Raw genomic sequence first — 246093 nt, 5'->3', positions numbered from 1 at the left:
ACTTTGGATATTCCAGATACCTCTCTAGATGGAAAAGGCAAAAGCTTTTGCTCACAGTGCTTTCTCTGCCAGTAATGCCCTCCACCATTTCTCTGTCTAGTAAACTAGTCATCCTTCAAAACTGTGCTGTCTAATATGTAGCCAGTAGCCACACGAGGCTACTCTGAATTAAGATATGCTGTGCTATAAGTATACTCACGCTCAGTTGCTAAGGCGTGTCTGACTCTTTCATGACCGTGTAGACTGTATGGAATTTTTCCAGGCAAGAATACTGGAGTGGGTTGCTATTTCTCACAAAATGGAATATTATTTGGATTTTTTTTAAAGGAAGGAAATTCCGACACATGCTATAATATAGATGAAACTTGAAGACACTATGCTAAGTGATCTGAACCAGTCACAACAAGGCAAATACTGTATTATGAGATATCTAGAGGAGTCAAACTCAAAGAAAGAGAAAACACAATAGTGGCTGCCAGGGAGTAGGGAGACAGAGGAATGGAGAGTTGTTTGATGTGTATAGGGTTTCAGTTTTGCTAAGTGAAAAAGTTCTACAGATTAGTTACACACCATTGTGAATACATTTAACACTACTGAAGTGAACACTTGAAAACGGTTAAGATGGTAAATCTTATGTTCTGTGTACTTTACCACAGTGAAATTTTTTTTTTTAATCAAGTTCCAAAAAAAGAAAACCCTTCCCAGTTACCACAAGCCTCCTCCTCTCTAGTGTGAACTAACTACTCCTTCATCATGCCCCCACTTTATCCTGCACATACCACATTTTTGGTAATGATTTGTTCGACAGAATAAAAAGGTTACTGTTCCATGAATGAGATGATCACACATCCACTTCTAGGGTCTTGACCAGAAGCTATGAAAACATACTAGGGTCTTTGGCAAGATGGAGAAAAGAGACAGTAGTCCTGATGGCGTAACATACTACAGGGGATGTTCATTATTAGCAATAGGATAACACCTTGTTTCTGTAGAGGTTTCACTCTGAGGATAGACCTGGAGGGGCTGTTTTCTGTCACCCCTCTGAAGTATTATCTGAAGGGCATGAAGAGCACTTCCTCCCATCTCCAAAACATAAAAACATCCCCCTCCCCATCCTGAGTTCACCCAGCTGAAGTGGTTGGCAGTACCCAGTCTGACCTGTGGGCAGGACGACAGGAAGATGCTCACTTAAGCCAGATTCAAGCTAGAGTAGTTTAACTAACAGATAAGGGTCTCTGAGGCCACATGAGGAATGATTTGGCCACCCCTCACCCAGACTCTTTGTAGGTATTGGATTAGGCAAAAAGTTCATTCAGGGTTTTCCAGAAAGTCTTACTGAAGTTTTTGGCCAACCCAAATCCACGCGATGCCTGAAACTTTTTTTTTTTTTTTTCAGATAATGGACTGGACCTTGCTGCCCTACCCAGTTCATAGCCAAGAGGTAACATTTGTTTAATCTGTCTTCTCTCCTAAATGGAGAGTTCCTTTAGGGCAGGGACCACATCTTATCCGTCCTCATATCCTCAGCATCCATCCGTTCTAGCACCTAGCAGGTACCTAATACATGCCCAACCAATGACTGAATGGTTAGAGTGATGGTGGGGTGAGTCATCATGATAACCCAGAGAGAGGCTTTTGACAGAGCAGCTAGTCCACCCTGAGATAAAGGACAGGCTGAATAGAGAGCCACAGGGAGTATGTGGGTCTGGGGTTTGTGGGGAGCAGAGGGAACATGAGAATTGGTTCACTATGAAACCAAAGTTGAGCAGGGTGATGAAACTGACACCCTCAAATTTCAGGTTCTTTTGTCTCACGGGTCTATTCTTGCCTGGAGGATCCCATGCACAGAAGAGCCTGGTGGGTCGCCAAGAATCAGACGCGACTGAGGCAGCTTAGCACGCACACAGACGTTTCATGTTCTGCTGTCTCACTGGTCTAACAACAGTGCTGACATTTATCTGATGGCCCGGCAAGCATCCTTTCATTCTATAATTTCAGCTTTGTCTGAAGCAAAACCCTAACACTCACTCAGTGGCCTCCATTCCACAAGTCACATATCTTGGGTCAGTTTTAAATTATACATCATTTTCTTCTGGCTGATTGGACTGATTCAGGTCTGCTAACAACAAGACGCTCATGTGTGGCCCTTTCAAGTAATCAATTCTGGGTAATTTTTTTTTCTGTCTCAGACAATTCGAGAGGGCTTCCCAGGTGGTGTTAATGGTTCTGCCTGCCAATGCAGGGGATGCAAGAGACACAGGTTTGACCCCTGGGTCGGGAAGATCCCCTAGAGATGGAAATGGCAACCCACTCCAGTATTCTTGCCTGGGAAATCCCATGGACAGAGGAACCTGGGGGGCTACAGTCCGTGGGGTCACCAAGAGTCGGACATGACTGAGTGCACAGCATGTTCCACAGAATGCTGCAAAGAATTACTAACAATGGCTGATCCCGAAGTCAGCTTTGTCAACATAATAGTGTCCTTTCAAACTCACATTTATAGAATTAGCCAGCTGGAAAGAAGAGCAAAGATTAGATGGTTAGATGGCATCATTGACTCAATGGACATGAATTTGAGTAAACTCCAGCAGATAATGGAGGACAGATGAGCCTGGTGTCCATGGGGTCGAAAAAAGAGTGGGACATGACTGAGCAACTGAACAACAACAAGGAAATTCGTCCCTAGGGGACTGAGTGGGGTCACAGTGAGTAAGAATTAGCATTCAGGGCCCCTGGCTTCCATACCTAGGCCTGTCTCCTTCTGCTCACTGCAGGTGCAGCCACGGCTGTTCTGGGCACAGCCAGCTGCCCCTTCTCTGTACTCCTGTGCCATCAGGATGCTCTCCGAGGAGCTCTAAATTATCTGCCTTAGGGGGAATGAGCAGACAAGATTTTTTTCTTAGGTTCATTTGCCTTGGAACGTTCTGCGTGATTTTTTTTTTTCCTAAAGCCCCATTCTCAACGGGGGCTGACTTCAAGGCTAAGACAGTCCAGAAGCCGACTGGCTAGAGGAGAATTTGCCACGAACAGCTGCGAGGCTGAGGCGCCGCGCAAGTGGGCCGGGCTCGACTGAACACTAACCGGCCCCTTGATCATTTATCATCTGACAGGCGCTATCTGAGCACCTACTGTGTGCCTGGCTGCAGTTGTTCAAATAAGAACAGAGCGAGCGGCTGCCTCCATCCCCTCCACACAGGCCCCAGAGCCATAGGAGCCGGGAGACACAGGAACTTCTGATCGTCATCCCAGATCTGGCCTTAACTTGCGCTGCGATTTGGGAACAAGATTGCGAATTCTCCAGCCTGTAGCTTCAAAGATGGGGGGGAAAAAGAAGTCTTTTTCAATAGGGAAAGGTATTTCGGGGAACTGGAGAAACCACCTCAGCAGCGCACAAGTGGTGTGGAGGCTCTGCGGGCTCCCTGACCTTGCAGCCACAGCCCCCTCGACCCACTCCCCCGCGCCCCGCCCCCGGCGGAGGCTGCCCACTGCCCTGCGGACTGCCCCGTCCGGCCCCGGGGAGCCCGGGCAGCCGCGGCCGAGGGGGCGCCTTTCTCTTTAAGAGCCGCAAGGGCGACCCTGATTGGCTGTAGCTATGCAGGTCTTTCTTCCCCGCTCCCTCCGAGCAGTCCCTCCCCCGCCGCGCTCTCGGCTCTTTCCACACCCCCTCCCCTCCCCCGGCGCCCCCTCCCTCCCCGCGCGCTCGCCCCCTCTTCTCGCCGCCGCCGAGTTCTTCTCCGGCAGCCGAGCGGGTGATGCGCCAGCAACAGATGCCGGGCACCAAGATTGGCATCCTTAGGCCACGCTGAACGCCTGAAGAAGCGAGAAGGAAGCAGAGAAGGGCCGGGAAGGCGGGGACAGGAGGTGCCGGAGATCCCCCCCACCCAATCCCCTCAAAAGAAGGCAGAAGCCGCCGCCCCCACCGGAGAGCTCCGCGCCCCGGAGATCGCCGGCTCGCTGCCACTGCCGCGGGCGCCCAGGTCTCCCCAGCCATGCCAGGCCCGGCCGTGGACGCGGAGAAGGTCCCCTTCCGCAGCGCCAAGGAGGAGATCCGTGCGGGGGTCGGGGTCGAGGGCTCGGAGGGCGGCGGCGGCGGCGGCGGCGGCCGGGAGAGGCCCGGCGCGCGCGGGCACCGGCAGGACATCGTCTGGAGGAACGTGTTCCTGATGAGTCTGCTCCACTTGGCGGCCGTGTACTCCCTGGTGCTCATCCCCAAAGCCCAGCCGCTCACTCTGCTCTGGGGTGAGTAGTCCTGCCCGCGCCCCCCTGCGCCCCCGGGCACTGAGGCGCGGTGAGGCCGGCGGCGCCCGGGCGCGCGAGATCGCGGGTCGCCTCTGGCTGCGGGCCGTCTCTGGCTGCGGGCCGTGTGGAGCCCCCGCGGCTCTCGGTTCGCCTTCTCTCCTGCTCCCCCCGCTCCTCCCCGCCGCCCCCCGCTCCCAGGCCTGTAGTTGTCCGGCCTTTGGGACGGGAAGGTATTTCTATCCAGATATTTTCAACTTCTGCCCCCTCCGCTGTCTCCTTGAGTAGGCTCCTTTGGCGACCCCTGGATGGAGAGCGAGAGGGACTCGGGGTCCTGCGGCGCAGAGGCGCGCGAAGGGGGATGCCAAGCCCGGGCTCCAGGGCGGGGAGACCAGCGTGGTGACTGTGTAGCCCCTGCGCGTCCCAGGGGCGCTCCTATCGGCCGCCTTTCGGCGTCTCAGTCTCCTCCATGGGCCACGGACCTAGAGGCCGAGTGAAGGACTAGAAAGGGAGTTGTAGCGGGGGTTGGAGAGACCACAGGCGCAGGTTCAGCGTTGATTTTCGCGCAGGAGATGGAAGAAGCCAGTTCCCTTCCTGCGCCTGTAAGGCCCCTGTCCCTGCCCTCTCCGGGATCTCTTGTGCCCAGTTGCAGTTTTCCGGTCCCAGAAGTTTCTCGGCGAGCTCTGGCCCAGCACAAAGCTCCGAGGTGGCTGTGTAGACGCTTCCAGGCCTGTCCCCTTCTGACCAGGTGCCAGTCTGTCACCTGTAGCGCTCCCTCGCGCCACCCACTTTCCTAGCACCCCCACCCCTGCCAGCATGGGAGGGAACCCCGGAGCCCACTGCCCCTCTAACCCCTCCCCAGCTCCTGGGGCCGGGGACGGGGCTGGGGGTGGGGGGGCTTCAGAGCCTGCCCTGCATGACTCCAGTGGCTGACTCAGAACCGCTTCCAAACCCCCTTCCCTAGTAACCGGTTTTGGCCTCAGTCACTATAGTGGCCACCTTAGCCGGGACAAAAAGGCTCCGAGGGCTTTGGTATCCTGGGTTGAGAATCTGGTGAAGTAATTCGAAAAGCCCTTTCAGGTCTCCTGAAAGGAACAGGGGAGCAGGAGAAACATAACCTCCTTTTATTTCCAGAGGGGAAGAGGAAGGGAGAAAATATCAAGACCTCTTTTGGCAAAGCTTCCGACTTGGCATAGTGCCAGCTCCAAGTGCCTGGGTTCAGAATGGGGCCAGTGGGTTTTAACCTTTCCCTTGAAACTCTGTGGTCTGTGCTCTTGCAAGCAGACCCTTCCAGAAGATGGGTGGGTGCCTCTTGGGGAGGGTGTGTGGCTGAGCAGGGTTGAGGAATGTTGGGAGGGGCAGGGGTCTTTGGGAATCTGTGAAGCCTTTGAAAGTCCCCTGAAAGCTTTGAGTAACCTCTCCAAAAGTCAGTACACTTCCTCAATTCAGTGTCCTTTTCTCCATCTTTTTTGTTATGTATTGGTTTCATTCTCCTATCTTCCTTCTTCCTTTACCTCTAGATGATTAGATCGTAAGATGCTCAGCCATTGCTTCCTAGACACACTTCCTCCACCAGCCAACCAAAGCTCTTATTGCCCTGTATCCCCTAGAGCGGCTCCCTCTGCACCCCTCCTCTCTCCGTCCCTCCCCCACCAGGGGCAGGACTGTGCCTTTGGACTTCAGAGCCCTCCTGGCACCAGGAGATTAGGGCTTAGTCTTAATAGCTGCAGTGTCAGAGAGAGCTCAGGGAGAAGTGAGCACTTAAAATATTGTCTTACATGCCTGGAGCTCCACAGGCCCACAGACTCCACCATTACAGCCACCCACCCCCTGGTTTTGGCCTTCCCCCAGGAGCCACAAGGACAAGGCCTCCTCTCCAGGTTTGCCAAGTCACCTCTGCCCTTTCCCGGCCACTCATGGTGGTGGAGGCAGAATCTTTGTTCTGAAAGACCTTGGCCCGAAGATGGCATCCTGGCCCCAGACTCCTCCGGCTCCCTGGAGAAGTCAACACACTGCAGGAGTCTGGGATCCACCTTATGGGTGATGCTGCCAGGCCCATCCTTCTGCCTCCCTGCAGAGTCTTCTGCTTTCAGCTCCATTCCCCGAATCTTGATTCTCTCCCCACCTGGGCTTCATTGCCCTTCCCACCCCTGCTCCCTCCCCTCCGCCCCCCAAAAAGAACAGACAATGGTGGATGTTGTAGCTTCAAGATCCAAACTTGTGACTTAGAAACATTCCAAATAAGTGAATGTTATCTGATGGGTATCTTGTGAGAGAAGAAGTGAGGGAGAGAGACAGCCAAGATCGGTGTGCTGATGGTTAAAGGTCTCCTGGAGGACTGTTGATCAGGATTATTTTTGTTGAAAACCCTTGTGCCTTGAGCTACAGATTTCTCCCCACTGGATGCCTTTTCCATCCTCACTCCCACTGGCTCTGTCTAGTGTTAGGGCTGAGCTCATGCACCAGTGGGTTGTTCATCCACTTCAGGGACCTGGGTTGTCAAGGCAATAAGGCTTAGCCAGCCCATCCATTGCTTGCCACCCTCCACCCCAGGTATGGTTGCCCTGGAAACAGGAGGCATCCATGCAGCGTACCCAGCAAAGGATGTGTTAGGTGTGCAGTGTGGGGAGAGTAATTTGCTTGGCGGTGAAATGTCATCCATGAAAGATCTCATCAAGTTGTTCAGTCCAAACCTCCTCCATTGCCTCATCCCCCGCCTTTTTATGACTCTCCTTGGGGCCAGAGCAAGTTGTTTACTCTTCTTATCCTTACAGTTTTCTGAGTGGGCAGGCTGTCAGAATGGAACGCTCTTGGAGCCCACAGGTCCTAAGGGATGAGTTTATGAGTTTCAAGGGCAGAATATGAACTCCAACTGAAGGAAAAATCTTCACCTGAAGGTTCGAGCTCACAAATGGGCCTGCTTTGAGGATTTTTGACCAAAGGGGCAGTTAGTTCATGCCCTGTCTCCCAAGATGAGTAGAATAAGGGAGTGAGGTGCAGCGGTCATGATTCAAGGCCAAAGTCCTAGTGCTTTTTCCCAGCAAGCTTTGCCTTGTGTCTAGGCATTCTGGCCATTGGTCTCCAGAAACATGAGGAACTTTGCTGGTTTCCCTTGAAAGTCATTCGAGTCCCCTAAATATGCTTTGGTGACATCATGACTACCTCAATGAGAGGATCAGGCATGCGAAACAAGTCATCTTCCGTGCTCCTTTGCATCTTGCAGTTCTTGTTGTTGTTCAGTTGCTAAGTCGTGTCCAATTCTTTGCGACCCCATGGATTGCAGCACTCCAGGCTCTTCTGTCCTCCACCATCTCCCAGAGTTTGCTCAAATTCATGTCCATTGAGTCGGTGATGCCATCCAACCATCTCATCCTCTGCTGCCCCCTTCTCCTCCTGCCTTCAATCTTTCTCAGCATCAGGGTCTTTTCCAATGAGTTGGCTCTTCGCATCAGGTGGCCAAAGTGTTGGAACTTCAGCTTCGGCATCAGTTCTTCCAATGAATATTCGGGGTTGATTTCCTTTAGGATTGGCTGGTTTGATTTCCTTGCAGTCCACGGGACTCTCAAGAGCCTTCACCAGGATCACAGTTTGAAAGCATCAGTTCTTCAGCTCTCAGCCTTCCGTCTTGCCCCAGGCCAAATGTGTCCATTGCTGAAGTAGATACAGGATTCTCTGGTGCTCTTTTGGTTGCTAGAATCCAGCCTATGGGAGGAAGCTGAGATGTGGCAGAGGTGGAAGGCAGTCTGGCAGGAGCTTGGGTCAGGATAGGCAGGGGTTTGGAACCTGCTGGTCCACCAGTCAAATTCTGTCCAATCCTGTGAGCTGCCCAAGGGTGAGCTATTTTCTGTCAGACATTGGGTAGCCTGAATCCACACCTTCGATGGTCCTAACGTCTTTGTTGAGCTGTGCTTCTTTTTTTTCTGTCAAATCCTTGATATTGTTGAAGAGCTCCAAGAATGCGTGGCCTTGGACTTCTGTTTCATCTCCGGATTTTCTAGGGTGAAAGTGAAAGTGAAGTCATTCAGTCAGACTCTTTGAGACCCCATAGATTGTAGCCTACCATAGACTGTAGCCTACAGGCTTCTCCATCCACGGGATCTTCCAGGCAAGAGTACCGGAGTGGGTTTCCATTTCCTTCTCCAGAGGATCTTCCCAACCCAGGGATGGAACCAGGGTCTCCCGCATTGCAGGCAGACACTTTACCCTCCGAGCCACCAGGGAAGCCCACAGCTCAAAAGAGAAACAGCTCTCAATGTGAATCCCTGCTCGTCTACTTGTTCACCAACTGCATAGCCTGATGGGACAAATGAACATCTCCAGACCTCAGCTTTCTCACCTGTAAAATGGATAGATCCGTACTTCTTGCTCATGAGGTTGCGAGAAATAAATTCGATAATAGGTGTAAATTACTTGGCACAGTGGCTGGCCCTTGATTGATGTCCAGTAATTGTTAGCTCCCCTTATTATTCCTGGTCCTGATACTGGCTTTGTTTTCTTTAGTAGAGGGAAAAAAAGGCCCTCTTGCAGCACAATCAGTTCTACAAAGCTGGCATACAACGTGTCCTTCGTTGCCTCTTGCATGGAAAAGATTGCTTTGGTTTGGGAAACAACGGTTCTTTCTCAAAGTCTCCAAAGAGAAATGAACACAAATAGCCCTGTTCCTTCTCTCTCCCCCATCCCCTTCTCTTTCATCCTCTCTTCCTCCCCTTTTCCTCTAAAAAGTCACTATTTTGTAAGTAAGTACCTTTTTGTTCACCTGGTCTCTAGTGTTTTCTTTGGGGCTTTTTGAGTGGAGCCAGTTGCAATTGCTGTAAAAACAGGGCTTAATCATTTCTCTAAATGTCTTAGGTTCTCAGGGTTGAATTTTTCCCACATTTGTCTTCTTGAGTCATCTTTTTAAAAAAACAAAACTTTAATGTTCAAACTACTAAAAAACTGAAAAACATCGATGAGACTTCCCTTTAAAGTCTGTAATTCCCAGCCCATTGTTGCAACTCTTCCATTTTTAATAACCAGGCAAGCACTAAGGGCCGCTCCCCAGGCTGGGTGGAGTACAGAGAAACCTGAGAGAATGGAGTGTGCTTTTATTGGCTTCATAGTCTCAACAAGTATAAATATAGGTTGAGATTAACATTATTAACTCGGTTCTTTTTTTCTTCTAAAACTGGTCAAGGTCACTGCCAACTGCACTGTGATCCTAAAATGTGAAGTCCCTCTGCAGAGTAGGAACCAGGGCTGAGAACCCAGCTTTGCCTCTTAGGTCAGCTTCAGGCAAGTCTCTTTCCAGTGTGTGAGCCTTGGGTTCCTGGTCTCTGAAATAGAGATGATAATACTGAGCTGGAAGTTCCTTTAAGCATCAGGGCAAATGTCAAAGAGGAGCCGCAGGGTAAGGAGTTCTCTCTACTGCTTCTAACCCCCACCGCGGGGGCGGCCTCAGGAAACTCACAGGGCTTCAGTGTCTGTCTCTCTGGGACCTGGAGTTCTTGTGGCTCCAATATAATGCACAATGTTTAAATCCGAATAAAACATTACGACCTTTCCTGTATAACATTTAGTTCTCATCTTGTCCTGACTTGTGTATTGTAGAAAATTATAATAATTGCTTTAAAAAGCCAGTGATAAATTTACAGAACGGTGACACAATGTGAAAGTGTTAGTCGCTCAGTCGTGTCTGACTCTTTGTGACCCCATGGACTGTTGCCCCCCAGGCTCCTCTGTCCATGACATTCTCCAGGCAAGAATACTGGTGTGGGTAGCCATTCCCTTCTCCCAGGGATCTTCCCAACTCAGGGGTTGAACCCCAGGCTCCTGCATTACAGGCAGATTATTTACCATCTGAGCCACCAGAAATTTTCTAAAAAGGGCACCATTATCTTTGGCTGGCATTCTTCTTGTTGAGCATCTATTTTGATGTCCTGTCTTCTGTGATGTCAGTCTCCCCATCCCTCTGCTGTGACGTGTCCCGTTTCTGTGGAAGTGGCACCATCCTGGGATTGAGAGTATGGGTATTGCAGTCTGAGTGTCTGAGTTCAAAGCCTAGCCTCCCAGGTACAGTCTTGGGCAGATCAGTCACCCTCTCCAGCTTCGGTGTCCCCAGTTGCCCTGTGAGGATGACAGCTCTGCCAGCGTCAGTTCGCAGCTGGAGTGAAATGAAACAAGACAGTAAAGAGCTTGACCCTTGCTACTTCCCTTCACTCCTTCCCTTCCTTCAGCTCCTCCTTGGTGGTTAGGACTTGTTCCAGCCTCCACACTACCCCTGACCCCCGACCCTGGTTGTCAGAAAGCCCTGGTCATGGATAAAGCAGTTGGTTTCTGATTCGTTTCCCCTGGCAATGGGCTGGTGGCCACCACAGCAGAGACCCATTCTCCTCCCTTGTAAATGCCCATAGTTTGTTCACTCTGAGTGTGAGCAAGCCACGGGAGAGATCCTCACAGTTGCACATGCAGTCAAGCACTCATTCACCCACGAATTCATTCATTTTTTTCCTTTTTCCATTTCAACTATTGTCAAAACATCAGAATCACTTGGATGTCCTTTATAGTATTCAGAAGCCTGGGCCCCCACCTGGACTTAATGAATTGGAATCTCTAGGAGGGAGGCCCTGACTGTTTTATTATTATTATTTTAAGGCATTTGGGTGTTTCTGAGGCACAGCTGGTGCATTTAATTCCCTGCTCCGTATTCAGTTACGCTTATTATCACCCATGACTTGCCAGGCACCCGCGCCATCCCTCCCTGACTTCATGGCACTTAAGGCCGGTTGGGGAGACAGAGAGGTGAGAACCACCAAGGCAGCCTTAGCTGCAGAGCACCAGCCTGGAGGAGTCAGGAAGGTGCCCTTGAGGAGGGGACTTCGCAGGGGGCTCAGTGGTAAAGAACCCACCTGCCAATGCAGGAGATGCAGGTTTGATCCCTGGAGAAAGAACTGGCAACCCACTGCGGTATACTTGCCTGGGCAATCCCATGGACAGAGGAGCCTGGCGGGTTACAGTCCATGGGGTTGCAAAAGAGTTGGACACGACTTAGTGACTAAACAACAAGCGAGAGGAGGAGGTGGCTGAACTGAGCCTGGCTGGAGACCCCTGCTGAGGGGTTCAGGTGAGATGGCATTGCAGCCACAGGACAGAGGTCCCCAGGGGAGAGAGAAGAGCCGGAGCAGGGCCAGTCCAGGACCTGAAGATTCAGAGGGTTGAAGGTGATCAGGGCCCAGATCCAGGGCAGGCAGTCAGTAGGACCAGCGGGACTGGGAGGCGATCAGGCTTGCAGAGCGGCTGCCCTTATCCTCTACTTGCCTCTCACCTCTGCTCACCCATCACATACGCCAGTGGTTCTGAGCACATAATTTCTAGACCAGTCACATGCTGGTGGGATGAGTGAGCCCGAAGGTTTTCAGGAAAGACCCTAAGGCAGACACCTTAGAGCGAGTGTGCAGTGGGGCTGGGTGCCTCCCTCTTAGGCTCTCTCAGGGAGAGCTAGAAATAATGTCTCAGCTGGGCCTTTGATCTCACAGACTCGGGGGTATTGTGCCAAGACTAGACTACTGATGTGCCCCCAAGGGTATAATAGCACTGGCATTCCAGACCCAGGGCGCTCTTCTCCTCTTGTGCTCGTCTGCTCTCTTTCCTCTTTCTCTCAAAGGTACAGGTGTGTGTGGGGGTCATCTGACCTCCCTTTCTCCCTGGAACCTGAGTTTAAACGGCTAGTTCTCACTATCCTCCTTCCTACGTCCTGCTCCCCATTTCTGCAGCCTGCTGTTAAAGGCTGATGCTTACATGCTAAGTCCTTTTGGTCATATTCCATTCTTTGCATCCCTATGGACTGTAGCCCACTAGGCTCCTGTCCATGGGATTCTCCAGGCAAGAATACTGGAGTGAGTTGCAGTGCTCTCCTCCAGGGGATCTTCCCAACCCAGGGATCCAACCCGCGTCTGTTTTGTCGCCTACATTAGCAGACAGGTTCTTTACCACTAGCGCCAGCTGGGAAGCCGGTTAAAGGCTGAAGGGCTCTGTAAGTCCCAGCAGGCTGTGGTCCACCAATCAGCAGCAGCATCATCACCTGGGAGTGTGTTAGAAAGACTCTCAGATCCCATCCCCGACCTACTGAATCAATACCTGCCTTTTGATAAGGCCTCCGGGTGACCCGTCTGGGTTGAACTCAGAGAAAACACTCCGTTAAGTTGGGCCATAGACTGACAGGTCAGAGAAACTGGACAAGTGGGATTTGTCAACTCTTTCGTCGTCCTTCTAATGGCCTCTTCCCCTTGGTGTCCCCTCCTCCTCTCTTGCCTCCTTGTAGCTTCTTTTAGAACATGTTGGGATCCTGCTTCTCTTGCCAGCAAAAGGCTGTTGCTAAAATCTTTCAGCCGGCAGCCGTGATGTTTAATTCATAGGCTAGAAAATTATTTTTATTTTCGTGAGTAGAGCTGGGGAAAAATAACAGGGAGGCTCAGTGCATGGCCCTTGGGAACTCAGCTTGAGTCTTTAACAGATGAACTGGTAAAGATGAGGAGGCCTGGGGAAAGGGCCACCTTCCACCAAGGATACTTTTGGCTGCAAGTAGCACAAAACTCAGTAAGCCATAAAAGACAAGGAAAATTTCTAATTTCACAGGAAAGTAATCCTAAGGTAGGGCGCTTGTAGAATGACTCAGAAATGACATCAAAGAGCAGATTTCATTTCTGCCACGGTGGTCCTGTGGAATTTCATTTTCCACGTGGTTGCAGAATGGCTGCCAGATTTCCAGCAGTTACAACGATGTCCTACAGAAGAAGAGAGAGACTCCCCGCTCCTGAAGTTTCACCAGAGAAATTCTCTCCTGGTTGTCTCACAGCTGTTGTCTGCTCAGGATCATCAGCAGGACTGGGTCCCAAGTCCCTTGTTAAGCCATCATTGGCAAGGGATTCAAGCTAATCAGGGTTGGCCTCTGAGCCACGTGTCACATGAGGTGGGGTTTAAGAACCAAACAAAACCCAGGCTCTGGGGGAGGGAGGAAAGGGCCTGGCTGCTGGGACAGCCAGCACCTCTGCTGCAGGGCCTGCCTTCACTCCCTCTGCTACCCTCCCTCCTTGGTGTCACCTCCATCCCATGGGAAGGCACCGGATTCACATTTCACGTGCTCTTCCCCTCTACTCCCTACCCGTTGGGCTTGTCCCCACTCCTGGTGTCATCTCAGTGAGTTGTCAATGTCTGCCCTTTCCATGAGGCTCTGAGCTCTTTCCTGGCATATCTGCCTCCCCAGGCCCCCAACACATGGCCTCTGCTTCATAGACATGGTGCTGGGAGGGTGGATGAAGGAAGAGTTGAATGAATGAGTTTGATGTCTGTGTGGCCTTTTTTAAAAATTGGAATACAGTTGCCTTACAAGGTTGTTGTTCATTTCTGCTGTACAAGGAGGTGAATCAGCTACATGTATGCATCCATCTCCTCCCTCGTGGACCTCCTTCCCACCCCCACCTCCCCTATAGGTCAGCGCGGGGCACAGTTGAATCCCTGTGCTGCTCAGCAGCTGCCCACTAGCTGTCTGTTGTACACAGAGTGGTGTATATACGTCAGTCCCAATCTCCCGATTCATCCCACCCTCTCCTTCCCCCGGGCTTCCCTTGTGGCTCGGCTGGTAAAGAATCCGCCCGCCATGAGGGAGACCTGGATTCGATCCCTGGGTTGGGAAGATCCCCTGGAGAAGGGAAAGGCTGCCCACTCCAGTATTCTGGCCTGGAAAATCCCATGGACAGCATAGTCCATGAGGTTGCAGAGTCGGACATGACCGAGTGACTTTCACTTTCACTTTCTCCTTCCCTCACAATGCCCACATGCCCTTTTTCTATGTCTGTTCCTGTCCTACAAGTAAGTTCATCTGTACCATTTTTCTAGCTTTCTGTGGCCTTTCTAAGGAAAGTTTTCATTTTGTCTCAACTTTAGAAGTGGTGTTTTTTTTTTTTTTTTCTCTCCTGTAAGAGAACTTTTCATGTGATTTTGGAGGATGGACTGGGGAGAGAGAAGTCATTCTTAGTGCCCCAGGATTCTGCATGCCCCTACAACATTTTGCATGATACACTCTGCACGTAAGTTAAATAAGCAGGGTGACAATATACAGCCTTGATGTATTATTTTTCCGATTTGGAACCAGTCTGTTGTTCCATGTCCAGTTGGTCTCTACCCTCCTTTTATAACTCAAAGGAACAGCTGTGATTTTCCCTAAGTAGTATATACAATTTAATGTAAAAGTTCCATGCATGAAATTAGAAATGAATCCCTAAAATGTAACTGTTCCCTGGAGTAGTTAGTCAATTTACTCTTCTAATAAATATGTTCATAAGAAGCTTTTACAGATGGTTATGATGAAGATCGTCCATATTCCCAGCCTGTGAGTCACTGGAGTGTCCCCAAAAGCAAGTAGCTTTGCCCTAGAGTCTCTATAAGCAAAGGAAGATATTTATTAGCAAGTGTGAATAATACCCACATCTGTCCCCCTCCCATCACCCACCCCCAAACCCATTGTGTTTGGCTCCCTGGCTCTTGACAAGTGGACAAGTTATTAGCATCTTTGAGCTCTACTGGAATTACTCTAGACTCTCTTGACTCTAATGTGGAGCTCTGGGGAGATTTGTCTCTACCTCTCTGAGTATAGACTGGCTATGAACCTAAACTTAGCAGAGCTCCCACGAGGGCTGGGATAAACCACAGTTATTAGTGCTAATATTCCTTCATGCACAGAGCTGGTATTCAGTCAGCGTGTGCCCAGTGGTTAAAATCATTGAACAGCAGTGCCTTCCCTGGTACTCCTGCAGTTCCCAGCAATCCAAGAACTACAGCTGCAAAGCTTAAATCTGAAACTAAATTTGTTCTGATTGGTTTTGATCGGGTGGTGCCCTGGTGGGTTGTTAATTTTTTTTTAATTGAAGTACAGTTGATATGCTATATTGTGTTAGTTTCAAGTGTGTAGCAAAGTGGTTTGGAGATACATACATACATATGTATATATTCTTTTTTCTGTTCTTTTCTATTACAAGTTATTATGATATTGAATATAGTTCCCTATGCTATATTCAAATATTTTTATGTCATCGCTGCATGAGCATTTTCTTGTTATCATATGATCCAAATAATCATTACTTTGTATCCTTGTCTAATTGAATGAGAACTCTAAAAAAAAATCAGTTGATCATTCTGGCTGAAATTTATATTCTAAACCATGTAAGGAAAGGTACTGCTGCTGCTGCTGCAGCTGCTAAGTCGCTTCAGTCGTGTCCGACTCTGCGCGACCCCAGAGACGGAAGCCCGCCAGGCTTCCCCGTCCCTGGGATTCTCCAGGCAAGAACACTGGAGTGGGTTGCCATTTCCTTCTCCAATGCATGAAAGTGAAAAGTGAAAGGGAAGTCGCTCAGTTGTGTCCGACTCTTAGCAACCCCATGGACTGCAGCCTACCAGGCTCCGCCGTCCATGGAATTTTCCAGGCAAGAGTACTGGAGTGGGGTGCCATTGCCTTCTCCCAAGGAAAGGTACTAGGACCCAATTAAAATTCTGGGGTTGAAAGTAACTCACCTGTCCTAATAAAAACTTCCTTTGTGATAGAAGCAATGTGCACCTAAAAGGTGATTTTTATTTTCTAATTTATAATTGCCTTTATGTAAGGTTTCCCCCAGAGAGACTTGATACTAATTTTATTATCAGAAAAAAATGACATTGTAAAAATAAGGTTGTAAAGGTGTATCTCTAGGTGTCGGGAGTGGGGAGTGCAGAATTGGAGGACTTTGCCGCTCATCCAGGTGGTACTCCTAGCTCACAGGTCATTGCTCATGACGTAGTAGATGGTATCTGGGCACCCAGCAGCCCAGGATTCCTGCCACTGAAACCATACCTGAGGCTTGGTACAGGGAACTGTCTTATTGATGCAAAATTCCAAACATACACAAAAGTAAACAGAATGGAGTTTCTGTATTCTCCCACACTCCCTGCTCATCTGGGGATTTGTCTTTTTCCTTGTAGCTTTTTACTTAGATATATAATTTCAGACACACAGAACCAGTGTTAAGTTCCCTGTTCGTATAGGTAGCTCCCATATACTCTAGGCAGACTGAACTATTTGCATCTTATCCCACTGGCTTTATCATATTCTCTCATACACATATGCATAGAGAATATGATAAAGCCAATGGGATAAGATGCAAATAGTTCAGTCTGCCTAGAGTATATATGTGTGTACACATATGTGTGTGTGTGCTATTTTTTTCTGAGCCATTTGGGAATAAATCAGAGCTATCTGTCCTTTTATCTCAAAATACTTCAGTATATATTTCCTAACAGTAAGAATACAACGAAAGGGAATTTCCTGGTGGTTCAATGGTTAGGGCTCCACATTTTCACTGCCAGAGGCAAGGGTGGGGATCTGAGATCCCACAAGCAGGGAGGCTAAAAATAAATAAATAAAAATAAAATATTTTTAAAAAGAATGCAACCACTGTACAATGTTCAAAACTAGGAATTTAACTTTGATATTATCTAATCCAGGCTTCCCTGATGGCTCAGCGGGTAGAGAATTAATCTGCCTACAATGCAAAAGACACAGGAGATGCAGGTTTGACTCTGGGTGGGGAAGAGCCCCTGGAGGAAAGCATAGCCATCCACTCAGTCTTCTTGCCTGGGGAATCCCACGGACAGAGGAGCCTGCTGGGCTACAGTCCACAGGGTTGCAGAGAGTCGGACGCGACTGAATCGACTTAAGACACACAGGCATTGTGTTGAGGTACTTCTGGCTACACTGTCCACATAGAAAACCTCGAGGAACAGCTTTTCCCCAACTGCCCCCAGCTCTTTGCGGGAAAACAGCTTTGAGGAGCAGTTTTCGGAAGCAGGAAGGGGTAGAACCCGAGAAGCCGGCATAGGTAGTGAGCGAAACAGTGGTCCCCAGAGTGGTCTGTGGACTGGTACGGGGCTCATCTGAGCTACTCCTCCCGGAGCTGCCCGGACTCTGTGTTTTCAACAGGTGCCCTGGGTGGCTCTTCAAGCCTGTGGGTTGGAGGTGCTCTGACCTGGGGGACAGGTGGCCTGGGAGTGATGCAGTGTCCCTGGCAGTTTTACACCACATCCCCGCCCACCTGTCCTGTCTCAGAAATGATGCAGGACTGTCACCTTACCGGAAATCCCACTGGCCCGAGATGCCTTCAGGCAGCTTTGGGGGAATGGGAAGAGCTGCAGGGGTTCTCCACGCAGGGCTAATCCCGAAGGGCTGGTTGTCTCACTGCAGAGAGGACGTTAAAGCAGATGGAGAACCGCCCCCCGCCCCCGCCACGCCCGGGGCATGTGGTCCTGGACTGCTTTGCGTGTGGTATGTTTTCTGGGGGTAGGGGCGAGGGCAGAGATGCTTGGCTCATCCCTGAGTCTGTGGTGGGGAAGCTGTTCAGAAGAGGTGGGGGGAAAAAAAAAACAACTCAGGAGAAAACCTCAAACAAATAGCCCTAGGCTTCAGAAACCCCCGCCTTCTCGGAAGAGGGCTCTGAAACCGTTTCTTAGGACGGCGGTAAGGACTAAGTTAGGTGCGGCGTCCAACTGCGCAGCCTCAGCGCTTCCCCTTCCCCAGCTTGCCCTCAGGGAAGGACCAGCCCCAGGAGAGTCGCCGTGGCATCATTAGTAGCGCCCCCAGGACCAGACGTGCGCTTTGGTGCTGGAAATCCGCTATACAGATGTGAGTTCATTCAGTAAATGTGTCTTTTCTAAATATGTAAGTCGATGGAGCCCTGCTCTCTGGGCCTTTTCATCTCTGAGGCTGGGTGACTTTCCAGACATCTTCATTTGAGGAGGAGCAGATACCGCTGGGATCAAGCAGACGGGGGTGCAGTGCAGCTCTGCCTGGGACAGGACACCTTTAGGGACATCCTGGACCCAGGCTCCTTGGCCACCTGAGATATGAGGGCCCTTGGAAATGTTTCTGACTCATCAACAGATGACAACCATTGGGAAGACACTCTAAATCAGGGGTCCCCAACCCCCGTGTTAGGAACCCAGCCGCACAGTAGGAAGTGAGTGGTGGACAAGCAAGAGAAGCTTTGTCTGTATTTACAGCCGCTCCCCGTCAGTTCCATTACCACCTGAGCTCCGCCTCCTGTCAGATCAGTGGTGGTGGTAGATTCTCACAGAAGCTCGAACCCTACTGTGAACTGCCCAGGCGAGGGATCTAGGTTGGGTGCTCCTTATGAGGATCTAATGCTTGATGATCTGATTCTGCTTTATGGTGAGTTGTATAATTACTTCATTATATGTGTGTGTGCGTTAGTTGCTCATTCGTGTCTGACTGTTTGTGACCCCGTGGACTGTAACCCACCAGGCTCCTCTGTCCATGGGATTTCCCAGACAAGTATACTGGATACTGGAGGGGGTTGCCGTTTCCTCCTCCAGGGGATCTTCCGGATCCAGGGATGGAATTCAGATCTCTTACACTGCAGGCAGATTCTTTACCGTTTGAACTACTAGGGAAGCCTAACACAAGGTAAATTCCCTGGTGGTCCAGTGGTTAGAACTCTGAGCTCAAAATGCAGGGGTTTGATCCTTGGTCGGGGAACTGAGATCCCACAAGTCACACAGCATGGCCAGATACACACACAATAAACGTAATGTGCTTGAATCATTCAGATGCCCCTCCCCCAACACCATGTCCATGGGAAAATTGTCTTCCATGGAACCAGTCCCTGGTGCCAAGAAGGTTGGGAACCACTGCTCTAGATGTTCACTGCGCATCCAGTGGAGGCAGTGGGCTAATCCTAACCTGCGTCCTGTCAGCGTGGCCGTACGACTGAGGTGACCGCCCTCGCCTAGGACAGTAGTCAGTTCCCCCTGCCGAGGAGCCTTCCGCTCCGTTCTCCTGGCAAGTTGCTGCTCTCTCCACGTCCTTTTCTCTTTTAGCACCCGTGCGTCTCAGGCTGCAGCCGGCACCTGTGTAGACAGCCGCCTGTGTAGACAGCTGGGCTGGATTTCTCACAGTGATGTGTGTGAAGAGGCGGCCAAGAGCCTTCCAAACCCAGCCAGGCCTGGAGTCTTCCCGGTGAAAGAGAAATGCAAAACCCTGAAAGCAGAGCTCCTGTTGGCCCTGTGCCCAGGCAGCCGGGCGTGTGGGAGAGGCCCCCGGAGCGGTAGACAGACAAGCTGGTCTCACTAGGCTCACCCCCCGGAGGCTGCCAGGTGCTTCTTTAGTCTAAAGGTTGGAGGCAAGACTTTGGACTCAGGTAGATTTTTGCTGGTTAGCAAACTCCCAAGTCTCTCCCTGGTCAGAGCCATTCCTAGTGGTCATTAATCGGGTCTATGACAAAAAATGCTTTAGGAAACTCCCTGGTGATCCAGTGGTTAGAACTCTGAACTCCCAATGCAGGGGTTTGATCCTTGGTCAGGGAACTAAGATCCCACAAGCCGCACAGCATGGCCAGATACACATGCAAACCGATAAATACACAAATGAAAATGTGTTCCTCTGAGCTTATTTTTTTAAAAAAGCTTAAAGTATTTTAAAGTGTAAAAGAGTTTCCTCTGCACCATGGTGATGTTGCTGACTAAGCAGATTGGTTTCTGATGTGTGCTCGGGTTCTAGGAACAAGTGAGGGTACGCTTTTGGGATGCACTTTTCCATCTTCTTGGAGACAGGGAGGTGGAAAGATTTAGATGTCTAATTAAATTCTGTTTCACACACATTTGTGAACATGTGCCTGAGATTCCCTGATGGCACTGGTGACAAAGAGCTCATCTGTCAATGCAGGAGATGTAAGAGACATGAGTTCAATCCCTAGGTGGGAAAGATCCCCTGGAGGAGGGCATGGCAACCCACTCCAGTATTCTTGCCTGGAGAATCCCATGGACAGAGGATTGGCAGGCTACAGTCCGTAGGGTTGCAAAGAGTTGGACATGACTGAAGTGGCTTAGCAGGAGCACCAGCCTAGTGTGGGCCATCTGCTGGGAATACATAGATAAGCAAGCTGTCATTCCTGCCCACAAGATGCTCAAAATCTAGAAGGGGAAACAGACTGAGGAGAATTGTAATTCAGTGTGATAAACTCCAGGACAGAAGTGGGCCTGAGGTATGCAGATGGCCGGAGGAGGTGGGCATGGTGGCTCTTTTAATCCACATAATAGTAATCCTTCAGGGCGTTCGTATCTTCACTGCAGTTCTGAACAATAGCAAAACTTTGCAAACAAAATTATTTCACCACTAAATAATAGTGGGAAAGTGTAACCCAATGAAGCCATTTGGTGGCAAAGTCTGACCTAAACTATTTATCCTTTACAGTCTGAATAGTCATACTGATGTGCTTAGGGCTTCCCAGGTGGTGCAGTGATAAAGAATCTGCCTGCCAAGCAGATGTGGGTTTGATCCCTGGGTCGGGAAGACGACCTATAGAGGAGGAAATGGCAACCCACTCCAGTATTCTTGCCTGGAAAATTCCATGGCGGGCTACACAGTCCATGGGGCCACAAAGAGTCAGACATGACTGAGCACGCACACTCGCCATTGATGTGTCTGATGAAGGACCCACTGTGGGTATTACTGTAATGGATAGGCACTGTATTACCTTTCTCAGATCTGAACAATTCTGAATCTTGAAGTACATCAAACCATTGGGTTTTGATGGGGGCCTGGGGACTTGTCCTGGCATCGTCTGCATTTTGCGTCTGAGAAGGCAGAATGCAGGGCGGACTCGTTTGCCTGAGATCAAGAGCTATAAGGGGCGGTCAGGGCTGGCGGGAATGTCCTTCTGGTTTCCGGACCCTGCTGGGCAACCCCAGGTGGCACTACCTTGAGAGGCTCCGACTTACACTGCAGTGGTTTGGGCACCGGACTCCTGGGTGACTCTGGAGTGGTGATGGATTGAGGTGGCATTGCCCACGGATGTGCCCAGGCAGCTGTGATGGGGATGTGAGTGTCAGTTTCCCCCCGTTGGTCTGGGCTCGGCCACCTCACTCTGGTGGTAGTCAGGTCCTGTTTGACAAGGAGCGAGTTTTCTGTGCTCCTCTGCCCATAAGACCTGCTCTTGCCCTGTCCAAAAGCTGCCCACTTCCCCACCCTGGGTTCTTTCTCACTGCTCCTTTCTGCCGTTTGTCTCACATTTTGTTCCCATCACTGTCTTCCAGTCTGTTACCCTTAAGGTTTCTTCAATCAGCGGGAAAGATGTACTTGCAAATAATTATGGAGTTTTGTAGGTCAACCCCAGGATCAGCCTTGTGTTCAGATAGTGCGTAGCCAATGGTGAGAAGTGGTTTTAGGGACCCAGGACAGGCCTGAAACAGCCCTCAAATCACCTTTCCCAGCTCTCCTACCCACTGAAGCAAGGATTCTGGACTGAGACTGCATGCTTCAGGGGTTTCATGAGCCCCTGAAATAGGTTTTGTGTGAGTTGGCATTTTTTTCTATTAGATTCTCAGCAGAGCCTGTGACTTTAAAAAGGTTAAGTGCTGCTGGACTGGAAAGAGCCTCATTAAACATGTCAGTGTTTCCTAAAAGGATAAACAGTAAATGAGTGTTCATTTATATACTCTCATCCATTATTGCCTCCTGTATCTATAGTCAATATGACCACTTTCATGCTTTATTTAGTAGGCAGGGTAATTAAGCTTTGATAGGCTGAAGGGCGGGGGGCTTCCCAGGTGGCGCTAGTGGTAGAGAAGCCTCCTGCCAATTCAGGAGATGTAAGAGAGGTGGGTTCGATCCCTAAATAGGGAAGGTCCTCTGGAGGAAGGCACAGCAACCCACTCCAGTATTCTTGCCTGGAGAATCCAACGGACAGAGGAGCCCATAGGGTTGCACAGAGTCAGACATGACTGAAGTGAATTAGCAGTAGCACGTGCTGAAAGGAAAACCTGATCACTTCTGGATTCCATAGGTCTTTATCAGGCAGGTCTCCATAGAACACACCAGACCCCCTGCCAAATGGGCTTCCCTAGTGGCTCAGAGGGTAAAGAATCTGCCTGCAATGCGGGAGACCTAGGTTCAGTCCCTGGGTTGAGAAGATCGCCTGGAGAAGGGAATGGCAATCCACTCCAGTATTCTTGTGTGGAAAATTCTATGGACAGAGGAGCCTGGCGGGCTACAGTATATGGGGTCAAAGAGAGTCGGACATGACTGAGTGAGTAACGCTTTCACTTTGTGGAGCACCCCGCCTCTCCCACCTTCACCACCAAATAAGGAATCCACTTGCACTGTGGCACATGCCAAGAACAAAAAACATAGGGTGTTTTTCATCATCTTATTTCATTCACAGTTCTGCCAGGTCTTCTCATTATGAGGGAAGCAGTGATGGTCCCTCCAGGGGCCTTTCCCTGCTGCTGCTTTGCTGTTCAGTCGCTCAGTCTTGTCCGACTCTGCGACCCCATGGTGTGCAGCACGCCAGGCTTCCCTGTCCTTCACCATCTCCTGGAGTTTGCACAAACTCATGTTCATAGAGTCAATGATGCCATCCAGCCATCCTCTGTCGCCCCCTTCTCCTCCTGCCTTCAGTCTTTCCCAGCATCAGGATTTTTTCCAATGAGTTGGCTCTTCGCATCAGGTGACCCAAGTATTGGAGCTTCAGCTTCAGCATCAGTCCTTCCAATGAATATTCAGGATTAAAGTCTCTGCTTATCTCTGCTTATTGAAACTCATAATAATTATTGAATAAGAGCCCTTTAATTTCATTGTACACTCAGTCCTGTAAATTATTTAACTGGTCCTGATACTGGGAAAGATTCTTGGTCACCTTCTCCCTTCCTCCCCTGTCCCCAACCTCAAGGCTTCCTTCAGGGCCAGGACTGCACACAGTCACAACAAAGGGTATGTTCCTAGAACTTCCCCAGTGGTCCAGTGGTTAAGACTCTGCACTTCCAGTGTGGAAGCCACAGGTTCGATTCCTGGTTGGGGAACTAAGATTCCACATATGGCATGGTATGGAGAAGTTAAAAAATAAATAAAAAATTTTAAATGTCCCTTTTTGGTGATGGGAGAGTATTTAGCCAGACTTACTCTATGGCCTTGCATTCTCACCCTGGTCATGCACCATGAAGTGTGAAGAGGCCACTGCCCAGGATAACGTTCGTAGTGTGTGTCCTTGGCTCCCTCTGATATCACAAGGGATGTTCCAGGACTGTTTCCCAGAGAGCTGCCAAGACCATGGGCCTTGGCCCTGAGGACTTACTTCCTTATCATAGAACTTGTCTTGGTTGCACTGGATAAATAGAATAATGATGCCACTTGACAGGCGCTTTGCTCTGTTTGGCAGGAACCCACATTCCAGGAGCAGGAAGGGAGAGGGCTGTGAGGAGGAGAAACGTGGGATGCTCAGAGCTTCCCGTTCCGATAGCGTGACCTTGGACAAGCACCGGAGAGTCTCCCCATCCCAGTTATTCATCTATACGGTTACTGACTCCAAAGTGACTTTGTGAGGCTGGTTGGTTAAGGGGCTCGCTTGTAGGGCCACCAGCTCCCCCACCCATCCAACAGGTCTCTGGCCAGAACAAATGGCCACAGAGTCTGCAGATGAGTGTGGGTGCAGTCCCTGAGGACTAGCCTCATTCAGTGTGGCTGACCTGATGTGCTTGCCTGCTGCCCTTTACCTGCCCTCAGCACACCTCCACCCACACCCCCACACCTGTGGAGGTGCGTTCCTCTGCAGGACCGGGAGCCACTGATCTGAGCTTCCCCAGCCCCAGCCTGCCCAGAAGCCTTCCAGCCTGAAGCAGACATCTGAGGGAGACTCGGGATGGACAGGGGAGGGAAACCGCAAGGGAGGAAGGAGCTTGTGGTCCAGTGAATGGGGGATGGCCAGACACTCATCTCCACAGACTCATCCCCACCAGCACTTGCTGCGTCTTTCCCAGCAACTGGTTCATGGGCACTGTTGGCGAGAGGCAGAAGGATGGCTAGTGCGTCATCTCCCCCACCCACCCGGCTCTGGCCAAGCCCGGGGGGCTAATCAGCTGTGCAGAGGCAGGCTGTACGAGGGAGGGGGTGCCTAGAGGATCTGGGATGTGCCCAAGGAGATACCCCTGCTGCAGAGAGTGGACCGTGGAGAGCCCAGGGCAGCCAGGCCTGGCTGGGGCAGTTAGTACATCTCTGAAGCTTTCCTGGTGGTTGAGTGGCCAGTGCATCTCTTCTCCCAGCTGATAACCTCGCTTTTAAGGGGCATTCTGGGAGGACAGGGTGGGTGGAACAGTGAGCAAGGTTGGAGAGACGCAGAAGGGGAAGACTTTGGATCTGGTTAACAGCTTTCTTCAAGCAACACAGTCCTTTCACCAAATAGGAGGAGCAAAGAGTGGGAGTGGGATGGGGCTGGAGACCTGAGGGTGCTCTTTTTCTCTCTGAAGACTCTTATTTTACATCTTTGTTGTTGTTGTTTTAACGCATATTTACTTTATTATTTATGTTTAAAATTAATTTTTCTTGGAGCATAGTTGCTTTGCAATATATAGTTTCTTTGTTGTTCAGTCGCTAAGTCGTGTGCAGCTCTTGGCGACGCCATGGACTGCAGCATGCCAGGCTTCCCTGTCCTTCATCATCTCCTTGAGCTTACTCAAATTCATGTCCATTGAGTCGGTGATGCCATCCAGCCTTCTCGTTTTCTGCTGCCCCCTTCTTCTCCTGCCTTCAATCTTTCCCAGCATCAAGGTCTTTTCTAATGAGTTGACTCTACATCAGGTGGCCAAAGTATTAGAGCTTTGGCTCAGCATCAGTCCTTTTCATGAATATTCAGGGTTGATTTCCTTTAGGATTGACTGGTTTGATCTCCTTGCTGTCCAAGGGACTCTCAAGAGTCTTCTCCAATCCCTCAGTTAGAAAGCATCAGTTCTTCAGTGCTCAGACTTCTTTAAGGTTCAATTCTCACTTCCGTACATGACAACTAGAAAAACCATAGCTTTGACTAGACGGAACTTTGTTGGCAAAGTGATGGCTCTGCTTTTTATACTCTGTTTAGGTTAGTCATCGATTTTCTTCCAAGGAGCAGGGGTCTTTTAATTTCATGGCTGCAGTCACCATCCTCAGTGATTCTGGAGCCCAAGAAAATAAACGTATCACACTGTTTCTGTTGTTTCCCCATCTATTTGCCATGAAGTGATGGGACTGGATGCCATGATCTTTGTTTTTTGAAGGTTGAATTTTAAGCCAGCTTTTTCACTCTCCTCTTTCACCTTCATCAAGAGGCCAAGAAAATAAAAGTATCTCACTGTTTCCATTGTTTCCCCATCTATCTGCCATGAAGTGATGGGACCGGATGCCATGATCTTTGTTTTTTGAATGTTGAATTTTACGCCAGCTTTTTCACTCTCCTCTTTCACCTTCATCAAGAGGCTCTTTAGTTCCTCTTTGCTTTCTGCCACAAGGGTGGTATTATCTGCATATCTAAGGTTATTGCTGTCTCTCCCAGCAATCTTGATTCCAGCTTGTGCTTCATTCAGTGTTGTTAGTTTCTGCTGTACAGCAAAGTGAGTTGGCCATACATGTATACAGATCCCCTCTCTTTTGGATTTCCTTCCCATTTAGGTCACCACAGAACACGAGTAGGGTTCCCTTATTTTATATCTTATAAATACTTATTCCTTGTAGACAGCCTAGGAAAATGCAGGCATGCCAAAGTGGAAAAAAAATTTCTCCCCATCTGAGACATGCCGTTTCCTTCTCTAGGGGATCTTCCAGACCCAGGGATCAAACTCGTGTCTCCTGCATTGCAGGCAGATTCTTTACCGTTTGAGCCACCAGGGAAGCCCACATTGCTAACATCTGGGGCTATATCCTTCTGGATATTTTTCTCTGTGCATAATGAAGTTTCATTCTCTGCGTTTATACTATAGTGCTGTTTTGTTATCAGCTTTTGTCACTTGTTGCCACATCAGAGACTTATTTCACGCCCATAGATGTGGATCACGGAATTTTTTAAATGGCAGTGGAGTTTTGCAAAGTTTGGGTGGACTTATTCCGCTGTCGTTGGAAATTTAGGAGGTCCTTTCCCTGCTGTTGTTACTCTTATCAACAGCACTCTGCCCTGGTAGCTTCATCTTCATATGCACCCTTAATTGTTTCCTCAGAAGACATTTGGATAAGCTTTCCATAATATATATTTCATTCTGAACTTATTTTTTTCAAAATTGAAGTACAATTGATTTGTAATGTTGTGTTAGTTTCAGATGTACCGCAGAGTGATTCACACACACACACACACACACACACACACACACATATATCTATGTATGTATATTTTCAGATTCTTTTCCATTGTAGCTTATTACAAGGTATTGAATATAGTTCCCTGTGCTATACAACAAATCCTTGTTGCTTATCTATTTTATATGTAGTAGTTTGTATCTGTTCATCCTGTACTCCTAATTTATCCCTCTCCCTCTCCATAGGATATATTTATGTGTGCATTTTTAAAGCTTTAGATGAGTGGTTCTCCAGCAGAGATGACACTTCCCTGGCAAAGGGCATTTGGCAATGTATAGAGACAATGGTCAGACAGTAAAGCATCTGTCTACAATGCGGGAGACCTGGGTTCGATCCCTGGGTCGGGAAGATCCCCTGGAGAAGGAAATGACAATCCACTCCAGTACTATTGCCTGGAAAATCCCATGGACAGAGGAGCCTGGTAGGCTACAGTCCATGGGGTCCCAAAGAGTTGGACACGACTGAGCGACTTCACTTCACTTTCAGGGACAATGCAGGAGACCCGAGTTGGACCCCTGGGTTGGGAAGATCCCCTGGAGGGGAGCATGGCAGCCCACTCCAATATTCTTTCCTGGAGAATTCCATGGACAGAAGAGCCTGATGGGCTGCAGTCCATGGGGTCTCAAAAGAGTCGGACATGACTGAGTGACTAACATTTGCACTTTCAGAGACATTTTTGTCTGTCACAGCTAGAGGTGAGGTTGGTGCCGGTATCTAGTGGTAAGGAAGCATGGTGCTTCTAAACATCCAGCAATTACAGGACAGCTTTCACATCAAAGAATTATCAAGTTCAAAATGTGGATTAGCACTGATGTTGAGAAACTCTGCTCTGAACACATGAATTCCACTTCTCCCCACCGAGCTTTATTAAGATATAATTGACGCATAACATTGTATAAGTTTAAAATGTATAGTGTGTTGATTTCATCTATTGATATTTTGCAAAATGATCACCACCATAGCATTAGCTAACACTTCCATCCTGTCTCATAGTTACCATTTCTCTTTTATGGTGAGAACATTTAATTTCTACTCACTTGACAACTTTCAAGTGTAGGTAGATCCCCAGAGCTTGTTAATCTTGTAACTGGAAGTTTGTACCTTTGACCAACATCTTCCTGTCTACCCCTGGTAACCAGCCCTTTACCCTCTGGACCTCTGAGTTTGACTTTTTTAACCTCCACCCATATATGAGATCATGTGGTATTCATCTTTCTCTTACTTCACTTAGTGTGATGCCCTCAGTGTTCATTCAGATTGTCCCAAACAGCCGGATTTCCTTCTGTCTCATGGCTGGATAATATTCCATCACACACACATGGATATTTTTAGTTTTGGCAATATTTGTGGTGCTGGAGCTTGCAAGTGTCCAAGGAAAACAAGGTCAAGGTACTCAGTTTAATTGGCATGCAACTCAGACCAACCCAGTCCCATCCTGTCTCCCACTTGCAGCATGCCCGCACTGTTTTGGAGAAGGGAAATGAGTAATGTGAGCCACTTGGAGCCTGTCCTTGCATCCAGGAGAGAAAGAGGGGCAGAATGCCCCAGGAGGAGGTGCAGGAGAAGGGACCGAGAGAGAAGGAATGGGGAAGGGGGTGGTGCTGTCTAGACAATGCCATCCTTGTTGCAATGAAAAGAGAATTGTATGTATTCTTTAGGGACCTGAAGGCCAGTTCCGGGCACTGAGGACGCAGGCAGGGAGAACACACGCCACTGCAGAGTGCAGGAGCAGGGAGTGATCAGAAAGCCTCTATTGTCTCCCTGAAGCTGGCATGGGGAGCAAGAAGTCCTGTGTCCTGGGGCGCTGGCCAGGGCCCACCCATTGGGAATGGAAAACATCAGCGCTCCCCATGCTGTATGTTATGAGGTTGTGAGATAACCCGAAATGTTATCCTATCCATAAAGTCTCCTTTTCAGGCAAACCCACGGCTCTAATGGAAACTGGCCACTTCATTTATCTATCTTTGAACTGTGTTTTAGTTGTCCAAAATGAAAGTGAAAAGTTAAAGTGTTGGTTGCTCAGTTGTGTCCAACTCTTGGCAACCCCATGGACTATAGCCCACTAGGCTTCTCTATCCATGGGATTCTCCAGGCAAGAATACTGGAGTGGGTAGCCTATCCCTTCTCCAGGGGATCTTCCAACCCAGGAATCAAACCAGAGTCTCCTGTACTGCAGGTGGATTCTTTACTTTTGGAGCCACCAGGGAAGCCCTGTAGTCATCCATTCATAAGATAAATATTCCCCGAGCTTCTTTAGATGCCAGGCCCCAGGAAACCCAGGGAATCACACATAGTCCCTGTCCTCATGGGGCACGGACCCTCCAACAATGTGTCAGGCAGTGTGTGTGCTATGAAGAGGGACACACGTTAGGTGGGGACACTTTACCTAATGGGGACGTGGAGGTGGGTGGAGGGGGCCTGGTGTCAGCGAAATTTCTCGAAAGACGTGGTGTCTTGGTAGATACAGAGGCCAGAGTAGTGGTTACCAGAGGGGAAGGGGCCTGGGCAGGGGCACAGCGAAATGTGTGAAGGGGGTTAACTGTATGTTAATGGATGGAAACTGAACTTTGGGTGATAAGCAATCTGTAGTGTAGTTATCACACGTGAAACATACAATGTTATAAACTGGAATAAAGCGAAAGTGAAAGAAGTTACATCAATAAAAAATCAACTTAAACAGTTAAAAAGAGGGCTTCCCTGGTGGCTGAGTGGTAAAATATCCACCCGCCAATGCAGGAGACAGGGTTCAATCCCTGATCTGGGGCGATCCCACATGCTGCGGAGCAACTAAGCCTGTGTGCCACAAGTACTGAGCCTGGGAGCCGCAAGTACTGAACCCACGTGCCACAGATACTGAGACCCGCATACCCTAGAGCCTGTGCTCCACAACAAGAGAAGCCGCCACTGTGAGAGGCCTGTGCACCGGAGCTAGAGAGAAGTCCCACCCCGCCACAACTAGAGAGAAGCCTGCCCAGCACGGAAGACCCGGCACAGCCGACAGTAAAAATAAATAAGATATTTTTTAAAAAATTAAAAACAAGTGGTGTCTAAGTCAAGAACAGAAGGACCAAATGGAGTTCGCCATAAGCAGAGGAAAGTGAAAAAAAGGTTCTGGTCTCCCCAAGGCCATTTCAGGGTGGTCCTCTATGAAGGAGTGCAATTGGACTAGGTATGCCTTCAAAAATCAAGGTTGGGGACTTGCCTGGGAGTCCAGTCGTTAAGACTCTGAGTTCCCACTGCAGGGGCCACGGGTTCGATCCCTTAGTTGGGAAACTAATATCCTGCATGCAGCCTGTTAAAGCCAGATAAATAAATAAATAAAGTGGAAACAGTGACAGACTTTATTTTCTTGGGCTCCAAAATCACTGCGGACTGTGACTGCTTAAAAGACGCTTGTTCCTCAGAAGAAAAACCATGACAAACCTAGGCAGCATATTAAAAAGCGGAGACATCACTTTTCCAACACAGGTCTGTGTAGCCAAAGCTATGGGTTTTTTCCAGTAGTCATGTATGGATGTGAGAGTTGGACCATAAAGAAGACTGGGAGCTGAAGAATTGATGCTTTCGAACTGTGGTGTTGGAGAAGACTCTTGAGCATCCCTTGGACAGCAAGGAGATCAAACCAGTCAATCCAAAGGGAAATCAACCCTGAATTGTCATTGGAAGGACTGATGCTGAAGCTCCAATACTTTAGCCACCTGATGTGAAGAGCCAACTCATTGGAAAAGACCCTGATGCTGGGAAGGATTGAAGGCAGGAGAAGGGGATGACAGAGGATGAGATGGTTGGATGGCATCACCGACTCAATGGACATGAGTTTGAATAAACTCCGGGAGATAGTGAAGGAAGGGAAACCTGCGACCCATGGGGATTGCAGAGTCGGACACAACTGAGCGACTGAACAACAAATGAAATATGTGTTAAAAGGTAAATTGAAGCATAGTTTAAAAAAAAGAAACTTAAAAAGAATCAAGGTCTTCTTTAGTCATCTTTTCATCACTATAAATACTTCCATCATGTAAAAGTGAATGGGGTAATAGAGAAAACACCTTTCGCGCTGCCACCACCCCTGTCCAAGTTCCCCTGCATGAGTCTCCCCCTGCAGTGTCTCCCAGCTGCTGCTCTTCCTCTTTAGTCCATCCTCAACACAGCATCCGGAGTGGTCCTGTTAACACGGAGCCCTGTGCTACGGTGTGCTTAGTCGCTCAGCCATCCCCGGCTTTTTGCGACCCCATAGACTGTAGCCCACCAGGATTCTCTGTCCATGGGATTCTCCAGGCAAGAAAACCGGAGTGGGGTGCCATGCCCTCCTCCAGGGGACCTTCCCAGCCCAGGGTCACCCGCATCGGACGCAGATTCTTTACCAGCTGAGCTACCAGGGAATCTCGTGGTTCTCCGATCACACCTCTTCTCTGCTCAAACCCCTCCTACAGCCCCCATCTCACTCAGTGTACGTGCTGTTCCTGCGTGCCCACCCTGTTACCTCCTAGCTCATTTCTAGTCCATTCCACTGGCCTCCTTGCCCTTCCACAAGCATCCCAGGCACAGTCCCAGGAGAGGCTGTTCTCTCTGCCCTGTGATCACTTTGGATGGGATCGCTTTGGATCACTCTACAGAAACTCAGTGGTTTCCTTGCTTTGTTCTGGAAGTATAGTAGGAGCAGCTGAAGAGCTATGAACATTGGTTAAGTAGATCTTCAGCCTCACCTCTTCATCCTCTGGTGCTTTCAGGCACTTAAGACACACTCAGGGAGGAGAAAGGGGATCAGGAAAAGAAAGTGATGTGGAGAAAAATGTCACAAATACTCTTATATTTCGATATGGCAGGAAGTTTACAGGAAAGGAATGGGAGGAAAATAAATATCAGTTATTTTTCTGAGCATTTGTTTTGTTTTGGGGATATTCTCTTATACAACCATGATGGTGGTTTAGTCACTAAGTCATGGCTGACTCTCTCAATCCCATGGACTGTAGCCAACCAGCCTCTTCTGCCTGTGGGATTCTCCAGGCAAGAATGCTGGAGTGGGTTGCCATTTCCTTCTCCAGGGGATCTTCCCTACCCAGGAATCAAACCTGTGTCTCCTGCATTGCAGGTAGATTCTTTACCATCTGAGCCACCAGGGAAGCCCTCCTACCACAATATATCATTTACCAAATGGGTTGACTTGGCACACTTGTCAATTTTTATCCAGTGAGATACTGAAACACAGGTTATGGCTCAACAGAGCTTCCAAATTCTATTGATTTTATTTCAATCTGTAAAAAAAAAAGAGAAAAGATATAATTGTCTGTAAAGTGGTGAAACATTTATGGGCCTTGGGAAACACTGCCTACTTGGCTAATATCCTTTTCCCTTAATAGCCTGCTTCAGTGCAATGGTATTTTATTAATTTATTAACCATCAGAATCCTATTAAGAGACAGTGCTAGAGCTGGAATGGATCTTAGAGATTTTTCCAGCCCTATGTGTGTGCATGCAAAGTCACTTCAGTCCTGTCCGACTCTTTGTGACCCCATGGACTGTAGCCCGCCAAACTCTTCTGTTCATGGGTTTCTCCAGGCAAGAATACTGGAGTAGATTATTCCTCCAGGGGGTCTTCCCAACCCAGAGATCGAACCCAAGTCTCTTGCATTGTCAGGTGGGTTCTTTACCACTAACACCATCTGGGAAGCCCTCTTCCAGCCTTCTTTACAATTAAGCAAACTGGGGACCAGAAGGACACAGCCCTAACAGTCTTAGGGCAGTGCTTGGGACTGGAGCCTAGAGATCTGAACTCCAGATTTGGGAGTCCTTCAGAGACCAGTCTAGTGTCTGTGAGGGGAGCCTGTGAGGCTCCTGGGAACGCATTGGCTCTAGAGGGGGTATGGTGAGTGAGGAGAGCCACACCTCAGCCTCCAGCCGCCTTGCTTCCTCTTTTGTTTTACATATACAGCTTCTGCATAAGATTTTTTTTTTAATTAATGTATTTATTTTAACTGGAGGCTAATTACTTTACAACATTGTAGTGGTTTTTGCCGTACATTCATGTGACTCAGCCATGGGTGTACCTGTGTCCCTGATCCTGAACCCCCATCCCATCCCTCAGGGTCGTCCCAGTGCACCGGCCCTGAGCGCTCTGTCTCATGCATCGAACCTGGACTGGCGATCTGTTTCACATATGGTAATATACATGTTTCAGTGCTGTTCTCTCCAATCACCCCACCCTCGCCTTCTCCCACAGAGTCCAAGAGTCTGTTCTTTACATCTGTGTCTCTTCTGCTGTCTCACATACAGGGTCAGTGTTACCATCTGGGCTCAGTGTTACCCAGCAAGTGGATATCAGGGCCAGGTTGCCTGTTGAGTGCATGTCCTGGTCCACCTCCACACTACAGAGCCGCCTCTCAGCCGTCTTGCTTTGCTTCTTCTTTTCAAAGGAAAATATTTGCCTTGGGGGAGCAAAGAGCAAAATATTTTTAAAAAGAATACCTCTTAGCAAAGGATGACTTCATTTCTCCAAAGCTGTCTCCCTACCGTCCGTTGCTCTCTCACATGGACCTTCACTGTGACACTGACCGAGATTCCTAGGACACGATTCTCAAGAGAGGACATGAATCTTGCTCCCCTAGAGGATCTCAGTGTTTTCGTAATAATGCAGATTGGTCACATCACTACTAACTCCCCTGTGTAATGCCAAACCCACCGTCCTTCGGAAGTCTTACTTTCGCCTTTCACCAGCTAGCCGTATAAAAGGTGATGGCTTGTTTTTCCTTGCCTTTTCCTCATTACTGGTCAGACTTTTCATCTTAATAAAGACTATTGTTCCTTATTTGGATTGTTATGCTAATAGTTCTTTTAGGCCAATGTTATTTTTCCTCAGTCAGGCAGTAGTGTTTCTGACTTGCCAGACCTCTCCTATTTATGATGGGTTTAGTGTCAAACACAGAGAAGGCAATGGCACCCCACTCCAGTACTCTTGCCTGGAAAATCCCATGGATGGAGGAGCCTGGTGGGCTGCAGTCCATGGGGTCGCTAAGAGTCGGACACGACTGAGAGACTTCACTTTCACTTTTCACTCATGCATTGGAGAAGGAAATGGCAACCCACTCCAGTATTCTTGCCTGAAGAATCCCAGGGACGGGGGAGTCTGGTGGGCTGCCGTCTATGCGGTCGCACAGAGTCAGACACGACTGAAGCGACTTAGCAGCAGCAGCAGCAGCAACAGCAGTGTCAAACAGACTTATTCCCAGTTCACCCAACTAGTGCATGTCCCTAAGCTAACCTTAAGTCTCTGTTTCCTCATCTATAAATGAGAATAATTATACTGTTTAGTTTATTGCTGCATTATACTACAATTCATATGAAGCACTTTGAAGAGTATGTGATATGTAATGAGTATTTACTGTTTTTATTAGAGTATAATTGCTTCACAATGTTGTGTTAGTTTCTGTTGTACAACAATGTGAATCAGCCATATCCCCTTCCTCTTAAGCTTCCCCCACCATCCCACTTACTATTTTTATATAGGAGCAATTTTTGGTTTATCTCAGTTAGCCAAATAAATGAGAAAATCCAGGGTATTTTTTTCCTTGTAGGGATGAATCATATAATATACCTGGGATTACTTTTCCCTTCAAGAAGTGAACATGTGGAGAATGTTTATGTAGCATGGGGTGAGTAACCTGATGAAGCCAAGGTTTCTCTGTAGCCATCCAGCATATGGACTTGACACTGCTGCTAACATCCTTTCTGGTAAATTCCATCATTACCTTGTGATGTGGGTTTTCAGAGTGATACTCCGTTTCATGTACCTTTAGTTTTTAGTACCAGTCAAAGAATGAAGAGGCAAAGATAACGTACAAAAGACTACTTTTTGAAGAACAAGGAGAGAGAATTTTCAGGCAGCAGAGCAAGGAGTGGGAACCCAGGTGACGTCTAACCTTGAGTTGAGGGTATGGAGCTCAACTAACCTTGAGTCTAACCCAGGTGATGTCTAACCTTGAGTTGAGGATATGGAGCTAGGAATTCAGGGAGGCGAGTGTGGCTAGAGTTCACAGAGAAGAGGACCAAGCAGCAGACAGTTGCACAAAGGAAACAAGAGCTCTGGAGATGTGCAGGGAGTCCTTCTCAAGTGTCCCAGCTAAGTGCATGTGAGGAGACTACCCGAGGGCAGGAAGAAAGCTACACAACAGGAGCGGAAGGAACAATCCCTAGAGCTCACATGTGGCTGGAAATAGTTTGTCTTTCCACCAGCCACAGTGGGGAGCCACACACTTCAGCGTTGGGTACAGTGCTTAGCGAGATATTGCCTTGTTGCTGCTAAGTCGCTTCAGTTGTGTCCAACTCTTTGCGACCCCACAGACGGCAGCCCACCAGGCTCCCCTGTCCCTGGGATTCTCCAGGCAAGAACACTGGAGTGGGTTGCCATTTCCTTCTCCAATGCATGAAAGTGAAAAGTGAAAGTGAAGTCACTCAGTCGTGTCTGACTAGTAGCGACCCCATGGACTGCAGTCTACCAAGCTCCTCAGTCCATGAGATTTTCTAGGCAAGAGTACTGGAGTGGGTTGCTATTCCCTTGTTAGTGGGGTATAATTAGCCCTAGACTAAAGATTGCTCTAGTCCCACCTGACAAAGCTTGAAAAAGAAAACTTGAGATATAGAGATTCAATTTCAGAAGTTGAAAAGAGTTCTGGAGATTGGTAGTACAACAGTGTGAATGTGCTTAAGACTACTGGACTGTTGTTAAGACAGTAAGTTTTATGTGTATTTCACTACAATTAAAAATAATATAGCCCACACACAAAAAGAAGCCTCAAAATGATGAAACTATTTATAGGTAACGTAACTGCATCCTAGAACACAGATCAAGAGTATAATTATAGGATGTAATTTTATATAATGGGATATAATTTATAGAATAATAATAATATTCTATAAAGAAACAAAAATATCTAGCACCAGACAAGGAGATATTCACAATGTCTGACATACAATCAAAAATTACAAGACAAATAAGAAGGAAAAAGACAGCCTATAAAGAGGAGAAGAGTCAGTCAAAAGAAACAGATCCCCAAATGACACTTATATAATGGAATTACTAGACAAGAACACTAAGACTATATCCCATATGTTCAAGAAAGTAAAGCATGGACATGAAAAGTAAAGAGATGCATGACATCTTTAAAGACAAAAATCAAGTTTTTAGAGGTGGAAAATGTAAATTCTGAGGCTAAAAAAGTACACTAGGTTGAACTTATGGCAGACTAGACACTGCAGAAGAAAAGATTAGTGAATCTGAAGACACCGCAATAGAAATGATTAAAAGTAAAGCACACAGAGAAAAATAAAAGCTGAAAGAAGTGTAACTAACAGCATCAGTGAGCTGTGAAACAGTTTCAACTGACCTAATACAGAGTGTAATTAAAGTCCTCAAAGAGGGGATGAGGAAGAAAATATTTGAAGAAATACTGGCCAAAATTTAAAAAATTTGATCAGAATGAAAAACCCCCAGGTTCAAGAAATTCAACAAACCCAAGCACAAGAAATATGAAAAAAAAAAAATTGAAATTGCTTAAAACCAGTGGTAATGAGAAAACCTTAAAAGCATACAGGGGGGAAAAACACATATTACAGACAGAGGAACAAAAACAAGGAAGAGAGCAAACTTCTTGCTCAGAACAAGGCAAGACAGAAGATAGTGGAGCAATATCTTTATAGTACTGCAAGAAACAAAATAAAGCTGTCAATTGAGTACTTTGTATCCACCAAAGATATCTTTGAAATAAGAGGCTAAAATGACTTTTACAGACATGCGGAAACAGAGGATCCATTGCCAGGAAACCTGCGCTAAGAAATGTTAAAAGAAGTCCTTTAGTTATTAATAGATGGAAAATCTACCAGTTTGAGAAATTGATCAACATAAAGGAATGCTATTTATTTCTGATTCTATTTAACATCAAAAATGTGAATATAATGATAAATATAAAAGACTTTTTCTTATCTTTAAAAGATAATGACTTTTTAAACAAAAATGGTAACTATGTAATTTGGAGTTCAAAACATATTAATATGTAGAAGTAAAATATTAAATTGCACAAAGGCCAAGAAGTACATTATCATAAGATTCTTATATGATGTGTGAAGTGTTGTAATTATTACTTGAAGGTAGATGATGATAACTTGAAGATATATACATACTATTAACGCTAAAACAACCGCTGAAGAAAACAAAACAATTATCACTAGTAAACCAACAAAGGAGATTAAGTGAAATCATGAAAAATGCTCAAGTAATTCAAAGAAGACAGAAAAAGATGAAAAAATGAACAAATAACAGTTGGACAAATAAAAAATGCATAGCAAAATGGTAGAGTTAACCAGCCGTAATAGCACTAAATATGAATGATCTAAAGCAGGTTACCCAGTAGAACTGTCTCTGATGATGAAAAAGTTCTTTATCTGTCTTCTTTACTACTCAGTCACATGTGGTTACAGAGTGCCTGTGGAGGGAATTTTAACTTTCATTAAATTCTAGTTAATTTAAGTTAAAATAATCACATGTGGCTAGTGGCCTATTAGGCAGCATAGTTAAAAATACCCAAATTAAAAGGAAAAATTGTTAGATTGGATAAGGAGCAAAACCCATCTGTATGCTGGCAAAACAAACTAGTTTTTTTTTTTTAAGGTACAGCATCTTTTAAAATAATGAATTAATTGATTTGTCTTTGGTTGTGCTGGGTCTGCATTGCTGCACGCGGGCTTTCTCTAGTTGCAGTGAGCGAGGGCTTCTCTTGTGGAGCACGTTCTCTAGGATGCACGGGCTTCAGTAGTTTCAGCTCATCGGCTTAGTTGCTCTGCAGCGTGTGGAATCTTCCTGGACCAGGGATCAAACCCATGTCCCCTGCACTGGCAGGCTGATTTTTATCCACAGTACCACCAGGAAAGTCCAGAAACTCTCTTTAAATCTACAGACATTAAATAAGTTAAAAGTAAAAGGATGGGAAAAAATGTATCAGGCAAACATTAAAGGCTGAACTTTCTATGTCAAAGTCAACATCAAGAGAACATCACAACTCTTGTGAGGACAAACATTTTATTTTGTTATCCTTGGTGTTACATTGTTGCTGGTGGGGACAGCCAAGGAAAGAAGGATGGCATATTAGTTTGCTAGAGCTGTTGTAACAAAATACCATGGACTTCATGGCTTCAACGATGGACATTTGTTTTCTCACAGTTCTGGAGGCTGGAAGTCCAAGATCAAGGTATCAGTAGGGTTGGTTTGTCCTGAGGCCTCTCTCCTTGGCTTACAGATGGCCACCCCCTTGCTGCCTCTTGACCTGTCCATCCCTCTGTCCATGTGCACCCCTGATGTCTCTCTCTCATTAGGACACCAGTCATATTGGATTAGGGCCCACAGTCATGGCCTCACTTTAACTTAATTGCCCCTTAAAGGCCCTCTCTTCCAAAGCAGTCATATTCTCACATAATGGGGGTTAGGGCTCAACATACGAATATTGGAGTGGAGGGATACAATTAAGCCCATAACAGGAAGGGAGATTATTCATCACCACTGTTCTCCCAAGCACAGTGTCTCCCGGCTTCCAGGGTATGGTGTAACTGTCTGGGAACAGGCAGAGACCTTCTTGTGATTACCGTGAGGCAAGGACCAGCCCAAGAGAGAGGAGGGCCCAAGGGTGGGGGGCTATGGCTCACCTCTCAAGAGAGTTGTGGAGGAAGATAGAGTGAGGAGGAGGGGAACCCTGCCCACTCAGAATCTTGTGTGACTGCTATTATTTATGTTGAACCTTCTGACAACAAATCATTCCTCTCAGATACATCTTTTTTGTTGCTTGAAGTATTACTATATATTTTTCCCTTTTGAATAATGAAAGAAAAGCTTCAAATAAGCAATGTTGTTTCTTCTGATGTGGAAGAGAGGAACCAACTGAAAATGCTGACCCTTCTCTAAGCCCACCAACTCTCCTCACCCACAACCAGCTGCCTCTTGTTGCCATGACAACATTCATGTGGAGATGCTAGTTTGGGCTTCGCTTTGTTAATGTTGGGAGACTGGAGCAAGTTGATCAATTTAGCCCCTAAGGTGCAGGGTTTCTAGGTGAGGCTTGAAATTTGGAAGAGACATAGGGGAAGGAGGCTGCAGGAAGGTCCTGTGGGAGCGAAGGCTTTGGGGGCTCTGGGATACATGATCTGTGAAAGAAGGTAGAACAGGTCTATAGAGCAATTTAAAACAGATGGATTTCCTGAAGTCACCACTGTGTTTCCATGGTAACATCTCAGCTGACTCTGTCAGTTGCTCTAAAGTGTTCTCCCCTCTCTGTGGACAGAACCTGGGTGTCAGTTGGAGGAGAGGACCCAGGACATAATCTATTGGGCTAACCTTTTTGGGTTAGCTTCTAGGGCTTTTTGGGCTTCCCTGGTGGCTCAGACAGTAAAGAACCTGCCTGCAATGCAGGAGACCCTGGTTCGATCCCTGAGTCAGGAAGATCCCCTGGAGAAGGGAGTGGCTACCCACTTCAGTATTCTTGCCTGGGGAATTCCATGGACATAGATGCCTGGTGGGCCACAGTCCATAGGGTCTCAAAGAGTGGGAGACAACTGAGAAACTAACATACAACATGTATATTAGGGCTTTGGGAAAAATCTCCCAAGAGTCAGGCCTCACGTCACCAGGGGAGATGAGAGCAGTCACCTGGTCTAATGACTTTTATGGGAATGGTGACAGCCATTCTTGGTGGAAAAGCTGTGGCGCCTTCCTGCCTGCCTCTAGGCTTTGTTAACCAGCGGACACTGGCCAACCTGTAATTTGTTCATTTAGTAAAATATTTATAGAGTGGCTCACATTAAATTCTGCTAGAGTCATCCATCACACGGTAAAATGCATGCCCGTCATGATGAATGCTGGTTGCCTACACCTTCCTATGATAGATCTGTAGCAAATAAAGGCTAATATTTTAAATCCTCTAAACAGCCGCTTGCTTCCTTTCACCCACAGTCTTGTGATGCTTAGGGCATCATGTTATCTATTAAAGTTACAGAAAGGCATGCAACCAGGTACATTTCCTGCTCATGGATGCTTACAACCTGGATGGGATGATGAACATTTTCCTAAAAAGAATAAATATCAGGACCAGGTGGTATATGCTCCACATTCATGGTGCAGACAGTAAGCGCCATAGGAATTCCAAAGAGCAGCCTTTCTTCCAGGGCTGGGGTCATCAGGGACTTCACGGAGGGGCAGGACTTGAATAAAGAGCAGTACTTGAGTAACAGATCTTGGAAACCAGCAAGGGGAATGGCAGGAAAAGAAGTACTGAGACAGGAGTGTGGGTGGCTGTTCAGAAGGAGCAGATTTATTTGAGTATGGTTTGTGGCATGGAGGGTGGAAAATAAATGTGACAAGGCAAAGTCAAGGGCTCTGGTTGTCGGGATTCTGAAGGGCAAGGCAGGGAGTTTAGGCTTTATCCTGCAGGCAGTATGGTTTGTCAAAGGTTTTAGAGCAAAACAAACAAAAACCATAATACTGTAGTAGGGTGCTTAATCTGGTAGCTGTGTATAGGATTGAAGGAGGGAAGAAACAGCCAGAAAGGCTGAATGGAAAACTGATTGAAGGGTTGGATGGTGGTTGAGGAAATGGAAAGAGGAATGCTTGGGTGCATGGATGGACTGAATGGATGGGAAGGAGGGACCCCAGGGATACTGAGAAGGAATAGACTGTAACTGACTGGACACAGCAGAACAGGTGAGGGAAACTGTAATGTTTGAGCTTTGGTGAGTAGCAAAGCAGTTCATAACTTTAAAAGAAAGGATGTTTATGAAACCCTGTGTTAATCAAAAACACAAGAGGAAAATTCTTGCCCTTAAGTAACTCACAGCCAAGTACGAGGAGACCACTGTGATTAGAGATGCCAGGTCAGAAGCATGTGCAGAGTCCAGGGAGGGGCTCACAGGAAGGAGTGGTCCTAGATTCTGGGGAGGATGCGGATTGTCAGGAAGAGGTTTATAAGAGATGTGCTTGAACTGAATGCTGAGGGACTGCTTGTTTGAGGAAGAAATCTGATGTTAGGGGTTGCATTTGACTTCAGAGTTGACTTTGAGGTGAAGCATAACATCTAAGTGGAAGCATTCATTCATTCCATTCATTGTTACACAGGGACTTCTGTGTGAGGCTGCCCTTGGGCAGGAACGAAGAGATGAATGAGGCTATCTCCCCACCCTGGAGGAACTGCCTGTCCAGAGTGGGGAGGAACATTTACTGTATCCTTCAGAGGTCTGTGTAGAGACTCGTAACCAACTGTGTGCTGCGGGGGACACTGGATCACAGGAGTGAACAGAACGGACCAGATTCCTCCTCTCACAGAGGCCATCTGCTAGTTAAGAACTTTCTCATCAACAGGCAGAATTAGACTAGGTAAGAAAGGACAGGTTGAAGGGAAGTGCCAAAGATGCAAAGAAAAGGAGTAGTGAATTCTTCTCAGACCATCTCCATCCATCACCAGAAGGAGTGTCAGGACGTGGGGGCCACCTGATGAGTGGTTTCATTCACCTCGGTTGGAGCCATCAGTCTGTCTGTAGGGGCTGGGGTTGGGCTGAGAATCAAGTGGCTCTGAGGGATGGATCCCAGTGTTGTATGTGCCTCCTGATTGCGAGGTGATAGCCGTGTTCCTTTGAGAAGGCACCTTTGTAGCTGGCACCCTGAGCCTGGCATGCACGCCCTGGGTGTTTTGTGTACCAGGGTGGTGCAGCACCACCCATGAGCAGTGCGTTCACCTGCTCCACGTCCACAGAGCCCTGGCACCGACACCAATGTCTGTCACAAGACCGAAGGCTCATGTCCTGGTTGCAGAGTGGTCTCTGGAGAGTGGATGTTATGGGCTGAGTTGTAATCCCACCTCCCATTTATATGTTGAAGTCTTAACCCTCTGCACCTCAGAAGGTGGCTGTATTTGAGATAGGTCTTTACAAGGTAATCAAACTAAAACGAAGTCATTGGCTATGGTTTTACCATCCATGTACGGATGTGAGAGTTGGACTATTATGGTCCAACTATAAAGCTGAGCGCTGAAGAATTGATGCTTTTAAACTGGTGCTGGGGAAGACTCACGAGAGTACTTTGGACAGCAAGGAGGTCAAACCAGTCAGTCCTAAAGGAAATCAACCCTGAATATTCATCGGAAGGGCTGATGCTGACTCTGACGCTCCGATACTTTGGCCACCTGATGTGAAGAGCTGACTCACTGGAAAAGACCCTGATGCTGGGAAAGATTGAAGGCAGGAGGAGAAGGGGTGGCAGAGGATGAGATGGTTGGATGGGATCACCAACTCAGTGGACATGAGTTTGAGCAAGCTCTGGGAGGTGGTGAAAGACAGGGAAGCCTGGTCTGCTGCAGTCCATGGGGTTGCAAAGAGTCGGATACAACCGAGCAACTGAACAACAACAAGGGTGGGCCCTATTCAAGTAGAACTGATGTCCTTATAAAGAGGAAAGTTGGGCATAGATGTGCTCACAGGGAGATGCCAGGTGAAGATGAAGGCAGAGGTGAGGAGCGATGGGGGCTGACTGAAGAACGTCAGAGGTCGGCCACAAACCAGCTTCGAGGGGAGCGGCCGGGCAATGAACCTCCGTCCAGGTTCTCACGAGGAAGGTTACTTGCCCACACCTTGATTTCAGGCTTCCAGCCTCCAGAGGCGTGACAGTGAATGTCTTGCAGCCACGCAGACTGCGGGACCTACTATGGCTGCCCCCGTAGACTCAGACAGAGGCTCGGGCGCTCAGGAGTCCGTGGGCCTCGAGACCACAGTGACATGGTCCCTGGTCGCCCTTCCCCACCCCATGCTGTGGAAATCCGTGTTTTCCTTACGGGCTGGGAGAGTCTCAGTCAGAAGTTTTGCTGTGACTGGCCAGCCCTCAGCTCCTTCAGAGACACTGTCAGCAGAGGATCCGCCTTTCCCGCTTGTTTATTTGCTCAGGATTGTTGTTGCTCAGGTGCTCAGCTGTGTCCGACTCCTCAGGGTTGATTTCCTTTAGGATCGACTGGTTTGATCTTGCAGTCCAAGAGGCTCTCAAGAGTCTTTTCCAGTGCCTAAATACAGCAGAACCTCTGCAAATGCTCTGCAGGTGTTAGATTTGTGAGTAGGCGAGTTAGCAAAGAAAAAACTTTCATACATGCTTGTGGTGGCATTTGGCAAGATTTACTCCGTTATGCAGCATTTTAATGAACTGAGAGTATTTCCACTCCAGGTCCTGGCATGAAGGGCGGGGAATCATTTCTGATCATCTTCACCCACCGCCGACTCTGCTGGGGCTGGAGATGTAAGGAAGTCATGGAAACAGATTGGTTAAGAAGGTCCTCTGGGCAAAGTATGGATCTGTTACCCATTGTTAGAGTTTTGGCAAAGCTTAGCTCTGGGGAAGGCTTCCCTGGTGGCTCCGACAGTTAAGAATCTGCCTGCAATGCAGGAGACCTGAGTTCGATCCCTGGGTTGGGAAGATCCCTTGGAGAAGAACCCACTCCAGTATTCTTACCTGGGAAGTCCCAAGGACAGAGGAGTCTGGCAGGCTGCAATCCATGGGATTGCAAAGAGTCGGACACGACTGAGTAACACTGTAGCTCTGGAGAGTTAATCTGCTCTTGTAGAGACTAGCAGGAGGGTCCAGGGATCTGTTGCCCACCGCCCGCTGGAGGTGAGTAGCTTGCTCTGGGCTCACTGTTGTCCTCCGGAACTCTCCAGGATATGTCCCCTGGCTCCTCACAGGGACTGCTCTCAGTAACCCAGTCTCTCAGGAATGGAGCGTAATCACTCCACCTGCTGATTCAGCCCTTTTCTCTCGCTGACTTTTTGGAAGTCTCAGAAGCAGCCAAATGAACATCATATCCAAGATTATCTTGGCATAGCCGTTTGTGAGTTCTGCCTATAAAACTACAGCTAGTGGCCATCCTTTTTTTTTTTTAATTTGCATTCTATTGCTATTTTTCATTTGTTAGGATTTTCCCCACTCCCTTGAAGTTTATACATGAGTTTAGGCTGTGCCAGGCACCAGGCTAAAGGCTCTCTGTTAAATTAACCTTGTTGTTTCTTCACAATACGTCTGTGAAGGAGGTACTGCAGTCATCTCCGTTTTACAGATGGGGCTTCACAAGGTCAGTGACACGATCAAGGTCATAGAGCCAGTAAATGCTGGATACGTGCCCAGCACGTGGATTCCAGAGTCCATGTCCTTAACCCTTGCATCATACGGTCATCTGTTCGGGTTTGAATATATTAGAGTTATAAAGGTGCTTGGAATGAGTCCTGCTCTCCAGTTTCAGTCTTAATTGGTGGATGTGGAGCAACAGAAACACACGGAGCTTTGGGAACCCAGGAGGAGTTTGCGCAGGGTTGGGATTCTGGAAATGAAAACGTTAGTCTCTCAGTTGTGTTCAACTCTTTGTGGCGCTAGGGACTGTAGCCCGCCAGGTGCCTCTATCCATGGGATTCTCCAGGCAAGAATACTGGAGTCACCATTTCCTTTTCCAGGGGATCTTCCTGGACCAGGAATTGAACCTGTGCCTCCTGCTATGGAGAAGGCAATGGCAACCCACTCCAGTATTCTTGCTTGGAAAATGCCATGGATGGAGGAACCTGGTAGGCTGCAGTCCATGGGGTCGCTAAGAGTCAGACACGACAGAGTGTCTTCACTTTCACTTTTCACTTTCATGCTTTGGAGAAGGAAATGGCAACCCACTCCAGTGTTCTTGCCTGGAGAATCCCAGGGACAAGGGAGCCTGGTGGGCTGCCGTCTATAGGGTCACACAGAGTTGGACACGACTGAAGCGACTTAGCAGCAGCAGCAGCTCCTGCGTTGGCAGGTGGGTTCTATCCTGGCACCTCTATCCATGGGATTCTCCAGGCAAGAATACTGGAGTCGCCATTTCCTTCTCCAGGGGATCTTCCCGGACCAGGAATTGAACCTGTGTCTCCTGCATTGGCAGGTGGGTTCTTTACCACTGAGCCACCAGGGAGTTCTGGAAGGCTCTCTGAAGGTGATGATGACTAAATTGGGACCTGGAGAACTTTTCCATAGAGAAATCATGCAAACTAAGGCATGGAGGCCAGACTCCAAAAGACGGGGGGTGAACAGCAGCTCAGAGTAGCAGGGCAGCGGGGGCACGGAGAGGAGAGGGGGCGAGAGAGGAGTGGCAGAATTGGAGATGGAGAGGCGGGGAGGGCAGGCTGGGGAAGGCGCTGTCCGATGCACTCAGAAGTCGGGAAATTTCTTCCTGTGGAGAGCAGGGTGCTGCTGAAGGGCTCTGAAGATGAGTGAAATGTTTGGTTTGGTGGTTTACTTGTTTATTTAAAAATATTTATTTGTGTGCAACCGGGTCTTAGTTGCACCATGTGTGATCATGTAAATGCTTAGTCGTGGTATGTGAGATCTAGTTCCCTGACTGGGGATTGAACTTGGTCCCCTTTTAGCCACTGGACCCCCAGGAAGTCCCTGGTTTTGTGTTTTACATACGTCAGTGCCGTTGTTCGAGGAAGCTTGGTGGCTCAGATGGTAAAGTGTTTGCCTACAATTCGGGAGACCCAGGTTCGATCCCTGGGTTGGGAAGATGCCCTGGAGAAGGAAATGGCAACCCACTCCAGTACCCTTGCCTGGAAAATCCCATGGATGGAGGAGCCTGGTAGGCTACAGTGCCACTGTTCTATGGAGGATGGATTGGAGGGAACAAGACAAGAAGACCAGGGAGGAAGATGTTAGTCCAGGTGGGAGGTGGTGAGGGCTACGAGAGGAACGAGGATGAAGATGGATGAACGAGGATGTTGAGATTGGCCGGTCCTGACAATTGAGTCCACGAGGCGCTGAGGGCTGGGAACTCTAAACTGACACTGAGTGCTCAATGTGTACCAGGTCTGGTTCTTAGTGGCCTATTTTAATTCATTTACTCCCACAACAGGGCTTCCCTGGTAGCTCCGTGGTTAAAGAATCTGCCTGCCAAGGCAGGGGGATGCAGGTTCGATCCCTGATCCGGGAAGATCCCCTGGAGAAGGAAATGGCAGCCCACTCCGGTATTCCTGCCTGGGAAATCCCATGGACGGAGGAGCCTGGCAGGCTACAGTCCCTGGGGTCGCAAAGAGTCGGACACGACTGAGCAACTAACCACCGACAAGTCTCCCAGCTTTCCGAGGTCTCACAGGAGAGGATGTTGAAGCGCAGAGAGGCTGGGGACTTGGCCCAAGGGCAGGCTCGTGGCCGGCCAGGGGTGAGGCAGAGACCCAAGTGTGGCTCTGTCACCTCCCGTCTGTGACCCTGCAGCATCCGTCCTGTGTGAGCTCGGGGGCCGGGGGGGCGGTGCAGCGAGGAGGCATCTAGATGACCCCTCCTCCCCTCACCACTGTCGCCCTTGCTGATGACCAAGTGCGTGGTGGTGCCGTTGACCAAGGGTTTAGAAGGCAGCAGAGGAAGATACCAGGCTCTGATTTATGTGTTTAGTGGGAGATGCTTGGGGAACATGCAGTGGAGACGTTCAGCTCAGTCCCTTCCTCTCGGAGCCTCTTGTCACGGAGCCCCCGGGGGCTTGTACACCTCCGCTAATCATTACACGGCTTTTCATTTAGATGACAGCCAGATAGGCAAAAAAAAAAAAAAAAATTTGGTGGTGTCGAGTCTAAAGTCTCTCATAATCTGAAGTGATTCCTCTCTGTTTCCAGTTCACTGACTGGTTGGCAGATTAAAATGTGAAGGCTTGACGAAAAAATAATGAAGTGCTGCCAACCTTCAGTGTCTGAGGCATAAAAAATTAAATTTAACGTTGTCTTACATGTCTGAAGCCTTGTCATCAGAAGGCTGGCCAGACAAATATGATTTAGAGGGTTAGGTTTTGAGAAATGAGTAGGAAAAATAAAATGTGGAAGAAAAGAAGAGTGGGGATAATGCATTAAAAAAAAAAAAAAAGCATATCCAATGGTTTTAAGCAGTCCTGTCTGATGGCTTTGTTTAATATCGCTTCCTCTTTTGCCTGCTTGGCCAGAAAATTCTGCTGTGTTGTGCAAGTTATCCTACTGATATTGGGAAATTCAGCCCCTCCTTTACCTCGTCCTGACCACCTTATTCACGTCTTTCACCTCTCCTAATTCTCTGTACATCCTATTGATTCTCTCCTTTCTTGGGCGTTTAGTCCCTGCCCACCTCCCCATATTTTTTTGGTCAGCTGCATGCTCAGTCTGGCTGGGGACTAATTTCCAAGCTCTGAAGTTAAAAGCTAAGATCTGGCTGTCCCCTTCCATCCTAGCTGAGTGCACCCTTTACCCAGCTTTTCCGTCCCCTTCTGTTTCAGCCTCGCATCTCTGTCCACAGTGGGATCTGGTGTCTGACAGCTGCTGCTCCTCCGTGTGACGTCTTCAGAGGGTGTGGGCCAGCTCTGTGTCCTGGCCTTCGAGGCTTGTCATTCCTGTCAATATTAGAAGCGAAATATAGGTCGGCCTCACAGCTCCCAGTGTTAAAAATAAAAGCTTCCTCCCCAGGCCGTGCGGGTTTGTAGATGGACATGTATTTTCCCCCCCCTTCCCCCCAGCCCCCTTTCTCAGTTGCTTCTTGGAGATTGGCTGATGCTACTCTCCGTATAAGCATGCTAAGTCGCTTCAGTCATGTCCGACCCTGCGACCCCGTGGACTGTAGCCCACCAGGCTCCTCTGTCCATGGGATTCTCCAGGCAGGAATACTGGAGTGGGCAGCCATTCCCCTCCCCTGGGGTCTTCCCGACCTGGGGAGCGAGTCCAAGTCTCTTATGTCTCCTGCCCTGGCACCCAAGTTCTTTACCACTAGCGCCGCTCTGTGTAAGAGGGAGCCTGAAAATAGAAGAGGGGCTGGAATCATCTCCCTCGCAGACTCCATTCCCAAACGTGAGGATGGCCTAATCAGACTGGAAGCACTGAGCAAGCTTCCTCCGAGCTGTGGGGTGACGCACACTGACTGCTGGTAACTGGGGGGGAGGAAACTCAGGTTCCTTTTTCTACAAAAGGCGGTCCTGGGATGGAGCCTGGGCAGAATCCCTCTGCTCCAGGACCACCAGCACAGCGCTCCTGCCGCAGCCACGTGACCGGGCAGTGGGATGCCTTACACCCTTGCTGCTAGGACCTGCCCTCTCAGCCTTGTCATCCCTCGTCCCTGCATTTGCACGATCTCAGGGGCCTCGGCCCTTGTTCTGTGATGTGAAGATGCAGGAGGCGAAAGCAGAGCTTTCTAATGTATTGTTAATAACGTTCGCTTCTCTCCTCCTGCCCTCTCGTTTCCTTCTTCTCCTTCTCTCTCCTCTTCTAGTCTGATTTGCCCTCTGATGTCGTTTCACCTCCATCATTTTGCCCTTCGACTCCTGCAAGACTTGGGAGATCAGTTTTCCTCCACATGAAGAGCCATGGAACTCTGAGACTCAAACACTTAACAAAAAAATTTTTTTTTGGTATTGGAGTATAATTGCTCTACAATGTTGTGTAAGTTTCCGCTGTACAACAGCGTGAATCAGTCACAGGTATACACATATCCCCTGCCTCTTGCGCCTCCCTCCCACCCCCTGGGTCATCACAGAGCACCGAAGTGAGCCCCCTGAGCCTGTGCAGTACAGCAGGTTCCCACTAGCTGTGTCTTACACATGGAAGCGTGTACATGTCAGTCCCAGCCTCCCAGTTCTAAGTCTTTGAATAGATCTTCACCTCTGCATTTCTCAGACAAGTCTACTTGACAACTGACTGCAGTGTCTGCTAGGGGACCGCAAAGGGAAGGCTGCTTCGACTTTTGGACTTCTCATAAGCCACCTCTGCAGTGTCCCGGCCAATCTCAAAACCCAGGCTCATGCCTTCCTTCCCATAGCTGAAATCAGTGTTGCTTTTCTGGTTGAAAATGGAATGCCCGAGTCAGCCTCGGATGTAAGCATTTTCCAAGGCTTCAAGGAAATGGCACCTATCCTGATTTGTCTCTCACCCTTCTGAATTGGATTTTCTCAGGGGGTTCTGTTGGGCTGGTGTGTGCTGGTTGTTTTCCTTAGAAACAGGAGTAGGGGAGAGGGGGAGAGAAAAACAGCTAGGAGGGGGACAGGCCGCTATGGATGCATTCACCACGTAAACGGTGGGTCAAGCAGAAGTGATATGGGTCCCTGGTTTTCGAAAGCTGTACTCCAGGCCAAAGTGAAGATGGTTTCTTAGGGAGTAGACTAGGAGGGCTCCGAAAGGAGTGAGTAGGGGGGACCCTCTGTGAACACAGGGGGCTTCCTAGGTGGCGCTAGTGGTGAAGAATCCTTCTGCCAATGCAGGTGGTGCAACAGAGGCAGGTTCGAGCCCTGGGTTGGGAAGATCCCCTGGAGGAGGAAATGGCAACCCACTCCAGTATCCCATGGACAGAGGAGCCTGGCGGGCTACAGTCCCTGGGACCGCAGAGAGTCAGACACGACTGGGAGACTAGACGGCAGCAGCGGCTGTAGGAACAGCCTTCTCTCTCAGCCCAACAAGCGCCAGACTCCTGAGGGCACGGGAACAGACCCTTCCACGGCTGGAGCCTACCCTCTGGAGGAGACCCTAGGGCGCATCACCTTATGGATTCAGCCTGACCCCTGTTTTACACTGAGTCCTTGTCAGGTCACTTGGCTTTCTACAGTTCCATTTCTTCATCTGGAAAATGGGAGGATTGGGCAGGAGCTGTGCTACTCAATACTGGCTGCAGAACAGAATCACCGGGGACCCTTAGCTACCCTGCATCTAGAAATATGCCTGGTTAATTTGCTCTCAGGTAAGAGAGGCCTGGCGTTGGAGGCTTATAACCCTCCCCAGGGGATGCTTCTGGGGAGCCAGGCTGAGAAGCTCTGCCCAGCTCAGGATCAGAATGTGCATGTGAATTACATGGATCTTGTTCAATTTCAGACTCTACTTCCGCGAGTTCCTGGGGAGCCAGAGGTTCTGTCCTTCCAGCAGGCTTCTGGCAAGGCTGGTCCTCAGACCGTGCTCCGAGCCGCAAAGGCGGGGATGGTCTTCAGGGTCTTTGCAGCTCTGATATTCTGCTGTTGCCGCCTGCTGCCAAGTCACTTCAGTCGTGTCCGACTCTGTGCGACCCCAGAGACGGCAACCCACCAGGCTCCCCCGACCCTGGGATTCTCCAGGCAAGAGCACTGGAGTGGGTTGCCATTTCCTTCTCCAATGCATGAAAGTGAAAAGTGAAAGTGAAGTCACTCAGTCGTGTCCGACGGCGACCCCATGGACTGCAGCCCCCCAGGCTCCTCCGTCCATGGGATTTTCCAGGCAAGAGTACTGGAGTGGGTTGGCACTTGCCTTCTCCGTCTGATATTCTACACTTCCTTAATTATTTTCTTGGCAGGGAGAGGGCAGGGAGTGAGTGAAGGAGAAATTATTTTAATGGTGTAGTGGGAGTAAGTTCCCGTTCATCACTGGAGTGAAATGATGTCTTTGGGAAAATGTGACAGTATTTGGCAGGTAGGGTTTAGTTTGTATCTGTTTTCAATACTGAACTCGGTTTAATTAGGGAGAAAAAGGAAAACAATACCTGCGTGTTGGGGTGTGTGTGTGTGTGTGTGTGTGTGCGACAGAGAGAGAGAGAAAGAGAGAAATAGAACTTGCATACAAGCATGTGTGTGTTCAGTCATGTCTGACTCTTTACAGTGCCATGGACTGTAGCCCTCCAGGCTCCTCTGTCCATGGGATCTTCCAAGTCAAGAATGCTGGAGCGGGTTGCCATTTTCTTCTCCAGGGGGTCTTCCTGACCCAGGGATCAAACCACATCTCCTGTGTTTCCTGCATTGGAAGGTGGATTCTGTACCACTGGGCCATCTGGGAAGCCTGGGAAATAAAGAGAAATACGGAGACAATGAAAGGGGGCAATGAGTGAATGTATGAGTGTGCCTAGGGTGAGTGTTCTGAAGAAATGAGTTTTAAGAGGGAATCAAAGGGCATGTGTAGCTTCTCCAGGCCCAGCTATGGTGAGGAGACTAGCGAAGAGGGGCAGGTTTTATTCAGCTGGGATTGAAGGTGGAGCTCTCGCTCCCAGAGCAGTTCAGAGGCCAGGAGACTCCATCTCAGTACTGTTTCATCCCTGTACTAAGCAGCTCTTTGCTTAATTTATTCCTGAAATTCTAGGGACACCTTTGGGCTTATCAGAACTTCCCATCATTTGAACCTAAGAGTAGATGTGAGATTGTGCCTTTCTTGGTCAGAAAATTTCAGCTGGCTGCTTTCAAAAGGCTCTGTCCTTGTACCTCCCCAGCCCTTCAGCCTGACCATGAGCCACGAACACTGTCTTGGAATGTGAAGACTCAGTCCAACTTCTGCACAATTAAATATATATTTTAAAGTCAAGGTCAGCCTTAGAGATGTTGCCTGCATTTTTGCCTTCTGCTTTTCCTCATCTTGATAGAAGTACAGATTCCTATACATGAATGAATTCCCCCCGGTTTAAAATTATATTTAATTCAGATTAAACACTTCAGACTTTGTGATAGTGATTCTTCTGCCCACGTAATTATGGGGATTTGTTTTGCTTGAGCACAGGTCTCATGCAGAGCAGTATTTCTTGCTAGAATTCACAATCCAGGATTTTGTTACTGTCCTATTTTCAGCGATTCCTCCAACTTGTGGTTAAAGGGAGGAGAATGTTTTTGTGATAAAGATATTTTCCAGTCTAGAAAAAGGCAATTTCTCTCTCTCCGTGGCATCATTTTAATCCCCTCCCCTCCATAAGAAGGATTCCTCATAGCCTCACTTTACACATCCATCTAATGGGAATACCAGTTCTATCCCATGTCTTGTGCGGATCAGCTGAGGTCAAAGTCCTGAAAGCAAGGCTAAGGCATCAGGTATTAGTCACATCTTTTCCTCCTCCTTCCTTTCCTCCAATTCTTATTTCTTTCTCTGCCTCAAATGCATTAGCTCCTGGCCTCCTTGGCACTTTGATCAGTCATTAGGTCATTCAAGAAACATTCTCCAAGCACTTATGAGACCGGCCTTGTGCCAGGCACCGAGAATGGAGCTGAAAGACCACCTCTGTCCTCGAGGAGGACACAGAAGGAGGTGACCAGGATATTAAATACACAAGAGCAGGTTGGATTATAGAGGAGGAGCGCCTAACTCAGCCTGGCTGAGGATGGAAGGAGGTGGGAGTAGAGGGCCCAGGTGGTCGCGGAAGGCTTACAGAGAAGAATGATAAGTGGGAGTTAGCCAGACAGAACAAACGGGGAAGTGAAGGAACATGTGATTTCAGCAAACTGAAAATAGTTTCGATGGTTCTTGTGGGGACCAAACTATCAATAATAAGATTCCCTGAAGGTTAGGACTGAGTTTAGGGGCTTCCCCAGGGGCTCAGTGGTAAAGAATCTGCCTGCAAAGCAGGAGATGGAGTTCCATTCCTGGGTCACGAAGATCCCCTGGAGAAGGAAATGGCAACCCACTCCAGTATCCTTGCCTGGGAAATCCCATGGACAGAGGAGCCTGGCGGGCTACAGTTTATGGGGTCACAGAGAGCCTGAGTGAGCATGCATGCACGCAGGACTGAGTTTGTCTTTCACATGGTATGAGTGATTTTCTGACCCCTTGTGGAAGAATGAATATTTTGAATTATCCTTTTTGTGAGAATAAGGGATCTGCTTGTTCCCAAGGATGTGCCCTGCTGCCAGGAGTTAGCCATCCACTTGTAGCTCGAAGAGCAGAACTGGAGGACCCTGGTGGGGAGTGAGCCCCTGACCATGGTTCCGCTAGTCCAGTGCTCTGTCCAACTGAGAAAACTCACGCAGGCTCCTCGTGGTGTTGGCCCTGACCTTCGAATTGGGAATTTGCAGACATAATCCTATACAGCAAGACCTTTCAAACTGCAGGTTGCAAGCCATATTTCATGTTATGTAGGTTAGAAAATCAATAGGTTGCAGCCAGCATTTTAAACAATCAAGTAGAAGAGAACAGAATATCAGAATACAGCCCACAAATAAGGACTAGTATTGTTTAGTGAAACCTGTGCTAGTGCTTGATGCAAAATGCCTTTATTTTTGGCTGTACCAGATCTTAGTTGGGGCATGCAGGGTCTATTTCCCCGACTAGGGATTGAACCTGGGCCCCCTGCATTGGGAGAGCAGAGTCTTAGCCATTGGACTACCAGGGAAGTCCCCAGAATGCCTTGTTTTACTGAGGATCATGGAAAAGAGAATTTGAAATACACTGGACTGTATAGTGCTAGGTCAAGGAGGCTAAGATATTTCCTCTTGTTTTCTAACTTCAGTTGATTCATCGTGGCTGGCTGCGGGACTGGAGTGAAAACAGTTCAGAGGTGGTGCCTAGACTCAGCGAGAAAGTGCATCATGGATTAGCGGTGCTTAACGTGGCCTTACAGCAGCGGCCGGGGACCGCAGGGCCTGTGCATTTGCCCTCCTTGGGGAAGGCTCTATACAGGTTAAAAGTAGTTGCTAGGGCCTTCCCTGGTGGCCCATCATTTAAGGGGCTTCCCAGGTGGCACAGTGGTAAAGAACCCGCCTGCCAATGCAGGAGCTACAGGAGATGCGAGTTCCATATTTGGGGTTGGGAAGATCCCCTGGAGGAGGAAATGGCTACCCACTCCAGTATCCTTGCCTGAAGAATCCGATGAACAGAGAAGTCTGGTGGGCTACAGTCCATAGGGTCAAAAAGAGTTAGAGATGATGAAAGCAACTTAACATGCATCCGCGGTGCACACACACTTATATGTAGTTACATGTACATGTACACATACATACACAGATACCTACACATACTTCGGTGTACTTTTCATTAATAAGAAACCTCATTATAACAGAGAATTTAAATGGCTATTATTTGATAATGAGATAGCTTGAAACATTTCAGCCTGTTAAATAGTTTGGAAAGATACTTTTAGGGCTCATCTAGTTGATTTCCATTTAGAAAGGGAAAGATTACAAAGACTGACTTGATTAACCCTGTGCTCTGAGACAGACATTTGTATTAATAACTTGAAAATTTCATAAATTAGGAAGCTACTGCCCAGACTGGTGTTTACAGGGGCTGGGTTTTCTCAGTCCTTTGAGACCAAAAGGCTTAGTGAAACATAAAGAAAGTGTTTCAAGTCGTACCAACAATGGCCCATATAACAAAGAACCAAGTATCTGGTCCTCCCGACTCTGCTTTCCAGCACTTGTTCAACAGCTCGTTCATTTATTCCACAAATATTTATGGTGGACCCAGTGTTCACTTGATGCCATGCTCACAGAGCTCTTTGCTAAGCACTTGAGGTACAGCAGAAACCAAAAGCAGGCCTGGCCCCAGTTCTCGTGAAGTTTGAAGGTAGTGAGAGAGACAAGCAGAGATAGAGGAGAATGCAGGTGTGCGATGTGAGGAAGGAACACAGGTCTCTGAGCGTAGAGCAGAGATTCCAACTTAGACTGTTTTTCTCCAGTCCAGGGCCTCTGGGGAAGGCACATTCTTTGGGATTTGCTGCAGAATTTGAGAGGAACTTTGTACCACAGAGCCCTCAGCAAACAATTTCCACTTGACCCTTAAATATGAACTTAACGCATGTGATCTTCAATATATGCAAATCAATCAATGTGGTACACTATATTAACAAACTGAAGAATGAAAACCACACGATCATCTCCATAGATGCAGAAAAAGCTTTCGACAAAATTCAACATCCATTTGTGATTAAAAAAACTCTCCAGAAAGTCGGCATGGAGGCAGCCTACTTCAACATAATAAAGGCCATATACAACAAACCCGTGTGTGTGTGTGTGTGTGTGTGTGTGTGTGTGTGTGTGTGTGTGCATGCTAAGTCACTTCAGTCGTGTCTGACTCTTTGCAACGCCATGGACTGTAGTCTGCCAGGCTCCTCTGTCCATGGGATTCTCCAGGCAAGAATACTGGCTTGGGTTGCCATGCCCTCTTCCAGGGGATCTTTCCAACCCAGGGATCAAACCAGCGTCTCTTACATCTCCTGCATAGGCAGGCGGGTTCTTTACCACTAGTGCCACCTGGGAAGCCCACAGCAAACCCGTAGCAAACATTGTTTTCAATGGTGAAAAACTGAAAGCATTTTCTCTAAAATCAGGAATAAGATAAGGGTGTCCACTTTCACCACTATTACTCAGCGTAGCCTTGGAAGTCCTTGCCATGGCACTCAGGGAAGAAAAAGAAATAACACTGCATGTGAAATGGGCTTCCAAACCCTCCCCTCCTGGTCAGCCTTCAGACCATTTAATCAGAGCTTTCTCTTCTTCCCCTCAATACCCTCTCTCAAAGCAGACATAATTACCTGCCTTTTGATCCCACAACTCTTTTTTTGCTACCAGCAGCTCTCTGGTGCAGGCGGAAATACAGCTGTATTCTCTGAGACTCAAAAGGCTCTTCACAACTTCCCTGAATCTTTAAGAACATTTTTCTGGAAACAGTTTTATTAGCCTTGAAGCATCCTCTCATCCATTGTCCCTATCACCCTCTTTTATCAAAATTTTATAATGTGGGATTTAAGTATTTTTGAATGGTTTTAAAATTTTTTATTGGAATATAGTTGATCTACAATCTTACGTTAGTTTCTAGTGTAGAGCAAAGTGATTCGGTCATACAGATACATCACAGTCTTACTCTTCGAAGTGTGCTTATTTATTTCTAACTTCAAATTTCTTTTTATCACCTCTTGCGTGTGTGGACCAATAATTCCTTTTTTAATCAATATTTTTTATTGAAGTTTAGTTGATTTACAACGTTGTGTTAATTTCCACTATACAACAGCATGATGCAGTTATATATATATATTCTTTCTTAAAGTATTCTTTTAAAGTATTATTATGGTTTATCATAGGATATTGAACATGGTTCTCTGTGCTATATGGTAGGACCTTGTGGTTTATCTACTCTCTATATAAAAGCTTACATCTGCTAACCCCAAACTCCAACTCCATCCCTCCCCCAATTCCTCCCACTTGGTAGGAGTTACCACCAGTCTGTTCTCTGTTGGACCAGTAATTCTTAAGCAGACATATTGGATGTGTTATTTCCCCACGTGTTGCTCACTCAGACTGTTACGTGCCTCTTCCCTGTCTCTAGTCTGTGCACTCACCTGCCTTTACACACTGAGAATGGGGAGGTGGTCTCCGAGTTACCAGTGCAGGGGACCCTTGGCTGTGCAGTGCCCTGGCCTCTGCCAATGGCCATCTCACACCAGCTCTGGCTTAGCCACCTTGTTGAAAATAGTCACTAGGGCAGGTATTTTTGTGGACTATGTGCCATCCACAGAGCTGTGTACTTTATGTACTATGTATTGCTCACCATGATTATATGAGGCAAATCTTTTATTCTCACTTACAGATGAGGAAACCAAGGCTTAGAAGAATTAAGTAACCTGCCTCAGTTACACAGCTGAAAAGTGTAGAAACGGGATTTGAACCCAGGAAATCTGTTCCATAGTCCTTACTCCTAGCTACTAATTTATATTGCCCTCACAAATAAATATAAAATATCGTTAGGAGTATAAAGCCTATAGTCATTTCAGATAAATAACTCTGAAATCAGCATGAGGCTAAAACTGACCATTTTAAACAGGACATAAGGCGATTTTTTTCCAAATGTATTTTTGGCTGCGCTGGGTTTTCACTGCTGCACAGGCTTTCTGTAGCTGTGGTGAGCAGCGGCTGCTCATTGCGGTGGCCTCTCTTGTTGCAGAGCACGGGTTCTAGAGTATGTGGGCTGAGTCATGTGGAATCTTCCCAGACCAGGGATCAAACCCACGTCCCCTGTATTGGCAGAAACATCCTTAACCATTGGACCACCAAAGAAGCGCAAGGCAGTGTTTTGAATGACTTCTAGGGCAGTGATTCTTCACGTCTCCATCTCACAGGTCTCCTTGAAATGTGAGTCTGTGGTGTGGTTGGATGACTTAGAGTGAAACTGTATGGTGTTGGCACTCAGGGCTCTTTCTCTCTAGAATCATGGTGTGGCTTCTGCAAGATGGGTGTGTTTTTGTAATATGGAGACACTCAGCAGTTTCCAAGGATGATACATTACCCATTTGACCCAGTTTGTATTGTTCTTTATTTTTTCTTTTTATGTGCATGCTTTGTTTCCTTAAATAAGACCCTAAGCTTCTTGAGAACAATGTCCTTGAATGACTCACCCGTTGTGGTGAATGGTGCTTATTGATGGTGGTGGTAACAACTGCAGCTACTGCTGTCTCCTCCCACTGCCCTTTCCCACTGAAGGGTGTTGTTCTCTGAGTACGTGACTGGCTGCCTGCTAACCCAACCCAGTTCTGCAGCGTCTAATGATAAATCGAGCACACTGAATCTTCTTTGCTTCTTCCCATTTTGTGTTCTTCTTCCACTAACCTCTGTAAATTCACTTGCACTGTTTCTTGGGTCTCAGAGTTGTTCGGATTCTGCTACAGTCGGGTCCGGGGCTTCCCTGGTGGCTCAGTGGTAAAGAATCCGCCTGCTAGTGCAGAAGACTCAGGTTCAGTCTCTGGTCTGGGAAGATTCCCTGGAGAAGGAAATGGCAACCCACTCCCTTGCTCTTGCCTGGGAAATTCCAGGGACAAGGGGCCTGGCAGGCTATAGTCCACGGAATTGCAAAAGAGTTGGACACGACTTAGTGACTAAACAGCAACAACACAGTAGGGTCCAGACTATATATTATATCCCAGCATCTGTGGACTCAATAACAAATTTTAAAATTCCACTTAGTTGGAATGATAAAGATGCTTTGCAAGCTTTTTGCCTCTCTAGCTCAGAGATTGCAGCAGTTGTGGTCATCCTCAGCCATGCAGGTGTTAAAAGTAAATGTCACTCCCAATGGATTGTTCCAACTTAAATTTAAAATCCTGGCATCTTTAGCCTGGAAATTAAAAGTACACACAGCTGAATTTGATGTCCTTTTCTAGGTGTGTCTATGTGTGTGGAAATAACTGTTCATTCCTGTATCTCTCCCTCCTCTGACTCCCTCCACTGTGCCCTGTGCTTACTGAGTTAAATTTGCTCTTAGACCTGAGCCTGGTAAATTCTCCCTTCTGGAGTAAGGTTTATTTAGGTCTTCTGCCCATTTTTTGATTGAGTTGTTTGTTTTGATGGTATCAAGCCTCATGAACTGTTTGTATTACTGAATTTTGGAGACTAATCCCTTGTCAGTCACATCACTTGCAAATATTTTCTCCCAATCTGGGGGTTGTCTTTTCATTTTGCTGTGCAAAAGCTTTTTGAATTTAATTAGGTAAATTCTCCCTTCTGGTTTCTGGACAGTGCATGGGCCCGGCTCACCTTTTCCCTTCTCCTAGTTTGGCTCTGTCTAAATTCTGGTTCCTATTTAAGTCTTGGAAAATTAAATCCATCTCCTTGAGGTTAGAACAGGGCTCAGGAAACTGATTAAATTCTTCCCAACCCTAAATCCTCTGTTCTTCTGTGGGGTTACTTCTTCGTGCAGCAAAATGAGCCAAAGCCTCCACTCAAATCCCCAAGTAATTCTTCCTGCCTTCTGCAGTTTATTGAATTCATCCTTCTTGAGACTGATTCGACTATGGTCTCAAACAGCAGCTCTGCCTTTCTGCCTTCCCAGCTCCATAGGCCTGAGCTAAAACCTTTCAGGAGTGCTGGTTTCCTTATTTTACCCTGCTTCTCCACGTTTTTGCCCTCACTGATGTCTGGTTTTCTCCTAATGCCAGGGGCAGGAGTGCAGTGCTAGGGAAAATGTCCTTTATTAATTTTTTTTTTTTTTTTCCGCTATGCCGAGTCTGCGTTGAACTCGGATCACCTGCATTGGGAGCACAGAGTCCCAACCACTGGACCACTAGGGAAGTCCCAGTCCCTTATCTGCTAAGTGTCACTTTCCTTACTTTTCATTGTAATTAAGGTCATCTGTCTGTAAGAGGCACTGTGAAAATCGTGAAGTGCTTAGCACTATGCCTGGTGCATAGTAAGTATTCGGTCTATATGTATGGTCAATGTTACGTTAACTTCTGTTTGAATATTATCAAGTCACTCCCATTTACTCGATCATTTCTTTGGAGAAGATGTTTTAGTTTAGCAAACATGATTTAGTCTCTTGCCTTTACCTTATCAGTCACCTTCTATTTGTCCAGATTTTCATGGAACGTGTAACGTGTATGAAAGAAGGGCTTGTTGTATGGGATGGACTAGTCAATTGATAATAGCTGATACTATTCAAAATTGAGATGAGAACACCTGCCTGATCTGAACAGAGGAATTTTATAAGTTCAAGTTTAAACTTGATGATCCCTTCTAGCACATCAAAATATGTCATCATGGTCTCAGAAGAAAGGCAAAAAGAAAGAAAAAAGGAAAAATGTACATCAGAGAATGAGAATTCTCTCCAGGAAAGAGAGATTTGCAGCAACTCATTTCAACAGCATCTTTGTTTTTTTTTAATTAATTGCTTTGCAATGTTGTGTTTCTACTGTACAGCAATGTGAATCAGCTATTCACATACACATTTTCCTTCTTTTTTGCATTCCTTTCCCATTTAGGAAAGAAGTCACCGCAGTGCATTAAGTAGTGTTCCTGGTGGTATACAGTGTGTTTGCATTAGTTATCTATTTCACACGTACTATCAATAATGCATATGTGTCAATGCCACTTTCATCTTCCTTCACTGAAAAGCATTCCTCAACTTCTGAGGGCTCAAGCCCGGTCACCTGGGATGTCCCGTTGGGTAATTTCCCCTGCTTCTCATTTTCCGGCAGCCTGGTCCTGCTTCCATAATTCTCTAATTCAAATACAATGGAAACCACCCTTCAGATACAAGGGAAACTGCTGTCCCTGTCAGCATGTCTGACTCCAGTTGTCATAGGAAATCAGTTCTCGTATCTCTGGTGTGGGCAATAGTTTCACAAAGCAATTCTTCCTAATAATGGAAGCTTATACAGTACTTTTGGGGACCCAGGCATAGTCCTCTGCCCTTTAGAGGCATTAAGCCATTTAATTTTCACAGCCAGCTTGGGGGTGAGTACTATTACATTCCCATTTTTGCAAACAAAGAAACTGAGATATAGATTCAATAACTTACTCAGGGTTGTACACCTGGTGTTTGGCCAAGCCAGCGTGTGATCCTCTGGAGCCTGCCTTGAGTGTCTGTCCTTTTCACCACCCCTCTTTACTGCCCCTTACCTCTCTTAATTACATGCAGTGCACTCTGATACTTTCTACTCTATAGTTTTTTTTTTTACATATTTGAAATTTTTAAATTTTCTTATACTTTACAGTGTTGTGTTAGTTTCTGCTGTACAGCAAGGTGATTCAGTTATGTGTATACATATACCCCTCGATTTTGGATTTCCTTCCCCTTTAAGTCACCACAGAGCACTGAGCAGAGTTCCCTGACATATACAGTGTGTTCTCATTAGTTATCTATTTTATACACAGCATCAGTAGTGTACGTATGTCAATCCCAATCTCCTAATTCATCTCACCGCCCCCTTTCCCCACTTGTTGACCATACGTTTGTTCTCTATGTCTCTGTCTCTATTTTTGCTTTGCAAATAAGGCCATCTATACCATTTTCCGGGAGAAATATCAATAACCTCAGATACGCAGATGATACCACCTTTATGGCAGAAAGTGAAGAGGATCGCAAAGCCTCTTGATGAAAGTGAAAGAGGAGAGTGGGATAGTTGGCTTAAAGCTCAACATTCAGAAAACTAAGATCATGGCATCTGATCCCATCACTTCATGAGAAATAGAAGGGGAAACAGTGGAAACAGTGTCAGACTTTATTTTTTTGGGCTCCAAAATCACTGCAGATGGTGATTGCAGCCATGAAATTAAAAGACACTTACTTCTTGGAAGGAAAGTTATGACCAACTAGATAGCATATTCAAAAGCAGAGACATTCCTTTGCCAACAAAGGTCCGCCTAGTCAAGGCTATGGTTTTTTCCAGTGGTCATGTATGGATGTGAGAGTTGGACTGTGAAGAAAGCTGAGCACCGAAGAATTGATGCTTTTGAACTGTGGTGTTGGAGAAGACTCTTGAGAGTCCCTTGGACTGCAAGGAGATCCAACCAGTCCATTCTAAAGGAGATCAACCCTGGGATTTCTTTGGAAGGAATGATGCTAAAGCTGAAACTCCAGTACTATGGCCACCTCATGCAAAGAGTTGACTCATTGGAAAAGACTCTGATGCTGGGAGGGATTGGGGGAAGAAGGAAAAGGGGACAACAGAGGATGAGATGGCTGGATGGCATCACCGACTCAATGGATGTGAGTTTGAGTGAACTCCGGGAGTTGGTGATGGACAGGGAGGCCTGGTGTGCTGTGATTCATGGGGTCACGAAGAGTCGGACACGACTGAGCGACTGAACTCAACTGAACTGATACAGTTTTTCTGGATTCCACATGTATGTGTTAATATGTGACATTATTATTAATGTGTCTCAATGTGACTTGAGAAATGATCCCACAGCTCTGATGGTACTGGCACGAAGCTTGAAAACCCTCTATACTGGGAAAGGACCTGCCAGGCTGCCTTAGTCCAGTGCCTGAAACGTTCCATCCTTGTCTCTCCTTGTTCGGAAGCCACGCTCACCCAGCAACGCAGGGCTTAGGATTTGGTCTCCCATAGAGGTCTGCCTGCAGAGAAAGAACTAATGTCGTATGGACTTCAAATATCCCTGTGAATTAATAGATTGTCCCTCTGGTTCAGGCTCTGAGGCTGGAAGATGTGACTGTCCCCAGGAAATGGATTTTTTGAGAAATGGAGTCATCAGATCAGGCTTCAGTGCCCAGGAGGCTGAAGGCCGCACCCTGGAGCTTGTCAGAATCTTCAAGGTCCACCCCAAGATGTCTTTCGTAGGACAGCCTGCAAGATTTCTTCCTGGGGTGGTGATTCCCAGCGTTAGGAGGGGCTGCAGGAGCACGATTTATGCTTCCCCAGCACTGAGCACCGTTTGCTCCGCAGTCAGAAACAGAGCTCTGCACCCTTGTTCCTCGTCTAATATATATCCTCATTGACTCACATAGCTTCTCACAGAAAAGAAATGCATGCTCCTTTCCCACCTGAGCTTTATTATGCGGCATGAATAAATGTAACACATAACCTGCAAATAATTGATTGAAATGCGATTCCCCTTTTCCTCTCACGCCAGCAATCTCTCTCTCGGAAGACGGTCTCTAGTGAGGCCAGGTCTGCATGTGTTATGCATCTCTATGATTATGCATTAAATTCTGGAGAACTAGCAAGTGATACCTAAATTCTTCAAGCATATTTGGTTGTGCTAAATAATTGATGGCATCTTTTATTTATAAAAATTTACCTGCTGGAATTTCAGAACCAGAGGTTCTGCCAACCCATCTTCTCTATTAGATTTCAGCTTCCCGGCATGAAGTCCAAAGCCTCACCCACAGATCTCAATCTTTGAAAGCTCTTAGGCGGGTCGCCAGGATGAAATCCTGCATTTCCAGACAAGTGAGATGGACGGACCTGAAGCCAACACTTGTTCTGACCTCTTCCCACGGTCATGGGGACAAAGCTTACAAAGACCTGGGGAACTTACTTCCAAGTTTATAGCCTCAGTAGCTCGAAGATCCTAAATGGTGAACAGCGAGGGGCTTTCTGGATTTGGACAAATGTAATCATGTAGTGAGATAAGTTATAAGCCCACCTAGTTTGTATGAAGGGAAGGATCATGTGAGCAAAGAGAAGTATGAGTAACTGTCTTGGGAAGAGGAGAATTGAACAAAGAGGATGTTTTTTGTCTTGAAAAGTATATTCTGCAGGGGTAGGGTTGGGAGGAATTGGGAGTTTGGGATCGACCTATATGTACTATTGATACTATGCAGAAAATAGGTAACTGATGCGAACTTACCGTAAAGCACCGAGAACTCTACTCAGTGATCTGTGGTGACCTAAAAGGGAAGGAAATCCAAAAAAGAGGGGATGTATGTATACATATAAGTGGCTACCCATTCCAGTATTCTTGCCTGGAGAATTCCATGGACAGAAGAGCCTGGTAGGCTATAGTCCATAGGGTGGCAGAATCAGACACGACTGACTAACACTTTCACTTTCAAAGAAGTTGATACAAAAAAAGAAAAACGTATATTCTGGAGAAATGGTGAACAGAATAAATTAACTAGCACGTCCAACAAACACAACTAATGGTGTCATCAAAATATTGCTTTTTCTCCTTGTCGCCCTTCAAATTTTATTGAATAGAGGAAGGTGGATGTAAAAACTCAGCAGGCCTGTGACTTTTCAACTCGTTCTTAGAAAATAGTCCTCATGTCATTCTAAGCTGCACTCTGTCTCAATTCAGAAATTAGTATGTCCGGGCCAAGGTGAGAATCGAACCTTCGAACTTGAGTGAACGTTGCCCCTCTTCTCCTTTCTATTCTGAAGCCCGCGTCAGGCTGGGGGCCTGCCTGGGGAGCGATGGTGGATAGGTGACAGTCATCCGTGGTCTCTCCCTCATGCCTTTCCCCTCCCTAGAGTTTTCAGTTTGCCAGCTGGTTTTTGAGTCCCTGAGGATTGGGTGGGCAGGTTAGGAACAAAGGACTCAACAAGGTTGGTTTCCCACTCTCTGAAACAGGCCAGTGTTTGATGGACTCTTTCCCTTGTTGGGCCTTGCTGCGGGATCTTTAGAAACCTGCATTATCGGCCATCTCTCTCCTACAGTCCTCTGGGCATTGTTGTTGTTGTTCAATCGGTAAGTCATGTCCGACCCTTTGTGACCCCATGGACTGCAGCACACCTGGCTTCCCTGTCCCTCAGTATCTCCCAGAATTTGCTCAAATTCATGTCCATTGAGTCAGTGATGCCACCCAACCATCTCATCCTCTGCTGCCTCCTTCTCCTCCTGCCCTCAGTCTTTCCCAGCATCAGGGTCTTTTCTGCTGAGTCGACTCTTCACATCAAGTGAGTGAAGTATTGGAACTTCAGCTTCAGCGTCAGTCCTTCCAATGAATATGCAGAGTCGAGTTCCTTAAGGATTGACTGGTCTGATCTCCTTGCTGTCCAAGGGACTGTCAAGAGTCTTCTTCAGCACCACAGTTTGAAAGCATCAGTTCTTCAGCACCCAGTCTTCTTTATGGTCCAACTCGCACATCTGTACATGATTGCTGGGAAAACCATAGCTTTGACTACATGAACCTTTGTTGGCAAGGTGATGTCTCTGCTTTTTAAAATGCTATCTAGATTAGTCATAGCTTTTCTTCCAAGGAGCAAGCGTCTTTTAATTTCATGATTTCAGTCACTGTTCGCAGTGATTTTGGAGCCCAGAAAATAAAGTCTGTCACTGTTTCAACTTTTTCCCCATCTAGTTGCCTTGAAATGATGGGACCGGATGCCATGCTCTTCGTCTTTTGAAGGTTGAATTTTAAGCCAGCTTTTTCACTCTCCTCTTTCACCCTCATCAAGAAGCTCTTTAATTCCTCTTTGCTTTCTGCCATAAGGTTATTATGAGGCAGATGTTTGTTGATGTATATCTGAGGTTGTTGATGTTTTTGGGCATAAGAAGGTGCGTCTGTATTCCAGGAGATCTCTTTTGTTTTCTTTCTAAGATCCTATCAGTTCAGTGCACATCTCCACTTTCTTGCTGCTGAGGTCTTTCTGCTTCTGTAGGTGGGCCTATGAGACAGGAGCCAAGCTGATCCCACCCCAGCTTTCTCTTCGGAGTGATCACAGTTGGTCCACAAGACACACATCAGCCAGGAAACCCCGAAAGAGCATATGGCCCCCCCACACCTCTACCTTACTGCCACAGCCCTCTCTTTATATAGAAAGCATGAATCTAGGGCCCACCGTGTGTGCTGTTTGCCAGCTCTACAGTAAGTCCCCTACATACAAACCTTCACGTTACAAACTTTCAAAGATGTGAAAGTGCATCTGATTCCAGCAAGGAACCAAAACCTGTGCCATCAGCGTCAGACGTGAGTGATACTGCAGCTTGCCCTTCATCTCCTATTGCTGACAGTCCTTCAGCTCTACCGTCTCCCACCTCCTCTCCTCCACTCAGTAATTCTTGTCTGTTCACTCGATGGCAGCCGCTATATGCCAGCTGTTGTACCGGACTACTGTACTTTTCAAGGCACTGTACTGTAAGATTCAAAATATTTTCTTTCTTTATTTTTTTTTTCCTAATTTTAAAATCTTTAATTCTTACATGCGTTCCCAAACATGAACCCCCCTCCCACCTCCCTCCCCATAAGATCTGTCTGGGTCATCCCCATGCACCAGCCCCAAGCATGCTGTATCCTGCATTGACTGTATCTCCAGTCAATGTCTGACGATTCGATTCTTACATGATAGTATACATCTTTATTTTTTGTGTTTGTTTTTTTATGTATTATTTCTGTGAGAAGTATTATAAACCTATTACAGTACAGTGTTACATGGCCTACTATGTCAGTTGGTACTTAAGCTAACTTTGGGTTTATGAACAAATTGGGTTTACGAATGAGCTCTCAGCGTGCTGCTGCATATGAAGCAGACTTACTGAATTTCAAATTTCTCCAAGGGGTCCACGTAAGCCCACTTCACTGGGCTTGAGATGAAGGAGTCACGGCTCTCTGCCCTCTTTCCTTGGGAGTATTCAGCTCACAGCTCATTCACATTTCTTTCTAACTCTTTGCTATTCTTCATCTGAATGGGGCGTTCGGGAATGGTGGAGCCAGGTCTTGATAATTTCCTTTGTGAATTCTGTGTAAGGGGTTTGTTTCCCATTCACGTGGGTATCTGATATCTATCATATTGGTGCCTCGGGCAAAAGAAATGCAGAAAGAATCCCATTCTGGTATCTTATTCCATAAACCACAGAGAAACAATAGAAGTGTACATGTTGGTTATTTCTTGCTGCCGAAACACCCCGAAACTGAGCAGCTTTAAATAAGAGCGATGCGTCCTTTCTCCTGCTTCTGGGCTGGCTGGCCTGCTTCTCTGTTGGTCTCACCTGGGCTGGATGGGTAGTCATCACTCAAGCTCACACAGTGGGCACTGGGCACTGACTGCTGGCTGGACGCCTCGGATCTCTTTCTCAGGGCCTCTCATTCTCTGTTAGGCTAAACCAGCTTCCTTCCATGGTGATCCAGGCAATGTTTCAGGGAAGCAAAGCAGAAACTATACTGTCTCCTAGGCTGTGGAAGTCACACAGCATCTTTCTATAGGCCAAAGCGAAATTACAAGGCTAGTCTAGATTCAAGAGGTGGGAAAAAGACTCTACCTTCAGCATTTCCAGTTTGGGGCTCTCCCTAGTTCACTGTAGATAACCCACCTCTGTCAGCTCTTGCTCTAAACTGTTTCCTGAGCAGACGTGGAGTTAGGGGAGGAAGAAAAATGAATTTATATTGGTTTTAGTCGGCTTACATTTGGAAGAATAGAAAGGAAGAGAAAAGATCCAGAAGATGGGAGAAGAAGCAGAGTCACTGCGGCTGACTTTGGGCAAGCATTCATGGGGGGGGTGGTGGGGGGGTGGGAAATGGACCACAGGTGGGGAACTGGGAGAACAGGCTAAACTTCCGATCATGAAGATGAGAGCAGGTCAACATCTCCGTGAATTGGGCAAATGAGACCTTCGGACCTGGGAAATCCCATGGACAGAGGAGCCTGGCGGACTATAGTCCATGGGGTCTCAAAGAGTCGGACATGACTTAGAGACTAAACAACAGCACCTAAGACCTTCTGGAGCCTATTATGAAATAGACTTCAGCACAGATTGAGTTCTCCTTGGGGCCTGGCCTGAGTGGACACCATAGGATGCTATCTTGATACTGGCTCTTTGATGCCCAAACCCTGTTCTTTCCACTTGTCCCCTTGGATGCAACCCACCCACCCCCACTCCACTCCACCCTTTCTCTCCTCTGATCTTGTGCTCACAGGAGGAGGTGAACATCAATAAAGAGGGGTACAGGGTGGTAGCAACACAGCTCTGTCTTCAGGTGGGGTTTCAGGACCAGGTGAGTGGGAGGAGCAAGGCAATTGAGGCATGATTAAGTCCATTGCTCTGCTCTACTGTGGGCTGCAGATTCAAGGCTCAGAGGTTGTCATTTTAAAAAAGAAAATCTCTAAAGCCTTTAGAAATGGTTTGGACTTCCCCAGCGGCTCAGAGGGTAAAGAATCTGCCTGAAATGCAGGAGACACAAGAGATGTCGGTTCGATCTCTGGGTCCAGAAGATTCCCTAGAAGAGCAAACGGCAGCCCACTCCAGTATTCTTGCCTGAAAAATCCCATGGACAGAGGAGCCTAGCAAACTACAATCCAAAGGGTTGCAAAGAGTTGGATACAACTGAGCAATTAAGTACCTCTCACCTCAAGAAATGGTTTTAAAATGGTCTTTTAAAAAATATGTGAATACTTTATGTGTGTTTATCTAGAGTGTAAGTTGAAAGGGCCCACGCTCCCCATCAGATGCCCGCACGAGGAAGGGAGCTCAGGCGGGAGACCTTGGAAGGGCAGGTTGCCTTGCTGAAAAATGAAGTGCCTGGGGCTTGTTTTCAGCCTGCAAGGTGAGCAGGCTCAGAGGACAGACTGTTGAAGCTGACAAGCACAGCTTAGAGGGAAGCTCAGAATCTTTACTTGCCTGATATTTTAAACCAGCACACACAAAATCTATAAAGGAATTTTCCACTTTCAGAGAATAGATGTATACCTGCCTTGGAGAGAATATTTCTTTCTTTTTTTAAAAAAAAAATGTTTTGTAACTTGTGGCTTTTTGTTATCAACAAGGCTGAGCACAAGACTTTCCAGCTGCCCCACCCCCACCATCTGCTCCTGCTGCTGTGCAGTCGTGTCCGACCCTTTGCAACCCCATGCACTGTAGCCCGCCAGGCTCCCCTGTCCATGGGATTTTTCAGGCAAGAATACTGGAGTGGGTTGCCATTCCTTTCCCCAGGGGATCTTCCCGGCCCAGGAATTGAACCCACGTCTCCTGCATTGCAGGTGGCTCAGACCGCTGAGCCACTGGGGAGGTCCTCCACCCATCTGACTCCCACCTAAATGATTCTGTAATCAATGAAACCTTTGCCCATCTGATTTCCAAGCACGTTTGTTTCATCGGAACACAGGGCAGTTTAGAGAGGGGAGGAAGAGAGGGGGGATGAGCTGAGGGCAAGTCTGAACCACTTTCCCGCTTGCTGCCCTTTCTCACCGTCCTCCCAGCTCCGGCAGCTCCAAGGCAGAACCAGCAGGCAGTGTGACCACGGCCTCACTGCCCAGAGGCTGCCGGTAGGGGGTGCTGTGCCCACACCTCCGGGCACCAACCACTGCGATGACACTCCCAGGCTTCATAAATCGTTAGACATTTAGAGCTGGCGGGGATATTTCCTTTTGGCCATGAGGAACCTGTGGTCCAGAGAGGGGAGTTCGTGGTGGGAGTAGGGCTGAAATACAAGCCTCTTGACTTCCATGCTGGGGTCCCCACCCTCCATCTTCCTCCTTCACACATTCTCACCCCCAACCCCTCACGTGATGTCAGGGATCTTGGCAATGTTGAGAGGAAGACGGCTTGCATGTGGAACTGTTAGAAAAGAACAGAAGATGGCAAGGTGCTTCCCGTGGTTTGCCTGGGAAATCAGTCTGGGGCTTTTGCATTTGACCTCGCAGGAACAGTCATTTGGAAAGTAAGAGGGATTGTGTTGAAGTGCTTTTTTTTTTTTTTTTTTTTGTAGTCAAACCTCATACTTGTGGGAAAAGTTACAATTGATTACAAATCATCAAAAAGTGACAATACCTTGAGAGGAGATATGTTACGATGTCTATTCCCAGTTGTTATTACTAATACTTAGTGGGTGATATTGGCTAAGTTTGTAAATTTCACTTTGTCTCATCTGTAAAGTGGGTAAAATAATGTTGGTGAAGATTCAATGAGATAGGCGTATAACTGCTCATCTCAGCTCATGGCTCATTCTAGGCACTCACTAATTATTGTTGTGCCAACAGCACAATTATTATTGCACACAATTATTGCAGCAGCAATAATAATAACAAGAGCATCTTTTTGTCATCTGTAACTTGGGCCCTAAGTGTAGCTAATTCAGTGGAGAAATGCCCCTGCTGCTCACCAGTTGGGTAGACAGGTCTCCAGAGTAGCGTCTCTGTCATCTCCTTGGGGCATCTCCACAGACCAAAGTGGCTGGGAGTTGGCAAGTGTGAGGGAGGAGCTGTGGAGGGGCAGAAGTGATGAGTGGGTGGCCTTATAGTAACATTTGTAAGTCAGAAAGAATTGAGTGAGGAAACGTGCTGGGGTGCAGTCTTCCCCATCTGGGGATCCTTCATATAAGCAAGGGGAAAAAAGTCAAGAAATGACTTTTTTAAAAAGAAATCTTTTGGCTTTTTTTTATCAAGTAATTTGATAAATGATTAGCGTTTCTTATACAGACAGAGGAGCCTGGTGGGCTACAGTCCGTGGGGTCATAAGAGTTAGACACAGCCTAGTGATTAAATCATACAGTTTTTAATTTTTATTGTGCTTGTTTTACCATCTTTAGTGATGCCCACGAAAGGGAGATACATTTCTAGATAGTGGGTATTCTTTGAGCTAATTAAATTGATCTTATGTCCATTCTATAATGTGTTTCAGATACTTAAATTTAAAAATTTAACAATTGAGATATAATTAACATAGAACATTGTATTAGTTTTATATACAACATAATGATTTGATGTATGTGCTCTGAGTACCTAACTGCTTAGTCGTGTCTGACTGTTTGTGACCCCATGGACTGTAGCCCCGCCAGGCTCCTCTGTCCATGGAATTTTCCAGGCAAGAATACTGGAGTAGGTTGCCATTTCCTCCTCCAGGGACTCTTCCTCACCCAGGGATGGAACCTACATCTCTTGAGTCTCCGGCATTGGCAGGCAGATTTTTTTTTTACCACTGCGTCAATGATTTGATATACATAGAGCTCAAGGATCATCACAGGAGGTCTAGCTAACATCCATCACCACACATAGTTACAGTTTTGTTTTCTTGTGATGAGAACTTCCACTCTCTTAGGAACTTTCAAAGATATGTAAGATAGTATTATTAACCGTTTACTATCCCAGCTCTCAAATACGTTCTGCTTTCATTTGTTTCATTTCATCTTGTCCATGACCTTGTTTTCCTGTTCAGCCCTCCCGCTACCAGAGAGGACATCTTGACTGTGGTTCCTTCTTCTCTTTTCAGAGTCTGACCCAGTAGGTGTAGAATGCGTGGAGACCACAGTATGTAAATGCTACCTTGGCGGAAAGGCACAGTTATTAGTCAGGGATGGCCAGGAAGGCAAGCATGAAAATAGCACCCTTGATTTCTTTTTTCCAGTAGCACATGATACAACATTGAATAATTGCTGGCTATATTTGACAGATCGGGAATACAGTTCATTAGGGAGCTAGGGGACTCAAAAAGCAGGCTGCCTTCAGGAAAATTTATGAGGGGATTACTGTGTGCAGCCACCAGTAAATAGGGCGCTGGGAATCTGAGCTGAATTGATGATCTTCTGCCTGAGTGGGACCTGTGTCCACCAAGCAAAACTTTCTTGAGTCAAAGTGACTTAGGGGAGAAATTGTGAATTTAAAAAAGGAAGGATGAAAAAAAAAAAAGGAACATTCAGAATCTCTAGGGAATGGAACCACATCTGTAAGAGCAATGTTATTTTTACTACCTTCATGGTCAAGAATATCAGAATGCATGATTCACACAAGAAAACAAATCCTTGCAAAAGGATGCAGCCTCCCTCGTAATCATGGGAACTTAAAGCACAAAATTATACAATGCTAGCAAAGCTGGTAAAAGTCCATCATAATTACAAAATCAAAATCTGGCGAGGCTTTGGAGAAAGCTGCATTCTCATACTGACATCAGTTAGTACAATATTTCTGGAAAGCAACATGGCAAAGTGTAGTGAGCCATGGACGATCACATCCTTTGGCCTGGTAAACATGTGTTTGAAACCATATCCTGGAGAAATAACTCAAAAGAAGAAAAAATAAGAGGAAAAAACAGAAAGAAAGAAAAAACAATACCTAAAAATTTTAAATAAAAACAAACCATTGTATAAAATGAAATTTAATATTACTATTAAGGATGGTAAGTTTGTCTATTATGAAAGCAAATGGAAAAGTTGATATAAAATAACGTTAAGTGAAAAATGTGCTGTGCTTTGTCGCTCAGTTGTGTCTGACTCCTTGCGACTCCATGAACTGTACCCTGCTTTGTACTCCATGGACAGGCTCCTATCTCCATGTGATTCTTCAGGCAAGAACACTGGAGTGAGTTGCCATTTTCCTCTCCAGGGGATCCTCCTGACCCAGGGATGGATCACTGGGTCTCCTGCCTTGCAGGCAAATTCTTTACCATCTGAGCCATTAGGGAAGTCCAAGTGAAAACCAGCCTGAGCTCAGATTTTTTGAATATTGACTATAGATATGTGAAAAAAAAATTCCCCAACAACAATAAAGCTAAGAAGAGATTATTCGGTTTTGTTACATCGCAGGGTGAGAAGTGAATGTGAGTCTCTGTTGCTTTGGTGTTTGTGTTTCGTCTGTCATTACAAAATTGGTTAAAAACATGGTTTTATAGGCTGCACTGTATATTGCAGTTTATCAAGGACAGAAAAGAGGTAAATCCTTCCATTTGCATCTTGTGGTTTTTGACAGCTGCACAGATTGTAAACACAAGCTGGAATCACACCAAAACGGCATCCCTTGCCGTTGTTCAGTCACTCAGTCATGTCCAGCTCTTTGCGACCCCATGGACGGTAGCGCACCAGGCTCCTTTGTCCTCCACTGTCTCCTGAAATTTGCTCGAATTCATGTTCATTGAGTTGGTGATGCTATCCAGCCATATCGTCCTCTGCCGCCCCCTTCTCCTTTTGCCTTCAGTCTTCCCAGCATCATGGTCTTTTCCAGTGGCTTTGCCTGCTGATTGTGCAGACAGGGGACATGTGATTACCAAGAGCCTGGAGTGGTTGCAGAAGAAAATCAGGTCGGGTAAACTATCCAATTGACTCATCTAATGCCAGAGCTTTACCTCCTTGGATCTCATGCTTGGATTGTTTGGGGGTTTCTGGAGGCAGAGCATCAACTCCTTTCTCTCCTTGTAAGAATCTCTCCCTAAGTTAAGCTAATTTCACATTTCCCAGTCACAGGCTTCTTTTTCCTTCTGGTCTGATCCTTCTTGTCCCTCAGGCTTGGCATCCTCTTATTTTTCCTTCCATCCACCTCTGACAGCAACAGTAATCCTAGTAAAATATAGTCATACATTTCCTCAAAGTCGCAAGATGCTCTGAAGGTTGAGATAGAGATGTCATTTTATTCAGTAGAGGCCATTTTTCTTTTCGTCCTTACACATGTGTAAGCAGGCCTTACATTTCATTGGTTTGTTTCACATTTGCCTCTTTGCAGCAGCAGAGATGCCCAAATCTCTGTGCTTGGACACAGAATTCTGCTTGCATCAGGCAGTTCTACAGAGACAGAGGCTGGCGGGCCTGTCCAACACCATCTGCTTTCACAGGAAGATTAAATACACGCATGAGACCCAGGATGGACCCACCCTCACACGTGCACAAGATGCTTCATTAGCGTGCGCTTCACAAGCAGCTGAGAGAACCAGCAGGGCCCTCCATGAGTTTTTACCAGAGAAATTGTTGGAGGGTTTCCAACAATTCCTCTGTTCCTTGTCTCATATTTTTCTTCCTTTTTCTTTCCTCCCCTAATTAGAGGCCTTTGAGATAATAAGCTAACACTTACTAAGTATATGCTCTGCATCAGGCATGCTGACATATATTAACCCATTTTAGCTTCACAAAATATGAAGATAACCCATTTTATCTTCCCTATGAGGTAGATGGGAACAGTTAGTATCACTGTTTCTTTCTTTCTTTTTATTTCATTTATGTATATATATATGTTTAATCGATGTATAGTTAATTTACAATGCTGTGTTAGTTTCTGGTGTAAGGCAAAGTGATTCATATATATGTATGAATATATATACATACTTGTTTTCAGATACTTTTTCATTATATATTATTATAAGATGCTGAATATAGTTCCCTGTGCTGTACAGTAGGACCTTGTTATTTGAATATTTTCTCTATGGTAGTGTGTATCTGCTAATCACAGAATCTTAATTTACTGAGAGGTCCCCCCAACCCCTGTTATCCCCTTTGATAACCATAAGTTTTCTATGCCTGTGAATCTGTTTCTATTTTAAATAAGTTCATTTGTATCATCGGTGGCTTCCCTGGTGGCTCAGACAGTAAAGAATCTGCCTGCAATGCAGGAGACCTGATTTGATCCCTGGGTTGGGAAGATCCCCTGGAGAAGGGAATGGCTACCCGCTCCAGTATTCTTGCCTTGAGAATTCCATGGACAGAGGAGCCTAGAGGGGTGTAATTCATGGGGTCATGAAGAGTTGGACATGACTGAATGACTGACACACATTTGTATCATATTTGAGATTCCACATATTAGTGACATCATGTGATACTTGTCTTTCTCTGACTTCACTTAACATGCTAATCTCTGGGTCCATTCATGCTGCTGCAGATGGCCTTGTTTCTTTCGTTTATGGCTGAGTAATATTCCATTGTATATGCACCACATCATTTTATCCATTCTTTAGGTTGTTTCCGTGTCTTGGCTATTGTGAATAGTACCGCTGTGAACAAAGGGGTATGTGTATCTTTCTGAATTAGAGTTTTCTCTATAAATGCCTATTAGCGGGATTTCAGGATCATATGACTATTTTTAACGTTTTGAGTAACCTCCATACTGTTTTCCATGTGGTGCTAGTGGTAAAGAACCTGCCTGCCAATGCAGGAGACTTAAGAGATTCAGGTTCGATTCCTGGGTCAAAAAGATCCCCTGGAGAAGGGCATGGCAACCCACTCCAGTATTCATGCCTGGAGAATCCCATGGACAAAGGAGCCTGGTGGACTCTAGTCCACAGGTCGCAAGAAGCTGGACCTGACTGAAGTGACTTAGCACACATGCACACACCGTTTTCCATTCTGGCTGCACCAATTTGTCCTCCCACCAACAGCATTTCTCCACGCCTCCTCCAGCCCTTGTTACTTGTAGACTTTTTACTGATGGCCATTCTGATTGGCTTGAGGTGATACCTCATTGTAGCTTTGATTTGCATTTCTCTAATAATTAGCGGTGTTGAGCATATTTTCACATGCTTATTGGCCATCTGTATGTACTTCTTTGGAGAAATGCTTCCTTAGGTCTTCTGCCCATTTTTTAAATTGGGTTGTTTGTTGTATGAGTTCTTTGTATATTTTGGAAACTAAGCCCTGGTTGATTGCATCATGTGCAAATATTTTCTCCCAGTCCATAGGTTATCTTTTCATTTTTCTTCTGCACAGCAAAGGAAACCATAAACAGGTTTCCTTTGCTGTGCAGAAACTTTGAAATTTGACAGAGGTCCCCTTTGTTTAGTTTTGCATTCATTTTCTATTGCCTTGGGAAATGGACCTAAGGAGACATCATGACAGTTTATGTCAGAGAATGTTTTGCCTATGCTCTCCTCTGAGAGTTTTGTGGTGTCATGTCTTATATTTAAGTCTTTAAGCCATTTTGAGTTTATTTTTGTGTATGGTGTAAGGGTGTGTTCTCACTTCATTGTTTTACATACAGCTGTCCATCTTTCCCAACACCACTTGCTAAAGAGACTGTCTTTTCTCTGTTGTATACTCTTGCCTTCTTTGTTGAAGATTAATTGATCATAGATGTGTCAGTTTATTTCTGGGCTCTCTTTTCTGTTCCCTTGGTCCATATGTCTGTTTTGGTACCGGTATGATGCTTGTTTTGATTATTGTAGCTTTGTAGTATTGTCTGAAGTCTGGGAGAATTTGCCTCCAGCTTTGTCCTTTTTTCTCAATTGCTTTGGCAGTTCTGGGTCTTTTATGGTTCCATGTACATTTTAGGATTATTTCTTCTAGTTCTGTGAAAAAATCCTGTAATTTGGGAGAGATGGCATTAAATCCCCTCTGCCCATTTTATAACTGAGGAAATAGGCACCAGAAACCTAAGTGACTTGTCCAAAGTTAAGATGTGGTAGAAGCAAGCTTCAGACGCAAGCAGTTGGCCCTAAGTGCAAGCTTGGAGCCACTAAACTTCACCATCTCATGACAGTGAACCAAGCTTACCTTGCCCATGCTCTGGGAAAAAAGACCAAAGCCAGAGAGAGGAGTGAGGTAAAGTGTTTTGTGTGTGTGTGTGTGTGTGTGTGTGAGAGAGAGAGAGAGAGAGATTGTATGTATAGAGCCTGGCCTGCTGTTCTGTCATGTACTCTACGATTAAACCAAGTTGCTGAGCCTCTCCATTTCTCAGTTTTCACATGGGTAAAACTGCAGGATTTATGAATCGTACTTAACTCCTCCAAGGGTTGTTGTGATGATTAAATATGCTATAAAGTTCCAAGAACCGAGGCTGGTACAGGGCGCCTATGCTTAATCAATGTTAGCCATGATCCTCCTGCCATCATTCATGCCAGTGCTTGGGGACCACTGCCCCACCTCTTTCTCCTAGACTGATGGAGATGCAAATAGCACTTCTTCCACATTCCAGGGCTGCTGCTGCCTCTAGTCTGGGATCCACAGTTCAAGGATCACTGAGGAAGAAGATCCAGAGCTCTTGCTATCCTAGCAGCCCACATTCTATTTCTTTCCATGAGCTCTGTTGGAGTCTTTTCACTTTCTAGAGTGAAGGGACCCAGGGACTGTGCCCCAGCCTGGAGGGCTGTCAATGACCAGTGATGGATGCCATCTCAGAAGCTAGCCAGGGCCTGAGTTTCAGCAGGATCCCACAGGTGGTGAGTTTCAGCCATGAGGAGACTCACATCGGTGGGGATAGCAAATGTGGAACATGAAATAGGCAGTGGAACGCTTCTGGAGAAGCAGCTCCATGGATAAAAACTGGATGATTTTAGAAGTAATAGGAGAAGAGAGAAAAGAATCCCCCTCGCTCTGAAAAAAAATGGCCTTTGAGCAAAAATGCAAGCTATGAAGGCAAGTCAGGAGAGGAGGAGAGGGACCCTGATCACAACATTCATAGTTGTAATTGTGGGGCTTGTAAGAGGCAAAAGTTGGTCTGACCCAGGCAGATGACAACTTGTCTTTTCCAAAGTAAAAGGAGAGATAATATAAATGAGAAAAAAGTGGAAACTGCAGTCATTTTCCTGCTTCTGGGGAGGAAGGGAAATGAGAAGTGAGTTGGCCTGTTCGGGGTCCTTACATGGTCTGGATTCTTTCTAGCTCACTCTCTGTCTTGGTCGGTGGAGTGTGATGGGGTTCCCCTCCCCAGGCTCCAGACCCTGGAGCCCCTCTGCATCCCAGCACCTGGAGCGGCTCTCTGCGGGATGCAGAGCTCTGAGAAGAAGGGCTCCACTTCCAGACTGCGCACACACAGCTGGATGTGGCCTGTAGCTGCTGCAGCGGCGATGCTTGCTGTGTCCAGGGCTCTCATAGCCCCAGGCTCTGTCCTGGACTGACTCACAGCAGTGGCTGTGAGAAAGTTCCTCTGCGTTGGCAAGAGAGAGAGGGAGGGAGCTGGTGCCTTCTCTTGCTCTGCCCTCACTCGCCCTTACAGACTCCTCGGAGCTGTCCTAGCCAGGCTGAGTATGTGCCAGGCCTCAGCCCAGCAGCGGTGATCTGCACCTTGGATTCCTGATGAAGGCAGAATAATTGCCAGTCCCGGCTACAACCGGCTGACTACCAGGAGAAGGCGCTCAGCAGAGTCTGCTGTACCTCCACACTTCCATATCCTCAGCTTTCTGCTCTCGAGGATGGCAGACCTGGCTGGTCCACTACACATCAGTCGCCAGCTCTCACTGAGTGAAAATGAAAGGAACTGAAGAGCACTGAAACACCTAAATGCCCATCAGCAGATGAACGGATAAAGAAGATGAGGCATATAAATAAAATGGAATATTTCTCAGCCATAAAAGAGTGATATAATGCCATTTGCAACAACACGGTTGGACCTAGAGATTATCATACTAGTGAAGTAAGCCAGACAGAGAAGGGCAAATATATATTGCTTATATGTGAAATCTAAAAAGAGGCAATGATACAAATGAACTTATTTCTGAAACAGAAATAAAAACTCATAGACCCAGAAAAGAAACTTTTGGCTCCCAAAGGGGGAAGAGGGTGCAGAAGAAGGGACAGATTAGGAGACTGGGATTAACATGCACACATATGTGCACAGTGGGTATAAAACTGATAACCGTCAAGGACTTCCTATATAATACAGGAAACTGTACTCAATATTATGTAACGACCTATACAGGAAGAGAAGCTGAGAAAGAATATATATATATATATATATATATATATAACCAAATTCTTGTGCTGCACACCTGAAATTTACCTGATATTGTAAATCAACTTCCCAGATAGCACTGGTGGTAAAGAATCTGCCTGCCAATGCAGGAGATGCAAGAGATGCAGCTTCAATCCCTGGGTTGGGAAGATCTCCTAGAGGAGGGCACGGCAACCCACTCCAGTATTCTTGCCTGGAGAATCCCATGGACAGAGGAGCCTGGCGGGCTACAGTCCATGGGGTTGCAAAGAGTTGGACATGACTGAGCACACACACTGATTCACTGATACTTCAATTAAATTTTTTTTTTTTCTAAAAGAAAAGTGCTAAAGCACCCTAGTCGGGTGGAGCATGCCAATCTGGTCTTTGATGGGTCTCGTGGTGGGGGTAGGGGTGTTTCTATACAGACAGGAAACAACTTATTTGGAGACTCTCAGCTCTTGACTGGAACCTTCCTTAGAAGAAGCAGTTTTTCAAGAGAGTACGCTTTTTATGTTCAAGAAGATGATGGTGTATTTAAAATGCTTCCTCCTAAACATATCCCTTCCACTCCTCCCTCTGCTTCCATTAATTCCGAGGAAACCTACTATTCCACTGACAACCTCTTGTCGGCTCAGACTTATGGGATGCAGAGCTGTGTGCCTATACTCTTGCAGGTGGGGTGACAGCTGCTCTCAGAGAGCTTACAGTTGAGCTTATCAAATAAAGTATAAACACAGGAAAAGGTAACTGACTTTTTACAGGACTCCCAGGCTTCCCTGGTGGCTCAGGTGGTAAAGCGTCTGCCTGCAATTCAGGAGACCGGGGTTTGATCACTGGGTCAGGAAGATCCCTTGGAGAAGGAAATGGCAACCCACTCCAGTACTCTTGCTTGAAAAATTCCATGGATGGAGGAACCTTGTAGGCTACAGTCCATGGGGTCGCAAAGAATCGGACACGACTATGCGACTTCACTTTCTTCTTTCTTTCAGTAATCCTAGGCTTCCCAGGGCACACTAGAAGTAAAGAACCCCGCCTGCCAGTGCAGGAGACATAAGAGACATGGGTTCGATCCCTGGGTCAGGAAGATCCTCTGGAGAAGGAAATGGCCACCCACTCCAGTACTCTTGCTTGGAAAATTCCATGGATAGAGGAACCTGGTAGGCTACAGTCCATGGGGTTGCAAAGAATCGGACACGACTGTGCAACTTCACTTTCTTCTTTCTTTCAGTAATCCTAAATGAAATCCTAAATGCTTTCCAGTGTTCTTGTCTGGAAAACTCCATGGACAGAGGAGCCTGGAGGGCTACAGTCCATGGGGCCGCAGAAAGTCTGACGTGACTGAGCACGCAAACACACACACACACACACACACACACACACACACAGAGTAACCCTAATCTGGTGCTCAGCAGCCACCTACCCAATCTCCAGCTCTGGCCCAGGCTCCGTGCTCCCCTGATGGCCCGCATGGTCCGTGACCACCTGAGGTGCAGCTTCTCGTCTCTGTTGGGAAACCCAGCTTTCCCCTTCCAGCCCAGTCCCATCCTTCTCCCTTCTGAGCAACAACCTACTCATTTTCCACGGGTTTGGTGATCTATGGTGAGGCCACAGCTTCCAGCATTAGTTGGGTCCCTTTGGAGATCAGCATACTGAGAAGAACTGGCTTGATTTCATTATTTATTTATTTTTTAATTTTTAGGGCTAAGTGATTTTATTTTTGTTCTTTTAAATTTTTCATTAATTAATTAGGCTGCACCAGGTCTTAGCTGTGGCACTCAGGATCTTTAGTGCATCATGTGTTTCCGTGTGTGTGTGTGTGTGTGTGTGTGTGTGTGTGTGTGTGCGTGTGTGTGTATGTGTGTGTATAAGTCACTTCAGTTGTGTCTGACTCTTTGCCACCCTATGGACTGTGGCCTGCCAAGCTCTTCTGTCCATGAGATTCTCCAGGCAAAAGTACTGGAGTGGGTTGCTATTGCCTTCTCCAGGGGAACTTCCCGACCCAGAGATCAAACCCCCGTCTCTTACGTCTCCTGCATTGGCAGACCAGGGATCAAACCTGGGCCCTCTGCATTGGGAGGGCTAGAATATTAGCCACAGGACCACGGCAATCCCCTTGATTTTTATTTAAAAGACTGTTTTTTGACATGAGATCTAACCTCTGCAAGTGACCTTCCTGGACAATGAGGATGAAATAGTTTTCACTCTGGAAATTGGAGCATCTGCTCTCCTACTGGCTGAAGAAGCATCTTAAAACATAAAACCTGCTGTAAATGGGAACAATAAACAATGATTCTCAATCTTGCCTACACTTTGTAATCACCTAGGGAGCTTTAAAAATACCAGGTGGGGCCCCACCCCCAGAGGTCTGATTCAACAGGTTGGGGTGCATTTGTGGCTCCAGAGACGTTCGGAAACACCCGGGCGACTCTGGTGAGCCGCCAGGTTGGGAACAGCTGTTTGGACGGCCACCTGCTGACCCTTTTCAGGCAGGAGGAGATCTCTAATTGGTAACTTGGAGGACATGCAATGGCAGGGAGAATTGTGAAAACTAAAGCACCTAGGAATTGATGTTTTTGAATTGTGGTGATGGAGAAGACTCTTGAGGGTCCCTTGGACTGCAAGGAGATCCAACCAGTCCATCCTAAAGGAGACCAGTCCTAAATATTCATTGGAAGGACTGATGCTGAAGTTGAAGTTCCAATACTTTGGCCACCTGATGTGAAGAGCCCACTCACTGGAAAAGACCCTGATGCTGGGAAAGATAGAAGGCAGGAGGAGAGGGGTGACAGAGGATGAGATGGTTGGATGGCATCACCGACTCGATGGACATGAGTTTGAGCAAGCTCTGGAAGTTGGTGATGGACAGGGAAGCCTGGCATGTTGCAGTCCATGGGGTTGCAAAGAGTCAGACACAACTGAGCAACTGAACAGCAACAACAGAATATGTTAGAGGAAAAAAAGGGACAAGGAGACAAAAACAGGACCTGCATAGGTAAATTCAGAATGATGATTCTTAACTGGCCTAAACTTCTGGACTAATGCAAGGTGGCAAACGGTGCAGAGGAGATGAGAGACAGTCTTGGTCACAAAAAAGCTCAAGGCCAAAGAGGAGACACTGAGAGCAGCTGGACTTTCCCAGACCAGGGAAAGTCTGGTCTGGGACGCTCCCAGGGGAGCACCAGACGGTGAGGGATTTACCTGTGGAGTCAGAGCCGTCTTGACTGACCGCTAGGGGATGTCTAAGGGGGCAGACAGGAAGGACCATTAGTTCTCAAAACAACCAAAAGGGAACCAAAGCCTAGAGCAGGCCCTCTCCCTGGAAGATGAAAGGAGGGACGTTCACAGAGGCTGGGGGTGCATGTGAGCCATAACCCCTGACTTGAGGAGCCCTCACGTGGGGCCTGGACACTCAAAGAGGGTGAGGATATGGGGTGTCCCGTTGGTCCGGTAGTTAAGACTCCACGCTTCCAATGTAGGGGGCTACGGTTCAATTCCTAGTCAGGGAACTAAGACCCTACATGAAAAAAAAGTGAAAGTGAAAGTGCAACCCCATAGACTATAGCCTACCAGGCTCCTCTGTCTATGGTATTCCCCAGGCAAGAGAGGATTGCCATGCCTTCCTCCAGGGGATCTTTCCAACCCAGGGATCCAACTGAGTCTCCCACATGGCCGGCACATTCTTTACTATCTGAGCCACCAGGGCAGCCCAGATCTCACATATGCCCCCTAAGAAAAGATAGGGTGAGACAAGTGCCTCTCTTGAGTGTTCAGCTGCGGGGCTGGGGTGCACAGGGCACCACTCTCTGTGATCAGGAAGGCTGGCCTCCCTCCATGGACTCTTCCAGAGACAGTGCAGGGTGTATGTTCTGCAAGTGGGCAATACCGGGGCACGTCCACTGCCTATCACTGTGGCACCCAAATCCTTACGTCCTGTGGTCAAGCTCAGGTTTCCCGTGAATCCAAGGATGAGGACACGTGAGTGGAGGATCTGATGGGTCTTCCGGTGGAGAAGTCTCTCCTCACTTAGATGTGAACCCAAGAGTCTCAGACACAAAAAGGAGTTTCCCCTTCTGTAACTCACCATTCATTATTCCTGTAAGGGAAAATAGACACCCCCTCCCCCATTAGACATGGGTCAGCCTCCATGATGGATGCCCTTCAGGACTTTGGAAATGCAGGAAAAAGAAAACCTGTCTTGTTTTTCTTGACCAATCAAGGTGGGTTTCTGGCAGCTCCTAGGAAAAGGGACTGGGTGAGGAGGGTTAAGATGCGACAGGACCGTACCAAGAGGCCCAGGCTTCATCCAGCCCAGCGTATTTCAAACAGCACATTGTAACCTGGTAGACGGTATGAAACTCCAGTTTGAATTGTGACCAACATTTTAAAAATAATAAACAGAAAGTATCAGTGCACTGCATATTGTAAGGATTATTTGGGGGCTTCCCAGGTGGCGCAGCTGGTAAAGAATCCGCCTGCCAATGCAGGAGATACAGGAGACGCAGGTTCAAATCCTGGGTCAAGGATATCCCTGGAGAAGGGAATGATGCCGGAACCCACTCCGGTGTCCTTGCCTGGAGAATTCCATGGACAGAGGAGCCTGGTGGGCTACAATCTGTGGGGCCAGACACGACTAAGAGTCAGATACAACTAATCAGGCATGCAAGGATTGTTTTCTGAAAATTTGCTTCAGTTCTGTCTGCGTCTGTGTTCGACATTGCCGTGTGTAACACATTTTACTGCAAGTCTCTATGAAATAAATAAAGAAACAGCTGCCTCCTTAAAAGCAGAATAAAAATAACCACTTTTTTCTACTCAGGGTCTGAGTAATTCAAGTTTGCCTGGTTGGGAGAGTTCTATTAGCCTTGCTGTGAAAATTCAGGGTTATTTTTTAGTAACAGACATGCTGGTAGCAGAAAGTAGCTTGCCTGTGCCTCTGAGAGCCTTTGGGAAGGACGCTGTCTCTACTCCTTTGGTTCAGGCCCCTGGGAGCTTCAGAAGCTCGTCAACCTTTCAGGTGGCTTTTCCTCACTTTTTTTTTTCTGTGACTCATCTTGTTACTTGTATGCTGCTCCCCTTAGGTTTGGACCCAAATCAAATGCCTCTGGAAAAGGGCTTTATCTTCACAAGGCATCATGTCTTAGAATTTTCATGGATGAGCTAAAGCTGTCACAATAACAAATGGGGAAAAAAAAACCCTGCCACCCAAAGCTGTCATTTGTGTTTGCTAGGCGAGACAAAAAGGTACCGTGAAGGTACTTTGAGTAGCTGATGGCGAAATGAAAAGAAAACTGGGATTTGGATTTTACCTTCGGAAAATTAGTGTCGGCTGATGGGGAATGACAGCTCTCTTGGGGTTTGAGTTGAATTCACACTCAAGGTTTTATTTGAAACATCAAAAGCCTTTGTCCTTCGGCACCTTCCATTCCGAGAATAGCCTAGCGTCATCTACATTGCATGTGAAGTGGAAAAGTTTCTTTCTCTTCTAAAGCTCAGGGAAGTTGTTTTTGTTTTAAGCAATACAGTATTACAAGGTCTTGACATAGATTACAGGAAAACTTTGGCCTCTTTCTTGTGGAACTATTCTAACTTTTTCTTTTTTTTTAAAACAGATCTTTGAGAAACCCCTCTTGAGGGGCAAGTCTGGGAGGTGGGATAAATTGGGAGATTGGGATTGGCATATATACACGGAAAGTGTTAGTGGTTTAGTCATGTCCAAATCTTTGCGACCCCAGTGACTGTAGCCCTCCAGGCTCCTCTGTCCATGGAATTCTCCAGCAAGAATACTGGAGTGGGTTACCATGCCTTCCTCCAGGGGATCTTCCCAACTCAGGGATCGAACCCAGGTCACCCGCATTGCAGGCGGATTCTTTACCATCTGAGCCACCAGGGAAGCCACTACTATGCATAAAACAGATAACAATCTATGAGATTGAGAACCTACTGAGAGACCTACTGCATAGCACAGGGAACTCTATTCAGTGCTCTGCGGTGACCCAAATGGGACAGACATTCGAGGACTCACTTTGCTGTACAGCAGAAACTAAGACACCACTGTAAAGCAACTATACTCCAATTACAAAAAGAAAAAAAGAAACTCCTCTTGAGTTCTTCCTGATTATTATCCTAAATATGAAGTGTGCCATCTGAAAAGTAGGCAGAATGTGTGTCCACTTTTCTCTGCCTAGAGGAGAGTGAACTGCCCTTTTGGTTACCCTTGTTGTGCTCATTAGAAGAAAATGCACGTACAGTTTCTCTCAGAGGCAGTACAGCCCAGCACCACCTGGAGGACAGGCGCTTGGGCCAGGATGTCTAGCTTATTACCTTCCTGCTGCTGCTGGCTGCCCCCACAACTCACAGTTAGAGTAATAACAGCAGTTCAGAGGATATTTATCACCTGTCTACTGTGCATAGACACCGGGCATCCCTCATCTTTAACCCTGAAAACAATCCTTCCTGATTTGTTTTATTCTCCCCATTTTACAGATGAGGAAACTGAGACTCAGAAAGGATCAGAAGGAGACAGAAGCATAGCCACCTGTACATCTTTTTACAATATTTCTTGTTATCTGCCTTTGCATTCCCCACTTATCTTAGAGCCTGCTTAATTGTGAGCAGAAAAGTGCAGTGGTCGCTTAGTCATGTCTGACTCTTTGTGACCCCGCGGACTGTAGCCCTCCAGGCTCCTCTGCCCATGGGATTCTCCAGGCAAGAATACTGGAGTGGGTTGCCATGCCCTCCTCCAGGGGGAATCTTCCTGAACCAGGGATCGAACCAGGGTCTCCCGCATTGCAGGAGGATTCGTTAAGTATGAATATATTTAATTTCTTGAATATAATAAAGCCACCACAAAGCAAGGTTTAACCCATATTCCCACATATTGGCCCTCTGTGTTCAACTGGTTGGTATGTTAATGTGTGAAGCAAAAGAAGAAAGTTGACATTTAGTGTCTGTGTTTTGGCTCTCAGTGACATTTGTTTCCTCCAAACTTTTAATATGAACATTTTCAAATACAGAGAATTTTAAAGAATAGTACAGTAAACACCAGCACATCTGCTACCAAATTTGACAGTTATTAACATTTTGCCACAGTTGCTTTATCTTTAATTTTTTTTCTCAGCCATTTAAAAGGTCTGGGATCTAATACTGATGATCTGAGCTGGAGCTGATGTAATAATAATAGAAATAAAGCGCACAATAAACGTAATGCGCTTGAATCATTCCAAAACCATCGCCTCCCACCTCCACCGCCCTGGCCCATGGAAAAACTGTCTTCCCCCAAACCAGTCCCTGGTGCCAAACATGTTGAGGACCACTGCTTTAAAGCTAAGTTAGACATGTTGTGGTACTTTAATCCTAAATAATTCCACATGCATCCCCTAAAAATAAGGATATTATCATAACTTAATAATAATCTATCTCCTTTATATTAAAATTTCTCCAGTTCTCAAAATATCTTTTTAAATTTATTTTTTGACTCCAGATTTAATCAAGATTATTGCATCCCATTTGATATTTATTCTCTGTCTTTAGGAAAGGCTCTCAACTTTGACATAAATGTTTTGAAGAGGACAGTTTTTTCTGTAGAGTGTCCCACATTTGGAGTTGCCTGCTTGTTTTCTTTTCTCCCTACTTTCTGTATACCAGGAGCTGAGAACACAAGCGTATGGAGATTACAGTTAAGCCTAGGTGGCAGCAGTTCCTCCAGGGTGATGTGATGTGCTTCATATTCATCGTGTCAAAAGACATCTAATGTCAAGTTCTTCCACCATTCCCGATGCTAAATTTCTTGGTTGGGTGCCAGATTCCTCCTTTGTAAACTTTTATTTTCTGCTTCACAGTTAGCCTGCAGTCCCAGGGGTGATGCTCTGAGACCTTGAGGGTATCCTGCTTTGCATCACTCCTCTGATCTGATGATCTGAGTATCTGTATTAGTTTGGTAGCGCTGCCATAACAAAGAAGCATAGACAGGGTGGCTTAAGCAACAGAAGTGTATCGTTCCTCTGTTCTGGAGGCCAGAAGCCTAAAATCAAGATGTTGGCAGGGCTCGTTCCTCCTGAGGGCCCCGAGGGAAGGATCTGTTCCAGGCTTCTCTCCTTGGCTTGCAGGGGGCTGTTTCACTTTCACACACACTTTCCTCTGTGTGTGCTTGTGGGTCCAGATTTCTTCTTATAAGGACACCAGTATACTGGATCAGTGGAGAAGGAAATGGCAACCCACTCCCGTGTTCTTGCCTTGAGAATCCCAGGGACGGGGGAGCCTGGTGGGCTGCCGTCTATGGGGTCGCACGGAGCCAGACACAACTGAAGCGACTTAGCAGCAACAGCAGCAGCATACTGGATCAGAGCCTATCCTGTCCTACACATTCCATCTGTAAAGACTCTATGTAAGGTTACATTCTGGGTGCATCTGGGAGTTAGGAATTCAATACATCAATTTTGGAAGGACAGAGTTCAACTCATAACAGCATCCATTGATGATTCTTGCCAGAATCCATTACTTATTGGGATCTCAGGTTGGGTTCTTTGGGAAACAGATTTTGAAATGCAGATTCAAAATCTGTTTATCGGGGGGAGTATATCAGGGACTGGGCTTGGTTATGACTTTTGCTGTTATGGGCTCCTTCTGCCATCAGAAAAATTAGAAATTATATTTTATAACTGCTGGTATAAAGACACAGATAACCTAGGCTGGATTCATTATTATATATTTACTGTTATGTTTGTTTTCCTTCTGAAGAAAATATATAGTGGACTTTCAGAGCTGTGTCTTCTGTGCCTAGCAGATAAGGCCATGGCCCTGCTCCAGATCAGAGGCTGGGTGGGTGATAAGCGAAGACAGTTGACCCTACTGTGTCCTTGTGTACGCCGTTAGTGGGGGTGGTGTCAGAAAGGAAGGGCCATTTAACTCCTGATGTTTCCAGATCTATTTTTCAGAAGAAGGTAGAAACTGAAATATTTTGAATCAGCAGAAACTAACACAACATTGTAAAGCAGTTATCCTCCAATTAAAAAAAATCCTATGATTACAAAAAAACTATATATAAAATAAATAATCCATAAGGATATTGCTTCTAGGCCTTTTGGCTAAGATCAAGGGTACAAGGATATATTGTATAGCAACGGGGAACACAGCCAATGTATTATGATAAGTATAAATGGAATATAGCCTTTAAATTTTTTAATCACTATGCTGTATGCCTGGTGTGTGTTAGTCGCGCAGTCGTGTCAGACTCTTTGTGACCCCATGGACTGTAGCCCTCCAGGCTCTTTCGTTCATGGGGTTTTCCAGGCAAGAATACTGGAGTGGGTTGCCATTTCCTTCTCCAGGAGATCTTCCCAACCCAGGGATCAAACCTGGGTCTCCCACATTGCAGGCAGACTCTTTACTCTAAGCCACCACGGAAGCACCTGAAACTAATACAATATTGTGTATCAATTATACTTCAATAAAAATAATCCTAATAAATGGGCTTCCCAGGTGGCTCGTTGGTAAAGAATCTGCCTGCAATGCAGGAAACACCAGATCGATCCCTGGGCCAGGAAGAACCCCTGGAGAAGGGAATGGCAACCCACTCCAGTATTCTTGTCTGGGAAATCCCATGGAACCTGCCAGGCTACAGCCAAGGGGGGACAAAAGAGCCAGACAAGACTTAGCACCTGAACAACAACAACAAATAAATAAATAAAATTTGAAATCCTTTTGCTTTTTTTTTTTTTGGCCACACCACTGGGCATGTGGGATTTTAGTTCCCCGACCAGGGATGGAACCCACGCTTCCTGCAGGGGAAGCACAGAGTCCTAATTGCTGGACCACCGAGGAATTTCCTGAGATCCTGTATTTTTAATTTTCAGTTTTGTTTTTTTAATCTGTGGGCTGATTGTGGCCTCAGGGCTGCCAGTTTGAGGAGTTGTCCTGCCATGAGGCTCCTGGGAGACGGCTATTGACCATTTCCGTGCTGAGTACCTTCTAGACAGCCGGGCACACAGAAGGCGTTGGTGTGTGCTTGTCGAGGAAGGAAAGAACCAAATATTTTGCTAAGGCAACTTATAAAATCAGGTTGGACTTTTTGCTTCAGAACCTGTGACGATCAGAAAATCAGGCCCTGGATTATGCTGCAAAGAAAAGACAAACCCAACCCGCCTTGGGTTACTCACAATAACTCAAGGAAACTTGGCAGGAATAGAAATGTGTGAAGGAATCTCTTGAGACTGGAGCTCGTGAACTAGGTCAGGCTGCCCTGAGAATGTGGTTGACAATCAGAGTCGAAGGGGATTTCTTGGTGTCTTGATAGAATGCTGTCTTATGAAAAATTTAACTCTTTTCTTTAAGGCAGAAACATTATTGTGGTAAAATAATGTTGGAAGGACTGTGTTTCATCATTTTTCCCTTTGGGGGCATCAAGACACTTCCACCGCCAAATGGGTTTTGTCTCTGTCCTATGGCTGCTCCGTGGGGAGGTTTGTTCCAAGCCCACTGTATTCACGTGGAGCCCTGGGGAGGACTCTTCCCTGATCAGAAGAGTGAATGAAGACAGGGAGGAGATCCTTGGGGAGGAATGAAGACAGACAGAGAGCTGTGGCTCCCAGAAGCTTTCCCTACAGTCACTTTAATTCCCTGCCCTTCAAAGGGCTCAGACATCAAAGCAACAGAGGTGCCTTGGGCTTCTCCCGGCAGAACTTTCCTCCGAGACACCTCTCCAGGCCCAGCACTCAGCCCTCTGAGGGTCTGGTTGACACACCTTCATGGTTCACTGCTGTTAATGCCTGCTGACGCCTGCCTAAGCTTCTGGTGTGGCCTTCAACCTCTGGCTGTCTTAATCCCTATAGGGAAATAAATAGCTTGTTAGGGGAGAGAGAGAATGAAAACTCATAAGTACCTGGATAATTCAGATGAGAAGGGCCGAAATTATTCTTTTTTTCCAGTTCCCTCAAATGACCAGTTTGGGTGCTGTTTCTAAATTTTGGTCTTCCTTCCTTCAGGGGGATTGACATTTTAGGTATTGCAGTTTTCTATTTATGGTTAAAGACATTAATGAGTGTGCATATACTGAGAACAATATGATGTATATGAATCCTCTCTGTCTCACTCTCTCTCTCCTCTCTCTTACACACATGCAGTTACTGCCCAGGAGAAAAATCACAACGGAATAATTGATGAAAAAGGAAGTTCAGTGTGCCTATAGTTCCATGCACTATTCTCTTTGTATTCAGTTATCTCTAATTCTAATTTTGATAGTTTTCTCCTAATTTTGACTGTGTGTGTGTGTGAGAGAGTGAGTGAGAGGGAGGGAGGGAATGATGGGAGTTACTCTGTATCATGAACTCTCCTTGCTTTTGCCAAATTCACCTCCAAGAAGCTGGGAGGGCTGAGAATCAGTGTAAGGAAAATTGTTGCTTTGAAACTTGGGGCAACTTTCCTCTGAAGACCCTGCTTACTTTCCTCTGTCTGAAAATCTTTGCCTAGCAATAAGAATAATGGTGTTTTCAGTAATGTTGATTAAGATATTACTATTTATTAAAACCACCTTATATATATTTTTTATTTGTCTCATGATAACTTTCTGAGATAGTCTTTTGTTAGCTTGTGTTGCTTCATAGATAAGGGAACTAAGACTTAAAAAAAGTAAGATGGTATCCCCCCATCCCCAGCTAGGAAAAGACGGTCAGGCAATTCACTTGTGAATTGTCGGATTTATCTGTGCACCCCCGCACTTCTCTATATAAAGAGCCAGCATTTTCCATGAGCCGTTCCAATGAGCTCTGATTCCCACACCTAATAAATGGTCCCCTCCACCCCAAAGAAGGTTTGTGTTATTTGAGGGAGAGAAGTCTTGAGAGCTTCCCTGGTGGCTTAGTGGTAAAGAATCTGTCTGCCAATGTAAGAGCTGTGGGCTTGATCCCTGATCCAGGAAGATCCCCTGGAGGAGGAAATGACAACCCATTCCAGCATTCTTGCCTGGAAAATCCCATGGATAAAGGAGGCTGGTGGGCTGCAGTCCCTGGGGTCACAAAGAATCGGATATGATTTACTGACTAAACGTAACAAGAAGTCTTGAACAAGAAAGTAAGAAGCACAGAGGGAGCAGGAAGCCACACTGAAAAGATCCCATTCTGAGCTAGTTTGTGCTCTGAAATGGTTCTCTCTCAAGGACTTGCTTCAGGGTCGAGTTGTTGTTTTTCAGTCGCTCGGTCATGTCTGACTCTTTGTGACCCCTTGGACTGCAGCACGCCAGGCTTCCCTGCCCTTCACTATTTTCATAAGTTAGCTCAAACTCATGTCTGTTGAGTCAGTGATGCCATCTAACCATCTCAGTCTCTGTTGCCCCCTTCTCCTCCTGCCTTCAAATTTTCCCAGCATCAGGGCCTTTTCTAATGAGTTGGCTCTTTGCATCAGGTGGTCAAAGGACTGGAGCTTCAACTTCAGCATCAGTCCTTCCAATGAATAGTCAGGACTGATTTCCTTTAGAATGGACTGGTTTGATCTCCTTGCAGTCCAAGGAACTCTCAAGAGTCTTCTCCAACATCACAGTTCGAAGGCATCAATTCTTTGGCACTCAGCCTTTTTAATTGCCCAACTCTCACATCTGTGCATGACTACTGGAAAAACCATAGCTTTTGACTATACAGACCACTATCGGCAAAGTAATGTCTCTGCTTTTTAATATGCTGTCTAGGTTGGTCATAGCTCTTCTTCCAGGGAGCAAGCATCTTTTAATTTCATGGCTGCAGTCACCATCCACAGTGATTTTAGAGGCCAAGAAAATAAAGTTTGTCACTGTTTCCAATGTTTCCCCATCTGTTTGCCATGAGATGATGGGACTGGATGTCATGATCTTCGTTTTTTGAACGTTGAGTTTTAAGCCAACTTTTTCACTCTCCTCTTTCACCTTCATCAAGAAGCTTATTAGTTCCTCTTCGCTTTCTGCCATTAGGGTGGTGTTGTACTGAACAAATATTGATAAATCATAAAATCATAAAATAATCCTGATTTTTATGTTTTTTGCATTTCTAGTAAAATGTTACATGATTGACAGCTCCAAATATAGCTCTTCTTATACATGTGGCCACTTGCATTAGATGCCAGATATTTTTAGAAATGAACTGGAAGCGGAGCAGTGTAAGTTTCTGACATTTTCTTAAGAACCAAAAGAAAATAAACTCCTCTTCTCTCTTCCCCCAACAATTCAGCTTGGTCAACATGTTTTACATACTTTGCTTCAGGGGAAAGGCTGTCGACACCTTTCAGTGATGATTAAGAGCTCTTAAGATTCAGTTTAACAAATTCTTGTTCATACCCAGGGACCTTTTTTCTTTAATCAGACCTCTTCCACACCAAGGCCTGACAGTACTGCAGTGCGCAGATGTCTTTAGCCATTGTTCTTTAAGCAGTTCAGTTCTTGTGTTCTTATGTCATGGAGTTGTTTTAGTGATGCTTTGTAGGCAGCCCTTTTCTTGTCTTCTAAATTTTAAAATCTACCTGAAATAAGGATTTCCATGGCAGTTCAGTGGTTAAAACTTCGAGCTTCCACTGCAGAGTGTGTGGGTTCAATCCCTGGTCAGGGAACTACTAAGAACCACATGCTGCATGGAGCAGTGAAAAAATAATAGATAAAAAATAAATTTAAATAAAGAAACTTTTTCACTCTGTACCCAAGAAAAGAAAGAAGGCAAGGAAGAGAAGGTAGGAAGAGTGAGCACCGGTTGTGGGTGGGGAGATGAGACCTCGCTCCTGGGCTTCTGTCCAAAACATCCTTTTGCTTGCATAAGAAGCTAAGAGGAGAAGCTGGGTTTCCTTGGTCCTAAACTCTCTGCAGGAGCTACCCAGTGTCTTGCAACTTGGAGTGTGGTCCCTGGGATAATAGCAGTGGCATTACCTGGCCGTTTATTGGAAACACAGAATCTCCAGCTCTGCCCAGACCTACTGGATTAGTATCGGCAATTTAATAAAACCCTTAGGTGATTTATGGGGCTTCCCAGATGGCTTAGTAGGTAAAGAATCCTCCAGCAATGCAGGAGACACAGGAGACCTGGGTTTGATCCTTGGGTTGGGAAGATCCCCTGGAAAAGGAAATGGCTACCCACTCCAGTATTCTTGCCTGGAGAATCCTATGGACAGAGGCGCCTGACGAGCTTCAGTCTATGAGGCAGGACAGTCAGACACGACTGAGGGACTGTGTACGCATGCGCTAGGTGATTGATGGGCACATTAGTTTAAGGAGCACTCTCCTTGTTCACCACTCTCCTTGTCCATCACTCCCATAATTGGCTATAAAACTGGACCATCTGGAGTTACGTACTCCAGCCTCGTGGGCGTAAGGATCTAGAAGATGTGTATAGATTTTAAAGCTCCTCAAGTAATCCTGATGCAGCTAGTCCAGCTCCAGAAGGAGCCCTTTGGTCCAGCTGATAGAGGCCAGCCTCCTAGGGCACAGAACAGCAAAAAAAGAGAAGGTGTGTGTCTGCAAGGGCTGGTGGAGAGTATTCAGCACAAGGGATAGTTTCAGCCTACTAGATTCCATCTTCCATAACACACTCACATCTGTCATTCTAAACTTGATCATATAACATTATTTTTAAATTTTGTTCATGTATTGGTCGAGAGGGCTCTTTGTTTCGGCGTGCAGGCTTTCTGCTTCTGGCTGTGCACAGGGGCCTCTCCAGGTGTGGAGCATGCAGTCTAGATCGTGCAGGCTCTCTAGCTGCAGTGTGAGGGCTTAGTTGCCCCATGGCATGTGGGACCTTAGTTCTCCCAACTGGGATAGGACCCACGTCCCCTGCCCTGCAAGGCAGATAGATTCTTAACCACCAGACCACAGGGAAATCCCTGACCATGTAACATTCTTTAGTGGAACCCTCTTGTCCTCAACATTAAATTCTTTATAACATTAAGCACCTTCCTGGTCGGGTCACTGCCTGTTTTTTGCATTTCATTTCACTCCACATCCCCTCCCAGGAGCCAGACCCCACCACTTGGCAGGGCTCCTCCCAGGAGTCTCTGTGCCTTTGCACACAATGTCACCTCTGCCTGGAGCGTCAGTCCCTCCTTTGCGGGCTCCGGTAGCACCTCTGCCGCTCCTTCACTGTGTTCCTCACCCACATATCGACTTTCTTAATATACATCTAGAGATTGCCCACAAGGAAAGGGACCACGTCTGTCTTGGCTGGACTGGTGGGAACAGTTTTGATTGGGATCGGAAGTGAAGATCTGTAATCCACCATCAAGAGACAAGCCATCAATGAATTCTGTGTAAAGAGGAACAGAGAAGGCGAGGAGGTTCTAGTTGGGGGGAGAGTGTCAACAGAGGTTTTTTAATTTTTGTTTCTTAAAATGAGAGAAATAACAGCTTGATTGTAGGCTATGGGAGTAGTAAGAGGGTATTCCTGATGCAGAGAGAGGGGTAAATGGCAGAGCAACTGAGTAGGATGGAATGGATAAGATGCACAAGAAAGGGCCGGCCTTAAAGGATGTGTGGACTGGCCATCTGTAGGAAGGGAGAAATGCAGGGTGCACAGCCTCAGGCGCTGAAGGGCAAGTGGGTAGAGGTGGTGGGGCCTGAGGAAGTTCTGCCCTCAAACAGAAGCAATGTTATTATATGAAGTGGGGGAGGGAGACTGGTGGGGGGGTGGGCAAGGTGATCAGAACAGGTAAGAAACAGTTGTCTAGGAGAGAGGGAGCCCATATGGACCAGGGAAAAGTAACATGATCTCTGGGTAATACGTAAGCTGAACTATAGTTGTGGTTTATGAATTTTAAAGTGAAACCAGTAGCATGGTTGCATATTTTCCCCTAGCTATGAGATGGCTGGATGGCATCACAGACTCGATGGACGTGAGTCTGAGTGAACTCCGGGAGATGGTGATGAACAGGGAGGCCTGGCGTGCTGCGATTCATGGGGTCGCAAAGAGTCGGACACCACTGAGCGACTGAACTGAACTGAACTGAAGTTATTATAATGGCTTTCCTGATAGCTCAGTTGATAAAGAATCTGCCTGCAATTCAGGAGACCCCGATTCAATTCCTGGGTTGCAAGGATGCGCTGAAGAAGGGATAGGCTACCCACTCCAGTATTCTTGGGCTTCCTTGGTGGCTCAGCTGGTAAAGAATCCGCCTGCAATGCAGGAGACCTGGGTTCAATCCCTAGGTTGAGAAGATCCCCTGGAGAGGTGAAAGCCTACCCAGTCCAGTATTCTGGCCTAGAGTATTCCATGGACTGTATAGTATGTAGGGTCACAAAGGGTTGTTATACAATTATATACGTACATTATGTAATTATAATAGTTACACAAGTACCAGCTGACAATACATGCAAGGACAGACAAGATTCCTGCCCTCCTAGAGTTTATGTTTTAGATGGTATTAGATGAACAATTCCTTGTTTAATTACAATGTGATGATTTGCATGTTGGAAAACACAGAGGGCCAGGGAGCATCTAACAGGGATTCCTGGCTTAGCCTGAGTACCTGAAGTGACACCTGTGGATACAGAATGAGGTCCTGGAAAAGACTCGAATGCTTACTTTCTTTTTTGTTTACGAAAGTGAAAGAGGAGGGTGAAAAAGATGGTTTAAAACTCAACATTCAAAACACTGAGGTCATGGAATCTGGTTCCATCACTTCATGGCAAATAGATGGGGAAACAATGGAAACAGTGACAGACTTTTATTTTGGGGGGGCTCCAAAATCACTGTGGATGGTGACTGCAGCCATGAAATTCAAAGATGCTTGCTCCTTGGAAGAAATTGACCAACCTAGACAGCATATTAAAAAGTAGAGACATTACTTTGTCAACAAAGGTACATCTAGTCAAAGCTATGGTTTTTCCAGTAGTCATGTATGGATGTGAAAGTTGGACTATAAAGAAAGCTGAGCGCTGAAGAATTGATGCTTTTAGACTGTGGTTCTGGAGAAGGTTCTTGAGAGTCCCTTTGACGGCAAAGAGATCAAACCAGCCTATCCTAAGTATTCATTGGAAGGACTGATGCTGAAGCTGAAACTCCAGTCCTTTGGCCACCTGATGTGAAGAACTGACTTATTAGAAAAGACCCTGATGCTGGGAAAGATTGAGGGCAGGAGGAGAAGGGGATGACAGAGGATGAGATGGTTGGATGGCATCACCGACTCGATGGACATGAGTTTGAGCAAGCTCTGGGAGTTGGTGATGGACAGGGAAGCCTGGTGTGCTGCAGTTCATGGGGTCGCAAAGAGTCAGACACGACTGAGCAACTGAACTGAATAGAACGTAGGGTGCAACAGCAGAGAGGAAACACGCTATGCTGTACTTTGTGGTTGTTTGTGATCTGCTGTGACTTTTATACTACTTGTCATATATTTTGTAAATCAACCAGGAAAAGGAGGCTTTGCCCAGGACTTCAGAACAGTCTAAGTGAGCCTAACTGAAGGCAGGAAGGATGCTGGAGGAAAATAGGCAGTACCTGTGAAATCTATCTTCTCCCTTCTGTTCTGTTCCCTTCCCATTGAATCTAGACGATGTGGGCACTTCCTTCAGGACGCCTGCAGCCCGTGTGTCACAGAGGAGAAGGTGGCAAAGAGGAAGGAGGCAGGGATCACAAAGGCTGTTGGTTATTGTGCCATATGCTGGAATTACTAAAACAACACTGTAAATCAACTCAATTTTTAAAAATACAACAGAATTTGGAAGGTTTAATAGTCAAAAGAAGCCCTTTGCCTCTAAGCCCACACTTCTCATGACCTTGTAAAAATGTTCTGATTTCGAGTCAAATGTTCAAATAATATCTAGGAGGAAATTGCCTCAGAATCTCAAGTGTTATAAATCCAAACCTTTCACTGGAAGACCTAAGGTCTAATTGCAACTCTTTGTTACAGCGTCTCATGAGGTGAGTGGCCCTAGAGGGCCAGCCCCTTATTAGCCCCTCTCTCTCACATCTGGTGGGTCAGCCAAACACTCACTGGTGGATGGGCTAAACACTCAGACCCTGAACCAACAGCACCAGAGCCGCCTGCAGACTTGTTAGAAACAGAACTTCTGGGTCTCTTCCCCAGACCTACTGAATCTCTGAGAGTGGAGCTGGGCATCTGCATTTTAGCAAGACCGCTGGCCCTTTAAAGTGCAAGAATCAATGACCTAAAATCCTATTGGCTTTTTGTCCTAGTTCTTTGTTTTCAGCTTGTTTATCATATGTTATATTACGTTGGGTTGGCCAAAAAGTTCATTCCAGTTTTTCCATATGATGCAGAAAACCTCAACAAACTTTTTGGCCTATATTGCATTGCATTACATTATGTGTATATGTGAAACATGAGTTACTCCTATAACTCCCCCTGAAGTCAGAGGTGTGAGGAAGCAAGGCCCGTGTAGTCACACTAGGTTTTGAGAACTGCCCCAAGAAACCAGAACAGGACTTTCTACCTTGGCACGCCTGACATTTTGGTTGTGGTCCCTCTTTGTTGCAGGCATTGCTGACTACTCAGCAGTATCCCTAGCCTCTACCCACTAGATGCCAGTAACACCCTTCCAGCTGTGGTTTGTGACAATGAACAGTCTGGAGTCTTTGCTAAAGGTCTCAGGAAAGGGAGTAGGCAAGATTGCCCATCCTCTTGAGAATCTCCAGCTCAGAGTCATAAACAGCGTGGGTGTCTTCACGGGGGGTTAGCCGGGACAGGGCTAGTTTCAGAGGCAGTGGGCTGGCGTTCATACTGGGGCAGTAGCACCTGCCAGTGCTGCTTGCCAGGCCCGGCTCACATTGTACATTCACTGCTGCGTTCAGCCCTTACGGCAAGCCTCTAGGGCAGGCTGTGTTCCCATTTTATGGATGAAGAAACCAAGGTTTAGAGCTAAAGTCACACTGATAGGTGATATACCAGGGATTCAGCCCAGGTTCATCTTAACCATGCTATAGTGCCCATCATTTACTTATTTTATTTTTTGGGAAGACTTTCTCCATTTTAGGGATAAAGATATAAAGCCCAGAGAAAGATTCCTTTTCTACTGTTAACTTCCTTATTTTCGGCTGCCTCGAGTCTTCCTTGCTGAGCACCTTGCTGAGCGTAGGCTTCCTCTAGTTGCTGCGAATGAGGGCTGCTCTCTAGTTGCCGGTGCACAGGCTTCTCGTTGCTGCGGCTTCTCTTATTGCGGAGCACAGGCTGTAGGCGGGCAGTAGTTGTAGCCCACGGGTTTAGGTGCCTCGTCACATGTATGATCTTCCCAGACCAGGGATCGAACACGTGTCCCCTGCATTGGCAGGTGGATTCTTAACTACGGGACCACCAGAGATACGTGCTAAGTCGCTTCAGTCGTGTCTGACTCAACTGGTCTGTGGACTGTAGCCTGCCAGGCTCCTCTGTCCCTGTAATTCTCCAGGCAAGAATACTGGACTGGGTAGCCACTCTCTTCTCCTTCGGATCTTCCTGACCCATTTCCTTCATTGGCAGATGGGTTCTTTACCACTAGGAAGTCCGCATTATTTACTCATATGTGTATATGTACCGCTGTGTGTATGTCTCGATTCATCTGTGGCTGTGTCTGCTTTCCTCCACTGATCTGCCAAACCTAGCAAAGACTGGAGAAGAGAAACAATCATTTGTTGGCCAGAGCCCCAAAGTGACCTTCAAAACACGAGCCGAAAAGGCAGATATCCAAGTGCGCTGTTTTCTCCCATGCAGGCTCTGCCCTGCCCCTGCCCTCCCCCGCGCCCCGCCCCTCCCCCAACCTCTGCATGTGGCCCTGTCGCCAGGAGCCTTCACCCTCTGATTCCTGCCCCCCACCTCACCTCCCTGCTTCCCTGGTGGAAGACAAGTCCCTGCAAGCTTGGGTTCTCCCACCTGGGACCCCCTGCATACCCGCCTTCCAGTCCGGTGTGTGGATATCAAAGCCTCCAGCGAGGGGACCTGGGGATCATCTCACACCATCAAAGGGAGCCGCCAGGAGAAGAGCACAGATGGCCTGGGTTCACATGAAAGGACCGCTTGCTGTCTCCTGCTCCCAAACCGCTGCGCATTTACCAAGCCCCGTGGGAGTCAGCGTGGGATGGGGTGGGGGGCTTGGAGGGAGTGCAGTGCACTCTGGGTTTAGGTTTCTCCATTTGTAAGTTCAGGGGATGGGGCCAGATGGTGTCTAAGGGAGGACGTACATTACAGGGCAGTGGTTTCTCAGCCCCGGTTGTGCCTCACAGTCCCCTCTGGAGAGAGACTCCTGCTCTGTGGGCCCTCATCTCAGATTCACTGGGCCCTATGGATCTCTCAAATGTTAAAGATCCCAGATGACTGCGGTGGGCAGTCAGGGCTGGCTACCCTGGCACCAGGGGAGAGGGCTTGGGCTAGACTGAGCTGGTTTTTGGGCCCCAGCACTGTCCTTGTGAGATCCCAAGGCATTTAGGCTTTGGGCTTCAGTTTTACACATCTGTGAAATGGGAATTAGATATCTACCACATAGAAACAAAACAATAAAGTTAGACATATTGGTAAAGTGCGGGTCCATGGCAGGCAGGCAGTGAGAGCAGACCCCCTTCTCTAGCCTCCCTGCTGACACTGTTAGGCAGTGCAGTGCATTTTTCTTTTTTTAATTGGAATTTTACTGTGCGCTCATTTAAGAAATTATAGAAACCAACTTCTTTTTGCACACTCTGTCCCCAAATACCGATTTTTTCATCTTTATTGCTCCCGTAATAGAGATTGCAATGATCTTATGTGTGCAAAGTATTTGAGGGTGAACGAAAAGAGGCTATTTTAAGATGTACTATACACACTGAACTGAAAATAAAGCGAAAGAGTCACTCAGTCATGTCCGACTCTGTGATCCCATGGACTGTAGCCCGACAGGCTCCTCTGTCCATGGAATTCTCCAGGCAAAAATACTGCAGTGGGTTGCCCTTTCTTTCTCCAGGGGATCTTCCCTACTCAGGGATCAAACCTGCATCCTCTGCATTGCAGGTAGATTTTTTACCATCTGAGCCACCAGGAAAGCCCAAACTATACACGCTACTATATACAAAATAAACAGAGAGCAAGGACCTACTGTATAGCATTATTAATCTATAACGAATATGCATACCCCATATATATACCCCATATATATAATGAATATACATACCCTGGTGGTGCTAGTGGTAAAGAACCCGCCTGCCAATGCAGGAGATGCAAGGTTGATCCCTGGGTCAGGAAGACCTCTTGGAGAAGGAAAAGGCAACCTGCTCCAATATTCTTGCCTGGAGAATCCCAGTGGAGCCTAGTGGGCTACAGTCCATAGGGTTGCAAAGAGTCCAACATGGCTGAAGTGACTTAGCACACACATATGTATGTATATCGGAGAAGGCAGTGGCAACCCATTCCAGTACTCTTGCCTGGAAAATCCCATGGACAGAGGAGCCTAGTGGGCTGCAGTCCACAGGGTTGCTAGGAGTCAGACAGGACTGAGAGACTGACTTCACTTTCACTTCCATGCATTGAAGAAAGAAATGGCAACCCACTCCAGTGTTCTTGCCTTGAGAATCCCAGGGACGGGGGAGCCTGGTGGGCTGCGATCTATGGGTTTGCATAGCGTCGAACATGACTGAAGCAACTTAGCAGCAGCAGCGGCAGCATGTATATATATATACATTTCCCCCCCTCTGGACTGTTCTCTGGTTTTGTGGTCCAGAGAGGGTCACTTCAGTTATTTTCCACACATTGCTGCAATGGAGGAATCCAGATTGGTGAGAGACTGCCTTCCACCATGGAAGCCAAAGAGACCATAGATTCTCTCTTTTGTCGGTAGAGCATGGACTGTGATCCGAACACTGGTAAGTAGATGATTCTGCCTTGGAGTCTTTGGTCTGGATAGATTCATGCATAGGTGTAGGGTCAAACAGACACTCTTCTTGGCAGCTATGAAAGATTTAAGGGCCCATGGTGTGATATGTGTGCCCACTGGTAGCAAGAGTCCATCCTAGGCAAATGGTTGATTTTTCTTTGTTTTGTCCTATGTTCTTTTGTGACATGTCTATTTTATTTACACTGAGAAAATATACATAATAATAAAATCTAATAGAAGCTCAGTCATTTTTTTAGTAATGACTTTATTGAGCTATGTAACTCAAACCATACAACTCAACTATTCAAAATGTGCGATTCATTAATTTTAAATATATTCACAGGTTTGTGTAACAGTCACCCAAATCAATTTCAGAACATTTTTATCACTCTTTAGCCCCTAAAACCCTATACCTATTAGCAGTCACCCCATGCTTCTCCTCCTTGCCCCCCACCCCATGCAACTTGAATCTACTGCCCATCCCTATAGATGGCAAACCATTCTTAAACTGGGATTTAGGCTGTACCTTCCTTCCCTCATGGGAAGTTTCCTATTCAGGTCTTATATTAATCACTTTCAGCTACAGAACAAAGTACTCCCTAAGTCAGCGGTTTAAAACAACATAGATTCGTTTTCTCATAGTTTACATGGAGCAGGGATCCAGATTCAGCTAGGCTGGACTGTCTGCTTCAGGATCTCTCATAAGGCAGCAGTGTGCTGGCCAGGACTGTGGTCTTAACTGAAGGCTTGACTGGGGAAGGAGCTACTGCCAAGCTCACTTACATTGTTGTTGGCGGGACTTGGTTCCTTGAGGACTGTTGAACTGAGGGCCTCATTTCCTCACTGACTGTTGGATGAAAGCCATCCTGAGTTCTTTGCCAGCTTAGCCTTCCCAATATGGCAGCTTAGTTCACCAAAGCCAAGGGAAGAAAGAATCTGCTGGCAAAATAGAAGTCATATCTTTTGTAACCAAATAATGGAACTGATATTCCCTCAATGTTGCTATGAGCCTTTGCTTAGAAGAAAGTTACTCAAGGGGAGAAGACTACACAAGGCCGTGAACTGAAGGAGGTAGGCAGCACTGGCGCCATCTTGGAGGCTGTGAACCAAAACCCTATCCTGCAACCTCCTCGTGCGTTCCATAGACTACTTAATATCTATTTAATACATGTCTTTTTGGCTTCAGCTAACCAGAATTGGTGACTCTTATTTGCATATAGACCAATCCATGTGTTTCTTACTGTTCTGTGATTTTGTGAGTCCAGTTTCAATTACTTTAGCACTTTGCTCTGTGAGGTATGAGTTACTTGGTAAAGTTATTGACACTGCCCATTACTCCTTTTTTTCAAAGTCATCAATTCTGTATCTGATTATTCACTACCTCAGAGCCAACTAGCCAGCATTCATTGAAACATGTTTGGATATTCAGTTCAGTTCAGTTCAGTCACTCAGTCGTGTCCGACTCTTTGTGACCTCATGAATCACAGCACACCAGGCCTCCCTGTCCATCACCATCTCCCGGAGTTCACTCAAACTCACATCCATCGAGTCGGTGATGCCATCCAGCCATCTCATCCTCTGTTGTCCCCTTTTCCTCCTGCCCCCAATCTCTCCCAGCATCAGAGTCTTTTCCAATGAGTCAACTCTTCGCATGAGGTGGCCAAAGTACTGGAGTTTCAGCTTTAGCATCATTCCTTCCAAAGAATACCCAGGGCTGATCTCCTTTAGAATGGACTGGTTGGATCTCCTTGCAGTCCAAGGGACTCTCAAGAGTCTTCTCCAACACCACAGTTCAAAAGCATCAATTCTTCGGCACTCAGCTTTCTTCACAGTCCAACTCTCACATCGATACATGACCACAGGAAAAACCATAGCCTTGACTAGATGGACCTTTGTTGGCAAAGGAATGTCTCTGCTTTTGAATATGCTATCTAGGTTGGTCATAACTTTCCTTCCAAGGAGTAGACGTCTTTTAATTTCATGGCTGCAGTCACCATCTGCAGTGATTTTGGAGCACATACCTCATAGAAGAGAGGTTAAGAATCTCTCCAATTGGCCCTGTCAAAGTAGGAAAACTGAGACCTGTTAAATGGAACATCCCATAAAGCCTCATAACCAGCCCAAGATTTTTGCTGTTTATCCTCATTTGGACTATGACCAAAAGATTGCTTTCTTTCCTAGACGTTCTGCAGAATTTTAGTTATCAGAAATCTAGTGCAAACTAGCAAGAAAAGGGAATTTGTTGGCTCACATTACTGGGAGGAATACTGGGGAGGATCAAAGGATGAAAAGAACAACTGTAGAACTCCAGGGCCTGCATCCAGTGGCTCAGTGCAGGCAGCTGTCCTTCTGTCTCTTGTAGAGCTGGCTCTGTCTGTCATCTTCACATCTTGCTCTCCAGGCCTCATTCTTTGCTGTTTCAATCATGCATTAGTCTTTAAGCCAGAAGAGAGGAAGCTTGGGTCAGGTTTGTAGTCCCAGAACAAGGTAGATGGGGTACAATGCAAGGCCAAGGCCTGGGTCAAACAGCTACATTCTTGTTGCCAAAAGAAGGACCATGGGAAACCAATAACCACTACTGCCCAGTGAAGGCTCTGACTCAAACCCATTGTCAGGGGCCCAGACATGAACAGATCAACAAGGTAAACGACTCCTGAAATACTGAAGATCTTGAAAAGGACAAGACAATGCCATAGTCGTGGCAAGGCCCTGAGAACCATGGTTTGCAGGGATTGCTTTAAGGCCAATATGTTTCATGGAGCCTGGGGAATTCATCTTATTGCACCCAAGGTTCAGTGTCTTAGCCCACTGGCAAGATAGGGTCACATTGAATTTTTCCATCATAGATTTCACTTGACAGAAAAAAATTATTGGCAGAGCCATGAAGGCCAGGGATGACATGGGAAATAGCTGTCCATTTCATGGACTCATGACCAAGGGTAAATTATGATAACAAAAGAGGTCAGAGTGTTTTATTTACTACTACTTTCTGTGATTTATGGGCAGATCGTTGCTTTTTGTTTTTAACCTTTCATGGAAGGAATAATTTGTCAAGTTCATGAAAACCACACGTACTCAGACTCATTAATCTTAGTGCCAAGGGTGAGTCTTGTTTTTAGACCCATATAAATATCAGGGTCAAGATCAGTCAGGCTTGACTTTTGGAAGCTGTAATATTGTACTCCCTTTAAATACGTATATTGACACTGAAGTTGCCCTAGTAATACTTCCAAAGAAGTCCTACAAGGGCCTTCCTAAGAACTTGGCCTGGGTACCATTCATGACTACTCATGTATCTACTCACAGCTGGTCACTTGGTCTTTGACACTTCCTTATGGAGGGCCTTGTATGTGCTAAGTGGTAGAAACAATTGTCTAGGACTATCTGTCTGACCCTGCTTACATGTAACCTAGTTCAGGACTCTCCCCTCTAATAAGGAAGCAGCTCACTTTTAAATTTAGATTGGGATCCAATATTAAGGATGTTGGGCTTCCCTGATGGCTCAGATAGTAAAGAATCTCTTGCAATGCAGGAGACCCAGGTTTGATCCCTGGGTGGGGAAGATCCCCTGAAGAAAGGAATGGCAACCTCCTCCAGTATTCTTGCCTGGAGAATTTCATGGACAGAGGACCCTGACAGGCTGTAGTCCATGGAGTCACAAAGAGTCAGACATGACTGAAGGGACTTAGCATGCATGCGTTAAGGATGTAGGGTGTAGAGGTGGTGGTGGTGGTTTAGTCACTCAGTTGTGTCCGACTCTTGCGACCCCAGGGACTGTAGCCTGCCAGACTCCTCTGTCCATGGGATTCTCCAGGCAAGAGTACTGGAGTGGGTTGCCATGTCCTTCTCCAGGAGGGTGTAGAAAATGAAGATAAAACTTACCTGATATCTCCCGGAGGCAAAAAAATGTATAGGGGCCAAGTACTCTGTTCTTGGTTCAGACAGACTCAAGTTTGACTCTTAGCAAAGACACTCCCCAACCTTGTGATACTGGGAAATTAGTTAACTTCTTTAAGCCTTTGACTCAATAATAATATAGACCTATAAGGGTTGTTTGCTATGTTTTAATAAGATAATTCAAGTAAGACATTTAGCATTTTGTGAGAACCTTGCTTTAAAACCACTAGAGGAAAATAATCTCAGGAATTGTGATTTTTGGTCTCCTTTTTACCATGCTCTCAACCTTTCCCAAATCTTGTACAAAGAACAAATCACCACCACCATTAATGAGATGCTAACACATGTTATGAAGACTAAAGATAATATATTTAAATGTGTGGCAGATAATAAGCTCCACTGTAGGTTGACTTTAAGAAAAGTCTCACCCAGTGTGGAGAAAAGGGAACTCTCCTACACTGTGGGTAGGAACGTAAACTAGCACAGCCCCTATGGAGAAGAGTATAAACGGTCCTTAAAAAACTGAAAATAGAGCTGCCAAATGATCCAGAAACCCCTCTGCTGGGCATATGTCTGGAGAAAACCATAATTCGAAAAGATACATGCCGGGGTCCAGCCCCGGTGGATCCAGGGAAATTCGAAGCAGGGATGGCGTGGGCGAGGAAAAACTTATTTACTTATAAGATTAGATTAGGAAGAAATAGTGTAGTAGGAAAATTTAGTGGAGAAAAGAGGCTGAATAACTTGGTTTACGTGGGAAGCCAATAAAGTTCCAGACAAAGAGCTTGCACCATCTACGTTAGGCCACCGGTGTCCTCTTCAATAGCGGGGGATGCCCCACCTTGGGCTCCCTCTCGTGTGGATCTTAGAAGCCGGGGCAAGTAAGTAGACATGGGGAGCCTCCACGCCCCAGATGGGAATTCAGCCAGAAAATAGAGTAAAGAGGAGACACGGGGGAAACCAGTCCAGTGACTGGCCCCTCCTCTATTGTCCAGAACGGCCTTTTATACCTTTTATTGTACATAGAGATTAATGGATAATATAAAATTATGTAGCATCAGCAGCCCTGACTCTTACCGAGACCAGGCTTTTTCTCTGCATACTTAGTTGTATACACAGGTCTTAGGTGATTTACATCATCTTCTGGCCAGAAGGCCAATTAACATTTTATGGTCCTTTTCTGATAAAGATTTGTCAACCAGAAGACTTATTTGTGTTGTTCTTCCCAAAGTCTGGTGCCACTCTCAGAAAGCACTAAATAAAGTTACATTCTTACATAGCAAAGATACAAGAGTGCAGTGATATATAACAAGGAAAAATAATTAACTCAAAAGTCTAGTGTTGCTAACATCAAAACTACTATATTCCTATTTCTATATCCCAATTACATTAATTAATATCCTTCAGGTGCCTAAAAGATAAAAAATATGGAGGCCTGGTAGCAGTCATTGACTCAACAGTGAAACCCATCACCAGGATAATTTTTAGCTCTTTAGAAAAGGCTCTGTATCTTTAAGATGCTTTAAGCTTTGTACCTCTCATGGTTGGAGGGCTGTAAACAATTCACAAGTTGTCAAAAGCCCAGGGGAACCTGTTAGGCAAGTTAGAGAGGCATCAGAGGGGGTTAAGCCAAGACATTCCTTTTATATGTAGCAGACTGAAGCCCTAAATTAACTTTTTCCAGAGAATGTCAGAAGAGTGGAAAGCAGGCAGACTCTGGTTTTTGGGGGGGTTAGATGCAGCAGCAGTAGCAGCTCAGGCAGGGGACCCCTTGAGACCTGACTCGCCTTGCCCATCAGGTCTCTCCGCATGACCTTGTCATGGGTGGGATCTCCCATGCCGGCTCCCGGCAGATACATACACCCCAGTGTTCACTGCATCGCTGTTTACAATAACCAGGATGTGGAAGCACCCTAAATGTTCATTAACAGAGGAATGGATAAAGATGTGGTACCTATATGCAATACAGTATTACTCAGCCACAAAAAAGACCAAAATAATGTGTTTTGCAGCAACATGGATAGAACTAGAGATTCTTAAACTGAGTGAAGTAAGTCAAACAGAAAAAGACAAATATCATATGATATCACTTATATATGAAATCTAAAAAAAAAAAAAGGCTATGAGTAAACCTATCTATAAACCCAAAATAGAGTTACAGATATAGAAAATAAACTTATGGATACTGAGGGGTAAGCAGAGTGGGGCGGGATAAATTGGAAGATTGGGACTGACACATACACACTTCTATAAATAAAACAGATAACTAGTAAGGACCTACTGTATACCACAGAAACTCTATTCAATACTCTGTAATGGCCCATGTGGGGAAAGAATCTAAAAAAGAGTTGATCTATATGTTTGCATAACAGATGCACTTTCTATATACCTAAAACTAACACAACACTATAATTTAATTATATCCCAATAAAATTTTTAACAAATAAGTAGATCCCCGCCTGGCCATCTCTACCAGCCCTGTCATAGTGATGGTGACGGTATAAGTGAGGAGTGCTAGAAGACAAATCTCAGCTGTCCTTGATATCAGTTTTAGTCTCATTCTTACTGGCCCTGAGCCAGACTTCATTGCTTTTAGGTCTGGCCTGAGTTCCTTCAAACCATTTAGAAAAGCCCTGAAAATGGCCACTGCCATTTAAAAGAGTCATCCTGGCATAGGTGCCAATTAAGAAGCAAGATTAGAGATCTATTTCAACTCCACCAAGAGTGGACACGTAAGAATTACAAATGAACACTAATAGGGCTGTGACTTTGTATCGAGACTGGCAAGAAATAGATTCCTTTGACATAGAAAAAAATGGATGTTCCAAGGTCTCAGTTTCTTAAGCAAAGTTCTCTCTATGTCTCTCTCGTACTGGAAAGCTAAAAACCAATAAAAAAAAAAAGCCTGCCTTTTCCAAAGTTATTGATTCTTCACACTGCATATGCTTCTGACACCATTCCACATGGATCCCTATTCAGAAGAGAGAAAAGCTAGGGGAAGGTTAAAAGCTCCGACACCTGCTGACTCTCTCTCTGCTTGTGTCTTGCAGCCTACTTCTGCTTCCTCCTGACTGCTCTGGGTGTGACAGCTGGTGCCCATCGTTTGTGGAGCCACAGGTCCTACAAGGCCAAGCTGCCCCTGAGGATATTTCTGGCTGCTGCCAACTCCATGGCTTTCCAGGTGGGAATGGAGGGTCCTCACTCTCAGGGACTCAGCGTGGACAGCAGTGTGGGAGGAGACACAGACACGCTTCCTGTACAGTGGACATCCTCCACACCCATTTTAGGCCCAGGCACGCTCTGCCTGTGTCAAGTTTTTATCTTCTTGTGGCTTTTGATGCTGTAAAATGTTCCCTGGGGGTTTTAAGCCCCAAGGCGTGCTAAACTACAGAGGAGGAAAGGCAATTCCTTCATCCAGAGTCCATGCTGTAAACATGACCCTGAAACCCTCAATATCTGTCTGGCTCTAATGAGGGTCAGGTTCTATGCTGAGTGTGATATATGCATATTGCCTTTGATCCTCACCGTAACCCCACGAGCTAGGTGTGATGCATGTCCCCATTTTACAGATGAGGAAACTAAGGCTTCATGCTGTTAAAGAACTTTCCTAATTATATGGCTAAAAAATGGTACATCTGGATAGGCCAATGCAAGTCTAACTCCAAAGTCGTTGCTCCTACAACACATATTCTTGAGGTCATGCTTTAGATTTGTGGTGAAAGGTCTGTTACTCAGCGTGGATTAGGAAGACTCAAGATTTCATTCTTACTCTGATGGTTGCTGGGCTTCCTTGGTGCTCAGATGGTAAAGAATCCACCTGCAATGCAGGAGACCCGGGTTTGATCCCTGGGTTGGGAAGAGTCCCTGGAGAAGAGAATGGCTACCCACTCCAGTATTCTTGCCTGGAGAATTCCATAGACAGAGGAGCCTGACAGGCTGCAGTCCATGGGGTTGCAAAAGAGTCAGAAACGACTGAGTGACTTCCACTCCACTCCACTCTATTCCTTATGGTTGCTGGGCTTCCCTGGTGGCTCAGATGGTAAAGAATCTGCCTATAATTCAGGTTCGGGAAGTTGCCTATAATGCAGACCTAGATTCAGGAAGATCCCCCGGAGAAGGAAATGGGAACCCATTCCAGTATTCCTGCCTGGAAAATCCCATAGACAGAGGAGGCTGGCAGATTACAGTCCATGAGGTTGCAAAAGAGTCAGATATGACTGAGCGACTAACACTGATGGTTGCTTGCTTTGATTCATTCATCTCTAGTTTCTTCATCTGTAAATATAAGAATATGACTTCAATTTCAGAGTCATTATGAAATCATGACACAAATGTAAGAGGGACCATGACTGCACTAGGATTGAGCCATATCCTTGAAGTATTTGGCTTTGTTACCTAGACCATTTCCCACCCCCTTGGGCACTTTCTGAGCTGCTGGAATTTTGTATTGATCATGAATCTCTGTTTTCCCAGTTCCTCATCTGATCCAAATAAGGTGGATGAGAATAACTTGCTTTCAAAATTTCTGCCCATGTTATGAGGACAGATGATTCCAGGTCCTGTGTATTTTCAACCTATTGGGAAGAAATGGTGATTCCCAAAACTACTTTAGGGCCCAGGGAGACAGGTGACCCAGAAGTCTCTCTCTGACCCACAGATGTGCAGGTCAGGTGGCCACCTGTACAATGGGCATTCTATCCCTACAGGACAGCCTGACCTTGAATATTTCTCTAAGTTGCTCTTGTGTCTTAAGAATTCATTTCCCAATTCAGGCTTCCCTCCTGTTTGTGCATTCATAAAGCAAAAAGGGGCTAGCACAACACATCGCTTGGGGGTCACAGTTCACATTATGAATATCTACTGCACAATTCACGTGCAGCTGGGAATAAGAACCAGCATCCCGGGAGGAAGCTGTTTGCACAAAGGAGCAGCTGGCAGCCTCTCAGTGTTCTGTTCTTTTTGTTCACTGTTGGCAGTGGGAACTATACTGCCCTTCACTTTGAATTCAGCCATCTTAGTTCAGTATTGTGCTTTGTTTACCCTAACAATGAGTTACGATAATTATAATTTAGAAACTCACTGATTTAGGTCTTAGATGCTATTCAGGACTTAACTCAGTAATTTTCATTTATTTTGTTCAAGCAATTTATTATTTTTAGCCTTCAACTACATGACGCCTTCAAGCCTTCATGTAGTTATAAAGCACCTCTATTACTGGAATGTTTTCCAACATAAATAACTTGAAGTTGAGAGCCTAAACCTCTTTTTCCAAATGAAACTTGGAAAACTTGTATGTAACTTAGTTTTTAAAAACTTAAGTTTCCTTAACAAAACATCACATAGAGAACACCACACTGTGATTTTAAATTCCACTTTGTAGAGAAAATATATTGTCAAAGGAAGTATCCAGGTCATTGAGTAAATTCTTGGCTTTGCCATTTGCTAGGTGTAGGCTTTGGTTCACGTCTCTGTTCCTTCATCTGCAAAAGGTGAGTTGGGGAGTGTAATGATATTTACCTCACACAGTTATTGGGAGGATGAAATAATGAATAATAAGTGCCTAGTTTATAGTAGCACTCAGTGAATACTGTTCCTGCCTTCTTTTTGAGAATTGGCAACCATCTTACTCATTTGTGTATTTTAGTACCTATCACACAGAAAATACTCAGTGACTGTTAAATGAAATAATAGATGAGGGTAAAAGAGGAGAGTGAAAAAGCTGGCTTAAAACTCAACATTCAAAACACTAAGATCACGGCATCCAGTCCCATCACTTCATGGCAAATAGAAGGGGAAAAGTGGAAGCAAGGACAGATTTTATTTTCTTGGGCTCCAAAATCACTGAAGATTGTGACTGCAGCCATGAAATTAAAAAATGCTTGCTCCTTAAAAGCAAAGCTATGACAAACCTAGACAGCATATTAAAAAGCAGAGACATCATTTTGCTGACAAAGGCCATATAGTCAAAGCTATGGTTTTTCCAATAGTCATGTACAGATATGAGAGTTGGACCATAAAGCAGGCTGAGCACCGAAGAATTGATGTTTTTGAACTGTGGTGCTAGAGAAGACTCTTGAGAGTCCCTTGGACAGCACAGTGGTCAAACCAGTCAATTCTAAAGGAACTCAGTCCTGAATATTCATTGGAAAGATTGATGCTGAAGCTGAAACTCCAGTACTTTGGCCACCTGATGCAAAGAGCCGACCCTGATGCTGGGAAAGATTGAGGGCAGGAGGAGAAGGGGGTGACAGAGGATGAGATGGTTGGATGGCACCACCAATTCAATGGACATGAATTTGGGGAAACTCCAGGAGACAGTGAAAGACAGGGAATCCTGGCATGCTGCAGTCCATGGGGTTGCAGAGTCAGACACGACTTAGCAACTGAACAGCAACAACAACAAAGTACTTTTAGAAATCTTCAAGTGTGAACTATGCATGCTTCTTCCAGGCCCACATCTGTAGTGGATTTCTTCATTTATTCAGCACATACTTACTGGGCACCCGCTATGTGGCAGGCCCTGAACTAGGCACACTGGCTACAGTGATTTGCAAACATAGTTACAAACCTTGCCTTTATGTAGGCTTCCAGCTAATGAGATGTTTCCCAGTGGAAATGTAGGTGCTTTTGGCGTCTGCAGTTTTGTAACAATGGCACTTCGACTTAGATAAGCTTCCATAAGATCAGCAAAGGGCCAGGTTCTATATAATGCCTGAGTCAGAGGAAAGAATGCAGTTGATTCAGGCCACTTAATCTTAGGAAGAGAACCACCTGGGAAAGTAGCAAAGTGTGTAACAAAGTAACAAAGTGCTGTGACTGCCAGTCTAGGGCATTGACCTACAACTTTAACTTAAAGCGGTACCATTGATTCAGTTTCCCTTTGATGTCCCCTTGCATTTTAAAAGATCCTTTCAAAGGTTCTCTTCTGCTTTCTTCCATAAGAATAGTCATGCCTTTGGCCAAAACAGACAAGTCATGCCATGGTTATCTCTGTTTGAGGATCAACAGGGCTTTTGCTAGATGCTGCTAAGATCTTGATCATCAAGAACAATCTTCAAAATATGACTGAAATGTTCGAAACTTCTTTTTCTTTTTCTTCTGCAGAGGACCTGTGTATAGGGGAGAGGGCAGTAGTGGGAAAGCTGAGTCTGAAAAGATGATGATGGGCAAGGAATGCCAGATAAGGAGCTGTAATAATCCTCTGTCCTGTCCATACCCTTGCATTCAGCAAAGACCCCATGAATTCCTCTCTGGCTTGTTCTCCTTCCTTCAGTTCAGTTGCTCAGTCATTTCCGACTGATTTGATCTCCTTGCAGCCCAAGGGACTCTCCTTCCTTACCAGTAGGATATAAGTCACTCAAAAGGTTTCTTGTGAACTTTTTAATAATTTTCTCCAGTCATCTATGAACCTGGGTGAGGGATTCCTGCCATCCAGTGGTCTCCAAGAGTTTGGTTTTCACAGAGTACCCACAACTTTGGATTTGGGCTGTTGTGTTCATGCACACACACCCCTGCTGGCTGCAGCTGGGTCTGTTGTGACCTCAATCCAACCAAAAGCACCTGTAAATGCTTTAGTCCCCTCCCTTACTGTCCACATTTACTCATCAGACCCTAGTAGAGATGCACTGGATTTCAGTCTGTAAGGGAACTACAGGGATTTGGCCTAGGTCCTCCTATTTTACGGAAAGATAAAGAGAGGCAGCAGGTATGGGGTTTGATTCCAAACACAATTTAGCCCTGCATACTGTCTCATTGATGGGCTTCCCTCATATCTCAGTTGGTAAAGAATCTGCCTGCAATGCAGGAGACCCTGGGTTGATCCCTGGGTCAGGGAGTTCCCCTGGAGAAAGGATAAGATACCCACTCCAGTATTCTTGGGCTTCCTTTGTGGCTCAGCTGGTATAGAATCCACCTGCAATATGAGAGACCTGGGTTTGACCCCTGGGTTGGGAAGATCCCCTGGAGAAGGAAAAGGCTACCCACTCCAGTATTCTGGCCTGGAGAATTCCATGGACTAAGTCAATGGGGGTCGCAAAGAGTCAGACACGACTGAGCAACTTTCACTTTCACTGCCTTGTTGGGGCTTATGCTTTGCCTTTGGACGTGGGGTATCATTTTTTGGTGGGATCCAACTTTCTCCTGTTGATGGTTGTTCAGCAGTGAGTTGCAGTTTTGGAGTTCTCAAAGGAGAAGGTGAGCACACATCCTTCTTCTCCATCATTTTGTGTAGGGAAAAGAAAAAAGCTATAGTCAAAGCTGTGGTTTTTCCAGTAGTCATGTTTGGATGTGAGAGTTGGACCATAAAGAAAGCTGGGTGCCAAAGAATTTATGCTTTTGAACTGTGATGCTGAAGAGTCCTTTGGACAGCAAAGAGATCAAACCAGTCAATCCTAAAGGAAATCAGTCCTGAATATTCATTGGAAGGACTGTTGCTGAAGCTGAACCTCCAATACTTTGGCCACCTGATCTGAAGAACTGACTCTTTGGAAAAGACCCTGATGCTGGGAAAGACTGAAGGCAGGAGGAGAAGGAGATGACAGAGGATGAGATGGTTGGATGGCATCACCAACTCAATGGACACGAGTGTGAGTAAGCTCCGGAGTTGGTGATGGACAGGAAGCCTGGCCTGCTGCAGTCCATGGGGTCACAAAGCGACTGAACTAAACTGAAAGAATATCAGGGACTTGTTGAAGGTCACAAACTAGTTAGTGGATAGACCAGACTGAAACTTAAGTCTCCTGACCCTTGGTTTACACATGGATGTTCTCTTGTGATGCTCAACAGTGTGACTTGTAAACAACTTTTAGTTGGATCTTGTTCTTTTATCCACCCCAACAGTCCCTGTCTTTTAATTGGTGTATGTAGACCATTCACACGCAAAGTGATTATTAAGATATGTGGATTAATATCTATCATATTTCTGTTTGCTATTCATTGCCCTTGTTCTTTGTTTCTTTCTTTTGTCTTCCAGCCATTTTCCTGTCTCCCCTGGTTTTATTTGAACATTTTACAGGGTTCTATTTTCTTTCCTCTCTTGACATGTCGATTATACTTCTTTTCAAATTCTTTTAGTCATTGCTCTAGAGTTTGCAAAATACATTTAAAGGTAATCCAAGTCCACTTTCAGATAACACTGTACCATTTCATGGGACTGCACTAATATTCCCACTTCCTCTTTCTTGTCCCTTATGACATCACTGTCATTCATGTCATACACCCATAAGCTATAATCACCAATTTTATTTTTGCTGTTATTATTGCAAGTCAATTATTGTCTATTAGATCGATTAAGAATAATAAAATTTGAAAGTTTTATTTTACCTTCAATTATTCATTCGCTAATATTCTTTCTTTGTGTAGATCTGAGTTTCCAACCTGTGCCGTTTTCCTTCGCTATGAAGAATTTCTGGCATTTCTTGCCAGGCAGATCTACCGGTGACAAATTTCTTCAGTTTTTGTTTGTCTAAGGAAGTCTTTATTTCCCCTTCACTTTTGAGGAATAACGTTCTGAGTACAGAATTCAAGTATGTGGATTTTTCTTTCAACATTTATAATAGTTTACTCCACTTTCTTCTCGCTGATATGTGTCTTAAGAGAAACCCAGTATACCTGGTGCAATTCTTATCCTCACTTCTCTACAGGTGTTTTTTTCCCCTTCACTTTTTGGTTTCTTTCAAGATTTTCATTTTGTCTTTTATTTTTTTCCATGTGAATATGATACACTCAACAATAGATTTTTTGCTATTTATCCTGCTTGGTGCTTGCCCTCTGAACTTCCTAGATCAGTGGTTGGGTGTCTGTCTTTAATTTCAGAAACGTCTCTTTCAGCCATTATTTCCTCACATCTTTCTCCTGTTTGTTCCTTCTTCTCTCCTGCCCACCCTCTTTTGCTCTTTCCCGCCCTCCCTCCTTTCTTTCCTTCCTTCTCCTTTTGGTATTCCCATCACACCCAACTTACACCTTTTGTAGTTGTCCCACAGTTCTCCGATACTCTATTACAATCTTTTCACATTTCAGTTTGGGGAGACTGCCATCCGCATGTCTTAAAGTTCAGTGGTTCTTTCCTTAGCCGTGTCCAGTCTAGTGATGAGCCAATCAAAGACATTCTTCATTTGTTACAGTTTTTCTGACTTCTGTCGGTTTCTTCTCATTCTTTCTTAGACTTCCCGTCTCTCTGCTTATAATATCCATATGTTCTTTCATTGTAGTTTACTTTTTCTATTAGAGTCCTTAGCACATCAATTGTTAATTCTTTTAAATAGCCAGTCTGATAGCTCCAACATCTCTCTCATATCTGAGTCTGGTTCTGATGCTTGCTTTTTCTTTTAAAATGGTATGTTTTGCTTTTTGACATATTCCATAATTTTTGTTGAGAGCTGGACATGATGTACTGGGTAACAGGGACTGAGGAAATAGGGTTTTAGTGTGAGGGTTTTTTGCTTATCCGACGAGGAATTAGGCTGTGTTACTGTGTGCAGTATCTGTAGTGTTGAAGGTCCAGTGACTTTCTTTTTGTCCCTGCATTGTTGGGTTTTCCTAGCGACTTCTTAAACAGGAGTTAAAGCTTTCAGTTCTTTCAGTTGAACCCCCTGTTGTACAGAATCCTTTGAGGGGACACCTCCTCCATGCCATGATTAGGTCTCAGTCTTCTATTGACCTGGAGCTGAGTATTTCCCTCCCCTGCCCCCAGATTAGTCAGGCTTTGGTAAAATCCCAGTTGATTAAGCTCTGCTAAAATAATTTCTCTTAAGAACAGATCTTGCTAAGGGGAACAGAGAGCTCTGTCCTGTATTTCAAAATGTTTACTTTTCTCCTCCTGCTGGAAGAGCAAGGGGATTTTTCTTGGTTGATCATAGCAAGAACCTGGAGGGCTCCTGGAGGGAAGATTCATGAAAGTGTGGGGGTGCCTGCACTGGACCCCCTAAGAGTTTTTCACTCTCATGCTCGCCCACACTAAACCTCCAGCAATTCATCAATTACAGCTTAAAGTATTGCTGCCATGCTGCTGCCAGCTGCAGGCTTTTCCTCCTGGCCTCTGCTCCTGCTAGGCTGTGATTCTGTCTGTCCATCTAGGCTCTGATTTTGTCTGTCTGTCTCTCTAGCTTTTGGTGCAGCAGTTTGCCCTGTGACCTCAATTCTCTGATAGATCTAAGAAGACTTGTTGATTTTTCAGTTTACTGGGCTTTTTTCTTTCTTGTTACAAAAGATAAGAGTAAATAACTTCCAGGCTCTTTACATATCAGATCAGAAAGTGGAAGTTGCAGTGTGATTCATAAATACAGTCAAGTGAATCTCAGAGTCATGGGCCACGAACTTTGGCAATTATATAACAACAAAACAAAAACAGTTACTGAGGACTGACTACATAGCAGCACTTCATTTAGTATTTTAGCCATCTGACAATACCCGTACTAAGTAGATACTGTTCTTTTGCTCGTTTGATAGATGAAAACATTGACTCTTTCCAAGGACATACAGATTTAAGTAACAGAAGGGGAATTTGCATGCAGGCACCTTAACTCTAGAGGTCACCCTCTCACTGCAATGCCCTCATGCCTCTCCCAGCATTCAAGTGTCTATTTATCTTTCATTTGGCAGATACATGTGCCAAACATCATTTCCAGCACTGGAGAAGTAAAGGCCAAGGTCTCTGTTCTCGTGAACATGTATATTCCAGTGGGAGAGACAGCAGATAAACAAGCAATGAATAAACAAGCTTATTCAGAAAGAGAAGGAATTCTCTAGGCCAGAATACTGGAGTGCCTTTCCCTTCTCCAGGGGATATTTCCAATCCAGGGATCGAACCGAGGTCTCCCGCATTGCAGGCGGATTCTTTTCCAGCCGAGCCACAAGGGAAGCCAAACAAGCAATGAATAGAAAAGTTTATTTAGAAAGAGAGAAGAGGTGAAGAATTGAAACACAGTGTAGGATAAAGAATGCCAGGGAGGGTGACTCCTTTAGAGAGTATGGTTAGAGAAATTGTCACTTAGGGGGTGGTCTGAGAACTGAGACCTGATGGAGGGGACAGGTAGGGGAAGAGCATTCCAGATAGAAGGAGGAGTCAGAAGTGGGAACAAGTATGGCACGTTCAAGGAGGAGCAAGATGGCCCGTGTGACTAGGCCACGTGAGTGAGGGAGAAGGTGGTCATAGGAGAGGCCAGAGAGGAGGGCTGGGCCACACCAGTGCAGGGCTCTGCCAGGAGTGGCAAGGAGTTTGGATATTCTTCTAAAAGCCCTAGAGGCCCTTCCCTGTTGGTCCAGTACCTGAGACTCTGTGCTTCCAATGCAGGGGGCCTGGGTTCAGTCCCTGGTCGGGGAACTTAGATGCTGCATGCCATGTGATGTAGCCAAAAAAAATAAAATAAAATAAAGCCCCAGGAAGGCACTGCAAGCTTTTAGGCAGTGGGGCGACATGCCTCACACATTTCGATGGCACATATGAGCCTCAGACCGCCGTCATGAGACCCCAAAGATGTTGTACCAGATTCAGGATCGGGGATCCACCCCTAAGGCTGGGTCTCTCTGGGAGACTGCATGTGAGGCAGTGCCCTCGAGGACGGCTTGGGGTGTTGGCAGCAGCATGGAGTGACCGTTGGTTGGAAGGAGAAGAAAACCCCAGAACGTGCCACAGGCTCAAGAATCCCGAAGCTTATGCGGCTCTTGGGTCCTGACTCTCACTGCAGAGCTCCTCTTTCAGGTTCTACCGCCTTCCCTAACAGCTACCCTAAGTTTCAGATGTACAGCCTTTCTTCCCCATGGCAGAAACATGTTCTCCTTCTTCTGTTGCGACGGGTGAATGTGGTTGGTTTCCTCCCAGTGTGTCAACAGCCAACGCAGAAGTGGTCCTGACCCCAGTGCCCAGAAAAGACTTCCCGGTATGGTTTCGGAAGATGACTCGCATGCCTGCCTCACACCGTCTCCTTCTTGGAGGGCATCTTGCCCTCCTGGTCACCTCTGGTATCAAGTAGAAATAGGGCTTCTCAGGTGGCTCAGTGGTAAAGATTCTGCCTGCCAATACAGGAATAGCAGGAGACGCGGGTTCAATCCCTGTGTCAGGAAGATCCCCTAGAGGAGGAAATGGCAGTTGTTTCTGGTGATATACGGATTCATCAAAGCATTGTTACGTACATGCTGCTTTGTGACTCCATCAGGATCGAGAGACACTCCGAGAGATGACAGGGAGGTGGTTGGAGGGAGGAAAGAGGAGAAATTCTCCCAAGGCTGCTGCATGGGGCTCAGCATTTTCCTTCCTTCTGGTAGGATAAACTACATATTTCCTGCCAGGGGCTCAGCATTTTCCTTCCTTCTGGTAGGATAAACTACATATTTCCTGCCAAGAAAAATGTACCATTTAAGGTAGAGATTAAGATGGCTCTGCTACTGCTGCTACTGCTAAGTTGCTTCAGTCATGTCTGACTCTGTGCGACCCCATGGACTGCAGCCTACCAGGCTCCTCCGTCCATGGGATTTTCCAGGCAAGAGTACTGGAGTGGGGTGCCATTGCCTTACCCACCTAAAATGCTTCACCTCCTTCTTTGTTATGGATCTAGGTCAGTGGAAACAGGTGACGTGAGGGAAACCATCTCAAGGGAAGGAAAAGGTAATTGCCTGGGGTGGCCTGAGAAGGAGGGCATGGCAACGCACTCTAGTATTCTTGCCTGGAAAAATCCCATATTCCATTTCTAACAACTGAAAAGTGCTGAGTCGCTCAGTTGTGTCCGACTCTGCAACCCTGTGGATGGTAGTCTGCCAGGCTCCTCTGTCCATGGGGATTCTCCAGGCAAGAATACTGGGGTGGGTTGCCATGTCCTTCAACAACTGAAAAATGAAGGATCAAATATCATACTTATTTTTGTTTATTTTTTCCACATTGTCTCCAAAAAAATGCTGGTGGGTGTTGAAGGAAACTGTGTCATAGTGCCATTCCCTGACAAGCCATTTCTTTCCGTACCTGCCACCAAGCGTTGGGGCTGAGCCAGCAGGTTGTCACTGCTTATTCTTCATTCCATTGCTCTCCTGCCAGAAGCTCTTATGTTTCTGCTTTCTAGGTTTCCCAACCCACTGATTATTTTGCATTTTGGATGATTTCTCTCCCAGCTGCCTTCATTTGCATTTTGCCTAAATCAAATCTCATTGTGATAATTTCTCTTCCTATTTCTAACCTCTTTAGATCCATCTGTGTTATTTCTCTGTCCCTCAATGATGTCTGCAGCACCCCCTAATTTGGCACCAGCCAAAAATGTTATTAAATGTGTACGGCTTGTTCCTAGTCATTAATGAAGATGCTAAATAAAGCTAGAGCTAACAGCTACTTTGGAGCCTTCCATTAGCTGCATCCCCCACCCGATCCCCATAGACTCTGAGCTGTTTTTCATCTCTGGTTCTTGTTTATTAAAGTTCAGGCTTTTCAGTCATACTGTTCTAGTTCCTTCTAGTGCCAACCAGAGCTCTTGTCACAGGAATGTTTCAAGGATGCTGCTTTATATGCTTTATTAAGCTCCAGAGGTACAATAGCTACAGAAGTCACTGAATCAAGAATTTTAATTAACAGTAAAATTTATAGTTTCATATGCCGGAGGAAATTTTTCGCTTTTTAAAAACTCTTTTGCAAGGCAAACACATTTGATTACCCTTTATCTTCTCCTATTTATTCTTTAGCGCTTTTTGTGTAAATCTGCTAGTTAATACTCTTTGAATTTAAAGGTGCATAAACCATTATGTGCTAGTGAAGAACACAGGCTATGAAAATGAAATGGCCCTTGTTATGAGAAACTTATGATCTGCTAGAGCAGGCTAGATTCATGTATAATGAAGAAGGACTCTACCCAGATGATGTGGCATTAAATTGCTTGAAAGTTTCAAACTGACTCTTAGGGCTGCAAAAATAGGAGTATGGGTTAGGATATTAGGATAAAGCCTAATGCAGAAGGAAAATTTTGAGCTGAAAACTCAAAAGGAGAAAAGGATTTGCATTGGCAAGGAAGAAGGGGAAGATAGGGAAACATTTGAGCAACAATGGCACCCCACTCCAGTACTCTTGCCTGGAAAATCCCGTGGACGAAGGAGCCTGGTGGGCTGCCGTCTATGGGGTCGCACAGAGTCGGACATGACTGAAGCGACTTTAGCAGCAGCAGCAGCAGCAGCAGCAGCAGCGGCAGAGACAGAGGAGGGCTTCTCAGGTGGCGCTAGTGGTAAAGAACCCGACTTTCAAAGGGAGATGTAAGAGAGGCAGATTTGATCCTGGGTTGGGCTTCCCTGGTGGCTCAGCTGGTAAAGAATCCGCCTGCAATGTGGGAGACCTGGGTTCGATCCCTGGGTTAGGAAGATCCCCCGGAGAAGGTAAAGGCTACCCAGTCCAGTATTCTTGCCTGGAGAATTCCATGGGCTTGTCCATGGGATCGAAAAGAGTTGGGTACAACTGAGCAACTTTCACTTCACTCACTTCGGGAAGATCCCCTGGAGGAGGGCATGGCAACGCACTCTAGTATTCTTGCCTGGAAAAATCCCATGGACTGAGGAGCCTGGCAGGCTGCCGACCATAGGGTCACACAGAGTCAGACGTGACAGAAGTGACTTAGCGCAGCACAGCACTGAGAGAGAGAAATGATTGTGACATACTGCATTGAGTCCCTGAGTAGAACATCGTTCTGACTGAAGAAAAAACTGGGGTGGCGCATTGCAGATGTACGGCATCTCTCACCGCACTGTACGGCATCTCTCACCGCACTGTACGGCATCTCTCACCGGACGTGTCTGAGGCATCTTAAAGCCAGTGTGCCTTGAATCAAAGTCGTTGCTCCATCTTCTCCCCGAAACTACTTCTCTCCTAGTTTTGCCCGTCAGAAATCTGGATGCCTTCCATGATTTCTCTAGCTCCCTAATCATCCCTCACACAATATTTTAGCCCATCTCTTTAGGTTCTGCTGCACAGTTGTATCTTGTATCTGCGTGCTTCTCATTTTTGCCACTCTCTAGTCTCAGGCCTGGACTACTGCAAAAACCCCACACACGTGTCTTCCTCCTCCAGCAGTTGCCCTTCTCCATACCGCAGCCACACAGAACTTACTGAAAATGAAACCACTCTCTAACAAGAAAAGAAAATCTTTGAGTAACTGAGCGGTGCCTTTGAAGTGAAATCCAACCCTGTTATCATGACATAGATAGCCTGGTACGGTCAGGCTATTACATACCAATGCTTTTTCCACGACACGTGGGTGCACTTCAATATAATTCTAATACTAACCACTCGCATTGGCTTCAGATACACGAGGAAAGACACCACTTTGCTGACAAAGGTCCATCTAGTCAAAGCTATGGTTTTTCCAGTAGTCACATGCGGATGTGAGAGTTGGACCTTAAAGAAGGCTGAGCACCAAAGAGTTGATGCTTTTGAATTGTGCTGCTGGAGAAGACTCTTGAGAGTCCCTTGAACAGCAAGGGGATCAAACCAGTCAATCCTAAAAAAATCAATCCTGAGTATTCATTGGAAGGACTGATGCTAAAACTGAAACTCCAATACTTTGGCCACCTGATGCAAAGAGCTGACTCATTGAAAAAGACCCTGATGCTGGGAAAGATTGAAGGCAGGAAAAGAAGCAGAAGCAGAGGATGAGATGGTTCGATGGCATCACTGACTCAATGGACATGAGTTTGAGCAAACTCCGGGAGATAGTGAAGGACAGGGAAGCCTGATGCGCTGCAGTCCGTGGGGTCACAAAGGATCAGACATGACTTATTAACTTAGTCAAAAAACAACACAAGGGAAAGCCCCAGTCTTCCATATGGGTGCCCCTACTTCATATGCCAGCCACAAGCCGGGGTCTCCAGTCCCCTCATACCTACAGATTCCGGGATTCCCACAATTTCCTCTGGTTTAATAATTTGCTAGAACAACTCACAGAACTAGAAGAGTGCTATACTTACTCTTACAGTTTTGTTATAAAGAGTGGAATAGACACACAATGGGAGGTCTGGGAGGATTCCTCACGCAGAGCTTCCTCACCTCTCCCCGTGGAGTCAGGGGCCTCACTTTGCCTGCCTTGTCTGTGGGTTCACCAGCCAGGGAGTTCCTCTGAACCTCAGCATCCAGAGCTTTTACTGGAGTTTCATTACAAAGGCTTGGTTGATTAAATCATTGGCCATGTTACCGAGCTCCATCTCCAGTCCCCTTCTCCTCCCAAAGTGCCAGCACTCTAATCATATGCTTGATCTTTCTGGTGACTAGCCCCAATCCTGAAGCTATCCAGTGGTCCGTACTGAGTCATCTAATTAATGCAGTAAAGCCACTTCTATCATTTAGGAAACTCCAACAGATTTTGAAGCTCTCTGCCAGCAACCACTGGGGACAGGTATATCTTTATTATATCACAATACTTCTCAGATCTCATCTTGCACCACTCTTGCACCCCACCCACCAGACATGCTGGACTTCTCTTAACTCCTGGACTGTGCCAACTCCTTTCCTCTCCCTGAGATAATTCCTTCTTCCCTGTTTCATTCCCGCCCTATCTCCCCCAGCCTAAGAATATATGTCCAGTGCAATGGACATGAACTTGGGCAAACTTTGGGAGATGGTGAGGGCCAGGGAGGCCTGGCAAGCTGCAGTCCATGGGGTCGCAAAGAGTCAGACGCCACTGGGCAACTGAACAACAACAAGATTATCTGATTAAAAAGCCTTTGCCTGTCTCAATGTCATCCTTTTATCTCCCCATACTTATCTGCTTCATGGGGCTAATTCCAAACTGAAATGATTTATGTTTATGCCTCTATAAAATGTAAACTCCTTGATGACATAGCCTTGATTGTCTTGTTCCTTCTTTATCTTCTAGCACATACCAACATTCAGTAAATATTTATCAAACTAAAGAAAGTGGGAAAGATAATAATCAGGCCAGTTGAAGCTATTCGATTGCTAAGAAGAAGAAATGTTTAGGCTTGATGAGAACAGTGATATGGTGAAGTCAAATCAGAAGCAAGAGAATGATAGATATTTGGGGAAAATGAGTATGTCAAGTGTGATCACAGTTTATCAAATGCATTGTGGAGGGAAAGGACTAGAGGCAGGAGGCCCTTCCAGGAGTCCAGGTAAACTGATGGAAGTCTGAACAAGCGTGGTGGAGTAGGAACGGAATGAAAGGGGGAAACTGAGAATTTTAACAAAGATGCCCTTGACATTCTTTCTTTTTAGGTTTAACTTTTTATTTTGAAATAATTTCAAACTGACAAAAAAGTTGCAAAAACGTTATGAAGGACTCCTGTGTACCTTCACCCAGATTCACTCATTGTTAACATATTGCTTCATTTGCTTTATTATTCTCTTTCTTTCTTTGTATGTGTGTAGATATGCATTCTTCTGTGTTATTTTTTTCATGAATCCTTTGCAAGTAAGCTATCAACTCCATGCCTCTTTATCCCTAAATACTTCAGTGGGCATTTCCTAATGGGAAAGACATTTCACAGTAACACAATGCTTGTACCAACACCAGGGAATTTAATGTTGATACAGTACTGTATCCAGGGTCCTAGCCCAGGAACCAGCTCAAGATCCTACATAACAGTGAGTTGACCTGTCCCTTTAGTCCGTTTCATTTGGAATAGTTCCTTGATCTTTGAAGTTAGACATTTTTTAAGTATGCAGACCGTTTATTTTGCAGAATACTCATTTTTGGTTTGCTCAAGTTTCCTCATAGCTTCACTCAGATTGGGCACTTAGGGCAGGAATGCTACATTAATGATCTTGTGTCCTAGCATCAGACAAGAGGCCCATGATATCACTTTGTCATATTATTGGTGGTATGAACATAAATCGCTTAGCTAAGGTAGTGTCCACCCTGTTTCTCCATGGTAAGATTACTATGTTTCCATTGGTAATCAATGAGTAATTTATGCTGAGATCCTATGAGCCGATGTAATATGTTTTTTATTTTAATCAACCTTTTGATTTTAGTAATTTTAGCACACCTTGGTGAGTCTTGCCTGAATCGGTTATTGCCAAGGCACCTGCAAAATGATGATTTTTCTAGCTCCATTATTTTTTCTACATTTGTTAGTTGACATTTTACTTCTTATTTATTTATTGTGGGTTCATGGGTTCTTATTTTATTAATCCATTCCTGTTAGCATTCATCGTAACACACCCAAATCATTCATCAGAGGACCCGAGTTTGTTCAGTGGGAGCACTGGAGATGGACTCCTGTGTCCTTTTGACAGGTCCCCATCATGTTTTGGAGCAATTCCTTACTTTTCTCATGTAACAAAGTATACCAAGTTCTTGTGCTTTTCCTGCCTTCGTCCTGGCACCAGCCATTACACCGAAGAGTTCTGATTCCTCTTCAGTGGGGAATGGTATTTAAAAACCAAGATCTGGGAGTGAGGTGTATCTGTGGTGACTGGACTGTCTTTGTTTCCCAGGTCCTTTCTTCCCTGAAATTTTGACTCATTGAGTGAGAGAGGTCTAGGTTAGGAGACTAAGCAATGGTCACCTCACAGACCAAAATCATCCAAAGCCCAAACTGGAATGATTCACAGAAGGCAAACTAGTCTACCAAGGTGCTGGTGCTAAGTCTGACTCTTTGCGACAACATGGACTGTAGCCCGCCAGGTTTCTCTGTCCATGGGATTCTCTAGCCAAGAATACTGGAGTGGGTTGCCATGCCCTCCTCCAGGGGATCTTCCCAACACAGGGATCGAACCCATGTCTCTTATGTCTCCTTGTTGGCAGGCAAGTTCTTTACCATTGAGCTACCAGAGAAGTCTACCAAGAGGACTACTTAAGCCATCTTAAAAATGTGTCTTAAAAATATGTCTTACACAAATATATTCTTTGTGTAAGAATTTAAGTACTGGAGGAATAAAAGAAAACATAACTCACCCCTGCAGTCTTTAAGTTTTGTCAGCAAACACTTTCTAAATGCTAAAACTGGTTTTTCAACGTTTGCCCGGCTCCAAAAACTTCCCCAGGCTTAGCACTACATGAAGGCCAGACAGCAGGTGGGGACTTGTTCTGTTGAAGCTGCAATTTGCCAGGTGGTGAAGGCTGATGCCAGGCCTTCCTGGGGACTTTCTGGGCCCTTCTTACAGATTGTCAGTGTTATCTGGAGGGAAATCAATACTGACCCAGTATCAACTGTGGGGAAAGCACCGAACGTTCTTCACTGTTTGAATAGCGCAGTGTTGTCATCTGAACTGGGGGAGATGAGATTCAGACTTGGAGACTGAGATAAAGTCTCTTTCGAATGGGTCTTCGGGTCCCTGAAGAGTGGAGGCCACAGTGTCTTTCCCTCTTTGATAAAACGACTCCTTTCTCAGATAGGATGCCATTACTCACAAGACTCACACACATACACACATTCTAAAATTTGCCTGTTCAAAGCTGACATAGTCCTAGTTTCTTTTTCACTGCTGACTGGAAACAAAGGTGTATTATGAATACAAGTTGGAATTACCTGGGGGTGTGTTTTGAGACCATCTGGTAAATGTTCCCTTTAGGAATTGTAAGCAGCCACACCCTCGAATTAGGAGACAGAAAGCCACACGGGTGTCTGGTCAAAAGCAAGCATCTGTTTGCAGTTCGTTTAGGGGAAAGGCAGCCAGTGATGCCAGTGATGCCAGTCTCAGCAGGGAACTCTGCTCAATGTTATGTGGCAGCCTGGGTGGCAGGGGTGGTGGAGTTTGGGGGAGAATGGATACGTGTATGTGCATGGCTGAGTCCCTTTGCTGTCCACCTGAAATTATCACACTGTTAATCGACTGTACACCAATACAAAATGAAAAATTAAAAAAATGATTCTGGTCTTAGGTCTGCTGACTGGGACAAGCTCAGTGCCATTCGCACTTGGTCTTCCTCTCACTACCCAGAGCAAATGAGGCGGGCCTTAAAAGACAGGTTCCCCTACTGCCATTTGGGGGATTAGACTCAAGAATTTATTTTCAATATAAAAGGAGGTTGGGAGAAAAGTAGTTCTTATAGAGCTGCTGCAGCTAAGTCACTTCAGTCGTGTCCGACTCTGTGCGACGCGACAGACGGCAGCCCACCAGGCTTCCCCGTCCCTGGGGTTCTCCAGGCAAGAACACTGGAGTGGGTTGCCATTTCCTTCTCCAATGCATGAAAGTGAAAAGTCCAAGTGAAGTCGCTCCGTCGTGTCTGACTCCTAGCGACCCCATGGACTGCAGCCCACCAGGCTCCTCAGCAGATTCTTTCTAATCTGCGTCAGTGGAGCTTTTGAGATTGATTACCTTTACTCAAGTTCCAGAGAACACGCAAAGGCTGAGTTTATGGAGAAATATTACCGCAGGATCAATTTCAGTTTCTACAGTCTCAGCAGGGACCCAGTTAGGGGTATTATCTCTGATGGAGAGCGAAGTAATAAAGGTACAGGACCCAGGGTGAGTTTCAGCGAGGGCACTGTCACTGTACTTCAGCTGGGATTGGTTGATTAGTGCTCATAAGACATGGAAGAAGGGTGATATAAAGATGTATCTCTGACTGCCTTACTAGATGAATATTACTGCCTCATCATTTTTTCCTAACACGGGGCTGGTGGCAGAGGCTGATTGTTTTGATTTAGGTATATAGAAACTTAAAAATAATTTGTTACCCTCATATTACAGATGAAAACCTTGATTATTTTAAAAATGTAACAAACAAAGAAAAAAATTAAGTCATCCACTGCCCCACTTCCTAGGGAGAACAGCTGTAAACAGATTGACATATACTTTAACATTTTTCTATGCTTAAATACATATTTTTATCAAGAATCCATTCATTCCTGTGTTCATGCTCATTCGTGTCTGACTCTTTGCGACCCTATGGACTGTAGCCCACCAGGCTCCTCTGTCCATGGGATTCTCTAGGCAAGAACACTGGAGTGGGTCACCATTTCCTGCCCCAGGGGATCTTCCTGACTCAGGGGCCAAACCCGTGTCTCCTGCGTCTCCTGCATTGGTAGGTGGATTCTTTACCTGTGAGCCCCCAGGGAAGCCCAATGCGTTCATTATTCTATCATTTATTTTGTCTTTCACTTAACTACTTTCTACCTCACCTCTCCGTGTCAATGCTACAGTATCGTTTTTTGGTCAGTTTTTTAAAAATATTTTTTTGGTGTGGACCATTTTTAAAGTCTTTATTGAATTTGTGACAATATTGCTCCTATTTTACGTTTTGGTTTTTATTTTTGGCCCTGAGGCATGGGGGTTCTTATTTCACCTGCCAGGGATTGAACCCACACCCCCTGCTTTAGAAGGTGAAGTCTTAACCACTGGACCGCCCGGGAAGTCCCTTTTTGCTAGTTTGAAATACAAAACCAACAGATGCTCTTGTTAAACATTTCTGAGTATAGAATAAAAAGTATTTCTCCTATCTTCCAGTCTTCCATCCTTGATGTAACCCTAAGACTGTGTACTTCATGTTTCTCTCCAGAAAATTTCTATGGACACACACACACACACAAATAGTATTCAATTAATGAATGTATCACAAGGTAGTAAGTAAAATCCTGTTATGTGGAAAATCAGGGTTTTTCCAAGTTCAGTGGACGTCTTTGTGATTAAGCATTTGCACAGAGCCATGATTATTTCCCTGAGATAAACTCCAGAAAACAAATCGCACCATTTTAGCACGTCTGATATGTGCAGGGCATTCACCTTTCATATGATTTATGCCAGTTTCTCACTGTCATCCATAAGCAACTTTTACTTTTTAAAAATCTTTAAAAGTATAACACATATAGAAAAGTGTCCAAATCACGGGTTAAACCTGCCCTGTCCAATACGATAACCACCAGCCACACGTGGCACACTAGAACTGTGGATAGTCCAAATTAAGGTATGGCTGGAAGTGTAAAATACCCAGTTTCGAAGAACTGGTCCAGAAAAAAGTCCTGGGAAATATTTCATTAATGATTTTATGCTAATAATATATTGAATGACATTTTGCATGTAGTCTGTTTAGTAAAGATACATGAGTAAAATTGATTCCACTTGTCTAATTTCACTGTTTTCGTGTACTTACTAGGGAAATGCAAGTCACATGTGTGGCTTGCACTCGGTGTGTCATGGACAGCACAGAGTAGGACCCCGTACAGATCCTCAGATAATAAACCCGCCACTGAGGGATGCACTCCTGATAGGCTCTCTTCCTCTCCCGCTCCTTCCGCCACACGCCCACCTGTGCCTCAGTTACAGCCAGCGCTCTTAGCACTAATGTAGCCCCCTTCACCACCAACAATCGTCTGTCAGGTTCAGTTCAGCTGCTCAGTCGTATCCAACTCTCTGCGACCCCATGGACTGCAGCACTCCAGGCTTCCCTGTCCATCACCAACTCCCGGACCTTGCTCAAACTCATGTCCATCGACTCAGTGATACCATCCAACCATCTCATCCTCTATCACCCCTCTCCTCCTGCCCTCAATCTTTCCCTCTGTCAGGAATGATCAGTAAACACGTGGCGAATGCCCACTTTTGAAGGTAACGGGGTACTAAGACCGTAATCTACCGGAACCGACCGGAAGTACAAGCTCTAAGGTGCACCTTTTGCTAATTGATTGCTGAGAAAGGGTATGTATTTTGACTTCAGGAATTGCTACTGGATTCAACATCATGCTCCTGCTAAAATGTGCACACAGAGCATGGAAAGACGGAATATGCAGACTTGATGGACAGTTCATTGATGGAAGGCTGCCGTCTCTTATCAGCCCTCAGCTTTCACTTCCTCACTTATTGATTGTACCAGACACACCCTTGGTGCACATACCTTTTCATCAAACACGAATGCTGTTCCCACGTTGGCTTCCACACCCAACCTGAAGTGTGGAAACAAAATGCAGAGAAGTAGGAAGAAAAAGCCCTAGGGATTAGCGTGTGACTCTTGTTTCCTTTCTGCCCTATTGTTGGCTTATGTCTTGTTCTTTGAGTCACTTTTTCACTGGACTCATTTTTAGAGTAAGAAATAAATAAAAGATTTTTCAAAGTACCTCATAAAGTATTTGGGCTCGATTGTATGCTCAATTATTTGGAATGTGGCCAAAATCCTTGGTTCATTCCATTGCTTCACTCAGAGTAGCTTCTGTAGGGAAGGTCTCCAAGGTGAGAGGAATTAAAGAAACATCTCTGCTGCAACTTGTCCTCATTATCACTCTTTTGTTATCGTTATATCATGCTTAATTTTATAAGAATAATGTTTCTAGCCCTTTGGAGCCCTCCACTTAGTTTTTATAAAATTGCATTGTAATAAATTCAGGAGTCAACATAGCCTTTTAACAAGAAAAATGAGACTTCTCTTTCAAAGATTCCCTCTCCCCTGAACTTGAAGGATAAGGGAAATATCTTGCTGAAATTAGTGTGAACTAAGAACCGAAAGAGCTCTCTTTGTTCCGTGATTAGTTTAACTTACTAGATGAACTTGAATACATATCTTCTAAGCCTTAATTTTGCCATCTGTGAACTGGGGAGAGAGTGTTCCCCCATAGTTCTATGTTCAGATGCGTTTGCAATAAAAGCAATACATTGGATGAAAAAGTAATAAATTATTCCCCAGGCTGCAGTGATCTTGACATTTACAATTCCTTCCTGACTCGATTCTGTGATTATAAGTAATGAATGCTTTCACTCTTTCCAACCACTGTGTTTCAACACACTGGTAAAATTTAAAGACCTCTTTCTTATCACAGTAAGCCAAGCTATAATTTTTGTCTTACACAGACTTCTAAGCACCTTTTTTCCCTCTTTGCATTCAAAGCTGAGCATATACTTTTTAAGGTCTTTCTACTTTCCCTCTCTGTTCCATTACCAAAATGTTAAGCAAATTTTTAAAGTTATAAGATAAAGAAGATTGCATCACCTTCCACCAGCACTGGGTGAGCTAGAGACACACACACATACAAAATTCCATAAATCCTTTTCTGATTAAAAGAACTGTTAAAACTTTGAGAAAAAAGCAGTTCTCTCTCTTCTCATCATTAGGAAGAACCCAATATCTGTGAAATGACAGATTCCTAATGAAAGCATGACTCAGTACTGAATAATACAGTATAAAACATTATTACCTCTTTTTAAATGGCTTATACACTATATACATTTATTTTTATTTTCAGATTATAGTTGACCCCGAAACAAGTCGGAGGTTAATCCACCTATAATTTTTCGTTGACTTTTCCTATCTGTGGTTCCTTTACATCCTCAGAGTCAACCAACCGCAAACCATGAAGTACTATAGCATTTCCTTTTGAAAGATATCTGTGTATAAGTGGATCTGTGCAATTCAAACCCATGTTGTTCAAGGGTCAGCTGCAATTTTCCTATCAAAAATGCTACTTCCCAACTTAATTTGCCATTCTCAAAGTTTTGAAAGCATTATCAAATAATAGCAAAACAGAGTATAAACTGAAAAAGTCTATAGGTCTCTCTGGCCCATGGCTATAATAGTTAAGGTTTCATTAACAGTTTCAGCTGAAATACTTCCTCGGATAGCTTACCTAGGACCTCCAGACCCTGACACTGTCTCCCATCATGAGGTCAACAGCCGATCCCCCATGTGCTTGAGCCCCGCCCCATCTGTGGGTTTGGCAGAATCTGCTGGACTCCGACGTGTCTGCTTCTATGGGCACCAGAGTCTCTCTTGGGATTCCAGTGAGTGCTGCCTGCCTCTCCACATGGGATGCTGCCAAGCAGACCAGATTCCTCAAAGAGCCAAGTCCCCTCCCTTCCTGTCTGTGACACACTGTTAGAGCAGTCCTCAGACAATGTTATTTGTGCCTCGGCATTTTGCAGAGATTTGGTCAAGTAGCTCTTTGGGCTTTTACTTACTGACTTCCTGTTCTCTGGTGTGTTGGACAGGAAGCCCATTGAAGAGAAGGAGGAAGGATAGAGAGAGTCAGGCCAAGAACTAACCCCCTTCTATACTCAGGGTTGCCCCTTTCCTTGAGGATGAATGTCTCTTTTCTGGACATGAACGATCTCTCAGTGGGCTTCAGTTCAGTTCAGTTCAGTCACTCAGTCGTGTCCGACTCTTTGCGACCCCATGAATCGCAGCACGCCAGGCCTCCCTGTCCATCACCAACTCCCAGAGTTCACTCAGACCCATGTCCATCGAGTCAGGGATGCCATCCAGCCATCTCATCCTCTGTCATCCCCTTCTCCTCCTGCTCCCAGTCCCTCCCAGCATCAGAGTTTTTTCCAATGAGTCAACTCTTCACATCAGTAGTCCCCACCAGAGCTTTCTTCTGGCTTCCTTACTAGTTCACTCATCAAGGCAGAACCTCCTACAGTGGGCACATCCTAATTCCCTGGTGACTCAGTCAGTAAAGAATCCACCTGCAATGCAGGAAACCTGGGTTCAATCCCTGGGTAGAGAAGATCCGCTGGAGGAGGGCATGGCAACCCACTCCAGTATTCTTGCCTGGAGAATCCCATGCACAGAGGAGCCTGGCAGGCTGCAGTCCATAAGGTCTCAGAGTTAAACATGACTGAAGTGACTTAGCACACATGCAAGGACAAGCTAAGATGCCTACTAAGTGAGGATGTATTTTTGTTTGGATGAAAACCACCCCAAATCAACCCCCGGGGATTGAACTTGAGGTTGAGAGACTGTGGGTTGAGGATGGGAGCAAGTCTGCCAGTGATGAGGATGGAAGTGGGGATGGGAGTAGGCGGGGGGTGGGGGAAATTGGGGAACTTTCAGGAAACGCCGGGATGCTTGATCCTTTCACTCAGGTCTGCCTTCTCCCTGCAGAACGACATCTTCGAGTGGTCGAGGGACCACCGAGTCCATCACAAGTACTCGGAGACGGATGCTGACCCGCACAATGCCCGCCGGGGCTTCTTCTTCTCCCACATTGGCTGGCTATTTGTCCGCAAGCATCGGGACGTCATTGAGAAGGGGAGGAAGCTTGACGTCACCGACTTGCTGGCTGACCCCGTGGTCCGGTTCCAGAGAAAGTAAGTGAGCAATCACTATCGATGTCCCTGAGGGACAGGACCCAGAGACAGAGCCCAGTGAGGTGTAATAATATCCCCAGGCAGTTCCCCTGCAGATTGGATCTTCCTGCGGTCGCTCTCTGTTGATTCATTCCCTTTTGATCATGATGTTTTTCTCTGTTCACACATTTGTTTTCAATCTGACCTTGATTTTGAAATGGAGTTCCTGTAAGCCCACTTGTCATTTCTTTCCGACCCATCTGCATGACTGATTTCGTGGAATGTTTCTGTTGTTTTCCTCACTCGCTCATCCGTGTTTCCCTGGGCTGTCAAGGAGGGCAGAGAGGATTTGCTTTGTTTTAGTGACACGCTGGACTCCAATGGGACTGGTCTCCCTCTCGGTCCCCTGCTCTGTGCTCCCGGAATCCTCCCCTCCCCCACTCCTGGAACTGTTAACACCAGAAGGTTTCTGTGCAGAGAAAACATGCCCGGGTAACAAAGAGCCTCAAAGTGCTTGTATGCATGCACGGTGTCAGCTGAGCGGTTTCCGCCCGTCAGCGTTTACAGGGTGACTCTCCTTTCAGCAGCCCGCCGGTGATAGCCTGCCTGTCACTGCTGCAAGTGGGGAGCATCCAAGGTTCACATTTCCACTAGGAAGCTGGCTGCATCCATGTTGCTGTAGATCCGCAGAGCTGGCCACAGTGTGTTAGTTGCTCAGTCATGTACAACTCTTTGCCACCCTGTGGACTGTAGCCCACCAGGCTCTTCTGTTCATGGGATTCTTCAGGCAAGAATACTGGAGTGGGTTGCCATTGCCCTCTCCAGGGGATCTACCTGACCCAGAGATCAAACCCGGGTCTCAGGCATTGTAGGCAGATTCTTTACCATCTGAGCCACCAGGGAAACTCATGTTGGTTTAAATCAGTTGGCCATGATGAGAGCACTTATAAATAGATTCCTTGCCCCCAAAACCATGGATTTATGTGCAAAGAGAGATGATTTGAGAATGGCATTCTAGTGAGATCCTTGAGTTGGTATGGTGGACAAATGGTCCCTGGATACCATCTCCACTGACAGGCAAGAATCATTTGAAGTGTTCTCTCAAACAGAATCTCCTGATAATGGAAATGGAGTCTGCACCTTTGACGCAAAGTTCCTTGCGTGAGAGGAAGTATGGCTTAGAAATGTGCCCCTTTGATCCTTTAGCCTCTCTTCTCACATCGAAGATGGTGGTGAGAAAAGGGAGGGTGGAAGAGACAGATCGCATAGGCCTGCACTTGAGCACCTCCACATCCTTGCAAAAGAGCTGACTGCTCTCAGGGCTCAGCTGTGGCTGTAAGATGGGGGTAACAGTAGCACCTGTCTCTTACAGTTTTTGTGAGGACATAATGAAAACAAAAAGGATGGGAAATGCCTGGCACATGGTATAGACGTGTGATGACTCACACCCTGGGCGGGAGCTACTCCAATCCCCCCAACCTGCTTCCTTTCTTTTTTTCAGTTGTGCTGGGTCTTTGCTGTGGTGGGCTCAGGAGTTGTGGTGCATGAGATTAGTTGCCAGCATGTGGGACGACCTTAGTTCCCCAACCAGGGATCGAACCTTTGGTCCCCTGCATTAGAAGGAGGATTCTTAATCACAAGACCACCAGGGAAGTCTGCGAACCTCTGCTTCTGTTGACTTCACCACAGGCTCTTCTTTCCCTCCTCCATACAGTTCTTTCAGGCGGATGCAACAAGTTATCGATAGCCAAAAGTTTTATAGCAGAAAATAATAAGATGCTTTCAATTAAATGACTTCTTGATTTCTAATTTTTTTGTCATGAGGGTAAAATAGGAAAATCTGCAAAATTCAGAGAAGTAGAAAGAAAATCACCCACAGTTCTAACACATAAACACAACCACAGTTTAGATTCTATAACATCTTCTACATTTATGCACACATTTGACATATTTTTACATGATGAAAGTCATACTGCTTATGTAATTTTATGTCTTGCCTTTTAACTTCAGATTATGTTGTAGGCACTATTATCAAAGGCTGCATGGGTTCACTGTTTGAGTGTCAGAGTTTATTTAACCATCACTCCGTGGTAGGATATGTATGTCGTTTCCAATTTTGTGATATAAATGACGTTGCTAAATGATTAGTAATGCTTTGGGACAATCAGACCTTAGATTAATTTGAAGAGCTCAGATGAGAAGGCAGAGGATCTTCTATTTTAATCATAAGAAGTGAGCCGAGTATAATAGTGTGGTTTCTCTGACCATAAAAATGGAAAATTTTTTTCAAGTTTTCCCTTTCAAACAATGTGGTAATCTGATTCTTTAGGTGTCTACTCATGGTACATATGTCCAAAGACTATCTCTAAAGGCAGGCAGAAGAACAAAGACTATTTCAGCATGTTCCCTGAATAGATGTCCGAGAACATCTATCATTACCAGTTCAGTGACCGAAGGATTGCAGTATCAAAAACCATTCATTCACAGGATCATTTCACATATCATTGAGCTCCTGCTGGAAGTCAGAGCTGAGGATACAGTCTTAAAGATTGGTCTAAGTTCCCCCAGAGTTTGCAGACTAGCAGGGAACCCACAAATTAACTTACAGATAATTATACTCTAGATGGAGGAGAATGACATATTATAGGGTAGAGTAACACAGAGAGGGGTCTCCTCGCCCACCCTGCAGGCTGGAAGGAACCAACTCCAAGCCAAGACCTGAAGGATGAGAAGTTAGATAAGGATGGGGGCTAGAATATTTATTATGTCTGTCACTTCATAGAGGTCTACAGAGCCCTTGAGTTTTGGAGCTTTTTACAGATCAGTTAACCCATGCCTTCCATTTTTCCTATGAGAAAACAAATAAACAAAATGTAAATAGAAAGTTGGGAATCGAAGTCCTGTCAGTCTGTTTGTGCTACTATAACAAAAATACTGATGACCAGGTGGCTTACACAACAGACATTTATTTCTCACAGTTTTGGGGGCTGGGAAGCCCAAGATCAAGGCACCGGAAGATTTGGTGTCCGGTGAGAGCCTGCTTCCTAGTTCCTAGATAGCTGTCTTCTTGTGTTCTCACAGGGCAGAGGGGCAAGAGAGCTCTCTGGGGTCTCTCTCATAAGAGCCCTAATTCTGTTCATGAGGGCTTCACTGTTGTGACTTACTCACCTCCCAAAGCCCGTCATTACCTTGAGGATTAGATTTCAACATATGAAGCTCGTTGTTCAGCCACTCAGTCATGTCCAATTCTTTGTGACCCCATGGACTGAAGCCCACAAGGCTCTTCTGCCCATGGGATTCTCCAGGTAAGAGTACTGGAGTGGGTTGCCATGCCCTCCTCCAGGGCATCTTCCTGACCCAGAGATTGAACCCGCATCTCCCGCAGCTCCTGCGTTGCAAGCAGGCTCTTTACCACTGAGCCAGCAGGGAAGCCCTAAGACCCGATGCAGCCTCATAAATAAATAATAATAATAAAAGAATCACTGAACTACAGGAAGAGAGCTACATTCATGAAGCCAGCTTTACCCATCCTGTCATTCAGGCCCCATAGAGGAGGCAGATTCCTTAAAGAGTGAGTCCTTGCTCATAGGAATGGGAGCTGGAACAGTGGGTCCCATCATGGGTGGCACTGCCACGTCGGGTCTCAGACCTTGCTGTTCTGTGCCAAGTTGGAGGGGCATCTTGAAAAACAGAAGATGCTCACTTGGAGCCCAGTCTTGTGCCATTTCAGCAGCACTCCTTAGAGAGTCCCTCTCCTGGATGGAATTCATATCCCCTCTGTGGTCCTCTGAAGGCAATAGTCCTTGTTCCATTTTTAGTGGCTGGGGTTTGCCACTGATTCACTACCTCCTGGAGAGCAATGTTTGTGCAAAGAGACCCAGCTAAACACTTGGAGAGTTTTCTCAAACAGACAAATGTGTAAATGACAGAGACCCAGAATTCAGAGACTCCTCCTTCAGTCAGAAGTTTGCCCAGGTGGCACAATAGTAAAGAATCCACCTGTCAACCACGAGACTCATATTCAGTCCCTGGGTTGGAAAGATTCCCTGGAGGAGGAAATGGCAACCCACTCCTTATTCTTGCGTGGAGAATCCCATGGACAGAGGAGCCTGCTGGGCTACAGTCCGTGGGGTCCCAAAGAGTCAGACACGACTCAGTCAGCACACACACACACCTTCAATCAGAACATGAGCAGTGATAATTTTAGTTTATTTATTCTTTTGGCCACTGTGTGTGGCATGTGGGATCTTAGTTCCCCAACCAGGGATTGAACCAATACCTCCTGCAGTGAAAATGTGGCATCTTAACCACTGGACCACCAGGAAAGTCCCCGAGCACTAATATTACAATTGATGGAGCCACTGTGCTTGGTCATCCTAATGACAACCCATCAAAGGAAAAGCTTGCCTGAGAGCCAGCTTTCCATTATACACTCTAATAAAAGAGAGAAAATAGTGGCCTTAAGGGTAATAGGGCTTCCCTTGTGACTCAGCTGGTAAAGAATCTGCCTGCAATGTGGGAGACCTGGGTTCAATCCCTGGGTTGGGAAGATCCCCTGGAGAAGGGAAAGGCTACCCACTCCGGTATTCTTGCCTGGAGAATTCCATGGACTGTATAGTCCGTGGGGTCGCAAAGAGTCAGACATGACTAAGCGACTTTCACTTAAGGGTAATAGGAAAGTGGCATGGTTCAGTCCTGGTTCCAATCTTTTCCTCTAAGAGATCATTCTACTGAAGCGATTACAAGCAGGTAGCTGGAAAACTTCAGGTTTTGCTCTATTGTCAAGCTGTGAATGCCGAAAGGGCAGGCATTAGGAGATGAGAGGTTGAGAAGCCAGCGGTGTCACATTTAGACAGTGGCGGCTCGGGTCCCTGCCTGGCTCCTGTGCCTTCAAGATCTGTGCTTGTCCTCGCAGGGCAAGAAGATCACAGGGCAAAAGGGCTTGCCACCTGGAACCTCCTTCCACTTTTAGACCTTGCCTTGGGGTCCTAGGGTCCTGGAATTCCCTGCCCAAGTGTCTCTGAGCTCACTTTCAGAGTCTGCACCAGCCTCTCCCAGGCTCTGTCCTCCTGAAGGGAAGTGCGTGCGCCCTAGACCGAGAGTGGCTGAGGGGCCATGTTGCCGTGGGGAGGAGCTTAGATGCCTGGGCCTGGATTTCAATGCAGAGAAGACAGACGTGGGAAGAGAAGGGGTTTAGCCACAGCTAAGGGCCTCCACCTCTTCTCTTGGCCTGGACCCTGAAAATGTTGGGGGTGAGCCTAGAAGGGGCTACTCATAAGGTTGGCAGTGGGTCTCTCAGGTGGGAATTGTGTTTGTCTTAAGATAGAGGTTCGTTTCTCTCGCATATGAAAGAATTGCACAGGTCCAGGTTATGGCAGCCATGCAGAGCCAGGAGAGGGCTGGATTCTTTTGTCTTTCTGCTCCGTCCTTAGCATATGACTTTCCATGTTTCATTCTGTGGTCCAAGGTCACCACTAAAGTTTCACCCAAAGGAAGGTGGGGGTAGGGATGGGGTTGTGCTGTTTTCAGTCCCTCGTCATGTCTGACTCTCTGTGGCCCCATGCACTGTAGCTCATCAGGCTACAAGCGATTTTCCAGGCAAGAATACTGGAGTGGGTTGCCATTTCCTCCTCCAGGAGATCTCTCTGACCCAGGGATCAAAGCAGCGTCTCTTGTAGTCTCCTGCATTGGCAGATGGGTTCTTTTACCACTGAGCCACGTGGGAAGCCCTGAGAAGAGATGAAAATGTGTAAACCTTGCCATTTCAGGAAGAAAGGCATTTGAATCTTTTTGAGGTCGATTTCACCTCACTTTGTCTCCTAATTTGTTATTGTTTGTCTTTTTTTCCCTCCCTTTCTTAAGGACAAGCACCAACTCTCTCAGTAATACCTTCCTTCCTATGACTTCGTTCTAGTCCTTTCTGTGTAAACCCTAAATGTATTTCTCTGTTGGTAACATCACATAACCAAGACAGAGCAGTCAAACAAGTCTACAGTTGACTCATCTTCACTTCTCTATCCTCGAAGCTTCATCCTCCACATAGAGGATTCCCTAGGTTGGGGGTGGTGGGATGAATCACCTGGGAATTTACAAACAAGTTGGCTCCATCTCTGTTGACCAAATCCATTGCCCTCTGGTTCTGGCTCCATGCTGGGTCTTGGGGAATCTCTCTCCACCCTGAGTTCTTTAGCCTTGCGGCCCTACTCTAACTGTTGCTAGAGTGATACAACAATTCTTGTCTAGAATTTAGTGACTTTGAATGGCTGAGCACATTGGTTGGCTAATTGTATTTTATGGAAAACTCTATAGAAATCCCCTGCGAGAGATTCTAGATAGTGAGACATTCAAACATCCAAACGTGTGCATGAGATGTTGGGGACAGAGCCTTTCAAACATAAATACCCTCTGTAGCTCCCTTGCTCATCAGTCACTTGTGGTATGACCACTGCCTGTCTCACTTGGGTCCTTGATGGTCTTGCAAGAGCAGAATCAAACTGTCCCCAGGGTGAGCATCACTCAGGCATGCTGTATGCAGAGCCCAGCTCTTGGGCATCATCTCTGCCCACTTACACCTCGATAATGAAAGTCTTTGGATTTCCCCCCATGGTTCAGTGGCAAAGACTTCACACTCCCAATGCAGGGGGGCCAGGTTTGATCCCTGGTCAGAGAACTAGATCCATCTCCCTGCAGCTGAGAATTCAAACACAACTAAAAGATCCCACATGCTTCAAGGCAGATTGAAGATCCCGAGTGCCACAGCTAAGACCTGGCACAGCCAAATAAAGAAATATTAAAAAATAATGGAAGCCATGAGGCACATGGGCTTCCCTCGTGGCTCAGATGGTAAAGAATCTGCCTGCAATTCTGGAGAACCCGGGTTCAATCCCTGGATTGGGAAGATCCCCTGGAGAAGGGAATGGCAGCCCACTCTAATATTCTTGCCTGGAGAATCCCATGGACAGAGGAGCCTGTCGGGCTGCAGTTCATACAGTGGAAAAGAGCTGGACACAGCTGAAGCGACTAATATGCATGTGAGACACGTGGCGTTTCTAGGGCATCGAGCCTCCTTTTCCTTTCTACGTGTATCACTTGTCATTCAACCACTGTGCTTTGAATATTTGCTGCATACCAGGCTTTGCTCTAGAAGCTGGCAATGGAACAGGAACAAGGGAACCAGATTCTGGACAGAACTTGCTCTTTCTGTCTAGAGCCTGCATTTGGGTTTGGGAAAGAGAAAGGAAGCCTCGCCAGGCACCCGCCCGTGGCCTGACTGGGTGTCTCTCTCCATGGACGCCTTGGCTGCCCCCTTTTCCACCTCTCCTGTTACTGAGTCCTGTCCCCCGAAGCTGTCTCCAGTTCATGCCGTCTTGTTGATGGGCCTCTTACCGTCTTGGCTGTCTTTGTCTCTTTCCTTGCCAGAGGGCTTTGTTCCTTGGTGCCTTTCTCTGCATGAGGACACTTTCCCTCTTCTATCACACAGCATTCTCCCTTCTTTGATGTTCCCCATGTCTTCCTCTCCTCCAGCCTCTTGAGGGAACAAAAGCCATTCAGCCTATTGCTCAGGCGTTTTGTTTTTGATGGGTGAGGGTTTTGTCCTCTTGTAATCTCTCCTCGCTCCATTGTCTTGCTCAGGTTTATTCTTTTCACACATTCTTTGTATCTGTAAATGTTCCTTCTCCTTGAATCTTTTCTTCCACTTGAGCGCCCAGTCGTGTCCGACTCCTTCTAACCCCACAGACTGTAGCCCGCCAAGCTCCTCAGTCCATGGGATTTTCCTGGCAAGAATACTAGAGTGGGTGGCCATTTCCTCCTCCAGGGAATCTTCCCAACTCAGGGATCAAACCCACATCTTTTGGGTTTCCTGCCCTGGCAGGTGAGTTCTTTACCACTAACACCACCTGGCAATGGCACCCCACTCCACCACTCTTGCCTGGAAAATCCCATGGATGGAGGAGCCTGGTAAGCTGCAGTCCATGGGGTCACTAAGAGTCGGACACAACTGAGCAACTTCACTTTCACTTTTCACTTTCACGCATTGGAGAAGGAAATGGCAACCCACTCCAGTGTTCTTGCCTGGAGAATCCCAGGGACGGGGGAGCTTGGTGGGCTGCCGTCTATGAGGTCGCACAGAGTCGGACATGACTGAAGCGACTTAGCAGCAGCAGCAGCAGCAGCAGCGCCACCTGGGAAACCCTGTGAGAGAGAGCCTATCTCTGGTTAACAGCTTGGGTCCTGGAATCTCTCCCACTCTGTCCTCACTTTAAAACTGTGGCATCTTATCCGGGCTCTGTAAAACTTTTAAGAATGAAATAATTTATTTCTTTGAATAGTTTTCTCTACATCCAGCTGTCATTGACAGGAGTTAAAATTCTGAATTTCTGAGGTCCAAAGACTTGATAAAAATCAGTGGAAGAGGTTAGAGCTGTATTCAGTTAGATCCCTTTGTTAAAAGTCAATAGGAAAAAAAAAAAGAAAGAAAAAAGTCAATAGGAAGAGGTGAAACATCCCAAGCCAAACTTCTGGCCTTTCCTTTAAAAACATTTTTATTGGGGTATTGTTACCTTACAGTGTTGTTTTTGGCCTTTCTAAAGAGACTCTGCTGTAGTCAAACACCTGGATGACACTCTGGGATACAGGACAGAGATGATTCAATATTGAGGTGGCAGCACCAACAAAGTTTCCCTGTTTTAGTGGCTAAAAATTTGGACAGGGGAGAAAACATGTGACCCATAGTTCAAGAACTCATTTTGACTTTTTAAAAATTTCCAAGTAAAAATGTCATTTGTTTGCCTCTATAAGGGGTACTTTTCCTACTAGGACTTTGGGAGAACTTGCCTGAGTGTGTGTGTGTGTGTGTGTGTGTGAACACACACATCAACCGCATTAGTATCATTTTTCTTTCTCCACGCTGACCATCCATGTCTATGTGTGAAATTCCCCTGCAAGATGAAGAGACAGTGTCTCAAATGTCATCTGAATATTCCAGTCACGAGCATGTTAGACATATTAATCAGCAGGTGTCAATGGATTTTTGAGCTGCAGTTTGTAAAGTGTTATCTTTGCTTCACTGCTGATGGCAATAAGGCATCTTCTTGCATCTTCGAGTCAGTTCAGTAGGCACTAATAGCTGCTGTTTAACCTGGTGGCTCAGATGGGGAAGATCTGCCTGCAACGCAGGCAAGCCGGGTTCAATCCTTGGGTCTGGAAGATCCCCTGGAGAAGGGAATGGCTACCCAGTCCAGGATTCTAGCCTGGAGAATTCCATGGACAGAGGGCTACAGTCCATGAGGTTGAAAAGAGTTGGACACGACTGAGCAACCAGCACTTTCACGAACTGCCTACTGTGTACTTACATCATGTCTTTGTTCTTGCTGTTCAGTCTATTTCTGATTCTTTCAATAACTCTGTCATGTAAATGATGATACCTGGATTCTGTTCTTGAATTCTAAAGATTCAGGCTCCCCATGGCCTTGATTAACCATGTCAAAAACGAAGAGCACAGTAAAAATTCTTAAAAAAAAAAAAAAAAAAAAGTAAAGAAGAACAGCCCATATACCTGCACAAAATTATTCTGTCAAAATCACTGTGGACAGTGACTGCAGCCACGAAATTAAAAGATGCTTGCTTCTTGGAAGAAAAACTATGACAAACCTAGACAGTGTATTAAAATGCAGAGACATCACTTTGCTGATAAAGGTCCATCTAGTCAAATTTATGGTTTTTCCAGTAGTTATGTACTTGTGTGAGAGTTGGACCATAAAGAAAGCTGAGCACCAAAGAATTGATGCTTTTGAACTGTGGTGCTAGAAGGCTCTTGAGAGTCCCTTGACTGCAAGATCAAGCCAGTAAATCCTAAAGGAAATCAACCCTGAATATTCATTGGAAGGACTGATGCTGAAGCTAAGGCTCCAATACTTTGGCCCCCTGATGTGAAGAGTCAGATCATTGGAGAAGACCCTGATGCTGGGAAGGAATGAAGGCAAGAGGAGAATGGAACGACAAAAGAAGAGATGGTTGGGTGGCATCACCGACTCCTGGACATGAGTTTGAGCAAACTCCAGGAGATGATGAGCGACAGGGAAGCCTGGCATGCTGCAGTCCACAGGGTCACAAAGAGTCGGACTTGACTTAGTGACTGAACAACAAATAAAATATTAATGTGCTCAGTTATGTCAGATTCTGCAACCTCATGGACTGTAGCCCACCAGCTCCTCTGTCCATGTAATTTTCCAGGCAAGAATACTGGAGTGGGTTGCCATTTCCTTCTCCAGGGGATCACTCCAACCCAGCGATTTAACCCGTCTCTTGTATCTACTGCACTGACAGGCAGATTCTTTTACCACTGCACCACCTGGGAATCTACCAAAACTAAAAAGTCTTAGTTTTCATGTAAGTTTTGAATAATTACAGAGATGTCAAAGCAAAATTAGAATGACATTTGAAAGACTGACAAAATGAAAGACATTTTGGTGCAAGTAGATAACATTCTCACTAATATTTAGACATTATCAATTCCTGGCTCTATTTCTAGACCATGTAGAGATTAGTCTTTTAATATTTTCTTGGAATAAACAACCCTTCAAGTCATGTATATGGCTCCAGTCCCAAAGTTTCGGCCTGCAAAGAGAACATCCACAACCTTTCTAAGAGGCTTCTCGTTAATCCTTATTTATTATCTAGAAACTTAACTTCATTACTATTGGCTTATGCATCAAAGAGGCCCTTTTTGCCTTTTCTTTGCCTCTTCTTTCCCATTTAGTAGGGAGAAAAAAGTGGGAAAAGTTTTTCATAACAGAAAATTCATTTCCTAGTTATTATTTCTTCTAACAGTTAACTTAGAAAATTTCTCTAACCTCTGAGCTCTTGAAATCTGCACATTATCTTTAAAAGATATTTTTAGCACAAAATGTAATATAAATTCAATGCAAAAAATTCAGAAAATGCAAATACAATTTGTAAAAAATAAAATAATATGTAGTCCTTCCACTCAGAAAAACTTAGCTGAAATTTTGATGTATAGCCTTCTAAAGTCTTTTTAAAGTACGTTATGCTGTTCTTTCTACAAAATATATCCATACTCTATATACTATTTAAAAGTGATTAAAATAAGAAAAATATATTTAATATTTCCCTTAATTATTTCCTTTCCAGCCTATTTACTGTGTGTGTATCCTAATTTCCATTTGATATCATCCTTCTACCCAAAGAATTTTCTTCACTATTTCTTGTAGCACAGTTTTATTGGCAATAAATTCTCAACTTTAGTTTGTTTGGAGGTCTTTATTTTAATTCCATCTTTGAAAGGTATTTTACTGAACATAAAACTCTGGATTAACACAATGTTAAAGCAGACTTTCAGAACAACAAGATGTCAGTCTTGCCTTGTATAGAATCTGAGAAGTCTGCTGGAATTCTTAGCATTATTCCTGATCTAGTTCCCTGACCAGAGTTGAATCCGGGCCGCTTGCACTGGGATCGCAGAGTCTTAGCCATTGGACCACCAGAGGTCCATAAGCAAGATCCAGTGTCAGTCACTCAGTCGTGTGCGACTCTTTGTGATCCCATAGATTTTAGCCCTCCAGGCTCCTCTGTCCACCGAATTCTCCAGGCAAGAATTCTGGAGTGGATTGCGATTTCCTTTTCCAGGGGATCTTCCCGACCCAGGAATCAAATCCGTGTCTCCTGTACTGCAGGCAAATTCTTTACCTTCTGACCCAGGTCCTCATATGATGTTTTTCTTGCTGCCTTCAAGATTTTTTTTGTCTTTGGTTTTAAGCAGTTTGACTCTGCTGTGTCTAGGTTTTTTGTTTTTGTTTTTGTTTTTGAGTAAGGGCAGAGCAAGAGAGTGCTATCCTGCTCGAGAGTCTTTGAGCTTCCTGGAAATGTGGCTTGTTGTCTTTCATTAACTTTTTTAAATTCATTTTTTATTGAAGTATATTTGAATCACAATACCGTTTATTATAGGATACTGAGTATAGTTTCCTGTGCTACACAGTGGGACCTTGTTGTTTATCCATTCCATATATACCAGTTTGCATCTGCTAATCCCAGATTCCCACTCCTACCCTCTTTCATCCCCTCAAGCCCTTGGCAACCACTGTTCTCTCTGTCCCCTAATTCTGTTTCTGTTTCATAGATAGGTTTATTTGTGTCTTATTTTAGATTCCACATGTGAGTGATACTGTCTGGTATTTGTCTTTCTCTTTCTGACTTGCTTCGTTAGTGTGGTAATCTCTAGCTGCATCCATGTTGCACCAAATAGCATTATTTTTCTACTTTCTTATGGCTGAATGTGAAATGTATATATGTACCACATCTTCTTAATCCAGTCACCTGTCGATGGACATTTGTTTCCATGTCTTGGCTATAGTGAATAGTGCTGCTATGAACATAGGGATGCTAGTATCTTTTTGAATTATTGTCTGGATATATGCCTAGCAGTGGGATTCCTGAATCATATGGTAATTCTATTTTTAGTTTTTTTCTGAGGAACCTCCATACTGTTTTCCACAGTGGCTGCATCAATTTACCTTCCCACCAACTGTACAGGAGGGTTCCCTTTCTTCCACGCCCTCTCCAGCATTTGTTAGACTTTAATGATGGCTGTTCTGACCAGCATCAGGTGGTATCTCATTGTAGTTTTGATTTGCATTTCTCTAATAATTTAAGATTGCAGCCATGAAATTAAAAGACGCTTACTCCTTGGAAGAAAAGTTATGACCAACTTAGATAGCATGTTCAAAAGCAGAGACATCACTTTGCTAACAAAGTTCCGTCTAGTCAAGGCTATGGTTTTTCCAGTGGTCATGTATGGATGTGAGAGTTGGACTGTGAAGAAAGCTGAGTGCTGAAGAATTGATGCTTTTGAACTGTGGTGTTGGAGAAGACTCTTGAGAGTCTCTTGGACTGCAAGGAGATCCAACCAGTCCATTCTAAAGGAGGTCAGTTCTGGGTGTTCAATGGAAGGACTGATGCTAAAGCTGAAACTCCTAATACTTTGACCACCTCATGTGAAGAGTTGATTCATTGGAAAAGACCCTGATGCTGGGAGGGATTGGGGGCAGGAGGAGAAGGGGATGACAGAGGATGAGATGGCTGGATGGCATCACCAACTCGATGGACATGGGTTTGGGTGAACCCTGGGAGTTAGTGATAGGGAGGCCTGGCGTGCTGCAATTCATGGGGTCACAGAATCGGACACGACTGAGCAACTGAACTGAACTGAACTGAATCATTTAAGATGTTGAGCATCTTTTCATGTGCCTGTTGGCCATCTGTGTTTCTTCTTTTGGAGAAATGTCTCTTTATGTCTTCTGCCCATTTTTCAATTGGGTTGTTTTTTGTTGTTGTTGAGTTGTATGAACTGTTTGTATATTATTTCATTAATTTTTGAAAATTCTTGGTCGTTATATCTTCAGATTATTTTTGACCTTGTTTTCTATCTTTGTCTTTTTCTAGGACTCTAATTACACAGATGTCTTACTGTTTCATGTTCCACAATTCTTGAAAGTGCTGTCCTGTTTAATTCACTCTTTTTTATCTTTATATTTCAGTTTGAATAATTTCTGTTGACATATCTTCAAGTTCATGAATTCTTTTCTCAGCTATGCCCTAACAATACGCCCATCAAAGAAACTCATCTCTGATACTGGTTTTTATGTACAACATTTGCATTTGACACTTTTGTACTTTCTATCTCTTTGCTGAAATTTCCCGTCTGTTCATGCATATTGTCTATCTTTTCCACTAGATCCCTTTAACATGTTAATTATAGCTATCTTAAAGTGCCTATCTGATTGATACAACATCTGGGTCATCCTTGAGTCCGGTTCTATTTATTACTTATGTCTTGATAATTTTTTTCCCTGTGCTTTATGTGATTCATAATTTTTAATTATGCTAGACATTGTGCCTGGAAGAACAGAGAGACTGAGGTAAATATCATTTCTTACTGAGAATGGGCATACTTATTCTTTCAATCCATCAATGTTGGAGGTGTGTGGCAGAGGGTGGAGGCTGAGTCAGTGAATCAAGAGGTGAGCTGGATTTGGGTTTTGTTGTTGCTATGGTTACAGTTAGTGCACCACAGATTTCAATGGATGGTTGCTATTACTGTGTGTGTGTGGAGTGGAACCTGGGGTGCGAGAGGAGTTTTCTAAGCATTTATTCTTTACCCTCAGCTTTCAGCTGTCTCTGCACACCTGCACACAGAGTAGATCTCTCTCGTACTCTTGTCCTCTCCTGTTTCTCTGGGCACGGCTTGTTGTAGGGGTAATGGGGTTTCTTTGTTGTCCTGGCCTTGTATCAGTCTTGGGCAAGCCTGAACCTTTGGGTTAAGGCTTTCTAAGCATTCCTGCCTTTCTCTGCAGTGAGAGACCTGCTTTGGAGCAGTGCGTAAGCCAGTGGACCGAAGATTTTTGCTTCCACCCTTCGCTAAGCTGCAGTGGCTCTTTGCTTATGTCTGGGGGAGAGAGACTCCTACTCCTCCCTTAGAGAAAAGCAAGTTTTGCTTTTATTCTTCTCCCAGAAGCAATGGACTTCTGCCTGGTCCTAGAGGCCAGAGGGTTTTCTGCCCTCCCCACTGGAGCTTGAGATTTTTGCTTTGCAAGAGAAGGCTCTGGGAAAGAAGATGAAGCTATCTTGTCTCCCAGCAGCAGCTGCTTGTCTGTGTCACCTCCTGCATGTCTGTGAAGTGGAGGGGGCCTTGCGCCAGTTTCCTCCTCTGCCTCTAACCTTTCTTATGAACACCCAGGGGAGGTCTGTAGCAAAGAGCTTGAGAGTAAGTGTGAGCTCCCTCTTGTCTGAGACTCTAAGCTATTCTGCATCAACACTCTAACCCACCCTGGGCCTTTAAGTACGCCTTGAATGTTTAGCTAATTACATGGTGACCACCTCCTGTGCTTGTGCTCAGCCAAAAGTGAGGCAGTTCCTGGATGGACCTCTCCTTCTTTGAAATTCAGTTTACTTGGTTGCCTTGTGACCTCAACTCTCTGACGGGCTCAAGAAAAGTTATTATTTTGTAAATTACTCAGCTTTTTCTCATCATTCAGATGGAAACAACGTTCTCTTAGGACTTTCCACATTGTAAGTGGAAGCAGAACTCAGCATCCTACTTTATAATCTGCAGTTTTCTCTTAACAGAACACTGTGAAGTCTTTCCAGTTTTAATTTTTTTTATTTTTTAAATTGGAGTATAATTGCTTTGCAATGTTTTGTCAGTTTCTGCTGTACAACAGCATGAATCAACCATAGGTATACATGTACCCCCTCCCTCCTGGGCCTCCCTGCCACCCCCCATCCCACCACTCTAGGTCATCATAGAGCACTGAGTTGAGCTCCCCGTGCTATACAGCAGATTCCCATTAGCTATCGACTTTATACATGACAGTGTATTTATGTTAATGCTATTCTTTTCTTCATTCCACCCTCTTTCCCACCCTGTGTCCACAAGTCTGGTCTCTACATCTGCATCTCTATTCCTGCCCAGCAGATAAGTTCATCAGTACCATTTTTCTAGATTCCATATATATGTGTTAGTATGTGATATTTGTTTTTCTCTTTCTGGTTACTTTGCTTTGTATTACAGATTCTGGGGTCATACACATCACTACTGCTAAGCTAAGTCACTTCAGTCGTGTCCGACTCTGTGTGATCCCAGAGACGGTAGCCCACCAGGCTCCCCTGTCCCTGGGATTCTCCAGGCAAGAACACTGGAGTGGGTTGCCATTTCCTTCTCCAGTGCATGAAAGTGAAAGGTGAAAGTGAAGTCGCTCAGTCGTGTCTGACTCTTAGTGACCCCATGGACTGCAGCCTACCAGGCTCCTCTGTCCATAGGATTTCCCACATCACTACAAACGACCCCAATTTTGTTTCTTTTTATGGCTGAGTAATATTCCATTATGTATGGGTACCATATCTTCTTCATCATTCCTCTGTTGGTGGACGTTTAGGTTGCTTGCATGTCCTGGCTGTTGTAAACAGTGCTGTGATGAACATTGGGGTAGTCTTTCCAGTTGTAATCCCTGCTTAGTATCTCATTGTGAAGATGTATTGTAATTATTTCCGATGAATAATGAGGGATTCCCACCCCTTTAAATTCCCACCATGCTCCACAGCTAGAGAACAAAGCCCGTGCTCCACAACCAGAGAACGAAGCCCATGCGCCACAGCTAGAGAACTAAGTCCATGCTCCACAACTAAAGAACTAAGTCCATGCTCCACAACCAGAGAACTGAGCCCGTGCTCCACAACCAGAGAACTAAGTCCATGCTCCACAACCAGAGAACTAAGTCCATGCTCCACAACCAGAGAACTGAGTCCATGCTCCACAACCAGAGAACTAAGCCCGTGCTCCACAACCAGAGAACTAAGCCCGTGCTCCACAACCAGAGAACTAAGCCCGTGCTCCACAACCAGAGAACTAAGTCTATGGGCCACAACCAGAGAACTAAGCCCGTGCTCCACAACCAGAGAACTGAGCCCATGTGCCACTACCAGAGAACTGAGCCCGTGTGCCACAACCAGAGAACTGAGCCCATGCTCCACAACCAGAGAACTAAGTCTATGGGCCACAACCAGAGAACTAAGCCCGTGCTCCACAACCAGAGAACTGAGCCCATGTGCCACTACCAGAGAACTGAGCCCGTGTGCCACAACCAGAGAACTGAGCCCATGCTCCACAACCAGAGAACTAAGCCCGTGCTCCACAACCAGAGAACTAAGCCCGTGCTCCACAACCAGAGAACTAAGCCCGTGCTCCACAACCAGAGAACTAAGCCCGTGCTCCACAACCAGAGAACTAAGCCCATGCGCCACAGCTAGAGAACTAAGTCCATGCTCCACAACTAAAGAACTAAGTCCATGCTCCACAACCAGAGAACTGAGCCCGTGCTCCACAACCAGAGAACTAAGTCCATGCTCCACAACCAGAGAACTAAGTCCATGCTCCACAACCAGAGAACTGAGTCCATGCTCCACAACCAGAGAACTAAGCCCGTGCTCCACAACCAGAGAACTAAGCCCGTGCTCCACAACCAGAGAACTAAGCCCGTGCTCCACAACCAGAGAACTAAGTCTATGGGCCACAACCAGAGAACTAAGCCCGTGCTCCACAACCAGAGAACTGAGCCCATGCTCCACAACCAGAGAACTAAGCCCGTGCTCCACAACCAGAGAACTAAGCCCGTGCTCCACAACCAGAGAACTAAGTCCGTGCTCCACAACCAGAGAACGAAGCCCATGCGCCACAGCTAGAGAACTAAGTCCATGCTCCACAACTAAAGAACTAAGTCCATGCTCCACAACCAGAGAACTAAGCCCATGCGCCACAGCTAGAGAACTAAGTCCATGCTCCACAACTAAAGAACTAAGCCCGTGCTCCACAACCAGAGAACTAAGCCCATGCGCCACAACCAGAGTACTAAGTCCATGCTCCACAACCAGAGAACTAAGTCCATGCTCCACAACCAGAGAACTAAGCCCGTGCTCCACAACCAGAGAACTAAGCCCGTGCTCCACAACCAGAGAACTAAGTCCGTGCTCCACAACCAGAGAACTAAGCCCGTGCGCCACAACCAGAGAAATAAGCCCGTGCGCCACAACCAGAGAAATAAGCCCGTGCGCCACAACCAGAGAACTGAGCCCGTGCACCACAGCTAAAGAACTGAGCCCATGCTCCGCAGCTAGAGAACTAAACCTGTAACCCACAGCGAGAGAAGTCTGCATGGCACAGCCAAGACCCAGCAGAGCCAAAAAGTAAATAAACTATAAATGCAAGAATTTCATTTTGTTTTTTTAAAAAAGAGAGACTGTCTCCTCATCTCTCTTCCTTTCTTTTTGTTGTTAAAGAGAGATATCTGAGAAAGTGAGGTGACAATGCCTACTTTTTCTTTAATGGTTTTATTTATTTGTGGCCGTGTGGGATCCCCGTTGCTGCCTGGGCTTTGCTCTAGCTGTGGCAAGCAGGGGTTACTCTCTGGTTGTGGAGCACAGGCTTCTCACTGTGGTGGCTTCTCTTGTTGCAGAGCATGGGCTTTGTGCCCACAGACTGCAGGAGCTGCAGCTCCCAGGTCCTGGAGCACAGGCTCAGTAGTGGCAGCATGGGCTTAGCTGCTCTGTGCCATGTGGGATCTTCCCAGGATGGAACTCGCATCTCCTGCATTGGAGAGTAAGGATCCTTTACCACTGAGACACCAGGAAAGCCCTCAGGAATATTTTAGATTCTAGTTTTCCACACTCGTATCTGGTGAGAGAGGCCAGGATGAAGAGGCCTGGGAGCTGGGAGTCTTCAGCCACAGTTCTGGCTCTGCCATCAAAAGCTCTGGGGCCTCTGGAGAGTGCCTGCTGCTTCCTCAGTCATGCCCAACTCTTTGCGAGCCCATGGACTAGAGCCCCCCAGGCTCCTCTTGTCCATGGAATTTCCCAGGCAAGACTGCTGGAGTTGGTTACCATTTCCTTCTCCAAAGCCTACTTTTTTTTTTTTTTTTTAATCTAGAATCCTGCCTATCATGGGACAAGAAGGTAGAACAGTCACAAGTGAGTCTGATGTCTAGATAGGCAAATTCACCCATGGAGTATGTTACACGTGTCTTGCTCATCCTCCCTTCAGTGGTCTGAGCTGGGCTATGTTTACACAGGTAGAGTCATTTTAGTGCTGTTTTCCCTCATGCAAGATTCTCTCCTGTTCCAGCTCCTCTCCACATCTATCTGGAGAGAACTACTAAGCTAGAAAGAAGATGTTTAAACAGGCATCTGAAACCGCCAGTGCATACATTTAAAGAAATAGACTAGTTAACCAGAAACAGATCCGTTACTTATCATATGGGGCTTCCCTGGTGGCTCAGACGGTAAAGCGTCTATACAACCATAATTCTTGCTGTGAAATGATTTGCAAAGTTTATGTCATTGTGACAGCTGTTTTGTGAAAATTTTCAATGAGGCTGACTCTGCTTTTGAAACCAAAAGAGTATGATGCCTACGTATTTGTGAAATTCAAGTATGTTTCGCTCTCTTACTGATGCAGACTGCTGATTGGTAATGTATTATGGAGCTCCCTTGTCCATTGACAGTTGAAGTGAAAATATTGTCTTAAGTAATGAATTTATTGGTAGCTGTTCCATTACCCAAAATGAATGTTTAGATTACTCATGAGAGTCTGTCATGTCAGAGCTACCAGGGAGCTTTTCCTGTGACACAGTTTATTCTAATTCCTAAGTCCCTGTCTCACCATGTTATAGCCTGTTAAATGTGTCATGGAATGATTAGGTAGAGAGATATGAGGTTTTGTTATTAACACAATTTACACAGGAGCACTGCAGAAATGAAACCCCTGCTGAACAAACTTGGGTTGAACTCTCAGCCGTTTTCTCTGTCTTTATCAGTACAAAGGATGTCCAGAGGCAAATCAGGATTCTCAACCCTGAGCATGCACTACGAGGTGCTCTGTGAATTGCATCAAGGGTGCATACTGAAAAGTAACCCTCATGGCTTCATCATGGACTTCTTGAAACCACTCCAAACAAAGCGTCTCGACGCCCCCTCCCATGCCCCTTCTAACATCCCTGGAGGTATTTTGAAGGTCAGAAGAGAGACAGAATATGGGACTTGTGGCATTACATAATATAACATTGGTGGCGTATATATTACATGTGTTGACAACATTATATACAACAACAGACGTGCATTCAGAAACCAAGCCATTTTTAAAAACTATGTGAAGCATAGAGAGAATTATGATCTGTGTTTACATTCATTCAGTTGACCCAAAGAGGTAGTTTTGGAGAGATTAAATACAGTCTTGGAATCAAAAGATCTGACTTTTACATTCTCTGAGATTCTGTTTCTTCCACACCCATAAAATGATGATAGTGATATCTACCTGACAAAGTTTTTGGGTGAATAAATTAATTTATATGAAAATGTGGGGAGCTATTCAGTAAACATTTGTGTAATTAATCACACATCCGGCACTCCATGAAAGCCATACTGTTTGTGAAGACCTTAGGGTTTTTTTTTCTAGTTTTCTAGTTATTTTGTTGTTTATTTATTTATTGGCTGCTCTGGGTCTTCCTTGCTGTACACGAGCTTTCTCTGGTTGGGGCGAGTTGGGGCTACTCTCTAATTACAGTGCATGGGCTTCTCATTGCGGTGGAGTGCAGGCTCTGGGCACGTGGGCTTCAGCATTTGCAGCACTTGGGCTCAGTAGCTGTGGCACATGGGCGAACTGCCCCGCAGCAAGGGGATTCTTAACCACTGGACCGTCAGGGAAGTCCAAAACCTTAGGTTTTAAAAGCCTGTTCATTTGCCCAGTTTTCATATAAATCCAAAGTGACTGAGGTTTTATATCTCCATAAGTAAAAACATAACTGGATCCTTCACCTTCAAAGCTTTAAAACCAGAGTACACTTCTCTTTCATGCACTCGATCCAACATTTCCACCCAGATGTGAACCTCCCAGAGCTTGCTCGAACTCATGTCCATTGAGTTGGTGATGCCATCCAACCATTTCATCCTCTGTCATCCCCTTCTCCTCCAGCCTTCAGTCTTTCCCAGCATCAGGATCTTTCCCCCCAGATGTGGGCCTTATTTTTTGGGCTCCAAAATCACTGGGGATGGTGACTGCAGCCATGAAATTAAAAGATGCTTGCTCCTTGGAAAAAAAGCTATGACCAACTTAGAAAGTATATTAAAAAGCAGAGACATTACTTTGCCAACAAAGGTCCGTCTAGTCAAAGCTGTAGTTTTTCCAATGGTCATGTATGGATGTGAGAGTTGGGCTATAAAGAATGCTGAGTGCATAAGAATTGATGCTTTTGAACTGTGGTATTGGAGAAGACTCTTAAGAGTCTCTTGGACTGCAAGGAGATCTAACCAGTCTGTCCTAAAGGAAATCAGTTCTGAATATGCATTGGAAGGACTGATGCTGAAGCTGAAACTCCAATACTTTGGCCACCTGATGCGAAAAGCTGACTCGTTGGAAAAGACCCTGATGCTGGGAAAAACTGAAGGCAGAAGGAGAAGGGGATAACAGAGGATGAGATGGTTGGATGGCATCACTGACTTGACGGACATAAATTTGAGCAAACTCTAGGGGTTGGTGATGAACAGGGAGGCCTGGCGTGCTACAGTCCATGGGGTTGCAAAGATTTGGACACGACTGAACAACTGAACTGAACCGAACTGAACTGAACTGAAAAGAGACAGTCCTTGTTTTTATTTATCTTATCATTTAAGTAGAGAAGACTCTTCAGAGTACCTTGGACAACAAGGAGATCAACCAATCAATCTTAAAGGAAATCAACCCCAAATATTCATTAGAAGGACTGATGCTTAAGCTGAAGCTCTAATACTTTGGCCACCTGATGTGAAGAGCTGACATATTAGAAAAGATCTTGATGCTGGGAAAGCTTGAGGGCAGGAGGAGAAGGGGATGACAGTGGATGAGATGGTTGAATGGTATCACTGATTCAATGGACATGAGTTTGAGCAAACTTTGGGAGATAGTGAAGGACAGGGAAGCCTGGTGTACTGCAGTCCATAGGATCTCAAAGAGTTGGACAGGACTTGGTGACTGAACAACAAAATCTTTTAATTGAGAAGACACTCATGAAATCGCCAGAGACCTCCAAGTCCACGTATGAAAGTAACACTAGTAGATGATTATATCATGAACTGAGAAAATCCACGATGAAGTAGGGAAGAAAGAACAGGGTTCTTGAAGTCTGCATGAGAATGATGGTTCTTTATGGGGTGAGGGCATTCTCCTGAATCTCTTTGTCCAGGAACAGAGTTGATTCCTTTGTCATACTGTCCTTCAGTAAATGTTCATAGTTTTCTAAATATAGATCTTGCGTGTTTCTTGTTTGGTTCATTCCTAGGCATGCTACAATTTTTGTTATTGTTAACAGCACCACTGAATTTGTATCCCAGGGACAGGGAGTGGATGCCCAGACCTTAACTTATTGCCCTAGGTATCTCAGGTAAATGACAGGAACTGGTGAATTACTAGGAAATGGTGAGTTACCCGGACTTTTCACAAAACACCTCGGAGGCTCATACCTGTAGAGAATGTGGAGGTTGTTGCCCCAAGGGGTGCTGGCAGGAGGCGTGCGTGCATGCTCAGTCATTGCAGCCTCATGGACTGTAGCCCACCAGACTCTTCTGTCCATCGGATTATCTCAGGCAAAATTACTAGAGTGGGTTGTCATTTGCTTCTCCAGGGGATCTTCCCAACCCAGGGATCGAAACTGAGTCTTTTGCATCTCATACATTGGCAGGCGGATTCTTTACCACTGAGCCACCTGGGAAGCCCCTCTGGCTAGAGGCAGAGGGCACCAACCCAGAACCACCATCAAGACAGGTAGGGTAGCTACCCCAGCTTTCAGTTCAGTTCAGTTCAGTCGCTCAGTCGTGTCCTACTCTTTGCGACCCCATGAATCGCAGCACGCCAGGCCTCCCTATTCATCACCATCTCCCGGAGTTCACTCAGACTCATGTCCATCGAGTCGGTGATGCCATCCAGCCATCTCATCCTCGGTCGTCCCCTTCTCCTCCTGCCCCCAATCCCTCCCAGCATCAGAGTCTTTTCCAATGAGTCAACTCATTGCACAAGGTGGCCAAAGTACTGGAGTTTCAGCTTTAGCATCATCAGAGGCTTTTCCAATGAGTCAACTCTTCTCATGAGGTGGCCAAAGTACTGGAATTTCAGCTTTAGCATCATTCCTTCCAAAGAAATCCCAGGGTTAATCTCCTTCAGAATGGACTGGTTGGATCTCCTTGCAGTCCAAGGGACTCTCAAGAGTCTTCTCCAGCTTTAGAAATTAAAAATTCACCCTCCTTCCCTCTTTGCTTTCTTTCAAGAGATGCTTTTGTGGATTCAGAGATTCTTAAAATGAGTGAGTGGAGACTTCCCTGGTGGTCCTGGGACTAAGACTCTGTGTTCCAAATGCAGGGGGCCCAGGCTCAATCCCTGGTCAGGGAACTATATCTCACTTACCACAACTAAGACCTGTTGAAGCCAAATAATTAAGTATTAAAATAATAAAATAAATAAAGTAAAATAAAGCACAGGCTAATTCTCCCTTTGTGGGAAGTTCTAAGAGCTTACGGCAAGGATGTTCTAAGAGCCAAGTTCTCGTAGAATACGGAAATTGCAAAGATTAAGAAAGATGAATTCCCAGTGATTAGAAAGACCCAGGAAATCACCATCAGCCGCTAGCTGAGGAAAGCCTTGTCAGAAATTGGCTTTGAACTGTCTCCCTGTCCAAGTCACTTATTTCTCCTCACACTGCCCATTTTCATATAAAACAATAACAAATCATTCACACGGATACAGAGACTCGTAGTGCTGGGATAATGTGGTTTGTCCAGACATGCTCACTGACGACTCAGATGAAGCGAGCTATCTCTTCTGACATTTGGCTTTCTCTCATAAACCTCCTCTTATCTTGCCTTTCCTTTCAAAGTAAAGAAAAACAATTCCTCAGATGTCCTAACTATCAAGAGATTTAGGCAAACCCCATATATGTCTTTTCTTCAAGATAAATTAATAGGCTTTCAAATTCTGCCCAAGAATCTGTTTTTAGCGTAATGAAAACTTTCATTTACGGTCAGACGGCCAATGGTTGCTCTAATGGAGTGAGAAAGCGACACCTCATATGTGACTTCAATAACTCACACTTCAAGCCAAGAATGAGGTGTTAAGAGTCTCAGAATCCCAGGTGGTGCCAAGGGAATTTCTGGAATCTGCAAGCCAAGCGTTATAGAGAAAGAGGACTAGAAAGACCTACTGGGAGTGCTCAGGCAGAGAGAGCGCTTTTAAACCTGTGGTGGCTGTATTTCATATGCATAAATTTTTCCTCTGTGCCCTTGTATCTTTGCCCATTATTATCTGCCATTATAGCCACCAGGAAACTAGAAGGGGGAAAAATAATCTAAGATTTAAACCCTTCAACTTTTGTATTGGAACTTTGGGTCCAAGTTGTATTAAAAAATAATTAGCTTGAGGCCTGAGGTCCTTCTCTTCCAGTTGCCACCAGCATCTAATGTCTCTCTCCTTTTCCATTATTTTTGATTTGATTTGATTTTTTTTTTTCAGCCACAGCTTGAGGTATGCAGAACTTCGCAGATCAGGGGTCGAACCTGCAGTGGGAATGCAGATTCTTAACCCCTGGACCACCAGGGAAGTGCAGCTCCTCCATTACTGAGGATGACTATGGGCTGACACTGCCTGGCACATCAGTAGGAAAACATTTACTTCTAGGTGATTCCCCTCTGTTCTTCATTCTGAATGTTTTTTGCTCTTGAAAAAAACAAAACCCTTAAGCCCCATCGTCTTGTTTCATGCTTTCCTCTAATGTTAAAATGACAGCAATAACTTCCATTTTTTACTTTTAAAATTATCTCTATAATTCTTTATTGTGTTCATTTCAGCGTTTTGAGTACCTACTATGCACCAGACTCATTCTCTGTGCATGTAATTCATATCTCTTTACACGGCGTGGGATCTGAAGCTCTGAAATGTTAACTGGGTGGCATTTTGATCTTAGCCAAAAGGCCAAGAAGCGATTTGGTAACATTTTGAAGAAGGCAAAGTTGGAATTTAGACAAACTCAAATCCTCATCCAAAGCACATGTTCTTCCCAATAAACTCTGTTGTAATAATATCCACTGAGAATATTACTTCCTCCACTTCATCCTTTTCATGCTTACTTTGCTCATATGTTTTGTGTTTATTGCAGTTCTGAGTTATTTTTTGTTGTTGTTGTTGTTGTCCAGTTGCCAAGTTGCGACCCCATGGACTGCAGCATGCCAGGCTTCCCTGTCCTTCACCATTTCCCGGAGTTTGTTCAAACTCAGGTCCATTAAGTCAGTGAAGCCATCCAACCGTCTCATCTGATACTTCGTGTGAGCCAGACTTGTCTCCTGCCTAAGACCTTTCCGTGGCTTCCCCTCGGGAAAAGTTACCACTGTCATCTCCGAGACCAGGCCTGCCTTCCTTATCCCTGGAACTGCCCGCCTTGTACTCTTCTCTCGAGTCATGCCATTCCCTTGCACTTTAGCCTGCTCTCTGACACTTTGCCTTCGATTCCTGCTTTTTCTCTGGCTTAGATTTATGCCACTCAAACTGCGGTTCTGGGGACCAGCAGCATCAGTATCACTTGGGAGCTTGTTAGAAAAGCAGAATTCCAGCCGCACCCTCAGATCCCAGGTGATTAGGATGTGCTGTGATTCTTTGGGAAGCACAGACCTAGAACTGGAGGAGGGCACGGCAACCCACTCCAGTATTCTTGCCTGGAGAATCTCATGGACAGAGGAGCCTGGTGGGCTACAGTCCATGGGGTCGCACAGAGTCGGACACAAGTGAAGCAACTTAGCACGCGTGCAGGACCTAGAATGTTCTTGTCTTGTCATGTTGCCTTGACAACTCTTATTCTTCACAACTTACCCTTGGAGAGCTGAGGTCAGTTTTCAAGGTCCCTCTGGGTGAGAGGTCCCTAAGCGTGCAAGTTTTATATGTACCATATAAGCTCTTGCCTTTTTGGAGGGGGGTGTCTGTGAGGTTCTCCTGTTTCTACGCACAGAGCTGTGTAAGGCAGCTTTTCTTCAGTCATCAAGCAGGGATATTACAGCAGACTGACTGCAGGCACAGATATGTCAATCCAGCTGCCTCTGTTAAGCCAGACGTTAAAGAGAGTCGCATTCATGTAAAATGAGGCCATTCTTCACACTGAAACTCTTTTTTTTTTGTTTTGGAAAATAGTTATTTTTCATTAACATGTGTTATTTATGCTAACATGTAATAGGTTTATTGTTATTTTAATGAACTGATCAATTTAATATTCCTGTATGACATGAACAAACACATTTATTTACTTTATATGTAATCTTGTATTATTGATATATATTAACATTTATTTATTCAATCAAGGAGATATTTTTATTTTAATTTCCCTTATAGTTAATGTTGGGCTTCCCAAGTGGCTCATTGGTAAAGAATCTGCCTGCCAATGCAGGAGACGAAAGAGACGTGGGTTCTATCCCTCAGTCGGGAAGATGCCCTGGAGAAAGAAATGCCTACCTGGCAACTGGTTCTGGTGTTCTTGCCTGGCCCACTTGTATAGTTCTCTCATTAGATCATAAGCTCCTTGAGGACTATGACTATGACCAATTCATCTCTCTTATTTATTGAGACTAAAAAAAAAAATGCAGCATCCTCCCTGAATACTTTGGGGACTAAGGAGTATGTTTACCCTCCAGTTTATAGAGAGAGCCCTGGGCAGCCTACATCTGAGAACCGGCTTCAGGGGTGATGATTTGTGTATGGTGCTCTAACCCTCAGTTGCTAAAGTGAGTGACTCATGGACATTACCACCAGCCCTGGGGGTACTCCGCTCCATGTTTCAGCTGCCTGGAGTCCCACCTCCCTCGGGAGGTAGGGGAGTTCCATGAGCAGCAGCACCCATTTGTGCCTGGCATCATCACCCCAGCGGTCATCTTCCCCTGCGTCCATGGTTCTCTGACACGGAAAGGCACAGTGAGAGAACTGGTACGGAAACGTAGATGGTGCCGCAGGAGACTCATTTGGCCATGTACGCTGGGAACTGACTTTGGCCAACTCCAGTGTGAGAGGAGGAAGAAGCCCATGGGAATAGAATCCCACATCACACTAAATTCTACCACTATTAGGGACAAAAACAGCCACGTACCACATCTGCAAGCTTCATGAATCCCTGATTCCTACTCTTTAAAATTTTTTTAAATGTTGTATTGGAGTGTAGCTGATTAACAATGTTGTAATAGTTTCAGGTGGACAGCAAAGGGACACACCCATACATATACATGTATCCATTCTCCCTGCAAACTCCTCTCCCATCCAGGCTGCCACACAAGCAGAGTTCCCCGTGCTATACACTAGATCCTTGTTGGCTCTCCATTTTAGATATAGCAGTGTGTAGATGTCCATCCCAAACTCCTTAACTATCCCTTTCCCCTATCCTTCCCTGCTGCACCCCCAGGGCAACGGTAAGTTCATTCTCTAAGTCTGTGGGTCTGTTTCTGTTTTGCAAGTAAGTTCATTTGTATTTCTTTTTAGAGTCTGCATAGAATGTATGTCATTTGCTATTTCCCTTCCTCTGTCTGGCTTGCTTCACTCAGCATGACAATCTCTAGACCCATCCATGTTGCTGCAAATGACTTTATTTCATTCTTTTTAAAAACCCTGCTTCCTGCCCTTTTGAATGCCACAAGCCCCTTGCATGGAAGCCATGATGCAGTCATATCCTCTTCCTGTTGGAATCCAGCAACAGAATTCTGTCAGCGGCTGGGCACAGGGGGGAACAAAAGCTTAGGTGATACCACGCTGATCCTGCTGAGAGGTACCTACCTAGTATTTCTAGCCGACCCACGTGTTTGGACCACTCATTTTATCAGTGAAAATTTATTTTCCTTATCCTAATTACAAACTCTTTAGGGCTGGTTGGAGATAACAGTAGTTGAACTCTATAACAGACCTCTGGTTTATGAACTATGAGAGTTTGTCAAATGCTAACTAATGAAGTGTGGATTCCTGATGAGGGTACTTCAGATGTTAATGGACATCCCCTAGGGCGAAGAATAAAACGTGTGTGCGCACGCGCGCGCGCACACACACACACACACACACACACACACACACACCCCTGTCTCACACTGTTTATGCTGAAGTATCTTCAAGTAAATCACAGGCAGTATAACAATATCATTAAGTTCAAATACACACAGTATAGTGAAAACTAAATATGGTAGAGTCTCATTTATCTGAAATTCAGCTATGCCATCATTTCATTTAACTGGAATAAACCCAAGAACCTGTGAATAAACAGAGAGAATTGTCACAGTAGATGCTCAGTACCAGATTCACCGTATTTCACGGAATCCTCTAACCTCCAAAATACATGTCCCCCCCTTTGCCTCCATAGAAAGAGATCTTTGAATAAATGTCACACTCCTAGTAATTCTGCATTTTCAGTCTCAGCCCCAGTTACCCTCTTTGGCCCTGACTCAGAGCCTGTGTGTTCTCCATCTGCATGCAAATACAAGCTCAGCTCTCCAGGGTTTTTGGACCCTTCACAGATTAAGAGGAGCAAGTTAGAAGGAGACAGGGAGGCTGCTGCAGGTGGGAAAACTGACAAACGGAAGTGGCAGCTTTTCAGTGCACCTGAAAATAAAGGTGGAATCGGCAAAGTTTAATAAGTAAATATAAGAACTCAGTTCTTGTAATGACTGAGTCATATAATAAGTCAGTTACTTGAGGCCAAGAGCGCTTCGTACCTTAACAGACCCTGTGGGCAAAACAGAGTCTAAGGCTCACGCTCATTGTATCAGACAGCTGTTAGGCAACATTACAGACGTCTGGACCGCCTCTATCCTGAGGCTGAAGCCCCTCATTCTCGGCAGTTCTCTGCACTCCAGCTGGTTTCCGGCAGGTTCATCCTGACAGCACTATCCTTATGCCCGAGCCTCCTGCACTGGGGCGTCTCTATTGGTGCTGGAGCCTGTGACACCTCTCAGCACCCATGTTGACAATCCAGAAGTTTCCGTGTGGTGGTAGTGGGGATGTGGGCAATATAGGGCAGCTGGTAGATGCCCTTTTCCCTCTTCTTCCTCCCAGAAGGGTTATTCCAAGTCTCCGTCACCCATCTGGCCTCTTGGAAGATGGAGCCCCCAGGTTGAGGGGTCAAGCAGTGGCCAGCTCAGGCCAGCCCCTGACTTTCCCTGCTGCCCACATTCTGTCTGCCTGGGACTGAGCCACCTCCACATAGAGTAATTCATAGAAGCTTTGCTTAGACTTGCCTTTTGAGAAACCCAGGCCAAAACACTCATCACCATCATGGAAGGTCAAGTTATTTCAAAAAATTGATGATGAAGAATCTGCCTGCAGTCAGGAAGACCTGGGTTCAGTCCCTGGATTGGGAAGATCCTCTGGAGAAGGGAAGAGGTACCCACTCTAGTATTCTTGCCTGGGGAATCCCATGGACAGAGGAGCCTGGTGGGCTACAGTCCATGGGGTCACCAAGAGTCGGACATGACTGAGCAACTTTCACTGATTAAGATGGACCAAAAACTGGGCACTGATTTCCACATACTATTTATTTGGCACATAGAAATTCCCATTAAAAATTTTTATTGTTTATTTAATTTATTTTTGGTTGCACTGGGTCTTGGTGGCTTTGCTCAGGCTTTCTCTAGTTGTGGCAAACAGGGATTACTTTCTTTTTTTAAAATTTATTTATTTTAATTGGAGGCTAATTACTTTACAATATTGTAGTGGTTTTTGCCATACATTGACATGAATCAGCCATGGGTGTGCATGTGTTCCCCATCCTGAACTCCCCTCCCACCTCCCTCCCCATCCCATCCCTCAGGGTCATCCCAGTGCACCAGCCCTGAGCACCCTGTCTCATGCATTGAACCTGGACTGGCAATCTTTTTCACATATGATAATATACATGTTCCAATGCTATTCTCTCAAATCATCCCACCCTCTCCTTCTCCCACAGAGTCCAAAAGACTGTTCTATACATCTGTGTCTCTTATGCTGTCTCGCAAATAGGATTATCATTACCATCTTTCTAAATTCCATATATATGCGTTAGTATACTGTATTGGTGTTTTTCTTTCTGGCTTACTTCACTCTGTATAATAGGCTCCAGTTTCATCCACCTCATTAGAACTGATTCAAATGTATTCTTTTTAATGGCTGAGTAATATTCCATTGCAGCCATGAAATTAAAAGACACTTACTCCTTGGAAGAAAAGTTATGACCAACCTAGATAGCATATTCAAAAGCAGAGACATTACTTTGCCAACAAAGGTCCGTCTAGTCAAGGCTATGGTTTTTCCTGTGGTCATGTATGGATGTGAGAGTTGGACTGTGAAGAAAGCTGACCACCAAAGAATTGATGCTTTTGAACTGTGGTGTTGGAGAAGACTCTTGACAGTCCTTGGACTGCAAGGAGATCCAACCAGTCCATTCTGAAGGAGATCAGCCCTGGGTGTTCATTGGAAGGACTGATGCTAAAGCTGAAACTCTAGTACTTTGGCCACCTCATGTGAAGAGTTGACTCATTGGAAAAGACTCTGATGCTGGGAGGGATTAGGGGCAGGAGGAGAAGGGGACAACCGAGGATGAGATGGCTGGATGGCATCACTGACTCGATGGATGTGAGTTTGAGTGAACTCCTGGAGTTGGTGATGGACAGGGAGGCCTTGCGATTCATGGGGTCGCAAAGGTTCGGACACAACTGAACTTAACTGAATATTCCATTGTGTCTGTGTACCACAGCTTTCTTGTCCATTCGTCTGCAGATGGACATCTAGGTTGCTTCCATGTCCTGGCTGGGGGTTACTCATCATTGCAGTATTCCAGCTTCTCATTGAGGTGGCTTCTCTCATTTTGGAGCAGGGGCTCTAGGGCTCAGGCTCAACAGTCATGGTGCACAGGCTTAGGTGCTCCGCGAGCTTAGGTGCTCCGTGGGTTTGTCCGCTCCACAGCATGTGGAATCTTCCTGGACCAGGGATCGAACCCATGTCCCCTGCATTGGCAGGTGGATTTTTAATCCACTCTGCCACCAGGGAAGTCTGGAAATACCCATCTTTAATGAGGTATAATTGACATAACATTATATTAGTTTCAGATGAACAACAACATGCTTCAGTATTTGTAAATAATACAGAATGATCACCACAGTAAGTCCAGTTAACATGCCTCACCATACAGAGTTACAAATCTTTATCTCATGATGAGAACTTTCAAGATCCATTCCCCTAGGTACTTTTGAGCATACATTAGAGACCCAGGACTTACTAATTATAACTGGAAATTTCTATCTTTTGGCCCCTTTCATGTAGAAATTTCCCATTTTGATTCAGATTCCATCGGATGGAATTCCATGTTATCCTTTGCCACAAACAATTTAAAAGAAAGTAGGGGTAATTAAACGTTTATATCTTCAACTAGCAAGAAAACCCAGCTATCCAAAGTAGTTGTTTTCTTGAGTCTTGACAGCACAGTTGTACTGAGGGGTATTGGAAAATGCAATCAGCAGACTTGGGAGGAGATTTACCAGAATAGGCTTTCTTTCTTTTTTCTATTTATTTACTTTCGGCTGCGTTGGGTCTTAGTTGTGGCTAGCGGGCTTGGTTACTGCGCAGCTTGTGGGATCTTAGTTCCTCGAACAGGAATCGAACTGGCGTTTCCTGCACTGGAAGGTGGTTTCTTAACCCCTGGACCACCAGGGAAGTCCCAGGATAGCTTTCTGCAGGAAATCAGACTTCAGCTGAGTTCTGAAGTCCTGGAGACCTTTGAAAGGATGGTGCAGCTTGAGTTTAGGAATGGAAACCACGGCTAGAAAGCATGCATTGTGCACAAGGGTGATACTTCTTCCACGTGAAATGGAAAAAAAATCATGTTTTGTCAGCCTGTTCATTTTTGCACACAACAAGGAACATAGTCAGCCCACCTAAATCAGTTCATCTGTAGCAGTTGATATTGATCATGCAAATAGCCAAAATTACTCCAGTGGCTTCTTTTTTGTGCAGAAACCAGCTACTGGTGAGTAACTTATCATTGATAGTGTTTGGGAATCAACCTTACTCCCTTGGGTGGGGCAAGAGGATTGTACTCTTGTCACTTGGCTATTGTCCTTTCAGCACAAGATCCACATGTGAGCACACACACACACACACACACACACACACAGAATGCTATCTACTGTCACTGATTCTATAAAAAATGTCACCTTTAAATAGAGAAGGGAGCACAATCTCATATTTTAAAGGACCACTCTTTAAAAAAAATTTAAATACATCAAAGGACCACTCTTTAACATGAATTAAAATTTTCTTACTTAAATCTTAGGCCAGATCCTAAAGGAAACAGAGAAAAAAAGACTTAAATACCAACAGCACGATCAAAGCAGAAAGTAGTAACCTAACATATTGGGCTTTCATTCTTTTGGGAATTGAATATCTCTTTGAGAATTTGATGAAAGCTGTGGACCTTGAACCCCAGAAAAATGGAAATGCAAAAAAAAAAGTTTGCATATATTTTCATGGGTCCCAAGTTAAAGAAAATGGTTATGTTTTCCCCGTGATGTTCATTTCATCTCAGATAGCAAGAGTCGAGGTGGAATGCAGTTTTAAGGGTGCAGTCTTACGAGAGAAAGTAGATGTGCAGTGACTTTGTTTTAAAGTTATTTTGTAAATAATTTTAATTGTTCATCTTTAGTCATCGTACTCTGTTACCATCGGGAGTTAATCTGTCATTTTTATAATTTATTGAGAACGATTGGTAACTAGTTAGGAAGGGAGGGAGGAGAGTGGGGGAAATGAAGGACAAAGACAAAAAATCCTCAAGAGAGACACAGACTGACATAGTGTCTAAATCAACTTAAATTTCTAGAGGAGACTGGAGAAATCCTAAATATCAAACAATTGAGGGTGGACTGACTTAATATTTTTTGGCCAAAAACAGGTGGATTCCTGTCACGCAAGTCAATAATTCAGCTACTTATTGGGCACCTGCTGTGTTAACCAGCATTTTGTGTTCAAGGAACAACGAATGATGTGAATTAGATCAAGGCAAAGCCTAACCTCAAAGAATTTGTCCTGTGCTCATTATAATGGAATCAAAGCTTTGAAAAGGGAAAAAGTCCTTTTAACCTTCCTTCCATGGTCTTAGCAATCAATATGTCTGGGCATTTTTCTTCAAGTCCTTCATTGTTAATGAGGTAGGGATAATGCTCTTTTGTGTTAAAATTCTGCAGTGATGGTGTTTATCTTTTGAAACGCTGCTTAGTGAGCTCATGCAAGCTGTTTGTACAAAGACAAATTAAAATCAAGTAGATAGATGCAACTAGCCTCCACATTCAGACCTCAAAAGCACATAAAGCTGAAGTCGAAGAGAAAATAAAAGTATGTCTTTTTTCCCACACGTTGCAAGTTTCCGACAGAGATGCTTTCATGGAGAGGCTGGTTGCTATCTCTGGTTCCTCCATGGGAGGAATTAGCCAGGATATGGGAATTATGCATCTAGGTAGTCTAGTTAAAGGTTTTCTTCTAAGGGAATGCTTATTGTGAAGTAGCACAGGGAAAGTGATGTCAAGACTAACGAAGGGTCAAAAACAAATCTGGAGTGATTAAAACTTTCTGAGAATACTTCAAATACAGCCATCGTGAAACATTCTCACTTAAAGACACTGAAGCATCCAAGAAGCAGGCTCCGGGGTACAGCGGTGAAGCCTCTTTTCAACTTAATTCAGAGAGTCTGGAAGATTTTCTGAAGCCCATCAGTGGGCTTCTGTCTTCAGATCTGCCTCCAAACAAATCACATATTCCACCTCCTGGTGGTCGATAAAAGAGGAGGCAAAGGAAGGAGGAAATGGTCCATTCATTTAACCAGCTGCCAAGGCAGATCATCTGTCCTCAAAATAAATGTTTATTGTAAGCACCCAGATGATTTTGCCTGGTCCCCTACAAGATGCGAAAATTGCAGGGAAGATGAATTTCTGACTTGGCCATAAGTGGAATCACAGAAGCAAACATATTTAATCAAGATGCCAGTGACGGCTCATCCCTCATCATTACGATACATTTGAGGACTGTAATTTCTCTCTCACCCGTTATATTTGCTTCTTTTCACATTTCCTGAGCTGACTCTGTTTGGAAGTCAGCAGGTCATTTCCCCTTCTTTCATGCTCTAATAGATTTCACTCTCAAGATCTCACACCCCAGCAGCACCGGACTGCTGTGCAAGGGTTAGTCAAGCAACAAGAAATGCTTGCAGACAGAGAACAGCAATTTCTTTTTCATTTGAAGAAAAATGAGAGTTTTAAGATGCTTATCACACCCAGATTTGAATATATATATATATATATGAAATCCCTGATTCTTCTCCATAGAAAAAACTTTTGGTCTCAAGGCCTTTAATGTTTCAATTCTTATTGTGATCCAGTTTATTGGCATAAGGATATTCTTCAAAGCATTGAAAGGTTAGGGCCTGTGTCAATATCTATGTCCTGTAATCAAAGCCTAGTTGGATGGGAGTGTTGTGGCGTGATGGCATTTGATGTGTGAAAATGGACTGCACGTGCATGCTTGGTCACTTCAGTTGTGTCTGACTCTGCAATTCCATGGACTGTAGCCCACCAGGCTCCTCTATCCGTGGGATTCTCCAGGCAAGAGTACTGGAGTGGGTTGCCACGCCCTCCTCTAGGGGATCTGACCCACCCAGGGATTGAAACTGCACCTCTTAAAGTCTCCTGCATTGGCAGGTGAGTTTTTTGTTGCTGTTTTTACCACTAACGCCACCTGGAAAGCCCAATGGACTGCATATCTTGGAATGCTGAAAACCATTTTCCCACTTTGATATTGGTGTCATGAGCAACTCTGAGATGGGAACTGAAAGGTTTCCAACATCTATTGTGGGTCTCCTCTTATAAGCTGTCACTTTAAAGCTCTAGGACACGCCTCCCGAGTTACTGTAAGGTGAGCTTGAGTGTTGACTTTTGTGATTTTGGCTTAAACGTTTGAGTCTCTGGGTGCAGCTACTCTTCCTTGGGTCATTCTCAGATTTCTACCGCCCCTTCTCTCTTCACCCCTTTCTTTTTCTTTCTCCCTTGATGGTTTTAGGAGGCTTCTCCTATCTCCTTTCTTTTCCTATCAGATAACTCCCATCTGAGTGTTCACAGAAAGACAGAGAGGAAGTCACTCACATTCCAAGAAAAGACCAAACCTGTTAGACTGGCTGTTAATCTTAAATGTTGCCAAAAATGTAGCATATTTGGCAGCTCAGAGAACGACCTAGAAGCTCATGCTCAGAAATCACTCATTAAACTGGAGGTAGGATGTAAGATATAGTTTGGGCCAAGGCAGAAAAGAAGGAGAGACGACCTCAATGGGTTGCCATTTCCTTCTCCAATGCATGAAAGTGAAAAGTGAAAGTGAAGTCGCTCAGACGTGTCCGACTCTTCGCGACGCCATGGACTGCAGCCTACCAGGCTCCTCCGTCCATGAGATTTTCCAGGCAAGAGTGCTGGAGTGGGGTGCCATTGCCTTCTCTGTCAATGGAGGTAGGTTACCTTTATTCAGGCAAGGAGGGGCAACAGTTGGCCTAAGGCTGAGCGCAAGAGGGATCAGGGAGGCTTCATATTTAAAGGGAGGTTTGTGGAAGCGATAAGGGAAGCGTTAGTCAGGCGAGACATTTTGGGTAATCTTTAGTTGAGATGGCATTTGTAGTTGAACAAGAGGTGGGAGGTTTTGGGCAGGGGGTGATAAGTCCCCTGGGCAGGGGGCAGTAGTTCCTGGGCAGATGTAGGGGGTGGGAGGTTTCTGGGCAGGGGGGTGATAAGTTCCAGGTAGATGCAACCGGCCCGGAGCATCAGGGCAGGACTTAAAGTTCAGTTTTGTTTTCCCCAAAGTTAGATGATTCAGCACGGGCCTTTAAGACCGTTGTTTTCTTTTCCAGGCCCAAGGACTCCTTCATAGGAAGCCTCACAGTGAAACCTGTTGGTGGAAGCTGGGGGTTGAGTCTCAGGGAACACAAATGTCTCATCGAGTTGTTGACTTCATATACACAATCCTGTGTTGGCACCAGTCCAAGAGATGAACATCTAATGAGAAACCCAAAAGCAGGCTGAACATTCATTGTGCAGTTTTTGGGTTTTTTGGAAAAACTTGGCATCTTATCTGTCATACTCTGAACAGCCCTGCTGAAATCACATAAGTGTTTTTATTTTTCTGAGAACTCATCATTGACTAACCGTTCCTGTAAACAGATTTAGGAGTGCCTGCTCTGTGCAGGGCTCTGTGCTAGACTCTGCAGAGTCTGACTTTATGCCTCACTCCACAGGCCCAGCGGTCTATCCTGTGGCAAGACAGGTTGCCCTGAAGTTGCCTCTGGGATGGATATTATTACATTGTAGAAAGTTTCCTGGGGAGGGTTGTTGGGGTCAACACCTGTGGAAGAAGGGACAGAAACAGGATTGAGGAAGGGAAGAAACTGGGCCTTGACTGGTCTCAATGGAGGCTTCAGCCAGCCCTGCAGGTGGTTTATTCTTCAGTCATGGTGAGTTGGAGTGGTGGTACTCCACCTGGGTAATGGACTTCTGCCCTTTTAGGTCAGTCACTGGATGGAGTTGTTGGAAAAAGGTGTGACTTAGGGCAAGATGACTCCGTTGGGCAGAGACAGCATTGCCATCGCCTGGGAGATGAAGCCTTCTGATCCTAAGAGGAATCTGGATGCCTCACCATAGTGTCCACTACATTATGCTAGGAGGCTTTTGGCTACTCTATAGAACCTCTTGACTCACCTGTCTTGTCCCAGAGTAATACCTCAGGAATAAAGCCACTGAAGGGGCAGTTAGTTTGGTGGCTCAGCAGCATATTCAAGAGCCTTTCCATCTTTCTGCTCCATCAACCGAAGAGGTCTCCTTTCTTTTCTGATCCTCCTTCCTGTCACCGTCGCAAGGGTAGTGACGGTGGGGCGGGTCCAGGAGACGCTATGAAGAAAAGAGACGCCATCTTTCCCTCTGAGCCCTTTCTGTTAGCAAGGAAAATGTTCCTTCATCACTCTCTTTTTTTAATTGAGGTAAAATATACACAACATGCTATTTATTATTTTAACCGTTCATAAGCGTATAATTCTGTAGCATTAAGTATATTCACAGTGTTGTATGTGGGCTTCCCAGGTGGCACTAGTGGTAAAAAATCCGCCTGCCAATGCAGGAGACCCAGGTTCAATCCCTGGGTCTGGAAGATCCCCTGGAGAAGGGCATGGCAACCCAAGCCAACAGAATTCCCATGCCTATAGAATCCCCATGGACAGAGGACTTGGTAGGCTATGGTCCACGGAGTCACAAAGAGTCAGACGTGACTGAAGTGACTTGGCATGTGGAACAGTGTTGTATACCTATCCTCACTTTTATATTCAAATATTTTTTCATCACTCTCAAAAAAAAACACAACCCTATACCTATGAAGCAATAGGTATTGCTTTTCCTTTCCTCTTCCTTCCCAATTCCTAGTGATCTCCATTCTACTTTCTCTATGAATTGCCTTTTCTAGGTTCCTTGTATAAGTGGAATTGTAACCATATTTGTCCTTCTGTGCCTGGTTTATTTCATATTTTCAAGTTTCATCCATGTTGTGACTTGTATCAAAAGTTTGTTCCTTTTTATGGCTGAATAGTATTCCATTGTATGGATGGACAGCATTTTGTTTATCCATTCATCTACTAATGGACACTTGGGTTACTTCCACCTTGTGGCTATTGTTAATAATGTTTCTATGAACATTGGTGCTCAAATGCCTGTTCAAGTCCCTGCTTTCCAACTTTTTGAATAGATACATAGATTTGGAATGGCTGGATCATATGATAATTTGATATTTAACCTTTTGAGAAACTTTTATTTTTGCAGCAGCAGCAGCTTCACCACTTTCCATTCCCATCAGTAATGCATAAGGGTTCCAGTTTCTCTACATTGTTATTTCCCTTTCAAAAGTTATAGCCATCCTTTCTCTCTGAGAAGTACAGTAACCTGGGGCTTCCTGCCTGGTCCAAGGGGGCTATAGAAATCCTCTGAGAGAGAAGAATGGTTAGACTGAAGCCGAAGCCTGTGGGCTGCAAACCAGAGACGGTGGATTCCATAGGGTGGGGGCAAAGCAAGAGAGTCATGGCAAGGGCCAGGCTTCTCCCCGGGAAACCACAGCCCCTCTGCACCACGGCACAGCACCCTCATTGACGGAGTGTGTCCATCCTGAGTCCATGGCGAGGAGTAAATGAGAGAAAGCCTATGGCATGCTTAGCCCAGCATCCAGCACAGAGTCAGCCGTCAATACGTGATTTCTGTTTCCTTTCCAGGAGCAAAATGAGGGTCCCAGACTGTGGCTCAGAACAGGACTAGGGGGACTTCCCTTGTCATCCAGTGGTTTAAGAACCTGACTCGCAATGCAGGGTACATGGATTTGATCCCTAATTGGGGGACAAAGATCCCACATGCTTTGGGGCAACTAAGCCCTGGTGCCGGGAAAGGTAGGAAGGAAGAAACTGCATTTTAAAAAAGAACAGGACTTCAAGAGGCTCCTTTCAGAGGTACTGGATTGTAACCCAGAGTGGAGGGATGGAAGGAACCACCCGAGTTGCAGGATGCCCTACGGACAACATTCAGCTGCTTCCTGTCTTTCCCAGACGCACCCACGATGAGCAGCCACTGCAGACCATCATCTCTGGGTTTCCCGTTCCCCTGGCTCCTCACACACCCCCACAAGCTCCCAGGACCCTTGGCCACGGCCTGCGTGCTTCTTGCAGATCCCCTCTTCAGTGGATGCTCCCACCCAGCTGCTGTCCTTTCTGGGGAGTTGCCCTTGCACACAGGTTCACCCAGCTCAGGAGGCACCCTGAGGCCAGGGGCTGGATGATGCGGAGTCACCCGGCTCCACGGGATCTGCCAAGGCTCACTGTGCATGAGCTTCTCCCCGGGCCCATCCTGCCTTCCTCGCGTCAAGCATCTCCCCAAAAGCCTTCTGCATCTGACTCTGGGAGCCCAGACTCAGACCAGCAATCTCTTCACTGTGTGTTGTCTTTGCCCCTCCAACTACAGCCACTCATCTGACCTCCCAGGCACCCTCCTTCCACTAAAATGCAGTCATATCTTATGCCGAAATGGGTGCTGATAGGTTAACGCGCATGCGTGATAATCTCTTCAGTCACGTCCAACTCTGCAACCCTATGAACTGCAGCCTGCCAGGCTCCTCTGTCCATGGGATTCTCTAGGCAAGAATACTGGTGTGGGCTGCCATGCCCTCCGCCAGGGGATCTTCTTGACCTAGGGATCGAACCCCTCTCTTTTATGTCTACCTGCCCTGGCAGGTTGGTTCTTTACCACTAGCACCACGTGGGAAGCCTGATGGATTAATATGTTGCCCAATAAAAACAGTGATAATTATGTGGAAACTGACCCTTATGTGCATCTAGCAATATGCAAAACCTACATGATTTTATTTGCAAATCAGAATAGCCTGATAGTCTCTGAAATGCTTCTGCCTGGATTTGAATCTTGGTCCTGCTACTTATTAGCCTTGTGACCTTGACCCAACTATATAACCTATAAAAGGCTCAATTTTCCCATCTGTAAAATGAGGCTACTACTGGGGCCCTCCTCCTAAATTTTTGTTAGAATTAAATGAGCCCGTACATGGATGGGTCTCAGAATAACCAGGACACATAGTAAGCGCATAGTATCCATTAGGCATTAGTGTTTTTCAAATTGGAGTATAATTGCCTTACAATGTTGTGTTGGTTTCTGCTATACAGCGAAGTGTATCAGCTATGTGTATACATATATCCCCTCCCTCTTGAACCTCCCTCCCATCTCACTCCCATCCCACCCCTCTGCTGCTAAGTCGCTTCAGTCTTGTCCGACTCTGTGCGACCTCATAGACGGCAGTCCACCAGGCTCCCCCATCCCTGGGATTCTCCAGGCAAGAACACTGGAGTGGGTTGCCATTTCCTTCTCCAATGCATGAAAGTGAAAAGTGAAAGTGAAGTCGCTCAGTCGTGTCCGACTCTTAGCGACCCCATGGACTGCAGCCTGTCAGGCTCCTCCGTCCATGGGACTTTTCAGGCAAGAGTACTGGAGTGGGGTGCCATTGCCTTCTCCGATCCCACCCCTCTAGGTCATCACAGAGCCCCGAGCTGAGCTCCCCATGCTGGCATTCGTACTTGCTCCTCACAAGAACCCCATGTGTTATTGTAATTCCTGCCTGTGTTGGACACCTCTTGTGCCCACCTCATACTCCCAGCCCATCTTTTCACTCCAGCTGTTCCTGGGGCACAAATGTAACTCACCAGCAACGTGCCCAGCCATACTGCCTACTTCCTGCCCTGGCTTCTCTGCCACCCCCACCTGAGATGCCCGTGACTACACTCAGCCATTCTGACCCAAGCAAACCTGAAAGTGTGAGAGAGCTGACCTCCCACGTAGACCCCTTGACCAAAGAGGAACTGGGGCCAACGGGAAAACAGTCCCCTTTTCATTCCTAGAGAGAATTCCGAGCTATAATGTGTCCCATGGAGGTCCCGCAGCAGTGGGCACCCACAGCTTGACTCTTCCCTCCTTTCATTTCCCTCTTCCCAGCTGCCCACTTCTGTTACTCGAGGTCACTTCCCCAAATGAACTACCCACATACAAGCCCTTGCCTCATGCTCTGTTTGGGGAACCATCTCACTGTGTACACAAAGAGTGGAAGAACAAAGAGAGGCTTGTTTTCCGTGAAGAATCAGACCTGGACTCAAGTCAGATTTCTTCCGCCTCCCACATCTCGTTTCCTCAAGCTGCTCCCCGTCCCGGTTCATACATGCGCCTTTTAACGGAGGCCTCCCACGAGCTGGGTCAGCCGAAGGAAAACCGAGGAGAAAACAGCTGTGACCAGGCAGCTTTGTTTTGTTTTGTTGTTTTGGAGTGGGGCAGGGGTGGGTTTAGTTTTTAGCCAAACTGCGTGGCATGTGAGATCTTACTTCCTTGACCAAGGATAGAACCTGTGGCCCCTGCAGTGGAAGTGTGGAGTCTTAACCGCTGGACCTCCAGGGAAGTTCTGGAACAGGCAGCTTTGGACATTTTCATTTCACAGCCCCTTCATGTCCCTGCTAAGAGCCTGTGCCACACAGCCAAAGGTTTCACACGACCAGAGCAGGGACTCTTGTCAAATTTGTCTTGGTACCACTGGCCCTTGGGGCCTGGTATACAGGAGGCGCTCAGGAAACACTTGCTGGGTACACAAGTCCAGCAAGCAAACTATTGATGGTTTATTTTTAATCTTTGCTTTATATGTGGCCATGTTTGTTCATATACTTGTTTATTTTTATGCTGGTTTGGAACATAATTGCGGATGGACAGAGAACATTTAAGGAAGGGTTGTTTACCTTTTTCCCGAGCTACATTAAAACAGATTCACGTGCCTGCAAAGTATTCAAAGAATATTGGATATTTCTTGAAATTATGGTTAAAAAAAAAAAAAAACACTGTTTGTCGGGTTGACTGGTGAAAGAAATAGAAGCCCTCAAACTGTGGCTTGTAGGACACACGTAGCTTGGAGATGCAGGGGTTTCACCTGTACCGATTGTTTAATACTTGAAATTCTGAAGTTTGCAGAGGGTCCTATCACTTCCTATAACTTCTGCCTGCCCTAATTCTCAAGTTGGTGTTACCTGCCTAGCCCTGGTAGGTGGATGGGTTTGTGACCCCCGTACAGAGACACAACAGGCTCCAAGAGCTGACGGAACTGACTGGCATCATTCCTGACTCCCCCTGCAGCTTGCTCACTGCCCCCCACCACCATCAACAGGTGCCCCATGGCAGCGTGACCTCCTCCTCTTTCCAGGTACTACAAGATCACCGTGGTGCTCATGTGCTTCGTAGTCCCCACGCTGGTGCCCTGGTGCATCTGGGGAGAGAGCCTGTGGAACTCCTACTTCCTGGCCTCCATCCTCCGCTACACCATCTCACTCAACGTCACCTGGCTGGTCAACAGCGTCGCCCACATGTACGGAAACCGGCCCTATGACAAGCACATCAGTCCTCGGCAGAACCCGCTCGTCACCCTGGGTGCCATCGGTGAGTGTCACGTGGGAACCCCTGGGATAGTGGGTGTTCAGACCTTCTTGACTTCTCCGGGGTTTTGCAGGACATGTCAAGGGAGGCAAGGGAGTGGAGTGGACTGAAATGGATTTGGGCTTTGGCGTTAGAATCCTGGCTCTTGGACAAGCCTCTTACTCTCTGGTTTACAGCTTTCTTATTTGTGAAATGGAAACAGGAATACCTGCTTCATAAGGGTGTTATGGGTTCAATCCCTGGGTTGGGGAGATCCCTTGGAGAAGGAAATGGCAACCCACTCCAGTATTCTTGCCTGGAGAATCCCCATAGACAGAGGCTGGGGGGTTACAGTCCATGGGGTCACAGAGAGTCAGACCTGACTGAGGGACTCACACTTCACTTTCAAGGGGGTTACGAGAATTAAATAAGATACTATAGATCATCTGCTTAGTATGGTGCCTGGCACATAGTAGGTAATCAGTAATTAGCAGCTATTTATTTTTACGCTAGCCATTTCCCTACCAAAGGAGGAGTAGCAGTTGATGTCGTTCTCAAACTGCCTGACCGCCCTTAGCCTCAGCTGTCCAACATTTGGCTGACCATTTAAAAAAGGCCCTCAAACAGAGGGATGGAGAGAAACGGGACCTTGACAATCTTGTGGGACCGCAGAATGGTTAAGAGTCAGTCTGACAGGCTTAGTTGAGGCTTGGTTCCTCTGCTCAATCTCTGGGCAAGTTAGCAGGCTCCTCCCCACCTTGTGTTCTCATCTGTAAAGTGGGGATAAGAGTAGCACTGACCTTCGCCCAGGGTCACCATAGGGTTAGGTTACCTAGTGTTTGCAGCAGTGCTTAGCAGGAAACAAGCCTTCAGGGATATTGTTTTCCTTACTAGCCTAATGGTCTTAGGCAAATAACTTGTCCCTTCTGTGCACTTCCATCCTCATTTTAAAGTAGGGTTATTCATAGCAGCTAGCTGAGTGATGTGAGGATTATAAGTATTAATACCCTTTGAAGAATTCAGCCCTGTGGTTGGCACACAATAAATGATTGATAAATGTTACCAGGACTTCCCTGGTAGCTCAGCTGGTAAAGAATCCGCCTGCAATGCAGGAGACCCAGGTTCGATTCCTGGATTGGGAAGATCCCCTGGAGAAGAGGTAGGCTACCCACTCTAGTATTCTTGGGCTTCCCTGTGGCTCAGTTTGTAAAGAATCCACCTGCAATGCGGGAGACCTGGGTTCGATCCCTGGGTTGGGAAGATCCTCTGGAAGAGGGCATGGCAAACCACTCCAGTATTCTTGCGTGGAGAATCCCCATGGACAGAGGAGCCTGGCAGGCTGCAGTCCATGGGGTTGCACAGCTGTGTCTTGATAGAAGCATCTTGGGCTTCTGTATAAGCTAAGCTTGAGCTCGAGACCAAACTCAGGAAGGAAGTTTCCTGCTGTTAAGTATACAGTCTCTGCATCACTCTGCAATGAATTTCTGCCATCGTGGTGTACGGGTCACCCATTCATTAAGACCCTAGGGATCTTGTGTTGACAAGAGCAATGTAAGTTGAATAAAGACCCTATTTCGCTTTGGGAATAACTTGATAAGCAGAGAGAAAAGTGTGAGCTTCCTGACCCCTCCTATTGTTTTCTCTTCATCTCACTCTTTGTCTTTAATAAGAATCGTGGTGAGGGAAGCCACATCCAGTGGTGACTCTGAGAGCGACAAGAGTGGGCCCCATGCATCTGTTACCACCTTACATAGGGGATGGTGGGCCAGGAAACCCAAGGAATGTGCCCATGACACAGGTCCTAAAAAACTGGGTGTTGGCTTGAAGACTCTCAAGGTCTACACTGAACTCTCAGCCAGCTTTCCTGATAAAGGTCACTAGAAGACTCTTGTTACACCAGCCATATGGGAGACCGGGGGCTATGTTCAGAGTTCTTAGAACAGTGCCTGTTTCTGAAAAATAGGAGGAAACTCTAGAACTCTAGTCCAAGAATGATGGGTAGAAAAGACCTAAATTAAAAAGAAGAGCACAGACCACAGACTGATCCATCTGATGGACTCATTGTACAGCAGAATCTTCCAAATGTGGTCAGTAGAAGAACTGTATGGTGACCAGTAGCCACTTAAGAAGTAAAGGAAGAATCTGGCGGTTCCTCAAATGGTTAAAAATGGTTACTATAGGATACAGCAACTCCCCCACTCCTAGATTTATACCCTAGAGAAAAGACAATGTATGTCCACATAAAAACTTGTATATGAGTGTTCATAGCAGCATTATTCATAACAGCTAAAAAGTAGAAATACAGCAAATGTCACTCACCTGATGAATGGATGAATGCAATGTGGTATATCCATACCATGGAATACTCTTCAGCAATAAAAACAGATGAAGTACTGATACCTGCTACAACCTTGAAAACAGTACACTGAGTGAAAGAAGCCAGTCACAAAAGACGGCATATTATTTGATTTCATCTACACGAAATGTTCAGAATAAGCCAATCTATAGAGACTGTATTAGTAAAAGTAAATGTGAAAGTTGCTCAGTCGAGTCCGACTCTTTGTGACAGTGTATGTGTGTGTATATTTATGAGAAGAAAATGGCAACCCACTCCAGTATCCTTGCCTGGGAAATCCCATGGACAGAGGAGCCTGGCAGGCTATGGTCCTGGGGTCACAAAGAGTCAGAGACGATGTATATATATACACGCACGTGGTAGTTTAGTTGCTGAGTTGTCTCCTCTGTCTGTGGAATTTCCCAGGCAAGGATACTGGAATATATATATATGTAATTATATATATAATATTGCTTATAATAAGTCTCTCTCTACCTATATATTGGGTGTGTTCTGTAAGATCACATGGAAACCTGACCGAACTTTTTGGCCAACCCAATATACATCCACATAGAGGCAGATGTGTTCTGTTTCTGCGTGTGCCTGTGTGTGTGTTTACGGGAACGGGGCGGGGGAAGGAGGAGAGACTTATGATGAGGAACTGGCTGGTGAGATTACGGAGGCTGAGTCCCACTGTCTGCCATCTGCAAGCGGGAGACCCTGGAAAGCCAGTGGTATAATTAAATCTGAGCACCAAGGCCTGAGAACTAGGGAGCTGATGACGCAGATCCCAGTCTGAGGGCAGGAGAAGATGAAATAGACATTCAATCAGTGTCCAGAAAACAGGGGGCAATTCCTTCTCCAGGCCCTTGAGGGACTGGCTGATGCCCACTCACATGGAGGAGGACCATCTACTTTACTGACTCCACTGCTTCAAATGCTCATCTCATCCAGAAACACCTTCACAGACACCCAGAAACAAGGATTAATCTGTGCACTCCTTGGCCAGTCAGGTTAACACGTAAAATTAACCATCACAGAGAAAGAAGGTAGGACCGGAAGGATGGGGGGGATGGATGGGGCTCAACATCCATCCATCCTTGGGGAGTGGAGTTTCTGCACAACTCTGCAAATATACTGAAAGCCATTAACTTGGATACTTTAAATGGGTGAATTGTACGGTGAATTACATCTCAATAAAGCTGTTCGAAAAAAAATGAAAAAAGATGTGAGACTCCTCCTGAAAACACCCTGGGGGAGGGGCAGGAAGGGAGGAAAAGTTACTCACTGTGAAGGGAAGAGTAATATATAGGCAGATTTTGGATATTTAAAGATCCAACTCCTTAATTGACTTACTTATGGGAACGATTATCATTTATCTCTTCCGAGCTTTCCCAAGAAGTCTTCCTTTAATCCCTTCAGTCGACAGAGGCTATTTTTCTTTTATGAACATACATCAAAATGATGATGTTATCAGCCATTCAGCATTTAGCTTCCGAAGTACAGCTCTAAAGTTATGGGAGCATGTCACCAGTTCACAGGGAAAATTCATCTTGAGACTTTATGCTGATAACTTTATTGTTATTTTTCTGTTCCTATCGTTTGTCTAGCCAATTCAGTGAATGCTCCCTAAGGGCAGACGGCAAGTACAGTAAGTCCCCTACATACAAACACGTTCTATTCCGAGAGCAAGTTCGGAAGTCCGGTTTGTTCAGAAATCCAACAAAGTTAGCCTAGGTAGCCATCTAACACAATCGGCTATATAGTACTGAACTGTGATAGGTCTCTAATACTTTTCACATAGATAATACATACATAAAAAGCAAACGAAAAAGAAAGCGTCTCTAATCTTACAGTCCAGTATCTTGAAATGCATGTGCAGTACAACAGATGGCATACCACACATCTTTGTAGGTTTGTACGTAGGGGACCTTCTGTAAGATTTTTTTTACCCCATGGAGCCTAACACAGGGTCTTGCAATCTCGTGGCATTTAAAAGCTCTGCAGAGAGGTGCTGATAGTGTTATTTCAAGCCTACTTTGTCTTCCAGGTGAAGGTTTCCATAACTACCATCACACCTTTCCCTTTGACTACTCTGCGAGTGAATTTGGCTTAAATTTCAACCCAACCACCTGGTTCATTGACTTCATGTGTTGGCTGGGGCTAGCCACTGACCGCAAACGGGCAACCAAGCAGATGATCGAAGCCCGGAAAGCCCGGACTGGAGACGGGAGCGCCTGACTTCTGGACCCTGCATCTGCGCCCGCTGTCAACGACGCCTCGGTTCACGGCCTTTGTTACTACACTACTCCTGTCCACTGGATCGTGGGAGGGGGCGCAAGCTGGGGAGAGAGCAGAATCCACGCAGTTTGCGGATTTTTCTCGTTGGTCTCAAAATAATGTCAAGATACAAACTATCAATGACAAGAATTTTTTAAAAGTCAGTGTAACTATGCTTTAACACTAGAACGCGGACATGTAATTTAATCGCTATAGCTACAACATGTCATTCAAACATACATCGTCATGTGCTTGTACTTGTAGGTGATGTTAACCCTGACAGGATGAAGGAATTTCATATTCTTTCAGTGTGATTCAGGAGAGCCTTTGTTTTCTGTTTTAAACCCAACCTTATTTTCAAACAGACTGTTTGAAGGAGCAGAGAGGCAGGGTGGAAGACAAAAGAGAGGGTCTAAGTAGTAAGGAAAGAATGTTTCTTCTTTGTAATTATTGTGTGTGTGTGTTGTTGCTTTAAAGTAAGAAAATTGAAAATGTTAAAAAATGAGAATACAGGAAATGGCTCTCTTATTTTTTTGCCCTGTTTCCAGCTTGTTGATGTTCCACTTTCTTTGCTTCAAGGGGTCTGTTCACTGCTCAGCTAGTTTTGTGTCCTGAGCTGTCCGTCCAGCTGACCCTATAAATCAGTGCCTGTTTTAAGTGTTTGATTTTGTTCTCTTTGCTATTGTCATTTTAAGATGTAGAACTCAGAAGTGCCAGACATCAAATGAAGCTCTCATTTAAATGTTTAGACACCTAATTTATATTCTAATTGATCCTAGCCACTGATGCATGTACTTTACCTACTCCTGCTAAATAAGCATATTAATTTTCCACACCAGGTCATCAGATCTGAATAACCAACAGTTATCTAGAACTCAGTGTCTACAAATGTTTCACCTGCATGCGGCCTTCATTGATTTTGCAGCAAGACATAAAGTGATCATTATGTAGCCTCTGGATTTTAAAAAAATTTGTGTGTTAAGTCGCCTTGTAAAGAGCATGTCGAATTAATGGGACAGCGTGCCCTTTGTGTTAGATGTTAGAGCAAAAGAGAGCCTTATAGTTTGGCATCAGAGCACTTCGAAGATAGTGCTGCAAAGATAGGGGAGATGTAGGATTTAAATTTACATTTTTGAAAAGAAGTGACGCCGGTAAGGAATTGTCATAATAAAGTTCTTCATCCAGCAGGTGTTTAACAGTGTTATTTTTGCCATTAATAATGTGTAAACTATGAGTGATTCACAATAAATGATTATGAATTCGTTGGTGTTCCTGACCTGATACTTAAACCCAGTTTGAATGTCCCTCAAGGGTGCCTTATGCTTTGTGATGACCACATAATGCACATTTGATTTGGGCTCTGGGCTAACAACAGCCCCTAAGACGGGACCTCTCCTATCCCATCAGTCTTACACATAACCGGAGGGAAAATCAGCAGGTTTTATTTGGACTGGAGAGCAGCTGTCCCCAACCTTTGGCACCAGGGACTGGTTTTGTGAAAGACAATTTTTTCACAGACTTGGGGTGAGTGTGTTGGGGGGGGTGGTTTCGGAATGATTCAAGTGCATTACATTTATTGTGCACTTTATTGCATCAGCTTTACCTCACGCTATCAGGCATTAGATCCCAGAGTTTGGGGACCCCTGCTGCCCCAGTGGTGTCATTTCTCACTCATCAACACCTTTGCTTGTACTGCTTCGAGCTGACACATGGGAACCCAACTCCTATATGTCATCAAAACATCACGAAGCATCCCTTCCTCCCCACAGCCCTGCCGAGGTGGGCAGATGGACTCAACTCTCACTCCAGCCCTGCCTCTCAGCTCTGCTCCATTCCATGCTCCTCACTCTCTGCCCATCTTTTGCCCCAAAGCAGTGCTCTGGCCGTCAGCTGTCAATGTCCTAGCCTGCCTGCAGTTGAGTGAGAGGCCAGCCCTCAATGGGGGCCAGACTGGATTTCACTCATAAGGACTCTTATGAGGAGGCATTGTTCAGCTGCTCCGTACCCTAACCATATGTTGCTAAGACTTTGAATACAGTGTTGGTAGAGTGTAGATTCGTCCAAGACGAATCTATATCCACCATATTTGGCCATATTTCTGATTGGCCATATTTCTGTGAATTTTTGAGCTCTCAAAGTACTAAACTTATTTGCTTGTCTATTAATAGAAAAGATTACACTTGGAATCTTTGTAATCTTCTCATGAAAGGAGGCTGTTTCACAGCTAATCCAAGTAAATCCAGAACCTCTGGATTTACAATCCTCTGAACTTGAGTGCCACATTTTTTTAAAATCTATTTTTGTTGTGCTTCATGGAATGTGGGATCTTAGTTCCCCAACCAGGGACTGAACCTGAGCCCCTGTATTGGTGTCGAGAAGTCTTACCTGCTGGACCCATGGGAAGTCCTGGGTGCCACATTTTTACCCAGGAATGAGATAAGGACTGCAATGTTTGTTTTTTTTTTTAATCAACCCCAAATTACACATTTTATTATTATTTTTTATTAGAGGATAATTGCTTTACAACATTGTGTTAGTTTCTGCTGTACTATGAAGTGAGTCAGTTATACGTATACATATAGCCCCTCCCTCTTAAATCTCCCTCCCACCTACCCCCATCCCACCCTTCTGGTCATCATAGAGCACCAAGCTGAGTTTCCCATGCTATAAAGAAGCTTCCCACTAGCTATCTACTTAACACATGGTAGTATATACATTGGAGAAGGAATTGGCAACCCACTCCAGTGTTCTTGCCTGGAGAATCCCAGGGACAGAAGAGCCTGGTGGGCTGCCGTCTATGAGGTCACACAGTCAGACACGACTGAAGCGACTTGGCAGCAGCAGTAGCAGTGTATATCTGTCGGTTCTACTCTCCCAATTCATCCCACCCTCCTCTTCTCCCCTCCCCTACCCACCGCCAAGGACTGTTGATGGAGTGGATGAAGGTTAGAGCACACCAGAGGATTCCATACTCATCTTCCCCCAGGCCTCTGCAGCATCTAAGGATGCAGCTTTCTCATCTGTAAGAAGAAGGGATGAAATGAGACTCTGTCTCAGGTCCCACCCAGCCCTAACGTTCACTAGCAGCAGCACAGGAATATGCTTGTGTCCAGATTGCAAGCACCTCTCAAGCCTTCCCAGAACCTAGGAGGTCAAAATTGAGGGGAAATAATTGAGTCTGAGTGGGAAACCACAGACTGAGGCCAAAAGCAAAGAACGTTCTCAGTAAAAATAAAAAAGTGTATGTGTCTCATTTATTTCCAACATATAGTGAAGCAGTAAAAGTAAGTATAACCCATGAAAAATAATAAAAGAAAGTACTGCCAAAGACCCCAGCTTAGTAAAGTAGTAGAAATAGCACCGGACTCAGAGACCAGAAAGTGGGAGTTCCTAGTGGCTTAGATGGTAAAGAATCTGCCCGTAATGCAGGAGACCCAGGTTTGATCCTTGGGTCGGGAAGATCCCCTGGAGAAGGACATGACAACCCACTCCATATTCTTGCTGGAGAATTCCATGGAAAGAGGAGCCCAGTAGACTACAGTCCATGGAGTTGCAGAGTCAGACACGACTGAGCGACTAAGACTTTCACTTTCAGAGACCTGAGCTTGAATTCACTTTTTTTTCCCCAACTGAGATGAAACTGACATATAACATTATATTAGTTTCAGGTGTAGAGCGCTGTGATTTGATATTTTTATGTACTGCAGAATGACCACCATAGTAAGTCTAGTTAACAACCATTACCACACATAGTTAAATAATTTATTTCTTGTGATGAGAATTTTAAAGATCTCCCCTCTTACAAACTTTCGAATATACAATCAGTCGGTTTTTGTTTTTTTTTAATATATACACAATCAATCAGACAGGGACACCAGGCCTCCCTGTCCATCACCTACTCCCGGAGTTTACCCAAACCCATGTCCATTGAGTCAGTGATGCCATCCAACCATCTCATCCTCTGTCATCCCTTTCTCCTCCCACCTTCAATCTTTCCCAGCATCAGGGTCTTTTCAAATGAATCAACTCTTTCCATCAGGTGGCCAAAGTATTGGAGTATCAGCTTCAGCATCAGTCCTTCCAATGAATATTCAGGACCGATTTCCTTTAGGATGGACTGGTTGGATACAATGTTATTAACTGGGTCAGGAAGAGTTGGGTGTGACTGAAGCAATTTAGCACACACTTGAAGTTGCCATTTACTAATCCACAGAGCCGCTCTGAACCTGAGTCCTCATCCACAAAATAAGAGTAATACTATGTTGGAACCCCAGAGGCCTCGAGCATAGGGCCTGGTGCTTCCTAGACCACTAAGGAAACAATCACCATGGGTGAGTGCTTGTCGTGAGAAGGAAACTGAGATGTAGTCAAATAACCACAGACCAGAAGTGAGGAGGACCTACTTGCAGTTCTTGTTTTGCTACTAACTAGCTGGATGGTAAAAGGTAGTAGAATATGGCCAAACAAGCTAGTTTGACATAAGATTATTTTGAGTTAGAGATATTTTTAAAACAGCAAATGCAAGAAGGCGCCCTGACTTCCTTTTTCCTTCTTAAAAGCGGAAGACAAAACTCCAGTGTGAAAGATGCCCTCTCTGTACCAAGAGGAAAGAAACATTCTTATCTCCACAGACAGGGAGAAGGTGCCAAGAGAAATCAGTACAAACTTTGTTCAAATAGCCCTTATCTTCCTTGAGCAGCCCCATATATTTCAGTTGCCTTTTCACAGTTACTACTCTCTGTTCAACCTAGTGCTGTGCTGAGTCACTCAGTTGTGTCCGACTCTTTGCGACCCTATGGACCATAGGCCACCAGGCTCCTCTGTCCATGGGGATTTTCCAGGCAAGAGTACTGGAGTGGGGTGCCATGCCCTCCTCCAAGGTATCTTCACAACCCAGGGATCGAACCCAGGTCTCCCACATTACAGGCGAATTCTTTACCATCTGAGCCACCAGGGAAATTAGTTCAACCTAGTATACGAGCTCTTAGACCCAACCATTTTGGGGGTCTTGTTTTAAATTTATTGATGGAAGTATAGTTGATTTACAATGTGCCAATCTCCATTGTACAGTATAGTGACTGCGACACACACATACATTCTTTTTAAAATATCTTTTCCATCATGTCTATCCCAGGTGATTGGATATAGCCCCCTGTGCTATACAGTAGGACCTTGTTATTTATCCATTTAGAATCGGGGGGGGGGGGGTCTTCATTTTTTCTGTGAAAGCTCCCATGTCCATGTAAGAATAAAAATCGGTATGCTTTTCTCCTGCGAATCCATCTTTGATTTGTTCAGTTGCTTAAGTCGTGTCTGATTCTGTGCGACCCCAGGGATTGCCGCACGTGGCATGGCCAGGTGGCACAGTTGGTAAAGAATCTGCCTGCCAATGCAGGAGACACAGTTTCGATTCCTGGGTTAGGAATATCCCCTAGAGAAAGAAATGGCAACCCACTCTGGTATTCTTGCCTGGAAGATCCCTTGGACAGAGTAACCTGGTGGTCACACACGCACGAACTGCTGCACACTAGACTCTTTCTCCATGATCTCCCAGAGTTTGCTCAAATTCATGTCCATCGATTCACATCCATGGAGATGCCATCCAAATATCTCATCCTCTGTCACCCCATCTCCTCTTGCCCTCAGTCTTTCCCAGGATCAGGGTCTTTTCCAATGAGTTGGCCCTTTGCATCAGGTAGCTAAAGTATTGGAGCTTCAGCTTCTGCATCAGTCCTTCCAATGAATATTCAGGGTCGATTCCCTTTAGGATTGACTGGTGTGACCTCCTTGCTGTCCAAGGGACTCTCAAGAGTCTTCTCCAGCACCACAATCCGTCTTATGTCAACTTAACTCTGCCTTGACAGTAAGAGGGTAAAAGAAAAGTTTTGCTTTCCTTGCAATTCTAACCTCTCAGCACTTCTGTGTCCACCTCACTCCCTCCACTGTATAGGAACCAACTGGATTGGGGGATTGGGTTATCCATGGGTTATCCTGTCCAGTTCTGTAAGTCTGTCCTCTCTGCAGACAGAAGGCCCCACAGGCTGGCTCTGTCCAGCCCCAGGTGGTTCCCTCTGCACCTCTGCCTTCTTTCCTGAGCCTTCACACTCCCATCAGAGGACAGGTCTGGCTTGCAATGTCCTTTATGCTTCGGTAGCTCATTTTTCTCCTCATCAGGAGCTGGGATAGATTTTTTCAGGGGAGAGCTTGAAGCTAATGGAAAAGAATGAGCTTGGGGATTACCTGGGAGGTTCATTTATCCATTTCAATCCTGTCCCCAATTACACAGGAGACTGAAAGCCAGTTGTGTTCTCCGTGGCTGCTCATGTGAAAAACAGGGAAGGAAGAAAGAAACTTTGCAATCCTTTTTAAAATTTCCCCATTTTTAGGTCAAGGTAAGTGTCAGACTTTATTTTGGGGGGCTCTAAAATCACTGCAGATGGTGATTGCAGCCTTGAAATAAAAAGACACTTACTCCTTGGAAGAAAAGTTATGACCAACATAGATAGCATATTCAAAAGCAGACACATTACTTTGCCAACAAAGGTCTGTCTAGTCAAGGCTATGGTTTTTCCAGTGGTCATGTATGGATGTGAGAGTTGGACTGTGAAGAAAGCTGAGCACTGAAGAATTGATGCTTTTGAACTGTGGTGTTGGAGAAGACTCTTGAGAGTCCCTTGGACTGCAAGGAGATCTAACCAGTCCATTCTAAAGGAGATCAGCCCTGGGTGCTCTATGGAAGGAATGATGCTAAAGCTGAAACTCCGGTACTATGGCCACCTCATGCAGAGAGTTGACTCATTGGAAAAGACTCTGATGCTGGGAGGGATTGGGGGCAGGAGAAGAAGGGGACAACCGAGGATGAGATGGCTGGATGGCATCACTGACTCAATGGACGTGAGTCTGAGTGAACTCCGGGAGTTGGTGATGGACAGGGAGGCCTGGTGTGCTGTGATTCATGGGGTCACAAAGAGTTGGACATGACTGAGCGACTTAACTGAACTGAACTGAACTGATGAGCCCCACAGACCTGTCTTTACCCTTTCTCGATGTTGGGGGTTGGCGGGGGAAATCCTCTTGTTCTCCCTGGGGAGCTGTGGTGTCCACCTCCCCATCCTCCCTCTCCACTGCCCCAGGAATGTCCCTGGTTCTAAGTTTGCACCATCACAGGAGGAAGGCACATGCTTGCCCAGGAATGCCCGTGAGACACAAAGCCCGTGAGCAGCTTCCTGTGGGCTCCGGGACAGCGGCCTTTTCCTTCTCCTCCCCCTTCCCCCACCCTCCACCCCTCACCCCCACTTCCATCCCCCACCCCCACCACAACACCTCTGACTCCCCATGTGGAAGATCAGCCAGCTGCCTCCTGCCTCCTCACAGGATGCAAAATGAGCAGAGTGGCTGGCAGCACCGGAGCCGGTTGGCCTGTGCAGGCTTTGGCCCCAGAAAGTGCCCTTCCTCACAAGGCTAGTCGGACCAGGAAGGACCCTTCCCGAACCACAGTTGCTGGTGGAAAGAGACTCTGCCTGCGCCATCTCTCCAGATCCCTACAACTCGGGGTTCACTACCTCGGCATCCCTTCTCCTCCGCCCTTTCCTCCCTTCCCGTCACTGAAAGAAATCTCCCAAGTTGCTTTTCTAATAGACGCGCCAACTGCTGGGCACCACCCCTCCGTCCCCACCCCACCCACCCTGTGGCCCGTGGCCAAAACCACCGGTTCCCACTGGATGGGGTGTGGTTGTGTTTTTAACCCCAGATTTTGCTTAAGCCTGTGCTCACAGCCTGTGGAAAGAGAGGAGCTGCGTGTGGACCGTGCTCCTCTCCTGGGACCAGGGTTCTTCGCCTTCCCCAATCAATGGAAATTGACTAGAGGCCAGATAAGAAATTCAGGCAAGGCTTTACTGGGGCCCTGCTGCAGTGTGTGTCGGGGGGGGCAGTGGAGGGGTGGGAGAAGAAACAACAGGTTCCCTGACTTGCTTGTTCCCGGCTAGGAGGGGCCGCTTGTCCTTAGATGGGGTAGGGATGTGGGTAGGGATGTGCCCAGGGGTCTGGCGGAGGAGTGGCTTAGGTGGTTTGCCTACCCCTCGGGTGATGCAGTGTGCAGGGGACATGGGCCGTAACTTGCTTTGGCTCCTGACACTCTGTTTTTGCTCCAGGCTTCTCAAAGGTAGCAGTTAGGTTTTTTGGTCTCTTTGCCAAAATTTGCCCCACTATGCATGCACGCAGTTATTTTTAGTTCCATATAGTTTCTCTGTATTTTGTTGCTGGAGGAGAAGTGTGTCCAGGAGCAAGCATTGCAGCACTGCAGCACAGGGCCCCACGTCCCAGCCTGTCTCAATGTGACGACGCTGTGTGTGAGGGTGGGTGTCCACGCCAGGTACACGTTGTGGTCATTGTGATCACTGCTGGGAGATGACCTGGGCTGCTCACTAGGATATCCAGGGTCCTCAAGCAAGAGTGAATGAACGATGTGCGTGATGCCATTCTTGTTCCAGTAAGTAGGCTTCTCACACCTGACGGGGAGAGGATGGGAAGACCCACTTCAGCTCCTTCCTGGCCCCAGAGGAACCATCCATTGAACGCACACACAGCTCCTTGAGAGCCAGAGGGTCTCCCTCAAATCCCTTCTGTGGACTAAAAGGCACTTAAGTGCTCCTGACGTCATAGAGTGTTTGTTCCAGGTGTGCCAAGCTCCGAGCTCAGCTGTTTGCACTGTTCTCTTCACCTCCTGCTAGACCGAGCCATTTGTAACACACAGGATCAGAATTCTGAGAGTCAGCTTATTACAATACGTACAACTGAGGTGGGATGGGAAAAATGATCTCCAAGTGGATACTTTATCTTTAGTGTTAGTTGCTCAGTGGTGTCTGACTCTGATGCCATGGACTGTAGCCCGCCAGGCTCCTTTGTCCGTGGGATTCTCCAGGCAAGAATACTGGAGTGGGTTGCCATTTCCTTCTCCAAGGGATCTTCTGATCCAGGGAATCAAACAGGGGTCTGCCTCATTGCAGGCAGATTCTTTACTGTCTAATCCACCAGGGAAGCCTTATATATACTTTGGCTTGGATGGTTTCAAAGCACTATTCTAAACATGAAGACCTTGGGACTTCCCTGGTGGTTCAGTGCTAGGAATCCACATTCCCAGTGCAGGAGGTCTGGGTTTGATCCCTGCTTGGGGAACTGGATCCCACATGCCACAACTAAGATCCAGTGCAGTCAAATAAACAAATATATTTTTAAAAAGTGAAGTCCTTGCTTTTGCCTTGATGTGGGAGATTTTTAAGCAATGATACTTTGGAGCCTTTTCCACCACCTGCTTGTTCATTTTGAAGCCAGGGGCCTGAATCCATTTAAAGGCACTGAAATGGACAGGCCATTTTCATGTGGTTTTGTTTAAACATTACTTGACTCCTTGGCCTACATTCATACCACCCAGGGATGGCTGCATTGTCAGCAGGGAGACAAACAGCCCAAGGAAAAATATGCAAAATCGCTGCCTCTCTATCCATCATATGTAAGAGCTATTAATAGAACAATGATTGCTGCATCCATTCTTAGGCCAGAAACTACAGGAATCGATTGCAAGCAAGCTTAGGAAGTACTCGATTCAGCTTTACCCAAGCAAAAGATGTGGCCAGAAGCCATCCTAGTTGTGTATCCCTAAAAAAGGAAAGAAGGGACAAGTCTCAAAGACAGCATCACTCAGAAAACTGACCCTCTTTCCAAGCCCATGTGAACAGCTGGTGGAGATATTCATGAGGCATCGTTGGGATGGCTAGATACTTATGCACCATCTTGGGATTTTTTTGTTTGTCTTTGTTTCTCTTTGAATTGTTTGAAGTTCCAATCGAAGGGGAAGTTGCTCAGTCGTGTCCGACTCTGTGTGACCCCATAGACAGCAGCCCACCAGGCTCCCCCGTCCCTGGGATTCTCCAGGCAAGAAGAGATGCCCTTAAAATGAGCATTGCTGTGTCCAGGAAATTGCAGCTTTATAACACTTGGAAACAATAACTTTCTTCCGAATAAGGTCACCACCCATCGTATGCCATGGGGATTTGGCTACCAAAGCTCCCTACTCCATGTTGGAATTGGGCTGCTCAGAGATGGTTTAAACCTTCCAACCAACTTGTCTTGGCTAGTCTGATTTTTACAATGTCTTCCGTTGTAACAGCCAGTCTGTTGTTTTCCCATTTGCTTTAACTTGAGCACATCAGAGAGAGAGAGAGAGAGAGAGAGAGAGAGAAAATAGGACAGCTTGAGGAGGTGTAAAAAATATAATTACTCTTTGAAAGTATGCATATGTATCTATTTTTTTGCTACTCCCATTTCACTTGTCTTTTCAGCTCTAAATAGGAGAATGCTCCTGGCTTATGGGTGTATATTACTTAAATTTATTTCTAACTAAAAGAACATCCTTTATGACAAGTTCTAGGCCAATGATTGCAGTGCATTTCTAAAATTTCTTTTGCATTAGATGACTATTTAGTATTGCTGTCTTAGGTTTGTAACTCATTCCGTTCTTTACCTTGTTAAAGGTGAAACCCCAGGCAGGCAATCCCAAGTCTGTGGTGTGCACACCAGTATCCTAAGCTCCCAGCAGAGAGCTTACCACGTACCAAGGCCTCAACACTGTTGGTCCAGCTGCCACTGTTTGTGAATACAGATGGGATGCAGCAATACAACCTACAAAAGTAAATTGTGGATTAAAAAAATATTCACAACCTCCAAGTTGAGAGTTTATATTTTATTTTTTGCTTTTCAAACTTTTTATTTTGTGTTGGGGTATAGCCAGTTGACAATGTTGTGATAATTTCGAGTACGGCGAAGGGACTCAGCCACACGTATACATGCATCCATTCTCCCCCAAACTCCCCTCCCATCCAGGCTGCCATAACATCGAGCAGAGTTGCCTGTGCTATACAGTAGGTCCTTGTTGGTTATCTGTTTTAAATACAGCAGTGTATACATGTCAATCCCGAACTTTCCTTTCCCCTCATCCTTCCCTCCACCCCAGCAACCATGAGTTCATTCTCTAAGTCTGTGAGTCTCTTTCTGTTTTCTAAGTACGTTCATTTGTATCATTTCTTTTGAGATTCCACATACAAAGGATGTCAGAGGAAATTTCTCCTTCTCTGTTTGACTTACTTCACTCAGTGGGACAGTCTCTAGGTCCATCCATGTTTCCACAAATGACATTATTTCATTCTTTTTATTGGGTAATATTCTATTAATGGCAACCCACTCCAGTATTCCTGCCTGGAGAATCCGATGGGCAGAGAAGCCTGTCAGGCTACAGTCCATAGCATCGCAAAGAGCTGGACATGACTGAAGTGACTTAGCAGAACCATAGCTTCTTTATCCATTTCTCTGTCAGTGGGCATCATTTAGGTCACTTCTTGTTGCTATTTAGTCACTAAGTTGTATCTGACTGTTTGCAACCTCAAAGAGTGTAGCTCACCAGGCTCCTCTGTCTGTGGGATTTCCCAGGCAAGAAAGTTATGTTTTCTTCAGTGGGAATTTTTAGCACTTCAAGCCTGGGAGATGGCATCTCAGGTAACCCTGAGAGAAAAGAGGTGAGGGAATGAGCTAGGTTACACAGAAGTTTTACAATGAAGGGAAGGTAGTCTGAAAGCAAAAGAATTTGCTTTTCATTATTTGTAAAAGAATTATTATTTATTACAAATTTATTGTAAATTTTTTACAAATTTATTATTTGTAAAAGCAAAAGAATTTGTATTTTATTATTAATTAAAGAATTATTATTTATTACAAATTTATTGTAAATTTTTTACAAATTTATTATTTGTAAAAGCAAAAGAATTTGTATTTTATTATTAATTAAAGAAAACCAGATGGCTCAACTTAAGGAATTTAGCATTTTTCTATGTACGAAGATGCAGGAGCCCGGGCTCACTGAAATCATTCCTTGGTTCCCCTCAGCTATGCCGGGGGAGGTGGGCAGTATCCTGTCTTCACATCCTGAGCTTCCTCAGGGCTCACCCTTGGGAGTGGCTGTAGTCTGATGACTGCTACATGACAGGTCTTCTTTCCTTCCTGAGTTCCCCCAGGGCGCACCAGCTCGCCATCCGTAGTAGCCGGCGGTGACATCCTCGTTTACCGGTATGGCAGGAAATAGTCCATTACTCAAAATCAATTAGAAGACAATTCACAGTAGTATATATATTTATGTCAACCCCAAACTCCCTATACATCCCACCCTCCTTCCCCTCTTGGTGTCTGTAAGTCTGTCCTCTACATCCCAATCTCTCTGCTTTGCAAATAGGTTCAACACCAATACAGTATATTAACGCATATATATGGAATTTAGAGGGCTTCCCTGGTGGTTCAGACAGTAAAGTGTCTGCCTGCAATGCGGGAGACCTGGGTTCAATCCCTGGGTTGGGAAGATCCCCTGGAGAAGGAAATGGCAACCTACTTCAGTACTCTTGCCTGGAAAATTCCATGGACTGAGGAGCCCGAGGAGTCCATGGGCCCTCAAAGAGTCGGACACAACTGAGCAACTTCACTTTTTTTTTCTTTCTTTCACTTTCTTGTACCACTTTTTCTAGAGTCTACACATATGTGTTAAGATATTTGCTTTTCTCTTTTGGACTTACTTCACTCTATGACAGCCTCTAAGTCCATCCACATCTCTGTAAATTGTACAGTTTCATTCCTTTTTATGGCTGAAGATAATATTCCAGTGTGTGTGTATATATGCACACACACACACACACATATATATATATACACAGGATATATATTCCATTCCATATATATATATATATATGTAAATATGCCACATCTTCTTTATCCATCCGTCTGTCAGTGGATATTTAGGGTGCTTCCACGTCGTAGGTATTGTAAATAGTGCTGCAATGAACACTGGGCTGCGTATATCTTTTGGAATTATGGTTTTCTCCCAGTGTATGTCCAGGAGTGGGATTGCTGGGTCATATGATAGTTCTCTTGTTAGTTTTTGTTCTCCACAGTGCCTTCACCAATTATTTCTTACTCTTAAGAAGGAAACAAATTCTTGTGGAAAGGAAGGAATCTTCCCCATCTCCCATCCCATGATCCCAGTACTGTCACATGGCTTGGACGTCTTTCACAATTACTTTTCTAAATGTAGGAAAAGAAGTAACTTAGTAAGTCCTGAGCCTTCACTTAAGGATTTGACCCTTGATGATTAAGTGGGGGTGGGGGGAGGTGCTTGGAATTATAGACAAAAAGAGTTATGTGCTTTCACTGAAAATAGGCCAAGCATCATCAAACAATTAAATACATTATTTCCCTTTAATAGAAGCTCAAATCAAATGTCTCACTCAATCAAACTAAGTTAGGAGAGAAACCATCTGTCCACTCCGGGTTCAACTCCAGCAGGCCTGTGTCGAACACCATTGGCTGAGGCCTGTTTTTATCATTAAAAAATTATCTTAACTGCTCGCTGCCAAAAGTAATTTGCCTAGCATTGTCCACTCCTCGGAAGCAGAACTAATGTTTCCTGTGGCTGTGAATGTCTGTGAAATAACATCACAAAATAAATGGCTACAGGCAGCTGGAGAGAGTGAGCTGATAATGGAGAGGAGCCCTCTGTAGGAGTTGATAAGAAAGAGCTAAGGGGACGCGTGTGCTGATGGCCACAGGGTACTCCTAGAAGCCGCCAGACCTCTGAAAGATGGACTGATTTGGGGAGTCTGGACCACACACAGGTTTATAAGTAGTCTAGGGCGTGTCACTGACTTCAGATTCTGGTTCCCTCAATGCCTCATACTGAGATGTAAGATCTAGGAAAGTACTGATCGAACAAGATGTGTGGTGTGTGTGAGGGCGCGCTCTCAGTCCCTGTCTTTCTCCCCTTCTTCCTCCTCCTCCCCCTGCACCATGATCATCACCATCCTCTTTCTCCTGCTCCTGCTTCCCTCTCCCTCTCTCATCTCTGTCTCTATCTCTCTCCCTCCCTTCCTTCCTCCACTTCCAAGGACTTGTTGTTGTTCAGTTGATCAGTCGTGTCCGACTCTTTGTGACCCCATGGACTGCAGCACACCAGGCTTCCCTGTCCTTCACCATCTCCCAGAGTTTGCTCAAACTCCCGTCCATTGAGTCGATGATGCCATCCACCCATCCAAGGAATTACTCGGCCATCTGCCACTGAGGACCTTGCTTTGGGAACTGCAGCTGCTGAGGGTTGGAGAGCCGTGGTCTAGAACCTAGCCAGCAATCACGGGAAGCACACAGGTGGGGAGAAGCTCAGCAAGGCAACAGCCTGTCCTGACTCCTGCCTTCTCCAAGGCTGCGTTCTCTCTCCCTCTGTAGTTGCTCCTCGGAAGTTGCCCTTGGATGCTGGATGCACTTGTTTGCCCCTCCACCCCACTCTCTTCTTGGGGAGGCTGACGGGCACGCGTGATGTCAGCGAGCTGGCTGGGACTGGAGAATGGGAGCACCAGCAGGATGGGGGACGGTGAGTGAGGTCCAGGCACTGGTGCCCCGATTCCCTCCATCCTTGCTGCATCCTCGAGCTGATGGTCATGGTCAGTCTCTCTGTCCTCAGAGCTAAGGGGGCTAGTGGTGCCCCTGTCTCACTAGCTCCGACTGTTGCTTCCAGTGGCTTAACAACCCCATGCCCCACGCTTTTTCGAGTAGCCCGGATGACAGCCATAGAGGTGTGTCTCTCAAATCTTTTTTCAAGAAAGAATTTTCCAGCACGTCCCTGGTGGTCCAGTGGCTAAGATTCCGCACTTTCAGTGCCAGGGTTCCAGGTTCCGTCCCTGGTCGGGAAACTAGATCCCGCCTTCTGAAATGAAGATCAAAGATCTCATGTGCTGCAACTATGACCCAGTGCAGCAAAAAAAAAAAAAAAAAGAATTAGCCATTGAGCTGCAAGGCTGCAGCTAACCAATGGTCTTCAGATTTCGAGATCAGAATTGTTGCTGTTGTTTCCATCTTCCTGAACAGCCCCAGACAGTGACTAAGCATCGTGGGTAAGCCTGGCTGTTTCTGCCCAACAAGAGGGACTCCACTAACTGGCAGTCTTTGCTCACTGTCCCTGCTGAATCAGTTAAGACTGTCAGATCTGAATGGTGCTCTGAGGCTTCCCTGCCCAGTCCTGCTTCCTCCTCTGTGTTCTTTCACAGGGATCAGATCAGCATCAAAGAGCACAGCGTTTCCCTGTTCATTCCTGTTTCCTTCCCCTTCATCTTCCACAGACATTACCTCCAATAAGTCAGTTACACCCAAACTCCACCCTAGCATCTGTTTCCTGGAGAATCCAGCTAAGCCACCCTTTTTAACACTCTCTTCAGATGACCCTATTTGATTATACCCCCTCTTCCCTCCCAGGCCCTCGATGGACATCCCTTAGTATTCACTGAATACGTTTCCCCTGGGTTCACAAACTGACTTGGGGGTGGGGAGAAGCCCCTGAGAGCTTCAAGGACTGCCCTGCCCATGACAGTGGACAAAGGGAAATGACACTGTGAGGCCCCAGTTCCCATCACATCCCAGCTTCCCCACCACGTTTGCTCAGCATCCGCCGCTGTGCTTCCATCCTCGCTCCTCCAGGCCTGGGAATAGCGTCCCAAGACAACAAGCTGGAGCGACAGGGAGAATCTCCTGGAATGTGGGATCCAGCAGTGACAGATATAGGAAGTGCAGGTCTCTGGGTTTTCTCAAAAGAACCTTAGAAAAGCACATTTAATCTTAACCTTCCCTGGTGGCTCAGCTGGTAAAGAATCCACCTGCAGTGTGGGAGACCTGGGTTTGATCCCTGGGTTGGGAAAATCCTCTGGAGAAGGGAAGATCGCCTGGAGAAGGGAACTTCCCTGGTAGCTCAGACAGTAAAGCATCTGCCTACAATGCGGGAGACCCAGGTTCAATCCCTGGATTGGAAAGATCTCCTGGAGAAGGAAACGGCAATCCACTCCAGTATTCTTGCCTGGAGAATACCATGTCAGAGGAGCCTGGTAAGCTACAGTCCATGGGGTTGCAGAGTCGGACACGACTGAGCAGCTTGACTTTCACCTGCTCCAGTATTCTGGCCTGGAGAACTCCATGGACTGTACAGTCCATGGGGTTGCAAAGACTCAGACACAACTGAGTGACTTTCACATTCACATTCATTCACAGTCTTAACCAGTTGGAAGAAAGCATCCAAAGTCATTGAAGACAGAGAGCCAAAAACAGAAACCTCCAGAGTCTATTCATTTTCCCTGGAATCCAAACATGTTACGTCTTGGGAGCTGGACTGTTTGGACATCCTGGGCCTGATAGGTGCTATAAAGAAGAGGTTAAGAAGTGGGTGTTCTCTGCAGGGAGGAGACTGTGCATGGCTTGGGTTAGGACCTGTGATGACTAAGGCACTTTGGGGCAATATCTGGCTTAGTCACTCCTAGCCCTATCTTTGCAACATTCCACATATTTCCTAATTCTCTCAAGATGGGGTGAGTGTCATGAAATCCTAAAAACAGAATTAACTTAGCTATAGAAAGTGAATATGGGGGCTTCCCTGGTGGCCCAGCGGTTAAGATCTGCTTTGCAGAGAGAGGGGACATATGTATACCTATAGCTGATTCATGAAGTCTGACAGAAAACAACAAAATTCTGTAAAGCAATTATCCTTTAATTTAAAAACAAATAAATTTATAAAAAGAATCTGCCTGCAATGTAGAGGACACCAGTTCGATCCCTGGTCTGGGGAGATCCCACATGCCGTGGGGCAACTAAGCCATATGCCACAAATGCTGAGCACATGTGCTGCAATTACTGAAGCCTGGGCACCTAAAGTCCACGCTCTGCAATGAGAGGAGCCACTATCATGAGAAACCCATGACTGCAACTAGAGAGTAGATCCCACTCTCCACAAATAAAGAAAGCCCATGCTCAGAACAGCCAAATATAAACAAATATTTTTCTAAACAGTGAGTATGTCCTAGAGAGCCTACATGTGAAGCGGGGGCGGGGAGGCAGGTCTAATTTCAAGAATTCTGGCTCATTATCAAAAATACACTTATGATCAGAGCTTTTATTGTCTTTAGGGTTCAGAGAATTTAGTCCTATTGTTCATGCATCATTTTTAGGAGAGGAAAGGGACAAGGAAAGAGGAAATATGGCTGCAACACTCTTGAACTTCAGAAATGCTAATCACATCAGACATTGGCTCTTTCATGTAATACATGTAGCCAAGTAGTTCTCCACTTGTGGCCTCCACCCCCAAATCCTTAGATTTGTGATTTTTCCTTGATTTTGTTTTGACTACAGGGGTGCCTAAGAAAATATCAAGTAAGGGAGAAACTGTACCTCTCTCCAAAGAGCCTGGTAAAAACCCTAATTCTCAGATACCTCAACTTCAGGCAACTTTCTGATCCTGAGGTTCTTCACCGAGAATCTTCCGTTTTTGGATTGAGCTTCCACATGTAGGGGCTCCCCAGGTGGCGCTAGTGGTAAAGAACCTTCCTGCCAATGCAGGAGACATCAGAGACGTGGGTTCCATCTCTAGGTTGGAAGATCCCCTGGAGGAGGGCATGGCAACCCAATCCAGTATTCTTGCCTGGAGCATTCCATGGACAGAGGAGGCTGGCAGGCTACAGTCCATGGGGTCACGAAGAGTCAGACGTGATCAAAGCAACTTAGCACACAGCATGCCACCTAGATGATACTGGAGTCAGAATCAACATTTGTGACTAGACTCATCCTTGCTACCATGCACATGTGTGTCCCTGAATAGCAGCAAAAATGCAGAACCTTTCGGGCTCCAGTTCTAACCCATGGGGCCGTGCTGCCCTCAACCACTAAGCCTCGATCAGTGGCTGAAACACTGCAAGCCTTTCTCTCTGTGCTTCTATTCTTTCTAATCCTTGGACACTTTGCCCCCAGAGGCAGCACTCCACACTTCCCCCCATCCTCTCCTCTCTCTTTACCTCTATCTCATTTTCTGATTTATTTCCTCTGACTCTTCTCTTCATTTGATAGAGCTCCCCTGTCCATTTCAATTATTTTCCAAAACTCCCACTGGAAACAAACTCTTCCATTTCAGCCTTCTAGCCTAGAAGCTGTTCCTCTGCTTCACCCCACAATCACTGGGGCCAGGCAGGGGATGTAAACATCCTCCCGCTGGCTGCCTTCCACTGATGTTTCCAATCCATTACTTCTCCACTCTCGTGCGAAAACTCTGCTCGCTTGATTCCCCCAACATTCACACATTCTCATAACTGCCACCGCCCTCTTGCTCCTCTCATCTGTGACCTCCAAGTCACGCCCCCTTATACACAAAGTGCTTTGCCATCTTGTTTACGTACTTTCTTTCTCTCTACATCATGTTCAGCAGAAGTTCCTATTGTTATGTCTGTGTGAACAGCATCTCTGTATAAGTCTGTGTGCATGCTAAGTCACTTCAGTTGTGTCCAACTCTTTGCAACCCCATGGACTGAAGGCTGCTAGGCTCCAGTCAAGAATACTGGAGTGGGTTTCTCCAGGCAAGAATACTGGAGTGGGTTGCCATGCCCTTCTTCAGGGAATCTTCCCAACCCAGGGATCGAACCCGAGTCTGTTATGTCTCCTGCGTTGGTAAGCAAGTTCTTTACCATTAGCGCCGTCTGGGAAGCATAGGTTTAGCTGTACCTAAAACCCCCAAGTAAGTGGCTTAAATAATACAGAGTTCGTTCACATAAAACAAGTCTAGAAACTAGGCGAAACAGGGTGAGAAGGGTGAATCCATGTTACTGGGAACTCAGTATTTCTGTTCTTAGCCTGGGTTTCTATCCTTCAAGTGGCCTCAGGGTTCAAACTGACTGAAAGGCTAAAAGAAAAAAAGGGGGAAACAAAACGGCAAATGAGTGCACCTTCCGGATGGCTGCTCACTGCAATTTTCCCAGATCCCCCTCCCCTCTGAGCACTTCTACTTACTATATTCTTTGCTGTGCCACCTGCAGAGGAAGCTGAGAAGGGTGCTTTTAGCTGTTCAGAGTAAAATCAGTGAAAACTAATATTCTTGCCTAATAGTTTTTGTCCAGTATCATTGACCTTCACTTCTACTCTGCTTCACCCACCCTATTCTTCATGACCATTCTTGGTACTTTGTTACACCTCGCCTCCTAATCAACTAAGTTTTCATATCCTCCTCTCTGGGCTTCCCAGGTGGTTCAGTGGTAAAGAATCTGCCTGCCAATGCCAGAGACCCAGGAGATGTGGGTTCAGTCCCTGGTTCAGGAAGATCCCCTGGAGGGGGAAATGGCAAACCATTCACTTATTCTTGCTTGGGAAATCCTATGGACAGAGGAGCCTGTTGGGCTACCATCCATGGGGTTGAAAAGAGTTGGACATGACTTAGAGACAGAGAACACACACACACACACACATCCACACACACATCCTCCTCTCTGATCCTTACTGTCTACCCTTGCAACCCCCATGCTCTCAGATCTATTCTTCCACCACATCAAATTAAGTCTCTTGGTCCATTTAAGATTTTTTTTCATGTGGACCATTTCTAAAGTCTTCATTGAATTAGTTACACTATTGCTTCTGTTTTATGTTTTGAATTTTTGGCCACAAAGCATGTTAGATCTTAGCTGGAGATCAGCACCCCCTGCATTGGAAGGTGAAGCCTTAACCACTGGACCACCAGCGAGGTCCCTCCCTTGATCCTTTTACCTCCTGCCCCTGCCCCTGCATTTGGGAAACTTACAAACTGTCACATCATTTTGGACCCTTGACAAGCCAGACACAAAGATGGAATTAGATGTACCAGAGATTTACTGAGGGAAATGCCTGTAAAGATAAAGGGGGAGGGAGTGGGAGTCATCAAGGAGAGGTTTTCAGCCATGATGCCGGTGTGACACTTGTGAAAGGAGATAGGGAAGGCAGGTCCTGACTGCAGCACAGGTCTGAGAAAATCTCCATCAGGTCACTGGAAAGTCCCGAAGCCAAGGTTGCCAGTTAGAGGGACCCTGTGTTTGGCAGAAGCAGCCCAGATCCAGGGTGTCCCCTGCACTCATCTTCCGGTCCCCTGGGTTGCCCACGTCTTCATCTACATCCCCTACCATTTCTACACCGCTCCTGAAATCCCAGCAGAGCTCTCCTGCCTGTCTTCCTGTGTCTCTGATCACTTGTCTTCTATGTCTTCCAGCTTCTTGCCTCATTCCTTAGTCCGTTTGCTCCTGCTTCTTCAACCCTACCAGCAAGAGATGATAGCAGGAGCATAAGGCAACACAGGGCGAGGTCAGGGAACTGCCAGGGGCTGGTAGGGCTGGAGCAAAATGTGCGAGGCTGGACATCCTTCATCATGCCAGCAAGGGCCACACGGAGAGGGCTTGAGGGCTCTGCCCGAGAGCTAGAGCTTCATCCCACAGTGGGGAGGAGTGAGCCACTGAAATGGCATGAAAATGTCATTTAAGGAATTAGTCAGGGAATGGCGGATTAGCATTTCGTTTGGGTCCCTCTGGGGGCAGGATGAAGAGAGAATTTCATGGAGCAGAGACCAGAGCTGAGGCCAGGAGAAGAGCTATTAAGAGATTGTCACAGTGGGCTTGGGAAAGTGAGAATAACAAAGAGACCCCAAAACAAAAGTGAGGATGTTTTGTTGGCAGTAGGATGTACTTCAGGTGTCCTGAACTTCCGGCTCAGCTTTTGCAGAACTCTCTTGAACTTCCCTTCAGGCAGCCCGCACTCAGCACCTCCCAAACCCACAATTTTATCTTCCTACCTCTGACATCTGTCCTCTCCTGCTTGGGAGTCAAAGTCACCCCACCTAGTGCCTCTGGGATAATCGATCAGATCTTTACAATTCTTCCTCATAAACACCTCTAGAGCACGTTTTCTCCCATCTGCACCCTGGGTGTCCCATGATCAGATCAGGCTTGCCTGGACCACTCAACACACTCCTCAGCTCTCACCTGCCACCTTTCTTCCACCCTGATTTATCCTCCATGTTGCCGTCAGCCACTCATTATCCCTCTGATTGCAATCTTGCAATGGATTTCATTTGCTACAAAAAAAAAAAAAACCCAAGCCCTTTATTACTGTATATGAGAGCTGGCTGTAGTACATCTACACACAGCCTTAGCTCAGATGAGTCATCAATCTGCTATGCCACATGGCCTTTCACTGAAGTTACATTGTTAGTAACAGAGGCTCCTCAAAGTAAATGCTGGATGGCTAGATGAATGAACGAGGGAATGAATGAACATTAGCCATCTAATTTTGACCCGAACTTACTAGATCACAGGTATTATGAATAGTACAAAGTTGCTGAGCTAGTGCTATAGTCTGAATATTTCTGCCCCACCTCCAAAATTCATATTTTGAAATCTTGACCCCCAAAGATGATATGCTATATTACTATTTATAATATTTGGGTTCTTTTTAGTCACTAAGACATGTCTGACTCTTTGTAACTCTATGGATTACCCAGGCAAAAATAGTAGAGTGGGTTGCCATTTCCTTCTCCAAGGGATCTTCCTGAATCAGGGATCAAACCGACATCTCCTACATTGGAAGGCAGATTCTCTACCTCTGAGCCTCAGGGAAGGTCATATTATAGTGTACTATACTACTACATAAACACATATAGTATATATATTCTAATATACATAGTATATATAGATTATAGGGGGCTTCCCGGGGGGCTTAGACGATAATTTGCCTGTAATTCAGGAGACCTGGGTTTGATCCCTGAGTTGGGAAGATCCCCTGGAGGAGAAAATGGCAACCCACTCCAGTATTCTTGCCTGAAAAATCCCAGGGACAGAGGAGCCTGGAGGGCTGCAGTCCATAGGGTTGCAAGGAGTCGGACATGACTGAGCAACTGAACACATATAGTGTACTATATTACTATATTACTATATGCTAATATAGTATTAAGAGACGAGGGCTTTAGAAGGGGCTTAAGTCATGAGAGTAGAGCCCTCTTGAATGGGCTCCTTCGTCCATTCCACATGTGAAGACACAGGAAGATAGCTCATCACCCAACCCTGTGGGTAGCCTGATCTCAGATCTCTAGCCTCCAGAAATACATGAAATAAATTCCTGTTGTTTGTAAGTTATTTTGTGATAGCAGCTGAATGGACTCAGCTAGGAAAGATGATCTGCTGATTTCTTACTATATTGCAAACAAAATCATTTTTCCAAGTTCCTCATTTCATTTAGAAGATGACTTTAGGGAATAGCTAAGTTCAGAATAGAGCCAAATAATAGAGTATTATGGATTTTCCCTAAACTAAACAAACAAAAAATTATCTATTTAAAAGCCCTCACATTACAGCACAAGGGCTTAAGCAAAGGAAAATCTAAAAGCTGTGCTGAAAGAAACATTTAAAGAATCACACTGAACAGATGAAGATTCTCTTAATCCATGAGCCTTACATCCCCATCAGTAGGGAAACGGAGACTATGAATAATGTTTAGATCACAGTTTTCATCTTCACAGAATTAAAAATCTGGGTAGTTTTCCTGACTCATATTTTTATTAGGACACCATCCTAAATCCACATATGAAAGTCTTCGAGGATGGTGCATTGTACACAGTATTAGTGACTAACTGTTAGGTGGAATATCCATTAAAATCCAGCTGGTGAACAAAATGACAGTATCACTTTTTTCAATGCCTCATCAAGAGATGCCAAAAAAAAAATTTCCCTGAGTCACCAAGTGATTGTTCATATTAATCGAGATAAAACTATAATAAGCTGCAGACAGAAGCCCTCAGGGCACACCAGAGCCCTCAGAGGCGGGACCCACGCAAAGAACTCAGGAAGTGCCTTGCAGTCCAGGTTGCCTTGACAACTGCTTCCATAGAACCCAGAGTTCAAAGATAAACTCCAACCAAGCAACGAGGAAGACTAATTGGTGATCAGACTCCCACGTCTAAGGAGGGCTTGCGTTTGGATGGTATCCTGCGAACTATTTCTCAGTTTAAATGGAAATTTAGGTGGCAGTGTATTTTCAACCTTACTTCTCTTCTTTCACTGTTATTTTTCGTGGAATTCCCCCTGCTTCTTTCTCAGTTCCAAAATAAGACATCCCTTCTTAAAAAGGATAACCACCACAGTTAAATTGCTACCTTGGAAAAATCTAACCTAAAAAATAATTCTTTCTCATGTAAAACCAAAATTCCCACCAAAGGGCAGCAGGAGAGCCAGGCGGAAGTGAGTGACAAATGGGAGGGACTTTGGGGGAGATTTAATCAGAACGCTTTCTCCATGTGTGTGTGTTTTGGGGCGGGGGGAGAGGATGTGACGGATTCGTCAACAATCCTGGTGTGCTGCCAAACACTGGGAAATTAGTTCATCGCCCAAACTGTCACAGAAATGGAAGCACACGCTGAGAAAGAGCAGGCGACACTCCTACTGAAACAACCTGTTTTCAATTTGCTTGCAAACGGAGATGTCTCTGCAAACAATTCCAGGTGCAAGAAGAAACCAGCGTGCGAACAATAGAAAATCTGCAAAGGGGTGGAGGGGGCAGAGAAGTGATGAAAGACATTCAGGACAAACAGTCCAAAGGAACTGAATATATTGGAACAAAACCTCTGAGGTGTTGAAAGAATCTTACCAAGCCAACTCTGAAGAAGAAAGTCCAGGAATGCAATTACTCCAGCCCTGAGGAGTAAATACCTAAAATGAGAAGCCAGACAGAAAGCAAACCAGAATCAAGACTTAAATTAATGGAAGCACCCCAACAAGTCACCTTTTTCTTCTCATATTTTCTCGGTGATATTTTAGCTGCCTTTTCCCAAACGTGCAATTATCACAGCAGAACGAAGTGAGAAATGAAATGGCAATGTGCGCACCCCAGAGTGGATGAGTGCAAACCCAGAAATCGAGAGCTAAAGGACAGTCGCTAGGCGCAGGCTCTGCTGGTCACCCGGGTGGACCGTCATGTGGGAAATTCAACAAGTCTTTGAAAGACTGAGCCTTAGAAAACTGCTTTGAATCATTTCATCCTAAGCAAAACAAACGACTATTCCTCAGTGTCAACAGCAACAGCGAATCTGCAATAAGCTAGAGTCCTTTCGTTGTGGGAGGGCAAAGTGGAATGTCCAGGTGGTGAGCCACTTCCGGTTGTGTGATTTGACCTTGTCGCTTTTCTAATGTGGTTTGAGAGAGCAGAGATGGGTCTGCATGCAACACGAGGCCAGCTCAGCAATTTAGTCATCCCAGTAGGCTGATGGTATGCAGCTCACAGCTCTTGCCTGCTAAGGGAGGGGTTCTCAACTCCAAGGCATTTCTTGTAGTTTGGTCATTTCATGAAATAACTGACTCCCTCCAAAGAGAAATAATGTGAATTAACTTTCACTTCTAAAATTTTAAGCAATACATTAATTCACTGTTGGTGATGGTATAGAGAAAGTGGTTTAGTTGCTAAACCGTGTCCAACTCTTGTGATCCCATAGACTATAGCTCGCCAGTTCCTCTGTTCATGGGATTTCCCTGGCAAGAATATTGGGTATCTCCTGACCCAGGAATCAAACCTGAGTTTCCTGTATGGTCAGTAGATTCTTTACCAACTGAGCTACGAAGAAATCCCATTAAATTGCCCATCAGTTCAGTTCAGTTCAGTTCAGTCGCTTAGTTGTGTCTGACTCTTTGTGACCCCATGAACCGGTGCACGCCAGGCCTCCTTGTCCATCACCAACTCCTGGAGTCCACCCAAACCCATGTCCATTGAGTTGGTGATGCCATCCAACCATCTTATCCTCTGCTGTCCCCTTCTCCTCCTGCCCTCAATCTTTCCCAACATCAGGGCCTTTTCCAATGAGTCAGCTCTTCTCATCAGGTGGCCAAAGTATTGGAGTTTCAGCTTCAACATCAGTCCTACCAATGAACACCTAGGACTGATCTCCTTTAGGATGGACTGGTTGGATCTCCTTGCAGCCCAAGGGTCTTCTCCAACACCACAGTTCAAAAGCATCAATTCTTCAGCTCTCAACTTTGTTTATAGTCCAACTCTCACATCCACACATGACCAGTGGAAAAACCATAGCCTTGACTAGACGGACCTTTGTTGACAAAGTAATGTCTCTGCTTTTTAATATGCTGTCTAGTTTGGTCACAATTTTCCTTTCAAGGAATAAGCGTCTTTTAGTTTCATGGCAGCAGTCACCATCTGTACTGATTTTGGAGCCCAAAAAAATCAAGTCAGCCACTGTTTCCACTGTTTCCCCATCTATTTCCCATGAAGTGATGGGACCAGATGCCATGATCTTCGTTTTCTGAATGTTAAGCTTTAAGCCAAACTTTTTCACTCTCCTCTTTCACTTTCATCAAGAGGCTCTTTAGTTCTTCTTCACTTTCTGCCATAAGGGTGGTGTCATCTGCATATCTGAGGTTATAATTTGCCCATAGGAAATACTAATTGGCATAAGTTTTCTGGAAGAAAATGTGGCTATTGTATCAACACTGAAAAGGAAGTCATCAGACAAGTGGTTCCATCTTCCAGATATGTTTATAAGCTGACCTCTTTTCATCACCACGGCCAGCTCCCTGATCCAGGTCACCATGTTTCTCTGGTCTGCTGTTCTGCAGAAGCCTCCAGATTCTTCACTGAGCTTTCACGCTTGACCCTTCAATCTCTACTCAACAAGCTGTCAGATTATATGATACCTCTTGCCACACCCTCCAGTGTCTTCCCACTTCATCAGGTTAAAAGCCGAGACCTTATATACGTTTTATTTTCTACCCCAATCTGCTCAGTCTCCACCTTCTGCTTCTCTCCACTTTGCTGGCTCTGCTCCGGGCAGATCAGCCTCTGGGTTCCTGAACTCACCAGACATGGGAGCCTTTGAACTTGCTGGAAATGTTGCACTCTCTCTGTCCTACCTCCACCCGTCTTGCACCAACTTCAAGTCTTTTCTCGAAAGCCACATTCTTGGGGAGGCTTTATCCAGGATGCTTAACACTGCTCTGTCCCCTCACTCCCTAGTCCTCTCTCCTGCTTAACTTCCTCCATAGAATTTGGCAACTCATCACCATCTGATACCCTATGTATTTGAAAATTTTTATTTAAATATTATCTAACAGAGTGCCTCCCACAATTCTGGAATATCTGGGGTGTACCCAGGCAGCTGATCTCTGAGTTATATAAACTAACAAAAGAATTCATAACTATCATAAAAAATCAGTTGTCTTGCTTTTTGATTACCTCTCCCTGGTGACTCAGATGGTAATGAATCTGCCTGCAATGCAGAAGACCTGGGTTCGATCCCTGGATCGAGAGGATCCCCTGGAGAAAGAAGTGACTACCCACTCCAGTATTCTTTCCTGGAGAATTTCATGGACAGAGGAGCCTGGTGGGCTATAGTCCATGTGGTTGCAAAGGGTTGGATATGACTGAGCATCAGGAAGCAATGGTTAGAACAGACTGGTTCCAAATAGGAAAAGCAGTACGTCAAGGCTGTATATTGTCACCCTGCTTGTTTAACTTATATGCAGAGTACATCATGAGAAATGCTGGGCTGGCTGGAAGAAGTGCAAGCTGGACTCAAGATTGCCAGGAGAATTATCAATAACCTCAGATATGCAGATGACACCACCCTTATGGCAGAAAGTGAAGAAGAATTCAAAAGCCTCTTGATGAAAGTGAAAGAGGAGAGTGAAAAAGTTGGCTTAGAGCTCAACATTCAGAAAACGAAGATCATGGCATCTGGTCCCATCACTTCATGGCAAATAGATGGGGAAACTAGAAACAGTGGCTGACTTTATTTTTGGGGGCTCCAAAACAATGCAGATGGTGACTGCAGCCATGAAATTAAAAGATGCTTACTCCTTGGAAGGAAAGTTGTGACCAACCTAGACAGCATATTAAAAAGCAGAGACATTACTTTGTCAACAAAGATCTGTCTGGTCAAGGCTATGGTTTTTCCAGTGGTCATGTATGAATGTGAGAGTTGGACTATAAAGAAAGCTGAATGCCGAAGAATTGATGCTTTTGAACTGTGGTGTTGGAGAAGACTCTTGAGAGGCCCTTGGACTGCAAGAAGATCCAACCAGTCCATCCTAAAGGAGATCAGTCCTAGGTGTTCACTGGTAGGACTGATGTTGAAGCTGAAACTCCAATACTTTGGCCACCTGATGAGAAGAGCTGACTCATTGGAAAAGACCCTGATGTTGGGAAAGATTGAGGGCAGGAGGAGAAGGGGACGACAGAAGATGAGATGGTTGGATGGCATCACTGACTCAATGGACATGAGTTTGGGTGGACTCCAGGAGTTGGTGATGGACAGGGAGGCCTGGCATGCTGCAGTTCATGGGGTCACAAAGAGTTGGACACGACTGAGCGACTGAAGTGAACTGAACTGAACTGAGCGGCTAACACTTTTAGTTTCCTGCTATAAATACGTATAGTTGATATTTATATATGTCATGACTCATTTCTCCAGCAGGAAAAAAAATTAGCCGCTATGACATCTAATCATTTGTTAGTTCCAGGTCTGCTGATTTATCTTCCTAATGTGGAGCATATCTTAGTATCAGATGGAAGCTGGATCTTTCAGTACAAGATGAGATTTGAAAAATGTAAATTCTTACGTGCAAATTAGAACATATCATAGTTAATGTAATACAGGCAAGACATCTTCTCAAAATCCTATTTGATGAATTTAACCATCAGCTTTAGAGGTAAATAAATAGGACAACCTCAACCATGGCCTTAACCCCATTCTGTTAATTTTGCAGTCTTATGATTGATGTGATCTTCCCAGGTCGTTCTAGTGGTAAAAAAAAAACCTTGAAAATTCCATGGACAGAGGCGCCTTGGAGGGCTGCAGTCCATGGGGTCGCAAAGAGTAGGATATGACTGAGCAACTAACACACACGCCAATGCAGGAAACACAAGAGACGCTGGATCGATCCTTGGGTCAGGAAGATCCCCTCGAGTAGGGCATGGCAAGCTACTCCAATAATCTTGCCTAGAGAATCCCATGGACAGAGGAGCCTGGCGGGCTATAGTCCATAGGGTCACAAAGAGTCAGACACAACTGAAGCAACTTAGCATGCACACACTCATGATTGCTTGTCGATTGCTCTCATTAGTGGCAAACTTTTCAAGCCCAAAGCTTGTGTTTGTGTAGAGGGGAGTCTTCTGTTTCTTTTAGTCTGTGTGACTGTCAGGAATTCAGTTTACAAATATTTCCAGATGACTCCCTGTGTGTTGATGCTGGGGACGTGGCATTAAGCAAGCTGAATAAGGGCCCTCCAGCAGAATGGAGAAGACAGAGGTTGGACTGGAGCCGTGAGTGTTACAAACACGAGCAAAGCAAGCCCTTGGTGTGCGTAACTGAGGGACCAAAACTCACAGAGGGTCCAGGGCGGGGGTGGTAGAGTGAGTGGAGGGGTGGGGACCAGGGTCAAGAAATACTTCTCTGAAACGTGGAGTTTAACCTTGAACTTCCTTGGCAAAAATGGCGAAGAAAGGAGGGCTCTTCAGGCAGAAGGAACAGCTTCTGTAGAGAAAAACTTGGAAGTACCAGAAAAGAATGTCCCAGAAGCAGAAGGAAAACCTGTAAGACTGGAAAGGTGAACAGTCTTGGAGTCTGGGTAAGGACTGTTAAACTTGACCCTGAGGGCACAGAGGCACTGAAAAGTTTTAAGTCAGGGATCGGTTTGCCCTGTGCCCTGGGGTCAGCTGGTCTCTGCAGCCTTTTGATTTTCTAACCATGTCCTTGCCTAACGGCTGTGCTCTTATGTAAAAACAATTTCAGACTCATTTTTCCAGGACTTTAGGGGAATATATTACATCTGTTTTACTCTGGATCATGCTTATTTGTGGGATATAAAACAGATTTTAAATACACCTAAAAGGCACTTTCCTGGCGGTTCAGGGTTTAAGACTTCGTCTTCCAATGCAGTGGTGCAGGTTTGATCCCTGGTTGGGGAGGTAAAATCCCGCATGCCTCATGGCCAAAAAACCAAAACATAAAACAGAAGCAATATTGTAACAAATTCAATAAAGACTTTTTTAAAAAAGAATGGTCTGCATCAAAACAAATACTAAAAAAAAAACATCTAAAGCACATAATTACTTAGCAAAACGTTGTATTTCACTTATAGTATCTCTACTCTTCCATATTCTTCTACCAGATGTAGTGCAAATGTGTTGTTTAGTGTTTAGGAGAGCATGGATTCTGGAGTTTGGGTTCAGATCTCAGCTCTGTCCCTTACTTCCTTGTGTGAGCTTGGGCAGATTCTTGAATTGCTCTGTGCCTTGGTTTCCTCATTTGTAAAATGGGGGAGAGTAATAGGATTTCATGGGGCTTTCCTGGTGGTTCAGTGGTAAAGAAACTGCCTGAAATGCACGAGACTCAGGGTCGATCCCTGGTTTGGGAAGATCCCCTAGGAGGAGGGCATGGCAATCCACTCCCATATTCGTGCCCAGAGAATCCCATGGACAGAGGAGCCTGGGGGGCTACGGTCCATAGGGTTGCAAAGAGTCGGACACAACAAGCGACTGGGTGCTCGCACACACACACTCACATACACCTGCACGCACAATAGGACTTCAGAGTCAGGGTAATCACGTCATTGATTATTGACGGCTTCTTTGTATGTTCACATGGTCTTCTTATGAGAACACCAGTCACTGGATTCAGGCTCCAACATAGTCCAATATGATCTCATCCTAACTAATTACTTTTTATTTAGGTATCCTAACTAAATACCCTATTTCCAAATAAAGTCACGTTTTGGAGGTGAAAAGGGTTCTAGCCCAGGTCAATGTGTAAACGCACAGAATAATGCCCAGCACAGAGTAAGGCTGATCATTATCATTATCGAGGTTCTTTCGTTTATTCCTTAGAAGACTAGAAACACCAGCTAATTTTAAACATCAACATGGTTAGAAGGAAGAATTGAGAAATAAACTTCACCGGCTTGTGGAGTTTTGTAACTTGAAGAGGATTATCTTTTGACAGAACATAAAACAAAGAAATAAAAAACTAAACAAAGGCAAACCATAGCTGTGTTTAGAAAGACAAATACATTTGGTGGGCAATATTGATTAAACCAGTAAAAGTACTGTTTATTTTTAATATTTATTTATTTACTTCTTTGAGTGCACCAGGTCTTGGCATATGGGTCTTCAATCTTTGTTGTGGCATGTAGGATCTAGTCCCCTACCAGAGAGTGACCCCCAGCTTCCTGCATTGGGAGCACAGAGCCTTAGCCACTGGACCACCAGGGAAGTCCCTGTAAGTACTTTTAAACGTGGGATTTAAAGCAATCCGATTTACAGATTTGGGTGTTAATGTGCCAGGAGCATCCATTAGAGGAGCAGTTAATTTAGTTCTGATTATTAAAGCAATAACTGCTGGTTATAGAAAAACTGAAGGAGAAAAAAGAAGGAGATAAAAGTTGATCATTTTTATACCACTAAAAATAACCACAGCTAAAATTTTGCTACAGGTTCTTTGTGTAAGATCCCACTTTTTTGTATGCCTTCCCCTGTGAATACACATACAGGTACTTATCTATCATTTTTTTCAAAATTAAGATCATTCTATAAATGCATGTGTATTAGTTTCCTAGGGCTGTTGGAACAAAGTACCAGACCTTGCCTCTGTCTTCACATGGCCTTCTTCCTTGTGAGTCTGCTTCTTTGTACGTTCACCTGGTCTTCTTATAAGAACTCCAGTCACTGGATTTAGGCTCCAGCATAGTCCAATATGACCTCATCCTGACTAATTCCTTTTGCAAATAACCTATTTTCAAATAAAGTCACATTCTGACTTTAAAGTGACAGTCTCAGGTGAACATGAATGTTGGGAGCAGGTCACCCTTTAACCCAGTAGAAACTGTAATGCAGATATCTGACTTCATAGTATAAGATGGAACACAATCCCTCCATCCCCTGGTTTCCCAAAGAGAAGTATTTGAATTTCTTACCAAGGTTCGCAGGAAATTCAGTCTGGCTTCCTTGCACACTTGTCACTCCAGGGGTGTCTTCCTGCTTACTGGGATCAGGTGGGGGTGACTCTGATGTCATCAAGGGCCCAGGGGAGATGGTAAGAGTTAGTCTCCCTAGGGTCCCAGAGACTACAGCCTGTATTTAACCACCTTGCAGTGTTAAGCATGGCTGAGAAGTTGGCCACTAGATGGACCATTTGGTGAGGTCAGCGTTCTCAGAACCACATCCTTGGCATGGGCCTGCCTCCAAGACTCTGTGCCCTGGTACACTCCCTTACTTTCATGTTCATGGGCCTAGAATGGTCACTGATGCGTGCCACCTCAGGACACAATAGGCTACCCGTCCTATCTCTTTCTACCCTCAAGGTAATTTTCTCAGAAGACCCTCTGCCTATGCCAACTGCAAGCCTTAGGGCCCGTCCAGCCTGACCCAACAGACTTGTTTAACTTTGAGTTTCAGAGACAGTCACTTCCCCTCAGAAGGTCCTGGGCTCCTCATGCAAACAAGAGCACTTCCTCCTGAGAATGATTTGCACGAAGAAGCACCCGACAGAGAACTTGGCTCAGCCGCAGAAAATACTCTGTCCTTCCCTCGGGCAGCAGATGCCTAACTGCCTTCTTATGTTTCAGAGCAAGCTAATGACTATTAATCATTCTTCCCAGAGAAGAGAAACTGTGTGTCAAGAGGCCGGTGGTCTCCTCCTGCAGACCTGGCATAATTTTGAAGTCCTCCCATGGTGTACTGCTTCGAAATTTAGCACCACATCATAATTCGCACATTATTCTAACACATGGCTATACTATTGGGTTGGCCAAAAAGTTTGTTCCGGTCTAACAGCTTACAGTAAAAACCTGAACGAACTTTTTGGCCAACCCCAATGTAACTTATTTAATTGCCCCCATATTTCAATACATTTGGGTAGTTTCTCACCATAAATCAATTGGGATAAAAATATTCACTTAAACAAATATTTATTACATATCTACTAGGTGCCACTCAATGTTTTAGGTCCAAAGGGTCTTACCTGTACATGGCAGAGAAAGACAGCAACAATCCAATGTAAAAGAAAATGCCCTCAGAGTGAGCACAAAGTAAAAGAGAGCCAGGGGTCAGTTAGTAACCTGGGACGCTGTTCTGCAATAGGGTAAGCGGGAGGGGTCTTCCTGAAAAGCTGGGGTTTGATCTGCCCAATCCAAGTGCTGGAAAATGTTCTACAGAAAGCACTGGGACACAGGAAGTTCTGTCTTTTTGGGTTTTATTGTTTCTACGTCATGTATGGATGTAAATAAATTGGAGCTGTCTCCGTCAATTGAAATTACCGCTTAAGTCAACCTAAGTGCAATTTGCACAAGCAGATGATGAATAAACTGGATTTAAAAATCAATGGATGCTCAAAAGATTATGATTGATTTATCTACTTGGTGAAACATGCATATTACCAAATGAAAGGATGACACTGAAAACTATGAAAAGTGACCACTAAGTCACATTTAATTGAGATATGGCTGCATCTATCTGTAAGCTGTTTGTGTTCTTTTTTCCTAAGAACTTTTGAGTTTTTTGTCCCTTTGACAGTTTTTAGTTTTGTCAGCAAAACTGGTACCAAATGAAGACTAGTAGAACTTCTCAGACTCTGCAAGTCTTTCACAGCCTATTATTACAATTTACTTACTCAAAAGACCCAGTCTGCTTTTATAATACTGTTCTGAATTTCAAATACTTAAATAAATTTGCCACACTGAGAACCAAGCTCTTCATAATTTTATACCTTAGTTTGATCATGCTGCAACATTTTAGGTAGCCAGATGTTTAAATGTCTCACGCTTAGTTTTTAAAGTAAGTATGTCTGAGAAAAGAACATTGAAAAAAGAATAACTGAATCACTTTGCTGCAAAGCAATAAATAGAACAATATTCAGGCTTCATGGTGGCTCAGTGGTAAAGAATCTCCCTGCCAATGCAGGAAACACGGGTTCGATCCCTGGGTTGGGAAGATCCCCTGGAGAAGGTACTGGCAACCTGCTCCAGTATTCTTGCCTGGAAAACCCTACGGACAGAGGAGCCTGGTGGGCTACAGTCGATGGGGTCATAAAGAGTCAGATGTGAGTTAGCAGCTCAACAACAACAACAAATCAGCTATACTTCAATAAAAAATAATAATATAAAAAAGTAGGTATGTCCATGTGTGTGTTATCCCTCTCCTGCTGTGTAACAAACAACCATAAATTTTGGTGCTTAAAACATCAGTCATCCCACTATGTTCACTCTCTGTGAGGAAGGAATTTTGACTGAGCACGTTTCACTGGGCAATTCTGCTTTACGAGAATGCAAAAAGGTGCATTTTATGAGGTGCAAGAACTAAGTCACTCAGTGGTATCCAGTTGGCCACAGAGCTGGGCTGGTGGGGACAAAGATAGCTTCATTCCCAAGAAGCTGGGCTCCTCAGTGGCACCAGTTGGAAAGCTGAGCCCCTTTCCCTCTCCATGTGGTCTCAAGACTGCTCCTTGTGGTCTCAAGACCGCTCCTTGTGGTCTCTCAGCAGGAAAGTCAGAGTTCGTACATGGCAATTCCAGGAGCCAGGCTTGTGTCCCAAGAGACAGTGGCTAGAAGCTGCCAGTCTTTTAAAGCCAAAGTCAGTAAACTAACAGAGAGAGGGTCCCTTTTACTGTATTCTGTTGATCAAAACAGCCACCAGCTTAAGGGGAAGAGACATAGACCCCACCACTCAAAAAGAGGGAGTATCAGAGAATTTGTAGGCCTCTTTATTCTGCTACTATATGTATGTATGTATATATGTGTATATTTATTTACTTTTTATTATGGAAAATGTTAAAAATATCTAAAAGTAGGCAAAATAGTACATAAACCTCCATGTACACATCACGTAGCTTCAACAGTTTTTAACTTACAGCCAATTTGTTTCATCTACACTCCCCACCTTCTTCCTCTAGCCCTGCTGCTGCTGCTGCTGCTAAGTCCCTTCAGTCGTGTCCGAATCTGTGCAACACCATAGACGGCAGCCCACCAGGCTCCCCCGTCCCTGGGGTTCTCTAGGCAAGAACACTGGAGTGGGTTGCCATTTCCTTCTCCAATGCATGAAAGTGAAAAGTGAAAGTGAAATGTCTCAGTTGTGTCCGACTCCAAGCGACCCCATGGACTGCAGCCTACCAGGCTCCTCCGTCTATGGGATTTTCCAGGCAAGAGTACTGGAGTGGGGTGCCATTGCCTTCTCCTCCTCTAGCCCTACAGTGTTTTTAATCAAACCTCAGACATATTAATTCATCCATCAATGGTTAAAGCGTCATAACAACCAGAAAACAGAGCAACTTTTAAAGGGAAAAATCTATCCTTTTCAGAGGCTTTCCTTTATTACTACCAAATGATTCTTACCTCTTAGAAGATACCTTCCTTCCAAGAAATCTTGAAATATTTAAACAGTAAAGAACAGCCACTGGGACTTCTCCAGGGGTCCAGTGGTTGGGACTGAGCCTTCCAATGTAGAGGATGTGGATTCTATGCCTGGTCAGGGAGCTAAGATCCAATGTGCCTCAGGGCCAAAAAATCAAAACAGAAGCAATATTGTGACAAATTCAATAAAGACTTTTAAAAGGTCCATGTATTTTAAAATCTTAAAAGAGAAACAGAGCAGCCACTTTCTTACAGAGCTTCTGGTGAAGTGCACACTGGACTAGGACTCAGGAGACCTGGGTTCAAGGATCTCAGACACTGACCAGCCATAAAACAGCAGCTAACTTTCACTGAGGCCTCGTCTGCCACTCCACACTCAGCATTTCACTTCTATTATTATTCCAAGGTCACAGATCGGTTAGAAAAGCTAAGCGGTTGGCTCAAGATCAAACAATGGCAGAGGAGGGATCTTAGCCAGATCACCTGGAGACTCTGTTTCCTCCTCCATCCAATGGAGAATACTGTCCAAGTTCAACCTACTTCTCTGGAGAATAATATAACAAATGCTCTCAACAGACCAGTTTGGAAATATTTCAGATTCTAATCACAGAACTTTGGAACAGGTAATCCATTTTCACGGCTCAAAAATCCCAACAATAGAAAATGGTGAAGAGTCTGCCTGTCACCCTGGTTCCCATTATTTCGATTCCCCTCCCATTTTCTCTGTACAAGTAATCATCAGGTGGTTTAGCTGCTAAGTCGTGTCCAGCTCTTGGCAACACCATGGGCTATAGGCCACCAGACTCCTCTGTCCATGGGATTTTCCAGGCAAAAATACTGGAGTGGACTGCCATTTCCTTCTCCAGGGGATCATCCCCACCGGGGGATTGACCCTGGGTCTCCTGCCTTGCATGCAGATTCTTTACCAACTGAGCCACAGTGGAAGTCTGAGTAACCATCTAATTCTGATTTATTTATGCAAATTCAACAATATGAAGAAGTATATCACTGTATGGCGGCTCCTAACACAGTGGGTAACACCTTTATATGTTCAATCTCTGTAGGAGTTATTCCTGTGCCAGAAAATAGCCTCCTTGTCCTTTTTGATAGCTGCCTAATACCTCATTGTGTAGACATTCTATCATTTATCTCACAACTTCCTTGTTGATAGACATTAGAGTTTTTTCCCCAACCTTTTGCTATTGCAGATAATCAAGCACAAAGTTTTCTTTTGTTTTTTGTTTTTTTTTTGAAAACTAAGAAATGGAGTGTTTATGTGCATATATTGGGTTGGCCAAAATTTTCGCTTGGGTTTTTCTTTGAAATCTTATGGAAAAACCCAAGTGAACTTTTTGGCCAACTCATTATTATGAGAGGGACAGTCAGTAGCAAAGCCTGCTAGTTCACTGTTTTGTTCAGGGTTGTGATTACTTACCTGCTTTTGACATCTGTTCAGGGTTGTGATTACTTAACTGCTTTTGACCTTTAACACAAGAAGTTCATCAGGCTTAACTAAAGAATCTGTACATTTCTTTTGGAGTCTTTGTATGAGGGAATCCCCAGGGACCAAAGAATGAGAGCCCATACATATAGCATTATCATTGTCTCTTTTTATCAAGCTTTTCTGGGTTTGCTTTCTCGAAAATTCTGCTTATAGATCCTTGTGAACATACTGGTCCAAAGTCTGATATCTTAGAAGAACTGCTTTTAAGGAAAGGTATCCTGGGATATGTGTTTCTTTTATCACAGTTTGTACAATTAGACGCCCAGCTGGATTGACTAAGGACATAGGCCGGAGACCATCATGACCAGTGACATAAAAAGAGTAGGCAACACCCAAGGCAAAGGGGGAAGAATCCCATGGCTTTATAAGAACATCTCCTGTTTCCCCCTCTACTCTCCTAGCTGAGGAGGTGTGACCCTCTTGCTGATTAGTTAAGTAGCTTGTTTGTTGTGGCTTAAGCGGGTAATAGCAAAGATGTCCCCAGACTTCCTTCACCACCCTTTGTCACCGTTTGCTAAGTCTTCACTTTCATTGTTCTTTGTCACTGCCTAGAGTTCTACCAATTGCAGATCCATTTGGGTTAAAAGCCTCTCATCGAAAAGGTAAATATCAGGACTTCCCTGGTGGTCCAGTGGCTACGACTCTGCACTCCTAATGTAGGGGGTTCAAGTTCAATTCCTGGTCAGGGAACTAGATCCAACAAGCCTCAACTAAAGATCCCACGTGCTACGACTAAGACCCAGAGCAGCCAAATAAATATTATAAATAAATAGATGGCAAATATCTTTGGTCATTTATGCCTTGAAGTAAATTGATTTACCCAACCACCCCATCCCAACACCCAGTGTGGATTAACCATGCTGAGCTGGAATAGACTGAGGGTTGCAAGGAGAGAGGTGGCGGTGCTTCTGATAATTTATGAACTAGAGCGAGGGCTGGGGGCTCATGGAGACCAGTGGGAAGAATTCATCCCAGAGGATTCTGGGATGCTAGTGTTGGAGAACACTTATTATTCCATCAGTAGGAATGAAAGGCAGCAGGGAACAGAGACATGCAGAAGAGAAGTTAGGTAGCCCCCAAAGGGACATGATCATCTTTGCAATTTTACTCAAGAGTCACCCTGCTTGTTAGGACATGTTAACCAAGAATGCATTAAGTTCCTTGACTTTGGCTATTTCCTCTGTATTGTTGGTCCTGGTTTACTACTCCAAATATAAATTAGCATCTAGAGGTGACAGAACAAGTTACCACCAGAAAGTAAATACTGGTATATAAGGTTATTTGGTCAGCAATGTTCTCAGTGACACTACCCCACTGGCACTGTGGCTTAACCATAGAATATTTTGTTTCATGGTCTGCATTTCAAAATTCTCAAACATGTTATTACACCCACACCAAGAACACGAAGAAACTACTTAGGCTGGAGCAAAGTTTTTTAAGGAGGAATGGAGTGAGGGGAAGAGAAGCAGTACACACATTTTCAAAGAACCAGGTTACTTATTTCTAAGATGATCTGAGAAAAAAAGAATCTCAGCTTCATGCACACCTCAGTCTCCTGTCCTCTGCAAAGACTCTCCAAGTGAAGTCTTAAAGACAAGGCACCATGCATGCCTGCATGCGTGCTAAGTTGCTGCAGTTGTGTCGCTCTTTGTGACCCCATAGACTGTAGCCCGCCAGGCTCCTCTGTCCATGGGATTCTCCAGGCAAGAACACTTCAGTGGGTTGCCATGCCCTCCTCCAGGGGATCTCCCCCACCCAGGGATTGAACCCCTGTCTCTATGTCTCCGGCACTGGCAGGCAGTTTCTTTACCAGTAGGGCCACCTGGGCTGCCCTACTAATGACAAAGCAGCCTAATGCAACATCTGTGTTTTGACAGATCAACTTCTAGGAATCAGAAAGGAAAAGAAAAAAAAAAAAAAACCATCTTGTAGCACCACGAGCACTGAACACTGTGTAAGCCTGACAGACATTAAATAACAGCATCCGATTTCTCCAATGCCTCCTGCTAGGGCTTCTTTCAGCATCGTGCATCTTCTCTGGGTCTCCATTTGGTTTTTTATAGTATTTTACCCTCATTTAAGTGTTTCTTCCTTTCCTGACCATTGCAAGTACTTCCTCCATTCTCCCCCACACATCATAAATAGTATTCCTCCAGCAAGAGTCCATTCAATTTCTGCTTTATGTTTACATCATACCTTCTCCTTACCCACATCACTGGTGGCTCAGATGGTAAAGCGTCTACCTGAAACATGGGAGACCCGGGTTCAATTTCTGGGTCGGGAAGATTCCCTGGAGAAGGAAATGGCAGCCCACTCCAGTACTCTTGCCTGGAAAATCCCATGGACAGAGGAGCCTGGTAGGCTACAGTCCACGGAGTCACAAAAAGTCGGACAGGACTGAGCTACTTCATTTTCCTTCTAACCCCCTTCCTTGAAGACTCCCTGGCTGAGCCCCAGGAGACCGGATGGTGGGAAGTGCCGGCAGAACCATCACCTGTGGAGCATGCCAGCCAGCACTTCAGATGGCTTCTGGACTGCCTGGGTAAGCTTGATGAGAGCATCCCATTTTCCTGTGCCTTCATTTTCCCTTCTGGCTCCAACAGTAAAGAGGTAAAAAAAACCTGCCTACAATGCAGGAGCCCCAAGTTCGATTCCTGAGTTGGGAGGATCCCCTGGAGAAGGGAATGGCAATCCACTCCGGTATTCTTGCCTGGGAAATGCTGTGGACAGAGGGGCCTGGTGGGCTACGGTCCGTAGAGTCACAGAGTTGGACACGTCGGAATGACTAACACTTTCATTTTTCCTTCTGTAAAATGAAATTCTAGAAAAAAATCATATCACTTATATGTAGAATCTAAAAAAAATGATGCAAATGAACTTCGTTACAAAACAGAAATAGACTCACAGGCATAGAAAACAAACTTGTGGTTACCAAAAAGTGAAAGGAGGGGAGAGGGATAAGTTAGGAGTCTGGGATTAACAGATACACACTGCTAGACAAAAAAATAAGTAACCAACAAGGACCCACTGCCTAGCACAGGGAACTATATTCAGTATTTTATAATAATCTATAAGGGAATTGAAAAAGAACATATACATATATATAATTATATATGTATAATGGAGTCCCTTTGCTGTACACCTGAAACTAACACAACATGGTAAATCAGCTATACTTCAATTCAAAAATAATATAAAATAAAAATACATGATTTTAGAATAGTACCTAATGTATAGCCCTTCAACTTACACAATCTCAATGTGATGCACAAAACCACCCAAGGAGGTGGGTGTTCCTATCCACAGGCCAGTGTGGCTGGGTTTGCTGCAGTTGTTCTGACTTGGGGCAGTTAGGTGCTGCAGACACTCCTGGTTCCTGTACACTCTTCCTTACTTGCTGCAGAACTCGGCTTTGCCGAGTGTCCCTCCCTGCAAGAAGACCCTCCCCCAGTTCAGTGGCAAAAGCCCTGAACTATCCGAGCCAATCATGGTGCCTTGATTCTCTTTGCCGGTGATTGTTTTTGGGCAAATGACCCAGGTCAGCTAATGCAACAGGAGATGAGTCTGCTGGGGAGCTTCTGCTGCTGCTAAGTCACTTCAGTCGTGTCTGACTCTTGCGACCCCATAGACTGCAGCCCACCAGGCTCCCCCGTCCCTGGGATTCTCTAGGCAAGAACACTGGAGTGGGTTGCCATTTCCTTCTCCAATGCATGAAAGTGAAAAGTCAAAGTGAAGTCGCTCAGTCGTGTCCGACTCTTGCGACCCCATAGATGGCAGCCCACCAGGCTCCCCCATCCCTGGGATTCTCTAGGCAAGAACACTGGAGTGGGTTGCCATTTCCTTCTCCAATGCATGAAAGTGAAAAGTCAAAGTGAAGTCGCTCAGTCGTATCCGACTCTTCGAGACCCCATGGACTGCAGCCCACCAGGCTCCTCCGTCCATGGGATTTTCCAATCAAGAGTACTGGAGTGGGGTGCCATTGCCTTCTCCTGGGGAGCTTCTAGGAAAGTCTTTTAGATCTTAGAAAGACACAGGGATGAAGCAGTCCTTCAAGACTCCATGGCTGATTTTAATGTCTAGGACTGTGGAAGCCATCTCATGACTGTTCAGGTAACTACCCCAGAAATAAACCCACAAATTAGGATGACAGAGTTTGAAAAGGCAGAAGGATGTAAGGTTTTTTTTTTTTTTTTTTGAGAGGAAGAACTAACATTTATTCAATCAACAATCGCTGGGTGCCTGCTAACTCAAGACCTTGCTGTTCACTGGAACACAAAGAACATGTGTCCCAATGAACACATGTTTCCCCAACCTGCCCTTGTTGTTCCCAGACATTACTAAGTGACAAAATGCACAAAGTTTAAAAAATGTAAGACTTTGATGATGTCATTGAGCCATTGACTTAAACAAGCCTAGCTTCAACCTACCTTAGACTTTTGTTTAAATGAGCAAACCGCCTTATTGATTACTGGGGTCTTCTGTTCTTTGCAGCTCAACATAACCTAAACATTGTGTCAAACTTTACAGGTATGAATTGAAGCTCTCCTCAAAGGTCCCCAGCAGGGTTCTCAAGCTTGCCTGTGCATTAAAATCACCTAGGAATGTTCAAGGCATGTTTATGCCGGGTCTTCACAAGCAGAGTTTCTGGTTCAATTGGTCTAGGCTGGAGTTAGGGGTTTTTTTTTTGTTTTGTTTTTTTTTAAAGCTCCTTGGACAATTTTAATGCAAGAACCATGGGCCTAAAAACTCCAAAGAACACAGAAGATGGGTGTTAGAACCCTTTTTCTTTCTTACATCTGTCCTGCCCTACTGCTCCTCCCATCCCACATGTTCTTCAGTTCAGTTCAGTTCAGTCACTCAGTCGTGTCTGACTCTTTGCGACCCCATGAATCGCAAGGCCTCCCTGTCCATCACCAACTCCTGGAGTTTACTCAGATTCGTGTCCATCGAGTCAGTGATGCCATCCAGCCATCTCACCCTATGTCATCCCCTTTTCCTCCTGCCCCCAATCCCTCCCAGCATCAGAGTCTTTTCCAATGAGTCAACTCTTTGCAAGAGGTGGCCAAAGTACTGGAGTTTCAGCTTTAGCATCAGTCCTTCCAAAGAACACCCAGGGCTGATCTCCTTCAGAATGGACTGGTTGGATCTCCTTGCAGTCCAAGGGACTCTCAAGAGTCTTCTCCAACACCACAGTTCAAAAGCATCAATTCTTCGGTGCTCAGCTTTCTTCACAGTCCAACTCTCACATCCATACATGACCGCAGGAAAAACCATAGCCTTGACTAGACGGACCTTAGTCGGCAATGTCTCTGTTTTTTAATATGCTATCTAGGTTGTGTTCTTAGGACCCCCCAAACACAGGGTGACCGTACATCTGAGTTTGACTGGGACAGCCTCAGTTTGTAACTGTTGCCATGACATAATTATCAAAAGCAAATCCTTTTACTCTTAAAAATGTCCCCATCTGTATGATTGACTGCTTTACCTAAAAGGATTCTTAGTGGAACTAGTTTGATCAAGAGCCTTAACACCATCCCTCCCCTATTTTACTGTTTTAAAATGTTATTTATTTACTTTTGGCTGTGCTGGATCTCTGTTGCTGCGTACGGGCTTTCTCTAGCTGAGTACGGGCTTTCTCTGGCTGCTGTGTGTGGGTTCTCCTCTCCAGTTGCAGTGCCTGGGCTTCTCATTGCCGTGACTTCTTTTGTTGTGGAGCATGGGCTCTAGGCACCCGGGCTTCAGTAGTTGTGTCCACGGGCTTACTTGCCCCATGGCATGTGGAATCTTCCTGGACCGGGATGGAAGCCATGTCCCCTGCATAGGCAGGCGGGTTCTCAACCGCTGGACCACCAGGGAAGCCCTCCCTCCCCTATTTTAGATGAATGTGTGCCTCCCCTAGTGTTGGTAGAGACCCAAGTTTGCAGAGGACCCAGTCCACTGTTTAATAAGTGCTGTAGTCCCAACCCTGGAGGCTTTAGATTAGGGTAAAAGATTGTGGATTACAAGAGAGTCTCAGATATCTTGTAGTGAGATATATATTTCCTGTTATTTTTATGTGCTGAATTATTTGTGCATGTAATCCCACCTGGAAGCAGAGGAGTGATCGAAATCATTCCCCTGGGGTTCTCCCCAACCCCAGGATGCCCTGATATCCTACCTCAGCCCTTCAGAATTAAAAGAGGAAATTACACGGTGGGGGCTGCTGAAGCAGAAGAGAGCTCTGGATTTAAGACGCTGGGGTGACATCCAACACAGACAGCCAAAGCATCAGGCAGAAGAAATTGAAATAAGGGATCACAAAAACCAAGGGAAAGAAAGATACTGAGTCTCTACAATGAGCTACTGAGAATTTAAGTAGCTTGCTTGGGATTAGTAAGGCACTTTGGATGTTACGCAAATGTAACTAAGGTGTGGACATCAGAGGGGGCTGGGCCTATCTACCAGGGCTAAGTGGAATCCTAATTTCACAGAGATCTGATGAATCCTTTGGAGGAAAAAACAGAGATGATTTGGAGGACTGCTAGTTGGGCTCCTAGAAGCCATAATGAGGACTTCTAAACAAGAAGGGGTCATCAAGACCACTCTGGCTCTCTTGAGCAATGCCTTGGAGGTTTAGAGAGACGACTCTGGGGGAGGCAAAGCTGAGGGCCCTAGGCTTCTCTTGAAGCACTGGTCAGTTGTTGAATAATTCTTCACAATGAGACACTTAAGGACTTTCCTGGTGATGCAGCGGCTAAGATTCCACACTCCCAATGCTGGGCTACCAGGGTTCAATCCCTGGTCAGGGAACTAGACCCCACATACCACACTAAGAGTTCGCATGCCACAACTAAAGATTCCACATGCAGAAACTAAGACCCAACACAGCCAAATAAATAAATATCATTTTTTAAAAAATGAGACACTTAAAAGAGCCACTTCAACTTCTGATTTCCCTGATATAACTCAGGAAGGAATTAGAAATGGGAATAGCAAATTTCTTGCTGTTGCCCTAGAGGTAAGTAATCTCCCTTCTATCTCTAGGAGAGAAGCAGGGTCCACTCTGGGGGTTGTATCAGTTATACATTGCTGTGTCACAAACTATTCCAGAAGTTAGTGACTTAAAACAAGAACCATTTATTTGCTCACCATTTTGATATCAAGTTGGGATTAAGCATAGTCAAAGCTATGGTTTTTCTAATAGTCATGTATGGATGTGAGATATGGGCCATAAAGAAGGTTGAGTACCGAAGAATTGATGCTTTTGAACTGTGGTGCTGGAGAAGACTCTTCGGAGTCACTTGGACTGCAAGTAGATCAAACCAGTCAATCCTAAAGAAAATTAACCCTGAATATTCATTGGAATGGAGAAGGCAATGGCAACCCACTCCAGTACTCTTGCCTGGAAAATCCCATGGACAGAGGAGCCTGGCAGGCTGTAGTCCATGGGGTCACGAAGAGTCAGACACTTACTAAGCGACTTCACTTTCACTTTTCACTTTCATGCATTGGAGAAGGAAATGGCAACCCACTCCAGTGTTCTTGCCTGAAGAATCCCAGGGATGGTGGAGCCTGGTGGGCTGCCATCTGTGGGGTCACACAGAGTCGGACACGACTATAGCGACTTAGCAGCAGCATTCATTGGAAGGACTGATGCTGAAGCTAAAGCTCCAATACTTGGCCCCCTAAAGCAAAGAGCTGACTGATTGGAAAAGACCCTGATCCTGGGAAAGATTGAAGATGGGAAGAGAAGGGGAAGACAGAGGATGAGATGGTTGAATGGCATCACCAACTCAGTGGACATGAGTTTGAGCAAACTCCGGGAGATGGTGAAGGACAGGGAAGCTTGCCTTCACCTGTGCTGCAGTCCACAGGGTCGCAAAGAGTCGGACATGACTGAGTGACTGAATAACAGCAACAGCATTAAAGTTGGGACAGTTCATCCTTGCTCCATGTAGCATCTGCTGGGACGGCTTGACTGGGAGGAGGGTTACTCTCAAGCCAGCCTCCTCCCATAGCTGTCAGCTGAGCGCTCAGCCTGGGCTGGCCACCAGGGGCCTCAGTTCTCTTCCAGAGGGACCTTGGCAAGTGTCCAAGCTCAGGCTCCCTCACAATATGGAGGCTGGGTTCCAAGAGGAAACTGAGACAGCATCACTTCCGCTATATTCTTTTGGTCAAAACAGCCACCAGCCTGGCCCAGCATACACAGCAGCAGAAAAATAGCTCCTACTTTTCAGTGTCAGAAGTGACAGTGAGTTTTCTGCCTCGTGTATGTGCGTGGCAATACGAGGTCTTAGTTGCAGTGCAAGATCTTTGCTGTCTCATGTGGGATCTCATTCCCTGACCAGGAATCGAACCTGGGCCCCCTACATTAGGAACACAGAGTCTTAATCACTGGACCTCCAGGGAAGTCCCTGCTGCCATCTTTAATGCCCTACATGGACGGACCATGGGAAAGATCATTTATAGAATGTCAGAACAAATGGCTGTTTAAGTAGAACTTCACAGTTGTCTGCTCCTACCAGAAGGAAGGAGAAAGAAATTTTGGGACTTCAATATTCCTGACGATTTGCTGAGGAGGAAGAAGAGACAAAGGCCGGTTTCATTCCTTGCTACCGTAATTCACACTCTTGGTCTTACTCCTAAATTTGTAAAGCCAAGGGGAAAAAATATACATATGTATATATATATTTGAAGCTGAAAACTTCAAAATTTAAGATTGACATATGACAAATGATTTAATCCAAAACTATTAAGTTAAAATATTTACTATGTGCAAGATAGTACAATAGGTCTTATAATGATTATAAAGTTTTACAGGTCATGGCTTCTGTCCTTGAGAAACTTTTCAGTTTATTTAACAAGCATTAGCCAAGTAGGTGCCAAACATCGTCTAGGTGCTACTAGCTGGTAGACACAAAAATAGGAAACACCATCATCTCTGCCTTCATGGACTTCACAGTCCACTAGAGGTGAGAGATGAACATAAATATGTCATGTGGCAAGTGTGATCCAAACTCTGTAAATGAAAAATAAAATATGTGCATAATAGAAGAAAAAATCAAAATACTCAATCCAAAATGTTAAGAATGTGATGATGAGTGAGCTTTTGTTTTTGCTTTCTACTTTTACTTTTTCAAGAAATGAATTTTCAAATAGAAAAAAAAAACTATATTAAGTGCAATGTGGTGCTGTAATAGAGAAATTCCAGGATGTTCTGCAAGCTGAGAGGGAGTCCCTAGCCTCTCCTGGAAGGAGGAGAGAGAAGTTTATGTGGAGGAGGTGACTTCAAAGTCACGGATTGAAGGGGAAATAGAAGTTGCGCTTGACCTTTGTGTTTTGTGGGGTATAACCTTGCCTGGCTCTCTTATTTGAGAGAAAATCTTTATTGTGTGTGCACTTTTGAGTCTCTAGAGCTTTGTCTCCTCCAGATAAGAGGCTCCATTTAGACTTCTTTCCTTCCTGGAAGCCGAGGCAGGAGAACAGACCCTGGGTTCAGCCTGTCAGCCTCCCTGCCCACAATATTGAATCTGGTGGCAGAGGAGCAAACTGGATAGAACTGATCTGTAGCCAGTGTGGGTGATGGTACCAACAGTGCTGACTAATGGCAATAGTGCCCAGCAGCCGCGATGGCAGAATCCTGTAACCAACAGCTGTACTTTCGGGCCTTGGTCCTCCTTGGTTCCCTCCTCATGTCTGCATTCCAATCTTGGTCCTCTAGCTTCCTGTTATTCCATGAGTCCCTGCCAATAAATTCCTTAAGGAAAGCCAAGCTTGGGTTCTGTTGTTTGAAGCAACTGACTGATATAGGTGAGGGTTAGGCAGGCGGGGTGCCGGGTGTTGGGGGGGTGTGTGGAGGGAGATAGGTGTAAATCACAGCGTGTGCAAAGATGGGGAAAGAACACATGTAGTACCTTCTAGAAGGAGAGATGAGATATCTACTCAGATATAACCATGGTAGGGAAAAACATCCACGTGAAATATTTTGGAGATACAGAAGACGGCACGATCACTTCTTTTTAAAACAATTATTTAGTTATTTAGGCTGCATCAGGTCTTTGTTGCGAGGAGTGGGCTTCTTTCTGGTTGTTGCACGTAGGCTTAGGGTCCCAACCACTGTCACCCCATCCCACCCCCTACACTCCCCCACATCCTCCCAAATCCCCCACCCTGGCATGTAGGATCTTGGTTTCCCAATCAGGTTTCAAATCCGAGTCCCCTGGTGTGGAAGGTGGGTTCTTTTTTAAAGTTAATTTATTTTAGTATTATTATTGATATTGTTATTTGGGCTGCACTGGGTCCTTGTTGCCTGTGGGCTTCCTCTAGCTGCATCAGGTAGGGGCCTCTCTTGCTACAGAGCACAGGCTCTAGGGGCGAGGCCTTCAGTAGCTGCAGTTCACGGGCCTAGCTGCCCTGCAGCAAATGGGATCTTCCCCGATCAGGGATAGAACCAGTGTCTCCTGCATTGGCAGGCAGACTCTCAGCCCCTGGACCACAGGGAAGCCCCTGGAAGGTGAATTCTTGACCACTGGACACAGGGAAATCCCCACAATCCCTTCTTACTGGGTTTATTAGCAACGATGCAGTGGAAGAAATAGAATTAGCTTGACCATTGGAGAAGAGGAAAGAAAAGTAATCACTCCAGGCCAAAGGAGAATTATATCCTGATCGAAAAGATTCATGTGTATTTAGGAATCTCGTAGTAAAGTAGTTCAATTTAGCTGATGCATGGGAGAGAAACAGAGAAGCTTGGGCAGTTGGCAAGTACTAAATTCCCTTGGTGTTTTGTGCTAGGACATAGACTGGACTTTAGTACATAACAGGGAAGCATGGAAGGTTTGTGAGCAAGGAGTGTTCTCATGCAAGTGATGCTTCAAGATGTTGAATCTGGTGGTCATGGATAGAATGGTCCATGAGGCTGCTGCAATAACTTAGGATGAGCTGAATGTCCTGAATTAGGCTGATAATAGTGGGAATGGAAAGGACCAATGTGCAAAATAATAGTTTGTAAACTGATGGATCCTCTGTTTAAAAAAATCTAATTTTAAACATGCATATGTACACAATCATTGTGTTTATAAATGGGCTATATTTACATATATACAGAGGATAACATACCACATATGCTGGCTGTAATTCTCTCCAACAAATAGCGTGGTGAACTTATTCCATACATTATGCAAAACAAATATAGCCAGACAAAGACGCTCTGCATCATTTCATGAAAGTGTTTGGGATATATGTTAGTGTGTGTGTACACATGTGTGTGGATTTGGAATACAGCAAAAAGCGTGGACAATAGGTGGGATTCTCCAGTTCCTCTGAGGAATCAGGCTGTTTCCTGTAACTCTGCTTTTATTGCAGTTGACATGCGTGTGTGCTCAATCAGTCACGTCCAACTCTTTGCGACCCCATGGACTGCAGCCTGCCAGGCTCCTCCGTCCATGGGATTTCCCAGGCAAGAGTACTGGAGGGGGTTGCCATTTCCTTCTCCAGTTGAAGTTGGTGGTTAATACAATGTATTATTGCTGAGGTAGGTGGAAGTTCCCTGTTTTTGTCTATAGAAAAAATTCTGGTATTCCCAAGGACAGTGAAGTTGAAAAGTTTCCTTAATAAATAGGATGAGCTAAAGCAATGATGAGACAGACTGAGATTCACCTTACAACCCTCCTTCTGTCATCCAGTCACATTTATTGATTCTTCCTCCTAACTATATTTGAAATCTACATCCTACTCTAGTCTAACCCCTCACTGTCACCCCAAAACTCAATTCAAAAACACCTTATTGACCACAGCATCCCTAGTCTAAATCTTAGGTCTCCCGCTTTCCAACAAATGATATGCATTGGTCAGTGTGCTTCCAGACGTCCCTTTCTAGCGAGGCAGGACCAGGGCCCTTCCTGAGTAGACAGTAGGCTACGTGACCCTGCCCTCAACTATATTTGGCCCTGATTCAACACTCACCTACTACATTCTTTTTCTTAGGAATTTGACATTGGAACCCAATGACTATAATTACCTGTAAGTGTGAGATCTGAAGGACACAAAGTCTAAAGCTTGGCACCATTTCAGGGAAGCCATAGGGGTTTCCCTGGTAGCTCAGCTGGTAAAGAATTCACCTGCCATGCAGGAGACCCTGGTTCAATTCCTGGGTCAGGAATATCCCCTGGAGAAGGAATAGGCTACCCACTTCAGTATTTTCGGGGTTCCCTGGTGGCTCAGATGGTAAAGAATCCTCCTGCAATGCAGGAGACCTGGGTTCGATCCCTGGGTTGGAAAGATCCCCTGGAGGAGGGCATGGAAACCCACTTCAGTATTCTGGCTTGGAGAATCCCCATGGACCAGAAGAAGCTTGCAGGCTACAGTCCACAAGGTCACAAAGAGTTGGACATGGTGCGTCATCCAAGGTGAACCTTGTGAAAACCAAGTAATGAGGTGAGTCTGGAGAAGGGAATAGATACACCAAGGAAAGTGGAGACAAAAGACCCTGTTATCCTCAAAGAAATGGAAGAGTTGGAGAAAGAGAAAGAAATGGCGAGACTGTAAGCTGCTCTGGTTCCTAAGGTATTTCAGAACTAGAAAATGGGCTTCCTGAATCCTAAGGATCCACTATACACTTCCTTCTTGGGTTCCATGACATTTCTCTACATCCTTACATGCTGCTGCTGCCGCTGCTAAGTCGCTTCAGTTGTGTCCGACTCTGCGACCCCATAGATGGCAGCCCACCAGGCTCCCCCGTCCCTGGGATTCTCCAGGCAAGAACAGTGGAGTGGGTTGCCATTTCCTTCTCTAAAGGATGAAAGTGAAAAGTCAAAGTGAAGTCGCTCAGTCGTGTCCGACTCTTCGAGACCCCACGGACTGCAGCCTACCAGGCTCCTCCGTCCATGGGATTTTCCAGGCAAGAGTACTGGAGTAGGGTGCCATTGCCTTCTCCGCATCCTTATATGAGCCCTCCTTGATTTCAGCTAGTCTGAAGCCATTCCTATGCTTTCCCCTAAGGAAACTTCCCACACACCTAGTCCACGCTCTGCCATAGCAATTACCATATTATACTATAGCTGTTTATTTGCTGTCTTCCTTTCCTTTTGGGCTTTGATCTCCCTTGAGACAAGAACTTCATCCTGTTCTCTGTTCATCCTTTGTATCCCCAGCACTTAGGGGAGTGATGGGCATACTAGCAAATATTCAGTAAATGTTTAGAGAGTACTTCAGAGGCAGGGGTCATCCTTTCCACCACTTGTATTGATTTTGCCTTATTGTAACTCTCTTTTTCCACAGGGTTTTGACAGCACAGACAATATGTATGAACAATTGCTTCTGAAGCTGTCCTGGGAGTCTCAGAGTGCAGAGCTAGGAGCTGGAAAATCCCAGACTCCTAGGCTGAAAGAGACCTGGAGAAGCCATTGTTCTGAGAAAACTGAGAGTTCTGCAGTGAAAGATTAGCTACTGTCTTTATTTAAGAATATTATTTGACTTCACACACACACACACAAATTATAGCAAGACTAATGAAAAACTAAAAAATTTAAAAATTCACCCATGATGTCATCATGACCATAAAACAGCCTGTTTTCATATGTCTACATATTTCCCTTCCAGTCCTTGTCTGTATGCATTTATGTAACTTTTACTGAGGTAATGTCATCATTAAGATAACAGCATGTTTTTCTGTTTACTGAACAATTCATCATAATTAGGGACTTACTTGGCAGTCCAGTGGTTAAGACTCCTTGCCTCCACTGCAGGTGGCCTGGGTTCGATCCCTGGTCAGGTCACTAAGATCCCATGAGCCACATTTGCTCTTTCAGTCATGTCTGACTCTTTGTGACCCCATGGACTGCCACACACCAGGCTTCCCTGTCCTTCACCATCTCCTGGAGCTTGCTCAAACTGATGTCCACTGAGTTGGTGATGCCATCCAACCATCTTGCCCTCTGTCATCCCCTTCTCCTCATGCTACATGGCCCCTAAAAAAGAAAAAAGAACTCTGTAATTCATCATTATTTTTTCCATGTTGTTACAGAGACTTTCTAAGTTTTAATGGATAAATATATACATTATAATTTCAAAATTGATTCAGTTCAGTTGCTCAGTCATGTCCAACTCTTTGCGACCCCATGAGTCGCACCACACCAGACCTCCCTGTCCATCACCAACTTCCAGAGTTCACTCAGACTCTCATCCATCGAGTCAGTGATGCTATCCAGCCATCTCATCCTCTCTCATCCCCTTCTCCTCCTGCCCCCAATCCCTCCCAGCATCAGAGTCTTTTCCAGTGAGTCAACTCTTCGCATGAGGTGGCCAAAGTACTGGAGTTTCAGCTTTAGTATCATTCCCTCCAAAGAAATCCCAGGGCTGATCTCCTTCAGAATGGACTGGTTGGATCTCCTTGCAGTCCAAGGGACTCTCAAGAGTCTTCTCCAACACCACAGTTCAAAAGCATCAATTCTTCGGTGCTTAGCTTTCTTCACAGTCCAATTCTCACATCCATACATGACCACAGGAAAAACCATAGCCTTGACTAGACGGACCTTTGTTGGCAAAGTAATGTCTCTGCTTTTCAATATGCTATATAGGTTGGTCATAACTTTTCTTTCAAGGAGTAAGCGTCTTTTAATTTCATGGCTGCAGTCACCATCTGCAGTGATTTTGGAGCCTAAAAAGATAAAGTCTGACACTGTTTCCGCTGTTTCCCCATCTATTTGCCATGAAGTGATGGGACCAGATGCCATGATCTTAGTTTTCTGAATGTTGACCTTTAAGCCAACTTTTTCACTCCCCTCTTTCATTTTCATCAAGAGGCATTTTAGTTCCTCTTCACTTTCTGCCATAAGGGTGGTGTCATTTGCATATCTGAGGTTATTGATATTTCTCCTGGCAATCTTGATTCCAGCTTGTGCTTCTTCCAGCCCAGCATTTCTCATGATGTACTCTGCATATAAGTTAAATAAGCAGGGTGACGATATACAGCCTTAACGTACTCCTTTTCCCATTTGGAACCAGTCTGTTGTTGTTCCAGAATTGATTAGATATGCTTTAAATTGCTTAAAATTTCCTATTGTGGAATCACATATTTTCTTTTTCTTTCTTTCCTTCCTTCCTTCTCTCACCTTCCTTCTTTCTTTCCTTCCTTCATTTTTTCCTTCCTTTCTTTCTCTCTTTCTTTTTCTTTCTTCCTTCCTTTCTTACATTGGATATCTTTGTATAAATTCTTTTCTTCTTTGGTTTGAGTCAGAATAATTCTACCCACAGCCCAGTTACTGGGATCAGGCTCTGTTTTCATTGAACAACAAATATTTACTGAGCACCTACTGCTTCAGCTGCTAAATGTTGGGGACACAGTGATGCAAATGATGCCTGCCCCTCCAAAAGCTTTGTTCCTGATAATGGAGAGACACATTAACAGAAAAATGAGAATATACCACCATCAAACACTGTAAAATAGATAAGAACAAACTGCTGCGGAAGCCCAGGTGGGGTTTGTCTGGAGGGTGCTTGATTTGCTGCATTTCTTTCTAAAAGGATGCTGATGGTCCCTGCCCCCAGCATACATGGTGTACATTCCAGTCTCTCCAACCACAGTGTCTTTAATAAAGACATTCAAAGAAGAACATTTGCAGTTCTGCTAATGTAAGAATCACTTACTAAGCTCTCATCACGTTCTGGGGGCTTATGGACCTAATACAACTCCCTCAACAGCAATATGAGGTCTTTATTGTTATTGTCTCATTGTACAGAATAAGAAACAGAGCCTCAAAGGTGTGAAGGAGCCAGTCTATGGATTCACACAATTGAGATGTGGAATCACATTCTTATTAATCGCCACAGTTTGTTCCTGCACCACACCGCAGCAGGAGACTCTTTTACCAATAGAAAGCCCTTTCTCATTGGAGATGGGACTCAGTTGAGCTCTATTCTCCATAAACGCAGTTGCCGCTTTCCAACAAGGAGCATACTGGAAAGCATTGTTCTTGTTGTGCTTGGAGGTCTCGAGGATGAGGTTTTTGGTTTTGTTTTAAATATTTATTCATATATTTGGCTGCGCTGGGTATTAGTTGTGGCACGTGGATTCTTTAGCTGAGGCATGCAAACTCTTAGCTGTAGCATGTGGGATCTAGTTCCCTGACCAGGGATTGAACCTGGGCCCTCAGCATTGGGAGTATAGTGTCATAGCTACTGGACTAGGGAAGTCCCAAGGATGGAGTGTTGAGTCTACTCAAACCGTTCTGTCTTTTCTTTTCAACCCACACTAACAGGCCTTCTTTCCAACCCTCACCCCAACTTTAGGGGCTAAAGCTGTGCCGGTTCAGCAGATGGTATTTGGACGATCGTCCAGAAGCCAATTCTGAGTCAGCCGCTAAATCACTTGTGTGGATGCTGCGGCAACAAAAGGCACATATTTTTAGCCTCTCATTATGGGTCAAAACAATTGTCATAGGACTTTGCAGATGGCACTAGTGGTTAAGAACACCTTTGCCAGTGCAGGAGACATCAGAGACACGGGTTTGATCCCTTGGTAGGGAAGAACCCCTGGAAGAGGGCATGGCAACCCACTCCAGTATTCTTGCCTGGAGAATCCCAGGGACAGAGGAGCCTGGCAGGCTGCAGTCCATGGGGTCGAATAGAGTCTGGCATGACTGAAGTGACTCAGCACACAGGCACACACATGATCTTCACAGCAGGTAATATATTTTATCTTTGACATGTCTTTTTCTAGTCACTGCAGGAACTGCATACAGAAATACATATGGGAACTTCCTTGGGCGTCCAGTGGCTAAGACTTTCCACTCCCAATGCGGGGGGCCTGGGTTCTACCCCTCATCAGGAAATTAGATCCCACATGCAGCAACTAAGACCCAGAGCAGCTAAATAAATAAATAAATAATAGTATTACTATCTTTTTCTCTAACAAAAGAACTTAACTTTATGAACTTAACTCTATGAAAACACATCATAGTCTCATAAATGTTTCCTAGGTAAGAAATTATTAGCAAAAACTCTGCATCTAAATAGGGAAAACAAGTTGTCCTTGGTTGGGTTCACAAGAAACAGCCCTTGACACAACAGTTCATGAACAAGTGATTTACTAGGGAAACCCTTCCAGAAGAAACCAGTGAGGGAGTGGGGGAAGCGGAAATTTTCCAGGAATGTGGAAAATGCTGAGCAAGGACCTGATTTCAGACGCTGCTTCTGCTCACACCCGATCCCCAGGGGAGCTCAGATACATTCATTATTCCTCAGAGTTTGTCTCCATCAAAGCAGGGAAGGTGAACTTTTGTACTCCAGTGCACAGAATCACTGCCTTTGGGCCAGTTTATGGGGATGTAATAAACTCTGCACACTGTTGGCTCTCTGGGCTTCAGCAGAGCAAACCCTTGGGAGTCTGAAACTCTCTGAAGAAAGTCCCAGGTGTGAGATGCTAGATCAGAAGCAGGCAGAAGTGGAGGAGGGACACACAGACCCTATACAAAGCATCCTGCTTGGAACAGCATCCAGTTGGGAAATCTGACTGCCCGGGAAGTCAGCACATTCTCTAGAAGGAGATCTGGATTTGCATCCCAACTTCATTCACAAGACATGCAACCAAGTCCTGCTAGACTTTGGTTCTTTCCTTCATGAAGTGGGAACAGTATCTTCTGGGGGAGGAGTAAAAATTCGAGGTATTTTATTTGAAGAATTATTTTGATGACTATAATAGACAGGTACTCAATACTTGCATGTAAGTATGCTCAGTCACTCAATCATGTCCGACTCTTTACGACCCCATGGACTGTAGCTCGCCAGGCTCTACTATCCATGGGATTTCCCAGGCTAGAATACTGGAATGGGTTGCCATATCCTTCTCCAGGGGGTCTTCCCAACTCAGGAATTGAACTCACATCTCTTATGGCTCCTGCATTGGCAGGTGGATTCTTTACCACTGTACCACCTGGGATGTTCAGGTGCTCAATAAATTGCTGTCGTTGTTCAGTCACTAAGTTGTGCCCAACTCTCGGTGGCCCCATGGACCACAGCACACCAGGCTTTCCTGTCCTTCACTATCTCCCAGAATTTGCTCAAACTCATGTCTGTGGAGTCAGTGATACCATCTACCTATCTCTTCTTCTGTCATCCCCTTCTCCAGCTGCCTTCAATCTTTCCCAGCATCAGGCTCATTTTCAATGAGTCAGCTCTTTGCATCAGGTGGCCAAAGTATTCGAGCTTCAGCTTCAGCATCAGTCCTTCCAATGAATATTCAGGTTGATTTCCTTTAGGATTGATGGGTTTGATCTCCTTGCTGTCCAAGGGACTCTCAAGAGTCTCAATAAATCAGTTCAGTTCAGTTCAGTTCGGTTCAGTTCAGTCGCTCAGTCGTGTCCGACTCTGCAACCCCATGAATCGCAGCACGCCAGGCCTCCCTGTCCATCACCAACTCCCGGAGTTCACTCAGACTCATGTCCATCGAGTCAGTGATGCCATCCAGCCATCTCATCCTCGGTCATCCCTTTCTTCTCCTGCCCCCAGATGGTAGTTTTTAATTCTGATTTAATATAAAGGTAACTTTTAAAATGTGTTCAGCCCAGCTGGATCATATACATAAAAATATCCATTCTCACTTCATGAAATGAGCATAGATTATATAAAGAGATGATATATTTTTGACACTACTTTACCTCTATAGACTACATCTTTCCTTAGAGAGAATCATCAGTCAGGAAATCAAAATAAGCTTCTTTTAAACATACAAGCAGGAAGAAAATTTATTCTTGCTCACCGATGCTTTTTATTTTTACTTTTTATGATGAAAATCTTTGAACAGACACAGAAAGGGAGAAGAGAGCATACTGAACCCCTGGAGAGCACAATACACCTAGTTTCAAAAATTATCAACTCACAACCAATCTTCTTTTATCTGTAGCCTACCATTCCCCTCCCTCCCACATTATTTTCAAGCAAATTCTAGATACTGTATACTTCAATATGTATCTCTGAAAGGTAAAGGCTCTTTCTGAATTTTATTTTTTAAATGAACACGCAGCACAATTGCCTTTCTGCGGTGTGTATGTTTCCATGAATTTTGATGCATGTGTAGATTCATGTAACCATTATTACAGTCATGATACAGAATAGTCTCATTATCCCAGAAGGGTTTTTATCTACAACCACAATCTTACCACCACTTCTTTAAAAACAGTAATAAACAGATTTTTTAAAAGATAAACATGATCCTATTTATCTATAATCAAGAGACAACACTCTGATTCACAATGTCCCTTTTACAATAGAAATGTTCATATCTAGGCATTCAAATGTACCATGAACAGAACATGTTCTAAGCATTCTTCACCCTTCTCTCCAACAAGTGGTCCTATCCAACATGATCCTTTTGTAACAATTCACTCATTCTCTCCTGCATACAATTACATTCCTGCCCAACACAGATCTCTTTCTTGATAGATATTTCATAACACCTTCAGTTCTCCCAGTTACATAATTATCCACCTTACCATGATTAACTCTTTTATAGAACTTACCATGATTAACTCATTCATAGAAGAGTGGAGTTGTCAGTTTTTATTGAATGATACAGCCTTATTTGAAATAATTCAACTACATTTCTCAAGAAAATAGTTTAGAAACTAAGACCTGGAAGAGAGTTCAAAAACCATTCACTGGAATCCCTTCATTTCATGGATGAGAAAAAGCAGCTCAGAGATATTTTAAAACTTACCCAAAGCACACATTTGATTAGGAGAAGGGCTGGAGCCAGAACGAGGCGTCCTGATATTGAGGGCTCTTTCTATCACACCATATTGGTGGCCATCCTTTTTCCTTCATTTCACTGTCACCTGGGTGTGGATTTCTTTACCATCTGTACATCCATATGTCATTTAATGAAATGTCCAGAAAAGGCAAATCTATAGAGACCAAAAAACAAACTAGTGATTGCCAAGAACTGTGGGTAAGAATGAAGATTGACTGTAAACAGGTGCAAGGAATCTTCTGGGGGTGATGGGAATGTTCTAAAGCTGGATTGTGGTAGTGGTTGCACAACTCTGTAAATTAACTAGAATAGTATGCTTAACATGGGTGAATTCTATGGTGCCGAAATTAAATTATACCTTAATACAGCTGTTTATTAAAAAAAAAACAGCTGCCTATGGATATTTAATTATCTCTTATAACTGGATGTCTGAAGTAGGTGATTCCCAGCTTCATCCAGCAGCTTCATGATGTCATCAGACTCATGCTCTTACTGTGTTTTAAGTCTGCTGGCCTGATCTCATTGGCCTCTGATCCTCATGCTCATCGTTTCATGGCCCCAAAATGGCTGCCGTAGCTCTGAAAACAAATCCATATATACAGCAAGAAAAAAAGAAGTGTCTGTAAGTTCTTAGCTCCCACCAGTCTCTTTTATAAGAGGATGTCCCCCAGTCGACTCCACCTGTTCTCTCACTGGGCAGAACCAGATCACATGCCACCCCCACGTGCAAAAAGAGGCTGAGTATATGAGCACAGTGTGAATGGAGTTGAGTTACCAGGACTGGCTTAGTGCTGGGGCTGGCCACACCGCCTTGCTGGACTAAAGCGGGGTTCTGTTGGCAAGAGTCAAGGGTGCAGGAGGTTGTGGTGGATATTGAGTGGGCAGCTAAGAGTGTCTCCACACGAGAAAACTAAAAATGTGCTAAATATGTTATTCTTTGTTCAGAGGTTTTACAGCATATAGGTTAAAAGCACAGACTCTGGAGAAACTCTGCTAGGCTTCAATCCCAGCTTTACCTAACTTACTGCGTGAATTTAGGGGACTTCAGTAATCAGCCTGTTGACTCTGCTATAAACTGGAGATAATAATAACACCTATTCAGAGTTATGTGAGAACTGAATGAGTTTACAGGTAGAACATTCTTAGAACAATGCCTGGTGTATAATAAGCACTTTATTTGATGTTGTTGTTTAATCACTAAGTCGTGTCTAACTCTTCTGCAACTCTTTAGACAGTAACCCACCAGGCTCCTCTGTCCATGGGATTTTCCAAGAATATTGGAGTGGGTTGCTATTTCCTTTTTTAGGGGATCTTCATGACCGAGGATTGAGCCCATGTCTCCTGCACTGGCAAAGGGATTCTTTACCGCCAAGCCACCTGCAAAGCTAAGCACGGTATGAGTGATATTATGTGTGCAAATGGATGTAAATGGCACCCCACTCCAGTACTCTTGCCTGGAAAATCCCATGGACAGAGGAGCCTGGTAGGCTGCAGTCCATGGGGTCACTAAGAGTTGGACATGACTGAGTGACTTCACTTTGACTTTTCGCTTTCATGCACTGGAGAAGGAAATGGCAAGCCACTCCAGTGTTCTTGCCTGGAGAATCCCAGGGATGGGGGAGCCTGGTGGGCTGCCATCTATGGGGTCACAAAGAGTCGGACACGACTGAAGTGACTTAGCAGCAGCAGCAGCAGCAGCACATCTTTTATTCAACAAATATTTATTGACTATTTGATATGTGCCAGGCAGTGAGCTAGACACTTGGATAAAACAAGATAGATTACTCCTGAACTTGCTGAGCTTGGGTTCTGATGAAAGAAGTCTATAATAAATATCAATAAATGCATAAGATTTTAGATTGTGATAATGCTATGAAGGAAATAAACAGAGGAGATAGCGACTAGAAGAAACAATTATCTTAGAGCAAGAAGGAACAACTGAGCTGAGATCTGACCAGCGAGAATGAGGAGTCATACGAACATCTAAGACAAGAACTTTCCAGCTAGTTAAAACACTTAGTGCCAGGTTCTGGGGAAGGAAAGAATTTAGCTTGTTCTAAACTGTTGTTCATAAACCCAACATGGCCAGGACAAGATGAGCAAGGGTGATGGGGCTTAGGTGAGGCTGAAGAAGAGGCCAGGGCCCAGACCACATAGTGCCTTGTAGGCAGCAGAAGGTTCTTGAGCTTTAGTCTTAGTGCAGTGAGAAACCATTAAAGACAGAAATTGTTGGTATAAAGTGGTGTTTTTGTAAACTTTTTAAAAATTAAAATATAGTTGATTTACAATTAGGTGTACAGCAAAGTGATTCAGCATTTCAGATTCTTTTCCATCATAGGTTATTAAAAGGTATTAAATAGAGTTCCCTGTGCTATACAGTAGGTCCTTGCTGGTTATCTGTTTTAGACATGTGCTGTGCTCAGTTGCTCAGTCGTGTCCGACTCTTTGTGACCCCATGGACTGTAGCCTGCCAGGCTCCTCTGTCCATGGGATTCTTGACTCCATTCACGAATACTGGAGTAGGGTGTCATTTCCTTCTCCAGGGGATCTTCCTGACTTCAGGAATCAAACCTGTGTCTCTTGCATCTCCTGTATTTGCAAGCAGATTCTTTACGACTAGCACCACCTGGGAAGTTTTATACAGAGTCCTGCATATCCCAGATTCCTCATTTACCCCTCTCCACGCCTCCCCACCCCAGCCCCGCCCTGTCTTGGTAACCATAAGCTTGTTTTCTCTGTCTGTGATAATGTGTTTGTTTTTAATCACTCCAGCTGCTTTGTGGGTTGAAGGGAGACAACAGTAGCCTCAGGGAGACCAGTTGTAAACAATGATGATAGATTGAATGAGGATAGTGGCAAAGAAAACAGAGAAAAGTCCAGGGAACTGTTTGTGTAATAAGAACCACGTGTTCCACCATTATGCTGCCTCAGTGGAGGATTTCAAACTGTTCCAGATTTTCTCACCTGGGTCAGGGGTCACTGACAGCCCTCTCAACCCACCATCCCTCCTTGACATATACAGAGACCCACTTCACCTCTAAGTACTGCTTCCAGGTGGCCAACAAGGATCCAGGGCTGTTGAACAGGAAGGGAGTTGTCCGCTTGAGGAGGTCAGAGAAGAGGCAAGCATCACTGGCTGAAAGATGGATGTGTGTGTGCTGATCACTGACAACTGGGAAAGCTCAGGGAAGACGACCGGATGCTGACTTGGAGACCCACTGGTGCTGGTGAGCAATGAGGCTTCCTCTGGAAGAGGATTGACATTTCTCAGACTTACAATCTTCTGTCCTCATTATCCTTGACCCTCCTCCTCTTTTTCAGGGAGCCTTTATTTTCACTGTGAAAATAAAGTGAGAGTGTTAGTCTCTCAGCTGTGTTCAAGTCTTTGTGATCCCATCAGCTGTAGCCTGCCAGGCTCCTCTCTCCATGGGATTCTCCAGGCAAGAATACTGGAGTGAGTAACCATGCCCTCCTCCAGGAGACCTTCCAGACCCAGGGATCGAACCTGAGTCTCCCAGATTCTTTACTGTGTGAGCCACCAGCGAAGGCCCCAGGCCCGCAGGAGTGATAGGAAACTTGCTGCACAAAGAGGCATTTGAATCTCTGTTTTACAAGTAGATTTAATGACTAAGTATTTGCAGTCTTGGTTTGCTGTTTCAGAAGTCGTTGACTCCTGTCTCTACCCAGGGCAGGGACAGGCTCTCAGGGGCAAATGGGGAAGAATTCCATACCATGGGGAAGGCTGCATTAATTAATACTTTCAAACAGTAAGCAGACACATATATACACATATGATAGGACGATGGCTAGAGCTGCTCTTTTTCTTTCTTTTTAATATCTATTTATTTCTTTTTGGCTGTGATGGCTCTCACTTGCAGCACACAGGATCTTTCATTGTGGTGCCCGGGCTCCAGAGCACATGGGCTCTGTAGTTATGGCCCAGGGGACCTCTAGCTGAGGCATGTGGACTCAGTAGCCCGATAACACATGGGATTTTAGTTCCCGGACTGTGGATCAAACCCAAGTCCCCTGCATTGGAAGGTGGATTCTTAACCACTGGACAAGGGAAATCCCAGGCCTGCTCTTATTAGTTCAGTTCAGTTCAGTTCATTTCAGTCGCTCAGTCGTGTCCGACTCTTTGCGACCTCATGAATCACAGCACGCCAGGCCTCCCTGTCCATCACCATCTCCCTGAGTTCACTCAGACTCACATCCATCAAGTCCGTGATGCCATCCAGCCATCTCGGTCGTCCCCTTCTCCTCCTGCCCCCAATCCCTCCCAGCATCAGAGTCTTTTCCAATGAGTCAACTCTTTGCAAGAGGTGGCCAAAGTACTGGAGTTTCAGCTTTAGCATCATTCCTTCCAAAGAAATCCCAGGGTTGATCTCCTTCAGAATGGACTTGTTGGATCTCCTTGCAGTCCAAGGGACTGTGAAGAGTCTTCTCCAACACCACAGTTCAAAAGCATCCATTCTTTGGCACTCAGCCTTCTTCATAGTCCAACTCTCACATCCATACATGACCACAGGAAAAACCATAGCCTTGACTAGACGGACCTCAGTCAGCAAAGTAATGTCTCTGCTTTTGAATATACTATCTAGGTTGGTCATCACTTTTCTTCCAAGGAGTAAGTGTCTTTTAATTTCATGGCTGCAGTCACCATCTGCAGTGATTTTGGAGCCCCCCAAAATAAAGTCTGACACTGTTTCCACTGTTTCCCCATCTATTTCCCATGAAGTGATGGGACCAGATGCCATGATCTTCATTTTCTGAATGTTGACCTTTAAGCCAACTCTTTCGCTCTCCTCTTTAACTTTCATCAAGAGGCTTTTTAGCTCCTCTTCACTTTCTGCCATAAGGGTGGTGTCATCTGCATATCTGAGGTTATTGATATTTCTCCCGGCAATCTTGATTCCAGTTTGTGTTTCTTCCAGCCCAGTGTTTCTCATGATGTACTCTGCATATAAGTTAAATAAGCAGGGTGACAATATACAGCCTTGACGTTCTCCTTTTCCTATTTGGAACCTGTCTGTTGTTCCATGTCCAGTTCTAATTGTTGCTTCCTGACCTGCCTACAGATTTAAATTAGTTCCATTGCTGTAGTCTGAAATCTTTGGGATTAGGGAGGAAGTAGGAGTGTCTCTACACTCCCAAGAGGATGGTTTGGGTGGAGCTCCACAGGATTCAAAGATAAGGAAGAAAGCCACAGAATGGCTCCACCAACTGCAGCTAAAAAAAGACCCAAGCCAGTCCCACCCCTCTGCCAAAAAGGATGTCTGATAGCCATCTGGTAACCATGATGCTCCCTCCCCTTTTAGCATTAGAAGCTTTAATTAATCACCCAAGTTGCTCTTGATGTTATTTCTAGTCAAGTTCCATGTGTGTAAATCTATTAATGGGAAAGGACAAGGGATCCCAGAGTGACTTACCTCTGCTGCTGCTGCTGCTGAGTCACATCAGTCGTGACCGACTCTGTGCGACCCCAGAGACGGCAGCCCCAAGGCTTCCCCATCCCTGGGATTCTCCTGGCAAGAACACTGGAGTGGGGTGCTATTTCCTTCTCCAATGCATGAAAGTGAAAAGTGACACGCTCAGTCGTGTCCGACCCTCAGCGACCCCATGGACTGCAGCCTACCAGGCTCCTCTGTCCATGGGATTTTCCAGGCAAGAGTACTGGAGTGGGGTGCCATTGCCTCTGCTCCATACCAAATGGGTGATGCTAATCTAAACAATAGAGAGCAGACTTGTGGTTGTTGAAAGGATGGGAAGTGGGAGGGAAGAACTGGGAGTCTGGGATTAACAGATAAAAACGATTATATATAGGATGGGTAGAAAAAACAAACTCCTACTGTATAGCACAGGGAACAATATTCAATATCCTGTGAAAAGGCATAATGGAAAAGAATATATATATCTATACCTCTGAGTCACTTTGCTGTACAGCAGAAATTAACGCAATATAGAAAATCAACTATACTTCAGTAAAAATGTTTTATTGGACAGCAAGGAGATCAAACCAGTCAATCCTAAAGTAATCAACCCTGAATAGTCACTGGAAGAACTGATGGTGAAGCTGAAGCTCCAATACTTTGGCCACCTGATATGAAATGGCGACTCATTGGAAAAGACCCAATGCTGGGAAAGATTGAGGGCAGGAGGAGAAGGGGACAACAGAGGATGAGATGGTTGGATGGTATCACTGACTCGATGGAACTGAGTTTGAGCAAGCTCCAGGAGATAGTGATGGACAGGGAAACCTGGTGTGCTGCAGTTCATGGGGTCACAAAGAGTTGGACACAACTTAGCGACTGCACAACAACAACAAAAAAGTTTTAAATGAAACAAATAAAAATAAATACAATCATAGCCTATAAGACTTTAATTTTACAGTGAGGCCCAGAGAATTTAGCTGACTCAAGTTGACACAAATAGCTGATGGCCCAAGAACCATCATAGACTAAGAGGTTGTTGGGTGGAGTTTGATCAAACTGGCTTGACTCCAGCCGGAACATCCTTCTCATCAGGTACTGGGAGCCTGAAAGTGAACGTGCTAGTTGTTCAGTTGTGTCTGACTCTTTGTGACCCCATAGACTGCAGCCTGCCAGACTCCTCTGTCCATGGAATTCTCCAGGCAAGAATACTGGAGTGGGTTGCCATGCCCTTCTCCAGGGGATCAAGGCAACCCAGGGATCAAACTCAGGTCTCCCGCAGTGCAGGCAGACTCTTTACTGTCCGAGCCACCGGGGATGAGAACTCCCATACCTGTTTATAATGCAAAATGACCTTTTGCTAAGTTGTGCTCATGGAGAACTGAACTTAAACTTAGTCTCATTGACTTAAAAGTAGCAGGAGAGCCAAAGGGAAGAATCTGTAGAAGATATTAGAACAAGGACAGTTCTGTTACTTCCAAGTACTGTATCTATAGTGACAGAAACTGTTGACAACAACGGGCAGCCAAGGAGAGGTCCAGCCAGCACTCCTGGGGCAATGATCGGGCCAGCCTGCCTCTCCAAGGCTCTGAGCTCTCTGAGGGGAATCTGGAAGACTGGTGCTGTGGAAACAGGACCTGAGGAAGCCAGCAGCCAAGACTGCCAGAGGGCCGCATTGGATACCTAACTTTCAATTAGCACATGTGCCACGCTTAGTCGCTTAGTCCTGTCTAACTCTGCGACTGCATGGAGCCTTCCCAGCTCCTTTGTCCATGGGGATTCTCCAGGCAAGAATACTGGTGTGGATAGCTGTTCCCTTCTCCAGGGGATCTTCCCAACCCAGAGATTGAACCCAGATCTCCCTCATTGCAGGCAAATTCTTTACCGTCTGAGCCACCAGGGGAAGCCCAAGAATACTGGAGTGGGTAGCCTCTCCCTTTTCCAGGGCTGGGTAGCCTATCCCTTCTCCAGGGGAACTTCTCGACCCAGGTTCCAACTGGGGTCTCCTGCATTGCAGGTGGATTCTTTACCGTCTAAGCCACCAGGATCAGTTAGTCCATATAAAGGAACAAAAGGTGAAGGAAGTAATTAGGTGTGTATTTGCAGAGCTGAGCTGCATATAAAAACCTGACAGATTCACATAGTGGTAGCTGTGGCCTGAGACAGCATGGTCTGGTTCTCAGGAAACTGTTCTCCAGAAAGGTACAGTCGAAGTTTTGATAGTAACTTCATCCTAGGAGATGGGCCCTGGTGAGTCTGGAATCCAGGATGGGTCAGATTCTGTGCGGACTGGCCCTGTTCAGCTTCTTCTACTGGTCATTGTGGTTCAAATGAAGGTAGAGGCAGCCTTCAGGAGAAAAGGGCAAGAAAAGATATTGGAGGGGACTTCCCTACTGGGAAGACTTCCCTTGGTGGGAGTTCACTGGTGGTCCAGTGGCTAAGACTCGGTCCTCCCAATGCAGGTGGCCCAAGTTAGATCACTTGTCAGGAAATTAGCTACCACCTGCTGTAACTAAAGATCCCACATGCTGCAATGGAGATCAAAGATCTTGCATGCTGCAACGAAGACTCTGTGCAGCTAAATAAAAAATTAAAATAAGAAAAAAAATGTTGGAGAAGGAAACAAATAACCTGGAGATAAAATACGGCTTTATTAGCAAGAGACAGGCCCAGCTTTTTGAGGGGGAAGATAGAAGTGTTTTTGCAATTTGGAGAGCAATACCTGGGTGCCTGCTTCATATGTCAGGAGCTGTGCTGAAGCACTGGGGTGTATTGGGCACTTGAGGTTAGTAAGGTGAACAAAGCAGAGGTCTCTGCTTCCACTGGCCCACACTACTCTGAACGCGTGTGTCTGAGGCATACTTTCTCCTGTGTATCAATTGGTTCTACTCATCCTACTGCAATCTTCAACAGTCTGGGGCCTTCCACAGTCCCGAAAGGAAGAGGGGGAAGTTGTGATGGCAAATTATGGAATATTATAAGGCTGTCAAAAAAAAACTTTGCTCAACTCTCTTTTTTAAAAAATTTGATTATTTTATTACATTTCACCACTAATTTAGCACTGAGAGTTCACCATGGTGTCACAAGATTCAAAGTTTGGTGTTATTGAAACATGCTATTAAATGTGTTTAAGTGATTATATTAGATGATGAGAACTATCTCCTGCGAAAATATTTTAGGTCAATGGTTCTTTTTTATAATTTTTAAAAAATGTATTTATTTTTAATTGGAAGATGATTGCTTCACAATATTGTGCTGGTTTCTGTCATATTCAACTTACCTTTCTTGAGGCCAGATTATCCTAACATCAAAACCAGACAAAGACATCACAAGAAAAGAGTTGTAAATGACCATACTTTGTTAAACGGTCCTATTCATTTCCTGTTTACTTGGCTTTTCTTTGCAGAGTTTTATCTTGGAATCAGTTCAGTTTAGTCACTCAGTTGTGTCTGACTCTTTGCGACCCCATGAATTGCAGCACGCCAGGCCTGTCTGTCCATCAGCAACTCGCAGAGTTCACTCAGACTCACATCCATAGAGTCCGTGTTGCCATCCAGCCATCTCATCCTCTGTCGTCCCCTTCTCCTCCTGCCCCCAATCCCTCCCAGCATCAGAGTCTTTTCCAATGAGTCAACTCTTCGCATGAGGTGGCCAAAGTACTGGAGTTTCAGCTTTAGCATCATTCCTTCCAAAGAAATCCCAGGGCTGATCTCTTTTAGAATGGACTGGTTGGGTCTCCTTGCAGTCCAAGGGACTCTCAAGAGTCTTCTCCAACACCACAGTTCAAAAGCATCATTCTTCGGCACTCAGGCTTCTTCACAGTCCAATTCTCACATCCATACGTGACCACTGGAAAAACCATAGCCTTGACTAGACGGACCTTAGTCAGCAAAGTAATGTCTCTGCTTTTGAATATACTATCTAGGTTGATCATAACTTTTCTTCTAAGGAGTAAGCATCTTTTAATTTCATGGCTGAAGTCACCATCTGCAGTGATATTGGAGCCCAAAAAATAAAGTTTGACACTGTTTCCCCATCTATTTCCCATGAAGTGATTGGACCCGATGCCATGATCTTAGTTTTCTGAATGTTGAGCTTTAAGCCAACTTCTTCACTTTCCTCTTTCACTTTCATCAAGAGGCTTTTGAGTTCCTCTTCACTTTCTGCCATAAGGGTGTGTCATCTGCATATCTGAGGTTATTAATATTTCTTCCGGCAATCTTGATTCCAGTTTGTGTTTCTTCCAGTCCAGCGTTTCTCATGATGTACTCTGCATATAAGTTAAATAAGCAGGGTGACAATATACAGCCTTGACGTACTCCTTTTCCTATAATTTTAGGGATCTAGAATCCATGTTTGTGTTAGTTAACATGGCCTTCAATGCCATTTTATTTAACAAATACTTATTCATCACTACCATGCATGAGGTTTACTGAAGGTGTCTACAAGAGTCTTCAGCACATTGTGTGAAAACCATCTGCATGTGAGTCTGAGCCCCACTCCACAAGGCTGCATTCATGTCTCAGGCCTGTGTCTCCAGCACCTCACACGGGCCATCCCCATAGGATTAGACACTCAATACATATTTGGAGACTGTATGTCAAAATGTGGAACACCTTTACTAGGAGGCTGAGCCAACAAAGATGCCAATAGAGTGATGGGGAATGGGTGATAAATTCAAGATTTAGGTGGTGGGGGTTTGGGGGAGGGACAGCAGTAATGAGAAAGAAGCCTGGGAAGTGGGATAGGGTCAGATTGCAGTGAGACTGAAAGCCCATGCTAAACAGATGGAATCTAGTTTTGTATCCAAGGGGAAGACTGAAGGGTTTGGGGATCAGTAAAAGATCATTTTCATTTCAGTTTTAAAAAGAAAATTCTTGTAAAGCCCACATGTGTATCAGTTAGAGGGCTTTCCATTGAGAGTAACAGAACACCTGAATCTCATGAACATAAAAAAAAAAGGGAATTCAGTGGTTTATACGGCTGAAAATTCCAGAGGTAGGGCAGATTACAGGCACACTTTCATTAGACCCCAGTTTTATTTCTCTATGATTATCTTGGCCTTGTCCTCCTCCATGTGCTGGCATCATTATCAAACTAGTTTATCATTATGCTTGCAAGACCGCTGCTACTAAGGCTAGTTGCTATTTCTCCCAGCACTTAGTGAAAAGTCCAAAGTTTCACTCTGATTAGACCAATACAGTTCTCATTCTTGCATAAACAAATTCATGATGCAGAGCCAGAGAAACAGAATTAAACTGATGCCCTAGGACAACTGAGGCCACCCTCATGGCCAAGAGTGGATCAATCCATCCGAACTTCATGGCTACGTCTCCATAGGAGAGTGATGTTTGGAAAGCTGAGAAGGCAACCAACAATGTTCACTACAATATGACAAAACAAATGTCTAATTATGAGGACAAAATTTATGCAAAAGAAGACAGCAAGGAAGAATTTGCTTTACTTTATTAAAATGATCAAAAATAGAATGATGTTGGCACAAAGAATGCAGAAATAAATCCAAATTGGCTTTAAAATTAGTCCCATGACAAATGCTGCAATTTGATGGCAGCTTGTTTAATGAAAAGTATTGATATAATTATCAATTGAACTGGAAAGAGATCAAGTTAGATCCCCGGACATTGCAACATAAGTAAGAAATTCCAAGCGTATCAGAAAGCCAACAGTAAGAAACAAAACAGTAAAAGCATTAGAAAAAAATTGGAAGAAGAAAATTCAATCAGCCACCAATGGCCAGTGATATAATGAATCACATCTATGTAATGAAGCTTAAAGAACAGTGTTCAGAAGCTCCATTTTCCTTCCCATACATCTTACTCTATGTGTCTCTTCCCTACGGCTATTCCTGAATTATATCCATCCCTGGTGGCTCAAGGACCAGTTCAAAATCGGGAAAGGAGTACATCAAGGCTGCATATTGTTATCCTGCTTATTTAACTTATATGCAGAGTACATCATATGAAATGCCAGGCTGGATGAAGCACAAGTTGGAATCAAGATTGCCAGGAGAAATATCAATAACCTCAGATATGCAGATGACACCACCGTAATGGCAGAAATTGAAGAGGAACTAAAGAGCCTCTTGATGAGAAAGAGGAGAGTGAAAAATCTGGCTTAAAACTCAACAATCAAAAAAACTAAGATCATGGCATCTGGTCCCATCACTTCATGGCAAATAGATGGGGAAACAATGGAAATAGTGACAGACTTTATTTTCTTGGGCTCCAAAATCACTGCAGACAGTAACAGCAGCCATGAAATTAAAAGACGCTTGCTCCTTGGAAGAAAAGTTATGATAAACCCAGACAGCATATTAAGAGGTAGAGACACCACTTTGCCAACCAAGGTCCATCTACTCAAAGCTATGGTTTTTCCAGTAGTCATGTATGGATGTGAGAGTTGGACCATAAAGAAAGCTGAGCACCAAAGAATTGTGGTGCTGGAGAAGACTCCTGAAAGTCCCTTGGACTACAAGGAGATCAAACCAGTCAATCCTAAAGGAAATCAACCCTGAATATTCATTGGAAGGACTGATGCTGAAGCTCAAGCTCCAACACTTTGGCTACCTGATTCGGAGAGCTGAATCATTGGAAAAGATCCTGATGCTGGGAAAGATTGAGGGCAGGAGGAGAAAGGGATGACAGAGGATGAGATGGTTGGATGGCACCATCAACTCAATGGACATGAGCTTGAGCAAACTCAGATATAGTGAAGGACAGGGAGACCTGGCTAGCTGCAATCTATGGGGTCGCAAAGAGTCGGACATGACTGAGGGACTGAACAACAACAATTGTTGTCTCAGATGGTGAAGAATATCCCTGCAATGTGGAAGACCTGGGTTCATTCTCTGGGTTAGGAAGATCTCCTGGAGCAAGGAATGGCTACCCACTCCAGTATCTTTGCCTGGAGAATCCTATGGACAGAGAAGCCTGCGAGTCCATGGGGTTACAAATAATCAGACACAACTAACGCTTTCACTTTTTCATAATAACCAGTAATCTAGTAAGTAAACTCTTCTCCTAAGTTCAATGAGCAGCTCTAGCAAATTAACTGAACCTGAGGCAGGGGTCACTGAAATCTCCAATCTATAGTTTATTGGTCAGAAGCACTGATAATAACCTGGACTTGAGGTGGGCATCTGAAGTGGGGAGGGAGGATTTTCTTTTTTTTTAACTAATTGTTATTAGTTTAGTTTCTTTACAATGTTGTTAGTTTCTGCTTATAGTAGAGTGAATCAGTTATATGTATGCATATATCCCCTCTCATTTTGGATTTCCTTCCCATTTAGGTCACCACAGAGTATTGAGTAAAATTCCCTCTGCTATACGGTAGGTTCTTAATTAATCAGCTATTTTATACCTAGTATCAATCGTGTATATATGTCAGTCCCAATCTCCCAATTCGTCTACACCCTTTCCTCCCTTGGTGTGTCCCATGTACTCTCAATACTCTTCAGCACTATCACTTTTGATACCAGACATGTGGGTTTTCGACACATTAAATAGTCCTCTGACACCAGTCTTATTAACTCTATTCTTACTCCTTGGAAGGAAAGTTATGACCAACCTAGACAGCATATTCAAAAGCAGAGACATTACTTTGCCAACAAAGGTCCGTCTAATCAAGGCTATGGTTTTTCCAATAGTCATGTATGGATGTGAGAGTTGGACTATAAAGAAAGCTGAGCACTGAAGAATTGATACTTTTGAACTGTGGTGTTGGAGATGACTCTTGAGAGTCCCTTGGACTGCAAGGAGATCCAATCAGTCCATGCTAAAGGAAATCAGTCCTGGGTGTTCATTGGAAGGACTGATGTTGAGGCTGAAACTTCAATATTTTGGCCACCTGATGTGAAGAGCTGACTCATCTGAAAAGACCCTGATGCTGGGAAAGATTGAAGGCAGGAGGAGAAGGGGATGGCAGAGAATGAGATGGTTAGATGGCCTCACTGACTCAAAGGACATGAGTCTGGGTAAACTCCAGGAGTTGGTGATGGACAGGGAGGCCTGGCATGCTGTGGTTCATGGAGCAAAAAGTCGGACACGACTGAGTGACTGAACTGAACTGAACTGATAGATATATCTGGAGGTAGTGTTAGATCTCACATGTTAAGGGTTTAGTTCCACAAGAAAGTCCCCTCTCCATCTCTCTACAAATGACCCAGTTTGTAGAGACATGGATAGACCTAGAGACTATTATACAGAATAAAGTAAGTCAGAAAGAGAAAAGCAAATATTGTATATTACTATGTATATGTGGGATCTAGAAAAATAATATAGATCTTATTTGCCAAACAAAATCAGAGATACAGACATAGAGATCAAACATATGGACACCAACAGGGAAAGGGGGATGGATGAATTGGGAGATTGGGACTGACATATATACACAATTGATACTATGTATAAAATAGATGATTAATTAAGAAATATTGCTACGACGGCAATATCCCCTCAACTGATCTATAGGTTCAATGCAATTGCTATTAAAATAGTGGCTGGGTGCAAGCTGAGAATCATTTTTATATATTTAAAATTTAAGCTAATTTTTATTTTAGATTGGAATGTGGTTGATTTACAATGCTCTATTGATCTTGGGTGTGCACCAAGGTGGTTCAGTTGTACATATGCGCTTGCATGCTCAGTCACTTCAGTTGTGTCTGACTCTTTGCAACCCTATGAACTATAGGTCCCCCGAGGCTCCTCTGTCCATATGATTATCTCTGGAAGAATACTGGAGTGGGTTGCGAGTTCCTCCTCCAGGGGATCTTCCCAATCCAGAGATCGAACCCATGTTCCTCCATTGCAAGTGGATTCTTTATCACTGAACCACCTGGGAAGCCCATACATATACATGTATCTATTCTTTTTCGGTTTCTTTTCTCATATAGGTTATTTATGAGTATTACTAGGAACACTGAGTGGTTTTTACATTTTTTTCAGCTTTATTATTACTTATTTTTGGATCTTTTTTAAAAACAAAAATTGTAGAGGGAGGTCCAAGAGGGAGGGGACATATGTGTATCTATAGCTGATTCATGTTGATGTATGGCAGAAACCTCCACAATATTGTAAAGCAACTATTCTTCAGTTCAGTTCAGTTCAGTTCAGTCGCTCAGTCATGTCTGACTCTGCGACCCCATGAATTGCAGCACACTAGACCTCCCTGTCCATCACCAACTCCCGGAGTTCACTCAAACTCACGTCCATCAAGTCGGTGATGCCATCCAGCCATCTCATCCTCTGTCATCCTCTTCTCCTCCTGCCCTCAATCCCTCCCAGCATCAGAGTCTTTTCCAATGAGTCAACTCTTCGCATGAGGTGGCCAAAGTACTGGAGTTTCAGCTTTAGCATCATTCCTTCCAAAGAAATCCCAGGGCTGATCTCCTTCAGAATGGACTGGTTGGATCTCCTTGCAGTCCAAGGGCCTCTCAAGAGTCTTCTCCAACACCACAGTTCAAAAGTATCAATTCTTCGGCACTCAGCTTTCTTCACAATCCAACTCTCACATCCATACATGACTATTGGAAAAACCATAGCCTTGACTAGATGGACCTTTCTTGGCAAAGTAATGTTTCTGCTTTTGAATATGCTATCTAGGTTGGTCATAACTTTCCTTCCAAGGAGTAAGTGTCTTTTAATTTCATGGCTGCAGTCACCATCTGCAGTGATTTTGGA

The 246093-nt window shown here is 45.3% G+C and overlaps 1 protein-coding gene across 1 annotated transcript; it reads left to right on the top strand.

Annotated features, from left to right (window-relative positions):
- Nucleotides 1-3989: 3989 nt before the first annotated feature.
- Nucleotides 3990-176644, top strand: SCD5 (stearoyl-CoA desaturase 5). The gene is made up of 5 exons (XM_068975285.1): nt 3990-4239; nt 105347-105477; nt 129023-129228; nt 170624-170856; nt 175218-176644. Exons 1-5 carry the CDS (start codon nt 3990-3992, stop codon nt 175406-175408), a joined length of 1011 nt encoding a protein of 336 aa, XP_068831386.1. The 3' UTR covers nt 175409-176644.
- The last annotated feature ends 69449 nt before the right edge of the window (nt 176645-246093 follow it).

The sequence above is a fragment of the Capricornis sumatraensis genome, chromosome 7, assembly GCF_032405125.1.
Source record: "Capricornis sumatraensis isolate serow.1 chromosome 7, serow.2, whole genome shotgun sequence".
Classification (NCBI taxonomy): Eukaryota; Metazoa; Chordata; class Mammalia; order Artiodactyla; family Bovidae; genus Capricornis; species Capricornis sumatraensis.
The sequence above is the reverse complement of the archived record's forward strand: the minus strand, read 5'-3'. Positions and strand labels throughout refer to the sequence as shown.

Coding starts and splice junctions, on each gene's coding strand:
- SCD5 (XM_068975285.1), top strand. CDS start 3,990: ATGCCAGGCCCGGCCGTGGACGCGGAGAAGGTCCCCTTCCGCAGCGCC. Junction 129,229..170,623: donor GTGGTCCGGTTCCAGAGAAA/GTAAGTGAGCAA, acceptor TCCTCTTTCCAG/GTACTACAAGATCACCGTGG. Junction 170,857..175,217: donor CGTCACCCTGGGTGCCATCG/GTGAGTGTCACG, acceptor TTTGTCTTCCAG/GTGAAGGTTTCCATAACTAC.